This window comes from Callorhinus ursinus, unplaced genomic scaffold (assembly GCF_003265705.2).
Source record: "Callorhinus ursinus isolate GAN/ISIS: 27379988/994484 unplaced genomic scaffold, GSC_fseal_2.0 scaffold6, whole genome shotgun sequence".
In the NCBI taxonomy this organism is placed as follows: Eukaryota; Metazoa; Chordata; class Mammalia; order Carnivora; family Otariidae; genus Callorhinus; species Callorhinus ursinus.
Genome location: NW_027397068.1, coordinates 4567346 through 4855703, shown reverse-complemented (window position 1 = coordinate 4855703; position 288358 = coordinate 4567346). Strand labels below are relative to the sequence as shown.

General features: G+C 37.3%; 2 protein-coding genes and 1 pseudogene across 3 annotated transcripts; 2 read left to right on the top strand and 1 right to left on the bottom strand.

Moving 5' to 3' along the window:
• Window positions 1–78117: 78117 nt before the first annotated feature.
• Window positions 78118–274020, bottom strand: LOC141372947 (uncharacterized). Its single transcript, XM_073893526.1, has 7 exons — window positions 273834–274020; window positions 273137–273730; window positions 259791–259868; window positions 169873–169987; window positions 125323–125437; window positions 79638–79769; window positions 78118–79116 (listed from the first exon to the last, which is right to left on the bottom strand). Exons 1-5 carry the CDS (start codon window positions 274018–274020, stop codon window positions 125380–125382), a joined length of 1032 nt encoding a protein of 343 aa, XP_073749627.1. The 3' UTR covers window positions 78118–79116; window positions 79638–79769; window positions 125323–125379.
• Window positions 209107–209880, top strand: LOC112815653 (profilin-1 pseudogene; annotated as a pseudogene).
• TENT5A (terminal nucleotidyltransferase 5A) lies at window positions 273979–280946 on the top strand. 2 transcript variants are annotated; one of them, XM_025861715.2, is made up of 3 exons: window positions 273979–274342; window positions 274525–275068; window positions 276189–280946. In XM_025861715.2, the coding sequence occupies exons 1-3, from the start codon at window positions 274323–274325 to the stop codon at window positions 276963–276965; spliced, it is 1341 nt and encodes a 446-aa protein (XP_025717500.1). In that variant the 5' UTR covers window positions 273979–274322; the 3' UTR covers window positions 276966–280946. The 2 variants fall into 2 exon arrangements, with proteins under 2 accessions (XP_025717500.1, XP_025717507.1); XM_025861722.2 differs by having other exon boundaries at window positions 273980–274287.
• The last annotated feature ends 7412 nt before the right edge of the window (window positions 280947–288358 follow it).

The following is a 288358-nucleotide window of genomic DNA, read 5'->3' as shown; positions in this document are numbered from 1 at the left end:
CTTGATCTTATCATCCAGGAGGTATTGCATAATTCTCCAAATTCCCAGTGCTAATGTTTAATTCTTTTGACATTTGCCACAATAAAAAACACAGTAAGATATTTGTGTATTCATCTCTCTTATTAGGCAGTGAATTTCCTGAAGAAGACATGTCATAAAAATCTTTGTGTATTTATTCAGTTCCCAAGATAGTGCTTTGCACATTGAAAGTACTCAATAAATATTTATTGAAAAATCCCTTAAAGTATTCTTCAAAGGAAAATTGTCATTATCAGTTTGTTATTTAATTCATATAAATTCATCCTCCTACCTGGAAATAAATTATCTAAATTCTATGTTTTGAACCTATATTAAGCATATGATCCAGTGAATGACAAGCTTCTCTGGGAGACATTAAACTGAAGATGTTATGTCCTATCTTTTCAATCAAACATAAATTTCCCATTAAAATGAAAAAAAAATCATACTTTTAGAAGGTTGAGTAGGATGGCATATTTTAAAAAGCCTCTGACTGAGTAAGTATAGATCAATTCAAGGAAATTCTCTGAATCTGCTCACGTCCTTTTCATTTAGTGTCAACTGGGGCATTTTCATTTACTTTAAGCTTTTCTTTCACCAGTCCTATATTCTCTAAAAACTAATTTTAGGGGAGAGGATTCACCCAGATCAAGGCTGTTGAGATGGACCATGGAGCAGAGGGCATTGTGTGCAGGTGGTGGCACATCGATAGTCTTAGAGGAAGAGTAACTTAGTAATGGGGACCTGGGTGAGTACCAGTTACAGCTGATGAAGGAAAAGGAGAAGATCAACAGCAACCCATAAAAATTAGATTTATTGATTCAAAGATATCCAGCTGACCACCAAGGCTGAGTTATCATTACTGGACAGTACAAATATAAGAGCTGGAGATGCATTGGAAAGCCAAGGTAAATTGTTCTTGGTTAATTACTCACTAAAAATTAGTGCTGTCCTGCTCTCATCTTTAATTGGCATTAAACAGACACAAAGATCACTGAACTAAAGAGAACACAATTTCGAAGTCATTTCAAGTACTTGCACAGTCTCCAGTTTAAAGTGAATGAAAATATCCTTTGCTAGTTTGTCCATTTTAACGGCCTCGATTTGACTGAACTCTCTCCTCTACAATTAATTTTTAGAGATCACAAGAGTCCTAAATGCCATTTACTTTCCAAAGTTTGGGTCCGTCTGCTCTCTCTGGAGCAGCATCAACTCTGTCAGTGTGGTCCTTCCCATAGCTCTGGACTACTTTCCTTCTTTTCTGTCTTAACATGGGAAACTTCAACCAGGGAAGCTCAGCAACTCTGGGAAACCTACAATGTGTAATTTTAACTGGTTTCGCCCATTAAAAATTCACATCCTTGTGCTTCCATTTTGCTCAAATTCACTGTTCCTCTAAATGAAAATCCAAACAAGCTGTTTCAAAACTTCTGTTCTGTAGACTTACAAACTAGGGAACCTACTATTTCATAAATAAAAAATATAATCTATTGCAAATTCACAAACATTATTTATTCTTTCATTATTATTTTGACTTGCTAAACTGTACTAGGTGGTTCCTTTTCATGTCAATTCTACCTTCCATTTATAGTCATTTAAAGCTCACTGTTTCTTAAAAAATTCAGGAAAGGAGGTATATTTCCTTTTCCAAAAGATTAATTTTTAATCTGCACTGAAGTTCTATTCTTTTATGCACACACACACATACACACACTCTTTTGACATATACAGTCCTATTAAACTTCACTCTCACCTTCCTAACATCATAATGACTATAGCATCTAAGCCAAAAAGCTGGACATGTCTGACAAATGGTTTGTCATTTCCAGAGCAGGAGTAAATTTTATATCTAAAATGGAGGAATTTTTAGTCCTTTTACAGTTATATTTATAGCCATTCAGGATATCTAAAATTTAGTTTAGCCTGAAAAACCTGATATATGAAATAATCACATTTATAGCCCTTTGTTTTTGCTATAATATATAATTTGGCCCTTAATTATATTGTTTTATAATCTGTTGTGTAAAAATTTGGTCTTTGGGAGCAAAGTAGAGGTCATACTTTATACTCATTTTCATTAAATTTTTTTTCCAGGCAACTAGATGCATAATGCCAGTTTTGGGTATGTCTCCACTATAAAAAAAAATCATATAAAGGCAGTGTATTAAGTATAACATGAAATCTTGTTTGTGAAGCATTTGTACAGTAAATGACTCTTTTCTGAAACATGTTATCCTTTTAACTTTAAGCATCTACATTAGTTTTCTACTGCTTCTGTAACAAATTACTACAAACTTACTGACTTAAAACAACAAAATTTATTATCTCACAGTTCTGTGGGTCAGGTGTATCACAGGAATCTCACAAATCTAAACTCAAGGTTTTGACAGGGATGTATTTATTTCTGGAGGTTTTATGGGAGAATCTTCTTACTTGCCTTCCTCAGCTTCTAGGGGTTCCCCCTCTTCCTTGGCTTGTGGCCCCCTCTCAAAGCCTGCAATGTTGCTGATCTTTCTTCTCTCTGATCCTTATTCTCTAAGTCACATCCCCTTCTTACTGACCATAGCCATGAGTTTCTCCACCTTTAAGAACTCATGTGATTAGACTGGGTTCACTTGGATAGTCTAAGATAATCCCTCCTCAAGGTCCAGCCACTTGAAAGAATCAACTGAGAATTATTCACATCTACAAAGTTGTTACCTAACAACTTTTTGTTACCTAATATAACATATTCACAGATTCCATCATTTTTCTGCCTACCATACCATCTTTACATCTACCAAACTCTTAATAATTTCATTAGAATCCATAGTGACCTTTTATGGTCAACTAATCTTTGATAAAGCAGGAAAGAACATCCAGTGGAAAAAAGACAGTGTCTTCAACAAATGGTGTTGGGAAAACTGAACAGCAACATGCAGAAGAATGAATCTGGACTACCTTCTTATACCTTACACCAAAATAAATTCAAAATGGATGAAAGACCTAAATGTGAGATAGGAAACCATTAAAATCTTAGAGGAGAACACAGGCAGCAACCTCTTTGACCTAGGCCATAGCAACTTCTTACTAGACAGGTCTCCTGAGGCAAGGGAAACAAAAGCAAAATTGAACTATTGGGATTTCCTCAAGATAAAAAGCTTCTGCACAGTGAAGTAAATAAGCAACAAAACTAAAAGGTAACCTGTGGAATGGGAGAAGATATTTGCAAGTGTCTAATCAGATAAAGGGTTAGTATCCAAAATCTATAAAGAACTTATCAGACTCAACACCCAAAAAACTAATAATCCAGTTAAGAAATGGGCAGAAGACATGAATAGACATTTTTCCAAAGAAGACATACAAATGGCTAACAGACACATGAAAAGATGCTCAACATCATTCATCATCAGGGAAATACAAATGAAAACCATGGTGAGATACCACCTCACACCTGTCAGAATGGCTGAAATTAACAACACAAGAAACAGGTGTTGGCGAGGATGCAGAGAAAGGGGAACCCTCTTACACTGTTGGTGCGAATGCCAATTGGTGCAACCACTCTGGAGAACAGTATGGAGGTTCCTTGAAAAGTTAAAAGTAGAACTACCCTATGACCCAGCAATTGCACTACCATGTATTTACCCAAAGGATACAAAAATACTGATTCAAAGGGATATATGCACCACAATATTTACAGCAGCATTATCAACAGCAGCCAAATCTTGGAAAGAGTCCAACTGCCCATTGACTGAAGAATGGATAAAGAAGATGTAGTATATATATACAATGGAATATTACTCAGCCGTCAAAAAGAGTATCTTGACATTTGCAATGATGTGGGTGCAGTTAGAGTGTATTATGCTAAGCAAAATAAGTCAGAGAAAGACAAATACCATATGATTTCACTCATATGTGGAATTTAAGAAACAAAACAGATGAACATAGAGGAAGGAATTAAAAAAGAAAAAGAGAGGGAGGCAAACCATAAGAGACTCTTAACTATAGAGAACAAATTGAGGGTTGCTGGAGGGGAGGTGGGTAGGGGATGGGCTAAATGAGTGATGGGTATTAAGGAGGGCACTTGTTGTGATGAGCACTGGGTATTATTATATTTAAGTGGTGAATCACTACATATTCTACTCCTGAAACCAATATTACACCATAAGTTAACTAACTAGAATTTAAATAAAAACCTGAAACTAAAACAAAGAAAAAGAATCCATAATGATCCTAATAACTTCTCTTTTTCACCACTAACTTTATTAATGGTGTTATCTTCCTCACAAGCCTTTGCATATGTAAACATCAATAATAATCTGTTTAAGAAGTTTGTTATCCATTTCAGATTGAGTCTTCAAGTTGGAAATTATCTTAAAAATTTAGTCCATGGAGTACAAATTGACAGTTTAAATATAGAATTTAGCTCTCAAATTTGTTTTATTTGACCTTCATCATGCTATAAAAATGTATACATTCAAATACATTTAGGTAGGCACATGTTCTCTAGTCCCCTGTCAGTCCCCACCATCTTCTGTCTGATACTCAACTTACTTGAGTAAGACTAATTGCTGCCTTGTTTCTAAAGACATTTGAGTTTGTAATAATCTAATCTAGTCAATGTACTAAGCAATCAAGTTATTACTTAAATAATACCTTGTGGTTTGTTAACATAACTTTTGTCTGAGTATTTCCAGCCATAGAGGTCTTATTATGTTATAAAACAGATTATTCCATTTATGATCAACTGTTTACAAATTATTTTTCTACACTTTCATCTTGATTCTATCTGCATTATATAGAATAAGTTTAATTTTCTGTTTTTCATGGGCCTGCTGAATAATTATAGTGATCAAACCTTCTAATTCCTCTTTTTTCCATTATAAACATTCCCAGTTAACTTTTTCCATGTGATATAGTTTCCACACATTTCAAATTTTTCAATCTCCTTCATATAATGTGGTGACAAGAAATAGTAATAATACTCCAGATGTCTGATCAGTGTCAGGTAACATACAACTACTCTTTATATATGTATATATATATATATATATATATATATATATATATATATATATACACACACTATACTTCTATTGACACAATTAATATCAACTTTACTCTTTGACAGCTTCTAATATATTTCTGGTTCATATTGTACTTGTGATTAACTAAAACTTCAAGGTCTCTTTTGTTCAAGATCTTTTCTGACATAAATGTCTGATACTTTAGTTCCCCTCAAGTCTGTAGTTTCATTCATCAGGCAGCAAACGTTTTTCTTATGTTCAGTTAGCCACTGTATAGTACATAATTAGTTTTTGATATAGTGTTCAATGATTCATTAGTTAATTATAACACCCGGTGCTCATCACAGAAAATATTTATTGAGTACTGGCTACATGAATGTTACCATGCTTAGTGCTAGAGGGTAGAAAGAATACAACACAATGGAGGAGCTCATAGTCTCATGAATAAGAGAGAGAGATGGACATATATTTTTGGTCTAAAGTGAGAAATGCAGCAAGAGAGGTATTTATAAGGGAGTCTTCTACCCAACTAAGAGGAGCAACTGGTTACCAATGTGTGCTAACAACTTTTAAGTAGAGATGTCAGTCATTGGATATTTAGGTTTGGGGCTGATGAGAGAAGTCTGGGTTAAAGTAAAAGATTAGGGGTATAGTAGACTTGTCATTTTGCATCCACTTATTCATTGTTTCTTATTTTGCTCTGGGGGTATGAACCTTTCCCCTTCAGACAGAGCCAGGTTTAGATTGCCAATCACCATGTTTTATTCTTGTCTTCCCTACCCATGTAACCCAGGTTTATTGTGTGTTCCAGGCAGATCAACATGATGCTCACTCTAGAATTTCAGTCTTGACCATGTTGCTGAAAGAACTGGCAGCCAATTCATTTAAGTGGCTGGACCCTGAAGAGACTGCCCCTCACTTCTTACAACCCTGGGGCTGCAGTTTATTTAGGTCTTTCTTCTTAAACTAAATTCTCCAGCTTTCCTTCCAATTACACAAATTACTTCTTATCCTTACCACAAATTCCTTTCCACTTTAAGTTGCCAGAGTGTTTCCATTGCTTGCAACCACACAACTCAATTACACAATTTACATATACAGTGTTGTATCAGCTTAATTTAGTAGTTAATGCTATAATAGAACTGGATAGGAAAATCTTAAGACTAAACTCTGGAATGAGTTTCTTGGATTTAAAAGCTAGCTCTGTCACATTACCTTAGTAAACTCAAGAAAAGTACTTTATTTCTTTAAGCCTCAGTTTTCATATCTATAGAATCACATTTCTAATAATCCCACCTACCTAATGCAGGATTTTAAATATAAAGGGAGAAAATACATGTAAAACACTTAGCAAAGTGTCTGGCCCATACAAAGTGCTCAATAAATGTTAGAATGGGGAGTGATTAAACGCTGCAAGAGCTAGTGAGGATATCAGTATGGGAAGATCAAAGTAGGGAAAGAAGAGATAGGAAAGAGTGAAGTCATGTAGTCAGAGGGTGGGATCATTCTAGTTAGAATTCGGGCAAATGCTACAAAGAGATCAAATAAGAGAAGGGCTAAAATGAAAATTTTCAGCAACAAAATAACTGAACAATACAATTCAAAAATGGGTAAAGTACTTGGACATTTCTCCAAAGAAGATATACAAATTGCCAACAAGCACAAGAAGGGATGTTCCACATCACTCATCATTAGGGAAATGCAAATCAAAACCACAATAAGATAACACTTCACACATATTAAGATGGCTACTATCCAAAAAAAAAAAAAAAACCCCACAAAAAAGACAAAAAAAAACCCCAAAATAATAAATGTTAGCAAGGATGTGGAGAAATTGGAAGTTGTATGCATTGGTGGTCAGAACTAAAATAGTGTAGCTGTTGTGGAAAACAACTTGGTAGTTCCCAAAAAGTTAAACATAGAATTATTATGTTATGATCCAGCAGTTACACTTCTGCATATGTACACAAAAAACTGAAAGCAGAACAAACAGATACTTGTATATCAATGTTCATAACAGTATTATTCACAATAGCTAAAAGGTGGAAAAAACTCAAATGTCGATCAATTGATGAGTCGATAAACAAAACATGGCATATATATATATATATATATATATATATATAATGGAATAATCCAGCCTTGAAAAGGAATGACATTCTGGTAACATGCTACAACATGGGTATACCTTGAAAACATGCAAAGTGAAATAAGCCAGACACAAGAGGACAAATATTGTATGATTCTACTTACATGAGGTATCTAGAATAGGCAGATTCATAATGACATAAATTAGAAGAAGGGGCAAAGTAGAGGAGAATGGGAGTTATTGTATAATGCATTCAGAATTTCTGCTTGTGATGATGAAAACTTCTGGAAATGGATAATGGTATGCTTGCATGATACTGTGAATGTATTTAATGCCACAGAATTGTACACTTAAACATGCTTAAAATGAGAAATTTTATGTTGCATATGTTTGCCATAATAAAAGAAGACATAAAATGATTATTGTGCATTAAGAGGTTATAGGTGACCTTTTCTAGTAATTTTCAGAATTAAGGGTAAGAATCACCAGTTTACAGTGTGCTATGGGAAAAATGGGAAGCAAGTAATTAGAGTCACCAAGAATAGTCTCCTCCAGAGGAATTGGGTTCTGAAGAAAAGGATAGGTAGCGTGATGGCTATAGGGATAATGCAGAGTCAAGATAAGATTTATTGAAGATATGTTGACATATTTGGACATATGTGCTGAAGAGAAGCCAGCAAAGAGGGAGAGGTTGATTATATAGCAGAAAGAGGGAGTTGGGGGTGCTTGGGTGGCTCAGTCGTTAAGCATCTGCCTTCAGCTCAGGTCATGATCCCAAAGTCCTGGAATCGAGCCCCTCATCGGGCTCCATGCTCAGTGGGGAGTCTGCTTCTCCCTCTCCCACTCCCCCTGCTTGTATTCCCTCTCTCGCTGTCAAATAAATAAATAAAATCTTAAAAACAAAAAAAGAAAGAGGGAGTTGATAGAACCCAGTTCTGAAGAAGTAAACAGGAAAATGGGGGGAAGGAAGGAAGGTTTAGTGGAAATGAATGTACTTTGTAGATTGGGTGAAAGGCTGAGGAAGTTTACACGACAAGCATTCATTTCTTCTGTGAAGTAGCAGGTGAGACTGCTAATGAGAGTGAGGCATGTGAAGCCAAGGAGAGAGCTGGGTGTTTGGAACAGCTGCTGAGAGCTGGAGAGGACCTGATCAATAATAAGTAAAAGGAATGCTGTTTGTGCTGAGTGTACAGGAATTGAGAATCATAATTTTTATGTGATTGTACAATTTTTCTCCATTTATTGTCAGCAGCCTTGGGGAATACAGGAACAGGAAGATTATTGGGTTCACTTTGTGCAGGGTTTTTAGGGCAGAGACAATAGGACACGTAGATGAGGAAACTGAAATCCACGTTTGGTGTGAGAATAGTTTAAGTGATTGAGGTCCATGCTAGTTAAAGAAATAAATCAAGTGAGGAGGAAAACAGACAAGTCATAGGTAGTTTTCACTGACTAGGCCAGTAAAATTCTGTTCCTTCGCATGAAACTGATGTGGAAAGATCATTGGCTTTAGAGACCAGAAATCCTGGGTTCTAGACTCAGTTCTGCCACTAACCAGGTATATCGCATTGAACAAGTAATGTCCTATCACTGGACCTCAGTTTCCTTGATGGTGAAATGTGACTGAGGTCGGATTATATCCAATCTCCTTCTAGTTCTAATATTCTGGGACCAGAGGTCAGACAGCTTGCCTGATTAGTAATTTTCACCAACCTCGGGAGTGGGAAACCCTTTTGTATAGACTTTTTCGAAACACTGGAATAGACGTTTCTTTTCCAAAGATCTTTGCCCCCTTACATACTGTCAGGGGAAGATATAATCCATTTGTCAGCCAATAAGAGATCAGAGTTCAAGTGTCCAAGCCATTTACCCCACTTCTGCTCATCAGTGTTGGCATTCCTACTGTGTGAGTCATCTCAGGAAAGCTTAGCTGCTTTCAATAGGGCACAGCCCTGCACCCTGCTCTTCTTTTTCCGTTTTTTTTTTTTTTTGGTTGTTGTTTGTGGTTTTGTTTTGTTTTGTTTTTGTCTCACTACTTTGTCTGTCTTCTAGCACATAATTGAATAAATCAGAAGATATTTATCAAGGGCTCCATGAAGGGCCCTGCTCTATGCTAGGACATTGGGAATTCAGGATACTTATGTCATAGCTGTTTCACCCTATAAAATTTATATTCTGGGTGGGGAGATAAAACCCAAGCCCATGAAATCTTAACGAATAACATAAGACAATATATAATTAAGTGCCAACCTACAAATTAAAAAAAATATCCTGGGGTTTCAGCAGTAACAGGTCATCATAGATCTGTGGGGCAAATGGGATTTGAACTAGGTCTTAAACACTGGATAAAATTTTGGTGAAAAGTCTCTCTTGACCATAAATTGGCAGAATCAGGCTTGGTAGTGAGAAAGACCTTGCTGTGGTCTTGTTAGTCATTTTCTGCCTCTCTCTCTCTCACCTGCAGTTTGTTGATAGTTCCCTTTTTCAGTTCTCTGTATCCAATTTCTTCTCATCTGTCCATAGCTCCTCATACTTTATACAGATATCTGGATGGATTTTGCTGTTTAAAAATAAGCTGAAGCTCCTCTTTAGGTTTGGGGTTGAGGTTGTGGAGTCAGCTGATCAGATTGCCAAGCCACCTGCATTATTGGCTTTGGCAGGTAATCTCAGGAATTTACTATGTTAAAAACAGCTCCTCCAGCATTTATAGTACACCTGTTATGTGTTGATAAACATGCATTCTAAAATAGCACTTCCTTTGCCCACACCTTTCCTATGTCATATATAAAAGCATACTGGAACAAGGTAAAATTGTATACTACAAAAAGCACAGGAATGCTTTCTTTTTTATGGCAATGTGGAGTTGGGTGTGAGGTGGGATTACATCTCTTGTAAGAGGCAAAATTCTCACTGCAAAGTGGCTTGCAGATGAATCCAAGACTATAGAGAACATGAGGCATAACACTTAGTTTAAGCACTAACTGAAAGTTCTCAGAATTGATTAGCTTAACTCCATGCTTTGATTTTGGGAGCTGTAAGGCTCAGAACCTTGGTGTGTGGAGATGATCATCACTTGACTGTTTATGTCCTCACTGAAATTTAATTCCCTTAAAATGTAGCATGTTTCGGATGGAGAGTGCAGTTCTGCCTGCACAGAACTCTTTAGGATATTGTAGCAGAATAGAAAAGAATTTGAGACAGTTCCCACTTTTTTGAAATTGATGGAGGCTAACAGTAGACAAATGGAGAAATGACATAATAAAACTTGTGAAGAAGTCTATAAACCAGAACAAAATAATAATAATAATAATAATAACAAATATATGTTGAGAACTTACACTATTTTAAGTTTACAAAAGCTAAGGGGTAGAGTGTGGGATTAACTGAGGAACATGAATTTGTGAGTCTGGGGCCTTTACAGTGCTATATTCTGTTATTCTTTCCACCTCTCACCTGCCCTTCAGATCTATTCATCCCTTCAGGTCCAAAAATAATAAATTTCATTCTTTCAGAGAAAACTTCCTCAACGTCTAGAACTACATTGTCCAATATAGATGCCGCCAGCTGGATATTTTATTAAAATTAAACAAATTGAAAAATTTAATTTCTTAATTGCACTAGACATGTTTCATGTATTCATTAGTCATGTGTAGCTAGTGGCTATCATATTGGACTGTGCAGATATAGGACATTTCACAGATATAGAATGTGTCATTGGACAGCCTTAGCTGTAGTAGATAACCATAACACATAGCTTTTTTATAACAGTCAATATACCTAAATTACATGTACAATCTCTGTCTTCTTTTCTGGATTATATACCCCATGGAGTACAGACTTTCAGTCCTCATAAATGCGGTACATTCATTATTCAGCACAGCATCTAGCATGTCTGATGTCTGATGCACAATACTTTTGACCAATCACCATAGGAAGACACTAATAACTGCCTGGATGAGTCAGAAAACATCTCCCAGAAGATATAACATTTGGACTGAATTTTGAAAGATGAATATGAGCTTGCTAGATTGAAAAGGGGGCAGGAAAAGGGAATAACTTGATGTGCCTAAAGGAAATACAGTGGATTAGGAAACTGGGAATACAGTTGTGGAACCCAGGAGAGAGACAAGGGTTGCAGATACAAAGTGAAGAGTAGAGTTGTCAACTTTTAGATTTGGTGGAAACCATGGGAGCCACATGAGAGAACTTGTAGTATGAGAAAAGATGGGGATGAAATTCATACAGTGGAGAATACTAACGTTTACAGTATCCAAACAGCAGAAAAAGCCAATGAAGTCAGTTGAGAAGGTGGAATCACAGAGGCAAAGGGAAAGGAAATTTTAAGTAGAAAGTGGTCAGTTGAAATCATGGAAGATTCAACATTGGTCATTAGCACCTAGGGGTGTGCTAATAACAAATCTTATTCTTTTCACATTCTTTAGCACAGTCAACACTGATGCTAAATCAATGAAGTCTAGCCATAGATAAACATTTGCTGCACTAGTAGATCTTCCTTCCTATTTTTTCTTGGTCAGAAACTACTCTCCTATTCTCTCTTGTCAAAAAGAAAAGGCTTTACAACTCACTGTCAAAAAGATGTATTTGACTGATAGTAACTTCACATTGAGTTTCTTCCAGGGGCATAATGATCATTACTTTGCAGGGACAGGTGTCTAAAGCTTAACTTACCCTGTGACACCTGAAAAGAGAGAACCAAAAAAACAAGGGTTAGTTAGATGCTAAAGGGAGGCTGATTATGGTTCTAATGTTGGACTATCAGTTTCCTGAGCATAGGATGTTTTATCATCTCTGGGCAATGCCTGACATATAGAGGAGACCTAAATATCTGTCACACTGGTAAACTGAATGATTCAAATAATTAATTGTACTGTCCTGCGAGTTAATGAATTGTCTGTCACTGAAAATATTTGAACAGAAGTTATATATCCCCTAAAAGAGTGAAGTAGGTAAACTCCATGCTTTGGAGAAGATTGAGAGAGAGGAATTGGGTGCCCTCCTAGTCCACTATGCTGTGGTCATATGCAGTGAGACTTGCGATGGACAGAAGCTTGAACTTCAAACATACTCTCTCTCTGAAAGTGCAAAGGCATAGGAAAAAGGAAATGATAAGAAAATGATGAGTTTTATGGAGATCTGGCATCCATATTCCTCCACCTGCCATCCAGGCATCCTACACATAGAAACTCACCATAACAGAATTGAGTGTAAGAAAATAATCCTCAGAACATGCTCAGTCTCTTGACCAGCCCAACCAACAGTAGGTTGGTTGGGTGAAGACATAACCCAAATTTCCAGTATAGCTCAGAAAAACACTGGTGGGGTTGATTCATAAATGGGAATCTGTGTCCTGAATGTTAATTTTGAAAAATAAACTGTAAACACCAGAGAAAAGTCTAATGGTTTTGCTGTTGCATTTCAGCAGAACTGAAATTTGCTATAAGGAGTCTGGAAGTGTGATGATGTTGGAAGGGAAATAATTCTTAAGATGCACAGGACTTAACTGTCAGAGTACTGACAACTCTAGAATTCTATCTTCAGTGCCGTGCCCAAGTTGTTAGTTAAAGAGAAGATAGACAAGAGTTCAAAATGAGTCTTACCCTTGACTCTGACTTCCAGAATATTTACTGACATACTAAAAAAAAAGTTCTATTGGCATACTAGTCATAGTAGACAATAGACAAGAGTTGAAAGCATGAGTTCTGACAGTTGCCCACCTAGGTTTGACTGGGACTCAGCTTTATGATTTTTGGCAAGTTGCTTACCCCCTCTCCAAAATTCAATTTCTTCCTCTGTAAAATGGGAATACTAATACATATCTCATAGTTGTTGTTAATAGTAAAATTAGCTATTAATTCAATACAAAGGGATAAATTCATAACTTGATTCTTGAAAAAAGGATATTTCAGAGCACTCGAGGACTGGGTAGGTAAAACATATAGAAAATGGGTAAATATATTTTGCCATGCTTACAGGGGGTTCTGAGAAATCCCCAATCAAATCTAAGAGCTTTGCAATAGAATAGGATTTTTGCCAGTGCTGCCCCCCTCTCCTGTTGCCTGTTGAGATGACTAGGAAAGCTGAAGCAAGCAAGTGCTACTCCTCTGGGATTGATGAGTCAGAGGCAGAGAGTAAAGAGCAATCTGCTAAGCCTCTGTGACCCTGAGTCCCCCCTCCTCCTGGGTTCTGACTGCCTCTTGCCCAGTTTTGCATTATTTCACCATGGAGACAAATATTCTCTGGAGAGAAGCAGGATTTTGCTGGACTTGTTTATTGCTGCAATAACATCTGACAGGTGTTACACAGCTGCCTTCTTTCCAGCTGCCCCCTTGTCTCCTTTTACTGTGAATAAGCCTAGTTACCCCAAACCCCATTTCCACTGTGGCTAGGACAGTTGCCTCACACCTTGATCCCTAGTTGCCAAGGACCAAGCTATGACAATACTGCCACTTCCCCAGTGTGACACTATTGTGCAGTGTTCATGCATTAAGCTTTGGCATCAGACAACCATGGTTTCCTTCTTAGCTCTTGGTACCTACCTACCTTCTCTTACCCTCAGCATCTGCTCCTAAAACCAGGGTAATAGCATCTCATGTTTGTAGAAATCAGAGAAGATGGTGGCTTGAAATAAGCATTTGTTAGCTTTTAAGATTATTATTATTATTAAACATGCTCTCTGGGGCTTTGAATCTGTTTTTGGAACAACCCACTCCAGATTCCCAATAGCCCTGGTAAAACAATGAACTCTGAAAGTTACCTGCTTAGGCTCCTGGCTATCTTCAGATTTATGTATGTGCCTCTTCCTATAGGCAAAATGCCTGGCCAAACTATTGATTGAAAGAGTCTGTATTCTCTTTTACTGCATTTATTATTTCTCATGAGTCTATGGGCTAGCTAGGTAGCTCTGGGCCCTGCTTAACTGATCACTGCTTAGTTCTGCTAAGTTCACTAATGAATCTTCCGTGTATTATTGGGTTGGTTAGGAATAGAATGTTTTAGCAGGATCTCACTCATGTGGTCAGCTGATAGTTTGGGTGATGTGGTGGAAGACTGGGCTATGTGTTTATTCTCATCCAGGAGGCCAATCCAGTCTTATTTTTCTGCTGGTAGGCCAATTCCAAGAAGAAAAGGTAAAACATTCAAGGTTTCTCATGACCTATGCTTAGAACTAGGATGCCATCACTTCTATGCCATTTTATTGGCCAAAGCAAGTCACAAAGTCAGCCCAGATTCAAGAGGTGAAAAAAATAGATCTCACCTAATAAAGGAAAAATATGCAAAGGCATATTGCAAAAGGCATGGATAATAAGAAGTTGTGAACATTTGGGGTCATCAGTCTATCACATCCTCAGACTAAATTAGTCCTTAGCCCTGGGTACTTTCATCCTTGTCTCAGTAACTGCTATGTAAAGCTGAACTATTAGTCCACTGTATTCCATCCAAAGGGCTAAAATTATTAGCTTTTTACAATATTTTAGCAGCCATTTTCCTAGCGCCAGTGGAAAGGAAGATATACATAGTGTTTTGAACAGCTGAGTGACTGGTCTTCCCTTCTTTTCTGCTTCTCCTTTTCTCTCACTCTCCTATCCCCTACTGAATGTTCTTTGACCTGGGTAATCTACTCTAAAGAGCATAAAGCAAATGTAGAAAGTGGTAGGGCAAAAACAGGGGAGTAAAACCCCAATTTCTAAAAGTTCCCTATTCTATGTTTGCTCTTGGAATCACCTCATAGTTAAAATAATGCACAGTTGTCACTTGATACTCAGTTTTGAGAAATAGTTTCTCTTTTTCCCTTCTTTCTATATCTATCACCAATATTTATTTCTCACCATGGGGTGATGGTTGCAATTTTTTCCACACTGAGTTCATTTTTAGTCTTTCTGTAGCATGTAGGCCCACCATGGCCAGCATCTCAGGGCTCACTTCCCAGAGGGCATTTCTGTACATGGTCTGTGGATGTCACTCACGTGTCTGGAAACATAAAACACAGAAGGAGGGGAAATGTAGAGCAAAGCACCAAAGGAAATGTATGACTGTCAGTCATGGGGAGTGATGTTCAGGGACCAATAAAAGAAAGGCAAAAACACACAAAGGCCTACCCTGGAATGGCTGACTCCACCAGGTGGGAGTCTCGGGAAATTAAGGTTACAAAGTGACATGAAAAGCCAGAAGCATGATTCCTATACCCGTAGACTTTACATCTGGTTATAAAGATAGGTCCTCGTGAAGTAACAGACACTGGCACAAGAAAAGAGATCATTAACTGTACAACTGAGAGGAATGTACTATAAAGAACAAAGAATTGTAAGGATGGCGTGGAGTGGCTAAGGAAGGCTGACAAACTCTGGTAATCTGAAAATATAGGTTATTTTCTAAGATGATTCAGAATGCTTGGATCTCAAACAGGGGACAAAGGGGTCAAGGAGACTCCGTGTTCTTCCTTAATGTTTTAATAATTTGCTGATTCAGAGACTAATTGAGCTTCAGAGTTGGAAGAAACCTTAGATGTCATCCAGCAAAAACGCTTTCTTGTCATCCAATGTTTGAAAATGTTGAAAGCCTTCTTCCAAAAACCTTTCCCTCAGCCCTTGACTAGATTGGCAACACTCCAAACCTTATTGTATGGAAAACTGACTGTTTGTGTCTCTGCCGACACACCCTGAAGTAGGGGAAACTTAAGGCTCCTTGGAAGGAGACAGTTCATTTCCCTAGCCAGCATAGCCCCATCACCTCTGCTTCAAAGCTTTCATTCCACATCTGAATCAAAGGTTGGCCTAACCATGGAACACAGCCCCTCCCTTCCTTTTTTTTTTTCCCCGTCAAAGTGAAAAATGGCTGGGTGGGAACTCTAATTATGTGGAACATGTTGGCACTGTTTTCATGCCCAAGAAAATTGGTGTAACCACTGTCCTTGAAGCAGATGAGGTGATGCTGTGGTGACCAGAGAGGGGTTGGTTAGCTCAGCAGTAGCAACAAAACCTAAAGTGTTTGCACACTGTTTTATCATTTTAAGGAAATATATATTATTTCATTTGAATCTTGTTCAATTTAGTATTCTAGACCTAATAACTTATCATCTGCTCTCATTTCTCACACTAATAACCAAGGTTAGGGAAGTTAAGTCAACTTAAGTGGGTTAGTAATCAAGATCTAGAATCTAGATCCTCCCCCCAACACTTAGTTTAGTGTTATTTTTACTACAATGTGTTTTAGCTCATTCTATGATTTTTAAAATTTATTTGGTAAGTTACTTTCTGAAAAAAGTCTCCAAAATAAATAAATGTCATCGGTCTTTGTCCTTTTCATAAGGAAACTGAAAAGATTCCAATGATTTGTCCCACAAAGTCAACCATAACTCTGCCTTTGTGAGGCCCTTTGCCTCACAAAATCCGCACTGTGACCCATTTAGGAATTTTAAAATGTACAAAATAAATCTATGGAAGGGAAAACATTTTAAAATTTAAGCAATTTCATTCCTATTCTAAAAATATGGGTCTATTGCTTGTTAATGCTGACAACATCTCAGTGAGGTAAGGAGGTCAGGAACACTATTATCTCTCTGTTTTTAAAAGCAAGTACACAGAGAGGAAATAACTTGCCCAAGGACATGGTGACTCAGTCAGCAGAGGAGCCAGGATGAAAACAGCTCTCATTTTTTACTTTCAATACACACCAAGACCATGATCCACATGTGTTATAGAATTATAGCCCTTAACAAACAAGCCCATATTAGTCAGACATGGAAATAATTATGGTCCTTTTACATTTTGAACAGAAAGTGAACTCTCAAAGATATTGGCAAAAGGAAAGCCAAAGATTCCTAAAGACTTTTATTTTTTTACTTTTATTTCTAAGTCACAGATGGCTAGTCTGAAAATGGGAAAAAAACCTTTCCTTGTCTTTTCTCTCAGGCCTGGCCTCATATAACACCTACTACCACACCCCTGTGGAGAGAAGGATTACACTTTCCACTATTCCCTAGGGTAGATTTTGTTCTTTTAAAATAAACAAACACTTAAAAACTTTTTTTCTTCTAATATTAGCTTTGGTCTTAAACCAGAGTTTATTTGGCATTGAGTAACTAGAAAGGATGAAAAGTATTTTCAATGAGTAGTAAAGGAGATTCTCTTTTGACAGAATCTTTTAGAATCATCATCCAGTATGATGAACCATAAGTGGGACTAATTTTGATGGAGATAAATAACAGGAGACAACCATTCATCACCCTCCTTGGCTGCAGTCACATAATGATGCCAGTGGAGGCAGCTGCCTACATTCTATTTCTCTAGACTATGTGCCATGGGTTTGGTTGTGTAATAATAAATTAACTTTTTTAAAAAACTCACAGAATGGTTGCCTTTTTCAATTCACACAAATATTATACACAGTGTCTAATAGAGGCCCTAACTCTACCCTTCCTAGTACTTCGATTTCTCTGCTCCCAAATTAAGTCTGCTTTCTCATATACTGCTAGCAATTTGGATTAACTGGTAAGTGAGTTACTTGCTGAAACGACTCTTTGCTGTTTGATCCTCTTCCTGTAACATGTATATATTTTTTTTCTTAGAGGCAATGTGTCATTAAGACTGTATTTATAGGATAAACATTTAGGATTAGATCTAGTATGATGATGGAGACCTCTTAATCTAGTGATCCAGGAAACACAATTATTAAGAGAAAATATGAATGGGCAAGTGGAGCTGTGAATTGCCCTCTAAGGTCTTCTAAGACTGCCATACCAAAATACCATAATCTGGGTGGTTTAAATAACAGAAATTTATTTCTTACAGTTCTGGAAGCTAGGAAATCTTAAGTCAAGGTGCTAGCAAGGTAGGTTTCATTCTGAACCTTCTTTTCACGGCTTGTAAGTGGTCACCATCTCACTGCACACTCACATGACCTCTTGTGTACACACAGGTTGGGAGAGAATAAGCAAGCTCTCTGGTCTTATAAGGCCAATAATCTTATCAGATCAGGTGCCCACACTTATGACCTCATTTAAATTTGCTTCTTTAGAGACCCCATTTCCAATTACAGCCACACTGTGGGTCAGGGCTTCAACACAGGAATTTCAGAGGACACAAACATTCAGTCTGTAACAAGCCCAGAAATGACACAACAAATTCCCAAAGCATGAACATATTTTATTCCACTTTATTCCTAAAGAACAGACAAAAATTTCTCTTCATAATATTATGAAAAGAGTTTCTACTTCAGAACTATGCTTGTAGATACAACATGTATTGATACATCAAAGACTAAGTGGTAAAAAAACACTTTTTATTATTCAAAATATAATTGTTTCCTTAAATTATAGAAGGATGTTAAGTGGGAATATCCCATAGACCACAGTCCTGCTTAAGGCTCCAAGCAAAAGTCAACGGTGTCAAACATCCATGCATTCTAAAGAGTGATGCTAGACTATGCACTCAGCCTTGCTAAGAGACGGTAAGAGTGGTTCTGTGACCTATCATTCACCTCCAGAAAAAGGATGAGATGGAGGTGATGGACTAGGGGTGGATTTCTTGCAAGAAAGCTATAGGCTTAGTAGGAAGCTCTGTGCTTATCACCCCCGCTCAAGCCAAACAGTTGATGCTTTAGGAAAAGCACCATGTACGGAGATTATCTATAAGAAAGGAGCCAACAGCTCACCACCTGGATTAAATCACATCTAGGCAAGCCCCTTCCTGGGCTTAAGAGAAATTGGGAAGAGAATGCTCTTGGAAAGTTTTGGGAGGACCTAATCTTATGTCCTAGAATTTGGAGTGTCTGGTGTTTGTCACTTGTCTGCAGTAGCCTACCATCCGGGGGCTGCTGTAGCTTTCCCTAATGGCAAAGCAAGGATGAAAGGCTACCTTGGAGATGGTATGTTACTCTAGATGCTGAATGTTCCCATGAGCTAGGTAGATCTTATGAAAGTTGGCTGGACTAGAGCCATCCTGAAAGGACACTTTCCTAGAGCACTGCCAGAGGAGGGGAAGCAACCCCAGCTATCGGAGTTTACACTATTTAGAGCATAAGTGAGGGAGAGTCAACTAAGCCAGACTGAAAGTGAAGCCTGTGACCTGGAAGAGTACAGCGGCAGAGGTCTCTGAAGGATCTCATGACAGGAAGAGCTAGCATCTGGATATTTGCTGAAACAATAGCACCAGTCACCTCAGACTTCTTCTCTCTTTCCCTTTTCCCATCCAGAAGTTGCTGGAGGCAGCTAGTGGGTGAGAGGTCAAGAGGTTGGAGTGGTTTTCTTAATATCAGAGAATGGGATTGCAAGTGACTGGAAAAGCTATGATATCTGCCTGAGATATCACCCATGGGTGTAGATGGGAGGTCCAAAAGAGATGGTTTGGAAAGCTATGTGGAAGAAAAGTTGTTTCCTGTCAGAGCCCCACCAAGTCCAGACTATTCCATAAACTAGTAATACTTAAATTTGTTTGCATCATAGGATATTTTCCTGGAAACTTTGTAAGTAAAATTATATGAGAAACTTAGCAATTTTTAAAATTCTCCTAGAAGAATTTACAACTAAGTCTTCTTCATCTGAATACTTTTATTTGAAAACAAAGCTTTGGATAAAAGTTCCTCTTTGGAAATTTTCAAAAAAAAAAAAAAGCCCTTTCTCATTAAGAAGTGGTTCCACTTGACAATGCCCAAAGCTGTCTTTTTGTATTATTAATTATACAGTCCAAGAACCTAATTCCAAATGGAAAAAGTAACTTCTCTCTCTCTCTCTATAAACATGTACATACAAATATATATTGTATATGTGTACATAAATATGTAAAAATGTGTGTGTTGACATGTCAACTTTAGGCTATAGTCCTCAGCTATTTAACTAAACACTAATCTAGGTGTTGCTATGAAGGGAGTTTGCAGATGTAATTAATGTCTATGATCAGTTGACTTTAACTCAGAGAGATTATCCCGGACAATCTGCCTGAAAGGCCTTATAGTAGGGCTAAAGATTCCCTGAGAAAAAGAATTCTGCCTGTGGACAGCTGCTTCAACTTGAGCCTGTAAGTTCCAGCCCCTGTGATCTGCCTTTCCTGATGGCCAGTCCTATAGATTTTGAACTTACTCAGCCAACCACCCCAATCACACAAGTGAATTCTTTGTAATAAATCTGTGTGCATGTGTGTGTATGTGTTTCTGCTTCTCTGACTGAATATATATGTATATATATATATACATACACACACACACACACACACACACACACACACACACACACACCCAGAGGATTATATGAATAACCAACCTACTAACCTTATTCCCCAAAACAGCCTTCCTTTAGTCAGGTCTACCCAGGTAAGAGTACCATAAAGCCAAAAACAAAACAAAATAAAAAATCAATGAAAATAAACAACTAGAAAGCTTATACCTGTGGTGAATGAAAAATTATAATGTTGGTTTTAGTAAACAATTTCATCTAGGTGGCAGTAATATCTAAGAAAACTTCAAAAGGATAGTTAAAAGAAGAACTTTAGTTTTTGTAGTTTGGCTTACTGGAACATTTAAAAATTAGATATTTGGAAGTTAATATCCCAACCCTCTAGAACCAGACTTTCTGGGTTCACATTTCGGTTCCTCTTTTTAGTAGTAATGTGGCCCTAGGCAAGTTAGCTCTGTGCCTCTTCTATAAAATGGCGATTAACAATGATGCTTTATCCAGGGGTTGCAGTAAGGATTAAGTAAGTTAATACATGTGAACAATTTACAACAAAGCATGGCACATGGGAAGAACAAAATCGTGTTTGTTATCATAAATGTACTTAGCTTGAGAAACCACTTGAATCACAACACGCGGTTAGAGTTGAATGCAATGTTCTAGAGAACGTCCAAATGAAAAAGAAAATAAATTGTTCTACCTGAATATCTCAAAGGAGAAAGTTTGCACAATGTTAAGTGTTAGGCTTGTAAAAACATCAAAAGTCCATTTTTCAAAATGTTGTCCTTTATTACTTTGGTGTGCATCCTGTTAACTTGATGGGCTTTGTCTCCTTCCCCTAAGAAATAATGTCAGGTAGAGTTGCATCTTTTCTGCTTATTTTATTTTCTAAAATATCCAATAACATTCAGGTGTAGCTGGTAATGCCTAAATCTTTCTTCTCATGGTAATACAAGTGGAAAAAGCTAGTTTGTATGGTTATTCGTAGATCAACATTTCTCCATTTTTAGACGGTTTTGCTTACTTTTTAGAAAAAAACCCCAAATGTGATATAACCTAAAACTATGAATTATGATTCAGGAGGGTGGAAGTCATTGTCATTTCTGAGGCTTTAAGTCCCAAGATTGCCTGGATCCCTGTGGTGCTCAAGCTGACTTTTGTTCCTCTGCCTCAAAGAAGGGCATCTACTGCAGTGACTGCATGAGGCTGTTATGGGTTGAATTGTGTCCCTGAAAAAGGTGTTGAAGTCCCAATTACCAGGATCTGTGTATGTGACCTGATTTGGAAATAGAGTCTTTGCAGGTGATCAAATTAAGATGAGGTCATTAGTGTCCTTATAAAAAGGGGACATTTGGACACAGAGATACACCCACACAGGGATTGTAAACATCCCAATTATGCTGCCACAAAGCCAGGGAACTACCAGAAGCTAGGGGAGAGGCCTGGAACCCATCTTCCCTAGAGCCTTCAAAAGGAGCATGGCCCTGCTGACAATTTAATTTTGGACTTCTGGCCTCTAGAACTCTGCGAAAATAAATGTCTGTTGTCTAAACCAGTCAGTTTGTGGTACTTTGCTACAGCAGCCCTAGAAAAGTAGTACAGGTTTATCATATGCTTTTTTTTTTAAAAATAACTTATGTTTTTCATAGTAAAACCCTTGAGAATTCTTTATTGAAAATTCTATATTGGATGATTTTAAAAATAAGTTATGAGGGACTGAAAATTGTCTAAGCCACATCCCTAGAGGAGTTTATTCCATAAAGGGAAATTAAAGAGTCATTCAGACTAATAAATATACTGAGCCTTTGGCCTAGGACATCTGTATTCAATGTGTCTCATCTGTATTTGATGAGTCTAGCCTGTGGCAGTCACCTATAACTTATGAGATGTAAAACCCTGTTAGGCTCAAACGTGACAGAGAAGTGTCCATCATTCATTCATTTCTACTTCATTAAACCTTAGTACATTTAATGTGCCAATATTCAGAGTAATAAAGACAGAGGCATGAGTAAAAGTCTGCTGGGAATTTGGTAATAAAAATACTTTTGTGGGTGATACGGCAATTTCACCCACTCAAATCCAACTGTAAAATACTCTTCACAGAGACGAGATAACCCAAAGGCTGTGCAGTTTGACACATACTTATTTCCCCTTCGGTCATAATTGCCCTGCTGGCCAGTGTGCAGGGACTGTTTCTTTGCTTTGTTTTTCCCTCTGGGAGCAAGTTTTCCTAAGAAAGGGGGAGAAAAGACAGCAAGGTTGTTGTTCGCTTGAGTGTGGAAATGCCATCGTGAATAAAGAAAGAAAAAAAAATACTCCGACTTCTGGTACAATCTGTAGTTGCAATTCCACACTTAGATTAGTTTAACATAGCCAGGGCAGCTTGATTAAATTACACATATCAAAGTGAAGATGCCCTTGGCCACTGAAATTCAACAGGGAAGGAATTTTATGACTGAATTGAAGCAAATATGAAAAGGGAAGAGGCCTGACTAAACCCTATTTCACCATGCCATTAAAATCACTGTTCGGTGTTAGTTTCTGAACCACAGGGTTGAGTCATGATTTAAAATATGAATAAGTAAATAAATAAATCCTGAAGAATACAGTCTTGCAAAATAACATGCATTGATTCCCTTTAATGGAAAAATTTAGCTGATATATACTTAAGACTTATAAATGAGATGTAAAGTCAAATACTACGAGTGCATACCTGGAATGTATAAAGACTTTGCTGGGCCCTGGGAGTAACATAAGGAAAGATAAGGAAGGCAACTACTCCCAAGAATCTGAATGTCTGTTCAAGAAGTCAGGACACATATAGTGAATATGTACCTAACAAAAGACTGGGTAATACATAATCTGAGTCAAAAGGATGATATAGCAAACGGTAAATGCTATAGGCATTCAAAAGAAAGTTGCTTTAATTCAACCCTTTGTTCATTCACCATTTCACTAAGTCAGCAAATATTCAGAGTGTCTATTAAATGCCACGTTCTAGGCTGAGCGAGAAAATAATTGTACGTAATATGCACATAGCAGTCTAAATTTAGAGATCACAGTAACATCCCTGACCTCACCTTCTCATTTTAGCTTTACCTTAACCCCATTCTACATGTAGGGAAATTAAGACTAAGAATACTCAAAAAGCCAAGCTAACTAATCTAAATGAAGATTAGAGCTAGACCTAAAGTTTTGAAGAGCAGGTTTCAGATATCAGGTCTGGGGGTTTGAGAGACCTATGAACTGAAAGTTAGGTGAGTGAGCACATGTTTAGGGCAGATGGGGGATTTTATTTTAAGTCTCTTGAGTTTGAAGCAATGGTGGGATGTTCATGTGATGTATCAATTGGGCCTTTGGAGACATGGGTGGGCCTGCATCTTAAGAGTCAATGATAGCGAAAAATATGGGAGTCATCCTTCTAGAAAGGATAGATAATTCAGGTATTACTAAGAGTTGATAAGTTTCCCAGAAGAGAAAGTATTAGTTGAGAAAAGGGGCAAAGGTTGCAACCTTATAAAACGCTTGTGTTTGTGGGGAAAGGATTGACAAGAGCGGTCACCAAAGAGACAGTGAGTACAAAGAGTAAAGATAATGCCGCTTCATCCCAGAGGTTGATAGAATTACTTCAGGAGGAGACATGTCAAAAGCCACAGAGAATACAAGGGCGAGGAGGGCTGAAACAAGGGCCTTTGAGCGTAGCAATGAGGAGCGGACTTACGGTTCTAAGGACACAGGTTCAGGGAAATAGTGGGAGCTGGACAAGATTATGTTGAAATAGGCAGGTAGTGAGAAAGGAAAACAATAGAAATTTATGACCCTTCTTTGCTAATATCCTTATAATTTCTCTCCACTCCAAATTTCTGTGAATGTGTTTCTAAATTTTCTTCTAGTTCTTCTATAGTTTCATTTCTTACACTTAAATTTTGTCCATTTGGAGTGCTCAACTTGCTATATGCTAGGATCCAATTTATTTTGTTTCAGTATGAACCTGAGTCTCAACATATTTACTAGAAAATTACCCTTGGGGCACCTGGGTGGCTCAGTTAGTTAAGCATCCAACTATTGATTTTGGCTCAGGTCCTGATATCAGGGTCGTGGTATTGAGGCCTGCATCGGGCTCCCTGCTTGGTGGGGAGTCTGCTTGAAATTCTCTCTCTCTCTCTCTCATTCTGCCCCTTCCCCCACTCAAATAAACAAATAAACCTTAAAAAAAAAGAAATCATCCTTTTTCCAATGACCTGAAATGGTATTTGATAATATTCTGTTAGCATTCAGTTGGTTAGGATTCCCTCCTCACCCGATCCAGTATTTACAACCAAAATTGTGTAGCTTTCTTTTTACAGCTTTGTCTCTTCTATTTAACCAAATTTTGATAATGAGAATGTATTTGTTTCATTAAATGTTTTAAAAATGGCATTCCCTATTTTTCAATACTCTAAAATGCTTTAGAGATCATGGGAAATATCTGTTCCTTGACACTTGAAGGATTGACTTATGCAATGTTGGATTCTAGACCTTCCTTGAAGTCTGAAAAACAATGTTCATAGCTATGGACCTATTAAGACATTTTGTTCCTATTAAGTTGTCTTGATCATTTATATTTTATCATAAACTATTACATAAAATATTTACCATTTTCATATTAAAAATATTTGTATAAAATTTGTATACTATATTTGTATAAAGTATTCTCTTAAAATTTACAATGTTCCCATGTTTCTTAATTATATAGGCTTTATTTATTTATTTGTTTGTTTGTTTATATTATTATTTTATTTAAAATCAATTAGCCTAACTTATAGTACATCATTAGTTTCAGATGTCGTGTCAATAATTTATCAATTGTGTATAACACCCAGTGCTCATCAGATAACATATTAAGGAGGGCACATGATATATAGGATTTAAAAAGAATTTATTATTAAAATATAGTATTCATCATGACAAATGTAGTTGCCACCTGTCACCGTATGTTATTACAATATAATAGATTATATCTTCTTGCTGTACTTTTTATCCCCTTGAATTATTTATTTTATAACTTGAAGTTTATGCCCCTTAATCTCCTTTACGTATTTCACCCATTCCCCCCAACCCACCTCACCTCTGGCAATAAGCAGTTTGTTATATGTACTTAAGCATCTTTTTTTGTTTGTTCATTTGTTTCATTTTTTAGATTTCACATATAAGTAAATCGTATGTCATTTGTCTTTTTCTGTCTGACTTACTTCATTTATCATAATCCTCTCTAGGCCCATCCATGTTGTTGCAAATAACAAGATCTCATTATTTTTTATGGCTGAGTAAAATTCCATTGTCTATTTCTATACAACATATATTTTATCCATTCATCTATTAATGGACACTTGGGTTGTTTCCATATCTTGGCTATTGTAAATAATGCTGTAATAAACATAGGAGTACATATAGCTTTTCAGATTAGTGTTTCCATTTTCTTTGGGTAAATATTCAGTACCCAGTGGAATTAATGGATCGTACGGTATTTCTATTTTTAATTTTTGAGGAACTCTATACGTTTTCTACAGTGGCTGTACCAACTTATATTCCCACCAATAATGGTTTCTTTTTCTCCACATTCTTACCAACACTTGTTATTTCTTGTCTTTTTGATACTAACCATTCTAACTGGTGTGAAGTCATACCTCATTGTGGTTTTGATTTACATTTCCCTGATAAAATATTGTTGTTGAGCATCTTTCCATGTGTCTGTTAGTCTCCTGTATGTCATCTTTGGAAAAATTTATATTCAAATCTGCCCATTTTTAAATTGGATTTTTTTTTTTTTTTTGCTGTTGAGGTGTATGAGTTCTTTGTTTTTTTATTATTATTATTATGTTCAGTTAGCCAACATATAGTACATCATTAGTTTTTGATGTAGTATTTAACAATTCATTAGTTGCATATAACACCCAGTGCTCATTACAACACGTGCCCTCCTTAATACCCATCACCCGCTGAGTTCTTTATTATTTTGTAAATTAACCCCTGACAGGATATATAATTTTCAAATATCTTCTCCCATTCAGTAGTTGCCTTTCTGCTTTGTTGATGGTTTCCCTCACCATGCAAAAGCTTTTCAGTTTGGTGAAGTCCCAATAGTTTATTTTTGCATTTGTTTCCCTCGCCTGAAGAGCATCCATGTTGCTAAGGTTGATTTCCAAGAGATTACTACCTATGTTTTCCTTTAGTAGTTTTATGGTCATAGGTCTCAAATTTATGTCTTTAAACCATTTTGAGTTTATTTTTGTGTATGGTGAAAGAAAGTGGTCCGGTTTCATTCTTTTGCATACAGCTGTCCAATTATCCTATCATCATTTACTGAAAAGAGTGTCTTTTCCCCATTGTATATCCTTGCCACCTTTGTTGTATATAGATTAGCCATCTATGTGTGGGTTTATTTCTGGACTCTCTAGCCTGTTCTATTGCTCTGTGTCCATGTTTGTGCCAGTACCATATTGTTTTGATTACTATAGCTTTGTAGTATATCTTGAAATCTGGAATTGTGATATCTACCTCCAGCTTTGTTCTTCTTCTCAAGATTGTTTTGCTATTTGAAATCTTTGGTTGTTCTATACAAATTTTAGGATTATTTGTTCTAGTTCTGTGAAAAATGCTACTGGTCTTTTGATAGGGATTGAACTAAATCCATAGATTGCTTTGGGTAGAGTGGACATTTTAACATTAATTCTTCTAATCCATGAGTATGGTATATCTTTCCATGCGTTTGAGTAGCCTTCAATTTCTTTTATCAATGTCTTATAGTTTTCAGAGTTTAGGTCTTTCACTTCCTTGGTTAAATTTATTCCTATGCATTTTATTCTTTTTGCTACAACTGTAAATGGGATTGTTATTTTCTCTTTCTGCTATTTTGTTATTAGTGTATAGAAATGTAACAGTTTTCTGCACATTGATATTGTATCCTGCAACTTTATTAAATTTGAGTTCTAATAGTGTTTTGGTGGAATCTTTAGGGTTTCCTAAACATAGTATCATGTTGTCTGCAAATAGTGACAGTTTTACTCCTTCCTTACCAATTTAAATGCCTTTTATTTCTTTTTTTTTAATCTGATTGCTGCAGCTAGGACTTTCAGTACTATGTTGAATAAAAGTGGTAACAGCAGACATCCTTGTCTTGTTCCTGGTCTTAGAGGAAAAGCTTTCAGTTTTCCACCATTGAGTATGGTCTTAGCTGTGAGTTTTTCACATGTGACCTTTATTATGTTGAAGTATGTTCCCTCTAAACCTACTTTGTTGAGAGTTTTTATCATGAATAGATGTTGTACTTTGTCAAATACATTTTCTGCATCTAGAAATGATCAAATGGTTTTTATCCTTTCTCTTATTAATATAATGTATCACATTGATTGATTTGTGAATACTGAACTCCCCTTGCATCTATGGAATAAATCCCATTTGATCATGGTGAATGATCCTTTCAATGTATTGTTGAATTTGGTTTGTTAATATTTTGTTGAGGATTTTTGCATCTGTGCTCATCAGAGATACTGGCTTGTTGTGTCTTTGGTTTTGGTATCAGGGTAATTCTGGCCTTATTGAATGAGTTTGGAAACATTCCTTCCTCTTCTATTTTTTGTAATAGTTTGAGAAAAATAGGTATAAACTCTTTAAATATTTGGTAGAATTCACCTGTGAAACCATCTGGTCCTGGACTTTTGTTTGTTGGGAGTTTTTTTTTATTACTGATTCAATTTCTTTCTTTTTTTTTTATTCAATTTCATTATTAGTAAGTGTTCTATTCCAATTACTACTTCTTCTTGATTCAGTCTTGGAAGATTATATGTTTCTAGGAATTTATTCATTTCTTCTAGGTTGTCCAATTTGTAGGCATAATTTTTACAGTATTTTTTATGGCATTTTCTTATAATTCTTCACATTTCTCTGGTGTTGTTATTTCTCCTTGTTCATTTCTGATTTTATTTGAGTTCTCTGTCTTTTTTTCTTGATGAGTCTGGCTAAAGGTTTATCAATTTTGTTTATCTTTTCAAAGAACCAGCTCTTGGTTTCATTGATTCTATTTTTTTTTTTTTAGTCTCTATTTCTTTTATTTCCATCTGGTCTTTATTATTTCTGTTCTTCTACTAACTTTGGGCTTGACTGTGTTTCTTTTTCTAGTTCCTGTATATTTATTTGAGATTATTTGAGATTTTTCTTTTTCTTTTTTTTTTTAAAGATTATTTATTTATTTATTTGACAGAGAGAGACACAGTGATAGAGGAAACACAAGTAGGGGGAGTGGGAGAGGGAGAAGCAGGCTTCCCTCTGAGCGGACAGCCCAATGTGGGGCTCGATCTCAGGACCCTTGGATCATGACCTGAGCCGAAGGCAGACGCTTAACGACTGAGCCACCCAGGCGCCCCTGAGATTTTTCTTGTTTCTTGAGGTAGGCCTGTATTGCTATAAACTTTCCTCTTAGAATTGCTTTGTGACATTCCAAAGATTTTGGACCATTGCATTATCACTTTCATTTTTCTCTATTTTTAAATTTCCTCTCTGATTTCTTCATTGATCCATTGAATGTTTAGTAGCATGTTGTTTGACTTCCATGTGTTTGCATTTTCCAGTATTTTTCTTGTAATTGATACCTAGTTTTATACCATTGTCAGAAAAGATGCTTGATACGATTTTAATTTTCCTAAATTTATTGAGACTTGTTTTGTGGCCCAATGTGATCTATTCTGGAAAATGCTCTATGTGCATTTGAAAAGAATTTGTATTTTGCTGTTTTGGGATGGAAAATTTTGTAAATATCTGTTAAACCTATCTGGTCTAATATGTCATTTAAAGCCATTGTTTCCCTGTTGATTTTCTGTCTGGATGATTTCTCCATTTGGGTGCATAAATATTTACAACCGTTATATCTACTTGTTGAATTGATTTCTTTATCATGGTGTAATGTCTTTTCTCTTGCTATAGTCTTCATTTTATTTTATTTATTTATTTTTTTTTTAAAGATTTTATTTATTTATTTATTTGAGAGAGAGAGAATGAGAGATAGAGAGCTCGAGAGGGAAGAGGGTCACAGGGAGAAGCAGACTCCCTGCTGGGCAGGGAGCCCGATGTGGGACTCGATCCCGGGACTCCAGGATCATGATCTGAGCCGAAGGCAGTCGCTTAACCAACTGAGCCACCCAGGCGCCCGATATAGTCTTCATTTTAAAGTCTATTTTGTCTGATGTTAAGTACTACTACACTGGATTTTTTTTTTTTTTGCTTCCATTTGCATGGAATATCTTTTTCCTTCCTTTCATTTTCAGTGTATAGGTGTCTTTAGGTCTAACATTGAGTCTCTTGTAGGCAGCACAGAGATACATTCCCTCCCTTTTTTTTAACCCATTCAACATCCTATGTCTTTTGATTGGAGCATTTAGTCCATTTACATTCAAAGTAATTATTGATAGGTATCTACTGATTGCCACAATGAATCATGAAACACTACATCAAAAGCTAACGATGTAGTGTATGGTGAATAACATAACATAATAAAATTAAATTAAATAAAAAAATTTTTTTATAGTTCTCTGTTTTTCTTTTGCTCTCTTTCTTTGTGGTTTGGCTTTCTTTAATATTATCCTTGGATTCCTGTTTATTTTTGTGAATCTATTACAGATTTTTTTTTATTTGTCGTTACTGTTGGGTTCATAAATAACATCTTATGTATATAGTACTCTATATTAAGCTGATGGTTGCTTAAGTTCAAACACATTCTAAAAGTACTAAATTTTTACTCCCCCTCCAAGTTTTATGTATTTGAAAACATATATTACATTTTTTTAAAAATTTTGTGTATTCCTTGACTAATTTTTGTAGATATAATTGATTTTGCTACTTTTGTTTTTTAACTTCCATACTGGCTTATACATAATTAATCTACTACCTTTACTATGTTTGCTTTCACCTGTAAAATTTTTTCCTTTCGAACTTTCTTCTAGTTATGGCCTTTTCTTTCCACTTAAAGAATTCCCTTTAACATTTTTTGTAAGGCTGGCTTGGTGGTGATGAACTCCTTTTAACTTTTGTCTGGGAAACTCAATATCTTCTTCAATTCTCAATGATAGTTTTACTAATAGAGTATTCTTGATTGTTGATTTTCTCCTCTTAGCACTTTGAATATATCATGTCACTCCTTTCAGGCCTGTGAAGTTATTGCTGAAAAATCAGCTGATAACATTTTGGGATTTCCCACATATGTAACTGTTTTCTTTTGCTGATTTTAAGATTCTCTCTCTCTCTTTTTTAAAGATTTTATTTATTTATTAGAGAAAGAGAGGGAGAGAGGAGAAGTAGAGGGAGCAGCAGAGGGAGAGGGAGAAGCAGGCTCCCCACTGAGCAGGGACCCCAATGCTGGGCTTGATCCCAAGACCCTGGGATCATGACCCGAGCCAAAGGCAGACACTTAGCCAACTGAGCCACTCAGGTTCCCTAAGATTCTCTCTTTATCATTACTTGATGCCATTTTAATTATTACTTGTGTTGGTGTGGACCTTTTTGGATTCATTTGTTATGGACTTATGCTTCCTGGACCCGCATGTCTGTCTCTTTTTCCAGATTAGGAAAGATTTCAGCTATTATTTCTTCAAATAAATTTGTTGCCCCCTTCTCTCTCTCTTCTTTTTCTGGGATCCCTATAATGCAAATGTTATTATGCTTGATGATGTCAGAGTTCCCTTACCTATTCTCATTTTTATTGTTCTTTTTTCTTTTTGCTGTTCAGGTTGGTTGCTTTCCATTACCCTTCTCCCAGATTGCTGATCTGTTCCATATCCTCTAATCTGCTATTGATTCCCTCTCATGTATTTTCCATTTTAGTTATAATATCCTTCAGCTCTGACTTTTTATATTTTCTCTACTCAGGTAGGTCAGCTCTGTTTTCTGATCTTGAAGTAGTGGTCCTGTGTAGAAAGGAACTGTGGTGCCCTATAGCACAATACCCCCTAGTCGCCAGAACTAGGGGGTGTCCCCTGTGTCGGGTGTGTATGCCCTCCTGTTGTGGCTGAGCCACAGTTGCCTTTAGCTGAGCTTGCTGTAATGACCCACTTTGCTTTCTATGGGCATACTGGGCAGGGTTTATTTTATGCACTGTTGAGAAGCTTAGCTGCAGCCACTGAGAGCTCACTGGTGGGAGGCACCAGCATTCAGCTTGTCTCTGATTAACTTCTGCTACATCTGGAGGTAAAGGGCAGGGCTTGCCACCACACAGTTAGCTATAAGGCCCAGATGCAGGAACTGTGGATGCACTGGGTGTAAGGTTATTTCTTCTCCTCTCTAGAGCAGGAGTAACTGAAATGGCACCAGTCCCAGCCTGAGCTGCCTGCTGGGTGTGGTGGGCAGGAACTGCTTTGGAAGGATGCTTGTCTAGGCTCATGGGTTGGATGAATGGGTCTGCTGGGGAATGGCACACGGTACTGGAAGGGTAGATGGAGAATGTTAGAACTGGCTCCCATAAGCAACCTGCTATCTAGGCTGGGGGAGGGCATGAAAAATGCCACCTGCCAGCACTCGTGGTCTCAGAGAAATCTCTTGCAGATCTCTGCCCCTCTGGTAAACATTCTAAGATTAGTCAATAAATCACCTTTATGAGTACCCCAGGCACTTTTCAAACTGCTGCTTCGGTGCTTTCTCAGACCTGAGTTATTTAGTTTACTTGCTCTTTAAGAGTGGAGACTCAGTTTCCTGTTGCCCCCAGATCTCCTAGAGTTAAACTTCACTGATTTTTAAAGCTCTTGGAGTTAAGCTGCACTGATTTTTAAAGCTAAACATTATGGGGACTTGTCTTCCCAGTGCAAGTCCCCAGGGCCAAGGGTGTCCAGTATGGGGTCTGATCCTCTTACTCCTCCATGCTTGTGATGTCCCTCCTGTTTGTGGTTAGTCATGCTGGGGATTTGACTGCCAATCACATCTCTGCTTCTCGTCTTCTTTTCAATGTGGGCTTCTCTCTAGAACTAAATGTAGAAATCTGTTCTCCCAGTCTTCAGGTCATTTTTGGCGTTGGTTGCATAAATGTAGTTGTTGCCTTCATGTGTCTGTGGAATAAAATGAGCTCAGGATCCTCCTACTCTGCCATCTTCTCCAATATGCTTCCTCATTACTAATTATCTTTGTGTCTATTTTTTCTCTTCTGCTAAATTTATCAGAGAGTATTAGTTTTTACAAAGAACGAACTTTTTAAATTTGAAAATCAACTTCTATTATTTTCAAATTTAAGCAATTACTTTAGTTATTCGAATTTTTTTCTCCAAATTTTTCTCCAAATTAGGTTGTTTTGTTGTTCTTCTGACTTTGTCAGTTTAAATAAAACCTTGGAGATTGTCTTCATAAATAAATTTGGTCATATAGCTAAAGTTTCTATTTTTATTTTATCCTCATTCTTTTCTTTTTTTAAAAGATTTTATTTATTCATCTTGAGAGACAGAGAGAGAGAGAGCATGAAAGATAGCAAGAGCAGGGTGGGGGGGGAGGGGCAGCAGGAGAAGCAGACTCCCCGCTGAACAGGGAGCCTGATGTGGGGCTCTATCCCAGGACCTTGAGATCATGACCTGAGCCAAAGGCAGATGCTTAACTGACTGAGCCACCCAGACACCCCATCCTCATTATTTTCTAAATCAGGTTCTCAAGTGATTGAAAAGTGATTGAAAATTTTTCTCAATATGTCTGTATTTTGTAATAACTTTCTATTTCCTTCATGCCTGAATGACAAGTTGGCTTTGCATAACATCTTTAGCTCACCAACTTTTTTCCTTCAAAATTTTATGGTTTATTTTTTATTGCCTCTTGGTATTTCACATTGCAAAATAATAGTCTGAAGCCAACCCAATTTCAATTTCTTTGTTAATAACATATGTTTTCTGGAGGATTTCTTGTTAGATGGTTTTGTTTATTCTTGTAAGTCCAATATTTTGTTACTCTTGGAATTCTTTTTAATAATACTCCAGACCCTTTTCAACCAGTCATCTTTGACAGATGTGTCCACATTTATTTTATCACAAAGTGCTGTTGATTTTTTACTCCTAATCATCTCTGGAATCTTTCTCACTCCTCTGCTACCCTCCAAGGTAAAAAAAAAAAAAAAAAAAAAGCCACTGTTACCTCTTACCTGGACTCTCACTGTAAGAGCCTCTGACTTGCTTCTTTAAAACAAACCTCTGCACTGTAGCAAGAGAAATTATTCTTCCCCCAAATTCAACTCTGTTCACCTCACATATCTGCTTAAATGACCTCAATGGCTTTTGAAGAAACAGCAAAATCTCTAACATGGATTTGCCACAGAATTTTTCAAACTTCAGGTGGGAATCTATTGATGAATTATAAAATCAATTTGTTAGATCATAAGTATTTTAAAAAGTTATATACATGAAATACACATATATGAATGTATATATACACACATATAAAACAATGTACATTAATCCAAACAAAATCTAAAAGATTTTATCAACTGATGCCTATTCTTACTATGAAAAAAATACTCTGATATGTCCTGTCTTATTCTGTTCTATTTCATAGTTTTTTTTTTAAGATTTTATTTTTTTATTTGAGAGAAAGAGTGTGAGAGATAGAGAACACATGAGCAAGGGGAAGGGGTATTGGGAGAGGGTGAAGCAGACTCCCTGCAGAGCAGGGAGCCTGATGCGGGACTTGATTCCAGGACCCTGGGATCATGACCTGAGCCGAAGGCAGACAACTAACCGACTGAGCCACCCAGGCGCCCTTTGTAGTTTTTTTTTTAAATGCTTTCATGAAGTAGCAAATTGATTCTATACATGTGCATATGAGTATGTGTACTGGGCTATGGTGTAAAAAGTATTTTTACTGAAGGCCATGGTAAAAAAAATGGCTGATGTCTCTGACCTACAGTACCCTAAATGGTCTAGCCCCTACATACCTCTTCATTATCATCTCATACATGTTCCTCTTGAATCTCTTGGCCCTAGTCTCATTGGCCTTCTTATGGTTCCTCAACCATGCTATGCTCATTTTTACTAAAAGACTTTACATATGTTATTTCTCTGCCAGGGACACTCCAGTTCCCTGGTTAATTCCCACTGCCTCTCAGAGATCATATGAAACTTAACTTCTTTAGAGAAACCTCTGATCTCTTGACTAATGTCAAATCCTTCATCACATGCTCTTATACACCATCTACTCCTGAGCTGGTTGTAATTTTATATTTGTTCATATGATTATCTGTCTTTCTCTCCAATTACCCACAAAGGAAGAATATGGCACATGTCCCTTTTTGTTTTATTTATCCTGTGTATTTTATAGAATGGGACCCCAAGTAATTATGTAAGTAATAAATGAATGTACATTCATTTGTTTTTCACTGTACCTTTGGTGACTGCTTTGTTTCTAACTTCTTCCTACTCATAACTTTCTTATGAACATCTAGACTTCATATGATGGATACATTATTTTCCTTCCATATTGACTCAGTACTTTAATATTTACTATTCTCCTTTGTATTCTGAAATACATTCTCAAATCTATTCATTTCATTGATTACTGGATTTAAATTGTGCAAAAATTTTTTTTGCTGTATCTACTTTTTATTTATTGCATATTTAATTTTCTTACTTGAACTTGTTATATCACATTCTCTTATCTTTAAATCTCAGTCTGTTTACTCCTTATCAGTTTCTACTATTTCATTATATAAACCATGTCCTTCACCTTATTAAGGAATCCAAGAATTTTTCTAAAAATTTCTTCTGGTTTTTATCATAACTTAGTATCCAAAGTTTATTCTTTTAGGACTAAGGAGAATGAAATTGTATTCATTTGAGCTTCAAGGATCTCTCTTTTTTTTTTCTTTTCTCTCTCTCTCTCTCTCTCTTTTTTTCTTGGCTACACAATGTGTGTGCTACTGAACACTTGGGAGTTGTAGATTCTTAGAGCTCTAGCTGTAGGACAATGTGATACAGAAAATGCCTAGCCCAAAAGCAATTCTCTAATGAGGCTCTGTTGGCATGAGATGGAAACTCGTCTGTTTCACTGTCTATCTCTCTGATGCACATTATAATTGTTCAGAATTTTTTATAGATTTACTGGATAAGAGTGTGGTGTGGGATGGGAATTGATATTTTGGCTGATTCAGAAATTTGGCTGAACATTGATAGAGAAGCCCTGCTCACTTATCAGGTTAATGGACAGTGTGCCTCTCTGAGCTGGGGAATAGACAATGGGGTGTGTCAAAGTCTCTTACCTGCCTACTCTCAAGTTGGCAGATGCATTATGTTTAATGAAGTAAAACACAGATAGGTGAGTGCTTGTTTTTGAAATCAGCTCATTGTCTGTAATTAGTTAAAATTTCTCCTATGTGAAAGCAACAGGTTAACTAGCAATCTTAGTTTTTATTGTATGTCTTTATTTTCTCTTTTTTATGTTTTCAAATATATTATAAAATGAAATTAAAATTGTGACATTGACTTCTCATAGATCAACTACTCTTTTGCAGGAAGTTTACAGATTGAATATTTTTAATTTGAGAAGTTAAAGGAATTCACTTTTTGGTATCAGGCAGAAAATTATACTTACAATCTCTTTAGGATTAGTTATTTAAACCAGTTTGGGAATGCTTCATTTACCCATTTTGGGTAGATGCTAACCAAGTCTATATTAAAAGATTTTTTCTTGGGGATATTTCTTTCTTATGAGATTAATGATACATTATAGTTGTACATTCCCCACTCCCTTCAACTGAGGGGGTTTTTGGAATCTATAAAATATAAAGAGTTTATCATGTACTGTAAACCATAGAAATGCTAATAATCCCCTTTGTACCTTTATTTACCTGAATTCCCCAAGAAAATAAAATTTTTGGTGTTTAAAATTACCATATTGGCTTAAGAAAACTTTTGGAGGTGATTGGTTATGTTTTTGACCTTGATTGTGGTAATAGTTTCACAGATGTATGCATATTTCAGACCCATCAAATTATACATATTAAATATGCATAGTTTTTTGTGTATCAATTATACTTCAATAAAGCTGTTAGAAATAAATTAAATTGCCAAATTGGCATATTTCTCTTAATAGTGTTTGGAATATCTGAAATAATGAGAGATTTTTATTGTTATGTATTTGTTATATATATAACCTGTATAGGTTCATCATCTAGTTAATAATGACTGAGTATATAAGAACCCTTCTGTTTGGGTTTTCTTATTGCTTGTCAGGTTTGTCATCCTAATACTCAGGCTTTGATAACCCAGAGTTGTCTAGTTTTCAATGGATATTTATACTTCTATCATTTCTTTTTAAAAAATCTTACCATGAGTGACAATTTCCCAAAATATTTTTACTTATTGTTGTTACTAGTTATTGAGCCTTCTGCTTAGATTATCTTTTAGCAACAGATGTGAACTTTATGAGTCATTGGGTGATGAATTTAATAGCTTTAGGGAAGAAGCTCAAGGGAAAGGGGGATATTATGTTTTTCCCTTACAGGTATTGTTAAATCAAGACATAGGATAAGCCAATTTTATTTCCAAAGAATAGATATGGTCAACAGTGGTTTCAGTCTGTCTTCTATCTGTGTATTTAAAAGAAGCATTCTCCCCCTACAGAAAAAAAAAAAGTGCTATCAATTCTGTTATTATTAATCTTTAGTGGTAGTGATAGAAATTGTCATTCCATACTTGTTAGCTTATTTCTGTTATGCTACTCGCTCTAATAAATATGTGATGACACAGTTTTGCAGTGCTGATGAAGTTCAGATTAAGTTTTAGAAGGAAATCATTTCACATTTTAGCAATTCCACGTAAAATACTGCAATGAATGGATTTGGAATATTTAGTAATGCTGACTCTTAAAAATATATGTGAAATTACATTTAGATTCATCATAGAGATTGCATTTAATATTGTAAAGTTATGATGAATGAGTTTAACAACCTAAGTTTCTTTTTCATTCAAAACTGCAGGCAAAGGCCTGGAGAGAGTATGTGTAGAATGATCTAATACAGTTAGATTTCCTATGGATAAAACTTGAATGAACTACTGACACAACTTATATTACTTTCTAGCACTATGGTATTATCTAATGAATATTTGGCTAATATAATCTTCAGTTATCTATTAAAATGATTCCATAAAAAAGTAATTGTATCTTGTCAATCAGTACATACACATTGAGACTTGCCACATTAATGTCTTTGGGAAATTGAACTGAGAAATGTACAGTTGTCTTATATTCAATAGCTCAAAAGATCTTTTTGTGAGGTTAGCTAAGATTGGGTGTGCATCAAATGATTATTTTTCTATTAGTCTGAGCTCTAAAGAAGCCTGAGAGATTGGACATGGTAGAATTGCTTTTATGGACAGTTCAGAGATTAATATATTTTCATTTACTTTTCATCTTGCCATATCCTGAGAAACAACAGTCAGTGAAAAATGTGATCAAAAGTGTAATCAGGCTCAACAAATACCCATTTATTTACTTTTTGGGGTTTGGATTATAAAATCCTACAGTCATTGGGTTATTGATTGGGCCATTACTATTTCCAGAATTTTCTTTCTTTTTTTGTTTTTAAGTAGGCTCCATGCCCAGTGTCGGGCTCAGTGTGGGGCTTGAACTCATGACCCTGAAATCAAGACCTGAGTCAAGACCAAGAGTCAGACTCTAAACTGACTGAGCCACCCAGGCACCCTTCTATTTTTGGGATTTTCTAATTCCTGTTGATTTGGGCTGAGATAAAGCATCATAGCACAGTTATTTTATTGGGAGAATTAATAAGCTTCATATTTCATTGCATCTAAGCAAAAGGAAGATTTGAAAAGGAGTTAGCTGAGACATCAATTGACTATGATCTATACTTGAGGAGAGAGATGTTTAATGAAAGTCTATGTTTAGTAGAGAATGACCGACCAGAAAGAAACTCAAAAAACATATAGAAGATTGTCTTTGAAGTGCTGTCCCATCAGAGTTCACAAATACAGTAAAATTCCCAATCCAGTATATGCTCAGAGTGAAATTGGACAGGATAACATAGTGTGTACAAACTTCACAGAGCAATAATAATATTTCTGACACCACTTTTCTGATTTAGATCCTTCATATTGTTCACTTTTGTAAGGCTTTTATTTAGGGTTTTACGTATTTAAGGATTTATTTATGTATTTATGAGTTATTATTCTTAAAGAGACATAAAAGGGATCCAAAATATACTTCTCTGTAATATTTTTTATAGAAAGATAGGACCTAAAAAATGAAGATTTGCATTTTGAGGGGAATTCATAGTCTCTTGAATTATAACTAGGTCTTGGTTCTCACAGCTAAATGGTATAAGATTAGGTTAACTCCACAGACTTAGAGCAGCCTTCATCCTAGACCATACTGAAGTTCTGGCCAGTTCTAGTCAATATCTTTTCATTTACAGGAGACTACATGGGAGAAAAGCAAGGAGTTCAGACAGTAAGAGATTTCTTCAGAGGTGCTATTATGTTGAAAACTAGACAAGTTTTTTTCAGGTATATTCCAAAAGCTGACAATTGTGAGAACTCTAGTAATATAGACAAAGATCCCATATTGCCTTATCCCAAAACTCAAGATTTAGGATCTCTGTTTCCCTCTTTAAGATCGAATCTGTGGAGCCATAACTCTGTGGTTACCCTCAGCCATGGCTTCCCACTCACTTCCTTCCTGTTGAATGAGAAGGCTTAATGATGTAAAAAAGATTTGACTCACTGAAAAACAAATGAACTTGATATCTAGGTCAGAAAGAGTCAAATATGAAGGAGATTATGTAGCTGATGCCCTAAGGCAATTTCAGAAATTATATAAATCTCCTAAAAGGCATAAAGGGTAGAATTTCTCAATAAGTAGACTATAATCTGTGTCTGGATGACATATTAGACAACCCATAGGCAGGAGGACACAGGTACAACAGTGGAGTTTTTCTTTCCCTTTGTACAAAATGTACCTGAACTTTTTAAAATTGTTTTATAATTTATTATAAAAATGAGAAATTAATTCTATTACTACTACACGTTTGTAATCTCGACTTAACTACTTTTAGCAATCTATTTTGTAAGACAACTTCATAATTTATTTCTCAAGAATTTTCTTGATAAAAAAAGAATTTTCATGATATTCCTTAAAAATTCATATTAACGTATTTACTTGAATTGATAACTGAAGTCAGTTTTCTGAAGAGATTGCATGCAATATGATTGATTTTGCCAATTGCTTATATGGTGAACATTTCCCCCCAAATTCAGTGAGCTAAATCTGTTGCTTTAGCTCATCAAAATTTGGACAAAAATATATTTAAAACATGTGATAAGATAAAAATAATTTTATTATTAATTATGACTATGCAAAGATATAATGTTAATTATTTTTTAATTTAAATTAAATTAATTAATATATAATGTATTATTTGTTTCAGGGATGCAGGTCTGTGATTCATCAGTCTTATATAATACCCAGTGCTCATTACAACACATACCCCCCAATGTCCATCACCCAGTTACCCCATCCCCCTACCCCCCTCCCCTCCAGCAACCCTCAGTTTGTTTCTTAAGATTAAGGGTCTCTTATGGTTTGTCTTCCTCTCTGGTTTCATCTTGTTTCATTTTTTCCTCTCTGAACTTTGAACCAGTACAGGGGCTTCTTCAATTTACACCTGAAGAAAGCCAGAACTACATACCATGAACAGGTTCAGCTGCTATCAGTTAGTCTTTTGCAAGTTTCTATTTCCTTGCTTCTCAAATAATTTTGAGAATTAGTCCAGGGCCCTGAATATTTTAAATTTATATTTTTCATTCCATAAAATTCACTTTGGCTGAGGATCAAAAAATCTTTTGGCCAGTAGTACAATTGAGCTCCCCCCCCCCCCGCCCAGGGATAAAAGTTTAAGTATCCTCTGAAGTCAGCTTTATTCTTCAACTAATCTTTTTTGGATAAATGAGTACAGCAGAGGCATGTTAACCAGGGAATTTCACCTTGATGGGTTTTAGCAAATATTCAAATGAAAGATACAAAAATACAACAGCACCACCACTGCAGTGATAAAAGAAATGGGAAAAGAATGGCTTCTAATGTCAGAGATGGGCTCACTGTTTTCTTTTGATATAGCATTTATATGTAGTGAAATGCACAAATCTTAAGTGAACATTCATGGGTTTTGACAAATATACCACCATTACACTATTCATTTTGCTGAAAAAGGGTGAGACGTTTTAGAAACATTCACCAGCATTAGATAAAGGAAAATGCCTGTAGTTTAGTATTTACACAGTAGACACAATAATGACACCACATCACTCAGTCATACTTCAGAAGGGTAACTCTTCAAAATCCTTTACTGAATAGAAATTGTCATCACCCAAATATATCAGCACCCCAGAAACTTCTGTCATGTCCCTTTGCAATTAGTTAATGCCCAAGCACACTCCTCAGAGGCAACAACTGTTAAGTTTTTGTTTTCTTTTTCACTATAGAATATTTTTGTCTGTTCTAGAATTCCATAAAATTGGAGTTGTATTATATGTACTCTTTTGTGTAAGGCTTCTGTATTAGTTTGCTAGAACTGATATAAAAAATAGCATAGACTGATGGTATAACAAAAGCAATGTATTTTATCACAGTTCTGGGGGCTAGATGTCCAACATGCAGGTGTTGACAGATTTAATTTTTTCTTTCTTTGGCTTGCAAATGACTACATTTTTGCTGTGTCCTCCATGGTTGTCCCTCTGTCTCTGTGTTGTCTACGTCCTAAGTTCCTTCTCTTATAAGGACACCAGCATATTTTATTAGGGCCCACCCATATAACTTCATAATTACCAATCGAAAGGCCCTATCTCCAAATATGGTTACATACTGAGGAGGTACTAGGGGTTAGGACGTCAAAATTTAAATTTGAGGAAATACAATTTTGGCAGTAACAGTTGTTTTTTAATCACAAAAATGTTTTTGAGATTCATCCATGTTGTTTGTATCAATAGTTTGATTTTTTTAAATTTCTGAGTAGTATTTCATTATGTGAATATACTACAGTTTATTTATTTTATTAATGGACACCTAGGATGCTTTCAGTTTTTGACATTTATGAATGAAGCAGCTTGAGCATTGTTGTACAAGTCTTTTTGCAAACTTATGTTTTCATTTAACTTGGCTCAATATTTAGGAATGGAATTGCTGGATGTAGGCTAATTTCATTGGAAACTTCCAGAAAATTTTCCAAAGAGGTTGCATGATTTTACAATCCTATCATCAATTTATGAGAATTCCAGTTGCTCCAAATCCTTATTAACATTTGGTGTTATCAGCTTTTTACATTTTAGTCATTCAAGTGGATGTGTAGTGTATTTCACTGTGGCTTTAATTTTCATTTCCCCCCTTGACATAGAATACTTTTGCATGTGCTTTTTGGCCATTTGTGTAGAGAGTACCTGGAGATTCTTAGGAAAAACCTATGTGAAACAATTGTTCTCAATGTGTCCATCCTCTAAAAAGTCAGTTCTGATATTACACCTGATGTTTCTGACCAATCTGATCATCCCATGTGTGACTTGAATAAAAGCAGGTATAAATTATCTAATGGTATGGCATTGACCTTGAAGAAAAAGAACTGGGTATGTGTATGATTCTATATTTTTATGTTTCTTGGTGCTCTGTGAAATCATAATAATTTGAAAAAGGGAGAAAGAAAGAAAAAAAGCTCTCTTCTCTGTAATTAAAATTGGCCCAAATCTCAACTGGACAGGCAGTTGGAAAACTATGATGTTAGATCTCTATCTTACTCCACTTACTAATACAAATTCCAGATGGAGAAAAAAATCTATTTTAATTATTTTAAATCAAACACAAACTCATTTTTTATAAAGTCAAATGTTTCCTAAAAGTTTTTTTGTTGTTGTTTCCTAAAAGTTTATAATGGAAATATTAGTTCTTTACTCCTCCTCTCTTCTACCCTCAAGTCCTCTTACCCACAGGCACAAACCTTCAAGAATTTCAGCTATGCTTAGCTTTTATTTCTTATTTTTTAATTGAATTGATTTTTTAAAGTTTTACTGAGATATAATTGACATATATCATTATATTCATGTAAGGTATACAACATGTTTTGATATATACATATGTTGTGAAATGATCAACACAGTGACTTTAATATCCATCATCTCACCTACTCACTTTTTTTCTTGTAATAAGAACCTTTAAGATCTCTCTTAGCAACTTTCAAATATACAATACAGTATTGTTAAATATAGTCACCATACTGTACATTATACCCCCAGGACTTATAACTGGAAGTTTGTACCTTTTGGCCACCTTCATCTATTTTGTCCTCCCCCTACCCTCTGCCTCTGGCAAACACCAATCTGTTCTCTGTCTGTATGACTTTTTGTTTGTTTGTTTTAAATTCCACCTATAAGTGAGATCACTTGGTATTTGTCTTTCTCTATCTGATTTATTTCATTTAGCATAATACCCTCAAGGTCTATTCTTGTTGTTGCAAATAACAAGATTTCCTTCTTTTTTATAATGAATACTACTACATATTATTACACACACACACACACACACACACACACACACACACACACACACCCCATATTTTCTTTATCCATTAATCTTTTGATGGATACTTAGGTTGTTTCCATACCTTGGCTATTGTAAATAATGCTGCAATGAACCTGGGGGTACAGGTATCTCTTTCATATAGTGATTTCATTTCCTTTGAATATATATCCAGAAATGGAATTTGTAGATCACATGGCAATTCTATTTTTAGTTTTTGAAGAAACTCCACATTCTTTTCCAGCATACATTTTAGTTGCTGCACCAAGTAACATTCTTAACGACCAAAGTGTACAAAGGTTCCCTTTTCTCCACATCCTTACCAACACTTGTTATCTCTTGTCTTTTTGATGATAGCCATTCCAATACGTATGAGATAAAATCCTTCTGTGGTTTTGATGTACATTTCCCTGATGATTAATGACATTGAACACCATTTCATATACCTGTTGGCCATTTGTATGTGTTCTTTGGGAAAATGTCTATTCAGTTTCTCTGCCCTTATTTATTTATTTTTTGCTATTGAGTTGTATCTGTTCTGTATATATTTTGGATATTAACTCCTTATCTAATGTATGATTTGCAAGTATTTTCTACCATTTCTACCATAGGTTGCCTTTTAATTTTGTTGATGGCTTCCTTTGCTGTGCAGAAGCTTCTTAGTTTTGTATAGTGCCACCTGTTGATTTTTGCTTTCTTTTTTAACTTTTGCTCTTAGTGTCAAATCCAAAAAGTCATTGTGATAACTGGTGTCAAGGAACCTACCCCCTACATCTTCTCTAGGAGTTTTATGGTTTTAGGTCTTACATCCAAGTCTTTAATCCACTTTGAGTAGATTTTTTTATGTATGGTGTAAGATAGGGGTCCAGTTTCTGTCTGTGGCTATCATTCATTCATTCATTTTCACTTCATTCAGTACATGTGGCTTTTTCCCAATACCATTTACTGGAGAGACTGTCACTTCTTGATTGTAAATTCTTGGGTCTTTTGTCATAAATTAATTGACAATATATGCATGAGTTTATTTCTGGGCTCTCTATTCTATTCCATTGATCTGTGTTTCTGTTTTTATGCCAATACCATACTGTTTTGATTACTATGGTTTTGTAATATAGTTTGAAATCAGGAAGTATGATGCCTCCAGCCTTGTTCCTTCTCAAGTTTGCCTTTGTCTTTTTTGGTTCCACACACATTTTAGGATTGCTTTTTCCATTTCTGTGGAAAATACCATTGGTATTTTGATAGCGATTACATTCAATCTGTAGATCACTTTGGGTAGTATGGACATGTTTTTTTTTTTTTAAGATTTTATTTATTTGAGAGAGAGAATGGGAGATAGGGAGCACGAGAGGGAAGAGGATCAGAGGGAGAAGCAGACTCCCTGCTGAGCAGGGAGCCCGATGAGGGACTCGATCCCGGGACTCCAGGATCATGACCTGAGCCAAAGGCAGTCGCTTAACCAACTGAGCCACCCAGGAGCCCAGTATGGACGTTTTAACAATATTAATTCTTCCAATCCATGAGCACAGAATATCTTTCCATTTCTTGTGGCTTCTTCAATTTATGTCATCACATCTTATAGTTTTCAGTGTACAGGTCTTTCACCTCCTTGGTTAAATTTATCCCTAGGTATTTTATTCTTTCTGATGCAATTGTAAATGGATTAGTTTCATATTTCCTTCTGATAGTTCATTATTAGTGTATAGAAACACAACTGATTTTTGTATATTGATTTTGTATACTACCTCTTTACAGATTTTGTTTATTAGTTTAACAGTTTTTTTGTGGAGTTTTTAGGGTCTTATATATATATAATATCATGTCATCTGCAAATAGAAACAGTTTTATTTCTTTCCCTTTCCTATTTGGTTACCTTTTATTTATTTTTGTTGCCTAACTGCTCTGGCTAAGATTTATAATACTATTTTGAATAAAAGTGACAAGAGAAGGCATCCTTGTCTTGTTCCTGATCTTAGAGGAAAAGCTTTCAGGTTTTCACTATTAAGTATGGTAGCTGTGGGCTAGTCAAATATGGACTTTATTATGTTGAGGTATATTGCCCCTATGCTCACTTTGTTAAGGGTTTTTATCATGAATGTTTGTTGAATTTTGTCAAATGCCTTTTTGCATCTATTGAGATGATCATATGATTTTTAAAAATTCTTTATTTAAATCCAATTTAGTTTGCATATACTGTATTAGTTTCAGGGGTAGAATTTAGTGATTCATCAGTCACATACAACACCCATGCTCATTATATCAAGTGCCCTCCTTAATGCTCATCACCCAATTATCCCTCCCCCACACTCACCTCCTCTCCAGCAACCCTCAGTTTGTTTCCTAGAGTTTGGCATTTCTTATGGTTTGCCTCCCTCTCTAGAAGAGAGGGAGATGACCATATGATTTTTATCCTTCATTTTATTTATTTTTATTTTATTTTTTTAAAGATTTAATTTATTTGAGAGATAGAATGAGATAGAGAGAGAGCATGAGGCGGGGGGAGGGTCAGAGTGGGAAGCAGACTCCCTGCTGAGCAGGGAGCCCGATGTGGGACTCGATCCCGGGACTCCAAGATCATGACCTGAGCCAAAGGCAGTCGCCTAACTAACTGAGCCACCCAGGCGCCCCTATCCTTCATTTTATTAATGTGGTGTATCACACTAATATATTGGTGAATGTTGAACCCATTTTGTATCTGGAGTAAATCCCACTTGATCCTTTAATATACTGTTGAATTCAGTTTGATATTTTGTTGAGAATTTTTGCATCTATGTTGGTCAAGAATATTGACCTATAATTTTATTTTCTTATATTGTCCTTGTCTGGTTTTAGCATCAGGATAATGCTGGCCTCATAAAAGGAGTTTGGAAATTTTCCTTTGTTTTCTATTTTTTGGAATTGGTATTAATTCAGATATTTGATAAAAATAATAGTGAAGTCTCTCGTCCTGGACTTTTGTTTCTTGGGAGGTTTTTGATTACCGAATCAATCTTTTTATTAGTAAGTAGTATGTTCAGGTTTTATTTTTCTTCATGATTCAGTTTGGGTAGATTGTATATCACTAGAAATTTATCTAATAATTTAGATCGTCTTATTTGTTGGTATAAAAATGTTTGTAGTGGTCTCCTGATCCTTTTTATCTGTTAAGACAAATTGTAATGTCTTCTCTTTCATTTCTAATTATATTTGGTTGAATCCTCTTCTTTTTTCTTAAGTCTAGATAAAGATTTGTCATTTTTATTTATCTTTACTTAAAACCAGCTCTTAGTTTCATTGATCTTTTCTATTGCCTTTCCCATTTCTTTCATTTATTTCCTCTTTGATCTTTGTTATTTCCTTCCTTCTGCTAACTTTGGACTTAGTTTGTTCTTTTTCTAGTTCCTGGAGGTATAAAGTTAGGTTGTTTATGTGAGATCTTGTTTTTGTTTTTGTTTTTGTTTTTTAATGTAGGAGTTTATCACAGTAAACTTCCCTCTTAGAATGGCTTTTGCAGAATCCCACAAGTTCTGATACATCGGATTTCCATTTTCATTTGTTTCAAGGTATTTTTTAAAATTTCTCTTTTAATTTCTTCTTTGATTCATTGGTTGTTTGGTAATATCTTGCTTAATCTTCACATATTTGTAAATTTTTTCAGTTTTCTTCTTGTAATTGATTTCTAGTTTCATACCATTTTGTTGGAAAAGATGCTTGATATGATTTTAATATTCTTAAATCGATTAAGACTTGTTTTGTGGTCTTACATATATTCTGTCCTGGAGAATGTTCCATGTACACTTGAGAAAAATGCATATTCTGCAGCTGTTGGATGAAATATTCTATAAATATCTGTTAAATCCAATGTTTCCTTACTTATTTTCTGTCTAAATGATTTATCCATTGTTGAGTGTAGGGTATTGAAGTCCCCTAGAATTACTATGTTGCAATCTATTTTATCCTTCAAGTCTGTTAATATTTGCTTTATATGTTAGGAACGCCTCTTGTTGGACTGACCCTTTTATCATTAAAAATTATATGGAATATCCTTCTACATTCATTCCCATCTGTGTGTGTCTTTAAAAGCTGAAGTAAGTCTCTCGTAGGCAGCATATAGTTGGGCCTTGTTTTTTTTTTTTTTTTTTTAATCCATTCAGCTACTCTTTTAATTGGAGAATTTAGTCCATTTACATTTAAAGTAATGGTAATTACTTTATTCTCTTCCGTTATTTGTGACTTTGTGATTTGATGACTTTCTGTAGTGGCATTAAATTCCTTTATTTTTCTTTTGTATATCTATTATAGGTTTTAGCTTTGTGGTTACTATGCTTACATAAAACAGTTTATTTACCTAACAGTTTATCTTAAGCTGGTAATAACCTAATCTTACATGCATACTAAAGCACTATATTCTTACTCCTCTGCCCACATTGTGTTTGATGTGACATTTTATGTTTTTTTACCTTATGTATCCATTAAAAAATTATTGTAGTTAGTTATTTTTAATCTTTTTACTAGATTTGTAAGTGATTCATCCACCACCTTTCCAATATTAGAGTATTCAGAATCCAATTATATATTTATCTTTATCAGTAATATTTATACTTCCATATGTTTTCTTGTTACTAAGTAGCATTCATTCATTTCAGTTTGAAGAGATCCCTTTATTTATTTATTTTTTTGAAAGGTGGTCTAGAGGTGATGAATTACTTCAGGTTTTACTTGTCTGAAAAACTCTGTCTCCTTCAGTTCTGAGGGACAATTTTGCTGGGTAGAGTATAATTGGTTGGCAATTTTTTTCTTTTAGCACTTTAAATATATTATGTCACTCTCTGCTGGCCTGCAAAATTTCTACAGAAAAATCTGCTGATAATCTTATGGGCATTCTCTTGTATGCAAGAAGTAGGTTCTCTCTTTCTGCTTTTATGATGCTCTTTAACTTTTGACAGCGTACTTATAATGTGTTGGGGTGTGGGTCTCTTTGGATTCATCTTGTTTGGAACTTTCTGGGCATCTTGGAACTGGATGTCTGTTTATTTCCCCAGGTTAGGAAAGTTTATAATCATTATTTCTTAAATTAAGATTTCTTTTCTTTTCTTTTCTTTTATTATGTTATGTTAATCACCATACATTACATCATTAGTTTTTGATGTAGTGTTCCATGATTCACTCTTTGCGTATATCACCCAGTGCTCCATTCAGTACGTGCCCTCTTTAATACCCAACACCAGGCTAACCCATCCCCCATAACCCTCCCCTCTAGAGCCCTCAGTTTGTTTCTTGGAGTCCATAGTCTCTCATGGTTCATCTCCCCCTCCGATTCCCCCCTTCATTTTTCCCTTCCTACTATCTTTTTTTTTTTTTTTTACATATAATGTATTATTTGTTTCAGAGGTACAGATCTTTGATTCAACAGTCGTACACAATTCACAGTGCTCACCATAGCACATAAATTAAGATTTCTGCCCCTTTCTCTCTCTATGTCTTCTTTTTAAGGGTATCCTCATAGTGAGAATATTGGTCTGCTTGATGGTGTCCTATAAGTACCTTAAACTATCTTTACTCTTTTTTGTTTTTCTTTTTGCTCCTCTAACTGGATGAATTCCACTATCTTCAAGTTAGCTGATACTTTCCTCCACTTGATTTAGTATGCTGTTGAGCCCCTCTATTGAATTTTTTCAGTGCAATTATTGTATACTTCTGCTCTGTGATTTCTGTTTAGTAGTTTTTTTATTATGTTAGTCACCATACAGTACATCATTTTTGATGGTGTTCTATGATTCATTGTTTATGTATAACACCCAGTGCTCCATGCAGAACGTGCCCTCCTTAATACCCATCACTAGGCTAACCCATCCTCCCACACCCCCTCCCCTCTAAAACCCTGTTTGTTTTTCAGAGTCCATTAGTAATTTCTTATATTTTCTATCTTTTTGTTGACATTCTCAATTTGTTCATGCATTGTTCTACTGACTTAGTATCTTTATGACCATTATTTTGAACTTTTTATCACATAAATCACTTATCTCCATTTCATTAAGGCCTGTTTCTGGAGTTTCGTCTTTTTCTTTTATTTGAAATATATTCATCTGTTTCTTCATTTTCCTCAACTCTCTGTGTTGCTTTCTACACATTAGATAAAATAGCCACCTGTTCCAGTCTTGACTGAGAGGTCTCATGTAGGAAGTGAACCTTATAGACAGCCAGGTAAGAACTGTATCTTTGTTGGTTACAGTCCAGTGAGGCCTATAAATGTAGGCCCCCTGACCATTAGAGTCAGGTAACCAATCTTTTTGTCCTCTGGGTGGCATATGCAAAAGCTGAGCTGTCAGGTATGTATTCAAGTTCCTTCCTGGGAAATATCAGTGACCCAAAATGAGCCAAAGGGAAAACATGGAGATGGTGCCTGGTGGCCTCCCCAGTCTCTGGGGACAACCACAGTAAGCCCCTAGGTTTGTGTTAAGGTAGAAGCTTGACCCTGAGGTGACAGCTTTTGAAGTGTGCAAACAGGCCTCTTTCAGGGAAAGACTGGGAGATGGATGTTTCTCTCTGCTCTCTCTGTACTGATCCCTGGGAGCATATACACTGAATTCTTATGAGACCATTAATTACTGTTATTTGTTTGCTATAGTTTTGTGGATCTGTGGATGCAAGACCCTCTGGCTTTCTGAGCTAGGTGTTTTGGGGCCTCGTCCATCAAGTAAAAATCTTAAAAGTTGGGGCACTAGATGTTGAGTCCAAATCATCCCTCTTCAGGGAGAATCTTAGAGTTTTGAGTTCCCTCTTGATTATATGTTTCTATGTCTGGGGGTGGGGTTTATGGTGAGTGTGTCTCAGCCTTTCCTACCCATTTGATGTGGCATTTTCTTTTTCACCCAATGTGTAGGAGTCACTTAGTAGTTTCTGGATCTCTTTCAGAGGGAATTTCTCCAAATGTAGTTATAAATTTGGTGTGTCAATGGAAAGAGGTGAGTTCAGCAACCTTGTATATCATTGCCTTGGACTGGAAACTTCCTTAGCTTTTATTACTAAATAATATGGATGTACAGCTATTTCTTGGTTTATTGACTTTAGACATCATGTGTTGACCCACTTTCATGACAGATGAGGGCTTATCATGTCAAAATACCTCTCATTCCCCAGCACCATCTCCTCTCAGCATAGCAATATTAGAATTCTGGTTGGGTAAAATTAGTGTTTAAATTTTTATAACATTCAGGAGTCCAAGATGGCAGAGGAGTAGGAGACCTTAGTTTTGTCTGGTCCTAGGAATTCATCTAGATAGCTTTCAAATCATTCTGAACACCTGCAAACTCAACCAGAGATCTAAAAAAAGAACAGCTGCAACTCTGCAAATGGAAAAGTGACCATGTTCAGCAAGGTAGGAGTTTCAGAGAAGTAAATTTGAGGTAATATATGGGAAGATAAACCATGGGGGGAGGGAACCTCTGTAAGCCGGCTACTGGAAAGTGATATAGCAGAGGGGCACAAAATCAGAGCTTTTAGAAGTCTCTGGTAAGGGACATTCCTGCCTGAAAGGCGCTCAGGGGGCAAAGCAGGGTGGAATCCTTGGTGGTACTCTGTGGTCTCAGGATCCTTGGGATCACAAGAGGACCAGGGGTGCCTGAGTACAGCAGAATTCCCAGACATCAGAGCAGGGACGTGGGCTGAAATCAGTGAGCCCAGTGGGCTCTCAGTTTGGGGTTGCCATAAACTGTGAACCAATGCACAGTCGGGTGACTGCTCTCCAAGCATTGGTCCAACAAGTGGCAGAACCAGAGTGAGAACCCCCTTTGTCCCTCAGGAGAAGTGGCAAGGATGTGTGCTACAGGAGTCTGCAGGGTCCAGAGACTCAAAACAGAGTCCTGTGCCTGAGATACAAATGCTCAGTCACAGGCTGGGTGAGCACAGAGTGCTGATGGAGACCAGGGAGACAGGAATGATTGACTTTTCCCTGAGAATGCACTGAGGAGTGGGGCCCCAAGCTCTTGGCTCCAGGGATGGAGATTGGGAGGCTGCCATTTTCATTCTCATCCTCTAAAGTGGTGCAGAAAGCCTTCAGGGAACAAAAGCCACATAGAGCAATCCAGAGCAGATTACTTAGCCTGGCCCCCTGACAAGGGTGGTACAGGTCCGCTTGGGGCAAAAATACTTGAGAATCAACACAACGGCCCCTCCCCCAGAAGATCAGGAAGATCCTCTAGCCAAGACCAAGTTTACTGATAACTGAGAATTGCAAAACTCCAGGGTTAGGGGAATATAGCATACAGAATTCATGTTTTTTTCTTCCCCAGGATTCTTTATTTCAATTTCAATTTTTTCCCCATTCCTTTTTCACCTAATTTATCAACTCTTTTAAAAATATCTTTAAATTTTCATTTTTACAGTTACATTTTATCCTTTCATGGTATTAAATTTTATTTTTGTATATATATATAAGTTTTTCATTCTTTACAATTTTGGGATGCAGTTTCTTCTAACATACCAAAATACACCAGAATCTAGTGTATTGCTCTATTCTTTTCACCTGTCTGATTATATTCTCTCTCTTTTTTAAAATTTTATTTATTTATTTTTCTTTTTCTCAGTTTTGGGTCTCTTCTGATTTGTTTAGTGTATATTTCTCAGGGTTGTCATTGCCATTTTAGTATTTTGTTCTCTCATTCATCAGCTGTTCTCTGGACAGAATGACAAGACAGAAAAACTCACCTCAAAAAAGAGAACAAGAGGCAGTACTGACTGCCAGGGACCTAATCAGTATGGACATAAGTAAGATGTCAGAACTAGAGTTCAGAATAATGATTATAAAGATACTAGCTGGGCTTGAAAAAAGCATAGAAGAGACTAGAGTATGCCTTTCTGGAGAAATAAAAGAACTAAAATCTAACCAAGTTGAAATAAAAAAGACTATTAATGAGAAGCAATAAAAAATGAAGGCAGAAAGAGAGAATTAGTGATATAGAAGTCAGAATGATGGAGAATAAAGATGCTGAGAAAAAGGGAGATAAACAACTGTTGGATCATGACTGGCGAATTTGAGAGAGTGTGATACCATAAAGCAAAACGATATTAGAATAATTGGGATCCCAGAAGAAGAGGAAAGAAAGTGAGGGGCAGAGGTTATATTGGAGCAAATTATAGTGGAGAACTTCCCTAATCTGGCATTCAAGTTGAGGACACAGAGAACCCCTCTCAAAATCAATAAAATAGGTCAACACCCCAACATATAATAGTGAAATTTGCAAATCTCAGAACAAAGAGAAAATCCTGAAAGCAGCACAGTACAAGAGATCCATAGCTTACAAGGGTAAAAACATTAGACTGGCAGCAGACCTATCCACAGAGACCTGGCAGGCCAGAAAGGAATGGCATGATATATTCAGGGTGCTAAATGAGAAAAATATGCAGCCAAGAATACTTTATCCAGCTAGGATGCCATTCAAAATAGAAGGAGAGATAAAAAGCTTCCAGGACAAATAGAAACTAAAAGAATTTGTGATCACCAAACCAGCCCTACAAGAAATATTAAACGTGAAGAGAGAGCCCAAAGGTAACATAGGCCAGAAAGGAACAGAGACAACATATAGAAACAGTGACTTTACAGGTAATTCAATGGCACTGAATTCATATCTTCCAATAGTTACTTTGACTGTAAGTGGGCTAAATGCCCCAGTCAAAAGACACAGGGTAGGGATGCCTGGGAGGCTCAGTCAGTTAAGCATCTACCTTTGGCTCAGGTCATGATCCCAGAGTCCTGGGATTAAGTCTTGCATTGGGTTCCTTGCTTGGAGAGGAGTCTGCTTCTCCCTCTCCCTCTGCCTGTCACGCCCCCTGCTTGGGCTCACTCTTTTTCTCTCTCTGACAAATAAATAAATAAAATCTTAAAAAAAAAAAGACACAGGGCATCAGATTGGATAAAAAAGCAAGACCTATTGATATGCTGTCTGCAAGAGACTTATTTTAGACCCAAAGTCACCTCCAGATATAAAGTGAGGGGGTGGAAAACAATTTACCATGCTAATGGACATCAAAAGAAAGCTGGGGAGGCAATCCTTAAATCAGATAAATTAGGTTTTACACCAAAGACTGTAATAAGAGATGAGGAAGGACACTATATCATAATTAAAGGGTCTATCCAACAAGAAGATCTAACAATTGTAAATATTCATATCCCTAACTTGGGAACAATTATATAAAACAATTAATAACAAAATTAAAGAAACACATTGTTAATAATATAATAATAGTAGGGGACTTTAACAGCCCAATTACTGCAATGGACAGTTTATCTAAGCAGAAGATCAACAAAGGAAACAAGGGCTTTGAATGACACACTGGACCAGATGGACTTCACAGATATATTCAGAGCATTCCATCCTAAAGCAACAGAATGCACATTCTTCTCAGGTGCACATGGAACATTCTCCAGAATAGATCACATACTGGGTCACAAATCAGGTCTCGACTGGGATCATTCCTTGCATATTTTCAGACCACAATGCTTTGAAACTGGAACTCAATCACAAGAGGATATTTGGAAAGAACTCAAATACATGGAGGCTAAAAAGCATCCTACTAAAGAATGAATGGGTCAACCAGGAAATTAAGATTAAAAAAATTCATGGAAACAAGCGAAAATGAAAACACAGCTCTTCAAAACCTTTGGATGCAGCAAAGGTGGTCCTAAGAGGGAAGTATGTAGCAATACAAGCGTTTCTCAAGAAACAAGAAACATCTCAAATACACAACCTAACCTTCCACCTAAAGGAGCTGGAGAAAGAAGACCAAATAAAGCCTAAATCCAGCAGGAGAAGAGAATGAATGAAGATTAGAGTAGAAATCAGTGAAATAGAAATCAAAAGAACAGTAGAACAGATCCACAAAACTAGGAGCTGGTTCTTTGAAAGAATTAATAAGATTGATAAATCTCTGGCCAGACTTATTAAAAAGAAAAAAGAAAGGACCCAAATAGATAAAATCATAAATAAAAGAGGAGAGATCATAACACTGAAGAAATACAAACAATTATAAGAATATATTCTGAGCAACTATATGACAACAGATTAGGCAATTTGGAAGAAATGGATACATTCCTAGAGATGTATAAACTACCAAATCTGAAACAGAAGGAAACAGAAAACCAGAACAGACCCATAACCAGTAAGGAAATTGAAGCAGTAATGAAAAAAAATCCCTGAACAAACAAGAATCCAGGGCTAGATGGCTGCTCAGGTGAATTCTACCAAACATTTAAAGAAGAATTAATAGCTGGAAGGAAAACTTCCAAACTCATTCTATGAGGCCAGCATTACCTTGATCCCAAAACCAGACAAAGACCTCACTAAAAAGGAGACTTACAGACTAATATCCCTGACGAACATGGATGCAAAATTCTCACCAGGATACTAGCCAATAGGACCCAACAGTACATTAAAAGGATTATTCATCATGACCAAGTGGGATTTATTCCTGGGCTGCAAGGGTGGTTCAACATCTGCAAATCAATTAACGTGATACACTACATAAATAAAAGAAAGGACAAGAACAATGATTCCCCTCAATAGATGCAGAAAAAGCATTTGTTAAAGTACAGCATGCTTTCTTGATTAAAAGTTCACAGTGTAGGAATAAAGAACATACCTCAATATCATAAAAGACATATACAAAAAGCCCACAGCGAATATCATTCTCAATGGGGAAAACCTGAGAGCTTTTCACCAAAGGTCAGGAACATGACAGGGATGTCTAGTCTCACCACTGCTGTTTAATATAGCACTAGAATTTCTAGCCTCAGCAATCAGGCAACAAAAAGAAATAAAAGGCATCCAAATTGGCAAAGAAGAAGTCAAACTCTCACTCTTTGCAGATGACATGATGCCGTATGTGGAAAACCCAAAAGACTCCACTCCAAAATTGCTAGAACTGATACAGGAATTCAGCGAAGTGGCAGGATATAAAATCAATGCACAGAAATCACTTGCATTTCTATACACTAATAATGAGTCAGAAGAAAGAGAAATTAAGGAATCGATCCCACTTACAATTATACCCAAAACCATAAGAAACCTAGGAATAAACCTAACCAAAGAGGCAAAAGATCTGTACTCAGGAAACTATAGAACACCCATGAAAGAAATTAAGGAACACACAAAGAAATGGAAAAATGTTCCATGCTCATGGATTAGAAGAGCAAATACTGTTAAAATGTCTATGCTACCTAGAGGAATCTATGTAGTCAATGCAAACCCTGTCAAAACACCATCAACTTTTTTCACAGAGTTGGAACAAATAATCCTAAAATTTGTATGGAACCAGAAAAAAACTCCTATAAAGCCAAAGTAATGTTGAAAAAGAAAACCAAGACTGGTGGCATCAGAACTTTAGACTTCAAGCTCTATTACAAAGCTGTAATCACCAAGACAGTATGGTACTGGCACAAAAACAGACACATAGATCAATGGAAAAAAATAGAGAACCCAAAAATGGACCCTCAATTCTATGGTCAACTAATATTCAACAAAGCAGGAAAGAATATCCAGTGGAAAACATAACAGTGTCTTCAACAAATGGTGTTGGGAAAACTGGATAGCCACATGTAGAAGAATGAAACTGGACCATTTCCTTACACTACACACAGAAACAGACTCAAAATGTATGAAAGACCTAAATGTGAGACAGGAATCTACCAAAATCCTAGAGGAGAACACAGGCAGCAACCACTGTGACCTCGGATGTAGCAACTTCTTGCTAGACACATCTCCAAAGGCAAGGGAAACAAAGACAAAAATGAATTATTAGGACTTCATCAAGAATAAAAGTTTTTGTACAGCAAAGGAAACAGTCGACAAAACCAAAAGACAACTGACAGAATGGGAAAAGATATTTGCAAATGTCTTATCTGATAAAAGGCTAGGTTTCCAAAATCTATAGAGAACTTATCAAATTTAACACCCAAAGAACAAATAATCCAATAAAGAAATGGGCAGAAGACATGAACAGACATTTCTCCGAAGAGGACATCCAAATGGCCAACAGACACATGAAAAAATGCTCAACATTACTCAGCATCAAATCAAAAGCACAATGAGAAACCACCTCACGCCAGTCAGAGTGGCTAAAATTAACAAGTCAGGAAATGCCAGATGTTGGGGAGGGTACGGATAAAGGGAAACCCTCTTACACTCTTGGTGGGAATGGAAGCTGGTGCACGCACTCTGGAAAACAGTATTGAGGTTCTTCAAAAAGCTGAAAATAGAGCTACCCTATGACTCAGCAATTGCACTACTGGGTATTTACCCGAAAGATACAAATGTAGTGATCTGAAGGGTAACCTGCACCTCAATGTTTACAGAAGCAAAGTCCACAACAGTCAAACTATGGAAAGAGCCCAGATATCCATAGACAGATGAATGGATAAAGATGTGAGATACACACACACACACACACACACACACACACACAATGGAATACTACTCAGCCATCAAAAGAAATGAAATCTTACCATTTGCAATGATGTGGATGGAACTAGAGGGTATTATGCTAAGTGAAATAAGTCAATCAGAGAAAGACAATTATCATATGATCTCGCTCATATGTGGAATTTAAGAAACAAAACAGAGGATCATAGGGAAAGGGAGAGAAAAATAAAATAAGACAAAATCAGAGAGGTAGAAAATCCCTAAGAGATTTTTTTTTAAGTTTTCATTTATTTACTTGACACAGAGAGAGAGAGAGAGAGAGAGAGCACAAGCAGGGGGAGTGGCAGGCAGTGTGAGAGGGAGAAGCAGACTCCCGGCTGAGCAGGGAGCCTGACATGGGGCTCGATCCTAGGACCCTGAGTTCATGACCTGAGCTGAAGGCAGATGCTTAACAGACTGAGCCACCCAGATGCTCCAAGAGACTCTTAATCACAGGAAACAAACTGAGGGTTGCTGGAGGGGAGGTGGGTTGGGGGATGGGGTAACTGGGGGATGGACATTAAGGAGACCACGTGATGTAATGATGACTGGGTATTATACAGGACTGATAAATCACTGACCTCAACCTCTGAAACTAGTAATACATTATATGTTAAATAATTGAATTTAAAGAAAAATATATATTAAACAAGGAGGAAGAAAAAAATAAAAATAAATTTTTTTAACATTCAAATATTGTTTACTGTTCAGCCAATGGGTACATTACCTTAGTATGATACTTTCATTTATAGTCTTTTATTCAGTGAGTTAATACTTCTGCATTAACATCTTCCTCTTTAGTTGCTTAGTCCTCTCCTTGAAGGTCAACTAGACTATCATTTAAAAGTGTGAATTACCAGAACAGGGCATGTAATGAGTAAATGACAAAGAGCAAAATAGGAAAAGAATGAATCTAATGTACAGCATACAGGTTTGTAGCATGGGCTTATGTCTGACAAACTTAGGATGAAATTCTAGTTATGCCTCTTACTGGCCATATGGCCTTGGGAAAGTTATTTAACTTTCTACGTATCTTTACATGTCTCAGTTTCTTCATTTGAGAAATGAAAATAATAGTAAATATAATTTGTGGAATATCTATCATATACTAGGCATAATATATACATGATTTCATTTAGTTCTAAAATGATTTTATCTTTTTTTACAGATGAGAAAACTGAGAGAGTTCAACTGACTTGATCTTCACAGATAAAAAAGTTGAGTGAAGGTGGGATTTAAACCAAGATAACAAAGACTATATTTGTAGCCTGTCTCTTTTTATAGCGTTGAATTGCCATTTAAATGGGATAATTCCCATAAGGTTGCTTTGTCATGGCAACTGACCTTTGTCATAGCAACTGACCTGTAGGTGTTCCACTGATGATACCTGCTATTATTAAGTTATTAATTATGCAATACTCTTCATCCTGGTATTAAGATAAGCATGACTTGAATTTCTAAACCCCAATTTCACATCTGACTTATTTTCCTTTACTTATCCAAAAATAATTTTGGCCTCAGACAGTGTGCTACGTTTTAGAGATACAATGATGTCCCAGACTTCATGGGACATACAGACTTATAAGAAATAAAGCAATTTAAATATAACTTAGAATTATAATTAATGTTTGGTGTTAATATAAATGTTATGAAGGCACACAGAAATACCCAACACAATCTTGGTAGAATTAGAAAAGGCTCAAAAGCAATTTCTATACTGAATCCTGAAGGAAAAGAAAACATTGTATGGCTGAAAGGGTGGAGTTAGGGAGAACAAAAGGAAATGTTCCAGGCATGAAGTACACAAAGTAGACCAAGCAATACCTGGGAATTAAAAATAGTTTAATATAGCTAGGTTGTATGTGACTGCTTATTTTACTTCTCCATTGCTGTGTAGCAAATACCCCACAACTTCATGGCTTATGTTCTACTTATGAATCTGCAGGCTAGGCAGTTCATCAGAATGTTTATATTTGCTCCATTCACCATAGGTTTGGCTCAAAGCCTTGGAGTTGAAATACTCCGAAGGTGACTTACTCATATGTTTGGTGCCTAGGCCAGGAAGACATAAATTACTAGGGTTGGAAAAGCTGAGTCCTTATGCATCTCCCTCTATCTCTATATGATTTCTCAACATGGTATCTCCAGTATAGTAGCTGGGCTTCTTATTTGGTCACTCAGGCTGGAGAAGAACATCAGTCTGAAACTATACTAACATTATGACCCAGTACTGGAAATCATGCAGCATTACATCCACAGATTTCCTTTATCAGAAGTGAGTCACTAAACCTGGACCATATTCAGGGGAGGGAAATTAGACTTCACTTTTTGAGCTGGAGTGGTATGCCTCTGTACCAGCATCATGGAATAGAAATATTGCTGTGGTCAATTTGGATATTACAATCTGCATGGCATTTCTATTTCTGTGTGTTTTACTGGGGAAGGGGAGAGATGAGAGCAGGGACAGGTGAGAGAGAAGTCTAGAGAGGTAAGCAGTCATGAGATTATATATGGTCTATTATGAAGGCAGTGTAGCATTTTGAGGGGGTGTGTGTGAAATAACCAAATTAAACTTTTATCAGAATTATGTGGGCTGTGGAGTAGAAGAAGCAAAAGTGGAAGCAGGAACTACAGTTAGGAGGCTGCTGTAGTAATCCAGTCAAGAATTAATTCTGCCCTAAACCAGAATTTGGAGAGTGGTGGAAGACAGTTTTGAGATCTTTAGGAGATAAAATCATTAGCATTTGGAGACTGACTGAGGCCAAGAGTAATAGGTAGCTTTCTGTCTGATTTAGATGACTATGACAAGGCACATTGGGGAGGGTGATGTGATATCATTTACGAAGATAAGAGACAGAATGAGGAGCAAACAAGGGCTGGAGTGGAGAATAAAAGGTATTTAGTTTTATATATGTTAAGCAGGGGATAGCTGTGGGAGATAACCTGTTGAGATAGCTTATTGGTTATTAATAAAAGATGTGGAACCCAGCAATAAAATAAAGTTTGGTAGTCTTCAGCCTATAAGTCTTATAATTAATTAAATTAAAGGAATAGAAGTGGTTGTGGTCACTTAAAGAATGTTTGTGAAAAAATAAAAAGAGAAAAATTCTAGGATAGGACCCTGAGAAACTTTATAATTTAAGGAGAATTATAGCCACCTGAATCCAAAACTTTATATACATCTTCTAAAAACTATACAAATAAAAAGAGTAAGTAAAACCCATGCCCACAACATAACTGGGAGATAAAGAATACCATAAATTAATTCACATAGAAGAAGGGAGATGGATAGATGACGATAGATAGATAGATGATAGATAAAAGCAAAGGCAAATTTGGAGCACACACCAAAATAGAGTCAGGTGGAGACTTCACGAAAGAGAGAAGGCAATGTTAGTCTAGTGGTAGTGGAATAAAAAAATTTTTTTTAAAAATATGACCTTGTATATCAAAACACTTAACTCCTGAAAGTCAAAAAGAAGTTGGCTCAAAGGTGCAGGAAACCTAAGATGGAAATCTGGATAGGTTCCCACTTGTGGGGAATTAAAAGCACTTGCTGGTGAATAAAATAAGGGAAAAAAAAAAACGGTGGAAAATGAAGATACAAGTAGACAAAGAATTACTTACTAAAAAGACAAACCAATTTTCTTCATAAAAATGTGCCTTTTATTAAAGAAATTACAATTCATTATACCAACAGAAGAGGGTGCTCTTGAACTAGGAAAGCTAGTAAGTCAATAAATGGCCTCATACCTGTCTCAGTAGATTTCTTTCTTTTTGCTAATCTAATAAAATATAAGACATTTAAAATAAATAGAAAATAACTGACAATAGCCATAAAGAATATTATAAAAAGAAGATGGATAATAAGAATAGAAACCTTTATGTTAATGAAAATTCTAAAAAAAAAGACCACAAAAAGTAGGAAAACTGAATTAAATACCGTTAAATAAGCATTCACATATATTATGAAACCCATCCTAATCAGAAATTCAGAAGGGGATAGGAGAAGGAATGTGAGAATTAAGCACACTCCAGAAAGAGACAGAAGAAAAAAAATCATCTCAGGAATGAAGACTTAACTAAAAGCTGACCAGGATAGAATAGAATCAGTGGAAAATATAACACAGGGGGAAATGTATTTAAATAGTTAAGAGTATAAAAATAAAATAGAAAAACAATCAGAGAAAGTGATAGCTATAGAAGATGGGCAAAGATGATCTCACATACATATAATTGGAGTCCTTGAATAAGAAAAGCAAAGTGATGGAATAAAGATGTTATTTCAAGTTATAATTTAAAAAACTTCCCACATGGTGAACTCAGAGAAATATCCTGGTAAAACTCTTAGACTTTAGTGATAGAGACAAAAAAGTCTCTGGGCTTTTAGGCAAAAAGACCAAATAAACTATAAGGAGACAAAATCAAGTTGAAATCAGAGTTTGTGAAAGCAAGATACAAAGCAAGACAGCTTTGGTGCAAAAATGTTTAAAAAGCAAGAGCAAAACATGTGAGTTGAAGACTTTATATCTAGACAAGTTGTCCTTCAAGTGCCACAGCTATATAAGAACAGTTTGAAAATGTGAGAACTTAAGGAGTACTGTATTAAAAAATATAACTAGAAGGTGAGATTTTATCTAACCAAAAGAAGATTGAAGAAACCCAGGCACAAGGATTGATGTTATATATTGAATATATTTTAGTGTAGGAGTACAAACAAAGGGTAGAAGAAGATTACATGAGCATTACATGTTCTGACAAAATAGAAATAAACCAACCCTTCACAAAAATGATAGGAAGGCAGGGAGAGAAGGTAGAAAGTAAAATAAACTCATTGCTGTACAGATATATGGGCAGTGAAAATATATCATTTAGAGTTGACAAACCAAACAGTAGAAGCCTCAGGGAAAAGCTGACTATTCTTTACAAAAATACATTGGAGAAGTTATAACCACTAGGAGAAAAGAAAAATCCTTCTAAATACCAAAGAAATAGCAAAAAGTGAAGAAATATCACATAGAGAAATATAGTAAATATAAATAATACACATAGTAAATATAACATAAAATATTACAGACCTTAGCCAGGATATATTGTTAAGTGAAAAAAACAAGTGCAAGAAATGTATACAATAATGTAGCATTTGTGAAGAAATATGGGTGAAAAAAGAATAAAGATACATAATTTTTACAAAAAAGAAGTGCCAGATGGATGTACCAGGACCTAATGAAAATCATTACTCATCAGGGGTAGGTCAGACTGGGATGGAACAGATAGAATAGGAATGAGACTTACTTTGAGTTTACCTTTTAATTTGAAACATGTGAAACTTTGTGCATATACAAAGATCAAAATAAGGGTTTTTTTCAATGAAGAAAATAAACCATAAAACTAAATACAAGTAGAAATAAATTAGCCTTTTGTCAAAGTGATAAGGGAACCATACATATATCATTGATTTGAGTAACTCTGAACCTAGTACTCTATCCACTTATAATTATATTTTAAAGACAAAAATATTTGCAAAGAAATATTGAACCTCACATGTTAATTTTCTTTTTGGTGACGAGATTGTAGTAATCTAAAACAATTTGTATATATTATAAGAGCAAATTATTAGGTATACTGCTACTATAGTTAGAAATCAGAGTTCTCTGTACAAATATGGAATAGAGAAAGGCAAAGAACCTTGTGATATTTCATTAAATTGTAGAAGAATGTGAGGTCAATGAAAAAAAAATTTGAAAGGTTGAATGCTTGTGGGAAAGAAACAATAAAAGGGAAGATTAAAATAGAGGAGAAGAGGAATAATGGATAAAGCAAGTTCCTGAAGGTGTGAGAAAAATGGGATCCTATATTTTGGTAGACACATCAGACTTAACCAGGAGAATGAATACTTCATCTACTAGGGCAGGAGAGAAGACAGAAAGGACAGGGACAAACACATATAAATGTATGTGTTTGGGGCAGGAAGCTCAAAAACTTCTTGACTAATGGCTTCTGTTTTCTCTGTGAAGCAGGAGACAAGGTCATGTGCTAAGAGTGGGGGTGATGTGGTAGTATGGGTGTATCTAGGAGAGCAGAGATTTGCAATCCACTATGGAGAATGAGATAGAGACTTGATTGAAATAGCATGGAAGGATTGCCAGGCAGCACTGTGGATCTTGTTGGGGACGAAGACCATTAATTTGCATTGGCATTAATGGATGTGTTTTTATGATTTTCTTCAGCCTTAAATATAGAGAGGGTAGACATAGTGGATTTGGTCCAGGATTGGGGTTTCGCTAGTTCAGAGTAACTGGAAGAACAGCAGGTTAATGTTATTGAGAATGTTGGCAAGAAAATGTTGATATAATAAACCATGGATTCCTAGATGGATAGAGAAGGAAGTGACGACAGAAAGGTGCCCATAGGGAAAAGTAGAGCCATCAGCTGTTTGTTGTATTGAAGAATATGTATTGAAGAATTATGAAGTGAAGGAGCTAGAAGGAAAGGGTAAGAAGTTGTGATAAAAAAATGAGATAGCTGAATTTAGGTTTTCAGAGGTGAAGCAGTGATGCCACAATACAGGTTTATCATAACAGAGGATGACTGAAATAAAGTGGAGGAAAAGGTAATTGAAGATGAGAAGGTTCGGAAGTTATGAAACTTGGATAATGCATGGACAAGATGTCACCCAGAATGATGGTGAAAGTGGCATGAAAAGGAAGACCATGTCAGGTGCTGCAGTGTTTAGTAAATATGAGGGGGTTGTTCACTGAATCCACAGGTACTCTGAGTATAAGGGAGGGTGGAATATGGTATGGCTGGAGAACTTGGACCTCTAAGGAGAGGGAGTTTTTACACAATTGGTTTGAAACAACACCAGATGCAGAGGACCTGAACTCTGCTTCCTCATTCTGTGACACCAAGGGTGTAGACAGCCACACTTCTCCATTCGGGGAAACCTAGGGAAAAGCAGTGAGTATCTCAGAGTAGAGTGAGGTTTCAATTAAGGCAAGAAGGTGGAGCGAGTTCAGTGACAGGGCCAGGGACTGAGGGCTTCAGGAAGCATAATGAAAGTATTAGGAATGGGACAACAAGGTCAAGAGAAGGCAGTCACAGAACACTATGGTAATGCACATCTCTAGTTGGTTGCATCAGAAGAGAATCACGGTAGGCTCTTTCCTGTTCTCCAAACATACATAGGTTCTAAATGACTTATAGAAGGAAAGGCAAACTAAAACCTATAAGACTTAACAAGTAGCAGTGTTCAGTTACACATATACCTGCATCCTTTATGATGTTTACTATAAAAAATAAAATTTTATTTTCCCACTAAAAATGCATTTAAAGGAAGCAAATATTATAAAGCCCAATGTGAACATTAAAGTGGAATTTAATATAAAACCCGAGCTGGTAATAGTCCCTAAAGTATTATCTATGGATATATAGGATGACTTTATTTCAAAATTATCATGGCCAGTGGAATTAAATGGACTCTGGATTAGAAAATGGACCTCCAGAAAATGAGTCATAAAGTCAGAACTCAATCTCATAGTAACAAAAGGCCACAGAACTCCTAGCAATCTATAAAGCTGTAACTAGGAAACTCAGAAGTAAATAAATCTCTTAGGAAATGTGGCCATACAGTTTAAAAAAATAGAAAAGTAATGAAAGCACTGAGAGAAAATTTTGAGGCAAAATAAACATTCAAATATTTGCTATACTGCACAGGTCAGACTGGAAACAGGAAATGATATTCTGTGATACAAGTACTCTGTGATACACATATTTATAACATATACATCTGAATATATACATATATTCACACACACATATGTACACATATGTATCATATGTATATTCCACATATAAAAATTGCATATATATATATCCAATTACTATTTTAGAAAAAAAGAACTTTGGCAGAGCACATGGCAGTAGCACCCAAGAACCTCTCAGAGATTTGTAATGAGATAATTCCTATTCTCTGACAGAAGGGTTTATTTAAAAGGTCTTTATGAACATTTACCTTTAGTAACATCTTTACATTTTAAAAATATCAAATAATTGATGTTTTTAAAGCCAAACTTCTAAAAAAATCCAGTATAGTTAAAAAACTGTTACATTAGTTTCAGGTGTACAATACAGTGATTCCAAAATTCTATATGTTACTCACTGCTCATCAAGATAAGTGTACTCTTAATCCCATTCACCTATTTCATCCCACCTCCCCTTTGTAATCATCAACTTGTTCTTTATAGTTAAGAGTGGTTTTTTTTGGTTCATCTTTTCTTTGTTTTGTTTCTTAAATTCCACATATGAGTGAAATCATATAGTATTTATCTTTGACTGAATTGTTTCACTTAGCATTATACTTTCTAGATCCATCTACATTGTTGCAAATGACAAAATTTCATTCAATTTCTGAGTAATATTCCATTCTGTATATATACATCTTTTTCCATTCATCTATTGATGGACGGACACTTGGGCTGCTTCCATATTTTGGCTAAAGCCAAACTTTAAGAAAAAAATGCTGTAGGACTACATAAAAACTTTGTGCTCTTGAAAGTAGTTCTCTTACAAGGATTAATATTATGCCATAGGAACCTTATATTTATGAATTTAACATGCACATATATAGATACAAAAGATTCTTTAATTCTAAATAATTTTTTGTAGTTTATTATAAACAAAATGTCTTATCAAATACATTATTAGTATATGCTCCTTTATTTCTAATTCCTTCATTCAACAAATCATTTTCAAGTGCCTACTATGTACCAAACACTCTTTTAGGCACTAGGTGGGACCCCCAGCTTCAATGCTTATAATACAAGAAGGTGATACAAGGTGTTTGTGAATAATCTCTCTCTTGAGTTCCAGATCCACATAGTCCTCATCAGACACACACAATTGGAGGTTCCCTGGGCCCCTCAAATTCACTGTCTTAAAAGTGAGTTCAGCGTCCTAGAGTCCACCCGCCCATTCTACCAGTGAAGTGTGATTTTCTCCTTGTATTCCTCCCTCACCTGTAAAAAAGTTTCCAAAATGTAAACTTACTATGCAGTGCTATTGAAACTCTCCACAGCTCTCACGCCTGCAGCAATATTTCACAAATATCTCTATGAAAGTCCTAAAAAAGCCAATAACCAGTAACAAGATTGAAGCACTGATCAAAAACCTCCCCCAAAACGAGTCCAGGGCCTGATGGATTCCCTGGGGAATTCTACCAAACATTCAAAGAAGAAATAATACCTATTCTCCTGAAGCTATTTCAAAAAATAGGAACAGAAGGAAAGCTTCCAGACTCATTCTATGAGGCCAGCTTTACCTTAATCCCGAAACCAGGCAAATACCCCATCAAAAAGGAGAATTTCAGACCTATATCCCTGATGAGTATGGATTCCAAAATCCTCAACAAAATCCTAGCTAATAGGATCCAACAATACATTAAAAGGATCATCTACCACGACCAAGTGGGATTTATCCCTGGGATGCAAGGGTGGTTCAACATTTGCAAATCAATCAATGTGATAGAACACATTAATGAGAGGAGAGAGAAGAACCATATGGTCCTCTGAACTGATGCAGAAAAAGCATTTGACAAAATACAGCATCCTTTCCTGATTAAAACTCTTCAGAGTTTAGGGATAGAGGGAACATTCCTCAAGTTCATAAAATCCATCTATGAAAAACCCACAGCAATTATCATCCTCAATGGTGAAAAGCTGAGAGCCTTTCCCTCAAGATCAGGAAGACGACAAGAATGCCCACTCTTTCCACTATCATTCAACATAGTACTAGAAGTCCTGGCAACAGCAATCAGACAACCAAAAATAAAATAAAAGGTATTCAAATTGGTAAAGAAGAAGTCAAACTCTCTCTCTTCGCAGATGACATGATACTTTATGTGGAAAATCCAAAAGACTCCACCCCCAAATTACGAGAACTCATACAGCAATTCAGTAATGTGGCAGGATACAAAATCAATGCACAGAAATCAGGTGCTTTCTTATACACTAACAATGCAACTGTAGAAAGAGAAATTAGAGAAACAACTCCATTTACAATAGCACCAAAAACCATAGGATATCTCAGAATAAACCTAACCAAAGAGGTAAAGGATCTATACTCTAGGAACTACAGAACACCCATGAAAGAAATTGCAGAAGATACAAAAAGATGGAAAAACATTCCATGCTCATGGATCAGAAGAATAAACATTGTTAAAATGTCTATGCTACCCAGAGCAATCTATACCTTCAACACCATCCTGATCAAAATTCCAATGACATTTTTCAAAGTGCTTGGAACAAACAATCCTAAAATTTGTATGGAATCAGAAAAGACCCCGAATCACCAAGGAAGTGTTGAAAAAGAAAAACAAAACTGGGGGCATCACATTGCCTGATTTCAAGCTCTATTACAAAGCAGTGATCACCAAGACAGCATGGTACTGGCACAAAAACAGACATAGAGACCAATGGAACAGAATAGAGAGCCCAGATATGGACCCTCAAATTTATGGTCAAATAATCTTCGACAGGGCAGGAAAAAATGTGCAATGGAAAAAAGGCAGTCTCTTCAATAAATGGTGCTGGGAAAATTGGACAGCTATATACAGAAGAATGAAACTTGACCATTCTCTAACACCATACACAAAGATAAACTCAAAAGGGATGAAAGACCTCAATGTGAGACAGGAATCCATCAAAATTCTAGAGAAGAACATAGGCAGTAACTTCTTTGACATCGGCCACAGCAACTTCTTTCAAAATACATCTCCAAAGGCTCGTGAAACAAAAGCAAAAATGAACTTTTGGGACTTCGTCAAGATAAAAAGCTTCTGCACAGCAAAGGGAACAGTCAACAAAACAAAGAGGTAACCCACAGAATGGAAGAAGATATTTGCAAGTAACACTACAGTTAAAGGGTTGGTATCCAAGATCTATAAAGAACTTCTCAAACTCAACACCCAAAAAACAAATAATCAAGTCAAAAAATGGGCAGAAGACATGAGCAGACACTTCAAAGAGGACATACAAATGGCTAACAGACACATGAAAAAATGTGCATCATCACTAGCCATCAGGGAAATTCAAATCAAAACCACACTGAGATACCACCTTACACCAGTTAGAATGGCAAAAATTGACAAGGCAAGAAACAACAAATGTTGGAGAGATTGTGGAGAAAGGGGCACCCTCTTACACTGTTGGTGGGAATGCAAGTTGGTACAGCCACTTTGGAAAACAGTGTGGAGTTGCCTCAAAAATTAAAAATAGAGCTACCCTATGACCCAGCAATTGCACTACTGGGTATTTACCCCAAAGACACAGATGTAGTGAAAAGAAGGGCCATATGCACCCCAATGTTTATAGCAGCAACGTCTGCAATAGCCAAACTGTGGAAAGAGCCGAGATGCCCTTCAACAGATGAATGGATAAAGAAGATGTGGTCCATATATACAATGGAATATTACTTAGCCATCAGAAAGGATGAACACCCAACTTTTACATCAACATAGATGGGACTGGAGGAGATTATGCTAAGTGAAATAAGTCAAGCAGAGAAAGTCAATTATCATATGGTTTCCCTTATTTGTGGAACATAAGGAATAGCGTGGAGGACATTAGGAGAAGGAAGGGAAAAATGAAGGGGGGGAAATTGGAGGGGGAGACGAACCATGAGAGATTATGGACTCTGAGAAACAAACTGAGGGTTTTAGAGGGGAGGGGCGTGGGGGGATGGGTTAACCCGGTGATGGGTATTAAGGAGGGCATGTACTGCATGGAGCAATGGGTGTTACATGCAAACAATGAATCATGGAACACTACATCAGAAACTAATGATGTACTGTATGGTGAATAACATAACATAATAAAATAAAATAAAATAAAAAAAGAAAGTCCTAAAAAAGAGTGAAGGTGAGTAAGCCTGGAGGAAAGGGAACACAGGCCAAAATGACCAACAAGCAGGAGATATTTTCCAAAATCTCATAATTTACCTTTATAATGCATAAAATTTACATATTAATCCACAGCATGTCTTTATTTCTCCTTTAAGATGTTTTAAATTATTACCCTTTAATATTTTCTCACTTGAATAGAACTTTCCCTCCCAGATATTTGAGTACAATTGATTTCCTAGGCAAATGACCAAATATATCTTCTGGCTTCATGCACCCCTGAACACATGCCCTAGTTAGAGATGTACAGACCTAGAGGATAAAGCTCAGACTACCCTGTACAACATTCATGAAAGGCACTATAGTCAAATGGTTAGAACATGGGCTGTGGAATTTAATTGCTTATATGAATCCTGATTCTGTTGTGTACTAGTTGTATGATCTTGAATGAGTTATTTAATCCCTCTAAATTCATGGAACAGGGATTATAATAGCACCTACTTTAGATTTGTTATTAGGATTATTAAACAAAACAAGTTAAGGGCTCAGCCTGGTGCCTGGCCCATATTAAATGCTCCATACATGTTTATTCTTTTGTTACAGCTCCAAGGAACAACTTGAAAATTCTTGTACATGCCATGCTATTTCATGTTGATCTGCTTTGGTCTAGAATACTCCAATAATAATGTATCATAATACTGTAATGGGCCATAGAAATTGTCCCGCTAACTTCTCTGAAGGGGAAAGAAAAGCCAGCAATCCTGTTAAAACATGATATTTTTTTTTATGTCATTGTGTAAAAGCCACCCATTCATCATCAACACAGAAAATCAAAGTGTGAGCATTTTCTCTTGGGAGAGGTTTAACGAATGTCATCAGGATTGCAGTATTTAATGCTACAGCTGAGGATGACAATTCTCAGCTCATAGGCCCATCCACTCTGTGTTCTTCCTTATGTCCTCCAACTTTATTAAGCTGCTGAATTTCTACTTGCTCTTCCCTTCCCATCCTTTTTCCATCTTTTTACTGTTGAATAGCTGCCTTTTAAAAAAATTTTTTATTGTTATGTTAATCACCATACATTACATCATTAGTTTTGGATGTAGTGTTCCATGATTCATTGTTTGTGCATAACACCCAGTGCTCCATGCAGAACGTGCCCTCTTTAATACCCATCACCAGGCTAACCTATTCCCCCACCCCCCTCCCCTCTAGAACCCCCAGTTTGTTTTTCAGAGTCCATCATCTCTCATGGTTTGTCTCCCCCTCCGATTTCCCCCTCTTCATTCTTCCCCTCCTGCTATCTTCTTCTTCTTCTTCTTCTTTTTTTTTAACATATATTGTATTATTTTGTTTCAGAGGTACAGATCTGTGATTCAACAGTCTTGCACAATTCACAGTATGTGCTATGGTGAGTGCTGCCTTGTTTTTGAAAAAAAATCTATCTATCTATCTATCTATCTATCTATCTATCTATCTATTATCTATCATCATCATCTATCTACCTAATCTATCTAATATAGTTCAACTATTCATGCATCACCTGCTTCCTGGAGCCTTCACTGATAGTATATGATAATGCTGCATTGAAATAAATCCCTTATTAAGAGACTTCGGCCTGAGAAAAGCTCAGCTTAGCTAAATAATGTTGGCATTTCCAAACTGTGAACCTCAATGTTTATGCTCCTTTACACACTTCAGTTATAGATGTACATTCCAAATGCACACTAAATCTTGGGGCTTCACATGGCTCAGTCTCTGTAAAGAATCACACACAAAGAAGCATGGCTGGACAGGCCAAAAATGATTTCATAATATATTCTAACTTTACTTTTCTCTCTCAACCAAACAACAAAGGGGACTCTACTTCAGAGCAACTCTTCTCAGAATTATTTTCTCCATTCTTCTGTTTTCTTACACTCCACATTATAAACTCTTATATTCCAGAGCTGCTCAAATACTAGCTTTCAAAATGCTCTTGACAGCTTTAGTTCATGTGACTTTTCTTTTTCTCCCTACTTCATTCTTTTTCCTTAAGCAGTCTGATTTAACTCCTTTATTCCTTCATTCCCCTGCTACCTTTCCTGTTTCTTCTTTCTCCCTATTTTTACAATTTTGTGTCTCAAAAGGTCTCAAAAAGTTAAGCAATCAGGTTAGCAAATACTCTTCTTTAGGTAAAAGGAAGACATAGGTGACTAGAGAAATTGTGCATTGAAGGAGGATTAGAAACCTGGTCCCCAGCAGCACACTTATTTGTTCCTTCACTGGACTGGGAGCTCCTTGAGGAAGTGTCATATTTATCTTTGTGTTTGCAACACCCAACATAGGGGCCGGCACAGAATAATACTCAGTAACTGTTGGATAAATGTTGAAAATTATTATTTTCTATAAAGGACTTCTTAAATAGAAACTCTTAAAAAAATGAACTTGGTTTAATCTGTAGTACAACCAAGAAGGCAATTAAACTCTGAGAGGTTTTAAGAGATTCTAAATCTCCTTACCCAAAGATTATTTGTGTGATTTTAACTGGCCATAGTGGTCTTACTACTTAGTCTCTTCCCTCTTCTCTATGTACAGGTGTCTGTGGTATGCCTGATTATAAGTCACCATATGTAGACACGAAAGAAGGATTTGAGTTGATGACTTGCCCCAACTTTGTGAAAAGTGGAATTATCGCTCAACTTTAGCTTCTTTGAATTCTGAGTTTGGTCAAGTTTTAAAAGTAGAGAAACCCTGTATGAATTAGAACCATCCAAGGTCAACAAGGCTGCTCTTTACTACAGACATAGATGCAAACGAACATGGTCAATTCTTGCTTTCCATTTCCCTCTGGCCTCTTCCCTCACCTCCTGTACTACCTGGATAGATCTTTTCCCTTCCTTTTCTCTGCCATCTCTGTGGCCACAGTGTCTTTAATATTCAATATTGAAGACCTTCCAGAAGAAATAAGCATGTGATGCTGTATGGTGAGAACATTATAGAAACATTTGATTATTTAATTAGACCAAAGTCCTTTAGCCATCTTCAAGCTCAAGCATTATATCTACTGATTTAACTGAACACACATATATACACTGCATGTGATAGAATAGGGGGAAAAATGGGCTCCTTGAGGAGAGGAACTCTATTTGATTTCTCTTTATATCCCTAATCAATAGTCTAGTGCTTGGCCCACAGCTGCCACTCAATAAATACTTGCTGAATGAAACAGTAAATTAGATTTAATCTTACCTTCTTGGAGCAGATAACATAATACTAAACACATTGGAATTGGTATAGGCAATAATAGAGGTGGAGTTACAGTGTGATGGGAACAAAGAGGAGGAGGAGATTAAAGATTGGCATGAAAAAGCTTCTTTAACTTCCCATATTATATGCCCAAGTTCAACAGCAGCACTCATAAAATGAAAAGCCCTGTAATATATTTATCTGCCAAAAATTTGATTGCAGGTTGCTGTTCAGAGAGGGAAACTAAAATTAGAAAGAAACTGCCTGCGTTTTGATATGGAGGAAGAATATAGTTTTTACAACATACTTACGGGAAAAACCAAACCCAAAGGACAGAAGCAACCTCCATTCTCCTAAGGCACTGGGTGGAGGATGTTTAACTAAATGAGGTTCTTATGCAGATTATAATGATAGTACAGAAGGAAGAGCAAAACAGGGTAGAGTGAGATGATGTATGAAAGGAAGAAAAATGATCAAAATTGACAACTCTTTTGTTCAGAAGAAAGGCCTTTAGTTTTTCACTTGAATGCCTGAAAATTACCTTCTCAGAAGATATTTAACCCATATTTAATGCAATGAAACAGATAAAAGAGGCTCTCCTGTCTCGAACTTTGTGTTTGTTTGTTTAAAACTTACTCCTCTGCTCATTCATTTCTTCCTTCATTTAGATCCTCTGGTACATGAGACTATCTTGGAAGAAACTTTCAACCCTAGGACAGGTCTCTGAGAGATGTGTGAACCATTCCAATCCATTTAGAAGAAATGAAGCAGTTTTTCCTAGGTCTAGTTATCCAATTGCTTTTGGTGTTGGAAACAGTTTCACATTTTAATGATATGGACATAATCCATGCTGAATCATATTGACAGAATATTATGATTTTTACTTCTCTTCACTGTGATCAACTCTTTCTGGTCAAAGTGGCAATAACAGGTGAGATTTATTTGGCTACTTTATAAAAACTTGTACAACTAATCATGCAAGATAAAACATTAACCTTGGGGGGAGGGAGGGCAGGAGGGAGCGGAATAAAGTACTATTTTTACCGCCAAACAAAACAAAACAAAACAAAACACATTAACCTTAGGCTTAAAACAATTACTTTTTTTAGATTACTGAGAAAAAAGTGTAACAAAATTTTTGATAGTTCTTGAAAGTATCTTAAACAGAGAATTAAGACATTTCCCAAGCTTAAGCTTGGGTGTATTGGCTCTGGAATGCACTGGTATCAGTATTTTTCACTCTGACTTTTGGATATTGAAAATCTCTCTCTCTCTCTCTCTCTCTCTTTTTTAGAAAGGGAGGGAGCGAGAGGGAGGTGGAGGGGCAGGGGAGAGGGAGAGAGAGAATCTTAAGCAGGCTCCATACCCTAGCGTGGAGCCCGACTCAGGGCTTGATCTCACAACCCTGAGATGATGATCTGAGCTGAAATCAATAGTTGGGCACTTAACCGACTGAGCTACCCAGGTGCCCCTTGAAAATCTCTTTTGCCTACCCTCTGTAAAATATAATTCTCCAGTTTCTGGGCAAAATTCTCACCTTCAAGTTTACTGTTAAATAGAGTAAACTGTCTGAAATCTAGTAAGAATGGGAAAGTGGATATGCTGGCTAATTATATAGTCTGGTGAATACCAAATACAACATATGTAAGCTGTCAAGTTGCAAGTAAGTAGAAATGTAACATTTCTTTGGTTCAGAGCTGTTGGGATCTATTGATGGCTGCTGCTCAGGCTTCTCTCCGTGACCAGCCTTCACCAAACTGCCATCCCTTGAATATACACTACATTCTCATATTCCTCTCCTTTGTTCATCCTCTCCCTTTGTCCAGAAATATCTTTCCCTTCTTTCTGTTTAGAAGTGACCTCTTCTGTGAAGTCCTAGTTCCTGCACCAGAATCTCTCCTAATCCAGCTATTTGCTCTGTTATACTTCCATAAAATTTTTTGGTAACTATTTTTTGTTGTGATAAAATAGATGTAACATAAAATTTGCTGTTTTGCCCATTTTAAATGTGTAGTTGCATGGCTTTAAGCACACTCACACCATTGTGCAGCCATCATCACCACCTACTCCTAGCCTTTTTCCATCTTCCTAAAACAGAAACTCCATACCCATTTATTTTATTTTATTTTTTTAAAGATTTTATTTATTTGACAGAGACATAGCGAGAGAGGGAACACAAGCAGGGGGAGTGGGAGAGGGAGAGGCAGGCTTCCAGTGGAGCAGGGAGCCCGACTTGGGGCTCGATCCCAGGACCCTGGGATCATGACCAGAGCCGAAGGCAGATGCCTAACGACTGAGCCACCCAGGCACCCCTCCGTACCCATTTAAACAGTAACTCCTCTTCTCTCCTTTTAGCCCTCTGCAGCCACCACTCTACTTTCTGTCTCTATGGATTTGGTTACTCTAAGTACCACATATAAAGTACAGTCATAGAATATTTGTCCTTTTGTAATTGGTTTATTTCACTTAGCATAATATCCTCAAGATTTACCATGTTGTAGCATGTGTTAGAATTTTCTTTCTTTTTAAAGATGAATCATACTCTGTTGTATGTATAGGCCATGTTTTGTTTAAGCATTCATGTACTGATGGAAAATGGGTTGCTTTTACCTTTTGGTTATTGTGAATAATGCTGCTATGAATGTTGCACAAATACCTGTTCAAGTTCCTGCTTTCAGTTCTTCTGAAAATATACCCAGAAATGGAATCGCCAAATCACCTGATAAGTCCATTTTTAATTTTTATACTGCTTTCCATAGTGGCTCTACCACTTAACATTCCCATCAGAAATGCACAAAGGTTCCAATTTTTCCAGATCCTTCCCAAAAATTGTTATTTTCTATTTTTTTTAAATAATAGCCATTCTAATTTGTGTGGGTGGTATCTCACTGTAAGTTGGACTGATTTACATTTCCCTAGTGATTAGTAATGTTGAGCATCTTTTCATGTACTTTTTTGGCTATTTGCATATTTTCTTTGGAGAAATTATGTTCAAGTCTTTTCCCTCTGTTTTTACTGGGTTAGTTGTTTTTTTGCTGTTGGGTTGTAGGGTTTTTATATATTCTGGATACCTTATCAGATACATGATTTGCAAATATTTTCTCCCATTCTTTAGATTGCCTTTTTACTCTATTGATAGCATACTTCAATACATGAAAGTTTTAAATCTTGATGTAGTCCAATTTATCTATTTTTTTCTTTTGTTGCCTTTGCTTTCGGTGTTATAGCCAAGAAATTAACAAGTCTGATGGCATGAAGCCTTTCTCCAATGTTTTCTTCTAAGAGTTTTATAATTTTAGCTCTTACATTTAGGTTTTTGATCCATTCTACTTTTTGCATATGATGTAAGGTAAGGGTCCAACTTCACCTTTTGTACATGTATATTCAGTCTTCTCAGCACTCTTTGTTGAAAACTCTCATGACATCTTGCACATGTATTTATAATCATGCATTTTCCTCTCTGAAGTAATGTGCTCATAAACTGGCTGTCATGCAGGGGCAGGGGTAGCATGGAGAGAAGCCTTGATTTTCAGTATTTGCTGATTTATCTTGTGTTAATACTCTCACCATGGCCAAATTTAAGCTACTAACATGATGACATCACTGAACATGGAGTTAGGGGTACAGGTTTGCAATTATTTTACTTTGTATCTCTAGCACCTGGCATATATTAAATACTCAAATCTCACTTGTTAAATTTTCATTTGACAAATATTTTTGAGTGCTTTCTGTGTGCTGTCACAGTACTAGGTACTGTGAATGCATAATGATGGAAAAAAAAAATACATGGTTCCTACTACCTTGATGCACCTTACAATCTAGTGACAAGAGAAATAATACAGAAGTAAATCATAAAATGACTAATAATTACCCATCAGGGTAAGTAAGATGAAAGAAATAAATAGGGTATAAGATGGAATTGCTTAAACAGTCCTTTCTAAAGGGAAGGAATTAGAAAAAAAGCAAGCATGGTGCTTTCGAACATGGAGAGAAGGAACTGATTATGCAAAATGCCAGGGATGAACACTTTGGGTAGAGGGAAAGAACCTGTGCAAAGGCCTGAAGACAAACGACCATGGCCTCTGAGAGAAGTTTAAGGGAGGACATGTGTGTGGGACAGAGGGAGATGGGGATAGTGGCCCACAGTGAGGTTGGAGAGGTTGGTGGGGGCCAGAACATATATGTTCTTGGAAGCCACTGTTGGGCAGTAGGATTTTATTTGAAGGGTAATAAAAAGCCACTTAAGGGTTCTAAGCAGAAAGCAAGCATAATTGTTTTCTAAAAGTGGATTTTTCTGGCTCTGTGTATTAGTTGAAAGCCATCGCTGAAGCAAGGGCGCAGTAACAAAGTTTTGAAGGGCTGCAGATGAAATTTGGATATGAGAGAGGAGAAAGGGAAAAGTGGGTATATTTGAGACTTTATTTTGAAGATAAAACAGAGAGGACTTTATGATTTATTAGATGTCAGAAATTAGGGGTGAAGTGTCCTTTAGTCAGTAACTCTGGGAAAAAATGTTGGAAAATAAGCAGTTCATTCTTTTTAAGAAGTTCCCAGCCCTGAGCTAGGCACTTAGAGTTACATAAAAGAGGTGAATGACAGTCTTTATACATAGAAATTCATACTCTATGCTGTGAATTGTGCAAGACTGTTGAATCACAAATCTGTACCTCTGAAACAAATAATGCAATATATGTTAAGAAAAAAAAAAAGAAGAAGATAGCAGGAAGGGAAGAATGAAGGGGAGAAATTGGAGGGGGAGATGAACCATGAGAGACGATGGACTCTGAGAAACAAACTGAGGGTTCTAGAGGGGAAGGGGGTGGGGGGATGGGTTAGCCTGGTGATGGATATTAAAGAGGGCACGTACTGAATGGAGCACTGGGTGTTATGCACAAACAATGAAACATGGAACACTACATCCAAAACTAATGATGTAATGTATGGTGATTAACATAACAATGAAAAAAGAAAAAAAGAAATTCATACTCTAGTGGCACCAAGACTTGAAATTGTAATAACCAGAGGATACAAAGTCATAAACTAATATTCTATTTGAGGTAGAGGGGTATAAGTGTACAAAGAATTCTGGAAAAAAAAAGATCCTAGTAGGTTGGAAGTTTCCTGGGAAATGAAGTCTCTGAAGGAAGTACAAGACTCAGCTGGGCAGACAGGAAGAGCCAGAGGTCTTCACAAGTATGGGAAACTAGAAAACCACAGAATCTGTCAAGATGGCTGTCTATGAAGTGGAGAGGAAGATAGCTAGCCCACTACACAGTTGCTGGATGGAGATCATTGGAGGATTAAAGGGAAGTGGCATCAGGATCATCAGAGCTTTTTGTACTTAATTTACAAAATGCTTTCCCTTAATTTATTTTATTCGATCCTCATCATGAAATAGGTAAGGCAACAGGATTATTTCCTCATTTTATAGGCTGGAAGTGGGATATTTAAATGGTGAAGAGTTTTATCCAAGTTTACATGGCCAGAGGTTGGATTAGAACTAGGACCCAAACCTTCTTATTCTTTTAGCTCTTCTCTTTTTACTACAAAACTTATTTTGCTGTGGAAGAATCAAAATTAGTGGTTTGGCTGTATGTTTTGTTTTTTTGGGCAGAGGATTATGAATGATAAAAAAAAGAAGACTACACTGATTTCATTTAAAATTGAAAGCCATGTCAGGTTTGGGTTTCAAGATATTGATCATGTTTACTTTCAGAGTCATGTGGAATACATCATTTTTCCCTCTAGCACTATTTGGATACCAAGAATTTCTAAGTTAAGAGGGCTTTTTAGGAAAAATGAAACAAGATGAAACCGGAGAGGGACACAAACCATAAGAGACTCTTAACTTCAGGAAACAAACTGAGGGTTGCTGGAATGGTGGGGGGTGGGAGGGATGGGGTGGCTGGGTGATGGACACTGGGGAGGGTATGTGCTATGGTGAGCGCTGTGTATTGTGTTAGACTGATGAATCACAGACCTGTACCCCTGAAACAAATAATACATTATATGTTAGTAAAAAAATTTTTTTAAATTAAAAAAAATAAAATAAATGGGTTAATAATAAAGCAACTAAAAATTAACAAATGCAACAAAAAAGAGGGCTTTAAAAAATAATTAATTAATTAATTAATTAATTTGACAGAGAGAGAACATAAGCAGGAGGAGCAGCAGACAGAGGGAGAGAGAAAAGCAGCCTCCCTGCTGAGCAGGACCCTGGGATCATGACCTGAGCCCAAAGCAGACACTTGACCAGCTGAGTCACCCAGGGCCCCTCTAAGTTAAGAGGGCTTTAACATCTACCCCTATCATGACCCATGTGCTTATGAAACCACTACTAAAGAAACAAAACAAACCATGTCATGGAGATTTCCTTTTGAATTAACTGCATAATTTGGTAAAGAAAAAAAAAAAAGAAAGTCCTGGGCTACTATGTTCAGCTTCCACAGATTTTACTAGAATGACTGAATGGCTAAAATATGATTTTTATGATTACCTGATTAGTTCAATTCTCTTCTCTCATTTGACTACATGGTGGTTTCCATAAAGATTCTGAAAGCATTTTGTAGACATGAGTTTTTTCAAGAGGATGGTGGTCAAAATCAAACTCTAGAAAACTGAGAATACACTTTGCATGGTGACCATGCCTCTGCAAGATTAGAATCTCTGTACTTTCTCTATGGAAGCTTAGTGTATGGGTCTGAATTTATTGGGCACAGTACTCTATTATAAAATAGTGTTGTTTGTGTGTGGCTCATACGTGTGTGTCTATAAGAATCATGCTTGCTTTGTTTAAATTCAATAAATATTTGTTAATATTAAAAGGAGCAAGCCCTATGCCATGGACACAGAAAACTCTTAATCCAGCACAGAGTGTGATGAGTATAGTTGGCATGAGAGATAGACAGCTATGGATTGGAAGAGGTTAGGAGGGAATACTTTAGACATTTAAGCAGAATCTAGAAGAATGGGTAGGACTTTATCAGGTAGAGATGGAGATGGACATACTTAGCAGGAAACAGCAAAGACTAAGGCCTGATGTGAGAAAGAGATAAATGTATTTGGATTTATTATTAGGAATATTATTACCAGGAATAATAAAATTTTATAGATTTATGGGGTACAGGTTGGATGGTGGAAAGTAATGTTGCAAAAATGTTTAGGTCAGATTTAAAAAAGTGAACTTAATTTGGTAAGCAATATGTAACCATTGAAATATATGAATAACAGAGTGACAAAAATCACAGGGGCTTTAATATATAGATAGGATTGGAGCAGGGAAACATCAATTGCTATGGAATTGTCTAACAGAGAATTCTAAGAATCCAAATTAGCAATAACAAGGTTCAAGCAAGGATAATGACAGCTAAGAGGAAAGAGGGAATGTTTTTGTGATAGATTATTTTTAGTGACAGTGATACATAATTGATTAATGGTCAGCCATGGTTATTTCTGCCCTAAGTACATTTAGTCAGGCATTTTTACCTTTTATCAGTGCAAAATATTTTTTCTTTGAGTATACTTTTCTTCTCTGGTTGCCATGCTGTATGAGATCAAAAATGTGAGAAGCAGAGGTGGAACAGCTTCAGTATTTTCCTGTGCTCACTGGATTGATTTTGCTGACAATTTGCTTCCTCCTTGACTTGTGAAGGCCTTCTGGAGATGTGGAAAGGAACAGTCTGAATTGGTAAGAGGCCATCCTATAGTTAAGATTACATAAGCAGAAAGGATTAATCATATGTATAGAAAGCCCTGAGACCAGTGCAGGAAATTCTGAAGGAAATCATGACATGAGAGAAAGGTCCAGAAATCAATTCCAATACCCTACCTCCTCATCCTCTGTAAGTCTGGTGTCTCTAAACATATCTCAAGGCCCAGCACACCTTTTCCCAGGATCTTTATGAATCATTTAGACCAGCACTCAGTGGTTCAGCATCATCAGTCACCCAGTATTGACCCAGGCTTGATAAGCTTCTTCTGTCTTGATCCTTGTGTTCGAAGCTCTATTCTAGTACCCTTTTTGGTACCCTCATTCCCCCTCAGCCTTGGACCCTCATTTATTCTTGTTTGTCTTCCTGAGTCCCTGACTTTGAATGTGAATGTGGGCTCCTGACATATCACCTGATAAGTAACCTACTGGATAGCCAGTATCACCCACCCTGCTTTTCCCGAAACTCTTCTTTTGCCACTAGCTTAAGATGCCCAACTCTCATGCTCTCACCTTGCTTGGGTTGTGAACGGAAATGCCATATTCTCCAGACCACCATATGGCTCCTCTCTCACTCTGCTTCCAGAAGGGTGGGTTTTCTCAACCCTGAGCCACTCTGATGTTACTGGTTTTGCCTGATGATTCCTGAGTTCAAAGAGAGAAAAGAACGTTTTAAGAAGTCAGGCCCAAATGAGGAACTATGGAGGTAAGGAGCAGAGCGCTATGTGAGAGAGAAGAGAAATATGCAGACTTTGCTAACTGTAATTTGCTCATTTTTCTTAACATAGGAGGCTCAAACTTCAATCACTTCTCTAGATAAGATATGAATACCAAATAATTTTTGTTGTTGTTCTTTTACTTTATTAAAAATAAACTAGGAGTATATTTTTATAGTAATATAATCTGAATCACAATAATCATTATGACTCAGTATATTTTCTTGACTTAGGACTGTAAAACAGATTCCTTCTCTCCAATGGTAGGGATAGGGATGGGGAGTGGTGGAGAATACCACTTGTGTGGATGTGATGTGATTACCATAAATCTATGCACTCTCTACTTACCTCTCCTTGATCAGGTAGGTATGTAAGTTTTTTCAACATTTATAGTAGTTATGCAAGTTGTCTGACTTATGTATAGAGTAATGACTGTGAGTGATGTGTATGTGTGTGTGGACTAGCGTTATTTTTAAGGAAAAATATGTAACTATTTGGAGGAGACTAGTCAAATACCAGTTGCCTTCTTCCTTTAAAAGTAGGAAGAAACCACTCAGCCCTAAGTGTGGTGCTGAACCAGATCATCCCTCAGATAACCTTCTAGCTAGATGTTTTGATTTTCTCCAAAAGTTTTCTAGGTGAAGATGTTTACAAATAACTTCTTTTGTTTTTCTCTTTGAGGAATGTTGAAACCCCACCATGTTTCTATTGTAGGAATCAAGAATCACTTTTATGTAGTTGAAAAATAACATATTTTAGGGATGCTAGATATTACCGAAAATCAAAGACGCAAATCTAAAAACACTACTCGATAGACTACAAAATATTTAATCAGGACAATACTTGAGAAGGCAAAAATTCTTGACCATAATAGGCAAAATCATTAATATTTACAGTAGTAATGATTGCTATAAAAAGAAGGGTAATTTTCCCCCCGGGTTATTATGATTTTAACAGATCTGAAACTGTTTAGCATTCTTGTTAGAAATATTAGTGTTAATGTCATGTTAACCATTACATCAAAGGCAATGCATTATACTTTAAATGTTACTTAGTATTCCAAATTTTTCTTTAATAAATATTTATTGAGCATCTACTATTGTCAGTGCTGTGCATACAATCAAGAGAACAGGTTCTCTTCTCTCACGAATTTCCCTGCAATGATACTAACCATTCAGCTTCTTGTGGTCCCTAATCAAATAGAATGTTACAAGAGCTTAATTTATTCACTGAGTAACCAGTGATTACTGACAGGGAGGTAGTGTGCTGAGGACATAGCATGAACAAAATGAACTGTCCCCTGCCTTTATGAAGCTGACTGCTTAGTCAGCTAGACAGAAGTAAATGGACACTTAAAATATATCAGTGCATTACATGAAGAAGTACCTGGTGTATGGAGAATATATAAAAGGCATCTAATCATGCCTTTAGGAGTCTGCAAAGGTTTCCCAGGAGAAAGGCCCAAGCTAAGGCCTCCCAAATATATAGGAATCAGCCAGAGCTTTGGGTACAGAAAAGCTTGTGAAAAGGCCTGAAAACAAGGTAACTGGGAGAAATGTGGTATGAGTGGCCCAGAGGATGTTTGGGGGCAAGGAGTGAACTGTGAGGCAGGAGGAATCAGATCATTAGGGCTTTGCCTGCCGTTCTGAGGCTTGGACTTTGTCCTACAGCGAAATAGGAAACAACTGAAGTGTTTTAAACATGGAAGATACATGATTAGGAACAGGTCTGTGTAAAGAATATACTTATATTACCACTCCATCTTTGAAAGTTCTGCAACCCTAAAGTATGGTTTTTATGTATGTTTTAATTTGGCATGGGATTCAGGCTCAGATGTTTCAACTTATCTGAAGTCAAATGTCAATTTAAAATTACTGTTTACAGAGTAAACTGCCTTTTTAGTCTGGATGTTTTTCCTTGCTGCTTTGCCCCAGTAAGCACCATAATCTTGAGTCTCTATTTAGACGTCCTATCGTGGATACTCTCCTCATTTAGAGTGTGAGCAGAAGGGTTCTAGTGATTCCACAAAAGGCGAATACTTGGAATGTTTGTTCCTGTCACAATATATATTCTAGAGATGCACAGTTTATGCCCCAAATATTCTTTAATCTCTTCTGTTAACATCTGGGTGAGACCCTCATCTAAATACTAACATGTCTTTAACACCTGTTAATCTCATTCTAACAGAGAAGTTACGTCCTAAATTCAGTCTGTCTGCAGGCAGCTGCTGCTGGAGGACAGGAACATAAGGCGCTCAGGCCCTGGCAGGGAGCACAGGGAGCATTCCAGGACCAAAATCTTGAACTGGCAAAATTGGGAAGTTGCAAATGAGGAAATCCGATCATTAAAGTTTAACTTATTGCAAGGGAGTTAGAACCCCATGTCTGTTTTACTGTATACAGGGGATTCAGCTCTCCTTTGAATTTCTTGGTCAAGGTAATTTAACCACAGTGTCTCTGTGGTAAGACAAAGTTTCTGGTTTTCCTGAAATAGGAGATGAATTTCTAGAATGTGAATACAATAAAGTCTTGTCTTGAGTGTTTGATGGATCACTGGACTTTTAGTATGTGATTATGATATGGAATGATATTTTTATTTTCACTGCTATTTTTTATCAGCCTTCATAACAAACCTTTTCATGGCAGAAAAATATATCACATGCAAACCAAGATTTTACTAATGTGCCCTCCTCTTGTTCCTTTCCCTCTTACATTCAAGAATATTTCTCCTGAATGTAATACAGAGAGGCTCAGGGCTGATTCCAGGACCTGAACTGGAGGTGCTTTAGGGAAAAAAAAAAAAAAAATCAAGCTGATGGTTTTAAACAGATACAGGTTTCTCAAGGGTTATATTGCTGACCTAATGCAGACAATGGAACCTTTTAAACACTGAAGCTTGAATTGCAGAACAAATGATGAATGGAAACATTTAAAAAAAAAAAAGCTGCTATAATCTCTATCTGCATCTCCAAGGCTGACAATGTAATTATGCATTGGTAATTATTTAGTTTCTGGAACATATTCTTTTTCTTTTAAATTCCCTCTCATCTTCAAAAATGTTAAATTTTAAAATTAAGTAATAAATGGACATACATTTTTTTTCCCCGAGTGACTACTTTGAGCCCAGTACAGTCATTAGTATAGCTCTTGACTGACACTTGTCTTTAATCCAGTAAATTCCTCTAAGGAGCTCATGATTAGAAGGATTACAAGCTATACATACATAAAATCTCTGGAAAATAACTACTAAGGCCGTAGCTACACTATACAAACATATGGACTATTTGCCAAATATCAAGATCATTTGCAAAGGATATTCTTTTTGTTTCAAGTTTTTATTTAAATGCCAGTTAGTCAGCATATAGTATAATATTAGTTTCCGGAATAGAATTTAGTGATTCATCACTTACATATAACAACCAGTGCTCATCACAAGTACCCTCCTTAATACCCATCATCCGTTTAGCCCGTCCCCCTCTCCCCTCCCCTCCAGCAACCCTCAGTTTGTTCTCTATAGTTAAGAGTCTGTTTTATGGTTTGCCTCTCTCTTTCTTTTTTTGCTCCCATGTTCATTTGTTTTGTTCCTCAAATTCCACATGAGTAAAATCATATGGTATTTGTCTTTCTCTGACTTATTTTGCTTAGCATAATATACTCTAGCTCTATCCACTTCATTGCAAATGGCAAGATTTCATTCTTTTTTTATGACAAAGACCCCGAATAACCAAAGCAAAAAGAAAAGCAAAGCTGGAAGCATCACAATTCTGGATTTCAAGCTATATTACAAAGCTGTAGTCATCAAAACAGTATGGTGCTGGCACTAAAACAGACACTTAGATCAATGGAACAGAATGGAAAACCCAGAAATGGACCCACAATGATATGGTCAACTAACGTTTGACAAAGCAGGAAAGAATAACCAATGGAAAAGACAGTCTCTTCAACAAGTGTTGAGAGAACTGGAGAGCAACAAGCAGAAGAATGAAACTGGACCACTTTCTTACACCATATACAAAAATAAATTCAAAATGGATGAAAGACCTAAATGTGAGACAGGAAACCTGCAAAGGATATTACTATTTAAATGGTAACTGTAAATTATAAGATATGAATGTTATTTCTATGTGCACAGAATGCCCTCTGATTCTGGAAAAGAGTCATAGATTATCTGAGTTTGCTCAATAGTTAAGATGTGTTTAAATATAGGGTGCCTGGATGGCTCAGTTGGTTAAGCGACTGCCTTCGGCTCAGGTCATGATCCTGGGGTCCCAGGATCGAGTCCCGCATCAGGCTCCCTGCTCAGCAGGGAGTCTGCTTCTCCCTCTGACCTTCCTCCTTCTCATGCTCTCTCTCTACCATTCTCTCTCTCAATAAATAAATAAAAATCTTTAAAAAAAGATGTATTTAAATATATACACAGATTATGGATGGCTCTAAATCTATCTTTGTGGATTCTAACCAGTGGTGTCCTGGTAAATATATAGTAACTTCCTCTGAAAGAAACAAAGAAAGGGACAGGGAGATAGGAAGGGAGGGAGAGAGAAAGAGAGAGAAAAAAAAGAGGAAGGAAGGAAATAAAGGAAGAAAGAAAGAATGAAAGAGAACAAAAGAGATGAGAAAAAGAAAGCCCAGATTTGTAGTGTTTGCCAATTCCCATAGTATAAATACTCTTAATATGGCTTGTTTCAAACTACCAATGAGACATCATTGCATGCAGAATTGGGAAAGAGATACACACCACTGGCTCTTGTAAGAGTAGAGTCTAGCTCCAGCACATCAATGGCTATAATTTCTTAGGACTCCAAATCCCATTATGTAGCTCAGTGCTATAGGCATGGGTTCTGTAAAAACAAATATATTCAAGATAATTTTAGATTCTTTCTCTCTTACAGACTTAAAAAATTAAATCAACACTACATAGTACATACAGAACAAGACATTCTGCTAGGTATTATAGAGAATAGAAAAAACATGTAAGATATGTTTGCCCTTAAGGAATTTACAGTCCGGTTTGGAATACTGAACATAAATCCTTGACATCAGAAATCACAAAGATTGAAATAACAGTATAAATAATAGTTTAGGGAAGTAGAGATAAATAATAGATAGTAAAAAATGAACTATCAAATGATATGTGTAGTCAATAATTACCTGATGAAAAAAGAGTGAAGAAATTCTGAGGGAAGATCTTATGAGGATGTATGACAGAGAGACTTGATGTATGATTAGCATTTGGATGTGTGGCATCCTCTTAGGAGGCATGAAGATGAGGCAGAATACATCTTAGTATACAATGAGTAAGCAACCACGCAGGAGCAGAACATTCGTATAAATACATTTTAATAATGGTTGATACTTACTAGACAGTTACTCTGAGCCAGACAATGTACAGCTTCATATCAATCAACTCATTTAATCTTCACAGAAACATTATGAGCCAGGTTGTTTGGAGTATTAAATGAGATAATACACATTTTGTAAACAAGAAAACTAAGGCCTATGGACATGAAACAAGTGACTGAGGTCCATCAATAGGCAAATGGTGGACCTGGAGCTGGAATTCAGGTTTCTCTGGTCCCAAAACCTTACGGACACTGCTAATTTGGGAAGCAAATCTAGATATGCAGTTTTTAGGATAAAGTTATAAAAATGTTGAACATAAAGAATAGGAGTTCAGAAATTGTTCTGCAGGGTAATATTTTATAGAAGACCAATAAACAAACCCTTGAAAAGTTAACCAAAAAGTGAAATATTCAGACATCTTGTTTTTCTACCTCCTGTGATATTGTTTTCTCTTTTGATTTTGGAGTCCACTTATGACAAACTGGGACACATCATGCGCAAAAGCCAAATATTATAAACGTTTGAGATAATGCCTTATGAGTTAGGTAAGTCTGTAGTCAGTTTTCAAAACCTGTTGATACTTAATCAGAATATACATAAAGATAAGGCTTCAATACTGGGAGTCCATGCTTCTTCAAAACATCTCTTGAATTGTGTTTATATAAAGTTAAGAAAACCGGTTGAACAAATTGTCAAAGAACCATGCATTCTGCATGATGCACGTTGACAAACAAGCATTTATTATTTATTCCTGATTGTGTTGACAAGTCCTTTGCCATTGCACAGGGAACTTTGGACTCTCAGCTTTGTGAACTCTTTTTGTCCCCCATAGTCAAGATTCTTTTGGTGCATAGAAATCTGGATAAGAGGGGTGCCTGGGTGGTGCAGTTGGTTAAGCGTCAGATTCCTGGTTTCACCTTAGGGTCATGAGATCGGGCCTGTGATGGGCTCCATCCTCACCACTGAGTCTGTTTGGGTTTCTCTCTCCCACTCCCTCTACCCTCCCACCTCCGACGCTTGCTCACGTGCTTTCTCTCTCTCTCAAATAAACAAATAAATAAATCTTTTTCTTTAATACATGTTAGTCACCAGACAGTACTTCATTAGTTTTTGATGTAGTGTTCCATGATTCATTTTTTGCGTATAACACCCAGTGCTCATTGCAATATGTGCCCTTCTTAATACCCATCACTGGGCTAACCCATCCCCCCACCCCTGCCCCTCTGAAACCCTCGGTTTGTTTCCCGGAGTCCATAGTCTCCCATGGTTCTCCTCCTCTGATTCCCCCCCTTCATTTTCCCTTCCTTCTCCTAATGTCCTCCATGCTATTCCTAATGTTCCACAGATGAGTGAAACTTCCCCAAAGACACAGGTGTAGTGAAAAGAAGGGGCACATGCACCCCAATGTTCATAGAAGTAATGTCCACAATAGCCAAACTGTGGAAGGAGCTGAGAAGCCCTTCAACAGACAAATGGATAAAGAAGATGTGGTCCATGTATACAATGGACTATTACTCAGCCATCAGAAGGATGAATACCCGCCATTTGCATCAACATGGATGGAACTGGAGGGGATTATGCTAAGTGAAATAAACAAACCTTAAAAAAGAAGAAATCCGGAGAAGAAAAATGCATCTTTTGGATAAAAATATCCTGGTCTTTGCTCTTGCACAGCAAAGAAGAAAAACTATTCTGGTTTTTTATTTTGCATTTTTTTTTATGAGATTGTTCTGGAAATGAAAGACTGCCTATTAGCTTAAGTAAAAAAGTCTGTACAGTTTAAAGTTACTATTTGGTTGCAAGTCATTAAACACATTGCCAAGTAACTTTTTATAAGATACTCATAGTGCCTATGAATATATTTAAAACGCAGGGGAAGAAAGTTTTTTTTCTCTCTGAAATATAATAAGAAAATGAAACTGCTTTGTAATTTATAGATAATAATATTGGGCAGTATATATTCATTTTTGTTTTGGTTTTAAATACATTTTCTAAGGTTCTAAAAACACTCTTCCTAGTCTTTATTCTATTAGACACTTCTTAACCCTTCCTCCGTACAGCATGGATAATGAAAAGGAATTTGCATTGTGCAATGAGTGCACAGACCAAATATTACAAAAGTTTGAGATAATGCCTTACTAGTTGGATAAGTATAACAATCTTAAGTTGGAAAACCACTCCAAAAAGAAAAGCAGTACTGGTTACTAAAAAGATTTGAATTGTGTAAGATGTAGCCTTTGGGTCAGTGTTTTTAAAGTTTTCTTATATATGTCTTAAACCCGTTTGAAGTTTGATGGAAGATATCTTCACATAGGTGCACAATTTTTCATACAATTGTAAAGGATATGCTGTCTGAAATCCACCCATAGATCTTCAAGGGTCCAATCAGAATATGCTTATATAGCATACACGATTTGCTATAAAACTATAAATATCAGCTATAAACTGATAGCTGATATTTTAGCATCTATATTTTATTTCTAATTTATAGTAAAATAAGTCAACCAGACTTCATATTAATACTTCAAGTGTTTTTTTTCAATTTAGGTTCTTAAAACATTTCATTAAGAATGTTTAAAAATAGTTTTTCTACAGAACCAATGTGTTTATAAAAACATGATTTCCTCATTGTTATTATCCCATAATTCATATTGATTCTTTCTAGGATTATTTGAAGCTTAACTTTAAGTTCAAACTATATAAAAGTTTACACCAGTTTTTAGTTCATGGGAGAAAGCACTATTTTATCTTAATGCTTGTGATCCTCTAGTTTTATGATCTTTCTAGTCAGCTTTGTGCTGGATCCTGGAAGAACTGTGGAGCTGACATTTTACAGAGTGGGACAGAAGGGAGGCAAGGGAATCTTTAGAGTAGTATCCAGGCATTAAGGTTTAAAAAGCATAACAATTAAAGGATTTTCTCAAAATTGATGTCTTAATCATAAAAGCCAACAGCTACAAGCTCTAGGGTTTAAAACAAGCAAACAAAAAGCTGTTTTGACCATACTTGGCAGCCAGATGAACTTTAGCAAAACAGCATTACAATTCAGCTCCTTTTGCATTTACTTTTATTGGTGTGCTTTCTAGTGACTAGAACAAGTGTGCCTTTGATGTGTGCTATTCAACTTCCAGGGTATGCATTATCCAAGGGTCCTGGCCTGAGGATTCATCATATGTTCTGCCACCTAGTGTCTGGCTTCTCCATCCAATAATCTGTAGGGATAGCTAGTTTATGCGGATGTGTGTGCACACACTAAATTGATTCATAGGCATGTGGATCAGGACCAGGAGACTACCTACTCTGGTGCGGTCACCCCTTGCCCACCCTATTCTATCTTTTCTAAACTTTTCTTCACATATTTCTCTTTTCCTTCTTCCCACGGACACACACACCCAGTATACCCACAGTTATAAATGAGTCATTTGAAGGAAAGTTGAGGGCAGTGTTTAGTAGAGCTTTTATTGGATGCGTTTCCCCTGTCTCTCCGGACTTTTTCTCTCTTGGTGTCACAACACGACACGGCTCTCAGTGGTAACAGATAACAGATTACAGTCCTACTGGTTTGCCACTTCCTTCATGCTCAAGACAATAAGAAAAGACAGTTATTTGGGCAATGAGGTGGTTAGGCATTGCTAACAATCTTTACTTTTTATGCTAGTGACTGTACTGGGGAGTTTATGAAAGGGAATGAGTAACTGCTGCTCTTCCTAGTGTGTTAGCACAGCAGTTCTCTGCTTTTGATACCACTGCAAGAGTCTTTAAGGCTACCAGTAACTGTGCAATTTCAGAGTTATGCATTTTCAGTTGTACATAATTTCAGTTATGTATTTTACTCAAATGTTGAATTGACTCTCTACTTCTTCTTCTTCTTTAATATGATTTTCTCATGTGTGTGTGCTCCATATCCGTGTTTTAACAAAGACAGCAAGAACAGTTCATCTTGAGACTGCTGATAGTGTACAGGGTAATTTAGTTGGTAGAAAAATGCATACACACAAAAAGCTTTCCTTAAGGAGATAGGGTATGCCAATCCTACTTCTATTATTACTCTATTGGATGGCCTTAGGCCTCTTAACCCAGTTTGCCTCTGTTTTATTCTTTGTGAAGAAAATACGAGGAAGGCAAGCTGTAGGTGAAAAGAATGTTACAGAATGGTCCTGGAACACTGTAGAATATTAAAAAGGAGTAGCTTTGAGCATTGAGGATACTGCTATTTTCAGGGAATACTTAGGTTGAATTACCAGACAGCCTCAACAGTTCACTGTTTGGATCAAAGAATTTTCTGAATTTCTTGGAAAAATGAGATGATGGGTGAGTAATTAGGATATAATAGTAAAGGTACAAGTGTATGCAGGTTAAATCAATCTCACAGAAGGGTTAAGAAAAAAAATCTGCCATATCCTTCTAAAAACCTGGTATAAATATAAGGCAGATTTTTTAAAAAATGTGTTTACAGAGGATGACACCTAATGTATTCAAATCTCATTGCTCACGGGAATGTGTGCTTGCCAGTAAGAAGATAATGGTTTAAATATATGATCTAATACAAATAAACATGTGGTATGGTGTTATAAGCAATAAGTTATTAAAATACTTGAATTTGTTGTTAAACTCTTCTAAAATTGGACCTTGAATGTTTAAAAACTCAGTAATATTAAGCTGTTAATGCCAAAGATTTTCCCACATTCACATTTCTACTCAGTAAGGGAAGCTGGGGTCAGCGGTAGGAACTGAATGTACAAAATAGGGTTCTGTCGATTAAGGCTGCCATTAATTCTAGTCATCTTGGCTTTTCACAGAAGGGTCTTGCTTCTGGGTGTCTGAAGTGTAAATCTGGGAACTCTTTACAATCTTAGAGCTGATTTCTAAGGTAACTAGGATCCAAAACACAGACAGTTTTATAAATCAGAATTAACACCTTGAATTGTTCTTGGAAGCCAAATGGAAGTTCTCAAAACTTCTGGAGGCCAGCTGATGTCACCCTGTTCCCACTTTCCTGGACAGCTCCAGCTCCAGCTCCAGCTCCAGCATTCTCACCAGTTAAAGTTTCCTTCTGGTAGCCTTGTGTAGCTATTGAGACTAGCTGTATGTAGGGCACCTAGTTGTAATCCAACTGAGAAATTAGATTGCCAGACATCACAGGGATCATAGTGATCACAGTGAAACCAATTTATTTTCTCTCAATCCCGACCAGGGCTCCATTCTCATGTTTCTAACCTCTTTCTGGAAGGGGGAAAAATTCACACACCTGATGGCACACTCAAGTTCTAATTAAATTGACCTTAACCCCAGTCAGCTTGACTGGCTCTGATAAGGCTGTGATTAGTTTTTAGGGTCAAGGTCAGAAGCAGTAGAACAAGGATGACAGAGGGAGGGAGGAGTTGTTTATTTTGTAATTCCTGGGGTTTTAATTCTGGTACCTTTCAAGGGAAGGAAAATGGCCACTAATGGAATAAAGGTGGATAAATTAAGGAGCCTTGGGCAAAAATAGTTTGTATATTCAGAGGCCTTTTTTCTGGATAATTAGGCACTCCATCTGTGTGTGTGTGTGTGTGTGTGTGTATGTATGTGTAAATGTGTGGACATAATAATCCAAGTAGCAAAATGGGTTAACAGCATTGCACATTTATCTTCAACTCTTTCATAGGAGAATAGTAGGGTAACACAAATGAAAGAGGTTTCAAGGAAACCAGTTTGGCATAAACTCTTAAGCCACATTTAAGAGTTGATTAATACAATATCCTGTTTCAAATTTAGTCTGCAGTAACTGGAAAATTTTCAAAATGATCCAGTTATAGAAAATAAATAATTAGCTGCATTCTGTTGGCCAAAAACTTCAGATTATGTGATAGGACAACCTGAAAAATTCACCCCTCCTTGATGAATTTCCCAATTTTATCTTGAATTCCAAATTTAAAGAAATCATCATCACCTAAGTTTAACAGGGTTGCTGCCATTGCTGTCACTTGTCAAGTGTAATCAGTGAGTTCGTTAGCTTAACCACACAGACATGGTATCAACCATGTTCTTAAGATTTAAAAAGTGAAAGGAGATAAAGGACTGACTTACTGTAAAGACTTGTTCACTTCCCTACGAACTGAGAGCCAAAAAGGCACTTTTCTAGGAGGAAGAAAAAAAAAACAAAAAACCAACAAAACAAAACAAAAAACCCTTGGAACTTAAGCTGGTTGGCAGTAGCTAGTCTTTTCCTGAATTCCTTCGTTAGAGAAACTCTGTAGCATGGCACATTCTGCATATGGCTATGGTATCTCTCAGGCATTTGCACTCATTCTCAGCTCTGACAGAACTTTTCTCAACAGCCAGGTCTCTTGGGACAACCAGACAGGAAGAGGGATAATCATGAAGAAAGCCATGTTCACAAAACTGCTGAGATAATGTAACTTACATAGCCAAACCCACATAAGATGAAGTCATTTGCATGCCGCCTAGGACATGATTTTCCATAATCCTTACACTGACTCATTGTGTTTAGTCATAAACATTCTTTGGCCCTCAATGTCCCCACCTGTAAAATAGGGATAATAGTATCAGTCACATGGACAATGATGAGATGAGACTGTTTTTAAAGGACTTTAACCTTGCCAGTAAGTTAAATTCACATACCTGTGTTCTTTAATAGTACAGTTTTATTTTAAAAAGAATATAAATAAGTAATTATCTCTGAAATGTTTTCAGGGCTTTATTTTATTTAAGTTCAATGAAAATTGTGTTTTTTTAATGTCATAAAATTCCTCTTTGTGTAATGTTACTTTTTAAAAAATTTTGTGATTCTGCCATTTTCAATCATTTAAATAAGTTTAAATGAGTTAAAAGAGTTTACAGATTTCTAGTTTGTTCAGTGATACATCCTTCGTGTCTTGAATATCTGACAGTTTGTTAAATGGTTCCATTGAATATATGAAGTTTCTGTTTGGAAACATTGTTTGGAAACAAACTTAGCTTCTGCTCAATTTCCACAGCTAAGAGTTGAAATTTGATTCAGGCTTTTGAACTAATCTGGCTCTAAATCCATCCACCAACCCACATCTCCTTCCTTCCTATCTTCCTTCCATCGGTCTACACTCAGCTTCTGGTCTGTCTAGGCTTTGCTCTTCCTATTGTCACCTAAAACTTGGTTTTGACATTGTCTTCTAGCTATTAGTTTCACTTCTCTGACTTAATGCTACCATAATGTGGTGAATCATTTATCTGAAGAATTATGAACGTACAACAGTAAGTACAAAATGGCTGCCATGTTTCACATGAAGAATGTACATGTGGATGTTGGAACTGATAGTTCCTGGGACAGTATTACAAAAGGCCCTTCTGGCATCTGATTGTCTTTCAGCAAGAATAGCATGCACACCGATTGATGTTATGTGGCCTTTTAAACTTTCAATTCATTTCAGATGTGGCTTAAAGTAATGTGTCATCCAGAGTTCGTTCGCCTGTTGGATGATTCACTCATTGAACTCCCAAACAAACAGATGGTGGGTAGGGGAGAAGACAGGAGAAAAAGGAAAGAAATAAATAAGAGGAAAGGAAAGAGAGGAAATAATTTTGACACTAAAACATCAGTGTTGTGATTATCTCTTAAAAAGTAGAAATAAGCATTTTGGTTTCCCATGTGAAAATTCAACCTAGTAATACCATAAACTTGAGGTAAATTCTGTGATTTAAAGTACTTGTAGTTTTGTTTGATGGTTGGTTGTTTTTCATTTAAATTAAGATGATATTTATAAATGAGAGAGAAGACCAGAAGTTCAGTTGAAAATATTGAAAATTTGGAGTAATAAAACCATATCATGAATGATTCTTTACTTTTTATTTATGAGTCAGGCTGTAAAATTTATTGCATGTTGTATAGAAAGCCAAAAATAGTGTGTGTTTTTTGTCAAGGCACTTCTTTGTGATTCATTCAACAAACATGATTATCTTCCAAGTGCTAGGCACTGTGCCTAGTGCTAGAGCAGGGTAGCAAGAGAGGGGTGACAGAACAATGAGAGCTACCTACCACATTTCTATGAGAGTGTGAAGTGCCTGTTTCTTTCAAAAGTTAGTTAACCCTCACAAAACTCTTCAACATTGATATTATGTTCCTTTTCCAAGTGCAACAAACTGAAGATCAGAAAAGTTAACTAATATTCCAAAGTCACCCAGCCTCTATGTGGCAGACCCAGTGTTTTCTTTTTGTTTTTAAGATTTTTATTTGTCAGAGAGAGAGCGAGAGAGAGAGATTGAGGGAGAGAGCACAAGCAGGGGGAGTGGAAGGCAGAGCAGGCAGAGGGAAAAGCAAGCTCCCGGTAGAGCAAGGAGCCGGATGTGGGACTCAATCCCAGGACCCCAGGGTCATGACCTGACCAGAAGACTGATGCTTAACTAACTGAGCCACCCAGGTGTCCCCAAACCAGTGTTTTGATAGCACCAAACCTTTGCTATTTTGACTAAGCCACCTTCAAGCTTTTCACAACCTAGAAGAGACAATCTCCCTAGACATTCACTAACACTTGTATGTAGTTAACACATTCGGTGACATGCATGTATTGACAAATGTCCATGTACATGATGTATACATGCTAAATACTAGAGTTACACACACACCTAAGACCTACTCCTACCTTCAAGGAGCTCTTAATTTTGTGTAACAAACTGATATGTCAAAAATTGTTGTAGTATTGGCCAATTATCCAGTCCTTTTGAAAATTTACCTGGTAGAAAAACAAAATGCTACCACTTGCAACAGAGTAAAGTGGCTAAAGTGCTAGAAACCTATACTGAAGGGAAAGTGAGACTTAAGTACTGCAATGAGGCTTACTTAAGGAGAAATACCTTGTATTATCTTTTCCTATTCTCCCCTTCCAAAACATTCCTTTAAGATTCTATATCCTTCATAACGTTCATCCCCTAGAAAAAAAAAATTATTTTTCAGAGTTTACAGAATGGTAGGGTTATGGAAAATAATTATTTAAAACTTCACAGAGGGGCACCTGGGTGACTCAGTTGGTTAAGCATGTGCCTTCGGCTCAGGTCATGATCTCAGGGTCCTGGGATGGAGCCCCACATCGGGCTCCCTGCCCAACAGGGAGTTTGCTTCTTTCTCTCCCTCTGCCCCTCCCATATGCTTGTGCTCTCTCTCTCTCTCACTCTCTCTCTCTCAAATAAATAAATACAATCTTTAAAAAAATTTTAAAAAATTAAACTTCACAGAGTTCCTAGGTCCTTGGAGAGAAGTTACTGCATAACTATACATATCATAGATGGTGATTATACTATAATCAGGTGGCTCAATACAGCAATCTATTGGCCTGCAGGTTGCAAGTTAAGATCTAGTTGGGGGGATGCTGAATACTCTGTCAAACTAAGAAAAATCATATTGCATTTAAAACAATATCGATTTAAGATACTTATGATTTCAGAAATGTTAAAATGCAAAAAAAGTATATCTTAGAACTGACAGGGGTACCTGGATGGCTCAGTCGGTTAAGCGTCCGCCTTGGGCTCAGGTCATGATCTCAGGGTCCTGGGATCAAGCTCTGCCTTGGGCTCCCTGCTCAGCAGGGAGTCTGCTTCTCCCTCTCCCTCTGCTCCTCCACCCTGCTCATGCTTTCTCTCTCTCTCTCTCAAATAAACAATCTTTTTTTTTTTAAAGATTTTATTTATTTATTTGAGAGAGAGAGAATGAGAGATAGAGAGCATGAGAGGGAAGAGGGTCAGAGGGAGACGTAGACTCCCTGCCGAGCAGGGAGCCCGATGCGGGACTCGATCTGGGGACTCCAGGATCATGACCCGAGCCGAAGGCAGTCGCTTAACCAACTGAGCCACCCAGGCACCCATAAACAAATAATCTTTAAAAAAGGAACTGATAAAATAAGGTGTGTTTTAGTCAAGTTTCTCTAGAGAAATAGAACAAAATGTGTGTATATATATATATATACAACACACATATATATACCTGCATATATCTGTATATCTATCTATCTATCTATCTATCTATCTATCTATCTAAAAAGAGAAAGAGAGAGATTTTAAGAAGTTGGCTAACACAGTTAAAGAAGCTTAAAAAGTCCAAAATTTGAAAGCTGGCTGGCAGGCTGAAAACCCAGGGAAGAGTTGCACTTTGAGTCTAGAGGTGGGTGGTCTGCTGGTAGAATTAACCTTTCTTCCAAGGAGATCAATCTTTTTCTATTAAGGCCTCCTGCTGATTGAATAAGGCCCATTTCATTATGGAGGGTGATCTGCCTTACTCAAGGTATATGGATTTAAATGTAAATCTCATATAAAAAATATATTCACAGAAACATCTAGAGTAATGTTTTACCAGATAGGTGGGTGTTATAACCTAGTCAAATTGACACATAAAATTAACCATCACAGAGTGACATTAGGAAGTGTGGGAAGGGTCTGTTCATTGTCAGGAACATCAGGGCTACAAATCGCCCCCCTGCCACATAGAGTCCAGAGACAAGGCAGAGCAGCACTTTGCTCTGCCTCTCAAGATCCTGTGAGAGTTGGGGTTCATCCTCTCTGGTCTCTTCCAGCCCTTCCCTCAGAGGGAAACATTCACAATATAGTCGAACTCGCTGCCTAGAGCATACCTGGTGTGCTCTGAAGGGGAAAGTATTCCGTCCTTTTCTCTACAGAGATGAAGTTTATACTTCTCTGTTTTCCTAACTTGATAGGGGCCAGACTCCCAGAAGTGGGTTGGGAGGTGGATAGAAAAATCAAATGTGCTTCAAATATATGAACTAGAGTATTTTTTCCCTAAGTTTTAGTTTAGTTCTTCTTAGCTGGGAGCTGTATAAGTGGACAGATGAAGAGTGGAGGAGGAGGGAGGGACAGAGAGACATTATGGTAGAAGAGCAGCTGGGCTTCAAGGCTATCTCCATATACCCCTGGTCAGATCCCACCTCACCCTTACCCCACTGACATCCCCCTCCCACCACCAAACTCTTGTCCAAACTCCCCTGGACCCACTACTCCTACAGTCTGTATAAAATGCCACAGGTCTATTTTTGCAAGCAATAATTCTCTGTTAAATTTTACCTACATTCAGTATCTTTGCTCCACCTGATTGTGCAATACTTGAACTGCTGACTCACACTCCTGCTTTATCATAAGTATTTACATTTTGGTTAAAATCATGGACTTTGGAGTCATGGAATCTCTGCTTACCATTTTTTTGACTCTAGCATTAGTCCCTTCATCTGTAAATTTGGGATAATGATAGTACTTTCATAGTAAGTTAGTTGGGAAGAGCAAATAAGACAGCATATGGTACACTCTTGGTACAATGAGCATGTGTGCAAGAAATGAGCATTCAGTGTTTGTCAGGTATTATCACTCCTATATGTCTGATCTGGTTTCCCCATGAGATCATGATGCCTGGTATTTGTAAATTGGTTAGGTACACAGAATACAAAGATAAAGTAGTAGGGTCCCTGCTTTTGATCAGCTTGTAGGATAACTGGAGTAATATTATGATATGTTTCTGTTGGTTTTCATCCATGTTAACCACGAAAAAGATCATTGATCCCAGTAGTGTTGCACCACTTTCTTTGTGGTGAGGATTAGAGAAATGAAGATTGGGTGATGATCCTGGGCGGGGTCTTGGCTTAATATGGCTCATAAACAGGTTTTGTTAGGCCTAGCAAGGTTTTTGGTTTGGGTTTTGTTTTCAGTGATAGAATGCCTGTAGAAAGGGACTGCACTTTCTCCAGCCACTCTCTATTGTCTTATAATCATCATGTCACTCATTCACACATATTTACCTGTTTGATCACCCCATTGTCCATGAAGCTGTGACCCCTACTCTGTATTATAGGTAAATAGCTTACTATTTAAAAGCAGTAAATAGTTAACTGCTTCTCATTCTTAGAAACATAAAAGACACTGTTAGAGACAAATAGCATAGTAAAAAAAAAATCCTGTCTAGGAGATGAGGTAAGAAGTGAAAATTTGATCATCTGATTATCTGGAAAGAAACATCCTCAAATTTGCCTATATGTGCCTATTTTAAGGAACCATGTGCCTCCTAAGTCCAAGGAAATCCAAGATAAAAGTAATGGGAGCCCTTTGATAGTATGAGTCAGAATTTCATCGCATCCTCATTCAGAGAGTCCCTAGGAGTATCTCACACATGCTTAGGTGCAGATCCTATGATACACCATAGCATGTACCATTTTCTGTTCTCCTGCCCCAGTCTTCTTAAGCAAAGGCCATAACTAGCCAAACTGTATGAATTTGCTCCCCACCTGCCTTTTCTAAACACAATGCTTCCATCAGCTGGCATCGGCATCTCTGTGAGCACCAAGCAATACCTGTGCAGGCTTGAAACCACTTCTGGTCATACTAATGCCACTCTCCTCTGCCACTCACTTCCACTGCATACTTGCTCCAGATACTGTAGCCTGCATACTGGTTCATCAGGGAGCCTCAAGTCATGCAGGCAGCAAAACATTATCTGTTCCTTGCAGAACTGGAGTGATCACTCCCTACAAACCACCACTCTTGTGTCACATGATAGCATATACACACCACCAGAGCATTTGCTAAGTGTCAGTGCCTTACAGAGCTCTCTAGTAAAGAGAATCTTTCCAGTTTTTCTTAGAATACCTCTGTTCCCTTGGACTCAGCTGTTTGTGTGTTTAGGATCAGACCTGAGAGATAGATGCCATGCTGCATTCAGAATTGCCATGACTCTCAAACACCTGAGGTTTAGTTATTGGGTCAAACTCATTTGCCGGATTCTCCTTCCCCCCAGGATGAGTTCTTCCTTCAGAGGGCTACTCCTTGACTTGATAAGAGTTCCTGTGGGCCTGCTCCAGTAGACCTCCAAAGGTAAGTGTATACATGTCTAATGGAGTATCCAGAAGAAATCAGATTCAAAATTTTTATAGGATGAAAATCATTTAAAATAAGTTCTACTTGGGTGCCTGGGTGGCTCAGTCGTTAAGCGTCTGCCTTCGGCTCAGGTCATGATCCCAGGGCCCTGGGATTGAGTCCCACATTGGGCTCCCTGCTCGGCAGGAAGCCTGCTTCTCCCTCTCCCACTCCCCCTGCTTGTGTTCCTGCTCTTGCTTTCTCTCTCTCTGTCAAATAAATAAATAAAATCTTTAAAATAAATAAATAAATAAATAAAATAAGTTCTACTTTCCCATGTCTTGAAGAGGAGCTGTCCCTTCTCCTTTGGGTAGACTCCCTTGGTCTGGGAAAAACCACTTTTATGGCATCTCTTCGTTTTGTAGAGATGTAAAGCAAATACTCACCCCTGTACTGAAGAGAACATGACACTTCTTGATGAAGCCAAGCCTGCCTCTAGTTCTGTAGGCAGATGGAATCCTCATGTCCCTCTGTGAAACCCAGTGGTCTATAGATCTTAGAGGTTATAAGGTACACATTCCAAAAAAGTGTTTGCCACACAGAGGGGTCATGGGAAAACACTTCAGATCTCAGTTCTTTCACTTTGTGATTCAAAGTTTTAAAAACACGTCCAAGAGACTGGCAGTAATCCTTATGGAGGTGAGATGGCAAGAAAAGACTAATGAACCTTCTTTGAAATTAAAGTCATTAAAAGATAGCCCAGGGAAACTGAAGAGAAGGGGATATAGACTGGCTTCTTAGATTGCACCCTAGGCCATGGGTTTTTGACATAGAGAACTGATTCTGGAATATTCTTTTTATTTTACTTTATTATTTTTAAAAAGATTTTATTTATTCATTTGACAAAGAGAGAGAGAGAGAGAGAGAGAGAGAGCACAAAGAGGGGGAGCAACAGGCAGAGGGAGAAGGAGAAGCAGGCTGCCCCCTGAGCAGGGAGCCCAATGCGGGGCTCGATCTCAGGACTCTGGGATCATGACCTGAGCCAAAGGCAGACACTTAACCAACTGAACCACCCAGGCACCCCCGATTCTGGAATATTCTGACTGGCACTGGGATCACCTCTAATCCACCCATGGAGTGCTTTGGGGGAATCGCCTGCCTCTGAATGACAGGAAGTGTCTGACAGTACTGTACACATGGCAACTAGGTCAGTTTTGAGTGTAAGCTTAATGCTGGGGGAGGGTGTCTTCTCCTTCCCACCAGGAATTCTGTGTTTTGAAAAAAGTAACAGCAACACTGGTAGCTAGAACTTGCAGTGGAGTGTCTTGGTTTTGGTAGTGATGCTGAACTTTAGCAACAACAGAATGGAATGGGATACATTTCTCCCAAGGGCTCCATTATGTATGTGGTGAAGGTTTCCATGGAATGTACCTAACTTGCCCAGTTTAACAGCAAGACAAAGGTAGCTTTCAATAGCTTTTTATTCAGGAATATAAAATAGTAAACTGTAGTAGCAGTATTATTCACAATAGCCAAAATGTGGACACAGCCCATATGTCTATTAATGGACAAGTGATAAACAAAAAGTGTTTTGTACAGATAATAGAATATCATTCAGTTCTAATAAGGAATGAAATTTTGGCATATACTACAACATGGATGAATTCTGAAGACATTATATTAAGTGAAATAAGCCAGTCACAAAAGGACATACTGTATGATTCCACTGATATGAGGTATTTAGCACAGTCAAACTCATAGAGACAGAAAACAGAATGGTGGTTGCCAGGGATCAGGGGAAGAGGCAAGAGGGAACCACTGCTATTAGGTACAGAGGTTCTATTTAGAGTGATGAAAAAGTTCTGGAAATAGACAGTGGTGATGGTTTCACAACAATGTGAGTGTACTTAATGCCACTGAGCTGTACCATCTAAAAGTGGTTACAATGGTAAATTTAATCTTATCTATATTTTACAACAATAATTTTTTTTAAGTTAGTAAGGTTTTTAAGTTAGAGGTTAGTGAATAACTTCATTGCTCCTCTGATCACTAGGGAGCTGGAAATCTATGTAATTTGAGTATTAAGGTAAATCTGACCTTATTTTTACTTGTAAGCTAGTAATGTCAGGAAAATTCTGAATTACATTAAAAAATCTGATATACAAAATTACAGGCAGAACTGTGGCATCTTTTAATTTGAAAGGTTTCTTAAGGCCTTTAAGCTTTTTATTTTTAAATGGATCTCCATTCATCTAATTGCTCAGTTATCCTCAGACCCAGGTAAGATTCAAAAATCTAAAGATAACACAAAAAATGACTATGACGCAGTTCTTCCAAAATTGTTCTGCCAATGATACTGTGTGGAACTTTGAGGCTGGTTTTTAGCATACTCCATTTACATTCAACACCAACCCCTTGCCCAATCCTCATACTGTATTAGGAGCTAATCAGGAAATTGTTTTAGAATGCAGTTTCTGGATTTTGGACGTTCGTTTTCTTTTGTAAGGGGCTACAGAAGGCTTCCTTTAATCTTTACTTTTGGTCCCATTGCCAAGAAGAGTTGTTCAAAAGGTCATAATACCTGAGTTTGGAAGAAACAGCTTATAATCGAGAAAATGCCACCTCTTGAAATAGATATAGCAGTGGAAACCAAAGAGAGAGTAGGGTTTGAGCATCATATAACACAGGAGCTTAAAGATCTATGCTCATTGATAAAGAGGCTAATGTCAGAGTACTTGGAAAGTATCAAGGAGAGAGAGATAACAGAAATGTGCAAGCCTGATCGGTCACAAAATCGAATTACCAAAGTAAATGCAAAACAAGAGAAACATGCAGAAAAAAAAGGAAAAATAAATAAAAGAGAAGAAGAGAAATCGGTCCAGGAGATACAATCTACACATAATAGGAATACCTGAAATGGGGGAAAGCAAATGAAGCTGAAACAATAAGGACCTAATTGAAGAAAATATTCCAGTTCGAAGAACGAACTAAATCTGCGAATAGAAAAAGTTCATAGAGTACCAGTAAAACAACAAAAAGAAAGCAACACCTAGACATATCCTAGTGACGTTTTTAAACTAGAAGGATAAAGAAAAAAATTCTACAGGTATTCAGAGAAAGCAGGTTACCTGTAAAGGGGTAAAAGTCAAACTGACGTGATTTTTCTCTTGCAACTCTAAATGCCAAAAGGCAAGGGGGCAATATCTACAGTTTTAAGGGAAAATCATTTTGAACTAAGAGTTATATATCCTGCCAAGTTATTGTTTCTAAATGAAGGCAACTGGAAGACATTCCTAGATATGCAGGGGTTAAGAAAGTTTATCAGCTAAATACCATTCTTGAAAAATTTGCTAAATGCTGTTACTGCAGCGCACAAAAATAACTCAAGAGTAGTGAGGCAATTGTATGAAAAAAAATGGTGGGTAAGCATTAAAGCTAGTTAAATATCATTAAAGATTAAATTGTTATATGTAGGATTATAAAACTAAATGCAAAGATAAATTCTTGAGTTGGGTCTAAAATTTCAGTTTGTCTTGTTTTAAACCAAAAAGTTGTGCTAAATGTTCAAGGTAGACAGCAAGTAAGTACTGTTTTAGTATGTAATGTAGATAAAGATATGCATGCTCTTCAGCTAAACAAATAAAAAGGGCTTTGTTACTGTGTTGGACAGGACACCTAGAGTAAAGGCATTCTAAGCGTTAATCTGATAAAATGGGAAATTGGTAGTTTTGTGTCCTTTATTTTTAATTATAGAGGAGGGGAAAGTAACAACTTTGTTTATCATGTTAATGCTGACAGTGTAAAGAAAATTTCCAAATCCCTGACTGGGGAGGTGGTAGATGAAAACCTTGTTTTATGTACATCTTGCCTAGGGAAAATTAGTAGTAACCACTTCATGTAGTAGTTCATTCTAAGTAAATTTGACATTGAGATAACTGTTACAGATAAAATTGGAGAGGAAGTGGTGAAGAAATAAAAACAGCAAGGAAACATTAAAATTAGCATAAAATAGATTAACAGAGATAACAGGTGAATTATCACACTCATAAACAGGCTAAATATCCCTGTTAAAAAGATTCAAATTGGGTAAAAAATCAGTCTCTGAACCAGGATGTTCACATTTGTATAAAACAAAGGATAAAGGAGTTTAAAGATAATGAAAACTGTTAAGGTATAGAAGTTGAAATAGGGAGCAACATTTTTATCAGAATTTAAGCGATAACAAAGTATAAAACAGTGTAGGATGTAGCATTTAAGAAGCTTTTTGTGGTAAATAACATGGCACTCATCTGTAAAATGTTTAATATCTTGATGTGAGTGGTAGTTTTACTGATGTATACATAGTTTTTAAGTGCATTCTAAGTACTTAATAAAGTAATTCTTAATTCAAAAAAAATAATGCAGTTTCTGATTCAACAGGACTGGTGAGGGGCCTCAGACTCTGCATTTTTAAAAAATAATTCTTAAATTTGAGTATAGTTGACACACAATGTTACATTAGTTTCAGGTGTACAACATAGTGACTCAATTTCTTTATATGTTATACTATGCTCACCACAAGTATAGCTACTATTTGTCACCACACAGTGCTATTGCAGTATCATTGACTATATTTCCTATGTTGTACCTTTTATTCCCATGACTTAGTCATTCCATAACTGGAAGGCTATACCTGCCACTTCTCTACACTCATTTTGCTCAAGCCCCTCTCCTTCCTTCTGTCAACCATTAGCTGGTTCTCTGTATTTCCAGCCTTGATTTTGCTTTTTGTTTCTTCTTTTTTTTTTTTTAGATTCCACATATGAGTGAAATCATATGGTATTTGTCTTTCTCAGTCTGACATATTTCATTTAGCATAATACCCTCCAGTTCCATTCATGTTGTTGCAAGTGGCACAGTCTCATCCTTTTTTTAAGGCTGTGTAATATCAGGGGTGTGTGTGTGTGTGTGTACCATATCTTTCTTATCCATTCATCTATCAATGGATGCTTAGGTTGCTTCCATATCTTGGCTATTGTCAATAATGCTGCAATAAACATATGGCTGCATATATCTTTTTGAATTAGTGTTTTTTTTTTCCCTTGGGTAAATACCAGTAGTGGAACTATTGGATTATATGGTATTTCTATTTTTAATATTTTGAGAAACATCCATACTGATTTCCACAGTGGCTGTACCAATTTAAATCCTCACAAAAAAAATGTATGAGGGTTCCATTTTCTCCACAGCATGGTATTGGCACAGATATAGACCCATAGATCAATGGAATAGAATGGAGAGCCCAGAAGTAAACACACACTTTTATGGTCAATTAACCTATGGCAAAGGAGGTAAGAATATACAAAGGGGGAAAGACAGTCTCTTCAATAAATAAATAGTGCCGGGAAAACTGGACTGGTACATGTAAAATAATGAAACTGGACTTTCATACACCATACACAAAAATAAACTCAAAATGGATTAATGAACTAAATATGAGACATGACAAGAATAAGATAGAGATGTGCACCCTCACCACTGTTATTTAACATCATACTGGAAGTCTTAGCCACAGCAATCAGACAACAGAAAGAAAAAGCATCCAATTGGACAAGGAAGAAGTCTAATTTTCACTATTTGCAGACTACATGATACTCTACATACAGAATCCAAGAGACTCCACCATAAAACTGCTAGACTTGATACATGGATTCAGTAAAATTGCAGGATACACAATCAACATACAGAAATAATGGAGTAGCAGAAAGAAAAATCAAGGAATTGGTCCCATTTACAATTGCACCAAAAACCATAAGAAACCTAGGAATAAATCTAACCAAAGAAGTAAAAATCTGTACTCTGGGAACTACAGAACACTTATGAAAGAAATTGAAGATGACACAAAGAAATGGAAAAACTGTCCATGTTCATGGGTTGGAAGAACAAATATTGTTAAAATGTCTATATTACCCAAAGAAATCTATACATTTAATGTAATCCCTATCAAAATACCATTAGCAATTTTCACAGAGCTAGAACAAATAATCTTAAAATTTGTATGGAACCACAAAAGACCCCAAGCCTGAATATCTAAAGCAATCTTGAAAAAGAAAAGCAAAGCTGGAGGCACCACAATTCCAGACTTCAAGCTATATTACAGACTGTAGTCATCAAGATAGTATGGTACTGGCACAAAAGTAGACACATAGATCAATAGAACAGAATATAAAACCCAGAAATGGACCTACAACTATATGGGCAATTAATCTTTGACAAAGCAGGAAAGAATATCCAATGGAAAAAAGACAATCTCTTCAACAAATGATGTTGGGAAAACCGAACAGCTACATGCAAAAGAAGGAAACTGGAACATTCTCTTTTACCATATACAAAAATAAATTCAAAATGGATGAAAGACTTAAATGTGAGACAGGAAACCATCAAAATCCTGGAGGAGAACAAGGCATAACCTCTCCGGCATTAGCTGTACCAACTTCTTACTAGATATGTCTCCTGAAACAAGGGAAACAAAAGCAAAAATAAACTATTGGGACTTCATCAAAATAAAAACCTTCTGCATAGTGAAGGAAAAAATCAACAAAACTAAAAGGCAACCTACAGAATGGGAGGAGATATTTGCAAATGACATATCTGATAAAAGGTTAGTATCCAAAATAGATAAAAACTTATAAAACTGAACACCCAAAAACCAAATAATCCAATTAAAAGTGGGCAGAAGGCATGAATAGACATTTTTCCATAAAGACATACAGATGGCTAACAGACACATGAAAAGATGCCCAACTTTACTCATCATCAGGGAAATACAAATCAAGACTACAATGAGATATCACTCACATCAATCAGAATGGCTAAATTAACAACACAGAAGACACCAGGTGTTGGTGAGGAGTGGAGAAAGGCGAACCCTTACTGTTGGTGGGAATGCAAGCTGGGGCAGCCACTCTGGAAAACAGTGTGGAGGTTCCTCAAAAAGTTAAAAATAGAACTATGCTACTATCCAACAATTGCACTACTAGATATTTACCCAAAGGATACAAAAATACTGATTCAAAGGGATACAGGCACCCTGACGTTTATAGCAGCATTATCAAAAATAGCCAAATTATGGAAAGAGCCCAAACTGTTGGCCAATGGAGGGGAGGTGGGTGGGGGTGGGTGGAGTGGGGTGGGGAACGGGTTAAACAGGTGATGGATATTAAGAAGGACACATATAGTGATAAGCACCAGGTGTTGTATGTAAGTGATGATTCACTAAATTCTACCCCTGAAACTAATATTGCAGTGTATATTAACTGCAGGAATTTAAATAAAAACTTGGAGGAAAAAAAATGTGAGACCCAAAACCATAAAAATCCTAGAATAGAACATACACAGTGATTTCTCTGATATAGGTCATATCAACATTTTTCTAGATAGATCTCCTGAGGCAAGGGAAACAACAGCAAAAATAAACTATAGGAACTACATCTATTTGGTAAAAGCTTTTGCACAGAGAAGGAAACAATTAACAAAATAAAAAGGCAATCTACTGAATGGGAGAATATATCAGACTCTGCATTTCTAACAAAATCTCAGATGAGAATTCTGAGAACCACCCTCTGAGCAACAAGGTCCTCAGTCAAGCTCCCTCTGTTTGGTTTATATGATTTTTTTCTCCTAGTAGAAAGAAAGCTACCTGGAGGGTGGAAACCAGGACTCATAAGTATGTGTCTTCCAGCATCTAGCAAAATGTCTTATGCAAACATAGAAGCCAAATAATGCTGGTAAAAATGATTAAATTCAAATTACAAAAAGTAAAAAAATATAAAATAAAAAGGGAATGAAAATATTTGTTAGAGAATAAAAATGGAAAAATCTATGAAGAGTTTGTGGTATCCCAAATGAATCAATTTTGCTAAATAAAAGAAATGAATTTTATAACATTTGAATGCACAGATGATCTTGAGGAAAGAGTACAGCTCCCAGAAAAATATTTAGGGAAAAGCAGATGATGATTTTCTTATAAGATTGACAATACCTCTTAAAGAAACTTCAGTTTCAAATTTCAAAGAGGTATATCCCACTGCACTCATGAAAATGGCTAAATTCATTTCTGAGGACTCTGTGTGTATGAACACCATGTAATAATTTCATGATGTGTTCAGCATAGTGCTTTGTCCTTAAGCCATAATTCCCCAGCATTGCTGTTCTTCTTAGCATATGTCTATAATGTAGGGCTCAGGAAATGAATCCCATCTTTGAGTGTAAGAAAATAAGATAATAACATGAAAAATAGTCATGTGTAGAGCTGATCCTTGTTGATGTATGAAATATTTCGCCAAATAGTATGCCAGTGAGAAACGAGGTTGAAGTGATTGTGAATTTTTAGTTAGTACAAATTCTGGTTTTTAAGCATAGAAACAGATCCCATGCTGTGGTCTTCCTATGATGCTAAATCTTCTGAAGTCACCACTTTTTCTTTTATGATTCAATGGGCAGATTTATTTTCCGACATGTGCTAGCCTGCAGTTGAGATGTTAAATTTTCCCCTATAATTTCTTCCATTTTCTGTAGTGCTGAAAATGAAGTATTATATTCATTTTTCTATATCAGGCATGTCTCTCTGATACAGTTCTTTCCACAGGCACTGTCGACAAAGGAAAGCAAAGTCGAATTCTTCATTCATCTTGTGGTTCCCATACAGAGAACGTTCAGTCTAACCCATCTTCTGAAGGCAGATCTGATGAGCAGACAGCCACCTTCCCTGACAGCTTATTATGCCTCAGTCTCTATAAATGAGACTATAAATCTGACAGCAGCATTACAGCTTCTGAATTAAATGTACAATTTAACTTATAAACTCATGTTCTTTACTTCAACAATTGTAATAAACCAAATGCATGCTGATTTTCTAATGTGCGTTTGGTTTTTGGTGAGTCTGCAAGTTGACAAGCCTTGAGCCTTTAATATGTATGAATTCTTAAACACTGGTTTCTTCAATCTACTAATTCTCATCTCTCTCCCCCACTATTTTTATTGAAAGATTTTGAGGTTTCTTATTCCAAATTACATGAAATATTGATTAAACCCATAGATTTACTTAAGTGCTTTTGTTATTAGATATTTTAGAAAGACTCATGGAGGCAGAAGGGCAGAAATTCTGTAATTAATCAGGATTGCCTGGCTCTGTTGCTACAGCGGCAGTGAATTGGTTCCCAGTAGGAGAGTTAATAGAAAAACATTCAATTTCAAAATGGCCTGGATGCATCAAAGGGATTAAACTGTAATGCTTTTAATCCCTGTAACTCAAACAAAGAGAAAATTTTCCTGAGCAATGAACTGCATAATGTATTTGTGGGCCAGCAAATGATCACTGTGGAACTCAGCTAAACACCAACTCTGTAGCCCAGGGATTTTACTAGGCACAGCCAGAGTGACAGCCCAGGGGATTTAGATACTTTTAAACTCTAGGTTTTGAGTGAAGCTAAAATGAGTGTTGTTTTGGAAAGTTCTGGTCTTTGGAGCTTCCAAGCTGTCAGAGATCCTACTGATGAACATTTAAGTTAAATCTCCCAATGGCAATTACATGGCATATAGGCTACAGTTCCCCCCCACCTCCAAGGCCCATGACAGACACTGTTTTTTAACCATAACTCCCTTTCCCATCAAGAATACCTCTGAGTTCAATACTATTTGCAATACCTCTTCCGTGTCTCTCTCTCTTTAAAAAAAAAATTATTTAATCTCCATGATCAAATTTTTCAGTTTCTAAATACCTGGTAGAAGATACCAAGTAGCATGTAGGTACATCTCAAAATATGTATTTTTCAAATAACCCGTGTTTATTTTATTTTGGAGGCTTCTGGGTATTTTTTTTTGATTAAGCTTTTTTGGAGTTTTTTTTAAGATTTTAATTATTTATTTGATAGAGAGAGAGCGAGCACGAGCCGGGGGGGGGATGGTCAGAGGGAGAGGGAGTAGCAGACTCCCTGCTGAGCAGGGAGCCTGATGTGGGGCTCAATCCCAGGACCCTGAGATCATGACCAGAGCCCAAGGCAAATGCTTAATGGACTGAGTCACCCAGGCACCCCGGAATTGTTTTTTCTTTTTAATTAAAAAAATTTTTTAATTAAATATAATTTTATTATGTTATGTTAGTCACCATACACATCATTAGTTTTTAAAATTTTTTAAATTTTTTATTGTTATGTTAATCACCATACATTACATCGTTAGTTTTTTTAAATTATGTTATGTTAATCACCATACATTACATCATTAGTTTTTGATGTAGTGTTCCACAATTCATTGTTTTCATATAACACCCAGTGCTCCATGCAGTACGTGCCCTCCTTAATACCCATCACCGGGCTAACCCATCCCCCACCCCCCTCCCCTCTAGAACCCTCAGTTTGTTTCTCAGAGTCCATAGTCTCTCATGGTTCATCTCTCCCTCTGATCCCCCCCTTCATTTTTCCCTTCCTTCTAATGTCCTCCAAGCTATTCCTTATGTTCCACAAATAAGTGAAACCATATGATAATTGACTTTCTCTGCTTAACTTATTTCACTTAGCATACTCTCCTCCAGTCCCATCCATGTTGAGTTTTGTTTTAAGAAAACTATAGATTCATATGTATTTGTAAGAAATAATACATAGATATTAATGGAGCCATTTCCCAGTTCCCCCCAGCGGTAACACTTTGCAGAACTAGAGTATAATATCACAACTACAATGCTGATATTGATACAGTCAAGATATGAAACATTCCATTACCACAAGGATCTCTCATGTTGCCCTTTACAGGCACATCCACTTCTCACTTGTCCCCATCTTGCTTAACCCCTGGGAACCACTAATCTGTTCACCATTTCTATAATTTTGTCATTTCAAGAATGCTATAAAAATGGAATCATGTAGTATGCTATCTTTCCTGATTGGCTTTTTCCACACAGCATAATTCTCTGGAGATTCATCCAGATCATTCTGTGTAGCAATAGTTTGTTTTATTGCTGCATAGTATTTCATGGTATGGATGTACCACAGTTTGTTTAACCATTCACTTGTTGAATATCTGTGTTCTTTCCCGTTTGGGTCTGTTATGAATAAAGCTGCTACAAAAATTTGTGTTTAGTTTGTGGTCAGGTTTTGTATAAACATGTCTTTTTTCTCTAGGGATAAATGTATCCAGTAGCACAGTTGCTGGGCCACATGATAGTTGCATCTTTACTTTTTTTTAAGTTTTTATTTATTAATTTTATTAGTTTCAGAGGTAGAATTTAGTGATTCTTCAGTTGCATATAATACCCAGTGCTCACTATATCAAGTGCCCTCCTTGAAACTATACTTTCAGGGATCATTTCTATAGTTTGTTATATTCAGTGCCCTCCTTAATGTCCACACCCAATTATCCCTTCCTCCATGGACCTCCCCTGCAGCAACCCTCAGTTTGTTTCCTACAATTCGGCATCTCTTATGGTTTGCCTCCCTCTCTACTTTCATCTTATTTTTCCTTTCCTTCCCCTATGTTCATCTGTTTCTTAAATTCCACATGAGGGTGTGTTTACTTTTTAAAAGAAACCTCCAAACTGTTTTTTGAAGAGTGGCTGTAGCATTTTATGCTTCCAGCAGCAATATAGAAGAGATCCAGTTCCTCTGCCAGCAGTCTATGTCACTATTGTTTTTTATTTTAGCCATTCTCATAGATACCCAGTGATGTTTTATTGTGGTTTCAATTTGTATTGTCCTAATGGGTGATGATACCAAACATCTTTCATGTACTTATTATTTGCCATCTGTATATTCTCCTCCATAAAATATCTGTTCATGTCTTTTGCCCATTTTCTAATAGGACTTTGATGTTGTTGCTGTGTTTGGAGAATTTTAATATATTCTAGAAATCAGTCCTTTGTCAGATATGTCATTTGCACATATTTCCTCCCAGTCTGTAGCTTGTCTTTTCATCTTCTTAACAGAGTCTTGTGTGGACCAAAAGTTTTTAATTTTGATGAAGTACAGTTTAGTAGTTTCTTTTTATAGATTGTGTATTTGGTGTCAAGTCTAAGAACTCTGCCTCGCCTTAGATCTTGAAGATTTTCTCCTATGTTTTTCTAAAAATTTTATAGTGTTATGTCTTACATTTAACCCTGTGATCTCATTTTAATTTTTGTATAAGGTGTGAGACATAGACTAAGTTCTTTCTCCTCCTTCCTCCCTCTTTCCGTCCTTCTCCTTCTCCTCCTTCCCGTTCCTCTTTCTCCCTCTTTTGTTCTCGCTTCCTGCCTATGGATGTTCAATTGCTTTAATACCGTTTGTTAGAAAAGCTGTCTTTCCTCCATTGAATTGTTTTTGCGGCTTTGTAAAAAATCGACTTGTCATATTCGTGTAGGTCTATTTCTGTTTTAATGATCTATGTATCTATCCCTACATACATACCACAGGATTGATTACTGTAACTATGTAATAAGTCTTGAAATCAGATAGATTGTTTCCTCTCATTTTCTTTTTTTTTTGAAATTATTTTATCCATACTAATTCCTTTGCCTATAAATTTTAGAATACTTTTGCCTATATCTACAAATAGTGCTGCTAGGATTTTGCTAAAAAATGTTGTTAAATTTATATATCAATTTTGGAGAGAATTGACATCTTAATTAAGTCTGGTATTTTAATCCATGAACATAGTATGTCTCCCCATTTATTTAAACCTTTTTATTTCTTTCATCAGCACTGTATAGATTTTAGTGTAAATCCTGTATATGTATTGCTAGATTTATACCTGAGTATTTCATATTTTGAGCAATTGTAAATTGTATTGTGTTTTTAATTTTGGTGTCTGTGTGCTCCCTGCCAGTATATGGAAATACAATAGACTTTTATATGTTTGCTTTACATCCTGTGACCTTGCTGGACTCAGTAGCTTTTATAGTCTTTTTGTAGATTATTTGAGATTTTCTATGTAGATCATGATGTCATCTGCAAATAGGGACAGTTTTATTTCTTCATTCCTGACATGTATGCTTGTTACTTCCTCTTTTTGCCTTATTGCATTGACTAGAACTTTAAGCACTATGCTGAATAAGAGTAGTAAGAGGGGACATCCTTACCTTGTTCCTGATATTAGGGGGAAATTATTCAGTCTTTCACCATTAAGTATAATATTAGCTATAGGTTTTTTTTTTTTTTTAAGATGCTTTTTATCAAGCTAAGGAAGCTCTCCTCTATTTCTGTTTTGATAAGAATTTTTAACATGAATGGGTTTTGAGTTTTGTCTAATTTTCTACAGTAATTGATATGATCATGTGATTTTTCATCTTTGGCTTGTTAATATGGTAGAATACAGTGATTGATGTTTGAATACTGAAACAAACTTGCATTCATGGAATAAACCCTACTTAGTTGTAGTGTATAATTCTTTTTATACATTGCTGAATTCTATTTGCTATTATTTTGTTAAGTATTTTTCCATCTATATACATGAGCAATATTAGTCTTTTTTCTTTCTTTGTACTGTTTTTATATTGTTTTTGGCATCAAGTTAACACTAGTTTCATAAAATGAGTTGGAAGGTGTTCCCTTCTCTTCTATTTTCTGCAAAACATTGTGTAGAATTGGCTTTAATTCTTACATATACACTTGGTAAAATTCTGTGGTGAAAACATCTAGGTAGGGGGATTTCTTTTTTGGGGAGTTTTAAATTATGAATTTGGCTTCTTCTGTCTTTTAATTGGTATATTTATATTTAATACAATTATTGATAAGTTAGAACCTAAGTCTGCCATTTTCCTTTTGGTTTCTGTTGTTTCCTCAGTTTCTCACTTCTCTGTTTTTATTGCCTACCTTCCTATGGGTTACTTGAATATGTTTTAGAATTCCATTTTTTATTTATCTATAGTATCTTCTAGTGTATCTCTTTGTGTAACTTAAAAAAACCTTTTCATATGACTAGATATTCTATTATATATGCATAACATCACAGTCTACTTATGTTGCCATTTTACCAGTTTGGGTGGAGTATAGAAACCCTATTTCCCATTGCACCCCTTTATCCTATCAAATTTATAATATAATTTCCTTTACATTCATTTAGAAGTGCAAAACACAATGTGAAAACTTTTGCTTCAGCCATCAAACTAATTTAGAAAATTGAAAAGGAGAAAAAAATGTATTTTTTAACCCATATTTCTGCTTGTTGTACTGTTTCATCCTTTCTGATGTTCCAAGGTTCTTTCTTTTATTATTTCCTTTCTTCTTAGCAACTTTACTTAGCTATAATTTTAGGGCAGGTCTGCTGGTAACAAACTCTTTGTTTTCCTTGATCTGAAATTTTCTTGATTTTCCCTTCATTCCTGAAGGATATTTTTCCTGAGAATAGGATTCGGGGTTGACAGTTATTTTCTTTCAGCACTTTTAAAATATTGTGTCACTTCAAGTTTAATTATGATGTATCTGAAAGTGGATTTCTTTGGCTTTATTCTATTTATGGTTTGCTAAGCTTCTTGAATCTGTTAGTTTATGTCTCTCATCAAGTTTGGGAAGTTGTCAACCATTATTACTTCAAGCCTGGGTGAAGTATAAGTTTATAAAGTATACGTTTTCAGCACCACTTTCTTTCTCCTCCCCTTCCAGGATTCCAATGACAGAAACATTAGTATTCTGTTATAGTCCCATAGGCCCTGGAGTCTCTCCTCCCTGCCCCCCTCCTCCTCCTTCTAGTGTATTTTCTCTTGGTTGGTTGCTCATATTGGTTCTTTTCTTTCTTTTCTCTTTCTTTTCTTTCTTTCTTTCTTTCTTTCTTTCTTTCTTTCTTTCTTTCTTTCTTTCTTTCTTTCTTTTTCTTTCTTTCATATTGGCTAATTTCTATTGTTCTAGCTTCTTGTTCATTTGTTCTTTCCTCTGCCGCCTCCCCTCTGTGTTAGGCCCATCTACTGAGCTTTTTATTTCAGTTATTATATTTTTAATTTCTAAAATTTAAATTTGTTTCTTTTTTTATAAATTCTATTTATTTGCTGGGGGGCTTTTTAAAAAAAATCTTGACTCATTAGCATTTCTGGGTTGCTGACTTTTTCAGCTTCCAGTCTGGGATATATGAAACAAAGAAAATCCAGAGAACTCATTGCTATGTTGTTCCTTGGGTCTTGATTTCCATAGCCAGTCTGCCTTATTCTCTCTACTTTTAAGAGTTTTCTTATGTTTGTTTCATATATAATATCAATGGCTTTTAATTGTATTTAGTGGGAGGAATAGAGAATGTGTGTCTACTCTATTTTCCCAGAAGTGGAAGCTCAGGTCTATCTTTTTTATTTACTAGGAAATTTTAGAAAATATCCTGGAATGTCTTATTATAAGCAAAGTAATCATTAGGCATAGAATCTGAGAATTCTGAGAATGCCCAGAGGTCACAAATAACATTTGGAAATAACTTAGATATCAAAATCACATTAAGAAAGTTACTGCTGTGTTAGAAAACAGGAACATCTAGCTCCGCCCTAACACAGAAGATATACCAACATCCCTGTGTGTTGGTCAGTTTGCAAACTTGTTCCTTGGTTCTGAGACAAATCCTATATGCCAACTAGATTTTTTTGTTCTGCTTCTTTTCCCCCCTGAGGCTCACTGTGCATTCAGGCACCCTTAATATCTTCTGTGGATCATGGGAACTGAGGATTATAATAAAACTATTTAGACAAAGTTGTTCATCACTTAGTATGTTACTCTTCCGGGAATATTTACATTTTAAAAGAGGGATACCACAAAAAGGGCAGTGTTGAGCAAAAGAAAGGGCCTCATAACATAGGCTTTCCAACATCAGTATGTGGAATTTGCTGTGAAGGGAGAAAAGATTTATCAGAATTCTTCAAATTACCAGAAACTGATAATCATCTTATCACTTCACTAGCCCTGTATACTGATGTTCATTTTTTTTTCCAAAGATAAGGCTGTTAGTAAATATCTTTACTTTCTCTATATATTCATGAGGACTTTCTATGTCAAAAGTGTATGTGCAGGGATGTAAGTACATTATAGTCTTCCTGGTCAAAAAAAAATCTGGCTTATGGCACAAGAAGAGAGATTGGTTGTGGAGGTGATCAGAGTGGCCAGGCTGTTCTGATTCTAAAGAGTTTATTCTTCCCATGGAAGTCCAGCACAGCAATTAAAAGCGTGGCTTTAGGTTTAGTGAGGTCCAGTCAGATCCCTGTTCTGCCTTTTACTGTTGGTATTGCTTCAATGGTTTCCTAAACCCTAGTTTTGTCATCTGTAAAGTAGACATAGTAATATTATCTATTTTCTGTGAGATAATTCATGTAAAGTGCTTAGCATAGTGCCACTTAAATGCCTAAATTGATTATTTATACGTTGATACTACTGGGGCCAGGAAGAAACCTCAATTAAGATTCTCGTCCTGTAAGCTTACCACTTTCAGAAACACCCTCCTGAACCTGGGGAGCTGCTTCTCTGACAGAGCTCTGACCCCTCAGGAACTGCCTTTGCAGTTGCTACATTGCAGAGGTTCTGGTTTTGAGGCCTGGTGCTCCCTTGCTATGCCCCTTCCCCTTGAATTATCTCTTAAGTCAAGCCCTGCCAGTCTACATGGGGTCCCTGTCTGCTGGCTTCCTTCCATCACCCTTCTTTTAACACTATATTGGTATCCTCCAGATGAGAGGTCTCTGTTTGCCAGAACATCCTTTATTGTTCTTAGTCTCCCCAGCAACTAGCATAGACTTAGCCCACACTAGATGCTCCACAAAATTAATAAATGAAAGAAGGAATGACATGAATTTTTAAAATGAATTATACGATAATCTTTACAATGTCTGTTTAGATACATTCAGTGACGGGCCCTCATTAGCTCCATTAGGCAACACTTTCATTTTAGAATTGCTTTAATGTTCCCAATTTGGAAACATTTGGTCATCCTATAATTTGCACCATTTGCCCCTTTGTCTTACCCTTTTGAAAACATAGAGATATAGAAGCCCCTTATAAGCTTATGGACATGAAATCCCCTAATCTAATTCATATTTTTTCAGGCTAAACATCAACCTTTCCTCATTGAATATGATTTTTCAGACCCTTTATCATCTGCAGTTCCCCTCTTCTGGAAGTTCTCTGGATTTTTACATTCTCTACTTGAAATATAGTACCCACCCTGAATACATTTCTTAGACATGGACTGACCAATGACTTGGATGTTCTTGTCTGCATCTCTCTGTCATCCTGCTACCTACAAGAGCTCAACGAACCCAGACAAGGCAGCTCAAGTTCATCTCAGCCAAATGCACTTTCTTCCTTCTTTGATCATGCTTCTATCCTGAATCCTTTCCTAATTTTCTTACCATCACAGACTAGTTGTAAGGAAATTTAGCACACCTTTTCCCTGTCACTTTTAAAAAGAGATACAAGAGGGGCACCTGGTGGCTCAGTCAGTTAAGCATCTGCCTTTGGCTCAGGTCATGATCTCAGGGGTCTGTGATTGAACCCCGCATCATTGTCGGGTTCCCTGCTCAGCAGAGAGTCTGCTTCTCCCTCTGCCTCTGATCTTACTCTCCGCTTGTGCTTTCTCTGTATCTAAAATAAATAAATAAAATCCTGGGGTGCCTGGGTGGCTCAGTGGGTAAAGCATCTGCCTTCAGCTCAGGTCATGATCCCCAGGTCCTGGGATCAAGCCCCACATCTGGGCTCCCTGTTCATTGGGGAGCCTGTTTCTCCCTCTCCCTCTGCAGGCCACTCCCCGTATTTGTGTGCTCACTCACTCTCTCTGTCAAATAAGTAAATAATCTTAAAAAAATTAAAATAAATAAATAAAATCTTTTAAAAAGAGAGATATAAGATGTTTCGTGAGTAACCAGCTTCTACTTGTATTCCCTCCCAGGTTTCTATTCTGATGATCCTTTCTGCCTAAAGTTAACAATGCTTCTTAATAAAAAGGAATCACCCAACCCCAAATGCACATCTCTATAGAAGCACCATCCCTTAGAGAAATGAAAGAGATGAAGAAAGTATTGTTAATCTTCTTATGCTTTTTGACAAAATGGCCATTATCCTTGCTTCTTCCTACCATATCTTATGCTGTCTTGACCCTGGAAGTTGGGAGAGCGAAAGGAAAGTGAGAGCTTTACTCATGTAAAATGAGTGAAAGTCAGAGCTTTTTTTACTCTTCCCAATCTTTTTAGTATTTCTTCCTATTTCTTCTTCCATTGAGCCACATAATGTCTTCTACGCCTGAAGTGGGATATGGAAGAGTAGAAGCTGATACCGTACATAGAATGGGATCATCTCTGGCATTTATCTGGTCATTTAATGCCTATTAACATAGCCCAGAATTGCACTTGTCTACCATTAGACAGTGCAGGTTCTTATTGAGCTTGTGGCCATGAAAATTCCCAAAGGCTTGTGCAATTGCATTTTGAGACACAAATTACAGATTAAAAATATATCTTTTTGCTTAAAATAACTTCATATCAAAAGCATTTAAACTCTTAGATGTGACTCTGGCAACAATTTGGATCTAATTGGCAAATATTGTTTAAATTTCTTATTTGATATGAATTGTCAAGTTGTTTTTATTTATATATAACCTCCAATCCACTTCATTCTATTTGCTTACACTTTGTCTAGTGTTACTGCTTTGCAAACAGATTGTATACAGTATATACACTTTTTCAGAAGTTATTCTTTATTTGTGAGAGCAGTGCTAATTTTAGGTTTTAAACAGGTGCTTGGAAAAAGATGTACTTTATTTTGGCCATGGACTTTGATATATATCTACTTACTCTTCTTTATTTTAAGTTTTTATTTTCATTCCAGTTAGTTATCATACAGTTGTATTAGTTTCAGGTGTACAAAATAATAAGTTCATCCAAATCTTTGTTTTTGGTTTCTTATTGTTATTGTTGTTTGCTTATTAGAACTGTCAAAGACTGAGTGGTAAGCTCCATTATTATAATAAACTATGTTTCTCTTAATTTCTCTTTGAATTTCTAATAGCTTTGATTTGTGTATTTTGATTCTTGACTATTCAACTTGTAGAGTTTTGTGACTATTCTATACTTCTTACAGATTATTCCCTTATTGATATAAAATGTACTTCTTTGTCTTCTGTTTTTATTTTGTTTTGCCTTGAATTCTAATTTTTCTTATACCAATATTGCAAGCATTATTTGTTTGTTATCTGAGTTACTATACTTTTACCTTAAATGAATAGTATTTTTGATGATGGTCTTCTAAAAATTTGGATTTGGATTTTTAACTCTTTTAGAAGCTCTTCTGAATGATTTGAAATTATAAAGACCAGTTGAATTATGGGAGAAGTTTGTGAACAGGTAATTCTTTAAAAGGGAAAAAAACAGATGTTCAATACATATATGAAAAATTCTCAAACTCATAGGTCAGAAAAGAAGTATAAATCAAAGTAATAAATACCCAGAGTTTGTGGATTTGAGTAAAATGGATACACCGAGAGACAATATTGAAGTATATATCCAAAGAATGAAAATGTGCATTCTATTTCCCAGCAAATTTACAAAGTTGTCATAAAAAAATAAAATTATTTTAGAAAATAAGAAATATGCATACAATTTTTTCTACAATTATATTCATCACTGATATTTAAAATTATAAAATATTAAAAACAAAATTATAATTCTAGTTAAGAATTGGTTAAATAACATATAATAAATTCATAAGATGTAACATGAAGCAGCCATTAGAAACCATGTTTTAGAAGAATATCTAAGAGTCATAAAATATTTCATGTGAGGGGTGTCTGGATGGCTCAGTCAGTTAAGCCTGAGACTCTTGATTTCGGCTCAGGTCATGATCTCAGGGTTGTGGGATAGAGCCCCACGTTGGGCTCCCTACTTAGCATGGAGTCTGCTGGAGAGTCTCTCTCTGCCCCTCCCCCTGCTCACATGAGCGTGTGCTCTCTCTCTCTAAGTAAAACCTTAAAAAAAATATTTCATGTGAACAGAATGTTAAAAAAAGTTTGTGTATAATGCAAAACCAGTTTGTGGTTGTGTAGACACACACGCCCACACACATTCACAAACACACACATTTGGAGATTGAAAAAAAAAAGAGAGACTGAAGGATATATAAACCCAATGTTAATATTAGGATCTGGGGTGACTTTCATTTCTTTCTTATAATGTTTAAGAGTTTTGAATTCTCAAGAATGAACATGTTTTATTTGCAATCATTAAAGAAATAATACATTTAATATGAAACTAATGTAACGTGTGTCAACTCTATTTCAACTAAAAAAACAAAAAACAAAAAAACCCCAAAAAACTCAACTAGGGCAGTATGCAGTTTTTGGTAAAAATAAATAAATAAAAATACATAAATAAAACCTACAGAAAAAAAAAAGAAAAGAAAAAGAAAGAACATTGAAATGGAAGAGATTTTGGGACCAGATGCTGATAAAATGCTAAGTAAAATGGGGATTAAAAATACCCCTGTATACATCTTATACCTGGAGGTTTGTACTCTTTGGGGAAAAAATACATTTCTAAAAACTAACCAGGGGCACTGCAAAGTCCTAGAAATTTACTACTAAACTGATATATAATAATCTTCACTATGGTTATCTAAACAGTTGCGAGTCCCCCTAACTGTACAAGCCATATTTATTGTCCTCATGCCCACAGGATAATCATGAGAGATTTTGTGAAATTCTTCACAGGATCTAACTACATTTTGGTTACTAGAAAATAATTGAGGCCATTTTAGTATAAATTCCTTTTAGTGAATATCAGCCTGGTTGTCAATATTAATAACTTTCTTTTAAAATAATATCAACAATCTCTTTCTAATATATAGGAATCTCCAGTATAGTAAGAGCCATAATTTATTGACCCTCTACTATATGTTTTCTATACATTATCTCATATAATTCTCACAAGCATATTAAAAACTAGGTGCCATCATTATAATCTTGTTACCAAGAAGACTGAGGTTCAGCATGATTTGGGAGTGACCCAAGAATTCACAGTTGGTGTTACAGACAAGAGTTACGTCCTTTTCCTATCTGTCAGTCTTTCATTCTTTCCACTATCTCCATTTAATCAGCCACAAGATTGTTCTGAGTTGTATTTTTATGTTGTGACTTTTACATATAATTGAAATATCTTGATGGGCTATGAAGTGAATTTCTGATTAAATGGGATCTTTATTGAGGTTATTGCTATAGAAACGCCCCCAGGTCCTCACTGGAAAGGGCCTCTTGGGGAAGCCTGACTGGTTCAGATTCAGAAACAGCTGTGAGGGCAAGGGCTTCTTTCAGAAGGAAAGGGGTGCTCTTGGGATATTAGGTGGGGTCCTTGCCAAGGCTCTGACAATTATGTCCCAGATGGGTTTAGTTTCTTCTCTACCCTGACATTTCTCTCTTTGGTCATATGAATAGAGGGTTGATAACTCTAGTCCTCGTGGTAAATTTCCTTGGAGTAGATTAAGTCATCAGTCCTCCAGCTGCTACTTGGACAAAACTTTGAGGAGCAGGGGATTCAGGCATAGTAGAAGAAAGCTATTGCTAGGCCAGCCCTGAATGCTATCTCTATCATTTACTCCATGTTTGGTCTTGGCAAAATGTATAACTTTTCTGGCATTTTTTTTTCTTCAATAAAATTAGAATAGTATCTGCCTCAATGTTATAAGGATTAAATAAGATAATATATGTTAAGTGTGTACTGTTAGCATTCACCTGCTTTCTGTCTGTAGTTTTCTACTGTTGTTTACCAGACCACCCTAGGCATCGGCATGCTGGTTGTACCCCATGCATTGTTACTGTGCCATATTCAATCTTAATGAGATACTGCTCTAATAACTTGTGTCAAAATGCCCAAGTTTAAAGTAGCCAGTGGATATACTACAAAGACTAGGTAGTCTTCAAAACACATACACACATACACAATAATATTGATATATAGGATCTGAGAGAGTCAAGCAGTGAGTCATTTCTTAATAGGTTAATAGCCCATATTATTGTTTGTCATCTTTTTAAAAAAGATTTTATATATTTATTTGGGAGAGAAAGAGAGAGAGAGCACGGGAGCATGAGTGGGGGCGGGGGGAGAGGCAGAGGGAAAAGCAGACTCCCAGATGAGCAAGGAACCAGATGAGGGGCTTGATCCCAGGACCCCAAGATCACGACCTGAGCCAAAGGCAGACACTTAACCAACTGAGCCACCCAGGTGCTCCTAGTTGTTTGTACGGTGGAAATACAGGCCTAAAATATTTTGATTAGTGTTGGGAGGGAGTCCAATCCTGTATTCATAATTTTTTTTCTACAAATATTCACTGAGTACCCATTCTGGGGTAAGTATATCATAGAGCATAGAAACTGAGATGCTCTCTGTGTCCTTTAGGAGTTCACAATCTAGTGGAGAGTGTGAGCAGGTGGACACTCAGGTGATTATAACTCAAGGCAAAATGAGGTGCTATAGGGGTTGGTGTGGCTACTTCATTTCAGTGCTTGGGCCAGCTGAAGGTGCCAGGCATCTGAAAGGCATCAGGGTGCCTCCAGGGAAAATAGGGTGGAAGCAATAAAGACCACATCTGCCAATTTCACAGTTTTGCCTCTCACTGGCTTTATTACTCACATATGCAAAGCTGAGCCTCCGGATCTGGATGCAAATTCCCTGTAACATTTCGGTACTGCCCGCAGAGTCATCAGTGTCTCCAAGGAGGGCTCAAAAGTACAATGTGATCTTAAAACACAAATATAGACCTATACTGGCTATCTAGCACAGTTCATAGTGTGTATATCCTACAGCCCCTGCTGATCACTCGCTAACAGAACTTGGGAAAATAATTTGTCTTGGAGCTTTAGTTTCCTCTTGTTTTGCCTGGGGATAATAACATGTATTTTAAAGTTTGTAGTGAAGATTAAGTGAGATACTTCTAGAGAGTGTTCTAATTCATATTAAGCCTTCTACAATTATTAATTTCCTTCTTGGTCTTTCAACCACCATCATGTGCCTTGCCTTAACTTGGATGAAAGTTCTGCAGTATTCACTGTGGTTAATGGTAATTACAGTCTCCTTCATTCCTTACTGTTTATTATTTTGAAACCACAATGTTGTCTAGGGTAGACCACCATGTTGCCATGAACCACATGTGGCTGTTGATAAGCTTGGATTAATACTTTTGTGTCATGAGTTTTTAGAGGTTTAAAAATTCAATGGAGTTATCTTTAATAAGCAAATAGAGTCTAAGTTTCTTTTATTTTTTTTAAGATTTTATTTATTTGTTTGACAAAGGGAGACACAGCGAGAAAGGGGACACAAGCAGGGGGAGCGGGAGAGGGAGAAGCAGGCTTCCCGCGGAGCAGGGAGCCCAATGCAGGGCTCAATCCCAGGACCCTGGGATCATGACCTGAGCTGAAGGCAGACGCTTAACGACTGAGCCATGAGTCTAAGTTTCTTTTAAACTGCTCCCCCTTTCATTGAAAAGCATACCACTTAGATATAATTAAATTTTTCTGAAAAATCTCAACCAATTTTGCATATACTTTGTTCCAACTACTAATGATAATAAAAAGTGTTTAAAATATTAATTTTTTTAATTTTCAAAAGAATAAACAAAGATATTTATTTAGGAGAGAGAGAAGTGAGATTTTCCAGGTTGTCCAAATCAGAAAACTCACTTTTCATATTCTTTCGCAGAGTGAATGGTTTGGATCCCCTAGAAGAACAATCAGTTTATCTGTTTTCTAAAAATGAAAAATTTTTAAGTTGCACTATTCAGGGTATGTCTGCTTAAATCTAATGATTCAGGTGATGTTTTATTTGTGAATTTAGAGTATTTCATTACTTCTCAAGGTTTTCTTTTTCTTTTCAGTGCCTGAAAGGAGATAAGACTTGGTTTCAAATTATTCTACTAAAGATGACTTTTTGGTTTGCAATTTTGGCTCTTGGGATTTAGGGATTCCTATGCTAAATTATGCTGTTATAAGGTGGCCATTACATTTCTAGATTCAAAAGGTCTATCTAACACAAATAGGGACATGTTGAGATGGGGTGAGGTTATCACAATATCATTCTTTTGGGCTTTCTTTGGAAAATATTAACTTCCCTACCTGAGGGGCAGGCTCTGATGGGCGTTCCTGGGTAACACAGGAACTGGGAAAAGCACCATTAGACTACCTATGTTAATATGTAGTAGCCAAAAAGTATGTCACAAAATCAAGTTGTGATATTAAGTTAAAATATTTTGTCATCCCATTGGTAAATAGAGTGAGATTCAGTTTCACTTGGCTGGGCCATAAGAAATTGCAGATCTTTGTATTTCTTAAGTCATTTCCTTCTATTTACATTTAAATTGTAGGAATGGCATGTATCTGCAAAGACCCTTCTGGGCCTCCTGGGTAAACTAGTCTGTGTTCCTATTTTCAGAGAACAGCAAGGTTGGAGAATGTTGATTTTCTTGAAGACAATTTGGAAGGTAGAATGCTGGCTGTGCTAATGATGGTTTACTCTAAAATTTCTATTTCTCTTGTCAAAAAAAATTAAAGTCTCAAATTTAAAATAGAAGTCTAAGTTTATACTATACTCTAAATTCAAAATATGTCATAAAAAAAAAAACCTGAATAATGATTTGGAGGGCTTCATTGGTCACCATAGTACTTAGCTAAGTAGTAGTTAACTGGTCTGTGCTGGTTACCAGTCAATAGAATTTAAAGGGATAGGTCAGGACATTAGGTACTGGAAGTACAAAATTGGAAAACATCTCTTCTCATTTATAGATCAGAAGTGCTAAACATTGCTTGTTGCTTTCTACTACAGTTTGGACCTATCCTCCTTCAATAAGTCTGCTGAGCTGTACCCCAGCACCTCTCTGATAAGAGGCTCACATTCCTCAGAGTTTCCTACAGACTTCATATTGTAATTACCACCCTCCCCCCTTCTTAGAATGGTATGAGATTTTTAGCTGTTGGAGAAAATATTAGAAAGGCAAGAGTGACAACACGAGTTTCCAAAATCCTGTGAAGTCTTGTTCTAAATGAGTAAATAAGTTAGGGACATCCAAACTATTTCCTGGTTCTATTGCCATTTCTGTTCTCTCGGTTTTACTGAAATAGAACCACTGATTGAGAGTCTGGCTAGAAACACTCAGAGACTTGATACTCCATAAACAGTGTCTTAGTCTCTTTGGGCTATTATAACAAAGTCATAGACTGGGTGGCTTATAAACAATAGAAATACATTTCTCACAATTCTAGAGGCTGGAAATCTGAGATCAGAGGGCTTGCACAGTCAGGCTTTGGGAGGGATTAATTCTGGGAAACAGATAGAGACGTAGCTAGCTTTCTGGTCTCTTCATATAAGGACCACTAATTCCATTCATGAGGACTCCACTTTTATGACCTAATCTCCTCTCAAATGTCCCACTCCAAATACTATCACACTGGGGATTAGGTGTCAGTTTATGAATTTTGGGGAGATGCAGTCTATAACAAGCAGCTTTCTACTCCTGGTGCTTTAGCATGTTTGGGGAATGAGGATGGGATATAGTACCTCGATATTGTTCAGACATATTTTCATCAGAAAATTTAAGAAGAATGTGTTTCAACTATTAAAAACATATTAAACACCATATGTCTATATTCATTGAGGGCCTAATATGTGTAAAGCAGACACGATTTTTGCCCCGTGGAGCTTCCATTTTAGCAGCATCTCACTATAGATAATGGGACAGCAGCCTCTTCAACCTTTCCATGAAGCTTATAGTGGGAACCACTAGCAGAACTAAAACATATCAGATAGGAGACAAATTGAATAAGGAGATAGGCAGGAGTAAAAAGAAAAAAAGAATAAAAAGAAATGAGTGCTTAGCGAGCAGAGGTAGGGATAGGGAGGAAGGCACAAGCAATTCTGTGGGAGCCATTCAGTGGCCCAGACCACCCAGTCCTGAAGTACACATGGCCCATTGTTACAACAATTTATACCACTTAAAGGTAAGACCCTGCCCCCTCCTAGCCTGTCAGGGAGCTGATACTATCAGTTTGGGCCAGTTACCCTGAGCCAGACTCAGTGGCATTGCTGAAAGAAAGCAGCAGGCTTTTTGACTGCCAGTCTAGACTATACATTCCCCCTTGTATGGCTCATTATAAAAACACTGGTGCTGACCTGGAAGCTGATAAGTGCCAACTGGAGCCAACTCACTGGAGAGGAAAATTGTTTATGATTACAATTTGGTGGCAAGGCTTCTTTAGTATTTCTTTTACCCTGAATCAAGAATTGGAATTAGGGCCAAAAATTGTATTTTCTCACCTCTGTGGGAAAGACCTTTAGTAGTAGCTTTACTGGATCACAGTAGATCCTGTCCTTAGGACACATCCCAAAAGCTGCTGCTTAACTTTTCTCAAATCATACACTGTCCTTGCTGCCTAACTCATCTTCCTGCTAAACACATTCCTTGAAAAATTTTCCCTTTTCTTTAAAAACTCTATTCTGGTCTGTCTGGATTATGTATTGACCTATTTATTTTGTGTGTGGGTGGTTACTGTGTCCCTCCTAGCTCAAAAATTTAATGACTGATCTAACTTTTCAGCTCTGAGCATAATGGAAATCCTTACCACAATGCATGTGCACCTGTTTCACTTCCAAAGCCCATCTGAGTTTGCATATCTGTGGTTGTATAGCTCAGGAGACTGGATTGTGCTAGTGAGGCCTAGGTTATGATTTTGATGTGTAGGTGCGAGTTAGCACACATGTCCTGCAGGCCAGACTGTACTTGGAACCCAGACAGGTACTCTGCACATGTAAGGCCATGGTCCTGGACGACGACCAGATGAGAGGATGAAGGCAAATCTGAGTAAATTTGTCATCATAAAAACAACTCAGTTGTAAGCCGTCTTGATGAGGTGTCTCATCTCAGTAGCAACTTCTTTGCATATGAATGTGAGTGCATAAATATGTGGTGGATGCATCTGCAAGTTTTTAAAGTGAGAACTTGACAGGTTTGGGCTAGTCCCAGAAAGCAGACTAGGCAAAATTACCATGGTGCCAGTACACAGGGTGGAGTTTCCATAAGAGGCCACTGCTGCTCAATTTCCTGCCTCTTTAGCCATGGAAAAAAACAAGCTGCAGTTTTCTTCATAAACCATTGTATAAATGACTCTATGTCCTCAGGGTTGGTCAGATCCAAAGGACTCTGTGGAAGGGACTTCTCTGGCCGTAAAGAAACATGGATTGAATGTATACCTTGTGGCCAGTTACCACATGGAAAGAAAAGAAACAAAAGGGAACACTCTTACCCTTTAGAGGGTTAAGGGGAAAGACTTCAAAACATGTGAAGACACAAATAAGTCAACAATGAAAACAGGAGGAAACACACTTACCTAAATAAAATTAGACACATGTAGCCAAGTAGTCTCATCCATGGACAGCTTCACACGTTAAGTAATTCTTGAGCAGAGTTTTGAAGATATATCTGATCTAGCAGGAAGGATATTCCTGCAAAGAGGTTAGACATGAATGATGTTTACCTTGTAGGTTGCACAGAGGAGCACAAAGTGTGAGCTGTGGAAATGCATTTCACCAGTGCCATTGCCTGTCTCCTCTTAAAAACCAAACAAAAATCGGTCCTTAAACTTAATAAACTTTTGTATCTAGAGATGCCCTAATCCCCTCATGAAGACTGTACATGAATATCCAAGTTCTTTTTCTGGACACAAGGTAGTATTGTATTTCTCTGCCTTCTGTAATATGACTTGTGTTGGCCAGTAAAATGAGAATGAAGTGTCAAAGTAGTGTTTCCAGGAAAAAGTACTTAGTTGTCATAGGGTAATTCTCTCCTTTTCTTGTTGCAACAATTGCAAATGCATGTGTTGAGTGGAGTCTTCTGTGTTGAGCAGAGTCCCCTGATGACCTGCATTAGATGTGTAGCACAATGAAAAATAAACCTTGGTTGTGTCAAGCCACTGAAATTTGAAAGTTGTTCCAGGAGCATAACCTAGTCCCATCTTCGGTGATTCAGATGATTTATTTTCTCCATGTCTGGCCTTTCTTTGACTCCTCAACTCCCTAAACTCTGATTTCTATGCCTAACATTTGAATGAAACTATTATGGAAAGTAACAGTTGCTATATACACTGATAGTTTCAGGCTTTATCTTATTGGACACCTTTGCTGTTTTTAATACTGTTGACCACTTCTGTCTTAAAACTCTCTTCTCCCTTGATTTCGATGACATCAGTCTTTGGATGCACCTTTTACATCACTGATTATGTGTTTTTGGTATAAAGCCCAAATAAATTTCATCTACTTTCCTGGTTTTTAATTAATATGTATGTAACTATTAGGCTGATGACTCCTAAAAATGTACCTCCTGTGCCAGCACATGCCTTACAGCAAAGACTTGTACACATGCAAAGTTCATTCAAAAGCAACATGTCCACAATTGAGTTTGTATCTCTTCCCAGACCTGATCATTCTTCAAAGTCACAAAATTGTTAACTGGGAATCTTACTTGATTTCTCTCTCTCAACAACAGTTCCCCAATACAATTTGTGACCAGATTTTTTCTGTTCTGTTTCTAAGTTTCACCTGTCCCTATCTTTCTTTCCAGACTCTCCATATATATATATATATTATATATATATATATAATATATATATACACACACAATAGCTTCTGGATTGGTCCTATATCAATCTGTTCTCCATGGAGCTTTTGGAGAAATCTTTCCAAAATACAAAAATTATGTTTCAGTCCTCTTACATAAAATCTTTGATGTCACCTCATTATACTAGAGTTAAAATCCAAATGCTATGAGAGCTTTTAGTGAGCTGTCCCTCACCCAACAGAATGATTTCATGACCTACCACATATACTTTATACTTCAGCCACATGCTGTTCCTGTTTACTTCCCTGAACCATGTTCTTTCTTTCCTCTGTGCCCTTGTACATCAGGTTGTTCCCTGTGTATGGACTTCATTCACCTTGATAATGTCTCTTTTGTTGTTGTTGTACTTAAAACAAACAAACAAACAAAAACCATGGAGCCTAATGTGGGGCCTGAACTCAAGACCCTGAGATCAAGACCTGACCTCAACCGACTGAGCCACCCAGGCACCCCATGAGCTTTGCTTTTCACTGAAGAACTCTTGGGAACCATTACAGAAATTTAAGAAGGTGATAATATCCACATGATACTTGCAGAAAGTAATTAGAATGAAAGGGAATTGGTATCTGAAATTTTTCAGGGATGGTGTGAAGTCTGTTACTGATAGTAAGATGGGGAGATAATAGGAAGCTATAAGATTATGGCTTTTTATTTCCCAGAATTTCAGTTTTTTTCACACCTACCATGTTTAATGCTGGTATAAAGTGTCAAAGGCAGAAAATTATTGAATACTTTGTAAGTTCAACAGAAGGGAAGATAACCTGTTTGCAGAGGTAAACATTTAAGCCTTTAATTTTAATCTTAGTCTTCCAAAGTTTTTTTTAACATTAATGTTAAACTTAATTTTGACATCTATGAAATTATCAAAGATACTTATCCTATATGTAATATGTCTCTGGTTTTCTTTCTTATTCTCTTTACTGGAAAGTCTAGCCACTTCTCTTATTTTATTAACTATCCTTGACTATTTTATTTTACCTCTGTGTGTGTGTGTGTGTGTGTGTGTGTGTGTGTGTGTGTGTGTGTGTCAATGGGAAGTCCAGAATCCTGGAAATGGAGAGAGGGTGATTGAGTGTGGTTGGCTCTTACTAGAATAATACAAGTGGGTGAGGAATAAACCTCCCAACACTTCTTGGGCTCTCAAATCCTGTGTCCTCCCAATTCTTTCAGGGCTGGCAGCTTGCTTATCTTTAGCAAAAGCTAGGCATAATTTCAAATGTCACATTGCAGAGAAATCACTCTCTTTGTCACCAGAAAAGAGAGAGACAGAGGAAAGATGCCTTTTTATATCTGGAACCTGGCACTGTCAGCCATTTGGAATTTGTCTCCCAGACTGTCTGGCCTTGGCCTGGAGAAGGCAGGGTTGCTGTGTAGCACAAGGAGGTGCAAAAACAAACATGGGCACAAAACCAAATACTTGACTGCAAGAAATGTTCTGAAAGTTATAAAAGTGAAATACTACTTCCAGCTGTCACTTTATGCAAGGATTAAGTTGAGCTTAAGGGGCTGCAGAAATGAAGAAAGAAAGTGAATTATTCATTACAGTTGCAGAAGATGCCTGGGTTTTCTACTGATGGATTACTCGTGACCCATTTGTCTATTCATCTAGATACTCACTCATTCACTTGTCTTTATGTGTATATTTGAAGACATGCTGTTTCTGCTTAGGTGGATGGCAAAGCTTCATATTCTTTCCTTCCTATAGCCAAGAGCACTCTGCCCACTGGTCACCCTTTCTTTAGTACATGTTGCCCCTCTTAGGCTCATGATCTGCACCAAGCATTGTTGCTGAAATGAACATTATCATTCAATGATCAGAGTATAAGTCCATTGAACACAGTTAAGTGCATATTAAGACTTTGATAGAGTGTGCTTAGACAGATGTGTTCCCACCATTGTTTTCTAGCCAATGATATCTATAATGCACAGCTCTTCTTCATATTGTTCTATTAAAGGTATTCCTCACTGGCTCAATACCAGTAAACTGACTAGGTAACATGTCATCATCCATGTCCATACATGATCACAGCCAGTGTCAGTGTCTGGGAGGGTCTCTCAATTGACTTGGTATTTTCCCATTTCAAGGCCAATTCAGAAGCATGTAGCAGAGACAAAGAAGGTGATTTAGCCACATTTTGCACTGCCCCAATCCTATATCTAGCCTTCATTTTTAACATGGCAGTTGCTTCCTAAAACTCATACAGATGTTCTACTTATTTTCAGGGGAGTGGGGTAGGGAGGACTTACTTTCAAATATTGTTTAAGAACCCAAATTTTTCTCCCTATATTCTAGCTTGCTAAAATAAGATCTTGTCTGAAATCTAGTATTTCTCAAACTGATTGTCTTTATTAGACTTTGATTATTCATGATGGCAGGAACTCTTGAAGAACACGATTAACTTATTCCTGCCCTCAGAGAAACACTTCCACATGTGGATTTGAGAGCCATGCACTGGGAGGAAAAATAGGTAAATCTGATCATAAACCATGGAGCCCTCCTAAAACTGTGTAAACACTGACAGAGGTATTTCTCGAAGTCCAAGCCAGGAGGAAGGCAACATTTTGTGAGGTATGTGAACATTCATTTAAATTCAAAGCCTTCATTCAGCCTGCAGAATTTGTACTGAGCAGTATGTCTCATCCTCTGCCAGCCGGCACCCAGTGTAATATTTTGAAAAATTAAATATTTTTGCTAATGGTGTTGTTCCTTAGCTATTTAAAAATATTTTCTAATAAAGGAAAATGTCAAGCCATGTCAAGAGTAATATTTTATGCTATTCAGCTATTAAAATCTTGAGCTGTATAATGAAACTCTTAAACTCACCATAATTTTCATCATTCTGTGTTAACAGAACAGTACAGAATATTGTATAAGGGCTGAGAGCTACCTTTGGTCCTTTGCTTATAGATAAAATATAGTAGGTATTAATTATATAGGCTCTTTGAATTTTGTTTCAAATTTTACCTTGACAGTATTAAGTTTATTTTTAAAAATCTTTCAGGAAGAAATTATCAAAGAGCACTGTGATGTGAGAACACTAAAAGAAGGAGAAACATAGTTATATTTTTATCACAGAGGAGTACTGTAAATAACTTCACACTCATGAGTCAGGGATGTCCTTAGTGAAGAGCCTGCACTTGTGAAAAAATGAAATGTCTATAATGTTCACAAGGGAGGATATCCATTCTGAGCAAAAGTGAGGGAAATTAAGGCTGATGGATCATGGATAAAATAGTAGCTAATAAGATTTATTTTGCACTTACTATGTGCCAGGCACTAGGCTAAGTACTCTCCTGACTTGAAATTATCTCATCTTCCAAACACTTTGGTGAGATTGGTGCTTTTGTTATTTCCATTGGATAGTTGTAAGATCTGAGGCACAAATGAATTTACATAATCAAGAGTTATGGGCAAAATTTGTGGGGCAGAGGGAACAGGTTTTGTTTTGGGAATGTAACATTCTTGTATCTTGAGATTCTTGTTGGCTTTATTATAAATCACCTGTGAAGATGGTTTTTTAATGATTGCTGTCCATTTGGATGGTCTTCCTGTTACACAGAATTATGCTGGTTTGCAAATTTTGTTGAGGTACTCTAGAACAGGAATTCTCAAACTTGGTTCCTTGAATCCCTAAGGGTCCTTGAAACACTTTGAGGGTGTCTGCAGGTCAAAATTATTTTCATAACAATACTAAGCATTATTTGCACTTCTCACTGTGTTACATTTGCACTGATGGGGAAAAACAATGATGAATAAAACTGCTGGTGCCTTAGCACAAATCAAGGCAGTGGTTCCAAACTGTACTAGGTAGGGGTCATTGTATTCTCCACCAAATAGTCACAATAAACAAACAATTTTTTAAAAAGCAGCTTCACTTAAATTGTCCTTGCTGAAGCAGCATAAATTATTAAATGTATTGTCTTGACCCTTGAGTGCACATCTTTTTGATATTCTATGAGAGGTCCATGTAAATCACTTTTGCTACATACCATATCAAAGTATGGTGTTATCTCCAGCGAAAGCACTTGTACAATTAATTGGGTTGTGGGCTGAACTAGCCACTCTTCCCATGGAACACTATTTTTTACCTGATAGAATGTCTGACAGAACATAGTAGTCCAGAGTTGGGTACACATTTTCTCAAAAATGAACAAAGTGAGCCTGATTCTTCAAGGAAAATAACTGACAATATTTGTTGTTAATGATAAAATACAAGTTTTAAAGCAATACCAGAATTTTAGAAAACATATCCACCAGCATGAGCTTGAAAGCTTCCTACTACTTCAAGATTTTTTATGTGACTGTGATCTCACAGATGCGTGTGAATTTTTAAAAGTTACTGTATGCTGGGGCACCTGGGTGGCTCAGTCATTAGGCGTCTGCCTTTGGCTCAGAGCATGATCCCAGGGTCCTGGGATGGAGCCCCGCATTGGGCTCCCTGCTCAGCAGGAAGCCTGATTCTCCCTCTCCCTCTGCTTGTGTTCCCTCTCTCGCTGTGCCTCTCTCTGTCAAACAGATAAATAAAATCTTAAAAAAAGTTACTGTATGCTAACAACTGTAAATGATCAATGCATGGGGATGTTGTAAAATCATACATGAGTAAAAGATCCATTCAAAATGTAAGATATACCAATGGATTTTAGTGTAACAGAATATGAAAAGTTCATTGATAATATATTTCAGATTTCACATTGCAACTAATCTTTAAGAAATTACTATTCGTTGATTTTGAGTAGAATGGTGGAAGAATATCCATAATTCTCTGAAAGGTTATTAGAATAAATTTCCCTTTTCTATCTACATATCTGTATGAGGCTGGATTTTCTTATATACTTCAACTAAAATAACATATCCCAGCAGATTAAACATAGATGTAAATATGAGAATCCAGCTTTCTTCTGTTAATCCAGACATTAAAGAGATTCACATTTTTTTGAAAAGTGAAAAAAATGCCATTCTTCTCACTAAATTGTGTTTGGCTTTAAAACAATTATTTTTATAAAGATCTGTTTAATTTCCAATACATTAAATATTGATAGATATAACACACATACCAAAAGGTCTTTTGGGTGTCTAATTTTTAAGAGTTTAAAGAGTCCAGAACTAAAATGTCTGTAAACCTCTGTTCTTGGAGAAACAAAACACCACAAGAGAGAAGAGTTTACCTGCTCCTAAAGACTGTTAGAGGGAAGACATTCGTGTGGGATGTCAATGAAATGAAGGTAATAACATGGCACAGCAGGGCGGCGGATCAGGGCCAGCCAGCAAAATGGATTAGATTGTCTACGTTTTATTTTAGTTTAGTAAGGGAACTTTTCCTAAAGTGATTTTTAAAGCAATAGTACTAGCTTGTTCTCTCTCTCAAGACATTTTGTTTTTATAAAATTACAGCCTGGAAAACACACTATGTGTTTAGTCTGAGTAGGTAGCCTGAGTTTGTTAAATACCAGATCTCAGATTTGTGGCTGTTCCTCAAAAATAACTACACGACACCGGCAATTAAATTTATGTATCATTTTGATTATTTATACTTTAGTGAATCAAAGGAGGTAAATAGTGGTCTGCAGCTGAGCACTTCCATCAGCATTTCTTCAGAAAGCCTTTTAGATTCCCTCCATTATGGGGCTGGATACAACACATAATCTTCCCATTAAACAGTCTGGAGGGAACTGTTATCCATGCTGCTCCCATCCCAACATCTGTCCCTTTCTGCAGTTGAGTGTCACTGCATTGCAACCAAGCCCTTTGAAACATGAAGGGCAGGCATGTTTTAGTCTCAGCTATTTTCACATTGTTCTTTTTACTTAAGATGTTGTTGATCACTCAGCAGGAGGGCTTCTTCCGCCCTGCCTCTCAAGAGTTCCACGATGTCGGATGCAAATTCAATACTGCACTGAATTGGGTAAGCAGTCGATGGCCTGGTAGGGAGATTACTGAATAGGTGGGGTCTCTCTCTTTCACTGGTGCTCCTGCTCCAGCTGTTTTGACTTTTCTTCATGTGATAAACACGTCTTTAATTCAGTCCTTGCTGAATAAATGGGATGGGTATCTTCCAACTTGCCTCAGAAGATAATCTTCAGTGACAAGGAGCTGTGCAGTTAGATGGGTGTGAACTAAATCACTTCTAAGGTCTCTTCCCACATTTAACACTTGGTGGCTCCTAGATTACTCTGCCAATTAAATGAAAGATAGCTAAATGATGGTGGAGGGGAACATTTAAAATAACTGGGGGTGACTATATTTGGCCTGAGCCTCCTCATTTGAAAGGCTGAAGCGGGGGAAGCTGAGCTTTTCCAGTATAAGAGCTCTAATGAACATCCATCTCATGACATGCCACGTAACAAACTTAAACCACACCACTCCTTGTCATATCTAAAAATGAAAAAGTAAACTGCATTTTGAAGCAGACTCTGTGGGAACATTTGGGTATTTTGGAGAATCTCTGAGTAGTTGGGTTTGAATTAATGGAGATAATCTAGTGGGGCTTGGAAACTGCAAATCAAACCAAGAAATAATTTAGGTTTAAGAAAGGAGTTAGATTGCACATTTAAAAAAATTGTGTTTTTAAACCTGTCTCTAGATCTTTGTCATGAATAACAGTAAAAGCCTCCTTGATATATTGAAAAAAAACCATGTTTAATATCACTGGAAATTCTGTACAACTAGGAAAAGCTGACTGGTGCTCCAGTAATACATGGTGGAGCTGGGATTCAAATACTAAATCCCTCTGAAAGACTACTAGTAGTCACTGTGATACTGTGGATAAATTATAATTTCTTAGGACCTTCATTTTCTCATTTCTAAAAAGTTTTGGACTGCATTGCTTTCTAAACTCCCTTTCAACTCCCAAATGTACTTTTGTCTCTGAATAGTCCACTCAAATGCCTCATACTCTGGCAATCTTGCCCTCCTTTCAATCCCTGGAATATTTATCATCATTTGGTCATTCAGTGCTATGCTGGGAATTGTACTGCTGGTTATATTATGCTTTGATGTGTTTAGGTCCTATTTCTCCACATACACAGGAAAGGCTTTGAGAAGAGGGATGCTTCCATGTCCCCCAACAGTGATTAGCATAGTATCTTGTACATGGTAAAGTTAATAAATATGGGTTGGTTGATTGATATGACCCAGACCACCATGCTGTCCCATATTTTAACAGGTTGAACCTAGTATTTGCCACAGATCGAGGGGCAGTTATATGGTCATTTCTGAGTCAGTATTACCTGGGGTATGTTAGATTTAGTGATCTAGAATTGAAGGTGCACTCTATCCCAGAGCCAATGCTCCCTGCCCTTCTGACCGTTATGAATGCCTGTTTAGCTTCTTGCCTTCATCAACAGGAACTATTTATTTAGCAGCCTGACTTAAGACATTCGGAATATATACTCAATGAAGGCTTTCTTTCACTATTATTTTTCTATGGAGGGTAAAATGCTGTCTTGTTTTTCCAGTTCTCCTCCTAAGTGTGATGATTTAGATGTTCCTGCTGTTAACTGGCCGCTTTTCCATTTCCTTCTAGCATTGAGTGCCCCAGACTTCTCCACAGAAGCCACTAATGAGCTTCTTGCCTTTCAGGCCCCTGGTTCATTAATAACATAGAATTTCAGCAATGCCCAATGTTCTGGACCTTATCCTTTCTCTTTCTTTCCATTATAAAACGGAGAAACAAACAAAAGAAAACTTTTATTTGCTACAGTCACTGACTCAGTCTTGTCTGCTTTAAAATCCTAAAACTGAATTTACGCAAGAAGCTTGGATCCAGCTTTTCATTTGGGCTAAAAGCTTACAGATTTGACCCCAACTTTCAAAATGAGTATACCTTCTCCATTTTTTTCCCTGTTTTTCTCTACCCACGTTCAGTCTTTTTCAATGGTACTTCATGCCTCTAAGTGTGCTTCCTCCTTTTTCCTAATTAATATTGACCAAGTTCCCAAGTGTATGGGAAACAATTCTAGGGACTGTGTGGATGGAACATAGAAATGAAAATGTTCCTGCCCCATCCCTTCTGCTTGACTTCTGGCTCTAAATGATGCCATTCATTCTACCCGCCTGCTGGCCCCTTACACAACTTTCTCTCATTCAGACAGTGCCAAACAAGCATCAATGCCCTTTTGTCCCTGCTTCCCTTATAGCTTTGCAGCAGTACAGAGCACAACAGAACTGTGAGCAGCACAAATACCATTCCTGTCAAACCTGCTCTTCCTCCTGTCCTCTGATGAACCAGCAGTCTTCACAGCTTGTCTTCGCAGAGTGGATTTCTTCATACAAGGCCTGGCGTTTCTCCTCCCAAGTTCTTCCTCAGTGCTTCTTAGAGAGGCTAAGCCAAATAGACAGCCATGCTTGTGCCTCTGAGTGCATAATTCCCCTTGTTGTCTCTTTGCCTGCAGGTTCTTGCATACCATACCTCAGTGGAAACTGTGGTATAGTTTTGCTGTCTTCTTGAGTTTTTTTTTCTGCCTTTGTCCCAGGGCTCACAAATTTCTGTACCTCAAAAATGCATAGAGATAATTGCAAAGAAAAATATATATATTTCTGCCTCCTTTAAGCATGCATAAGTCATCATTCCCATGTTCATAAACACACGTCGAGTCTGCCTCAGTGCTCTTGCCCAGACATGGATGATGTTTTATTTTCCCTTCTTTGAAAAATTCTAAGTTTCATTTCTTGTGAAATTGTCTTGGACTTTGCTTCAGACTCAAGTCCAATGCGCGTGAAGTCATACAGATGAGTGAGATCTGTTCCCAGAATCTGTGAGGTAACAGCAAGCTTTTACCCAGCCTTCCCGGACATCTCCCCATCTGGTCAACTATGGGAAGTTATAAGTGGTAGCTTTTCATATCATTACATTAATTATGCAGAGTGGGAGCATTTGTAAGCTTTCTGCAAAAAGACAGAAAATCTACACATTACAATTCTTTTATGTCTGCGAGGTACTCATCACTGCTCTGCTTGCAGTTGTAGTTTTTATTTCCTTCTAAATGTTCCACTCCTGAATCTTGAAAACTTGGATGTTTGAGTTAACCCAGAATTCACTAATGGGGATTAGTCCTTATCTGAGACTTCAGACAGCTAAATTTTTCTTTTCTTATCATTGAAGCATGTTCAGGAATGGTTTCCTTGCCTTTATTTTTCTAAACGGTTATAGAAAGTTCATTCCATTTTGCTGAATACAAAACTCTTCAAAATTTCACAGTGCAAACATACAACTTACTTATCTCTTAGGTATTATTAATATACCATGGGGAGAAGAGAGCTTTGCCCAAGGCCTCACCCTCCATGAATTTCTGTGAATTGACTTGCTAGGCCCCCTGGAATCTCCAGTCCCATCTCTAATGGCTTCAGCTGCATTCTCAACTCATCTTCAGTATCTATTGAGCACTTACCAGGTATCACATCTGTGCTGGGGACAAGAAGATAACTAAGAAATGGCTCTGCTCCAGTAAAACACGGAGAGGCAAAACATGGAAAGAGGTGACACACACACACTTAATTACAATATAATGTGACCAATTCTGTAAGGAAAGAAATCAATTTTGTGGGGCACCCCCCCACCCATGAGAAAGTTTTTAACTCTGTTAGGGGAGTCTATTGGGAAAAGAGGCTTCACAAAGGACATTTGAGTTGGTATTGAAGAATGGATAGTAGTGTATCACAGCCTGGAGAGGAGAAGGGTGCTCAGACACGGAAGTTAATGCTTTCAAATGCTTAGTGGCCATGAATATAGGCCAGGGTGGTTTGAAGAAGCTAAGAAAATTGATATAGTTGGGGTGTAAGGAATATGACCAGAGAATCTACACTATTTGACTAGCTTCCCTTTGTCATGTAAATAATTATAGATTATTCTGCTTTACTGAATTCATAGGCACAGCCTGAAGATGAGTAAGAATGGATATACCTACTGTCTTTGTCATTCTTTTGCTAGTATCAACACTCAAAATAGTTAAGAGGTCAATTAACTGATATTCCCCTTCTCAAACTGGTTATTCTCCTGGAGCTCTTTATCTTGATGTAGATAATCCCAGGCCTTCCTCTTAATTATCAGTTTAGGGGCGGAGTGATCGGACTATCGGTGTCTCCCCTACTTGTGTCGGCTCCCTGCCTCACTTCTAGGAATCACGAGCTGCTGGTTTCCAGGTAGAGCTGTTGTGTGCCAGCTTTGAATACCAATTTAGAGATTCAAAATTTATTTTACTTGCAAAAAGGTAAGGTACTTCTAGCCAAAACTGACTGTTGGTCCTGACATGTATTATATATTTCCCCCTTCCCTGGAAGAGTACCTTTTATAAGTCATCTCCTCAGTCACTGCAAGAGTGGCCATGAGATGGGGCCTGGGAGAGAAGTCTTATGTGGCTTTTAACAGGTCTTTTCAGGGTGTATCTGGGATCTTAACAGATAATGTGACACCAACTTTACCTATATGTAATGTAGAATCATATCCCCTCACCTGGCAAAGTAGAAACTAAATATTCAGTTTGTGCGTTTTGGTTTGTGTTTATTCCTTGCCTGACATTTCAAAAAGTGTGTAAGCATTGCTGGGGTATAGACTGTATTCGAGGTATTGCCATCAGAGAGAAGGGAGGTGACAAAGAAAAACAGAAAAAGAATGTGAGGAAGAGGAAAGAGGAGGACGGGAGATGTGGGGCGAGGACAGGATTGGTGTGCTCCGTGTGTGAGTCTAGACACAGAGGCCACGTGATTTAATACGAGATGTCAGTAGCTGGGAGAAGACAGAAGAGCTAGAGGTAGACAGCCAGGGAGGAATGGAGTGGAAATCCTTTTTGCTGAAAGCCGTGTGTAGCACTTGTGCAAATTTCCCTTGGGATTGTAGCCTTCTCTTTCATGAACTTCTCACTCCTGTTATTTCTAGTTCCGGACCATCTGATCAGAGACTACTGGAATGTCCAGCTCTCCAGGCACTAATTTTAAGGGCTGAAACAGCAACCCCTCCGCAGCTCCTACCACAACTGCCACTGCCCTGCTGGGCTGTGGGGTTGTGCCAGCCCAGGCACTCTTGCCCAGGAAATGGAAGGTGGCATTTAAGTGGCACTTAAGATTCTCCTAACCAATCCTAAAGACTCTGAATCAGGCCAATTCTAAATTAAGCTTTCTTGGGTAAATGAATAAGGACCCAAGAAACCTCAGAGTGGAAAAAAAGAGATATGAAAAAAAAAAGAGATAACCCCCAGTTTTGACAGGTGTTAACATGATTCAACATTTCTCTGACTTATTTTTATGCTCCAGATATTTTAGTGTTCAATTTTAAAATGTAACTCAATCAAATCCCAATATTTAAAATACCCATACGATATCACAGATTTGGAAGAGATTTTTTTTTTTTTTTAACTTACAAGGAAATTGAGGCTCAGGAAAAGCAAGTGCTTTGATCGAAGTCTCATAGCTGGCAAAGAATGAAAAACCAAACCTGGTATAGGATAGAATGTGCTTTCCTTCAGGATATGTGCTTTTCTAGGATACGCAACAAAAGGACAGAAAAAATAGATTTATTTGTATATCACAGTATTTTTTAAGTCTTTCATAAAGTAATTTTGGAGTGGCTACCTGCCGTTTTTTTATATTGCTCATCTAAAGTGGAACTGCCTGGTGTCTCCCAGTAACATTATCCACAAACTGTGCTATGAAGGAAAGCTGGTAGAAGTCTATGGCTCGGATGCTCTGTCTCGACCTCAGAACAATTACTTTCACTGAACAAAATGCACACTAAGGGATGCCAGTGCCTACTGTTCTGGAAAAGGACAGTGTTTGCCTTAGGATTCATACCCAGATTTCCACAATGTACTCTGAGACACAGCACTGGGTCACTGGGCTGAAGCTCTGTGTGGAAGCCAAGTGGTGCTTAAACCACCAGACTGAAAACTTGTGCACCACGGGCCATAGCCATGTTCTCAAATGTGATTCAACTGTGGTTTGAGATTTGTCTGTGTGGGGTACAAGAAAGAATGCTCATTTGGGTTGGGTACATTAAAGTTTAGTCCCTGCTTGCCTCTAATCAGGTGGTCCAGAGTAAATCCTATAAGCTCTCTGAGCATTCTTTACTCACCTATAAAGTATCTCTGTCTTGTCTATATATAGAGTTGTTCCAACTGGCAAGTAAGGTAACAGAAATGAGGAGTATTTGTAAATGTAATGGGTTAAAGAAATGTAGATTGCTATTAATGTTTATAATTCCTAATATTTGAATAGTATTAAAACAGCTAAGCCTTTGTTTGACTGTATGTCGTCTGTCTCCTAACAGGCCTTCTATGCTAAAATAAACTAAGGATTACAGCCGAAGTCTCTTGACACACATGATGCTGCAGAGGAAAGTATTCTGGTTTGTTCTGTACCTTTCAGATTAAATATATTAAATACTGTGCATTGACAAAATTAGACTGGGGAAGATGTGTCAATAAACTGAGGGCTCTTGGGATGTATTCACATTCTGTGCATTATTGTTTCAAAATGTCTTTTTCCTTTTGGACTCATTCTCTATACTAGATCTTTATTTCTCAGCAAGCTCCATAACACTAATTTCAAAATTAAATCTAAAAAAAAAACCTTCCTTCTTCTGGATCTTTTTTTTCCCACTAGTTTTTGCTCCTTTATGTTCTATTAAGTGTTATTAATAAATTCAGTCATTCGTTCAACTAATATACATTAAAACCTATTGTGTACCATTACTACTTAGAGGATAGATTAATAAATAAAACAGACAAAATGCCCTGTCACCATGTTTTGCACTGGTGCGGTATTTCTACGTATCTCGGTTTGTAGTGTAGGGTCTGCTAGTGTGTTTAGGTGACCGACCTCTGCTGGTCAATGTTCTGTTCCACTTGTCCAGCTCCGTCTCCACCCTAGAGTCCTGGGGTTCTAGCTTTCCTCTGCCACTCTTCTGCCCCCAAAATCAGCTTTTGAACTTTATTCAAGGTAACTATTAGATAATCCATCCTTGGATGATGTTAGCCAAAGATGAGCAGTTCCAAGGTAATTATCTATGAGATTCATAGCTTTTTACGCTGAATATTGTACCAATCCCTAGCCCCAGAGAGGATTTAAAGTCTTAATCCACCTAGATCACTTAGCATTGCTGCATAAAGTTTATAGACTTTGATAAATAGTCCTTTGTGCATTCCGGTTACTTAACATTAGTTGGGCCCTTACTGAGTGGAACAAAATCCATTATTTGTCTTTGTTGAAAACATAACGGTATCTCCACCAATGCTAGTTGAAACTTTTAGGCTTTAGGACACACTTCTACTCTCAGTCCAATCCGATATTTGCTCTCATTCGGTGGCCTCTCCTCCCACCACTTCTCATCCCGTCTAGTCCTACTCTTCTGCAAACCTCTTGCCACACTGCATGCACCTGGAAGAACATTTCTGAGCCCCAAGTCCAGTTGTGGCAATCTCCTCTCTTAATGGCTCCTCATTAGTCTTACGATAAAACAGTTGAAACTCCCTAACTCAGTTCACAAAGTCCTACACAATCTGACATCTAATAATGTCATATCTCTCCACTCTATGTTCTCATCATGTCTTTTCATGCCTCAGCATCTGTGAACATATTTTCCTCTTCCTGGATTACTTTTTTTTCTCTTCTATCAACACAATATTCAAATCATTCTAATTTATCCTCCATTGTCTGGCTTGGGCATCACTTTCTCCAAACAACAGCAGCAACGACGTACCATTAACACCTCCCTAGGCCTTTCTGTGGGCTCTCATAAATATGGGGGAGGTCCATACTTCCCCCTACATTTACCCTTACCTATCACCTTGTGTTCTAACTACCTGGTTATTTGTCCATTTTACCATCTAAAGTATAAATTCTGAAGTTAGGAAATTCACCTATTCTATTCTCTGTTGTGATTCTAGTATTCAGCTGGTTCTTAATAGATGCTCAATAGTTATTTATAGAATAAGTGAATGTGATTTAGTTTCTGTATACACTGTTCCCTTTAAGATTACGTTTAAGCTCTTAATCTATGACCTATCCAATGCTTATTCTCTTCCACTTCTACCCAGTAATTCTGGCCCTATTAATGATTCCTTTAAAAGCTCTTTTTCTTCATTGATATAGATGACGCTGCTCTCTCTGCTGTAAAGGGTGTCTTCCACAACAGAGTCCTTTGGTTTTTTAAGTTCTTAGTATGGGTACAGCTTTTGTTGCAAATTTCTCCTTAACTTTTTTCTCAGGAATCTTATCTATTTTCATTGCTACAACAACCATCTGTGTTTAGATGTCTTCAAAATTCCTGGTCTAGCCCATAATACTCGCTTGAGTTCAAGCTCTTCTCCATTGGATATCTCCACTGGGATCCTCTTCTCCTGGAACTTAACAGTTCTGAATCTGTGCTTATCTTCTTTTGGTTCTAAACAGCTTTCTCTCAACATGGTCCCATATTTATCAATACTCCTAATAATTCAAAATCATTTTAGATTTCTCTTTCTCCTTTTTATTGACATTAGATATACCACTCAGATCAATGAATTCTTTCTCTGATATGTTATTTGATTCTTCAGTTACCTCCTATTTGAACTCAATCATCACAGTTCAAACCCCATGCTTTCTACCTAACTTACCTTTTTTAAATATGTCAAATCTACTACTGGTCCATGTACATTCCATAGGCATTCCTATATTTGCATATTTTTTTTAGCATCTTAGAACACCCTTTTCTTACTGTTCTGCTTACCTGAGTTTTACCTTTCTTTAAAGGCTCAATCCAGAACTATAGTTCATTATAAACATTTCCCATTGTGCCAATCTAAAGAATCTCTCCCTTGAGATAATACTTAATTTATTTACTATGCTTTGCAATTTAAATAATACATTGCAATGAAAATTTGTTTAAATATATATATTTCCATTTTAGTTCTCTGATCCAATTCAGGACCTGGGACTGAAAAGCAGATTAGAGTGATATCAGAAAAGGTCTTGAATTCTACAGTAACAAATTTGTATTTGAATCAGAACTATTTTAAGGTTAATTTAGCATCAGTGTGCTCCATGTAGATGTGTGTGTGTCATAGAGAGGAAAAGGTGAAAAGGAGGAAGGGGAACCTAAGTGGAGAGGGAGAGACACAGAGAGGCCAGTTAGAAGGCTTGATAGTAGTCAACCTAAAGGTAGTAAGAATCTGAATTAAAGTAGAGACAGTGGACAAAGAAGATATAAAAGTGAATGACATTACAGAAGCAGAATGAATAGATTTTAATAGCTGAGCTGTTAAGAGTAAGGGAGAGAAGGAATAATTATAAGTCAACCCTGAATATTCATTCAACAGATATTCACTGAACACTCAGTGTGAGGCACACTCTAGATGATGCCAGCAGAGCAGTAGAAAAGGCAGGCACAGTCCCAATCCTCATACAGTTCACATTCCACTGAATAACACCAAAATTGCAACCTGAGTGATTGGAAGATGATGAGGCCATTAATACAGAGAGTATATACAGAAACAGGAAGTTTCAGAGAGAGGTTAATATATTTAGTTTTGTACATAATTATTGTATGTTCACTCTGTGCCACACACAATACTTAAATTTTAACTACTTTGCATGTACTAACTAATCCATGTTATAATCCTGTGAATTAGGTATTATTATTATTATCCCCATTATACAGATGAGGAACCAAGACACACAAAGGTTAAATAATTGAGCTAAGCTCTCTATATTATTTTTTATTATTTATTTATTTTTATTTTTTTAATAATTACATATTATATATTTTTTAAATTTTATTTTATTATGTTATATTACATTACATCATTAGTTTTTGATGTAGTGTTCCATGATTCATTGTTTGCATATAACACCCAGTGCTCCATGCAGTACATACCCTCTTTAATACCCATCACCAGGCTAACCCATTCCCCTGCCCCCTTCCCCTCTAGAACCCTAAGTTTGTTTCTCAGAGTCTATAGTCTCTCATGGTTCATCTCCCCCTCTGATTTCCCCCTCTTCATTTTCCCTTCCTGCTATCTTCTTCTTCTTCTTCTTCTTTTTAACATATAATGTATTATTTGTTTCAGAGGTACAGGTCTGTGATTCAACAGTCTTACACAATTCACAGCACTCACCATAGCACATACCCTCCCCAATGTCTATCACCCAGCCACCCCATCCCTCCCCCCCCACCACTCCAGAAACCCTCAGTCTGTTTCCTGAGATTAAGAATTCCTCATATCAGTGAGATCATATGATACATGTCTTTCTCTGACTGACTTATTTTGCTCAGCATAATACCCTCCAGTTCCATCCATGTCATTGCAAATGGCTAGAGCTCTTTCCTTTTGATGGCTGCATAATATTCCATTGAGTATATATACCACATCTTCTTTATCCATTCATCTGTTGATGGACATCTTGGCTCTTTCCATAGTTTGGCTATTGTGGACACTGCTGCTACACTGATGTTTATCAGGGTGCATGTACCCCTTCGGATCCCTACATTTGTATCTTTGTGGTAAATACCCAGTAGTGCAATTGCTGGGTCATATGATAGCTCTATTTTCAACTTTTTGAGGAACCTCCACACTGTTTTCCAGAGTGGCTGCACCAGCTTGCATTCCCACCAACAGTGTAGGAGGGTTCCCCTTTCTCCGTATCACTGCCAACATCTGTCGTTTCCTGACTTGTTAATTTTAGCCGTCCTGACTGGTGTGATCATTTGTTCTTTGAGTGTTGAGTTTGATAAGTTCTTTATAGATTTTGGATACTAGCCCTTTATGTGATATGTCATTTGCCAATATCTTCTCCCATTCTGTCGGCTTTTGGTTTTGCTGACTGTTTCTTTTGCTGTGCAAAAGCTTTTTATCTTGATGAAGTTAAGCTCTATATATTATTAGATGAAGGAATAAGGAAGGATCAAACAAAGGCAGCCCAGGCTCTTTTTTTTTTTTTTTTTTTGAGTATAGCTGACATACAATGTTATATTAGTTTCAAGTGTGCAACATAGAGATTTAACTTCTCTATAAATTATGCTATATTCACCACAAGTGTAGCTGCCATCTGCCATCTTACAATGCTATTACAGTATCACTGACTATACTCCCTATGCTGTGCCTTTTATTTCCATGACTTATTCATTCCATAACTGGAAGCCTCTACCTCCCACTCCTCTTTACTCATTATGCCCATCCCCATTCCCCTCTTCTTTCTAGCAACTATCAGTTTGTTCTCTGCATTTATAGATCTGATTTTGCTTTTGTTTATTGAATTGTTTTGTTTTTAGAATCCCCACATGATTTCATGCAGTATTTGTCTTTCTCAGTCTGACTTATTTCACTTAGCATAATACTCTCTAGGTCCATCTAAAGGGAAGCCCAGCTCTTGAGTCCACAGTCTTATTACTAAGACAGATTGTTTTGTAGATGTTTTGGGTCTGATAGAGAATTTGGGAAGGTAAATGGAATACATAAAAGAGGTTTAGAAAGAGTTAAGTTATCCATATACAGATAAACATTTGGGAATCATCTACATACAAGAAATACTTAAATCCATGAAACTGAATGACATTGTTCAGAAAAATCATGAAGAGACAAATTTATGTTTTCATTTACCTTGTAATGTATCAGTGATACATCCTACAGTTCTTCCATTGGCTTTTGTGTCATTACTTTTCTGATTCATTTCATATTCTTCTGGCTACTCCTTACCAGTCTCTTTTTCTTTATTCATTCCAAGTTGGCTTCTCAGGACTCCTTTTTAATATATCCACTCTTCTCACTCAACGTATTCTGCCTGGGTGGTCTTATATTAACCCATGACTTCTGTTATCATTTGTATGGTTACAAATCTGAGAGCTCAGTCCAGTCATCTTTCTGAGCCCCACACCCAAATATTCAATAACCTCCTGGATATATTCATTTAGATAGTGAAGTCACCTTAAATCCAATGTGAGCAAATGGAATTTATCTTCTTTACTTCCAAACCTCTTCTTTAAAGCCTCATCTTCCTGAATGGAACCATTATTCACTGCAGTATCAAGATTAGAAAACTTGGGGTCATTTTGGACCTTTCTTTTTCATTTATTCTTCCATTCCCCCATCTAATAGGTTAGCAATTATGTTTTAAATTTTTCTCATATTCATCATAGCTGATCTAGTCTTGTTTTCATTCAGTTTCAATTGCTTTTGTGATGGATTTATGCAATTGCCACTTAATGAGTGTTCCATAACACTTCCAGGGTAATTGTTAAATTTAAATGGATCTTGTCAAACTCCTCTTTAAATTTCTTCATTGCTTCCCAACAGCTTTCAGAATACTTCTTAAAATCCTCACCACAGCTTCCCTATCTGCCTTTTAACCTCATTTACTGTTCTCATTGTCATGCACACTTTACTCTTTAGCAACTTGCCAAACACATCATTGAGTCACTATTGTGTGCCCTCATACACTCTAGTCCCTCTGCTGAGAATGTCCCCTACCCTTTTTCACTTGGCTGAAACCTAATTGTCCTTCAGAATTTTGATTAAATTTTACAACCAGAAACCCAGAAGCCTCCATAGCCTTTCTCCTCCCCCCAGTACTGATTTGGATGTCCTTCTATATTCCTATCTAGTACCATATGTTCTTCTAGCACAGCATATACCTAACCATTCCATACTTGTTGGTTTATTAGTTTACTTTCCTTCTAGCTGTAAGTTCCTTGAAAGCAAGAACCATATCTACTCACTTTTATAGTCCTAGCATATATTAAAGCCTGGGTACACAGTGTTAGCTCAATAAATTTGTTAAAAGGATGATTAATTAGGAAACAGGAAGTATTCCTTCAAAAAATACCCATAACCCCATTTGGAACTCTATAGTGTGAGAACTGTATTTCCAAGGAACGATGGAAATAATTATAGAACTATGAGGAAACAAGACATTGAGATTATTTATTATTATTGGTGATGTAGAGAGATGATCCTGTAGCATCTAATTATTATTAAATGCTTTTGTCATACAAGTATCAAATCTGAACTGTAAACTACATGAGAGAGTGGTATCATTCTGTTTTGTTTATATTGAACTCCCTAGCACTTGGCATGTGTTAGGAGTAAATAAACATTTATTGAACTTTATTAAATGAGAACAGTAGCAGGCATTCAAGTTAGATGGAATATAACCTGCTAATATTGACAAAAATTAAAATGTGTTTCTCAAAAATGCTTTGTATTGATTTTTTTGGAGGTCTTTCTGTATTATCTTTTAACCTTTTCATGCATGTTGCCAGCTCCCACTACCATTTTTGTTTTATGTAGTTAAATCTTTCAATTTTTCGTTTATTGTTTCTGTGTTTCACATTATGCTTACAAAGGCTTTCCCATAGCAGGACTGGGAAAATATTTCTCTACACTTTACAGTTTTATTTATCTATGTTGATCTTTAATCTACCTGGAATTTATATTTGCATATAATATATTTTGATTTAATGATTAATGCATACTCTGTTGTATATGACTTTGTACCTTTGTAGTTTTCAATTTTGCCCTGATTCGATTGTAAAAGACAGGGAATATGTATTCAAAGCATCTATTTATAAAATCATCCTAGGATAGGCTAATCTTTCAACTGGACTGCTGCATTCATCATCTCTCCCCTGGATTCTTGTGATAGATATTTTTTTTGGACTTCTCATAATCTTGTCTGCCCCACTCCCTTCTTCACCTAGCAATCATTAGGATATTTTTAAAATACGAGAACAAAATCTCCACAGCACCAGATGATATTTGTATGTATTTTATTGATTGCTGTATCCCTAATGCCAGAAGAGTGCCTGGCACATAGTAGGTGCTTAATAAACACATGTTAATGCAAACACAACTAGAATCATGCTGCTTCCCTGCTTAAAACTCAAGCTCTTCCCCTTGCCACAATAAAATTCAAACTTCTCTCAATATAAAGTTCTCTCTCTCCTCAAGACCCATGCTATTCCCACTTTAAGAACATTCTTGTTTAGTAAACAAGAGCTTAAATATGACCACCTCAGGGGAAGTCTTTCCCAAGTTCACTACTGAAAAGTATAGATACCTTAAGTTTTTTATTGTTGTTTTGTTTTGTTTTATATCACATAACTTTGTCACTAACATTTTTTATAGCTCTGTTTGCTTTATATTTATTTTCTTTCTCCTGACCACAATGTGAGCTCTATTCAAGGTCTGCACTTTGCCTATGTTTGTCTCTTTTTGTACACAACATAATGTCTGGCACCCAATATTATTTAAAAAACATTTTTAAAACTTTTTTTTTATGGTAACCATTATAATGCCAGTGCTGAGGTTCCAATTAATTAGCTTGAAAATTTTAAGAAAGTAACTCACTGGTTAAAGAGAAATTAATCATGACATACTTGATGTCTAACTTTATGCATGTTTGAATATAAAAAACAAATATCAACAAAAGAAATTATGCTCAAGCAGATTTGATTACCTGGTCATTTTATTCGAAGTGCTTAAGTATCAATAGACGAATTTATACAAAGAGACATAATTGAAAAAGCAATAAAGACCACTTGTTCATTTAACATATAATTATATAGATGTTACATAGAAAATGAGTGACAAAGACATATAATGAGCAGGGTGCTAAAGGAATTACATAATTAAAGATGGATGTTAGAAAAAACATATGATCTCTTTGAAAGGACAGAATAAAACATCATAGAAACTTGGAGAAAATAAAGAAAATGAACATCCATTGGGAAAGACATTATAAAAAGTTGATGTCACCTGTTAACTCCGTAAGTAATACTTATGTGTTGGTGTTAAGAACAGTGTTATTTGGGGGTACAAAGAGGTCCTGTTGAAGCTATAAAGTGAAAACATAAGGACAACTGAGAGGAACAATTAGGAAAAAACAATGAAGAAGTGTATAAGCACTAGACTGAATATTATTTTAAAACATAAAAAATAATATAGCAGAGGAGAATTAAAGAAATATACAAAAACAAAATAAGAGGATAGAAGACTATGGAAACAAACTGAAAATTAAAAATATATATATATACAAAGGCAGAGGAAGAAATCAGCTAAAAATTCATGTAAAATTATAACTATCCTGGAAACTGAAAATAATAACAATGTGTTAAAAAGAACACAATAGCCAAATCATATAAAATCATGATGACTGACTGGTAGCAATGTTTCCTTTTCTGCTACTTTATAGTATGTGTCAGCCTTTAATAATTTTTAAAGCTGTCTTCTTTACCTGAATTAAAAAATCAAGCAAGCCTAGAAAAATGAAAATAAGTAAATTTCTTCTTTTTCTGAAAAGGCTTTTGCCTTTATTTATTCTTCTGCTATCAGAAGGTAAAAATGCAAATATCTAAGCCAAAATTGAAAGCATTAATGGGAAGCTAAAAATTGTTTCATTCAGCTAACACATATTTAATGAGCATTCCCTGTGAGTTCTGTGTTTTGGGATTGTAGAGATAAGTATGGGACTCTGTCATTTATAATCTAATTAAGGAGTTAAATAACTACATGACTTAATTCATGGAAAAGCCATATTATATTTACATTCATTTGCTGATTTGTCAGTATACAGAATTTTTACAAAGATGAATAAGGCATTGTATCGCCATTTGCAAAACAAAATGGCTCCCAGATTTGAGCAGCTGGTTGGAGTTTAGGGTTTGAATTCCAGCTTTATTTCCCTTAGCTTAGAATGTATAGATATTCTTCACTTTCTTCATCTATGAGATGGAGATAATGTCTACTTTACAGAATATGAAAAAAGACATTTACTGTTCATTAAATATTCATATACTTCACATAGCTCCTTTGCAGTTATGCCTAGACACATGACTTCATTATGGCTAATGGGCTGTGAAAAAAAGTGATGTATGTCAGTTCTAGTCCAGAGAATTTTCTTGCTGTAGTGCAATCTTTACCTATCCCCTGCTGAAGTGATCTGGAAGTAGAGGATGACCACCCAAAAGTTACCGAACCTACACCGGATCAGAATAAACTTGTGTGTGTTAACTGTGCTGAGATATCTGGGTTTATTTGTCATAGCTACAGAACCTGTGCTGACCAATGAACAGGACTATTGTGAGGCTCATGTGGGATGATGCATGTAAACTTAGTATAGTGCCCGGCACAGAGTAAGCAAGCAATAAGTGAAAGTCATTATTGTTTACAAACCTTTCTAAATAAAATTAGCTATTAAAAGCTTTTTAGTGTTTTTTTGTAACATTAATGAATCAATATTGGAAGAAAAAAAAATCCTCTAGGATGTGTTGGCAAAATGTTTCCAAAGCTACTTCAATGCCTTCAGTTCCTTTAACTCTTTTTTCCTAATTGAATACACTTGATATTTTGTGATAGGAGCTCCTACTCATTGAACTTGTACTTTTTGTAAACACAGTATATGTTTTTGGTCAGAGGTCTCTAAGGTTTTTATTTATGGATAATTCATTGCCCCAAACCAATAGTGAAAACTAGTGATCTTTCAAACATGGAAACACCCTGTAATTTTCTCTGGCATTGCAACAACTTTGATGTTCATCTTTCTCTTTTCTGGCTAAACCTATATACACTTAAGTACAGGATCACATTAAGAAAATGCTCAGACCACATGTAAACAACCTGTGGCTAGACAATTCCTGAACCCTATGCTATGTCCAATTTTCAAAGGATGTAAGCTTCTGTGTTGTTTTCTCTACCATATATTTTTCCACAAAAGTCCTACTTACTACTTTATCATGAACCAATGTATTTGGGCATAAGTCTAGACATGCTGTGATTTGAAAGAAGTATATCCCTTCCTGCCTACCCCACCCTTTTGTCCTCTGAAGAGGGGTTTGGACTTCTCATGCCCTGGGACAAAGCTCTGTGCGTATGTCTAGGCAGTGCATCCCGATTAAAAAGATTTGGGGAAAAGATCTGGAAGGATGTACTAAGGAATTAGAATAAATTTTAATCATCTGCAGATGAAAAGAAGATGACCATCATAAGAAAAGAAAAGAAGGGCAAAGGGGATTGAGTTAAACTCAGTCAACTAGCGATCAGTTTTATTTTTCAAAAAATAAATTTACCACTTTAAAGGAAACAAAAAAAAAAACTTTCTGTGAATGTATCTGATAAATCAGATGATTCCATAACATTCAAGTATATCAGTGGTGGAAAACAAATCCGGAACTTCTGTTCATTTAGTCAGTGGATTTTATACACTAAATCAGGAACCTGTTTCTTTCAGCTTTTCCTTCATCTCCTTTCCCTCAGTAGTTAAGATATGACTCACCAGGATTGATTATACAGCTGACAAAAACAACCATGAGAAAGCAGGATGAGTGGTGAGAGGTGGGGGTGAACAACATTCATTTAAATATGGCAGAAACATCCCCATTTATAGCTCCTATTCAGTAGAGTTCTGCTAAGCATGTTTCAGAACTCAGAGGTAGGAAACAGCCTCTCTAACAAGCCCAGGACTAAGAGACCCTATGGGATATTCTGTCAGAATGGGCAGGGTTACAGGATATAAAGTGGACAGGCCCTGGCCACTTCACATTGTGACCAGAAACTTGAATGAAGAAGTCAATTCTGTACTTTATGGAAGGACATAAGCACAAGGCTGGGGACGGGAGTTGAATGCAGTGAAACATGGCATTGCAAAACAGTCTGGCAGAATGGCTGAAACAAACAAAATGAAGTTTAACAGGGATAAATATAATGCAGTCTTTTAATTTTAAATTTAAAAGATGCAGTCTTTTAATTTAAAATAAATGTGCTCTTTAACCCGGTAATTTCTAGCTATACTTTCACATGTGTTCAAAGACACATAGACAAAAACTCATGATCTTTGCAGCCTTTTGTGTAATTGCACACTGAAGACACAACTAATATCCTTCAGTAAGAGCTTGATTAAACAGATTATGTTATGTGACCCAATGGAAACTTGTAGTGGATTAAAAATACATCTATATATGCTAATATGGAGTGATGCGGTATGGATAATCTAAATATATTGTTAGATGAGAAAAGCAACTTGTAATGCTATCCATACAATGTTCTCTAATACTAAAGGAAAGATAAAATTGAGTCTTCAGGGCTAGCTAGGAATGCACTGTTGGGAAAGAAAGGGTATTCTAAGCAGCGAAGATGGAGTGTGCAATTAACATAGGTGTGAAAGAACGTGGATATTCAGGAAATAGTGACCAGTCCACCCAGGATACATATCAAATCACTAGTTGCTTATTTTATATTATCATTTCCTCCTCTTGAATACTGTCATGAATGCCAGTGTAAATGTGTATGATAACTGAAAAAGAAAACAATTCCTGGTTACTTAAAGTAACACCATTATTAGAAATGATTCAAACAAACACACTGGGAGGGCCTGATCACATAGACAACACCCTGGCTTTCAGTAATAGAAGCCATCCGCTCCTCCCAAAGTAGAGATATGAAACCTTTTGGTTATAGTGTAAAATCAACTTTAACCATCTCCCATAGCAACAAGAGAATCAACACCAGCCTTATAAGTAAACATGTACCTATACTGTTTAAGTACCTATACCACCTATTGGCAGAGAAGGCAAACATTTACTCACCATACTGATAAATATGATAATTTAAGATTCCTTCTATAAAGTTTTGAGTTAATTTTGGGGGCATTACTCACGAGTATGTGTGTATTAACTTATAGCTTTACACTGTATTACTATATTTATCCTAATTTGTAGACCCAAATTCTATAGTAGATTTGCTTAAGTCTATTTTAGAATCATGGTCTTAACTCATAAGTCTTGTGGTAAAGCCATGATGGTACCACAGTTAGTACTGGATATCATGTCATGGGTCAGAGTATAAAGTGGGCAAAATTACCTGTGTCCTCCTAGTCTTTCCATACAGTATCCCATCTTAATGCTTCTCTTCTCCTACTGACCAAAGCATTCTATTCATAGGTCCCTTGCTGAATCTAACTCCCTGGAAGTCACCATGGAAACCAGATATACATTGGTCAAAGCTGTCCTGAAACGGAACAAAAGATGTCCCAGTGGAGAGTACTTTCTCACTTTTTCAGCAACTGTTTCTCTAATTCATTCTTAAGATGTTTGTAGACATAAGTAAATGGAGTATGATGATAAATCTAATTTCCACTTTTTTTTGCGAAGGACTCTTGACTTTTCGTTTTCTTCCTGCACAGTATCTTGAAGCTCCTCCCCACCTATATGTGGCTGTTTAGTGATGAATGTGTCACTTGATTTTTATTCTGGAAAAATCTGGCTTGGGCCAGGACTCTAAGAATTTCTGATAGCATTATTTGTGATTATTTTAATAAACTTTGTTTTTCAGTTGACTTTGTGGCCTTAGGGTATTCTTTCTCCTTCAGTATAATCAGTTGTGAAATAAAAATGTCAGACTGGATTTTCTCTAATGTACCATGGGGCTTTAAAGCTCTATAATCCTGTGATTCTTATTTCTGTAAGTCAGCTGATGATATTTTTGGTGACTTGGAAGTTGGTCTCCACAATCATACTCCCCTGCCTGTTTGGCATCAGCTGCCTGTTCAGCCTGTACTCCGTAGACCTCCTTCTCACACAGGAATCTCTTTGATCTCAAAGACAGCTCTGTAAGGTACAGAGCAAAACAAATACCAGGCTATTTCCCTCCATGATGCTCATGGCAGTATGAGTTGTCCAAGGGGATAATAAAGCTTAAAAACAATTGATAGTACTATCCTTGAAGCAACATTTGCTGGTGCCAAATTAATTTCTATCAACACAAACAAATATGTTATTTCAGAGAAGTTTCCCAAATATAAAAGGAATAGAATGAATGACATTTAAAAATGGCTTTGATTATCCATTTTCATAAATATAACAACACCCTGGGGGAGGGGGAGAAAACTTCTGCTTTTGCCACTAAATTCTCTAGAGCTTTGAGGAGATATTTTTATAGCAGTCCTTTATTAAGCAGTCATATTAAATTATTCCAGCACACATGTAATTCACCAATGAACTGACACACTTTAAAATATGCATTTTCTTAAAAGTAAGGGATGAATCAGGCTGGATATACATAAATTAAATTGATGATGAACATGCAGAAGGAAGAAATATTTAATAAAAAATGACCCTGGTGACTTACAAGGAAAAATTAAGGACATTTTAATATTAAAGGCTAGCAAAGCATTGAATATGCACTAAATTTAGAGCCTGGAGATGAACAAGAATCATCAGATCTGAGTTAAGATGTGTTACTTTTTGGGGTGCCTGGGTGGCTTAGTCGGTTAAGCTGTCTCACTCTTGATTTCAGCTCAGGTCAAGATCTCAGGGTCGTGAGACTGAGCCCTGCATTGGGTGCCATGCTGGGCGTGGAGCCTGCTTAAGATTCTCTGTCTCCCTCTCCCTCTGCCCCTCCCCCCACTTTCAAAAAAGAAATGTGTTGGGGCACCTGGATGGTTCAGTCATTAGGCGTCTGCCTTCGGCTCAGGTCGTGATCCCAGGGTCCTGGGATCGAGACCCGCATCGGGCTCTCTGCTCTGTGGGAGGCCTGCTTCTCCCTCTCCCACTCCCCCTGCTTGTGTTCCTGCTCTTGCTGTCTCTCTCTCTGTCAAATAAATAAATAAAATCTTAAAAAAAAAAAAAAGAAATGTGTTGCTTTTTACATGAGGTAATTCTATAGTAAGAACATTGATAACAAAGAATACTACTAGTGAATACTAAGCTAGAACACATATACATGATTTATATTTAGAAGAGGTGACTCTATAATTGCATAGAATTCCATTTATATAGGTGTCCAATACTTCACTTAGATGACATAAGAAAATGATGGATTTCATCAATTTTATGAAAAAAACAACAACAACAAAACAAATCCTAACCCCAAAAAGACAACAGGTTTTTTCCTAATAACCAGAGAAAGTGCTTCAGTGTTCTTACCTCCTACTTCTATAGGGATTAAAAACACAGCCTTTGGGATTAGAAATATTTACCATACTTTCTGGATGACCTTGGGGAAATTACTGTGGAAAACTCTTCTAAACATCATTTATTTCTAAACTGGGATACATATATTTATTTCATAGAATTGTTGGGATAATTAAATAATGTTTATTAAAGCATTTATTTTAGGGTCTGGTCCATAGTCAGATAGGTTATTCCTTATTTTTATTTTGTTATTACTACTTATTTTTCTGGACTTTATGAGTTCTCTGTGGCTGATAGACATGTATGGGCATTTATCCCTGACTGTCCATAGGTATCTTTGGGTTTGAACGGAGGTCTGGTACCAGGAAGTGGATGAAACAACTCTGAATCATGCTTATTATGAATGAGGATGGGTCATATAGTATATGGTTGTTTGAATTTGAGGTTGATTTAGCATTTTGACTGAGAAATGGACAAGTGGTAAGAGGAAAACAGTTACTGCAGGGAGGGTAGAGATGTTAAATATTCAGCACTTCAAAAACACAATCTTCTGGCCTAACATGGCCTCAGAATTCAACAGAGCACACCAGCCAATTGGAAGTTGGCCCAAGAGATAAAACTTGTTTGCCATCTGTTAGAATGATCAATGACACTTAAAATGTGCCCATGGACCAGCAGCACGAACATCACCTGGATATTTGTTATAAATACAAATTCTCAGGCCTAACCCAAGGGCTAGTTTTCTGACGGTGAAGCTCAGGAATCTGTGTTTAACAAGACTTCCAGGTGACTCTGCTGTATGCCAAAGTGTGAGAAGCCTACTTAGATGTTCTGCTCATCAACAAATTGGGACTGCTCAGATGGCAAAATGGTGAAATGAACATAAACTAAAGCTTATGGAGGACCTACTCCATTCCAGGCACTGTTCAATGTGCTCTCATATGCTTACTCTTCCCAATAATCTTTTAACGTAGATAGTTCTAAATAACTTAGAGGATAGCTAGATAGGGAGAAAAGGAGAGACATGAAAGAAAGAAGACAGGAAGAGAGGGAGGAAGGGAGCAAGAGAAGGAGTTAGCAGGAGAGAGAGAGGAGAAAGAAAGAAAAAGAAAAGAAAGAAAGAAAGAAGAAAGAAAGAAAGAAAGAGAAAGAAAGAAAGAAAGGACAAAGGAAAGGAAAGAGGAAGGGAAGGGGAGGAAGAGAGAGGGGAAGGGGGTGAGGAAAGGGAAGGAAAGTAGATTTCTGAGTAGTTATATAGCTTTCATGCAACTAGTAAGAGGCTGAATTAGAACTCAATTCCAGTTTAATTTTAAAGCCCCAATTTTTTTTTTCCTCTTCCATTCTGCTACACTAAGCAATATAGGTAAGAATCAAGCATTTCTATGGTGCCAACAAAATTTAATTGAGATAGGAAAAAAATAAAACTACTGAAGAAATTAGATCTCAGTTCACTGTTCTCTTCACAGAATATCATTTCTCACAAAAACATCAGGAACCAAAAAGTCATCCAATTCCTAAAGTCTTGGAATAACTTTATCCACAAGGAAAACCAGAGAGGTTGTGGGAATAAAAGTATTTGTCAATGCAGAATTTGGCCCTTAGAGGTAGAAAAGAAAGTTTTGGTCTGAATATTAGAATTGATAATAAAAATTCCCAGTCACTTTTAAAATTTTTAGCAGATTATGTGTTATGTTTTCTAAAATGACTTTCCAGATAAAGTTTCAGGAAGAGATCTGAATAAAATGTTCTAGCAACTGTTTCTTTTTCTTCCATGTTTTCTTTTTGAATACTTCCTTTTTTGGCCAAAAAGAATTTTTCTTGTGCCTGACAAAATAAACAAAATGCAAACTAGACAAAGAATAATGTACCTTAAAAATTAATGTATGCATGTATTTAGTGTAGCTAATGCAAACATTTTCATAAAATCCAAATTCTTCATGGTAGCTACTTTATTTTTTTTTAAGATTTTATTTATTTGACAGAGAGAGACACAGCAAGAGAGAGAACACAAGCAGGGGGAGTGGGAGAGGGAGAAGCAGGCTTCTTGATGAGCAAGGAGCCTGATGTGGGGCTTGATCCCAGGACCCTGGGATCATGACCTGAGCCAAAGGCAGACGCTTAATGACTGAGCCACGCAGGCGCCCCATGCTAGCTACTTTAATTGGAACCTATGTGTGATCAGGTAGGTTCAAAAATACGAATGCATTTGCACAAGGAAGCAGAACATGAAGATCATATGGATTCCTCAGGACTGCTTACTGTCTGCAGGATTGTCACTGGTGGTCAAAGGCCAAAAATGCTGGTATGATCTGGCAGGCTGGTGTCTTGCCAAATGGCATATATTCACTGTGTAGGATGAAGGCTGGTCTTTTGTTTTCCTTTCTGCAGGTATTTACCTGCAATGATTACAGTATTTAAAGGGCAAACTGAACAAGTCATGCCTCATATCAAAAAGGACAAATGGTTTGTTTCCCAGTTGACTCAGAATATTTATGTGACGTTAGTCATAAGGATTTCTTTATCTGAACCACGTGGCATGGAAAAAGAATCACAAATTCTCTTTGTTCAATACTAGTTTGTCAGAATCTACTGATGAATATTTCTGTGTGGTTTATTGAACTGCATCCAATTATTCTGATGTTTTGTCTTTTTTTCCCCCTCCTGGTTGTAGTTGTTTTGTAGGTTATTGTGTTTCTATAGATTGTTTTAAAGCTCCCATGCTCCCACTCTCTGCTGAAAATAATTCAAATCATGAAATACAGACAAAATATATTATACTTTATAGCCAGTTTCCCCAATTTTCGAATTTCCATGAGGTTTTCTATAGTAAATGACAGAATTCCTCAATTTATTTTTTTAAAGATCTTATTTATTTATTTATTTATTTATTTATTTGAGAAGTGGGGGGGGCAAAGGGGGAGGGAGAGGGACAAACAGACTCCTCGCTGAGCTCAGAGCCCCATGCCTGGGGCTGAATCTCATGACTCTGAGATCATGACCTGAGCTGAAATCAAGAGTCAGACGCTTAACTAACTGAACCACCCAGGTGTCCCTGGAATTTTAATATTGTCTTATTTATCTTTATATATCTTTAATATAGTCTTAATATAGTCCCTCAATTTATAATATAGTCTTTTATCAGTCACTGCACTGGTTGCCTTCAGCTCAACAAATACTTTCAGGCAGTCTGTGTTTGTTGCTGCACCTTAAATGGGAGCAGAGATTTCAACCTTCAGATGTTTTGAATTCTCCAGCCAACTGAAGCTTGCAGATAAGGTACTCCAGTATCTCATTGTCCAGAAGACCACTCACTGTTCTCCTGATACAAATGTGTGCTCAGTATCTGTGAACAATCAGCAACATCATAGGTGGCAACTCCCAACAGTTCACATGGAGGGGCAATTTTATAGACTGAAGGTGGCTGTCTCCCAGCTGCAAGAGGACTGGGATTTGTACCATCTTCAGATGTAGCCCTAACTCTGTCCTCAACATGATGACTTACCTTATGAGTTTAGGTTAGTAAGCAAGACATTGATTTGGTTAAAACGTCAGCAGAATTCAATACATATTTACTGAGCACTACATGTGGCATTCTGGATAAATGGAATGCAATGGGGATACCTGCCGTTTGGTAGCTCCTAGTCTTATAAACTGTAGTGGAGGCAAGGCAAAGTTAAAATCTATTCACAGCAGCAGAACAACAGCCTTTCCACAGAATTCATGGTGACAGATGTTAAACATAATAGTAACTAGGAATGACAATCGCATATTGAGAAATTACTATGTAGCAGATATGGTGCTAAACTCTATGTATGTGTGCTTTACTTAAATCCTGAAATAAAAAAAACTTAATATATTACTATTTCTGTATTACAGCTGAAGAAACTGAAGCTCAGAGACATTAACTGCATGAACAAACCTTGACTATTCAATGTTGCTGAAGTCTGACTACAGTTTCTACACCACCTCCTTTTTTATTCTGGACATTACTAGTCCTGAAACTAGCAATTATAATGTTGGCATTTAATAAAGAGAACTATTTGGGGAAAGATATTGGCTAGCTTGCTCTTTTATAAAGGATATAAGAGTTATGTATATACATGAAATGCAAAATGGAGAAAGATGGAAATCAGGTAACTGACACAGTTACAGAATAATGGCAACCACATAAATAGGCACATCTTATTAAGCTAATATCTAGATAATTACCATTTTAAGTAATTTATGTGAATTAACTCTTTTAAGCCTACAGCAGATCTATTATCCCCATTTTACAGTTAAGGAAATACCCTAGAAATTCAAGGAAATAATAACCAAGTAAAATTTGAAGCATAAGTAATAATTAGATTTTAAAAAGTTAGAATAAGGAATATGTGTCAGGATAGGTTAGAATATGCTGCAGTAATATCTCAAAATTCTTAAGGGCTGAAAACAACACAGGTTTATTGCTCCCTTATGAGTCATATCCATCTCAGGACGTTATCCTTACTCAGAGACTGAAGGTGATAGTCCATCATCTGTAATGTTAGGTGCCATGACAGGAAGAAGAAAGATGGAAAATAATACATCTGCTCCATAAAAGCTTATGCTTGGATGTGACACACACTGCTTTTACTCACTTTTCATTGGCCAAAGCAAGTCACATGATCATGGCTAACTTCAGTGGGGTAGAGAGTACTATCCAATCATGTACCCAGAGGAGAGTATTTGGAAATATTGGTGAATAGTACTAATGACTGCCAAAGGGGAAAAAACAGAAGAGTGTTCCAGACAAAGCCAACAAGACAAGGCCTGATAAAGTTTTGTGTGGATGGGAAATTGTAAACATTTTGGTGTTGCTAAATAAGTTGTGAAGCAGGGAGTATCAGGCATCTTTGGCAATGGCAGATTGAAGTCAGGTTATAAAAGTCCTTTTTACCACCCTTATAAACTTGGACTTTATTCTGTAAGCCATAGGGAAACTTTGGGGTCTGCGAGAGGGAGAATGATTATCTGATTTTGTTTTACATAGGTTATTGTAGCTTTGGTGCAATGAATGAATTTGAAGAAGTCAAAACTAGAAACAAGAAACTCAACTTGAACAGAATTAAAATTACCTGAGGCAATTAAACTATGTTAGTGATAGTAGATGCAGAGAAGATTAATCAATATTCAGGACATATAATTGAAGGCACTTGATTAATTGAATCAAGTTGGGTGGAACTTGATGAATTGAATATGGAGGGTAAGGGCAAGAAGAAAGTTAGCAAAGCACTCAGATATAAGATTTGGTAAATGTTGATTCATTAAGTGACACAGAGAATATAACAGGAGCAGGATTGAGGGTAAAATGTATTTTGGATATTAGCCTATGGATCTCACAAGATTGGAAATGTCCAACAGGTAATTGTAAATATGAGTCTGAAATCTGGAGGAAAGGTCATGGATAGGGATTTAGGTTTGGAAATCACTAGCATAGAAGAGGTATTTAAGTAGTTAAGGTCCTGAGAGTGGATGACAGTCAGAAGAGAAGCTCTCCCATAAGAAAAGCAGTGGACCAAGAATGGAACTCAGAAACTCCAACATTTAGAAGAGAGACAAATCAGGAAGAGTTCATGAAAGAAAAAAGGAATGGACAAAGGCAAAAATAGAGAGGCAACAAAAAGAACCAATAAAGTCAGATGCATCAGCCAGATCCAGAAAGATATGTAAAGTCTTAAGGTGCATTTGGAGTTGGAAATAATTAAGGTTACTGATATATGTCTCCAAAACAGCTTTACTGAGTATAATTGATATACGAAAATTTTTGAAATTTTTGCACTTTTAATGTATACGATTTTAGGGGTTTGGGCATATGTATATGCCTGTGAAGCCATTGGTACCATGGTAATAGACATATCTGTCACCTCCAAATTTCCTTGTGTCCCTTTGTATTTTATTTTTTTGTGGTATTAAAAAAAAAACAGCATGAGATCTACTCTGTTAAGTTTTTAAGTGCACATTACAATACCATAGGTGCTATGTGTACAGCAATTGGTGTAAAGGTTTAGTTATGTAAGATGAATATGTTATGTAAGATGAACATCTACTGATACACTTGAACAGAATTTATCAGTTGATTGGTTGGGGCAGAGAGTAAAATTCAGTGGATTGAAAAGTGATTGGGTAGTGTCAGAATTAAGACTGTGAATGTAGACTACTCTGTCAATAAGTTTGACTGAAATGAGGAGAAATAAAGTAATATATCAGTGGGGTCATAGAAGATTTCATAAAATGGAAGAATCTTGGGCATGTTTATATTTATAAGTTGTGGGAAAAAATATGGCAATGTTAGGAATATAAAAGAAGATACAGAGCAAATAAATGGTTTCATTATTTCCTAAATAGTCAACAATTATGATTTTGACAACTATACACTTTACCATGGAAGCTGAAAGGCAGACTTCAATTTTTCAAGAAAAAAAATCAGTATATTACATAGTAATAAAATCCTTATGAAGAGCTGAATGGTTCAGTGAACTGAGCTAGAGCTTTAGAGGCTGAAGCTTTTAATCATGGCTGGATGATTGATTTTACTATATAATTTGGGCAAGTTATTTTGATTTCCATTGGTTAGGAGGCATGAAAAGTTTAGCTAACTCAAATCAAATTTACCTCTCTGTCTTGTTCTCACATATGTAATGTAAGGGTGAGCCAGGCCCTGAATAACTAGGAAGTATAATTAGATAGGATGCTTGCAACAAAAAATATTTCGCAAACAAAAAATGCTGCACAAACATTTCTCAAAAACATGTCATTTTATATATAATTTCAAACTTTTATTGTATGTCCCATTTTGTGCCTGAAAACCTAGTTTTGGAAGAAAATTGATAATGGTAGAATTTCAAAAAGTGAAAAAGCATGGGTGTTATTTATAAAGGAGTCAGATAGGGAAACCACAATCAAGAATTCCCTTGACTGATTTCAAACACCACAGGTTAACAGATACCACCAGTCCCACAAAAACTCTAAAATAACACCTTTGTAGCCATCTGGTTCAGACTTGCTTTCTGATATCCCAATCAGAAACTTGCCTTTATGAAATGGGGCAGCCCTCTTGCTCTCACTCAGACAAGCATTTGGCATATTATCTTTTGAGGACATGATACATGCTGCAATGTAGAAGGAAATTATTTTTTGTTGCTCTTCCATACTTTAGTTCACTTTCTAATTTAAAAGTTATTGAGAATTTTTCATTCTTGCTTGGTTGCTAGCCTGGTAAGCTTCCTCTCAAAGCTGTGGGGATATGGCCTCTCCTCTGCTTGCAACTCTAGCCTAATCTGAAACAAGAAGAATTTTTAAACTGTAGTCCTTATTTATTTCATATAAAATGCATTTTCAAATTGTTGGTGGTGACTTTGAGCACTGGGCTGAAAAAGATAGTGAGACAATGGGAAATAAATATGGCAATGAAAAACTGATGTCTGCCAAGGGTGTAGAGGGGCAGCTTGAGCACCAGGTATTTACCATCCCCACTGTTGACCTGCACTTTGGGATGTAGCATCTATCATTGGGAACTCTATTCCTGTACTCCAGTCATCACCAGTACTTTTCTGTCTTGTCCCGTGTTCTAGGAACTTTAACCCCATGTTGTGCCCTGCTCCTGAGTCAATCTTATAACCTTTAGTTAACTGGCTGAGTCTTGAGCTATGACAAGCACCTGTCATATAAAAGGTCTTGTGCTAGTTATTACAGAGAAGAAACGATTAAAAAGCCAAGGTCCTTGTCCATATGCATGAATTGTTTCAATTTGCTTTCTTCTTTGGTTTATTTGTTGTAGTCACTTTTCAATTTGCTTTCTGTGGTGAGTTTTTTATGTGGTCGACTAGCTTGTAAAACATTTATTCTAAATTGGTTGGGCAGAGAGAGAAAAGGAGAAATCATATAAGCATCACTTTTTATCTTTACCAAATGTAAAACAGTATCTACACTTGAAACTATATTTTCATTGTGAGATAAAACACTCTAACCAGTTGAAAAAGCATTAAATGAAATGCTTTAGAAGACCTGTATATTTAGATATTGATAATGTTTGATCATTGAAACTTTGATATCCATTGCATACAAATCGTATCATTTGAGTTCTGAAAAAAAGGATTTAAAATAAAAAGATGTATACTCCAGGGGCACCTGGGTGGCTCAGTCGCTAAGCATCTGCCTTTGGCTCAGGTCATGATCCTGGAGTCCTGGGATCGAGTCCCACATCGGGCTCCCTGCTCGGCAGGAAGCCTGCTTCTCCCTCTCCCACTCCCCCTGCTTGTGTTCCTTCTCTCGCTTTGTCTCTCTCTGTCAAATAAATAAATAAAATCTTTAAAAAAAAAAAAAAGATGTATACTCCAGTGAGTTTGAGGACCAGTCCATACTCAAATTATCCCAATCCTCCCAGTAATTTTTTGCCTGTTTTTTTTTCTGTAATGTACTTTTTGGCTAATTTAAAAAATCTGGAATCCAATCACAGATTACACACCTTGTATTTAGTTGTCCTCTTTTTTAGACTTTCTTGGTCCAAAGCATTTTTCTACCTATGTTTGGCCTTTCATGAAATTGCCATATTTTAAGAGTTCAGGCTAAATGTTTTGTGGAATGTCTCATGATTAGAGTCAGGTTAAACACTTTCAGTAAAAATACTGCACAGATGCTATTGTGTATATCCCATTGCATCACTTCAAGAGATAACAGTATACTAGTTTTGTGCTAAGTTTGATCACTGGGTTAAGATGATGTCTCCCAATTTTTTTTTCATTTTAAAAATATCTCTTTCCCTTTATAATTAATAAATAATCTATGGAATGATATTTTAATATTATGTGAATATTACATTCCCCAACACACTTTCATCCAGCATTTTTAGCATGCATTGATGATCCTTGTCTGAGCCACACTAGAGACTACAAAAATAATGATTTCTTAATTTTATTATTCTTTCAACATTTATTAGCTGGCATCTTTTGTGAAGACTCTCTCTTCCATTATCTCCATGTACTTATGGATTTTTTAAAATTCAATTCATTTTTTTCAATTTTTTAATCCTCATATTGTTCCAATTGTCCATTATTTGGTCCTTCATGCTTGCTGCTTTGTCCTTTAGACATGTACTTATCAATCTCTGGACACTTACTGTGCTTTCTCACATGAGATGTTCCAGGCTCACTTTGTATGTTCTCTGTCTCTGATCTGGAGTCAATCCTTTCTCCAGGGAACACTGGTTCCTTTCAGTGGTGAATGGTATTTTAAAACCAAGATCTTGGTACTAAAATGTTCATTTTATCTGGGTGAAATTGCTTCTGGGCCCCGTTGGTGGATTGAGCTAGGAATGTTCATATTTTTAAAATCATAAGTTGAGACTGTCAACTCCACTTCAAACCCACACTTCAGGGCTTCTCCTTACCTTCCCCATTCCATATTTATACATTGCTTCTCCCACAGTGAGAACCCTGAATCTGAATACCACCAGTATATTTACCAATTGGCTTTATCCTACAATAAACACAAAAAGATAGTTTTAAGAATCATCAACAATTCTACTAAGTAATGTTCATGATATTATTATTTTTCTTTCTACCTTAAAAAAAATGTCTCATTAAGGGTATACAGTCAGAGAAATGTGTTCAAGAGTTATCTGAATACTCCTTTTAAAACTTGTGTTATCATTGTAATATAACATTGAGTTCACTTGTTTTTGTTTGAATTAAATTTAGGATCTGGTTTTTTCATCCTTGTTGTTATAATGTTATTTTTGAAAACATGAAATATTGACAGGGCTCAAAAACTTCCATAACTATAAAAAAGTTGTATTCAGAGAAGCCTTATATGCCTTCCAATGTCTATCACCACTCCCTTCCTTCTCCTCTGACCCTAGAGAGGGAACCATTTATATTCTTTTGATCTAGCTTTTCTATTTTTAAGATTTTATTTAAAAAAATAAACTAAAATAAAAAGCAGGGTTGGCTGCCCTTACCCCCAAAAATGTTCTCTGTCACAGCTACCACTGCATTACTTTCTCTGTCAGATACTGTGCTTTTACCAATGTACAGGGCCACCTATACCCTAAGGCCAACAACAATAGTTTTCCTAGATAATGAAGGGATCCCAGCCTCAGTTGGCTTGCAAGTTCAATAGGCCCCCAGCCATATCTCCCTAGTTGAGCTGATCAATCCCAACATATTTTATATCTCATTTATTTGCTCCTTCAGATCCAGGCTCCACCCTGCTGTTTCTCCAAGAGTCTGACCTGCATCAATAGATTTCCTTAGCCTCTGATGCCAGCTATGGAGTTCAAGGATGAGTTCACTCTGGGTGGGCTGCATCTCTACTGTAGACCAACCTATTGCCAACAGCCTTTTCCACATGGGTCTCTCTGTCTCTGCTCTCTGTCACTAAGTTCTGGTAACTGCTTCTTTCTCTTGGCACTTCAGGCCCAGGATGATATCAATCACTCCTTCCGACCCTGCTGTTCTTAACCTCTAGGTACTTGTGGTTTCCTTACCTTGTCCTCACTTTCAAAAATAGTACCTGTGCAAATCTTTCCTCAAAAGACCCAGTTTGACTGTATAATCCATTTCTTCCTAAGATCCTGTATGATGTACTTCACTATGGAGGAGTACTGTATTAAATGCTGGAATAAAGCCACGGTGCCCTCAATATCCCATAGTCACCTTGGTCATCTTCTGGTTCCTTGGAAGGCTGGGCTGTTTGTCCAGGCACAAATCCAGGCACAATGGGGAAAATTTTATTTTGTAAGGCTCTCCATTTAAAGTGCCAAAGGTCTAGAAGTTTAAGAAAACTCGGGAAAAACATAGTTCTACATCATATTTTACTCTAAACTTGTAGATATATGGATCTTTTATATTGTGCAGATTAGAAGACTTAAATATTCCAGATCATTTCTGATGGGAGGCCACAAACAGTATTTTATGAAGCCAAAATTAGAAAAAAGGAAATGAAAGAGCTTAGAAATCTCAGGAGAGCCCATCCAACACTCTGCCTTTTCCTTAGACCACTTTTGTAGATGGTCTGTTAATCAGGATTGGATACATCTAAATGAGGGAGTATTTGGTTGAGAGAAAGAGATGCCATAACTGAGAAAAAGAATGCAATATGAGTTTGTCTTGTAGTTTGTTCTGTGTTATACAACTTTTCTAAGCCAAAATTTTAACCTGGTGAACAATCAGTTTAGTGATGTCCTTAGCAGAGAACCATAAATTAAAGATAAGCAATGGTTCAGACTTTCCAAGGCCTTGACTTAGAAGTAACTCTGGAGTCCCAACCAAATCTACATTTGGTTAAGCAATTTGGCACAGTTTTCTACTTTGAAACATTAAACTGTAATTACAAGTCATTCTTATTTCATTCTAAATAAATGTCCCTAAAGTAGATGTAACTAGGGAAGGCTCTTCCTTCTCTTTAAAGAAAAAAAGAAAAAAAAAATCCAGCAAATAAATAAGACCAAAGAAAAAAGCAAAACAAAAGCAAAACAAAACTTCAAGTTGTAAAGTTGTGTATATGGTATGTTTGATAGTTTGATTGTTGTATAAAATTGATTGTGCTAGTACATCAGGAAAATTCAAATACTCAAAGAATAATGTGCAGACATCTCTCATCAGAGAAAAAAATTAATGTTTTTCCAAAAAATCAAAATAATCAAGGGTGGTGATAATTTAACCTCCTTACAAGTTTTTTCCTTGATTAAATAATCCTTTTGCTATTTTGCTATAATATTTGTTCTAAATGGTTCAACAAGAGTAGTGTTTGCTTAGTTGGAAGTATAAACTGATAGGAGGAGGGGTGGGAGGAAGGGCAGAAATTTATTAATAGTAAAAAAAAATATTTTGCAAGTCAAAATGAAAGGAAGAATGAAGGGGGGAAATCAGAGGGGGAGACGAACCATGAGAGACTATGGACTCTGAGAAACAAACTGAGGATTCTAGAGGGGAGAGGGGTGGGAGGATGGGTTAGCCTGGTGATGGGTATTAAAGAGGGCACGTTCTGCATGGAGCACTGGGTGTTACATGCAAACAATGAATCATGGAACAGCACATCAAAAACTAATGATGTAATGTATGGTGATTAACACAACATAATAAAAAAATTTTTTTAAATAGAATTACCATGTGACCCAGTAATTCCACTACTGGGTATTTACCCAAAGAATATGAAAACACTAATTTGAAAAGATATAAGCATCCTTATGTTTGTTTCAGCATTATTTACAATAGCCAAATTATGGAAGCAGCCCAAGTGTCAATCAATAGATGAGTGAATAAAGAAGTGGCATATATATACTTATTTCATTTAGGAGTGTACTCCCTACATCCATCCATATCATTGCAAATGGCAAGATTTCATTCTTTTTATGGCTTAGTAATATTCCATACATAATATACTGCTAAGTGAAATAAGTCAGTCAGAGACAAATACCATATGATTTCACTCATATGTGAAATTTAGGGGAAAAAAGCAAAGGAAAAAAAATGAAAGGAAGAAAGGAAAAGAAATAGAGGCCTGGTGGAGAGTGACTGTTTTGCCTCCTTATCACAACAGACCAAGAGCAAATCCCACTATAAATGCTTCAGGTCCCCAGGCAAAATGTTTCTGTGCTGAATTATGTGAATCTACCTGAAATCAGGATGATGAATTAGGATACTTCTCTGATCTCTTCAACTCTTATGATTTATTCATTCAGTATCATTTCTTGTATAACTATTAGGGGCAAATGTCCTCATTTTTAATGTCAGATAAATAGAATAATAAAATGTAATTTCTGCTTACAGAATGCCTACAACGTAGAAGGGTATTCATATACTGCTTAAACAAATAAAATAACCCTATTTTCTATCACCTATCTAATGTTCCTATAAACTCCTTCCCTAGCCCCTCCACTTGTTTCCTCTGGGTGGCGAGGAGAGAGATAAGTATTGACAGATCATGGTTTCTCTGCTTCCCCCAGTTTAAGCAGTCTGTTGAAATTTCAGATCTCTTTTTGAGGTAAATATTCCCATGAGTTCTAAGCTTGAGTCCTTATCATGGTGGCTTTTCCCTTTCCCTTTTTCCTTCCCAAGAGGGTGTCTGTTTGTCCTTATGATTCCCTTTGACATTGGGAAGAGGAGTCACTTGGTCTCATGTTGGTATTTTGCTGGTTTCTGCCATGAGGTGGCTGGTCCAATCCTTGGGTCCACCCAGCTCAGGTGTGCTTTGTGAAGTCACGTTTCTGAGCATGATACTGAAATTTGTTGCTGAATTCAGGAGCGAGGGAATTCAGGATCTATTTATGACTGGACACATACTCTTTCCAGTCTACATTTGTGGCTTTATGGAATTCTTAGAGGCTAGCATTGTGCCTGACCAGAGTGGTATTGGATAAATTTTTGTACTTTGGAATTGATCATAATTTTCTGGTAGTATTTCCAGTGAGAAGTCATATTTTTAAAAAGCTTACATATTGCATAGTAGGTGTTTGGTTCATGTTGGTTTCTACTCTGCCCCCCACTCTTTATAGTTATCAACTGTCGAACAATTGACAAAATATTTTCTCACTTCAAACCTGCCAAGTCATAACACAGGTTTCCTATCACACGTGTGAAATGTACGTTGTTTTACTTGTATGTACCAGCAGAGAGACAATAAAAAATCCTCTAAGAATTAATGAAATCCAACAGTAATTTAAACTATCAGTTTGTTAAAACACAAATTGATTAGTTCTGGCATTGTATTTCATCTGTGTTTGTGCTTTAATTTTGTATTATTCTTTAAGCATCAATATAGAACAATGTAAAAAAATTTACTCTCGAGTGCTCCAGACAAAACCCAGTTGTTTTCTCCCAATTCCCTTATTACCTGTAATTATATGATTACATAAAATATTTATAAATATGTTTGCACAAAGTTATAGTAATACAATATATATAGTTTCAAGACCCATTTTCTCTTAATATTAAGCTTCATTTTTTTATACTGCTAAAGTTATATGTATGAGTTTATTAATGATATAATAGTCCATCAATTAGACATTCTCCCATGAGATATTTAGGTCATTTCTTAGTTTTTCATTATTATACATAATATTACAATGACCATTTTTATGAACATGATAGAGATTATTCCCCTTTTGACTAATTTCTTAGAACTTAGGTTCCCAGGAATTGCTCACTAAGTTACAGAGAATGAAAGCTGGATAGTTTTGATTTGTATCCCTGATCTCTTCTCCAAAAGAACTGTGTCTACACCAATGCCTGCAGGATCCTGCTTTCCCAAGGTGACCTCTGTTAGCAATAGCTCAAGTTTCACGAGCAAAAAAGAAAAAGTTTCATGGGCAATTTTTTCTTCCGGCATGACTAGGTCTTTCCTTATCAGGAGTCTTCCCTTTCAAGTCTAAGTTAGATTTAAAATCTGTTTCTTCTGTAGCTGGTAGAATTCTTTTCTTTTATTTCTCTTTTTACTTTAAGCATCTCCTATTTTCAAACATAGCAAAGAAAATTAAAGTACTTTCCACAGCAAACAGAGGTTTTATTTAATGTGCAATATATGGTATATGGTATGTGCTATGGTGAGTGCTGTGAATTGTGTAAGACTGTTGAATCACAAACCTGTACCTCTGAAACAAATAATACATTATATGTTTAAAAAAGAAGAAGAAGAAGAAGAAGGTAGCAGGAAGGGAAGAATGAAGGGGAGTAAATCGGAGGGGGAGACGAACCATGAGAGACTATGGACTCTGAGAAACAAACTGAGGGTTCTAGAGGGGAGGGGGTGGGGGGATGGGTGAGCCTGGTGATGGGTATTAAAGAGGGCACATTCTGCATGGAGCACTGGGTGTTATACGTGAACAATGAATCGTGGAACACTACATCAAAAACTAATGATGTCATGTATGGTGATTAACAGAACATAATAAAATAAAAAAAACTTTAATGAAATATAGCTAATAAGAAAAAAATGTGCAATATATCTGGAAGTAGTAAGTAGAACTTATTGAGCAAGTACTCTGTTCTAAGCACTTTATGTATTAACTCCTTGAACCTTCATAACCACTCCACATTACTCCCACTCTACGGATCAGATCATGGTAACAGAACAGTTAAATAATTTGTTCTCTGTCACAAATCTAGTAAGTGGTGGAACAGAGATAGCAACTCAGTAAGTCTGATTTCAGAGTGAACACCCTAAATCACCGTGCTATTCTGAAAATGACAGGAGAAAGTAGCATCTACAAAGCAGCAGTTCCACAGAAGACATCTTTTTTCTTAGGAATTTAGATTGGGAACGGGCCAGAAAAAATAGTCCTTTTTAAATAAAGCGTTCCTCCTATTATCCCTCATCCTCTCTTAATACATATATACAAGGAGAGAATAGGGAGGAATAGAATATAAAAGACCAAAAGGACACTAGTCTTCCTTACCTCCATAAACTTTTCACTCAGTGAAAATTACCAAATAAAATATTAAAACAATTTTTTTTTGCCAACAATCTGTGATCCAAACTGTAATCATATTCTTTAGCACAGCCTAACATCAACATGTGATGTGTATGACAATTTCTTTTGCTGCATCCTTTTCCTGAAGTCTAAGAATAAGTTTATAAATACCAGAACCAAGAAGGTTGCAAATTATCTATTTCTTGAGATTACACTTTATTTTGTTCATTAATTCCACGTTCTTTGAGGTTGTTACTTAGGATATTATTGATCTTGAAGATTTAAGCACATTTGTAGATTAATATCTGATTCTGATTATATTTGGCCAATTTTCCTTTGCGTGTAAAATGTGTGTAAGCATTCCTGTACTACAAAGGTAGGTACAAAACACAAAGAAAGCAAGACCAAAAAATAGCTTAGAGAGGAAAATCACCCACAATAAAAATTGTACTTTGCATGTTTAACTTTTAAAATGCATTTTCTTATTTATTTTCAGCTCAATACTGGAAGGTACTTTTAGACAGATATTAGTCTACCTCATTCATTTTAAAGATGAATGAATAAACTGAGGCACAAAAAAGTCAAAGTCATGAACCTTAAATGAATCAATCCTTTCAGTGCTCGTTCACTGGCTCAATCCAGTTAGAAAGACAAACTAATAGGCCATCTGCACCTCTTAGCATATACCCCCACAAACCTGATGATTGCAACATAAGAGATATAAAAACATGTTTCAGGAAAATTTTAGGCCTAACACAGATATTCTGTTATATAGTTGCCGTCTTGGGCTGCTCAAATCTGCAATTTGGCAGCTGTAGCCAATTTGCTGAAAAATCGTATCCCCGGCAGCTCTCGTTTTCTCATCCAGGTGGTAAAATGACAGTCTACTCCTACGAATCTACTCATTTAGTTCGCTAGTATCTAATTAGAGAAGAAACGAACTGTTCTCTCACACCAGAAGTGAACTGACCAGCTCCTGGATCCTTCAACCGGGTGAGCTTTCAGTGGTGCTTGGCCGGCCTTCTTGACTGAGTCAGCATATGTCCGTAGGAGCTGACTTTCACTGGGGCCTTTCGGGAGCAGGGCTGTTTGAAAAGATGGCCTCAAGATCAGTGGAGGAAAATGCTGGGGGTTCTAGCTGCTAGTGGAGCTACTGGCAAGCTGTGGGCTAAACAGACACATGTCTTTTTTGTTTTGTTTTGTTATTGTTTTCCAGTCCAATTTGGCTAAATTCTTGTGGACCTCGCCTCAATCCCCCTTATGAAGGCTCTACTGTGGTCTTCTGGCAAAATTATATTTTATGCTTAACTTTCTTTGTGTGTAAATTGGGCCAGTAAACCATTTAACCAAGTATCATTTTTATCATGATTCTATTAGATTTGTTAGAGCTTGGCTCCTCGTTTAACATAATGACTTGAGACTTTGGTCTAGACAGCTGGGATGCAGGTTAGTGCGAGGTAGGCATTATAGCTGAATGGTTTTGAAAGAGGAAAAGCAACTTGCTTTTAAATATGACACATATATACTTGATATAGGTATTGACTAGAATAAATGTCTAATTGAATTTACTTTAGCTCTTTAATTCTTTTTTGTTTTAATATAGCCGAATGAGTACTCAAATGTATGTTTTCTGGCACTAATTTCTTTGTGTTTGCACATTTTCTTCTTGTCTAATACGTATAAAGAGCAGGACTTTTAAATTCTGTCCTATGTATTTTCACGAGAGACACATTTTTAAGCTGTATCTCATTGTTCAATACGTGTCTTCATTCATCTTGAGCCAATGAAGGATTTCTGCTTCCTTACACCTATAAATTCTGTTATGTGTGCCTAAAATGATCAAAAGTTAATCATTCAGAATCACTTCATTTACATATGATTTGATTAATGATGTCAACATGACTTTACATGTCTAAATAGTAGAGCTAAAAGTTTTTTGTTATTTTATTCTTATAGAGGTTACATTTTAATTTTGAAAACATTCAAGTAGTATCATATCTTGTTTTTAAAGAGAATGTTTTTCAAATATGTCTATGATGGTAACAGAGGGAAAATATCCTTATCAAATAGAGACACATATCAAAGTATTTACAAGAGAAAAAAGAGGGGCACCTGGGTAGCTCAGTCGGTTAAGGGTCTGCCTTGGGCTCAGGTCATGGTCCCAGGGTCCTTAGCAGGGAGTCTGCTTCTCCCTCTGCCCCTCCCCTTTACCCCTCCCTACTGCTCCTGTTCTCTCTCACTCTCTCTTTCAAATAAATAAATAAAATCTTAGAGAGAGAGAAAAAAGAAAAGACTGAATCTGGGATTTGCATTTTTAAATACTCAAGTAAAAAAAAGGGGGAGATGAAACAGAATTGGCAAAATGTTGATAACTGTTGAAGGCAGGTGATGAATGCACGGACTTGTTTTATTATAGTATACTTTTTTTTTTTTTTTTGGATGTTTTGAGATTTTCCAGAATAAAAGAACCATGTTCACCACTTCGAGGCACATTCTACTTCTGCCTCTTGCTTCAATGAATCACATATTTTCACTGTTAATTGAAGAGAACCTGTCACCTTATCTGTCTCATGTCTTTAAAACCTTAATTTCTCAAAAACTTTCTTGGATTGGAAGAAAGTAGAAACATACACCTTGAAGTCAGACTCCAATTTGAATCCTCAATTCCACCACTCCGGACTGCATAACCTAAGACAATTTACTTAACCTCCCTTCATCTCAAAGTTTTCATCTGTAAAGTGGGGATGATATTTTCAGCACCTGGCTGTAGAAATTAAATGAGATTGGTACTAGGATTAAATATTACAGATTCTTAATATTTAATAAATAATAATTTTTATTAACAGATCATGAATGAATGTTACTTATAGCACTAGTAGTGATTGTTGTGGTTGTTAATGTTATCTAAGGTCCACTGAGAAGCGCTTACTTCAAGGTAATTTATAGTAGCAATCTGTTCTCATATGTAGTTGATTTTCTTTTACAAGCTTTCAGCTCAGCAGTACAGTGGACTGCCTCAGTATCCTATGGAGATTTCAGTGGAGAAATATGCATCCATCCGTAAATGCCTGTTCAAGGCTACCTGCTTTCTTTTTTTTTTTTTAATTTTTTATTGTTATGTTAATCACCATACATTACATCATGAGTTTTTGATGTAGTGTTCCATGATTCATCGTTTGCGTATAACACCCAGTGCTCCATGCAGAGCATGCCCTCTTTAATACCCATCACCAGGCTAACTCATCCTCCCACCCCCGTCCCCTCTAGAACCCTGTTTGTTGAGGGTTGCTGGAGGAGGGGGTGGGAGGGATGGGGTGGCTGGGTGATAGACATTGGGGAGGGTACGTACTATGGTGAGCTCTGTGAATTGTGCAAGACTGTTGAATCACAGATCTGTACCTCTGAAACAAATAATGCAATATATGTTAAGAAAAGAAAAGAAGATAGCAGGAGGGGAAGAATGAAGGGGGGGAAATCGGAGCGGGAGATGAACCAAGAGAGATGATGGACTCTGAAGGCTACCTGCTTTCTGAAGCCCCTCTGAACTCTCCAGGAAGCATTAGAACTTCCTGTGTGTTCTCTTAGTTCTTTGCTTATGTATGAAAGCACCTGCCCAACATTACTGTAAGTATTTAATTTGGGAATCTGACTCCCAGAGTTCAGCATCCCTGTCTATTTTCCCAGTTTTAATTCCTCCTCCTCCTTGCTCCCAGTGCTATCTCTGATAGATATTAGCTGCTAAAACATACATAAGATTTCCTGCCTGGATAAATGCAGGACTTATTTATTGAGTTTCTTTTAATTTTTTTTGACAGCTTTGTTAGGCCTATATGAAGGTCAAAGTCCATAGCTATTTTTTATGTTCCATTTATATCACTCAATATTCATGTTTTATGACAGTCTGTGGGTGATTCTTCTTACATTTCTGGGAAAGCTGTGTTGCCATTGTTCCATTTTAATAAACAACAAACTTGAACAACTGAAAAACCTACCATCCCATTTTCTTCCACCTGTGCTAAAAGACAACATTTAGGCGCAGGATATGTCTATCAGGTCTAAATGTTAATATCATCAATAGGTACCAATTTGCCAAGTTATACTCGTAAGATAAGGTACCAATTTGCCAATTTATACTCTTAGGATAAGTCTTATGAAAAATTACATGCAGTCAGATACTAAGAAAAAATATTATCAAAATAAGTCAGTCAAAGCTTCCCAACACTGTCCTTCCTGATAATTTGGTCCATTTTTCTAGCTGTAGAGTTTTTTAAAAACACACTCAGCCTCCTGTTATTATGAATAACCACCTTTCTGGCCAGACTCTTAATAAATTATAGGGCTAGACACATCAAGGTAGCTCCAACCCTCGTTAAATGGAATTGAAAACACCAGAAGCCCAAGATAAGTGGGAGGTTTACTGAATGGTAACCTAGTAACACCACTTAAGCAATTGCACTCTAGTTACCTTTTACTTTCTTTGTCAAACTTTCTGTGATGTTATACATCTTACGAATCATTTTTGTACTTACTGAATGAGTGTACCTGCATCTATAACATCATAAAGATTCTAAGAAGGAGATCAGAGATATATAGTTGTATCCTTATTGAGAAATGATGAGTAGATGTTAATAAAATTGGGCACAATAAATAAAATTGCTTCTGCTGCTCATTAGAAGTGAATGACCCACAGAACTTGACTATTTAAAAAGGGTGTTTCTTCCTGTATTTCCTCTATTTGCCCACTGGAAGTTTGGTGTATTTTATTATGAAAAACTGGTTTTCAACAACATTAGACACCAAAAATTCAGATAGAAATAGTCATCTTCATGTTCCCCAAATTATATAAAATGACCCTGTGGGAAATATATCCAACCATTTCTTACTGAGAGGAGTTATTACTTAAAGAGAAGAAAAAATGTGAATTAGTGAAGTACCTTTATCTTTTTACTCCTTCCTTCAACACATATTTTAAAACACTTACTATGTGCTAGGAAATGTGGAGAATTATAGGAACACAAAAGAAAGCAGAAGAGATGTCCACTCTGCTCTCATAAAGATGAGAATGGAGAGAGGAAGACAGCAACCAAACTAGCAGACAATAAAATTATGAACATGGTGGGCAAAAAAGGAAAAGTCCAGAGAACCATGAAAAGGGGAGAGGTGATTTTAGGAAAGCCTTCCCAGAAGTAACCATTGAGTAAAAGATTAGTTCACTGATAGTGGGTGGAGGGATTGAAGGAAGGATGAATCTAATGAAGGAATGACTCACACAGAACACTGAGAAAGTAGCAGTACTTTGAATTATTTAAAATATACTATAGAAGGTGCTGGAGTACTGGAAGAGAGGCAAGATGGCAGGAAATGGGATGGAGGTGTTGGCAGAGACCACACTATTTAAGGCCTTTCTAGTAAGCACAGAAGAGTATAAAATGTGAGAAACTCTTTCTTAGAAATAGAAAATTAGTATAAATCTACCCTATGCAAAAATCCACTTGATGTGTAGTTATATACACTGACCCACATAAAAAACAACAAAAGCATTCATCTCACCCTTATCCCTCTTGCTGTCCATCTGGAGAATTTTGGAGCCTAAGGAAGTCCCTAAGCATAGCAAGAATTTGGGGCTGGTCACAAAGGGGATTTCACTATACACATTTTGGAAACAGAGCCTACTTATCAGCATATTCACCCTACTTTATTCAGTCAACAGCTACTAATTGTTTTGTCTATGTGTCAGATATGGGATGAAAGAGGACCTGTGAAGATAGGAATGAAAATTGAGCAGGAGAGGGAAGGAAACTGACCCTCCAACTGATCACCTATAACACATCAGTCATTTCATGAGCATTAGTTTATTTACTATAACCAGAAATTCTTTGCGGTAGGTGTTACTAGTTGTATTTTAAAGATGAGAAAAGTGACATTCAAGTTTAAAAGACTTACTTGTCTGTGTGAATAGTCACCAGGATTCTGACCCAGTTCTGATTGACTCCAAACCCATTTTTCTTTCCATTATTACATTGTAGACCCTGCCCTTGAGTTGTCTCCCTCTTTCTTAATCAGGCACATCACTGAACTCAGTGACTGCTGTGCCTCTGGGCAATACTCTCTGGCCAACAGTTAACCTTGCTAGAGTCTGGGACAAATGGAGAAATGGGGAGAAGTCACAGGGGTCTTGCTTGGGAGCACAAAAAACACAGCAAAAGAAGGGAGCAGGGTGGAACAGGGATGAGAATGAGGGAAGGTTGGACTTCCATCATACTTTTTCTGAGGCAGACAATGCCTTCCAAATTAAATATATTTTTTAGATAAGACTAATCCATAGATCAGTAGGCACAGGCTTATTCCACATTATGCACACTACCTTATGTTCATTCCTACACAACCCAAACCTCTCAGGGATGTATCCTGTTAAATAACTTGAAATCTCAAAGAAGAGGGAGGAGAAGGAAGGGTAAGGATCCATCAAAACTCAGCAAGCACAAGAACAAGGCAAGCTCACAATATATAAACTCCTCAGTCAACAACTGTTGATAAGCAGAGATTAGAGGTAGGTGGAGCGACGAGAGAGCAGGAATCAATCCTCTCCGCCCTCATTCCTCTCTCCTTGTGCCTGCAGCACAAGACTGCAGTGGGGGGACACAGGTAAAGACACCTTAAATCTTGGAGAACTAGAGTTCCTGGAAGTGTTTCTGAGTTGGATTAGAAAGTTGGCCTGGAAAACCCATACATGGGGGTTGATAGGGAGGTGTTACACCCAAATGGATACCTCTGGGAACAGTTGGTAGGCATCTATTTAGAAATATTTTTCTGTTTGATTTGGTTTTTAAAAATTCCAGTCTTGGGAGCAAGATGGCAGAGGAGTAGGAGACCTGGATTTCGTCTGGTCTCAGGAATTCAGCCGAATAGGGATCAAACCATTCTGAACACCTACGAACTCAACAGGAGATGGAAGAAAAGAATAGCAACAACTCTCTGAATAGAAAAGCGACCACTTACTGGAAGGTAGGACGTGCGGAGAAGTGAATCAGAGGCGATATTCGGGAGGATAGACGGCGGGGGAGGGGGCCTCCGCTGGCCGCTTCTGGCAAGTGATAGAGCCGCGGAGCACAAAATCGGAACTTTTAGAATTCGGCTCCACTGAGGGATGTCGCTCCAGTGGCTAAGCTGGGGGGTGGAACCCTCGCAGGACAGTGTGGTCTCAGGACCCTCGGGGTCACAGAAAGACCGGGGGTGTTGAGTGCTGCAGAACTCCTGGGTATCGGAGTAGGGAAGCCAGCTGCAGAGACGGAGCTGAGGCGCGGGCTCTCAGCTCGGGGTTGCCATAAACCATGATCCACCGCACAGTTGGGCCACTGCTCCTCCAGCAGGGACCCAACAAGCGGCAGAGCCGGGGGGGAGACTCCCCTTCCTCCCCTGGGAGGAGCGGCGTGGGAGCACACCGCAGGGAACTGCTGGGTTTGGAGACTCCACACAGGGTCGGGTGCCAGAGATAGAAACGTTCGGTCACAGGCCGGGTGAGCATGGCCTTTGAAACTAGAACTCTTTGAAACTAGAACTCAATCACAAGAGTAAAGTTGGAAAGAACTCAAATACATGGAGGCTAAAGACCATCCTACTAAAAAATGAATGGGCCAACCAGGAAATTAAAGAAGAATTAAAAAAATTCATGGAAACCAATGAAAATGAAAACACAACTGTTCAAAATCTTTGGGATGCAGCAAAGGCAGTCCTAAGAGGAAAGTATATAGCAATACAAGCCTTTCTCAAGAAACAAGAAAGGTCTCAAATGCACAACCTAACCCTACACCTAAAGGAGCTGGGGAAAAAACAGCAAATAAAGCCTAAACCCAGCAGGAGAAGGGAAATAATAAACATCAGAGCAGAAATCAATGAAATAGAAACCAAAAGAACAGTAGAACAGATCAACGAAACTAGGAGCTGGTTCTTTGAAAGATTTAACAAGATTGATAAATCCCTGGCTAGACTTATCAAAAAGAAAAGAGAAATGACCCAAATCAACAAAATCATAAATGAGAGAGGAGAGATCACAACCAACACCAAAGAAATACAAACAATTATAAGAACATATTATGAGCAACTATATGACAGCAAATTAGATAACCTGGAAGAAATGGATGCATTCCTAGAGATGAATCAACTACCAAAATTGAACCAGGAAGAAATAGAAAACCTGAACAGACCTATAACCACTAAGGAAATTGAAGCAGTCATCAAAAATCTCCCAACAAACAAAAGCCCAGGGCCAGATGGCTTCCCAGGGGAATTCTACCAAACATTTAAAGAAGAAATAATACCTATTCTCCTGAAACTGTTCCAAAAAATAGAGATGGAAGGAAAACTTCCAAACTCATTTTATGAGGCCACCATTACCTTGATCCCCAAACCAGACAAAGACCCCATCAAAAAAGAGAGTTATAGACCAATATTCTTGATAAACATGGATGCAAAAATTCTCACCGAAATACTAGCCAATAGGATCCAACAGTACATTAAAAGGATTATTCACCACAAACAAGTGGGATTTATCCCTGGGCTGCAAGGTTGGTTCAACATCTGGAAATCAATCAATGTGATACAATATATTAACAAAAGAAAGAACAAGAATCATATGATTCTCTCAATAGATGCAGAAAAAGCATTTGACAAAGTACAGAATCCTTTCTTGATCAAAACTCTTCAGAGTATAGGGATAGAGGGTACCTACCTCAATATCATAAAAGCCATCTATGAAAAACCTACAGCGAATATCATTCTCAATGGGGAAAAGCTGAGAGCTTCCCCCCTAAGGTCAGGAATGCAGCAGGGATGTCCACTATCACCACTGCTATTCAACATAGTATTAGAAATCCTAGCCACAGCAATCAGACAACAAAAAGAAATCAAAGGCATCCAAATCGGCAAAGAGGAAGTCAAACTCTCACTGTTTGCAGATGCTATGATACTTTATGTGAAAAACCCAAAAGACTCCACCCCAAAACTGCTAGAACTCATACAGAAATTCAGTAAAGTGGCCATATAAAATCAATGCACAGAAATCATTCCTATACACCAACAACAAGACAGAAGAAAGAGAAAGTAAGGAGTCGATCCCATTTACAATTGCACCCAAAACCATAAGATACCTAGAAATAAATCTAACCAAAGAGGCAAAGGATCTGTACTCAGAAAACTATAAAAATACTCATGAAAGAAATTGAGGAGGACACAAAGAAATGGAAAAATGTTCCATGCTCATGGATTGGAAGAACAAACATTGTGAAGATGTCAATGCTATCTAGAGCAATCTTCACATTCAATGCAATCCCCATCAAAATACCATCCACTTTTTTCAAAGAAATGGAATAATCCTAAAATTTGTATGGAACCAGAAGAGACCCCAAATAGCCAGAGGAATGTTGAAAAAGAAAAGCAAAGCTGGCAGCATCACAATTCCGGACTTCCAGCTCTATTTCAAAGCTGTCATCATCAAGACAGTATGGTACTGGCACAAAAACAGACACATAGATCAATGGAACAGAATAGAGAGCCCAGAAATGGACCCTCAACTCTATGGTCAACTCATCTTTGACAAAGCAGGAAAGTATGTCCAATGGAAAAAAGACAGTCTCTTCAACAAATGGTGTTGGGAAAATTGGACAGCCACATGCAGAAGAATGAAACTGGACCATTTCCTTACACCACACACACAAAAATAGACTCCAAATGGTTGAAAGACCTAAATGTGAGACAGGAGTCCATCAAAATCCTAAAGGAGAACACAGGCAACAACCTCTTCGACCTCAGCTGCAGCAACGTCTTCCTAGAAACATCGCCAAAGGCAAGGGAAGCAAGGGCAAAAATGAACTATTGGGATTTCATCAAGATAAAAAGCTTTTGTACAGCAAAAGAAACAGTCAACAAAACCAAAATACAACCGACAGAATGGGAGAAAATATTTGCAAATGACATATCAGATAAAGGGCTAGTATCCAAAATCCATAAAGAACTTCTCAAACTCAACACCCAAAGAACAAATAATCCAGTGACGAAATGGGCAGTAGACATGAACAGACATTTCTCCAAAGAAGACATGCAAATGGCCAACAGACACATGAAAAAGTGCTCAACATCGCTCGGCATCAGGGATATCCAAATCAAAAACCTCAATGAGATACCACCTCACACCAGTCAGAATGGCTAAAATTAACAAGTCAAGAAATGACAGATGTTGGCAGGGATGCGGAGAAAGGGGAACCCTCCTACACTGTTGGTGGGAATGCAAGCCGGTGCAACCACTCTGGAAAACAGTATGGAGGTTCCTCAAACAGTTGAAAATAGAGCTACCATACGATCCAGCAATTGCACTACTGGGTATTTACCACAAAGATACAAATGTTGAGATCTGAAGGGGTACGTGCACCCCAATGTTTATAGCAGCAATGTCCACAATAGCCAAACTGTGGAAAGAGCCAAGATGTCCATCGACAGATGAATGGATAAAGAAGATGTGTTATATATACACAATGGAATATTATGCAGCCATCAAAAGGAATGAGATCTTGCCATTTGCAACAATGTGGATGGAACTGGAGGGTGTTATGCTGAGTGAAATAAGTCAATCAGAGAAAGACATGTATCATATGACCTCACTGATATGAGGAATTCTTAATCTCAGGAAACAAACTGAGGGCTGCTGGAGTGGTGGTGGGATGAGAGGAATGGGGTGGCTGGGTGATAGACATTGGGGAGGGTATGTGCTATGGTGAATGCTGTGAATTGTGCAAGACTGTTCAATCACAGATTTGTACCTCTGAAACAAATAATGCAATATATGTTAAGAAAAAAAAAAAAGAAGAAGAAGATAGCAGGAGGGGAAGAATGAAGGGGAGTAAATCAGAGGGGGAGACGAACCATGAGAGACGATGGACTGAAAAACAAACTGAGGGTTCTAGAGGGGAGGGGGGTGGGGGGAATGGGTTAGCCTGATGATGGGTATTAGGGAGGGCACGTTCTGCGTGGAGCACTGGGTGTTATGCACAAACAATGAATCATGGAACAGTACATCAGAAACTAATGATGTAATGTATGGTGATTAACATAACAATAAAAATTTAAAGAAAAAAAAGAATTAAAAAAAAATTCCAGTCTTTGGCAGAATACATTTCAATTTCTTTCTTTTGTATAATAATTGCTTGGAGAGACCTATATACTGCAGATATCTACAGTTCATAGAACTCTTCCTTCTACTTCACTGATAGAGTGAAATAGCCACAATGATGCATGTTTTTTATCTAGTTTCCATAAAAAGACTACATGATAGCTGGTGAGGCCTCCTGAGCTTAGTACACAGACATAACAGGGCCTCGCTCTGTTGCTTCCCCTGTACTTTCTGATGGTGCTGCAAATGACTCCTTGCCACTAACCACAGGAGTCATATCTCTTGGTTCTACTCGGGAATTTGCTAGTGTGTCTGTAAGCCAACCAACTTGGAGAGATTTTTGTTTTCAGTGTTGCATCTGAATGTCTGTTGTCATTCTTGTTCCTTGATTCTGAATCATCTATACAAATTCTCCACCCTCTTTGAAGAAAAATGTGTGGTGCTGCTTTCCTCTGTGATGTGTGATGTCAGAGAGAACTAAATTTAACTAGATACAATTATCCATTTTGGCCACTGCTGTAGGCCAAACACTCAGGAATCTGATGGCCAAAATTGTCTCAGGATGCCAATATTACCTCTGAGGATGGCAAGCCTCACTTTGTATTTAAAAATTTCCCTGAAACAGAAAAGGACTGTTTGTTCACCCAGTTATGAAAGTCCATGTGGTATGTTACATGTCCCAAACCAGTGAGTTTTCAAATGTAGTTTAGAGAACTCTAGGAATTTCTAGGGGGAAGCTATACAAGAAAACTTGTATTTGAAAAATTGTCCCTTCAGGCCCTACTAGGGTTTAAGCTTTATGGCAATAAAACATAAGATAAAATGATTTTCAAAGCTACTTGAAAAATCACCAGAGCCAAGAGTATCACTTATTCTGCCTCTTTCTTAGATAATTTTTCTAGTTATCTCTTGTTAAAGTTCATTTTTTAGCTTAAATGGATTTGTGGTGTTATTCAAGGCAGAGGAATTATGCAAGAAATCTATGGAGTATCAGTGGTATGCAAGTAAAAATGCAGTACTGAACCCAATACCTTGGCTTGAAGTCCAAATTCAATGATTACAAATGCAAAAAGAAGACTGTAAAATATCTGGAGAAAAAAGAAAGGCTGTTGGTGATTTTCATCTTCAGTGATGAAGGTCATTTAACATATTAACTGTTTATCAATTCCAAACAGAAGGTGAAATGCATGAAAAGCTTTTATTCACAAAGATGTTCACTAGATTGTTATTTACAATATGAAAAGTTGAAAATTATCTAAATGTTCATCAATAAAGGAATATTTCAATAACTTATGGTACATTTACATGTTGGAATATTAAACAGCAGTTTAAAATTATGGTCTCATTGACTGTAATTACATGGGGGAAACAATGTATTTTAAGGTTCTATGAACAAAAGTAGATTTAAGGATATATACAAAATGAGATCCCACCTGTGTACATAAATCTCTATGTTGAAAAAAGTACTAAACATAAATTCAAAAAATTTTAGTTGTATTTTTTCCATTCATTCAACTTTTTAGTATTTCCTATAACTATAGTATAAAGACTTTATGTTAAAAACAGGATAATTTTTTTAAGATATTGAAATAGAAAATTTCCAAACCCTCTGCTTTTTCCTTTGTTTAACCAGCCATTCACCAAGTGCTAAAGTAAAACCACACTATTAAAAGAAATTCCAGCTTTAGTTTTGGTATGGCAATGATGTGGTAAAAAAGGAACCCTCTTGCACTGTTGGTAGGAATGAGAACGGTACAGTCAATGTGGAAAACAGTATGGAGTTTCCTCAAAAAATTAAAAATAGAACTACCCTATGTTCCAGTAATTGCTCTACTGGGTATTTACCCCCAAAATACAAAAACACTAATTCAAAGGGATACATGCACCCCTATGTTTACTGCAACATTATTTACAATAGCCAATGTATGGAAGCAGCCCAAGTGTCCGTTGATAGATGAATGGATAAAGAATAGGTAGTATACATATACAATGGGACATAATCCAGGCATAAAAAAGAATGAAATCTTGCCATTTACAACAACACAGATAGAGCTAGAGAATATAATGCTAAGCAAAATAAGTCAGTCAGAGAAAGACAAATCTCATATGATCTCACTCATATGTGGAATTTAAGAAACAAAACAAACTAGCAAAGGAAATAAAAAAGAGAGACAAACCAAGAAACAGACTCTTAACTATAGAGAACAAACTGATGGTTATCAGAGAGAAGGTGTGTGGGTGGGGATGGGTGCAAGAGATGATGGGGATTAAAGAGTATACCTATCATGATGAAAAAAGCTAATAAAAAATTAAAAAAATGAAATGAGGATAATATTGCCTAAAAAATAGAAATTCCATTAAATATACCAATTTTCCAAAAGAGAGCATTTCCTTTTATGATGATTTCAATTTTTATGCATAAATACTCTTAGCATTTCCATTTACAGGGCCCCATATTTGTTAACATTTATGAAACATTCCTCTCTAGGCATTTGGCAAGCCTGAAGTTTTCCTTTGGTTTGCAATCAAGAGATAAAGATTAAACCTTTAGCCAGCATAAATAACTCTGTCTTTAGGAAGCCCATTTCAGGGCTCAAACAAATCTTCCTCAGGCAGCAAAATTTCTCCCTGTGTTGAGTGGATTTCAGTATTTCCCGGGATGTGCGGTGGGGTGGCTGGTTCCTACCCACTCCGAGTCTAAAGGAATAGTCACCCAATCAAATCTACATCAACTCTCCCTGGGGAGTGATTTTATAGCTTCCAAAGGTTGCATGAATTAAGAGGACGGCTGAGGCTTTTATGTGGAAAATGGTGATATAATTTGAAAGGTCATATTTTTTTCTAACTAGTTGCCTCATATAAAATGTGTTTTTATGAGTTCTATTATAAAGGCTTTGTGACCCAGCTGCATTAGAACCAGGCCTGAGAATTAAAGCACCAAGACTTTCAAGCTGCCATTGAGTCACTGGGTGGGTTTGAGCAAATTTAACCACCAGCATTTCAATTGCCTTTTCTAAAAAATGGGCATTATGCTTAACTGATAACCAATTTAATACTGTCAAGGACCTGGAAAACAAAGCACTATGCAAATGCTTTTAAATGGCTATCATCTAGACCATATATTTAACTTAAACCATATTCTGAAACATTTCTACAATATTATAGATAGGATCTATTTTACATGAACCATTGCTTTGCTTCAAAAATCTTTTATATCATTTAAGTGCCCAGGAAGGATCACAATACTTCTGTATTTTAATTTGGTGTCTTAACCATTCCTAACTTTATTACTAAATTAGGACAGTGGAGCTGTGTGTACACTTAGAAAAGCCTGGTGTGCTGTATCTGAGTGAAACACAAACAGAAAAACAAACAAACAAACAACCCACTTAAAATGTACTGAACTTTCTTGCTCAAATGGGGAACATTTAGAATACATATTGTACCAGAGTTAATGTGTGGTAACCAAGGTTTTTATCATTCAACATGCAGTATTCCTGTACAACATTAGCTTGGTAAATAATCAGGGCAGTCAGTTAATCATTAGCTAGCATATAGCCTTTGACTATAGACCTGTGCTCAAAAAGAGGGATATTTATAAAAGGAAGGAATGTTGAGGGAAAAAGAAAAAGTTTTATAAAAATCCATATTGAAGAATGTTCCTGTTACATCTTGGTACTTAGTAAATCTCAACACTCAATTTCATCACTCTTCAAAATCATTTTCAAGGTGAAGACCTTGAAAGCATTTTATACCCAAGCAGCAAATGAGCTTAAACTGAAATATTGGCACAAGATTAGCCAACTTTTTCAGAAAAAGGATTCCTTAGAATATGTCTTAAAATTTGTCCTTAAAAAAATAACCTCACAATACCATGGGGGAAAATTTATATATATAAATATATAATACACACACACACAAACCTAAATAAAATATGTATATAAGAAAGAGACTAGAATTGAATATTCAAGAATGTTAGTGGAGTGGTGCTTGTTTCCAGCTCATAAAGTTATTTGATAGTTTTAATTTTCTTTCCAGATCTTCCCATAGGTTTTTAAAAAATTCACATACCATACCATAAAATTCATACTTTTAAAGTGTAAAATTCAGTGTATTCTAGTATATTCACAAGGTTGTGCAATCATCACCTATCTAACTCCAAAACGTGGAGTACCCATTAGCACTCATTCCATATCCTCCCTGCTCCTAGCCCCTGGCAACCACTAAGCAATTTTCTGTCTTTATAGAATTGCCTATTCTGGAAATTTCATATAAGTGGACTCATACAATAGCTTGTCTTTTTTGTATCTTTTCTTTGACTTAGCATAATGTTTTCAAGATTCATCTACATTGTATCATGCTTTTATATGGCTGAATAATATTCCATTGTATGACTATACCACATTTTGTTTTCCCATTCATCAATTCATGGGAATTTGGGTTGTTTCTACTTATTGGCTATTACAAATAATGCTGTTATGGGGCACCTGGGTGGCTCAATTGGTTAAGCAACTGCCTTCAGCTCAGGTCATGCTCTCAGGGTCCTAGGATCAAGCCCAGAGTCAGGCTCCCTATTCAGCTGGGAGCCTGCTTCTCCCTCTCCTTCTGCCCCTGCTCATGTGCACTCTCTCTCTCTAATAAGTAAATAAAATCTTAAAAAAAAATAATGCTGTTATGACATTCATGTATATGGATAAATGTTTCCAATTCTCTTGGGCATACATTGAGGAATGGAATTGCTAGATCGTACGGTAACTCTATGTTTAATTTTTAGAGTAACTGCTAAACTGTAATGGCTACATAATTTTACATTTGTATCAGCAATATTTGAGGTTTCCAATTTTTCTACATCTTTGCCAGTGCTTATATTTGCCTGTCTTTTGAATTCTACCCAACCTTTTGGATGTGTATACATTGTGATTTTGATTTGGATTTCCCTAAATGGCTAATGATATTAAGCATCTTTTCATGTGCTTATTGGCCATTTATATGTATTATTTTGAGAAATTTCTTTTTTAAAAAGTATTTTATTTATTTATTTGACAGAGAGAGAGCTCAAGAGAGCACAAGCAGGGGGAGCGGCAGAAGGAGAGGGAGAAGCAAGCTCCCTGCTGAGCAGGGAGCCCCATTCAGGGTTCAATCCCAGGACCTGGGGATCATGACCTGAGCTGAAGGCAGATGCTTAACCGACTGAGTCACCCAGGTGCCCCTATTTTGAGAAATTTCTTTTGGAATTATATCTAAGAAACCATTGCCTAATCTAAGATCAAAGACTTATGACTATGATTTCTTGTAAGAGTTTCATAGTTTTAGATCTTACACATAAAGTTTTTAATTAATTTCTATTTAGTGTGAGGTAGGGATCTAACCTCATTATTTTGCATATGGATATTCAATTGTCTCAACACAATCTGTTGAAAAGATTATTCTTTCCTCTATTCAATAGTCTTTGCACCCTTGTGAAAAACTAGTTAACTATAAAGAAATATCTTTTTAGACTCTCAATTCTATTCCACTGATCTACATGTCCACACTGTGTTGGTTACTGTAGTTTTATAATAAGTTTTGAAATTAGAAAGAGTGAATTCTTCAACTTTATCCCCTTTTTTCCCCCATGGTGGTTTTGGCTTTCCTCAGACCTTTGAATTCCCATATAAATTTCAGGATCAGCTTGTCAATTCCTTCAAAAAAGGAAGCTGGGATTTTGATGGGACTTGAACTCGTGTATCAATTTGGAGAGTATTTCCACTTTAATCAAGTCTTCTAATCCATGAATATGGGATGTATATCTGCTTGTTTATCTTTTTAAATTTCTTTCAACAATGTCTTACACTTTTCAGTGTACAAGTTTTACATTTTCTTTTGTTAAATTTATTACTATTTTATTATTTTGATACTATTGTAAATATGCAAATATTTTTCTAATTTCATTTTCAGACCATTCACTAGTAGTGTGCAGAAATACAGTTGATTTTTGTATATTAATCTTATATATTACAACCTTGCCGAATTCATTTATTAGCTTTAATAGTTTTTGGTGGCTTCCTTCGAATTTTCTATATATAAGATCATACCATCTGGAAATGGAAATAGTGTTAGTTCTTTCTTTACAGTCTGAATGCCTTTGTTTCTTTTTCGTGCCTAATTGCCCTGACTAAAACGTGAGGTATAATGTTGAATACAAGTGATGAGAGTAAATAGCCTTGTCTTGTTCCTGATATTAAGAGAAAAGTTTTCTGTCTTTTACCATTAAGTATAATGTCAGCAGTGAGTTTTCATAGATGTCCTTTATCAGGTTGAGAAATTCCCTTCTATTCTTATTGTGTGTTTTTATAATAAAATGCTGTTATATTTCGTCAAATGCTTTTTTTTTGCATCTATTGAAATGATGTAGTTTTGTCTTTTATTATATTAATATGGCATATTGTCAAGAGCTGAGTTGGAGAGAGCTGAGCTGGCAGGTGTCTAGGTTCTAGGTGGTCAATTAAAACAACAAACCAAAATGAAGGTGACAGTCAAGCTTTCATTTAGTGTAAGCAAGAAACTAAACAAGAGAAAGTACTAGCTCCCCCAGTGTTCTATGTTTCCCCATGAAATGGTGCCAGGAGGTCAGATATATTAATGCAGACAGGGGGATCATCTCACTGCTGAGGAAGCCCCAAACAAAAGGGTCCTAATGTTTGATGGACCCAGAGGTACAGGGGAGGGAGAGGGAGAAGGGCTATGAGTGTAAAAATACTTAATATTGAGTCAGATTTGAGAAAAATATCAACTGCCCCCCAACCAAAATGGGCTTGGCAGAGGCACCTGAGAGACCTGAGAGGCCTTGGCTGAAGTTCCTCCAACAAGGAGGCCTATGAATGCAAACTCCCAAGGTAAAAAATCACATATTCAGAAGAGCAAGGGTGGCCAGGGGTGTCTGAGTCCTTCAGTGCAACTCTCACCCAAAGACTATGATACAATGGCTATGCACTGTTTGGTGTGTGTGTGTTGGTTGGGTAGCTTTTCCTAAGAGGCCTGTCAGGGAAAGCTTTGTGATTGCTTTTGGTCAGGTCTGAAAGATCAGACATAGAATTTTAGCCTGGAGCCAGACTCCTATTTGTTACATTGAGTAATCTTTGTATGCTAAACCAAACTTGCATTCCTGAAATAAATTCTACGTCATCATGGTGTATAATCCTTGTTATGTTACTGAATTCAGTGTGCTAGATTTTGTTTGTTTTTTGAGGACTTTGTGTCTCTATATTCATAAAAGATATTTATCTATACTTTTCCTTTCTTGTGACATCTAGTTTTGGCTAGTTTTGGCTAGTTTTGGTATCAGTGTTATCTAGACTTTGTAAGATGAATTCTGAAGTGTTTTCTGTAATTTTGGGGGTTTATGGAGGATTGATGTTCTTTAAACATTTGGTAGAATTTACCAGTGAAGCTATCTAGTCTTATGATTTTCTTCATGGGAAATTTTTTGACAGCTAATTCAATCTCTTTACTTGCTATAGGTCTATTCATATATTCTTTTTCTCCTTGTTCAATTTTGATAGTTTGTGTCTTTCTGAGAACGTTTATTTTATCTAGATCATCTAATTTTTTTTAGTATACACTTATTCATAGTGCTATTTCTTGTAGGGCATATCTGCTAGCAGTATTCTGTGGTTTTGTGTATGTGGGAATGTCTTAATTTCTCCTTCATTTTTGAAGGATCTTTTTTCTTGGTGGACAATCTTTTTCCTTTGGCACTTTAAATAGGTTATTCTGCTATCTTCTGGCACCGATAGTTTCTAATGAGAAATCAACTGTTAACTTATTGGGGGTCCCTTGTATGTATGTAATGAGTTTCTTGTCATTGCTTTCAAGATTTTTCCTTTGTCTTTGACTTTCAATAGTTCTATTATGATTAATCTTGGTGTGGATCTCGTTGGTTTATCCTACTTGTAATTCGTTCAGTCTCTTGGATGTGAAGATTAATTTTTCTTTAAATCAAATTTGGGAAGTTTTCAGCTATTATTTCTCCAAATGTTCTGCTTCCTTGTTTCTTCTCTCTTCCTCTGAGATTACCATCATACCCATGTTATACAGTTGATGGTGTTCCACCAATTCTCTGACGCTGTTTACTTTTATGCATTCTCTTTTCTTTCTGTTCCATTGGCTGAGTAAATTTAGTTGACCTATTTTCAAATTCACTGCTTCTCTATTTTGTCAGTTCAGATCTGCTGTTGAACATTTCTACAGAATTTTTCATTTCAGCTACTGTACTTTTCAACTCCAGACTTTCTGAGTGTCTTTTTATACTTTCTATGTCTTTATTGACATATTTGGTGATTTTGTTCTCAAACTTTCCTTTAGTTCTTCAGACATGGTTTCCTTTAGTACTTTCAACATATCTAAATTAACTGATTTTAAAGTCTTTGTCTAGAAAGTCTGACATCAGGGCTTCCTTAAGAACAGCTTCTAGAGACTGTTTTTTTTTCCCCCTAAGTATGGGCCATACTCATTTCTTTGCATGCCTCACATTTTTTCTTGTTGTTGAAAACAAGATATTTTCAATAATATAATATAGTCATTCCAGAAATAATCTTTTTCTCTGGAGGTTGGAAATCATAATTTAAATTCCTATGATTATGCTTACTTGGATACTGACATGATTCTTTTGGAAAGCTGCAGAAAGGAAAAAGGGAAATGATGTCTCCTAGTCATGATTCACAGCCTTCACAGACACCTATACAGTTAGAGCTGTAGTCTGAAAATTTTGTTGGCAAATCAAAACACTTTAAAGTGCAGGCAAATATTGATATTTAGATTCTATCCTGAATCTTGTTGGAGAGTAAGGAATTTTACCTTCAATTATTTTACATATATTCATATTTCTCATATGATAGGCTTTGTTTACATAGTTACATCTATACCTCTTCCTGAAAGCAAGTTTAAAAAGCAAAGTGTACTTTTGAGTAAAGTCTTGTGTAGGCTTTATCTACAAGGCTAATATAGACCATTGTTTATATTTCAAAGTAAACTTAAATCAACTTTGAATTGGTTCCAGAGAATTAGGTTGCCTCTTATCTATCACCATCATTTTCAAAGAACTTGCAAAGCTCTCACTGAAGTTCATTTATAGTATAGCATTTACAGGGATCAGAGACAACTCTCATTCTAGTAACACAGACATTTCATGGTCTACACTGAGATTTTAGATCCAAACATTTGCATGTCCCCCAGTTCAGTCTTCTCTGGCCAGTGCTGCTTAATTTCTTTCTCTCAGAGGCATTTCTCAGTGGATGGGAAAGGTATGACGACATGGGTAGCAAGTGCATATTTGGGTCTGATTGCATTTTCTGGGATGGCCAAGCATTTATTCAGTTCTTTTCTTTTTTACCATATTATTTTTTTAAATTTAAACTCAATTAATTAATATATAATGTATTATTAGTTTCAGAGGTAGAGTTCAGTGATTCATCAGTCTTATACAATACCCAGTGCTCATTACTTCATGTGCCCTCCTTAATGTCCATCACCTAGTTACCCTATCCCTTCACCCCCCTCCCCTCCAGCAACCCTCAGTCTATTTCCTATGATTAAGAGTCTCTTATGGTTTGTCTCCCTCTCTGATTTTGTCTTGTTTTATTTTTTTCCTCTTTTCCCCTATGATCCTCTGTTTTGTTTCTTAAATTCCACATATTAGTGAGATCATATAATAATTGTCTTTCTCTGATTGACTTATTTCACTTAGCATAACACTCCCTAATTTGATCCATGTAGTTGCAAATGGCAAGATTTCATTTTTTTTGATAGCTGAGTAGTAGTCCATTGTATATACATCCCACATCTTCTTTATCCATTCATCTGTTGATGGACATCTGGGCTTTTTCCATAGTTTGGTTATTGTGGACATTGCTGCTATAAACACTGGGGTGCAGGTGCCCCTTCAGATCACTACTTTTGTATCTTTGGGGTAAGTACCTAGCATTAACTCATTCTTATTCAGTGCTAACCACTTTTCATATATCATTCCTTTTAATCTCACAATCCTATATAACAGATACTATTATTCCCATTAACAAATGAGAAAAATGAGACTTGGAGAAGTTCAATAATTTGTCCAGGCTTACTCATCTTGGAAATGGTGCAGTCAGAAGTCAAACTGAGGCCCCTCATACTATAATCTGGCAAAGAGGTAGCATCCTTTAAGGCAGAAAAAGACACAAGCCAAGAGGAGTCTTGACTATGGTCCGCACTTGGAGGGAACTGAGGCAGTACTCATTGCAGTTATATGGGACTTCTGTATTATGGTAGTGGTTCTGAGTCTTTGACATCAGGTATTATGTGACATATTCTGGCCAGAGTATTTAATTGTTGGTAGGAGACGCTTTAGCACCCTCTTCTCTGAAAAAGTGATCAATCGTCTTGAAAGTACATATTAAAATGGAAGTAAAACAAAATCAAAGAATTCCTAGACTAGCAGTACATTTTGTATGAGACAACAATAAATTTTTGTTGTTAATCCACTGAGTTTTTTTTTTTAACTAGAACAGCATAGACATACCTATTCAGGCTAATATGAGGATGCTAACTGCTCCTTGTGTATAGAATTCATTAATTTTGTAGCATGAATTTTATAGAGCAAAACTGTGATAACAGAGAGAGGAATGCGAGAATTGGGGCAGAATCCATTGGGTTTTAATGAAATAGTCTTTATATCCAATTTAAGCTGAGCTTTACGCAAATGTGCTTAGAATCGACCTGGGATTTCCTTTTTTCTAGGTCAATAAAACCCTAATTAGTTGACCTTTCTGGTCTGCTTCAAAACATTGTTTTTATGTCATGTCACTTATTTATTCTTGATTTTCATTTGCTTTTTCTTTGCCCAAATACTTCTGGCAGAGGAAGCCTGCCATATGTTTTATGAATTAACCAATAAACTCATTCATCAGAACCATTGTTTGTTCGTTATAGTCAATTCTCATGAACCCATTAGGGCAGGACCAAAGGAATAATAAACATGAATCTCAATTACATTGTCTTGGCCCAACCACCCTCTCTGTTCAGATAGTTTAATGACAAAAGATGATTTTTTAAAATCAGTTCCTTTCATTGAAATGGTTTGCTTTCACACATGATCAAATTTGAGGGTTTTATTTTCCAGGAAAAGAAACTGAAACCTGTCTACCAGTTATTCCAATGGATTCTTTCATGCCTCATTAGCATCAACTACCTCTAGGAGGAAGTGTGATAGGCCTTTAAATGGTTACTGCACTACAGCTAACAGCTGGAAACAACTATGGTTCAAGCAAACAAATGACAATAGCAAAAGGACTTTAATCTGGAAGCTTAGAGAAAGAGGCCAGAGAATGAGGGTGTTGGAGGGAAGTCATAGAGACCAAGTCTTATGGAGCAACATAGACATCCCCAGTTCTCCAATGGCTCTAAAGTGTTCACTTTGCAAAGGCACTTAGCACCTGGTAATAGTTTTTGTCCATTGGTTCTGATGAGAAATGTTAAACTTCTTACAAAAGGTTCAGTCAAGAACACCTAATAAGAAGAGTCATTTTTTTTCATAAAAAGTTAATTCTTTCTACATCTCATTTATTCATTTGTTGAATATCTACTATGTGCCAGGTGCTCAGAATTGTGCTCAGAATAAACAATGAATAAGACACACTTGTACCCTCAAAAATCTTTACCATCTAGTGGGGATATTTTTACCCTTTTATTGTCTGTGGGGATAAAACAGAGTTGTAAGATATTTATCAGATGATAGCAATTTGTGACCAGAGCTATGGAGGGTGTTGGGAAGTGTAACAGAGGAAGTAGCTGTGAAGAAGGAGTAAATGGTACCCAGATCAATGCTACTTTCTCTATCCAGCTTTCTTGATATTTGCCTTTCCCTTATATATATTGGACATGAGTTCTCTCTAGGACATGACTTGAGGTTTTCACACGGGTAGTCAGAATGGTGGTGATATCTTAACAACAGTGTTTAGGAATACAAAAGGAGAACAGGTTGATGAGGTGGCACATGATGAGTCAATAATAGACATGTTGAGGTGGAGGTTCCTAAAGGATATCTAGGAGATGTTTTGTAGACAGATTTTTTTTTTTTAATCTGGAACAATGGATTTTTTAAAAATTATTCTTGCAAGTGCTTAACACTGCTAGTTGCTCGGGATGCAGAGAAAAATAAACATGAAGGCTAACGGCATGTATGCTATAACTTCACAAATTACTTTGATGTACACTATATCAACTGGGTTTCAGGCAGGAAGCAGTTCACATGATCAAATGGTGCAGAGTTTAACAAAGGGACTATTTACAAACAAGGAAGCAGATAGGGTAAAGGAGAACCAAGATAGTGTAGTACCCCAGCGCTCATAATAGCAGGAAGTCTTTATCAAAAGGAGAGAGTAGTTACCATTTCTCGGAGAGAGAATACAGAGCTCTGTGGAGAGAGCCATCTGACAGGAGCTGTGGCCTTCAGTAGAGAGATGACAAGTGGAGCCTTCCCAGAGAGACAGCCCATCTCCTGCTTATGTCTCCACTGGCCTGACTGGAGTCAGAGAACAAAGATGCCTCTGATAGAGGCCTTTGAACTCGGCCTAGAGCCAGCATAAAGTAGGATACAGAAAGTTGGGGGGTAGATCCAGAGAGGCAAATAGATGTCCAGCACACATACATAGTTCATGAGTCTTTACAACAGCCTCATAATAATAACGGTAATAATTAACCTGGACTGAGTGCTTACCATGTATCAGACAGTGTATTGGTGCTATATGCCTTAACAAATCCTCACAACAACCCTCTGAGGTGGGTACTATTATTCGCTTTTGTTGAAGAAGACACCGAGGCTTGGAGATATTCATTTGCTCCTTTACTCAGTTAAAGTAGTACGGTTGCAATACAACCCTAGGAATCTGTCACCGGAACCACTAGGTCTATCTACCTGCCCATCTCTAATGTCTACTAATGCCTACATGAGAAAACTGAAGCTTAGAAAGTTTAAGGGATTGATTCAAGTCAACTTGACTATGAAATAGTGATCCCGTGATGAACTCAGTTCTAAGTCTCACACTTTTCAGTGTCATCTTCGAGCTATGAGAGAGATGGGTAAGAAAGGACCATGGGAACACAAAGGCAGTTTGACCTGAAAAGAGAGTGGGGCTACGTTTGTACTGTCTGTTTTCATCAGGCTGAGGAAGTATCATGAGCAAGATCATGGAGATGAAAAGAGTGGTCTGATCAGGCTAGAGAAGAGGGTGCTGGAGAGGGTACAGGAGATAGCATTCAAGAGATCAAGGGGTTAAAAGATGCCAGAGAAGCCAACTGCTTGAAAGGGAGAGGAAAATTCAAAGAAAAGAACTAGGAGAGGCGTAGAGGGATTAAGTCACCTAACCAAGAAAATAACAGTTAAGAGCAGCAACAGCATTTACTTGACTTCAAAAGTAACAATCTTTCTAGGATAGCACGCAGCCTGTCTTTATATACTCCCTTATTCTACACCAAGGGAGTTAGAGTTTTCTAGAATTCCATGACCTTCTTTGACTCTCAGCAGGCAACCTGAAGAGGTTAGGTTCAGATGCCCAATGGAATGACCTGTTGTCCTACTCCTCCCTCAACTCCTTTTTCTTGACCTTTCTTCACTCCCATCCTACCACTCTTCCCTAATTGTGCTGAAATATCTCTGTGCCTACTAGCAGGATATCCATTCCCTCAACTGTTATTTACTGAGTCCCTACTAGAACAGGCATTGTTTCTAGGTGCTGGGGATTTGGCAGTGAGCAAAATAGAGAAAAATCTCTGCCATCAGGAAGGTTAAATTTTAGCAGGGAGAAAACAAGAAAAATTTATTATCTTTCAGCTGATGATGGAGAAAAAAGTTAAAATGGGAAATTTTTTTGGAGGTTGCAATTTCCAATAGCGAGGTCAGGAGATCACATTTGGGATGCCTACAGGATAGGAAAAAGAGCTGTAGGAGCATCTGGGAAAGAACACCCAGATAGAGAAAAGAGGAAGCAAAGGTTTGAAGACTTAAATTACTCGAAGTATAATGGAAGACACTGAAGTTTCCCAGCAGAGAAAATACATGACTCCAATCATATTGTAAAAAGTTCACACTGGCTGCTCTGGTAATGGGTTGTAGGTGGATGAGGACAGAAGTAGAAGACTATTGTAATAACTTGGGGAGAGATTAACTGGATGTAACTGTTGGATGTAATTAAAAAGAAAAAAGGCAGTTACTGGTGGATTTGGAAAGTAGAGCTGAATAGATTTACTGATGAATAGGATGTGGGAGAGAGAGAAACAAGAGTCAAGATGAGGCAATGAGTTTTGGCCAAGAAGCTGAAAGAATGGAGTAGCCATTAATCTGAGCTGGTGAAGACAGTGGCAAGAGCAGTTCAGTTTTGAACACATTAGGTTTGGGATGCCCATTAACATCCAAGTAGATATGGTGAGTGGACAGTGAGATATGAGAGTCTGTAGTTCAGGAGAGAAGTCCAATCTGGAGATATAATGACTCCAAGCAGGAGTCATTAGCATGCAGATGTTACTTAAGGCCATGAAGCAGCTGCCTTTTCAGATGGTGTATTTAGTGAAGTGTTGATTTTGAAGTGCTCCAAATTTCAGAGGTATGTACATGAGTGAAATAAGCCATGGGGAAGAGACAACAAAAAATGGTTTGGACAGTGGTAATTTGGAGTTCACCAATCTTGCCCAAAGCTGGCAGCCACCTCTCAGATCTAGCTCATTTCTTCCATGAAAAATGGACAAGCTGGCCAATTGGCATCAGAACTCCCCCCAAAAATATATCTCTAGATAACTAGTTGGTAACCTCTGCCTTATAGGCAGGAATCTAAAAATTTGGTTCTGGGTTTATTCCTCAACCCTATCATACAATTTGGTTAGTCTCATCTCTGCTCACAAGCACAGATTTTGCATAGTACCTACTGCTTGACATTGTGGACCTGGCTTTTCCTTTAATTTATATATCCAGGCTTCACCTCCTGTAGGACCAGTGGTGTGCTGGTACTAATTTCTACTGCCTTATGAGAACCAATTTTATATTTGGCTGGAATTTTGTAAGCTAGATAATAAACACAGTCATTATTAAAATTAAATTACATAAACTTATGTAAATTCTATTAAAAACAAGTACATCAATAGTCAAAACTCATCAGTTCCTAATTATTTTACTACATTTTATTATTATGTGTACTTCTGAGGGTTTTTTTTTTTTAAGATTTTATTTATTTGACAGAGAGAGACACAGCGAGAGAGGGAACACAGGCAGGGGGAGTGGGAGAGGGAGAAGCAGGCTTCCCACGGAGCAGGGAGCCCGATGTGGGGCTTGATCCCAGGACCCTGGGATCATGACCTGAGCTGAAGGCAGCCGCCTAACGACTGAGCCACCCAGGCGTACCATTCTGAGGGTTTTTTAAACTTCAACTGTATCTGTATTCTAGAAATACTACATAGTTGTGTATTTTTGTCCTCACTTGGCTTTCTGTGACTTCATGTCAGTAGCTTTAAATGGGCCACATGCGAATATTTATACCGGAAATTGTCAAACAATACAAATAAGGGCTATTTTCCCTGGAAAGCCAGTTTAAAATCTTTATTAGCATACCACTGTGCAAATGTCATCCTTGGGAATTCATCACAGCTGATAGAAACTGGAAATGGCAATGGTAGACAGGCATGTAGAGATTAAAGTTCAGACCCACTATTCCCTAATTTTTAAAAGAATTATTTCCTTGATGATTATTCTTAAAATTAAGTCTACAAGATTGCTGCATGGATCTTCTGAAACTGGCTTTTGAGAATCCACACCTACAATTTGCACCTTCTGCTTTTCCAGCAGCAACTACAAAGACTGATGGTATTACAGAAGGTCAACAGACCATACGCCAAGGAGTTCCCTGGAAAATAGCTTGACATTTTGAGTCAGTGTTTCCTGACTTCTACCCAATGATAAACCTTATTATAAAAATGCAATTGAAAAGAGTACATAGTTTTCCCCAGGGTTCAAGGAGCATGTAAAGAGAGATAAAGTATAAGTAGGACAGTGGGGGAAATGGTTCTTTAGGGTGTAAAACATATATATTCCATTTTTAAAAATTCTAGATTTTTGTAATAAATAAGTTTTCAACCATCAAGGGCTTAGGTTGGGTGTCGTATAGCTCTCACATAGGTAAAACCAAATGAGGCTCACTTTCCCCTTCCAAGTTTCCTGAAGCTAACCCTTTTCCTTCCTTTTTACATGTTATCTCCACAAATAGAGCTGGTAAAAAGTATCTGTTACAATGACCTGGGCTTTACCATTCATGGCAAATCTCTCTAAATTATAGGCTTTTCCTCATAGAGACCATTTACAGTGGGCATAATACAAGGCTGTGTTCAACCATGGCACTCTTTGAACTAGCCGTACCATGTTATTACCACACTAAACTGGAGTGGCCAGTTTTTCTATAAATAAATATCCTCCTCACTGGGTAGATGAAAATCCTTAGTAGCAGTTCCTGTATTATTGATTTTATGGTTTCTAGCTTCTCTGCTGGGAATGACTTTTGAGTTGTTTTGAAAAGAGAAGTCTTGTAAACACTTGACTATTGCCGAACTTGAGAAAAATCCGATTAGCAGGGAATCAATAACATTATTACTCAGCTGGATTCCCTGTAATTCTTCCATTTCTGGGCCAAGTAGGTGGATGAGGGTGAGGAGGTGAACTCTTTCAAAGAGATTGTATGTTCTTCCTGGATCCTATTTATGTCTTTGCAACAGTCCTTTAATTTTGTGGTGTTAGAAATGGAGCTAATAATGACAGTTTGAACAAGATTGTCTTCCTCTCTGTGAGGGAGAACAAAGCAGAGATTATTGGCTTTCACAAAAGTGATGAGAAGCTTAATCAGCCACTCTGAGATACTCCATCATCCACATGAAATAAAGTCCAGGAACTCACTAGAATTGTATAGCTTTTCATACAGCATCAGAAGTCCAGGCAAACATTTTATCTTCAGGTCAGTGGTTTGGTTGTTGTTGCCATTTGTCTGGTTTTTTCTTTCTACAAACCTTCTAAAGGGATGCTTTGCAGATACTGAAAGTCAGGATGTCTTATAAAAGCTTCAGACTCCATCCAACTTCCTTCGCTGCGATCTCTTGGGTTCTTACAGCTATATCCTCCAGACCTGGGAATAACTTCTTGGCCAGGAGCTCCAGTCAGAAACCTGTGCTCCCAGAGTCACATCAGCTGTGTAGGTCACAGCTGAGTTCTCATCTTTTGCACCCATTCTGATACTGCTTTCTCATGAACTGGCCCTCAGTTGAATTCTTAACCCGTTCACTCTTGCCTCAAGGCTTGGCTCAACATGCCGCCCTAAAACATACTTCCCACGGTTGAGTTCCTGCTACCTTGTAACACTCTTCCTTGCTAGGGTCTGCTTGCCTGACTGTGCAACATGTGACCACTGATAACCAGATCCCCTGATGTGTGTCCACTTGTTTGGCTTTTCACCTATTATAGCCACCTGACTTTCAGTCCTGGCTACATATTTGAAACACAAGTGAACTTTTAGGAAATATTTATGTCTGGTCCTCACCCCTAAAAACCTGGATTTAGTTGGTCTTTGTGGGACACTGATAATTTTTTTAAAGGCCTTTGTTATGGACTAAATTATGCCCCCCTTAATTCATATGTTGAAGGCCTAACCCCCAGGACCTCAAATGTGACTGCATTTGGAGATAGGGTCTTTAAATAGGTAACTAAATTAAAATGAGGTCATTAGGGTGAGTTGGAATCTAATATGACTGGTATCCTTATAAGAAGAGGAAATTAGGACACAAGCATGTACAGAGAAAAGACCATGTGAAGACACAGGGAGAAGGCCATCTACAAATCAAAGAGAAAGACTTCAGAAGAAACAAACTGCTGACTTCTTGATCTCAAACTCTGAACCTCCAGAACTGTGAGAAAATAATTTTTGTTGTTTAAGCCATTCAGTCTGTCATATTTGTTATGGCAGTCCTAGAAAACTAACACAGTCCTTAAATAGATTCAATAAGTAGTCAGGAGTGGGAAACACTAATCTGGTTCTGAAGTTTTAACATACATCGAATCAACTAGAGAGGTTGTTAAAACACAGGTTACTGAATCTAAGCCTTAGCATTTCTGATTCAGCATCTCCTGAGTGGGGTCTAAGAATCTGCATTTCTATCAAATTTCTAGATGATACTAATGCAACTAGTCCTAGGACAATATTCACAAACCAGTGCACTAATTTGTGTCACAGTTGGTCTTCCTTGAGTCTCCAGCTTCCCCCGTCAACTCTTGATTGTTTTACTGACAACTTCAGTACCCAGGGGTTCCCTAGTCCTTGATTCCCTTGGGTTGACCAAGTCAGCTGACCTTGATTCATACATGTATCTCCTTAGGAAAATGGAAATTCTGGGGGAGGGGGCATCTATGAATAGTTGCAATCTCAGTAATTCTGTATATATGTTTGTGAATTTATGTATCTTTCCACAAAGAGTTTGAGGCAACTACTAAAATCTGAGAGAACTGGGTTACTTCACATCTAAAGATCTGAATAAATGTTTCCATTTTAATGTATTAAATATTAGATGCATTCTATAGGTATTTACTAGGCATTTTAAAAAAGCTTTTCTTCAATAATTTATTAACATTCATTTTGAAGAGTTAATAATAATAATAATGATAATAATGATAATGCTATTTTAGATTTGAAGAGTACTTGGCAGTGTGCCAAGAAGAGGATATATGTGAAACTCCATCACCCACTTTAGTACTGCGAGGCCTAATTACACTGGAACTTTTCAGTTCTTGCTTCCTAACATCCATCTCTTTGACTCAGGATTAGCTGATGAATGAGAATTTCACTGTAGGAAGCCTTTCCTATCCCCTGCTTATTCCTAAAGGTGTCTTTAAAGTTCAATTTGACCAACCTATCCTTTTAAGCACCCTGGAGGGGAAGACAGCCTTGGTCTGTGAGTTCCCTTTATGTCCCTAATGAACAGGACAGTGGAAAGCATGAATTAAGTATGCAATAAATAGTTGTTGAATCAATCAGAAAATGAAACTTTTATCCTGCACAGAATATGTTATTTCTCACCTTTCTTCCTTTGCATATGCTCTTTCTTCTCCTGGGCTAAAGACTCCCTTTATCACCTAACTTGGGCTTCAAGATTCAGTACACAACTTACTCTGAATTGAGTTTGTGCCCTGGCAGAATCCATAACTGTGCTATTTCTCCCCCTTTGCTTTGAAATTCAGTGGCTATTGATTTAGTAATCCCATCGATAAGAGCTAACCTTTAGAGAGCTCTGTGCAAAGTGCATTCACATACGTAATTTCATTTAATCCTCAAAAGAATCACCTAGGGGCTTTTAGACACTACATTTCTCATCCCCACCTGAGACCAGCTACATCAGAACATCTGGAGATGAATCCTAGGAGTTAGCATTTTAAAGAGCCTCTTGTGATTTTAATGTACAGCCAAGACTGGGAATCACTGAGCCAGATGGTCCACATCTATGGCACAAACATAAACTTACCCTTGTTTGAATGAGCTCTAACAACCTGAAAAAGATTTAAAAGTAGTTCATAAAGTTCCTCTCCATTCTTGGTCTCTCTTCTCCCTTCTCTCTTCTCCACAGTTTAGGACCTAGTTCCCTGACCTGCTTTCTAGACCAAAACACTTTCAGTCCCCTTTCAGTTCCTCCTATTTGCTTCCCCAATTACCAACACATTCAGCAAAACAAAAATAAAAACTGTGCTCAAACTAAGCTTTGGGGAGTCTCCATCCATCTCAATATCAGTAGGGTAATTACCTGCTAGCCCTTTGAGGGAGAGGCCTTGGCATGTCTTTTTTATCTTCGCTATAAACATTCAACAAATGAGAGCAAATTACTTGCTTAGTGATAAGGCTGCTGGTGGAGATGATAAAAGGGATTTGTAAACTGGATTAAAGATCTTGGAATTCCTTTATGGGGTACCCTTGAAAGGATTTACACTGGAGAGTTACAGGTTCAGAATAGCATTTGGAAAAGATAACAGGGGCTGCAGATGAACTGAAGAGGACTCAGAGTTAGGAGATTATTGGAGAGAAAGACTAGAGCCGAGGAGTAGATGGGAAAATATTTTAGAAGTGGAATCCATAAAGCAGCTTAAAACGATATAACTGTCATTCCTCTGCGTTGTTGCATTTGTCCAGGAGGCGACTAGATGTCACTCCACAGGGGAACCTTTGTATTTTAAAATATGTTATAATATAAAAGCATTATAACACCTACTTAGCATAATTTAATCATTCTGAACCCTATTACCTTTTTAAATTAAACACAAGCTTGGCTTTTAAATAAGGAATGAGAGTGGAGAAAGCCAAAGGTAATTAAATATAAACTTTTCTGGTTTTCTTCTCTTGACCAACACTGGTGTCTGATATGTGTTCAGAAAACTTAAAAATGTTTTACATCCAACAGTAAGAGGTTTTAAATCAGCTGGAAGCAAGAACAAAAACATTAAGATTAAAATAAGTCTTAGCTGTTCCTTTAATCCATTGCTTTGTGCATATCTCTGCATGTATTCATTATAAGTTCTTTAAAGTTATTAAACCAGTTGATACCTGAAAGTTATAATGTACTGGAAATTCTAGAGATGCAACGCCACATTTCACTCATTGAGAATTGCTCAGGGTTCACAAACATCCCGGCATTCAGACCTTTTCCAGTGGTATCTAAGAGGTGTCTGTGTACAGGACCCATACAAGCCATATGTTGTATACCCAGGACAGTTCCAATTTATGCTTATAACATGGGCCTAATTTTAATCTCATCCCTTCCATTTTCAAAAATGTCTTGATTTAGACTATAAGTTACCTTATCATCCTAGCTATGAGAGAAAGAGCAAGTGTTTGTGTTGTGAAGGGAAAAGTTCCTCCAAAATAAGACAGTTCACTTTTTCTTTCCTTCTTGACTCTCTGAACAACCGAACTGGGTGAGTGGCAGAATCACATGCTTCCATTAGTTGGGGTAGGAAGAGCCATGGGAAAGGTGTGGGAGAAAGTTGGAGTGGGAGAGGAAGATTAGAGATTTCTCAAACCCCCATTATGGATGGCAGGAGCTGTAGAAGCAGCTAGTGAACTCTACTACGGATCAGGGCAAAAATATTCATGAAAAGTAAGATAGTCACTCTTCCTGAGACCCAGATCTTAACATCTCATTGACAAACTGAGTTAGAAACTGCTTGGAAAACTTCCAGCATATCAGTGATAAAAGACAGACTCTCCAAGGGGCCAATGGCATGTTATTAGGGCAAGAAGTTGAGGGGACTGGAAAGCCAAGTTGGACAGACTAAGTGCACCTGCAGCATGGATTGAGGCTGGAACTCTGCCATCTCTGTCGGTAGGCTGAATTTCATCCTCCTGTCTCCTCTGAAGCTGATGACTGTGTCATCTTGAGCAAGTTGCCTAACCTCCTTGTGCCTTGCTTTTCCAAACTGGGAAATGAGAAGCTTCAGAAGTGACTACATCACTGATAAAGATGTTGCTTCATTTTATAAATAAAAATCTTATTTCAGCATTCCTTTTTTTCTAGTCTGAAGCTTCTGTAAGACAGTGAGCAAATTTGTGTCCCTCATACATTAATGGAGCCTTTTCTTAGACTAGGTTATCCCTGGCTAGACTGAAACTTATTACTGTTTGTCAAAAAGAAAGCCCAAAATTGTGTTGTATGTATTTTTATCTTAAGGGTGATAATTTTGATTTAGATGACATATATACATCCATAGAAAATGAATGAAATTAATGCTTATTTTTTGTGGCTTCACAAATTCATCTGTATAAGAAAAAAAATAATCTTATTGGGTTCTTGAAAGTAAAAGACTAGGTTCATTTTCAGTTACATAAACATAGTTTTAACATTTGAGGAACTAACTGGTCTCAAATCCCAGAAGTCAGCAAAATAAGTAAATATTGTTTATTTTTAAAAGATAAACATAACAGACTTCTGAAGTCAGTCTTAAATGGAATGTCAATACTTATAGTCCAAAGTGAAAAAGTTTTAAAAATGTAAAGTGTATAAATGTTCTTTTTTATTTCATTTGCTAAAGTACTGGATCTTCTTACTCTCCTCATCCACACTCACTCCCCAGTAGAGTGTCTTACAGATAAAAGCCTTGCTGCTCAAAGTGAGGTTTTGAGTCAGCAGCATGGATATCACCTGCGAGCCTGATAGAAATGAAGAATCTCAGACCCCACCCCAAGGTTACTAGATCAGAATCTGCATTTTAACAAGCTCTCTGGGTGATTTTCATGCACATCGAAGTTTGAGAAGTACTAGATTACAGAATACTTGGCTAGGAATAGCATAGGTCGTAAAAATAAGTTAGTCAAATAGAGTGAGTGGAATTAAAATACCTTGTGCTTGCCTCCAAAAGAAATTATATTAATCCTCCAAAGGCTCTTTTCTTATCCCTGTGTGTGCACTGATGTCTGCCTCTGTCTTCTCTTACCACTTGTTTATGGTATCATTCTCTTTCATATTATGTATGGTGGTTACATGTAATTGTGCTTAAACTTTATAATTGCTATTACTTAGCAAAATTTCAAACTTCCTCTAAAATTACTTCACTCCCAACCCTACAATATGCTCTATTTACACAGCCTATATCTGTTTCTTTTTCTCTGAGACTCCCTCCATAAAAGCAGACATAATATGAAATAGAAGAATGGTTTGGCTTGGGAATGTACGGATTCTGGGAGTGCAGCCATGGATCAGTGCCAATCAGAGTTGGATGAATAATACCGGGGTAAAGCAGTACTAGGGATCTTCATTACCAGAAGGAGGGGCATATTTTAGTCATGGGTAATGCAGAATTCTGCTTCAGCATGAACTGTAACTGGTGAGAATATTCATTTCTGAGGGCTGAAACATGGCATACTTGGCCTATGGTGCTTTCCAGAAGCACCACTAGTGGAAGGAGATGCTTAGGAATTATTTTTTTTCTTTTCTACTACACTTTTATTAGTACATTTTAAAATTTCTTCCCAGTCAAAATTCAAATAAAGAAAATTGACTCATCTTGATTGAGGACAGAGCTGATGGGATAATATAGTTATAGGGTAGAAAGAATAAAAGCTATACAGTCAGACATACTAGAGTTCAAATCCCGCATCTCTCATAAAGATGATCAAATTGCTTGACCTCTCTGACCCTCAGATTTCTCGCCTGTAAAATGGGAATTATAATGCTTACCTTGAAGAATTGTTTTAGATAATCAAATGAGATGATGTATTTACAGTCTCTAGGATAGGTCCTGGTACTTACTCAATGAATATTAAATATCTCTTTTCTCCTTTCTTCCCTAATTCTATTCTGAATCAGTGGGCAGGATTATTTTATGATTGACTAAATAACCTGAGAGACGGTCACTACTGTGATTGAAAACCAAATAGGTGAATGTGATCTGCACGTAGCAGCATTATAAACAGATGCATGAGTATTATTTGTGCAGATTACGCTGATATGCTGGGGGAACAGGGCTGATTAGTTTGAATAAATGTGAAAGTTAGTATGATTCTAGAATTCCTCTGCAGCCTCCAAAAAGACAGAACCATGCCATCTTCAAGTACTTTCCAATATTTAAGAGAGGCCCTTCCTTTCTACTGTCTTACTTTTGAAGACTATGGAGAAAGTGATTCTAAAAAGGAAAATGTTACTGAAATGCATACATGATTTTGATTTTTCTATGAATATAATTCTCATCTCATTCTTTCAGGCAATAATTCAATATCTAAGTATTTACAGGGCCAGATGTTGTGTTAGATGCCAAAAATACAGGAGTCAACAAAACAGCCATCCAATTCAAGAAAGAGAAAGGGATTTTATGACAATATAGTTTCTTCCTAATCTTAGGCTTTGTATCTGAAAGCAAAGCAATTCATTTTCCCCCTTTCTTCTTTTTTCCCTTTGCATGTTTGTTTTGAGTGTCTGTCTCTCCCCTTTGTAAATTCACAGCATTCTGAGTATATTTTTCTTGGCATTTGGGATGTTAAATTTTATTCAGCTTCCTTAATTATACTAAATCTCTTTTAAATTTTTCTTCTATAACTTGATTCTGTTTCCTTATTTGCATTACATGGACTTCTTTCTGTGAGAAGGAGAAACAATGACTATAAATTCCAGCTATTTTACCCTTTTCTAGAATAGGTCTACTAAATTGCTAATATCAGAAAATGGGAGAGGATAGTAGGACCACGATTCAGAGACGAAGGATTTTTGTTTGTTTGTTTAGAGCTGGCCTGATTCCATTCACAGGCAGTTTGCTTAACCAAGGCAAACAATATTTCATATCCCAGCTCTATCCTGGGATAAATATATGTAGATATAGAAAACACTACTAGATTGATGACCCTAACTGTTCATGCCTCTCTAATATCCACACCCTTCGAAATGTACTTCACAAACTCCCATTAAGAGGTGAACTTCATTTCCCCACTGCCTGAATCTGAGCTGGATTTGTGACTTGCATTAGCTAACAGAATGAGGAGGAAGTGAGCTTATCCCACTTTTGAGTCTAGGCTTGAAGAGGCCTTCAATTAATACTGCCCAGATGCTATGAACATGAGCTGAGGCTATACTGCTGGTAGGCAGAGTCATATAGCCCTCTTGCTCCTATCACCCTAGCCAACAGCCAGACACGTGAGCGAAGACATCCTAGATCAGCTAGGTCCCGGTGACACTCCAGCTGATTGCGGATGCATGAGTAAGCCCAGTCAAACCTGGATCAGATGAGCAGAACTACACAGCTGAACTGTAGGCTCATGAGCAATTTATAAAAAATCTCATTTTAAGTTTCTGAGTTTGGGGTAGTTTCTTACTTAACAGTAACTAATTACAAATATTCTCGTTTGAATGATTCCATGGTTTACTTGTGGCGATACCAAGTTTTCCTTTTCATCGTCTCCTTTCACTATGAATCCCAGCTTAGTAAAACTATTTTTTTCTCTTTTTTTATCCTTCGGTTGGTAAGAAAATCTGAAGGCAGTGGTGTGCTGATAAATATTTTACATCAAAGCTCTTAGGAAAAAAAAAATGTGTGTGTGTGTATGTGTGTGTGTATTTAAGTTTATTACAGATTTTACATTTATAGAGAATGTGTAACACAAAACTTATAAATAATAATAAAATATACAATGCTCTTTTGCAAATTCTAGATATTCAATTGATTCTCACAAAATGCTTTTGTTAGTTTTTACAGAATATTGTATGTCATTCAACCATGATTTGACAAATAAAGTCACATCCCAACCTGTTACTTCTTTTCCCAATTAATTTTTCTCATTATTATGATACATATTTATTGGGTTTTTTTTTTAAGATTTTATTTATTTATTTGCCAGAGAGCAAGAGAGCACAAGCAGGGCGAGCTGCAGAGGGACAGGGAGAGGGAGAAGCAGACTCCCTGATGAGCAGGGAGCCTGATGAGGGGCATGATCCCAGGACCCTGAGATCATGACCCGAGCCAAAGGCAGAGCCACCCAGGCAGGCGTCCCTACATGATTTATTGTTGAGCTAGTTGTAACTCTTGTACAAAAGTTATATTCATTAAATTGAATCTTTTTTATCTTCAGCATTAGACACAATACACTAAGTGTAATTTGTATTTTCTCCATTACTTTCTTTAGTCTAAGCAATCAATAAGACAATAAATCAGGCCTTGATTTCTAGTGTTAGCTACTTTCTGTGGTGAAACATTGCCATAGTGACGATTTTCAAGCTACTAACACAATATCACTAAAATGGAGTTAGGGAGAGATGCTCAGTAGCACACCATCATATGGTATTTGCACCATGCTGATATAATAGTGATAAATAACCTCAAGAGCATAGATAATATTAGTAGAGTAAAATCACTGGGATGCAATCAGCTTTGAGTATTTATGACCTTTATTTTTAACATAATTTACTGAATTATAAATTCATAAAATTTAATTTTTAGGCATGTTTAACAATTGGCTCACAAAATTCCAAAAACATATTAACAATCAAATGAGCTGGGTCCAGTACACCCTTGCTGAAGGAAGCTGGAAACAGCTGTTAAATTAGTTATAATAATAATAGTTATACTAGTAACAGTTATATATAATAATAGTTAGCATACTAATAGATTATTATTATAACCCAGCTATACTAATAATAGCTCCCATACATCTAGTGCTTTTTAGATCCCAGGTATTGTTCTAAGTACTTTAGATTCATAATCTCTTTTATTTCTCACAATAGCTCAGTGAGGTAGGTATTGTTATTTGTATCTCTATTTTACAAATGAAGAAACAGAAGCAACAGAGTTACTTAGCTTGTCTAAGTTCATAAAACTACAAAGGCCTCCCACAAAGTTGGATATGTTTTATCAAAAATTTATTGTGCCTATAAAGATGAAATCAATATCCTGATGAGGTTCAGAATTTAGCAATGAGAACAACAGCTCTATTGGCAGTGTGAATAAAGATCCAAGGCCATTTATGAGAGGGAGGCATAAAATAGTGCCTAGGGAGGGAGGCTGGGGTTTTGCTGAAGTCTTTGCTGAGATGTATCAACTGAACGAGTAAGAAAAAGGAAAAAGGAAAAAGTGGTGTTAAGTTCATGATGCATGCTTGGAAGGCTGAAAGCTGAGTTGTTTGGTATGGCTGGAGTGGAGGTTGAGTATGAACAAGTGATGGCAGTGAAGATGGAGAATTAATGTGGAGTAGATAAGGCAGAAAGCTTGAGGTAAGGGTTTTGAGGGTGATAACAAAGTAGACATGTGCAGCCAAGAAAGGGAAAGAAGCAAAACCAAACTGGAACTAATTAACAGGAGCTCATGGGCTAACAGAATCCTGAGTTCAAAGAGCACACTTTTGTTGTGTGTGATGGTAAATTTCATGTGTTAACTTGTCTAGGCCATGGTACCCAGATTTTTGATCAAACACTATTTTACATGTTTCTGTGAAGGTATTTTTTTGGGATGGCATTAACATTTAAATCAGTAGACTTTGAGTACAGCAGATTGCTCTCCATAATGTGGGTTGGTCTCATCAAGTCAGTTGAAGGCCTTAATAAAAAGACTGACCTCCCCCAAGGCAGAGAGAATTCTGCCAGCAAGCTGTCTTCAGACTTAAACTGTGACTATTCCCTGGGTCTCCAGCCTGCTATCCTACTGCTGTCATCTGTTTGTGCTGCCCATTCCCTAATTCATTATGTTGAAATCCTAATTCCAAAGATGATGGTTTTAAGAGGTGGGGCGTTTAGGTGGTGCTTAAATCATAAGGGTAGAGCGTTCATGGATGGGATTAGTGCCTGATAAAGGAGACTCCACAGAGATTCCTAGTCCCTTCTACTGTGTGAGGACACAGCAAGAAGGCACTTGCTAAGAACCAGGAAGAGGACCATCATAAGAATGCTGTCACCTTGATCTTGGACTTCCTAGCCTCTAGAACTGTGAGCAATACATTTCTGTCATTTATAAGCTATCCAGTCTGTGGCATTTTGTTATAGCAACCTTAATGGACTAAGACACTTACCGTCCATATTTTAAATTTAATCAGCCTCCACAACTTCATGAGCTAATTCCTTAAAATCTATCTATCTATCTATCTATCTATCTATCTATCTATCTATCCATCCATCCATCCATCCATCCATCCATCCATCCATCCATCCATCCAACCACACATTGTATTGGTTGTTTCTCTGGAGAATCCTAAGGCAATATGGAATATTAGAGTGGGAGCCAGTATGGAAAACTATGGGAACTTTTGAGGTGAGAATTAAAAAGTAAAGGACCTCCAGGTGGCCATAATTTTTAAAAACAGAAATGGAAATAAAAGTCATTGAAATTGAAGAAATCAAGAGTAGGTTGTTGGTTTGGCCATTTCTCAGATTAGATGGTATAAGGAACAGAGTAAAAGAGAAAATGGTGAGAGTTAGGTGTCCTAGAACTGTGGTGAGGTGACCTGGAAGAGGTGACAGAGAAAAATGAAGAAAGATGGGAATCTAGATGGTGTGATCTTACAAACAAAAGGGATTTTCAATGATGACAGTGGAACAGCGGTCTGGAAGGAGGTTGAGGATTCCAAAAAGATGCAATTTTTAGAAAGTGAATGTGGAATGGAATGTGTTACCTCCTCAAGAGGGATTGCAAAGGAAGTGATATGGATGGCAACAAATTTGCCCATTCATTGAAGGCAGCTCCAGAATTCTATCCAGAAAGGGTTCAATGGCAATACTATGGCTGTAAGGCAAATTGTGTACTCATTTGGAAGCTGAATTTGCTAGTGTTTTTACTTCATATATGTTTTGGGAATTTAAAAATAACGTTTTCTAAAAATGCTTATATTCACACTGCTTAAGGAGAAAAAGAAAGCATCAACTTCCTATAGATTACTGTATTGGTGTAGCTACAGGATCACTGATGGAAATTCCTAGGGCCAACCACCCATCCCTATTAACCTCTTTGTATCACTGAAACAAAAGTATGACTGCCTTTGCAGTGATTATAAGTGTGTGAAAAGAATTAGGAAATGTTGTTAATGACACAATCTCCTGGTCCCTTTAGCTATTTCCTTTCCTTTGCATAGTGCTGATTTTCAGTGACTAAACCTTCTTAAAGTCTTTTGTGAGGCTGAAAGCTACTCAAAGCAGAACAATGTGTTTGCTCTAGGATCCATAAAATTGGCCCTTTGGGTTGTTTTCAGGTTCACTGCACTTTTCATTTTCTTTTAGTCTTATGCTCCTTTATGAAACAATAGTTTCAATTTGCTTTGTAAGAAATAGTGACGGAAACATTTTGGGAACTTTAGAACACCTGATGCTATAATTCAGTCCCTAGTGTTAAACTCTTTTTAAGTGGCCTCAGGGGGCATGACTAGCTACAAGTGAGAGATATCATTGAGGGGTTGTCTGGTACAAAGAAATGTGCCACAATACCACAATTAAAAACTCTTTAAATTAATTTATATATCTCTGCTGTGAATTACTAAAATAAGACTCAACAGTTTTAGTGGCGCTGCGAGGGCTGCTGCACAGCTAGCGGGAGCCGCAGTCTGGACGGCAACACGTGCCCCGAGCTCTCCGCCTCCCCCTGCCCGCCAGCCCGAGGCCCCCGAGCCCAGCGCGCGGCCCCAGTAGCAGCGCCGAGAGCAGCCCCAGAAGCAGCGCCATGGCCGGGTGGAACGCCTACATCGACAACCTCATGGCACGACGGGACCTGTCAGGACGCGGCCATCATGGGCTATAAGGGCTCGCCCTCTGTCTGGGCCGCTGTCCCTGGGAAAACCTTCGTCAACATCACGCCAGCTGAGGTTGGTGTCCTGGTTGGCAAAGACCGGTCAAGTTTTTTCGTGAACGGGCTGACACTTGGGGGCCAGAAATGTTCTGTTATCTGGGACTCACTGCTGCAGGATGGGGAATTTACCATGATCTTCGTACCAAGAGCACCGGGGGAGCCCCCACTTTCAACATCACTGTCACCATGACTGCCAAGACGCTAGTCCTGCTGATGGGCAAAGAAGGTGTCCACGTGGTATGATCAACAAGAAATGCTATGAAATGGCCTCCCACCTGCGGCGTTCCCAGTATTGACCTCGTCTGTCCCCTCCCACCACTCCCCACGGCTTTTGGACCCCTCTCCTTCCCAGACACACACATACACCATTTTTATTTTTTGGGCCATTACCCCACACCCCTTATTGCTGCCAAAACCACATGGGCTGGGGCTGGGGCTGGATGGACAGACACCTCCTCCTACCCAAACCCCTCCTGTGTGTGGTTGGAAAACTTTTTTTTTTTTTCTTTATAAAAAAGATTCTACTAAAAAAAAAAAGACTCAACAGTTTGCTGTAGAAAATTTAGGAAATCAATCAACCTATAATTGTTGAGCTTCTACTATCCAATAGATGTCTTGGTAAGTGTTGTGAAAAATAAAAAGATATGTAAGACCCTTATGCCTGCTTTTAGAGATGTTGTAGAGTAATTGGGGAGAGAAACATGATCACACGAAGAAGCAATAAATGAATAAATAAATAAAACAGCATATGAGAACTGTTAAAGAATTAAAGAGATGGTTATGAGTTGGGGGCTTGAGAATGGCTTCATAGAGAAGGTGAGAACTGAGAAGTGCTTTGAAAGATGGATGAGAATTTAATAAGGTTAGATAAAGGAGCAAAGCATGGGTACACAAAGTACATAAAGAGAGTTTACCTCTAGGGTTAATGTAATTAAGTTTGAACTCTATTATGTAGACACTGAAAAGCTACTAAAAAGTTAATATATAGAAATATGGAACTAATAGTTTAGGCAAATAAAAAAAGTAATAGAGTGACTGACAGAGTTATAGTTAGGATACTTCTGGCAAATATCCTGAATTTGATGTTTCACTTTGCCATGTATAAGGTGAATGACCTTTGGCCAGTTACTCGTAACTTCAAACCTGAATTTCTCATACCAAAAAAAAAAAAAAATAGGATAATAGCATAGTATCTTTCTCATCATGTTTTTGTGACAGTTAAGTAAAATATAAAGACAAAACACTTAGCACAATGCCTGGGCCAGAGAAAGTTATAATAAAAATAATGATCATTATATTATTGTCAATAAATGTTTGAAAACAAGTGATGGAAGTGGAGATGAAATTAAACGGAAGGAAAAACAAAACACTGGCAAGACTAGCTTGGATGTAGGAGGCAAAGAGAAGGTGACATCAAAGTGGACTCAAGTCTAGAGCCTGTAAAAGCAGATGGTATCACTAGTATTCATGGAAAATAAGGCAGGTAGGAGAGAAGCAAGTAATTTCTCCATTGTACTTAATACCTCTGAGAAGGGACTGGTATTCTCCTTAAGACCAGGTCAGACACAGGCAAGTTTCCATAAAAGCCATGGAGACTGGAGTGGGGTGAGACTAGTGGTAAGGGGAGTGCTCAGCAGTGGGCAATATGGTAGAGAGCTGCCGTCAAGGACATCTTGAGGGAGATATCTGGGTCAGGTCTGGAAGGTGAGGGGTGTACTGACTGCAAGAAGGCAACAGAAGGTTCCAAAGTATCATGGAAGTCAGGCGGCAGCCAAGGTCAGAGACAGGTGTTTTTTTTGAAAGATGATTTTCCAGAGGAATAGAAAATTGGGACTTAAAGGAATAAGATGAAGGAAGATTGTGCATTGGAAGGGATGATGGAATGATAGGTGAGGAGTAAGAAGGAAAAATAAGATAGAAACACAGATAACTAAATATTAGAACAAAAACAGGCATGAGGACAGAAATAAACCTAGAACTAGAACTAGAATAGAATAGCAGAGAAGGATCAGCAGTTCTAAGGCAAAAGGCTTCACTTTTCTTTTTAAAATTATATCATTAATAAGTATTCAAGATATCTGGAAATATTTGTAAAATATGTATAGGTACAAGAAAAATAGTAGAGACATATCCAGGTCTTACGGAGTTTGTGAGGTCTTCTTTAAAGAAAAGAAGACAAAATCATGAATACAAAATCAGATATAAAAGTTCATTAGGTATAAATATAATTAGATATGAAAAGGAAATTGCTTTAAAATTTAAAAAATCACAAACTATAAAAAAAAGAGAAAAGTACTACAAACTCTACAAAATCCAGAAATACATATAATATTTATTTAGAGGTTTATTTTTGCTCTCTTTTTAGTTGCATAATGGAGAAGTGCAGAGTTCCATAATATTTTCCTATTACGGTTTCAACCTCAACAGTTTGCTCGAGCTCTGGATGTGATTTTGATAAGAGACAGCTGTGAGGAGAAAAATGTATATGCATGAGGAATAAATGGTAGGAAGTGAGGCTACCCCCAGAATGCTTCATATCTGTGCCAATTAAACAAAATAATGTCAATTCTGGCTGAAATTTAGCCTGAACAGTGCATTATTTATGCCTAGAAATGCATCCTCTTTACAGTTAGTAACGCCATGCATTTGTACTTGCCAATTGTGCCAGAGTGTGATATACAATGTATTGAGAAAGCATAGGCAGGGGAATAGACGAAGGAGGAAAAAATTGGTTCATAATATGGAGTTTCTAATGACCTGATCTTTTCTCTTGTATGTCCTGGATAGGTGGTAGTGAAAACTGAAACCGATTTTATAACAAAAGTGTATTTATGTTTATTTATGCAATTTAAAATGAGATAAATTTGGTGGGGAAGGGAAAATGAAGTAGATTCCTAGGCTCTGATAAGTAAACATGTCTATCATTTATTATTACATTTTTTAAAAACCTAGATTATAGAACAGTGTGAATAGTATGATTGATTTGTGTGAAAAGGAACAAGGGAACATACACACACACACACACACACACACACACACACAGATGTTTACATAAAATCATGTGGTGCAATACACATCAAACTACTTTTTAATAGTGATTACACCAGAGGAGTAGGTTTGGTGTGGGAGAATGGAAAAGTTCTTACTTTTTTATTTAATCCAATTGCTTTATTTTTTACTCTTTACAACAATTATCTATTTTATGGAAACAAAATGTAAAGACTAGAACTAAATATAGAGCAATGTACTAGACTGAGCAGGAGAAACTGTTAGGTATTCTGTTCCTAAATTGCTTTTATTAGCTGCCCATGGCAGAGTATGTTATTTCATTAGGCGTTATAATAAATGTACCCTGAAATAAAACTTTACATTAAAAGTCAAAACAAAACAAAACAGAAAAATCCTGGGAAAAAATCTGTTCTAGTTGTTGGCATTTAGATCACTGATCATGCTATAGTTAAATCCCAGGAATCAGCATCATATTAATTAGGTCTTATGATGACTAGCTCTTACTTTATCTTTTATTCTCTAATTTTCTGATGCTTTTCTCATTGCTACTTATTCCTAATTATTTGATAACTAACTCTTTTAATGTGTAAAATCTCCCTTCTTGGGGCACCTGCGTGGCTCAGTTGACTGTCTCTGACTCTTGATTTCGGTTCTGGTCATGATCTAAAGGTCCTGGGATCCAGCCTCCTGTTGTCTGGCTCCAGGCTTAGCAGGGGGTCTGCTTTAGTTTCTCTCTCTCCCTCAGCCCCTCCCCCCTTCAAATAAATAAATAAATAAATAAATAAAAATCTAAAAAAAATCTCCTTTCTTACCAAAAATGATTAGACTATGAAACAGTCAGACATTGCTATCACAATGCTCCTCTTTTTATATTCAAAGTTTTTTTCTGAAGGATATTCCGTTAACCATAGCCTGTAACTTTATTAATCACATTTAGTCAACCCTGAAAACTGAATATGCAGGTGGATTCCAGAGTTTTAAATGTCCATACTTAGTCTGCATGGTGCTAAAATTTTCCAGGGCAGTGGGTGGTGGACACAAAGCTCTCCTTGGGTTATTAGGAAAAGAAAATGAACTGTTGTATGTACAAAGGACTTAAAAATTAAAGGCACTATAGAAATAGTAGGAATTGTCATTATTACTTTAATAATTATTATTCTATCTTTTTTTGTTTTGTTTTGTCTTAAAGATTTTATTCATTTATTTGACAGAGAGACACAGCGAGAGAGGGAACAAAAGCAGGGGGAGTGGGAGAGGGAGAAGCAGGCTTCCCGTGGAGCAGGGAGCCTGATGCAGGGCTTGATCCCAGGACCCTGGGATCATGACCTGAGCTGAAGGCAGATGCTCAACGACTGAGCCATCCAGGCACCCCTAATTATTATTCTATCTTGATAAGAACTGCCTTCTACTTAAAATCTTGAAATATTTCAATTTTATAGAATTCTGTATAATCTTTCTTCTGTAAAATTTTTACTTAATATAAATTATCTTTTCCATCCAGCATCCCCTGGTAATTTTGTGCTTAGAAACCATATAGTATTATAAGACAATAAAAATCACTGCCTTAGGTAAAATTTATCTCAAAGAAAATGGTATGCCTTCCTTAGCCTACAATTCTAGTATCAGATGAAGAAAAAAATATACATATATACACAGACATATATTTATGTAAATAAGAACTTGTTTTATAAGCTTGACTATAAAATAATGTAAGCTCAAAAATAATTTGGAAAGCAAAAAAAAAAGACATTCTAAACATTTCTAAAATCCACCAACAAGTCCTTAATAGTTCAGTACATTTCCTTCCAATCTTTTTATAAATTTTTGTTTATACACACAAACACCCCACACACTTTACCTGTTCAAAATTTACCATCATTTACCATCAAAATTTACTATCATTTCATATCCCTCTTTTTCCCATTCTGAGCATTTTCTCATGACATTAAGTATTATTTGTAGAAATGATGTTTAATGATTACACAATATCCATCATATGGCTGTTTTAAAATACTTATGAGCATTCCCATATTTTATTAGTCAGGGTCCTGACAAGAAACAGGTGACCCATTCAATTGACACAGCTGAGAGGAATTAATAAAGGATGATTTACAGGTGTTTGGGCAGGGCCAAAAACACCAAGAAAGGATGGTAAAGTACCTGCGAACCATTATCAGCCTAGCCTGAAGAGGGAAGGGAAAGAATGGTTACCAGAATCTGGAAAGAGCAACACTGATCAGAAAGGACCTCCAGATATGAGCTTTGGTAGGAAACACAGCCACTGCTAACCCAAGTCTAGCAGAGAGATAGCCAGGGAAATAAATACTCCAGTTTCTCTCTGCTCCTGCCTTCCAACCTCCTGATGCTGCTTACCATTGGCCAAATCCAACTGGAAATCAGAAGGCAAGGATATCTGTTGATGTAGAGTTCAGCCACTGCCTAGGGCAAGACACTGGGTGGAGAAGGGCAGACTGGGAGATATGAGCACACATATACATTGTCTTTAGTGTTTCCCCCCTAACTTTACATTTTATCAAAAAGGCTGTGAGAAATACTATGGCACACTAATCTTCAGTGGTATTAGGAAAATATCTTAAATAAATGAACAATCAGGCTTTCCTATCAATAATGGGATAATGGAAAAGTAAACTTGCATTAAGCATCCCATGCATGACTAAAATCATGTCATTTAATCAAAAATCAATTGTCCTCATTTTGTTCCATAGCTGACAATAACAAGACCAATAGTGTAGGTTTTTTGGTTTCCTATCTGGGCACACATTCCACACTGCTACACCCAAGTGTCATTTTATAATAGCAAAATGAGGCAAAGTCACAGACTACTGACCTCAAGCCATCAATTTTAGAACTCGGCTTCTGCTATCCAAAGGAAAGCAGAGTCAAAAAACAAGTCAAAACCTCCAGGATAACACACAGAAGAGCCCAGATTTTTATGTGCATCCCTTGTTGTCCCTATTTTCCTAAAAGGAGCTCAACATATAGCATAAGAGGAAACTAGACTGTAGGAGAACCTTTCAATCTTTATAGCATATGTCTTTAAAGCATGGTTGGATTTGGTCATGCTAATAGCTTACAAATCATAACTCAAGTTTATCCACATACATTCTAAAAGAACACAATAAAATTATGACCCTTTGCCATTCACTTGTCATCAAATATTGAATATAATGGGGATCAAATCGTAAGCAGTCTTAAAAATACTACTAATATGAGAATTTCTTCATATTACTCATATTACTTATTAATACTACTCATCATGCTAACACTACATATATTAATTTATATAATCTCTGCTGAAAAGCCTTCTGACAGAAAAATACCATATAAAATTGCCTCTTTTTCCTTATGAGAGAAAATATATTTTTAAAAATTTTAACTATAAATAAGAGAATGTTCTTGTCTCTCTGATCCATCAATAGCAAAGTATAAGGCACAATTTCTTAACTAAGGATGTGAGAAGGCAGCAGCATGAAACTTTCACATTCATTTCAATAGACACACAGGTTTGGAAAGCATTTGGAAACTTTTACTTCCTTGACTTCCTCTAAAGAATCTCTTAGGCTGTATACAATGGAAAGCTTCAAACAAGATCATTTTGTATCCTGTGTCTCAAAAAACCAATACAATTATTCCCCTCATGCGGGGGCGGGGGTGGGAATCGGAGGGGGAGACGAAGAACAATGACAGACTATGGACTCTGAGAAACAAACTGAGGGTTCTAGAGGGGAGGGGGGTGGGGGGATGGGTTAGCCTGGTGATGGGTATTAAAGAGGGCACATACTGAATGGAGCACTGGGTGTTATACGCAAACAATGAATCATGGAACACTACATCAAAAACCAATGAAGTAATGTATGGTGATTAACATAACAATAATAAAAAAATAAAATAAAAAATAAAAAAACCCAATACAATTACAGCACAATATTTAGAAACTCGGTAATTTGATACTTTTTCCGATTTTTGGAGCTGCTATAACAAAAACACCAATATTCATCATCAAAATTCAATTTATATAACAAACTTCTTCATAATATCAACAATTCAAGATTTCAGAGACATTTTACATGGACTTCACATGGAAAATCTCTTTTCTTCTTCCATACAAATAGTGAATCTCAGTTTTAGTTTAATCAGTAAATATTGTTATTGAGAACTTTGCAACATGCTAAATGTTTTAGGTATATTTCAATACTTTTATCTTTATTTTATATGCTTGGGGGGTAGTTAAGGACATTCACCGAAGTGATAGTAGTGGAGCAAGTATTTTTTAGCCCCGTTACTCTTCTATAATTAAGAGAATTTAACGAATTTAATGAAATTAAATGAATTAATCAAACATTATTGAATATAAATTATTCTGGGGATAGTGTTGTTCACATGCAATGTAAATGGCAAATACGTAGAGATACTAAGATGCAAATGGTATAGTCTCTGCTCTTAAAAACTTTATAACCTAGTATGGTAATAAGACAAAAGCACATTAACTACAAAGCTGAATATTCTAAGTGTCTTACAAGAGGAATAAAGTGCTTCAAAGAAGAGAGAAGAGAAAGACAGAGAGGGAGAGATCAAATCAAATTGGAAAGGGAAAATGGGCCAAATGACAGGAAAAGGTTTAAGTCAGTGAGACCATTTGATAAGGATGTGGAAAGTTTGGTAGCATTTTTTTTTTACCTTTTACCTTTTATTTTATAGTAATTTTAGACTCAAAAGAAGTGCAAAAATAGTAGAATTTTTTCATGCAGCTTTCCCCAATGTTGACACCTTACATAATAATAGCATATTATTACCAAAACTAGGAAACTGAATGCTATTAACTAAATTGCAGACCTTATTAGGATTTCACCAGTTTTTATAGGCACTCATTTATGTGTGTTGTATGTGTGTACTTGCATGTAATTCTCTGCAATTTTATCACATGCATAGATTTGGGTAACCATTACCCCAGTCAGAACATAGACCTATTCCACTACCACAAAGAAAATCCTTCATGTCCTTTAACAGTAACACTCTTTCCTCTAATTCTAAACTCTGGAAATCACTGATCTGTTCTCTAGATCTCTAATTTGGCATTTCAAGAATGTTAAATAAATAGAATCAAACAATGTGCCATTTTTTGTGATTGGTATTTTTCATTTGGCACAATACCCATAAGATCCATCTAAGTTGTTGCATGTATTAATAGATCATTCCTTTTAGTTGCTGAATAGTATTCCACTGAATGGATGTGCCACAGTTTATTCATTTCTCTACCAGCTGAAAGGAATTTGGGGTTGTTTCTACTACTTGGCTACTACAAATAAAGCTGCTATAAATATAAACAAGTTTTTGTGTGAGAATGTAAATTTTTATTTCTTTAGGACAAACACACCAAAGAGTGTGATTACTGGGTCATATGATGAGATTTGAATACATTTATGGTTCTTAATGACTATAAACATTCTTGTATAAGTGTTATTTGTGAATTTTCTCAGTTATTTGAGATAAAAATTAGAATTGCTGGGGCACCTGGGTGGCTCAGTTGGTTAAGTGTCTGACTTTGGCTCAGGTCATGATCCCAGGGTCCCGGGCTCCCCACTCAGTGGGGAGTCTGCTTCTCCCACTCCCTCTCCTCTTCCCCTACGCCCCGGTTTGTGCGTGTATGTGTGCTCTCTCTCTCAAATAAATAAACTCTTTTAAAAAAATTCAAATTGCTGTGCCAAGGGGATATGCAATTTTTAAATGCTTTTAATACATAATTTTGTTATCAGGAAAAGTTATGCTAATTTCCAATCATTCTCACTAGAATTATGTGAGCAGAGCCTCTCTTCAATTTCACAATTACATGAATATTATCCTTTTGAACTGCTGCCAACCCGAAAGTCCAAAGTTGATATCTTGTTTTAACTTGCATTTTGATTACTTAAAAGAAGAGCATTCTATTGAACATTTGTATCTCTTTGCAAATTTCCTATGTATGTCTTTTGCCTGCTTTTGTATGAGAATTTATTTTTTTTACTGATTCCAAATATTTATGTGAGTGTATTTATACATATAAAGGGAAGTCATATTGCCATTTATGTTCCAAATATTTTCAAAGTTTGAGGTTTGTCTTTTAACCTTTTTAAAAAGGTTGACACACATGTCTTTCAAGCTGTTATATAGTAATTACAACACCCTTTCATCCTTTATGGTTTTTGTACTGAATATTATGCTTTGAAAGGTTTTCCTCACATCAAGATTATGTAATGATTTATCAGTGTTTTGTGTAGTGATTTTATGTTTTATGTTTTCTTTTCTTTTTAATATCCACCATCTGGAATCTATTTCAAATTAAGAAAACAGGTGAGGTACAGAACTAGCTTTACCGTTTTCTAAGTTTAGTCAACGGTCCAACACCATTAATAGAATATTTTGTCTTTCCTCACTGATTTAAAGTGCTACCTTTATTACATACTAAATTCTTATGTTTATTTCTGAATTTATTACTCTCTTTCATTGGTCTCTTATTCTATTCCTGTACCAGTATCATTATATTTTATTCAGTATTGGGTTTGTGATACATTTGATAATCTATAAATTAAGTTCACCATCAATACTTGATTAAGTATCAAAAAAGCACATTGTCATATGGAGACTTTTATTATAGTGAGCAAAATGTTTAGATTTGGAAATGTTTAGATTTAGACTTCTTTTCAATATGGAAAACTTCCATTTCATCTCTCAGTAAAGAAGTATTGCATATTATTGGCTGAGTTCACACCTAGATTATTTTATTTTGGGGTGTTACTATGAACTGATCATGCTTCACATTATGTTCTCTATCGTTAAAATATGTGGAAATGTGTTAAATTTGTAACAAGCCACCTTACTGAATTTTGTTATTAGTTATAACATTTTTTAAAGCCACTTCATTTGGGTTTCCCAAGAAGGTAAAATAATCATCCCGTATGTAAATACTGATAATTTAATCTTCACTTTTCTAATATTTATATCTCCTATTTCATGTTTTCTGAATGCACTGGAAATCACATCTAGAATAATTTTGAGAAGTAATATGTTATAAATTAATCATATTTATACGAACCAATATCCTAATATTAAACCATCCTTGCATTTAGATAAATACATAGCGGGATTTTTTTTAAGATTTATTTATTTATTTTGGAGAGAGAGAGAAAGAGAGAGCACAAGCATAAGGGGCAGAGAGAGAAGGAAAAAGAATCTCAGGCAGACTCCATGCTGAGTGCAGAGCCCAACATGTGGCTCGATCTCATGACCCTGAGATCATAACCTGAGCCAAAACCAAGAGTCAGATGTTTAACTGACTGCACCACTCAGGCACCCCTATTATTATATTTTGACATGTAATGCTAATATTTTTATTATATTTTCATTATTTCATATGCGAGATTGTGCTACAGTGAGGTTTTCCTAATTTTTTTTTAAGATTTATTTATTTGAGAGAGAGAGAGCACACGCACACACAAGTAAGGGGAGGGGAAGAGAGAAAGGGGGACAAGCAGACTCCCCACTGAGCGTGGAGCCCAGCATAGGGCTCAATCCCAGGACTCTGGGATCATGACCTGAGCTGAAGTCAGACACTTAATGGACTGAGTTACCCAGGTGCCCTGAGGTTTTGCTAATTGTATATAAATAAGCCATAAAGCTTTCCTTCATTCTCTACCCTGAAACCATTTATATAGCATGAAAATTATTTGTTTAGGGAATATTTTTTTGGGGGGGGAATCTATTCATACATCCAATTGGGTTGGGTACCTAGGGCAAGGAGAGAGTACTTTTTTGCTACCTCTTTTCATTTCCTATATAATTGTTTCTTAGAATTTCCAATCTCTTCTTTAGCCCACCTTGCTGTTTTGTTTATACATATTTTCTTAGAAATAATCCATTTTCCTTAAGATTGTCAAATTTATTGCCACAGAACTATACAAAGCATTCTATTTGTGATTTAGTAATTTACACTTTTAATGAAAAAAATAGAGCTGATAATTGAATTCTCACTGTATTATGCAAGTAGAAGTAAAAATTAAAATACCATTTCCTTAAACTTAGTGAAATTTTCTTTTTTTCTTTTACCTATTTCCTTGTTTTGCTCCAAAGAAGGGATATTTAATTCATATATGCTTCCACATACTTTTTTCTCTATTTTGATTGTAATCTCTCTACTCTAGTCCCTTTTAACCTGAATTACGTCCAACATTTTTCTCCTCCTCTCCTCCATCAAAAAACAATTATAATTTGGAAAGGAAATGAGAATAACATATCCCAAAATGCTTCAGTTAATTTACTCCTTACCACCTGAGGAGAATCATAATTCCATGTGAAGAAACAGATATGTGATTTCTGAGAACTCTATAGTCTGGCTCAATGGGAACCTTTCAGACAGTCACATGCAGAAGTAGCCTTGCTTACCAGACAGAGGCCAAATGCAGTAAGATTACTTATGAGAAGTATCTTTCTGTGTATGCTCTCCTGTCTTCTAGCCTCTACTGCATTTAGCTTAAGAAATATGAACTAAAACAAGTAACTTGGAATGAGAGATGAAAACAGGGCTCCTTGCTAATATACAAAAGCTGTATTCATGAAAAGGACCTTACAGTCCAAGAAGTGTATTTGCTTACCCTTTGATAGTTTGCAGTAAATCTTGACACTTTACTACTCTTCAGTTTGGGGTCTTTGGGATACAAGAAAAACAAACTGGCTCAAGTCATTTCAAGAAAAGATACTTAATGAAGGATGCATATAGTAGCAGAATTGAAAACCACCAGGGCCTGAAGCAGTTAGGAGAGCTTTTTGCATACACTGTTCTCATATGGTCTCAGAAATGGTACACTGTTACTTAGGGATCCAGGTCCCATCAACATCTCTACTGTTGCTCCCAAGAAATGCATATGATCCCTACCATCAGAAAGTTCACAGTCAACAGATCTGTACCCCTGAAGCAAATAATACATTACATGTTAAAAAAAAAAGATAGCAGGAGGGGAAGAATGAAGGTGGGGAAATCGGAGGGGGAGACGAACCATGAGAGACGATGGACTCTGAAAAACAAACTGAGGGTTCTAGAGGGGAGGGGGGTGGGAGGATGGGTTAGCCTGGTGATGGGTATTAAAGAGGGCACATTCTGCAAGGAGCACTGGGTGTTATACGCAAACAATGAATCATGGAACACTACATCAAAAACTAATGATGTAATGTATGGTGATTAACATAATAAAAAAAAAGATTAAAAAAAAAAGAAAGTTCACAGTCAAACTATATAACCTTAAAATAAGGAATGACTTCGTGATTGCTAACTGAACTCTGCAATAATAAGCTCATTAATATCAACATTATTTAAGGGAAGGATACTTTGCATCTGGTGACTAGCAGAGGGGGCAAGGTAAAAGACACTGCAATAGAAGAAACACAATGCATTGTTTCCATCAATGCTGCATTTACTTTTTTTTTTTTTTTAAATCTTGGTACTTACTACTTACTACTTACAAGTAGTCCTTTTTCATCCCTCTCCCAGCTTTCATTATCACTTGAAAAAAATTCCTAGGATGTGTATTATTGTGCTCTAATTACAGTTGAGGGCACACTGGCATGTGACTGTGGTATAATAACTAAAGCCCTGGAGTGCCCTTTTATTCCATTAAAAATGACCTTAACTTTGGATCACAGAGCTTTGCATTGATTTGTCTTTTTTGTGGCTTCCTCTCCATAAGTCTGCTTCCTCATACAGGGTGATGCATTGAATTGTGACACATGGGGTGGGGGAGGGTCAGTGAAATTAACTATTTTTCCCGTGAGAAATAATTCATCATTCAGCATTTGCCATTAACAAAACTCTGTTGTGAATAAATGAAGTCACATGAAGCGTATGGAAGTTGTGGAGCAGATGGGCATTACATAAATATCATTTACTGTTCATGAAGGAGACAACAATTTTTTCATCTGCAAATAGTAGGCATTTGGGCTGCAGAAAAGGATATGCTAATAAGTTTGGTTGCTATAAAAAGGAATGGCTCTGCTTGCTTTATGGAAGTACCTCTTTGAGGCTCATTTTAAATTTTGTTTTCTGTTTCAATAGGGTCTTTTGAAAACAATGATTAATATTGGACTTGATCGTGTCCTGTAGTAAAAAGACTTCCCAGATTTCTCTAGAATTGAGGAGGTTCCTCTGTTCTCAGCACAGCAGTATGGATCTCAGTTCACTTTGTCTCTGAACTGGATTCCTATTTGGGGAACAGGAGCTAGAAGAGGTGGTGTGAGCTGGGATCATTCAAATCAGTCTAAAAAAAAAATATCTACTAAGTGTTCACTGCAATCCAGATTTTGTGCTGAACAATGTGATGGGGACACCATATGAATGGGAAAGCCAGTGATTCCTAAGATTTTTTTTTTTTAATTTATTTATTTGACAGAGGGAGACACAGCGAGAGAGGGAACACAAGCAGGGGGAGTGGGAGAGGGAAAAGCAGGCTTCCCGCTGAACAAGGAGCCTGATGCGGGGCTCGATCCCAGGACCCTGGGACCATGACCTGAGTGAGCCTAAGGCAGCGCTTTAACGACTGAGCCACCCAGGCACCCCGCCAGTGATTCTTTTTTAAATTTTTTATTGTTATGTTAATCACCATACATTACATCATTAGTTTTTGATGTAGTGTTCCATGATTCATTGTTTGCGTATAACACCCAGTGCTCCATGCAGAATGTGCCCTCCTCAATACGCATCACCAGGCTAACCCATCCTCCCACCCCCCTCCCCTCTAGAACCTGCAGTTTGTTTTTCAGAGTCCATTGTCTCCCATGGTTCGTCTCCCCCTCCGATATGCCCCCCTTCATTCTACCCCTCCTGCTATCTTTTTTTTTTTTAACATATGTTGTATTATTTGTTTCAGAGGTACAGCTGTGACTCAACAGTCTTGCACAATTCACAGCGCTCACCATAGCACATACCCTCCCCAATGCCCATCACCTAGCCACCAGTAGGCGTGATGGTGGTGATAAGCACAAAACCTCTCATTTAGCAACAACAACCTAAATGTCAATAAAATCTAGCAATGCTATCCTCTTTGTACCATATTAATTCTGATCTAGATTAGGTCACATGTATTTGGCTGCCAGAGGTGGGAGAGAGAGAAAACCATGTCCCCAGCTTCCACAGTGAGTGGCAGGGCATCCATAAACACAGTGCTGTTGGAATCCCCCAAAATAGGAATGGAGTGGGCAAGTTGGAGAGCCCAGAGGAACTACTGATTATTAACTGGGCACTTGACAAGTATAAGGTACTGTTCTAAGCACTTTATATGGGCATTATTTAATAGTCACAATAACTTTATGAGTTAGGTATTATTATCATTTTCCCATTTTACAAATAGGATTATGTAATTTTCTCAGGATTGCAGAGATACTGACTCGGTAGTTTGACTCCTGAGTCTATATTTTTAATGACTTGCTAATGCAAATGTCCACTCTATGTTCCTTCCTTGACTTTTTCCCCCCATTTCCCATAGGAATATGGAACACTTTATAACACTGAATCAGAAATGTGTAGGACACATTATCCTTAAAGAAACCCAAAAGGTTTTCACAGCAGTAGTCTCAGTTCTTGTCACACCTCCAAACTCAGGGTGAGAAAATAATTTGATTCTTATTTTTCCAATACTAAAGGAGTCAGTTGTGAATCATATGACCTTCTCAAATGTCCTCATGATGAAGAACTAAATTGAGATAAGAACTCAGAACCAATGAATTAATAAGTAACCATTCCATTCCTCTGGTCAGGAAATTATAACTGTCTCTTTCAGTGAGGTTTCTAGAACCAGTCTTCATTTTAAAATATATACTATAACTATAAATCAGAATGAGTCATCAATCCCCCCTATTTAAAATAGCTCAATGGCTCCCATCACATTTAGGATAAAACCTTAACTTTTTACCATGACTATGAATATTACAGGATTCTGCCCTGCTTTTGGGACTCATCTCTTTCCACTCTCTCCCTTGTTGTTTTCCCTTTGTTCGCAAATATTCCACATGAGTTCCTGCCGTAGGACTTGAACCATTGTTCCCTCTGCTTGGAATGCTCTTCCACTAGTCTTTACATGGCTGACTTCTTGCCCTTCAGCTCTCAACTTAAATTAAGACATCTCAAAGACAACTTTCCTTCCCACCCAAACTAATGTAACCTTCCCTCCATGTCCCTTCACCATGTGTTAATTTCTTGATAGCACAGCCTGGAATTTTCTTGTTATCTGTTAGTCTATTATTGAGTGATGAATTCCCCCCTCTAGAATGTAAACTCCAGGAAGGCACCATTCTCCAGACCCACAGCTGTATGTGAATGTTCACTGAATAAATTATTTCCAGTTTATACAACCATGTGGGTTTTCTCTTTCTCCCTCAAAAGTCAAGTAATTGTAGCATAGTAAGTCTGGATAGGACTTGGAAAAATTTCCTTACTTTTATAGTTTGAATAGCTTGGACAAAAGATAAAGTAGCCTGCCTGAGTTAATAACAAACATGGACTAAAATCCGGATCTTTTCACTTCCAGAATAGAGCTCTTCCAGTACATTGTGCTGCTCATGCTGAATGAAGAACTGAGGTGACCTTTGATTTATAACCTCTGTGGCCATCATCCATGAGAAGCCACCATGAGCATGCTTACACAGAGGTGTTACCTCTCTAAAGATGAATATATGAACACTGGGATAGTTGGGCACCTGAAATGATGACAGTGACAGGTACATGTGCTATTCATTATTTAAGAGCTTGGCATTTACTAATCCATAGAATCCTCATACAATCTCTATTAAATAGATACAGGAATTTGAGGCACAGATGTTAGGGAACTTGCCCAGTGCCATACAACTAGTAATTTGTGCTGTTAGCATCCAAATGCAGGTGGTCTACTTCAAAGCCCTCACTCTTAACCATTTTAATGATATTCTGCCCGCTCTGGCTATAAGGCACAATTTGTCCCTCAAAACACCAAATCAGAGTTTCCACTGAAACTAACTACATAAGAATCCTGGGTGAACTGTGAGGCAAACAGAGATCAGTAGCACAGTTTTTACCAATGTAGTATTGGCAGAACTGACTGTTTTGCTTTTTAAGGCTTTAATTTTCTTTGTACAATAGTCCTCCATAAACAGCAATAAAAGAAACAGAACAAACACCATTGAGTTGCCGGCTTCCAAGGTACTGAGAGGTGCTTTATTGATGGCAGGTGTATGAAACTTCCTGGAACATGCTGTGTACAAATAAAGTCATCTTTCTGGCATTAAGAGAATGGAGACTATGTGGATCCTGCTGGTCAGGGAGCATGACACAATAAATAATTGATTAAAGAGGAATGGCTTCTCTGCTGCTCCATGCAGGCCAGAGTGTTTTATTAAAATTGCTCTCTGAAGACAGAGATGGCAGATGGATTAGAGGGAAGGCACTGCACAGGGAGAGTCTCAAGCAACAGAGCAAAAAAATCTCTGTCACCTGATTGGGAGCAGGCAGCCCCTTTAGATCAAGAAAAAAAAAAAGTCTCTATTTCCTGACTGAATGGCGACAATTTCCTAGGTTGGAACTCTTCCCACAATCTCCTTCTCAATTCCATTAAGTTTATTGACTTTCCATTCTGATTACTACTAAAATTTAAAAGCAATCAATCAGACACAGAGTCCAGAAGAAGGCAGATTCTCAGATATAAAAAAAAATAAACTGTCTTCAGGAAGATCGAAGTGCAAGTGGGTATCTGGATTAAATATTTCATTTGGTAACGTAGGTTGATGATGTATCTTCCTCATACCCATTTGTTAAACCCCAAAGGTTTATAAGTTTTGAAATTTTCTAGCACAGCATGGATTGCTTTGATAATGAAGTTTGACCACAAAATTGATGCTTTTACTGCCTCATAATCACATTTCAAAGTGACTCTAGAAATAATGAATAAATCGTTTCTCTAATTTTTTCTGGAGAGGTACAGACCTGTTGACACTCTGAAAGATGGATAGATGGACACAGTTGAGGATATGTGGTTCAGAAAGGTATTGCCAGAACTGCTTGGGGTTGAACCTTCATTAAAACACTTTAATCTGCATTACTGTATAGCTAGACATAGCATATGTACTGTAAATATCCAGACCTTACTTATGGAAATTGTTACTTCTCAGTTTTTTAAGTTTTAAGTTCCAGTTAGTTAACATACAGTGTAATATTAGTTTCAGGTGAACAATATAGGGATTCAACACTTCCATACAACACCCTGTGCTCATCACAGCAAGTCCCCTCCTTAATCCCCATCACCTATTTAATTCATCCCTCCACCCACCTCCCCTCTGACAACCATCAGTTTGTTTTCTGTTGTTAAGAGTCTGATTCTTGGTTTGCCTTTCTCTCTTTTTTCCCCTTTGCTCATTTGTTTTGTTTCTTAAATTCCACATGAGTAAATTCCTACGGTATTTGTCTTTCTCTGAATTATTTCACTTAGCGTAATACTCTAGCTCCATCTGTGTCATTGCAAATGGCAAGATTTCATTCTTTTTTATGGCTGAACAATATTCCACTGTGGAGATACATATATCTTCTTTATCCATTCATCAGTTGATGGACACTTGAGCTGTTTCCATAATTTGGCTATTATAAATAATGGGCTATAAACATAAACATCAGGGTACATGTATCCCTTCAAATCAGTATTTTTGTTTTCTGTGGGTAAATAACTAGTAATGCAATTGCTGGATTATAGAGTAGTTCTATTTTTAACTTTTCGTGGAACCTCTGTACTGTTTCCAGAGTGGCTCCACCAGTCTACATTCCCACCAACAGTACGAGGGTTTCCCCTTTCTCCACATCCTTGTCAACACCTGTCATTTCTTATATTTTTGATTTTATCCATTCTGACAGGTGTGAGGTGATATCTCATTGTAGTTTTGGTTTGTATTTCCCTGATGGTGAGTGATGTTGAGCATCTTTTCATGTGTCTGGTGGCCATCTATATGTCTTTTTGGAAAAATATCTGTTCGTGTCTTCTCTCCATTTTTTAATTGGATTATTCATTATTTGGGTTTTAGAAGTTCTTTATAGATTTTGGATATTAACACTTTTTCAGATATGTCATTTACAAATATCTTCTCCCATTTCATAGGTTGCCTTTTAGTTTTGTTGATTATTTCCTTTGCTGTGCAGAAGCTTTTTCTTTTTTTCTTAACATATAATGTATTATTTGTTTCAGGGGTACAGATCTGTGATTCATCAGTCTTACACAATTCACAGTGCTTCACCATAGCACATATGCTCCTCAATATCCATCACCCAGCCACCCCATCCCTCCCACCCCCCACCACTCCAGCAACCCTCTGTTTGTTTCTTGAGATTAAGAGTCTCTTATGGATTGTCTCCCTCTCTGGTTTCGTCCTGTTTCATTTTTCCCTCCCTTCCCCTATGATCCTTTGTCTTGTTTCTCAAATTCCTCATATCAGTGAGATAATATGATAATTGTCTTTCTCTGATTGACTTATTTCACTTAGCATAATACCCTCTAGTTCTATCCATGTCATTGCAAATGGCAAGATTTCATTTTTTTGATGGCTGCATAATATTCCATCACACACACACACACACACACACACACACACACACACACACACACTACATCTTCTTTATACATTCATCTGTTGATGGACATCTAGGCTCTTTCCATAGTTTGGCTATTGTAGACACTGTTGCTATAAACACTGAGGTGCAGGTGCCCCTTTGGATCACTACATTTATCTTTGGGGTAAGTACCCAGTAATGCAATTGCTGGGTCATAAGGTAGCTCTATTTTGAACTTTTTGAGGAACCTCCATACTGTTTTCCAGAGTGGCTGAACCAGTTTGCATTCCCACCAATAGTGTAGGAGGGTTCCCCTTTCTCCACATCCTCGCCAGCATCTGTCGTTTCCTGACTTGTTAATTTTAGCCATTCTGACTGGTGTGAGGTGGTATCTCATTGAGGTTTTGATTTGGATTTCCCTGATGCCAAGTGATGTTGATTACTTTTTCATGTGTCTGTTGGCCATTTGGATGTCTTCTTTGCAGGAATGTCTGTTCATGTCTTCTGCCCATTTCTTGATTGGATTATTCTCTGGATTTTGATTTTGATAAGTTCTTTATAGATTTTGGATACTAGCCCTTTATCTGATATGTCATTTGCAAATATCTTCTCCCATTCTGTCGGTTGTCTTTTGGTTTTGTTGACTGTTTCCTTTGTTGTGCAAAGGCTTTTTATCTTGATGAAGTCCCAATAGTTTATTTTTGCATTTGCTTCCCTTGCCTTTGGCAATGTTTCTAGGAAGAACTTGCTGCAGCTGAGGTCGAAGAGGTTTCTGCCTGTGTTCTCCTCAAGGATTTTGATTCCTATCTCACATTTAGGTCTTTCATCCATTTTGAGTCTATTTTTGTGTGTGGTGTAAGGAAATGGTCCAGTTTCATTCTTCTGCATGTGGCTGTCCAATTTTCCCAACACCATTTGTTGAAGAGACTGTCTTTTCTACATTGGACATTCTTTCCTGCTTTGTTGAAGATTAGTTGACCATAGAGTTGAGGGTCCATTTCTGGGCTCTCTATTCTGTTCCATTAATCTATGTGTCTGTTTTTGTGCCAGTACCATACTGTCTTGATGATAACAGCTTTGTAATAGAGCTTGAAGTCTGGAACTGTGATGCCACCAGCTTTTTCTTTTTCAACATTCCTCTGGCTATTCAGCATCTTTTCTGATTTCATATAAATTTTAGGATTATTTGTTCCATTTCTTTGAAAAAAGTTGATGGTATTTTGATAGGGATTGTATTAAGTGTGTAGTTTGCTCTGGCTGGCATAGACATTTTCACAATATTTGTTCTTCCAATCCATGAACATGAAAAGTTTTTCCATTTCTTTGTGTCTTCCTCAATTTCTTTCATGAATATTCTATAGTTTCTGAGGACAGATTCTTTGCCTCTTTGGTTAGATTTATTCTCAGGTATCTTATGGTTTTGGGTGCAATTGTAAATGGAATTGACTCCTTACTTTCTCTTTCTTCTGTCTTGTTGTTGGTGTATAGAAATGCCACTGATTTCTGTGCATTGATTTTATATCCTGCCACATTGCTGAATTCCTGTATGAGTTCTAGTAATTTGAGGGTAGAGTCTTTTGGGTTTTCCACATAAAGTATCACATCATTTGCAAAGAGTGAGAGTTTGATTTCTTCTTTGCCGATTCGGATGCCTTTTATTTCTTTTTGTTGTCTGATTGCTGAGACTAGGACTTCTACTACTATGTTGAATAGCAATGGTGAGAGTGCACATCCCTGCTGTGTTCATGACCTTAGGGGAAAAGCTCTCAGTTTTTTCCCATTGAGAATGATACTCTCTGTGGGTTTTTCATAGATGGCTTTTATGATATTGAGGTATGTATCCTCTATCCCTACACTGGGAAGAGTTTTAATCAAGAAAGGATGTTGTACTTTGTCACATGCCTTTTCTGCATCTATTGAGAGGATCATATGGTTCTTGTTCTTTATTAATGTATTGTATCACACAGATTGATTTGTGGATGTTGAACCAACCTTGCAGCCCAGGAATAAATCCCATTTGGTCATAATGAATAATCCTTTTAATGTACTGTTGGATCCTACTGGCTAGTATTTTGATGAGAATTTTTGCATCCATGTTCATCAGGGATATTGGTCTGTAGTTCTCCTTTTTGATGGGGTCTTTGTCTGGTTTTGGGATCAAGGTAATGCTGGCCTCATAGAATGAGCCTAGAAGCTTTCCTTCTGTTTCCATTTTTTGGAACAGTTTCAGAATAGGTATTAATTCTTTAAATGTTTGGTAGAATTCCCCTGGGAAGCCATCTGGCCCTGGGCTCTTGTTTGTTGGGAGATTTTTGATGACTGCTTCAATTTCCTTACTGGTTATGGGTCTGTTCAGGTTTTCTATTTCTTCCTGGTTCACTTTTGGTAGTTTATGCATCTTTAGGAATGCAACCATTTCTTCCAGATTGTCTAATTTGCTGGCATATAGTTGTTCATAGTATGTTCTTATAATTGTTTGTATTTCTTTGGTGTTGGTTGTGATCACTCCTTTTTCATTCATGATTTTATTTATTTGGGTCATTTCTCTTTTCTTTTTGATAAGTCTGTCCAGGGGTCTATCAATCTTATTAATTCTTTCAAAGAACAAACTCCTAGTTTTGTTGATCTGTTCTTTTGGTTTCTATTTCATTGATTTCTGCTCTGATCTTTATTATTTCTCTTCTCCTGCTGGGTTTAGGCTTTATTTGCTGTTTTTTCTCCAGCTCCTTTAGCTGTAGAGTTAGGTTGTGTATTTGAGACCTTTCATGTTTCTTGAGAAAGGCCTGTATTGCTATATACTTTCCTCTTAGGACTGCCTTTGCTGCATCCCAAAGATTTTGAACAGTTTTGTTTTCATTTTCATTTATTTCCATGAATTATTTTTAATTCTTTAATTTCCTGGTTGACCCATTCATTCATTAGTAGGATGCTCCAACAAGAAGATCTAACAATTTTAAATATCTATGCCCCTAACATGGGAGCAGCTAATTATATAAGCCAATTAATAACAAAATCAAAGAAACACATCGACAATAATACAATAATAGTAGGGGACTTTAACACCCCCCCTCACTGAAATGGACAGATCATCTAAGTAAAAGATCAACAAGGAAATAAAGGCTTTAAATGACATGCTGGACCAGATGGACTTCACAGATATATTCAGAACATCCCATCCCAAAGCAACAGAATACACATTCTTCTCTAGTGCACATGGAACATTCTCCAGAATAGATCACAGCCTGGGTCACAAATCAGGTCTCAACTGGTACCAAAAGATTGGGATCATTCCCTGCGTATTTTTGGACCAAAATGCTTTGAAACTAGAACTCAGTCACGAGAGGAATGTTGGAAAGAACTCAAATACATGGAGGCTAAAGAGCATCCTACTAAAGAATGAATGTGCAAGAAGCTTTTTATTTTGATGTAGTCCCAACAATTTATTTTTGCGTTTATTTCCCTTGCCTCAGGAGACATATCTAGAAAGTAGTTGCTATGGCTGATGTCAAAGAGGTTCCTGCCTGTGTTCTCCTCTAGGATTTTTATGGCTTCAGGTCTCACATTTAGGTCTTTAATCCATTTTGAATTTGTTTTTGTGTATGGTATAAGTGGTCCAGTTTCCTTCTTTTGCATATAACTGTCCAGTTTTTCCAACACCATTTGTTACTTCTCAAGTTTTAATAATTATCACAATTAACTGAACTCCTCTTTGTAGGAGGAAAGAGTACATGAAGTTGTTACATGTTTGCCCAATATTTTCAAATTAGCAACTATATAAAATTCAAAACTATTTCCTCCTACTTCATCCCCTCCTCCAACAAAAAACCAACAAAAACTAACATTCATTATGGGAAGCTCACTTGAGAAACCATATGAATTTACCATTTTGATTGGCTCAAAAATGTTTTTGGATCAGCAATTTAAAAATGGTTCAATCCAAATAGAAATAGTGTGGACTAGGAATCCAGAGACCTGGATCTTCCTCTAATTAACTGTTTATTCTTTGGTGAGTTGTTCAGACCCTCTGACCTCCACTTCCCTAAGCTCTAAACTGGGATTAATAGTGTGCTCTTTGCAAAGGTCTTAAGGTTGCTGCCAGTATCAAAGCAATATTTGTAAACTAAAATATGCTCTCCAAATGTAGGATATCATACACCTCAAATAGTTAGGCTCTGTGTCAAAGTTTTGTCCTCAAAGTGGAACTATATGTTCTAGAACTATGGTGCTACTACTGTCAAATAGCCAATTTTGTCCTACAATTTTTTTTAAATATCAGCCTGAGAATTAAGAAAATAAAAAATAATAGGAATTTTAGATTTTTATTTCCAGATTCAACCTGATAATCACAGTTTCCAGGACAGATATTACTTATGATTATCTAGTAGTAGTGTCAATCAAAATGGCAATATTCCCAGTTTGTTATAATGTCATCATCAACAGATTTTTTTCTTAAACTGCCAATAATGCAATTTATTGGTGCTTTAAAAGGAGTTATGTAATGACCATTTTCTTTTCCTGGTAAGTTTTCTGTCTAGTCATTTCTGATTCTTTGAGGTAATACAAAGTCCTGAGGAAAACCTACTTTGGGGAGATGATGAGAAAGCAACCTTGGCAACTGAGTAGGTAAGATATGTGACAGAACACTTCATTTAGTGAAATATCAGGAAAAACAAATATATGAATTTCTTTTTAAAAATCTATTTAAAATGGACAATGATTTTTGAAAAAAGCAAAATACTAATAGTCACTGGACAAAAAAACAAAACAAAACAATGGATTAGAATGCACTAAAAAATAAACAAGGATGTGTGTGTGAGTAGACAAAACAAAAAAAATCTCACATGAAGTAAAAACAAGAACAAAACTGCACTGACACAGTAGTAGACAAAATAGCTCTAATATATACTTTAAAATATTGCCAATTTACTAAAAGTGAAACTGAAACTAAAGCACTGAAGTATAAAGCATCAGTGGATATTTTAATAATGTCTCTGGCTCAGAAAATGTAAAACCATGAAACTATAGGCAACTGAGAAATTTCTGAAGATTAAATAAAAAGGTGAGATTATTCCAGAAAAGCTATTTAAAAAGTTAATCCCAACATTTTGTTGCCTACATAACTCATCTTCCACAGAAAATGTAAAGGTTAAAATGCCTGTCAATGTTTCAAGTTCCATTTCAATCCACTTACAGAATCATAGAAATTCTAAATTCCTATATACATAAACCTTGCAATCATATGATCATTGATGTTTAATGTTTATGGCAAACTTTCCCACGGAAGCACTCTGTGAGATTAAAAAGTGTCCTTCAAAGAAGGCTCTGGTCTAATGTTTAACTCTTTAGAGTAGCTAGGGAATGTCTCTACCACCTAGACAGACATCTCTTCTGTCAGAAAGACTGTTCCACAGGCAATCGTCTCACAGACGGGCCCATTATTATTCCCTGTAATGGTTCAGTTGAAAGAGAACTTAACTTGGAATTAGAACTGGGTCTGAGCTCCAGCACTGACCTACATGCTGGGTCATCTTGGGCAATTCACTGAACTTCTCAAGACTCAGCTTTGTCTATGAGATGTGATTAATAATAGCCTAACCTTATAGGGTTGATGAGAGAGCCAAATGAAACAATATATGGGAATGTACTTGGTAAACCGTGAAATGCTAATAAATGCACAGCATGTATAGTTCCTGAGAGGGTACTCAAATTAAGTACTTGCTTTGATTTTACAGTGATTTAGAAGAAAAGCAGTGAAATGTGAGCACTCTTCTCTCAGTTTGTACAATAAAGCTGGTGTTAATTAGTCCTAATCAACTCCATGTTTTAGGAGGTGTACATTTCTTTGAAACCTGCCCCAAAAGATATTACAAATATAAAGTGTCCTCAAATTGTTTTCACCCTGGAATTATTTGTTGCTCTGTGTAAGAAGCAGTAGAGGTGACTTGGTCATATCAGCACATCCAGATAGTGTCAAGACATTGTACCAACAACCACCTTTTCATACCCCATTTCACTAGCTTCCCATACATCCATCCCCTGCTAGAGACAAGACTATTTGCCTGTCATCTCCCTCTTAATTGTTTCCACATTTACATTTTTAGATACTGTTTACTTCACATTTTATCCTCCTTTCTCTACAGAAATGCATTACTCTCACCCCCTTTAAAGATCACAACTTTTCTAGAAAACACTCCATGACTGCCTCCTATTCTCTGTTAATTCTATTTTCTTTCTTTCTTTTCTTTCTTTCTTTTTTCTTTGAGAGAGAGAGCACATGAATTGGAGGGGAGGGGGAGAGAGAGAGTTTGACAGATTTTCTAAGGCACTGGGGAGAACCTATGTTATGTCTTACACAGAATAAATGCTTAGTCTATGTTTATTGAATTATTCCACCAGACTAACATTTTAAAGAAAGTTCTCCATAAGCTATGATGGTGAGCCAAACCAGAAGGATAGTTTAATGGAAATAAACATCAAGTCCTATTCTTAGGTTGATATTAATTTAATAATAAAAGGACCTTATTATGTTTATATAAATTTCACAGATACAAATCATTCACACATATTTATTCTATTAAATACCTAGCAAAAAAAATGCCATATTTCTTACATATTCACTTAATAAATAAACTGTGAAACAGGATAAACAACTTGCTCAAAGTCACACAGCTAGTAAGTTGTTGGCTGAACTCAAGGTCAGGTCTTCTGATTTTAAGTCCTGGGCTACTCCTAAAATGTATTAAGTTGCTGCATGCATTTAAGGGATTAAGTGAGTTCAGATGGAGGGAACTTTGTATTCCTAAAATACCATTCAAGAATAACAATTTTAATTTACCTTCATGAAAATATATCACATAGAACAAGACTAACAAGTCTTATAGAAACTGTGTATTGGTCGGGCCGTATCTGAAGCATATATTCTATTGTGAGTTAATGTAAGGTTTAGGATTTATAAAAAGTCATAAAGTAGACAGTTGCCAGTAATTTGTTACAGTGGCTAAAGTTTTGAAAAGCATGCCTTTCAAGGAGCAACTGAAGGAATTTGGGGTGCTCGCCTGGGTGGTGGTGGTGGTCATAGAGGATGGAGTGATAGGGGCAGGGAAACTACATTCATTGTCTGTATATTAAAAGCTCTGAGCAGCTGTTACATCAGAAAGATTAGATATGTAACCTCAGAGGCCAGAATAGAACTGCTGGAGAGAAATGATCAAACTGAGGGTTCTAGAGGGGAGGAGGATGGGGGTATGGGTGAGCCTGGTGATGGGTATTAAGAGGGCGTGTATTGCATGGAGCACTGGGTGTTATACACAAACAATGAATCATGGAACACTACATCAGAAACTAATGACGTACTGTATGGTGACTAACATAACATAATAAAAAAATTATTAAAAAATTCATGTTAGCAAACTGGATTCAAGCTCTCCACTTAATAAAAAAATGTAAAAAAAAAAAAAATGTAAAAAAATAAATAAAATAAACTTGAATGAAGAGCCAACACACACACACACACACACACACACACACACACACAAGAAATTATCAAAGTAACTTTTATTCAACATAAAGAAAATTTTCAAAAAAAACAAAAGTTGCTAAAAAACTCAGCACATTTTCCTGTGAGGCATAACTTATAAATTATCAAGGAAAGATGAACAGAACTTCTGGTGTGGATGATGTAATCATGGTTTTGGCACTGAGTAAGAGGTTGAAATCAATGCTCATTATAGGCTTTTCTAGGGGTCTCTAAGATTCTATGGTTTAACCTTTCTCTAAAATAATTAAGCTTGAATAGAGGGTAAAAACACATCTGTCCTCAATCTAAATTCTTAGGGTACCTATGTTCCACTCTCAGGGCTTACCATATTACCTCAAAAACTTAGCAGCTTAAGATATGTATCTTATGAGTCAGGGCTATGGAGAGGCCCCTACATTATCTAGTGTGCAGGTGGGAAGATTCCATGGCTGACAGGAGGTCAAAGGAACATGATGACAGGAGGCTGGAATCATCTAGTGCTGTGCTGTCCAATACAGTCGGTGGTAATCACATATGACTATTGAGTACATGAAATATATATAGTCTGAATTGAGCTGTGCTCTAAGTGAAACACACACACACACACACACACACACACACACACTATTTCAAAGACTTAGTATGAAAAAAAGAATTTAAAGTATCATTAACAATTTGTATATTGATTATATATTGAAGTAATATTTGTATATATTGGGTAAAATAAGAAATATTAACAACATTAATTTCACTTGTTTCTCTTTAATTTTTTTAATGCAGCTAATAGAAAATTTAAAATTATATATGTAGTTCATATTATGTTCTTATTGGACATCATCGATCTGAAGATGTTCTTCACTTACATATATGGTGGTTGATGCTGGCCGTTGACTGGCATCTCTGCTGGGTAACTGACTGGAGTATCTACAGGTGGTCTCCTCATGTTGCTAGGGCTTCCTGCCAGTATGGTGGTCTCAGGACAGTTGAAATTTCTGTATGGCAACTGAAGGCTCCAAAAGCAAGCTTTCCAGTGTGAAAGGTACAAAGTATATTGGCTTTCTTGCCTTAACTTTGGAAATCACATGCATCATTTGACTGCATTCTATTAGTTACCAGGAAATCATAAACCAGCAGAGATTCAAGAAGAAGGGCACACTGTAGCAGAATGTGTGGGATGCAGGCTACTGTTGCAGCCTTCATGGAAAATAGAATCTTCTACAACTTGTTATCAGCATAAACTGAGTCATGGAATATGCTTCTTCAGATTTAAAGAGCTATTCCTGAAGTTTAAATAAAGTGCTGGACTTGAAATAGATTAGAATTCTTCTTCTTCTTCTTTAAGATTTATTTATTTACTTTGAGAGATGGGGTGGGGAGAGGGGCAGAAGGAGAGGCAGAGAGAATCCCAAGCAGACTCCACACTCAGCGCAGAGCCCAACTCGGGGCTCAATCCCAGGACTCCAAGACCATGACCCTAGTGGAAACCAAGAGTCGGATGCCCAACAAACCTTGCCACCCACCTGATCACTGCTAGATTATAATTCTTCTAAAGAGATCTTCAAATCTTAAAGATAAGCAAATAGCCATTATTAAGGGAAAATGTATTTTAAAATATAAACTGTCATTTAAGTCTTTAAAAAGCTGTCCACATGCTAAGTAAACAATCACAAATCCAGTCTGGTGGTCAGAGAGTTGAATCACACAACACAGAATATGTACTTCTAGTTTTTGTTTTTTAGTTCATTTATAGTTATTAGAAGTATATTCCTAATAATATCTAAAAGGTACATGTTCAAAACAAACTAGCAAAAAGTCTTTCCTTTTTCCAAATGTACTTAAATTTTTCTTCATTTAAGTTAAGCCCTTTGAACACGATGTGGATATGAAGATGTGTGATAAATTTTGGCTTAAGGATAATGGATAATTTGTAATGAGCATAAAACTATTTTATAAGATATAACTTATTTAATGTGATTAACTTGTATTTGCTCTTTAGAGGGGATTGTAGGATGGTGAAGCTACACCCAAAGTAAGAAATGTCATGAAGATTAGATCAACATTCAACTTTAGTCAAACAAAGGTAATTGGCCCTAAGGACCCCTAATAAATATGGCAATGAGTGAATGTTGATTTTTATATGTGTTTTTTTCTTAAATATGAATAGGAATTGTCAATGTTGTTTAAATGCTCAGCTTGCATTCTTCCTTTTGTACCTCCTCTTTAGAGTTTCAGTTGCCCAGATGATTTGCACTTTGATATTAATTTATTAATACAAACTATTATTTTCATTTGTAATTGGTTTATTTATTCATCATTGAATAATTAACAATTATTTAATTTTAATTTGCATGTAATGTTAAATAGCCTCAAAGTATCAGTATATAAATCCAGTATGTTCCCCTGGATTATAGGTGGAAAGCATCTTTCTATATGCCTCATTAATAGATCATTTGATGATCAGTTAATTGAAGTGGACAGTTGGAGTGGAGAAAATACAAAACAATAAGACCAATAATATAAAAAAACAAAAGCTGAAACAGATAAGCCTGTATTATTTGCAAAAATTATCAGGATTCTGTACTGCTTCTTAATTTCAGCTGCCATTTTATCCTCTTTATGGAGCAACCAGAATACAATGAAAAATTTCCCACTTCCTCCAGAATGGTGGTCAGATTCATGTGTTTGAAAAGCACACAGATACTTTATTGCATACACCAAAGACATCCAGCTCTGCTCCTAACATTTGCTTTCTAAATAACAAAGGCTCTTGAAATGAATCATGAAACTAAAAAATAGGTTCTACTACCTTTCAAAAGGATTTTCACTTAGAAGAAAAGCTTTTTAGCCTGTGGAACCTTCTGCTTCATTCTCTTTTCTTATGTAGACAAGAAACACCAACAGTTAGCATAGATTACTAATGTTCTCAATTTAGTCTTATGGAGAGATGAACTACTACTCAGTGAATTTAAGAGAGAGCTACATCAAATAACCTGAAACAAAACTAAACATGAGTCTTTTAGGTCTCAATTTATTTAAATTAAATAATAAATCTGAGTTATAAAATAGGATTCTATTAAAGTACAGGTTAATAGTATGAACTTTGGATCATACATACATAGGCCCATAGGCCATATAAGTTCCTCATCTATAAAACAAATATGAAAATATCTAATAAGATCTTAGGGAAGATTAAATAGGAAAACATAAATCAATGGCTTAATACAAACACAGTGAGGCTTCACTATCATCACTACTGGAATAGAGTAGAATATCTACAAACTGGGTATAGAGGGAATGTACGTTAACATAATAAATTCATGCAAATGCTCAAGAGGTACATGAAAAGGTGTTCAATATCACTAATCACCAGGGAAATGCAAATCAAAACCACAATAAGACATCACACCTCACACCTTTTAGAATGGCTACATCAAAAAGACAGAGATGACAAGCATTAAGTGAGGATGTGGAGAAAAGGGAACCCTTGTGCACTCTTGATGGGAATATAATTGGTACAGCCACTATAGAAAAACAGTATGGAGGTTCTTCAAAAAATTAAAAATAGATCTACCATATGGTCCCACAATCTCATTTCTGGGTATATATCCAAAGGAAATGAAATCACTATCTTGAAGAGGTATCTGCATTCCCACGTTTATTGCAGCATTATTCATAATAGCCAATATATACAAACAACCTAAGTGTCCAATAAATAAATTGATAAAGAAGATGTGGTATACACACACACGCACACACACACACACACAATGGATTATTATTCAGTCATGAGAAAGAAGGAAATCCTGCCATCTGCAACAAGAATGGACCTTGAGGGCTTTATGCTACGTGAAGTAAGTCAGACTGAGAAAGACAACAGAAATATTGCATGGTATCACTTATGTGTGGAATCTAAAAAAAAAAAAAAATACAAAAATAATACATCAGAATAAAGAAGAAAATTGGAAAGTTAGGAAGCCCAAATTTTTGAACCCAGATCTGCTACTAATTAACTATATAACTACAGTCAAGACTCTTAATTTCTCTACCAGTAAAATTAGGAAGTGGCTAGATGGTCCCCATATTTTTGAACCCTAAAATTAAATGATTATGAATAAACAAGATAATCAACAACTCCCCTTTCCACAATATCAAGTATAGACCTAAATCTAAGGCCTTTTGGTTACCAAAGGATGACTTTTAAGTTGAATAAAATACTCCTGGGATAACTATTCCATCTGTTTGATTAGTCAATATCTTGGAACTGAAGACTAAGCATGTATGTCCTGGTAAGAGTGTATTGCTCTGGATCCAGAATGCCTGGGCTTGAATCCAGACCTATTATTTATCAGCTTTATGACCTTGGGCTAGTCAGTTTCCTTGCCTGTATAATGGAAATAATAAGGCTATCTAACATCATCAAGTTGTGAGATGGAATGGATTCACACATGAAAAACACTTAGAACAGTGTTTGGCAAGGATAAGAGCTCAATAAATACTGGCATTATTTATTGCCTTAACTTTATATCCCTTCTGTTTCTTTTCTGGTGATTTATTGTTTATTAATAACATAAATCCTTAAAAATAATAATATACTTTAAAATACTACATTAATATGCTATCCTTATAATCTCTTTAAAATGTAGAGGGCAAAAGAAAGGAGAAAACCCTATCTTGATTACTATTTTAGATAGAAGTAACAAAACTGACTGAATTCTCTTCCCACTACAACTGAGTTATCTGAAGGAATCTGGTCAAATTTAAAGCATAAAGTGTGGCATCTAGATTCACCACTTAAAGCCTTTCCAGTTAGAAATCTCTAAAGACGAACTGAACCTTTGCTCCACTCTCATCAAAATCCAGTATAGACTATAAATATTTTTAATCGAACATCATTTTATCTCTAATCAAAATGCTTTTTCTTCAAAATTAAAGAGGTTTCCAGCATCATCTGAACAGGTGAAAGCTTTAGTGGTTTCAGTTGTTGAGGGTTTACCAAGCATCATGCTATTCTCAAGTTCCCAAATGTTCCATGTAATTCTCACAAGTAACCTGTGAGGTGAATATCATTCCTATTTTACATATGAGAAAGACCCTAGCAAATAGGAAATGGCAAAGCCAGGATTTTTTTTTTTTTTTTTGCAAAGCCAGGATTTTTAACCCAAATTTCAAATCTTTTACTCTTTCCACAATAACAACTAGTAAGAAAGGAAGGAAGGAGGGAGGAAGGAAGGAAGAAAGGAAGGAAAAAAGAAAAAATAGGAAAAAAGGAAGGAAAGAAACAAGGACTCCCAAGGAGCTCTGAAATCACGGCCCCTCTACTCTCCTTGAATTCTTGTAAGCCTGATCCAGCATTCATTACCCCCTCAAAAGTCTTCCTATCTGCCCTTAGTCCAGTCATTAGAGAAGTGAAGCTGCATCCTACAGGGGAGTACAGAAGATGTGGCTTTGGGAGGCTGGTGGACTGGGACATACAGTACATTTTCATAGAATATCTGGGATTTCTGAAAAGTTCTTTTTAAAATTTTTTTTTTAAGATTTTATCTATGGGCGCCTGGGTGGCTCAGTTGGTTAAGTGACTGCCTTAGCTCAGGTCATGATCCCGGAGTCCTGGGACTGAGTCCTGCATCGGGCTCCTGGCTCAGCGGGGAGGCTCCCTCTGACCCTCTCCCCTCTCATGCTGTTTCTCTCTCTCTCAAATAAATAAAATCTTTTGATTTTAGAGTGAGAGAGAGAGAGAACACATGAGCAAGGGGTGAGGGAGAAGCAGACTCCCCACTGAGCAGGGAGCCCAACATGGGCCTCAATCCCAGGACCCTGAGATCATGACCTAAGCTGAAGGCAGACACTTAACCGACTGAGCCACTCAAGCACCCCTTTCTGAAAGGTTCTGGCCATCTCTGATGTCCTGGAAAATCTATTTCAAATAATCTCCTAAATTGCTTTATATACGGAAAATGGAGACTGGTATTTACAAACAGAGACAAAGCACACAAACAGGCAAATCTCTCTGTGAAACACTTTAGTATCCTGCTACCTAGCTTATCCAAGTTAAACATCAAATATCAGTTAAAAACAAAAGGGTAAATAGTAAAGAATTATGTGTAAAAGGTCAAAATCTGAAAAGCCATCCCTGAAGTTAAAACTCTCCTTGCTAAATAGGCAAGAATGATTGGCATCTGGTGATAATAACTCAATTCACCCCATCTCTATCCTTGTTACATTCCTGTGGGGTATAGATTTTTGTCATTTTGGGCACCCGAAGCTACTACTCCCTTTGTCTTAGGAAGGGGTAATGTTATCTCTGTTCTTACAGAATCTAAGCCAGTCAGCCTCAGAGCCCATGGGAGGGATTGGGAAGTGGATGCCAGAAAGCTTAGGAATGCTGTGGAAACTATTCTTGCAACTCATTTATAGTCATTTATTATGAGTTCACAAGTAAAGGCTTCTTTTGACACATTCAATACAGCTTCTGGAGGACAGACACATGCACAAAAGTCAAAACCAAAAACTCATTATTCATGTATTAATTCTCAGTAGCCTAATCTGACATGACATCCCACACTTGAAGGGTTTTATAGCTCAGAAAACCCTGGATAACTGGCCAACTGGCTCCAGCCTCTTTCTCCTTATGTGACAGGAATTGATTTCTCCGAAGGACTTGGCCTCTGACTAGAGTGGGCAAGTCACAAGTCCTGGCTGAATTTGATAACTTTTCAACCTGGCCACAACCTTGTTTTGGATTATCCTGTTACTTCTGTGAAAAAGCACCTCAGGCAAGTCCCAGTGGATCATGCACAGGAACAAGGTGAGCCAAGCCAAGGCACCAAAGCCTAAAAGGCTGCTCATTTTTCACTTTTCAAGAAATGGGCCTCTTTTATGAATGGAGCTCCTTTATGAATGGGCCTCCAGATTCAACACTGACCAGTATAAGACACCTTTTTACTAAAAGTGTCTTTCCCCACAAGGAAGGCTACCCGGGTGTCCCCTCATGCTTAGTTCAAAATTCCCCTCCTCAGAGTAGTTCCTGTTTGGGGTGAGGACAAATTTAGAAGACTGCCTCTGGCTGATCAACTCTTAAAATCTATGTATGATCTACTTGTTAGAGGCAATGGAGAGAGTAATGCTATAGGCCAGCCCAGCTGGCTTTGTACCCTGGCCCTTCTACTTCTCAGCAGACAGCCGTGGGCAAGTTATTTAAATTTTTTTTGTGCCTGTTTCCTCATCTTCAAAATGTAGAATGATAGGAGTGCTCACTGTACAAGGTTACAGTCAGAGGGAAATAAGTTAATTCACGTAAAGTGTATAGAACAGAACAAGTGCCAGAACCGATCAATGTTAGCTTTTATTCTCATTTAGAAGTCTGAGAAGTTAGTACCGTTTCTAAAGTGGTAGTTGACTTTGACTTTTTAGAATCAATCTGATCCTGAAGGAATGAAATGGGAAAGAGGTACAATAGGGCAATAAAAGGGGAATTTTGGTTTTGGGTGCTGTGGGGAATGGCCTGGAGATGTGAGCCATGGGGAAGGCTGTAATCGTGTCTTGAGGAGTAGGCTCTGACTTCCAGAAGCTAAGGCAGGAATGGCAGCACTATACTACAAATCTCTGGTATCTAAGGAGCAATGATATTGGTGACTTTAAAAGGTGAAGGCAATGTAGGTAAACAAAGTGAGACAGCTAACCATATTTACCTGAACTATAGTTCCTCCTAGGGTTAATTGTGGCAGAACAGGATTAAGTTAACTATAATTTCCACTGAAGCAGAACCTGTTGTCTTAGTGCTCACAATGAGCTCTCAGTAAAGGTGTGTTCAGTGGATTTAGTAAGTGATGAATAAACAGCCCGAAGTCCATGCTGAACTTATTTGCTCCATAAAGCTGACTTGACTAAATCCAGTGATGGCCTTTAGACAGAGCTTTGGGGATGCAGCCACTCCTATAGTTCCTTTCCCTCTTGCTGATTCAAGGTCTACCAAAAAAAAAAAAAAAAAAAAAAGGTGGGGGGACAGCTTAAAAAATGTTTAATATGGGGGCGCCTGGGTGGCTCAGTCGTTAAGCATCTGCCATGGGCTCAGGTCATGATCCCAGGGTCCTGGAATCGAGCCCCACATTGGGCTCCCTGCTCAGCAGGAAGCCTGCTTCTCCCTCTCCCACTCCCCCTGCTTGTGTTCCTTCTCTCGCTTTGTCTCTCTCTGTCAAATAAATAAAATCTTTAAAAAAAAAAGTTTAATATGGTACAAATCACAACCGTGTCTTTATAGTTCCATTAAGGATGCTCCATACTTTTCTTGGGATCAACTAAAGGGATTCCTTAGTATATAAATAGATATTTTTACAAGTTTTCTTCAGCAAGTTCTCTTTGTTTAAAATATTTATTTTTTCTGAACTAGACGGTAGTCAATTAGGAAAAAAATCATTAATGTTTTTATTAATGTGGATAGGGGGAAATGATCCCAAACAAAAAGTTTTTCTAGATTGTTTACTGGGGTATATATTGAGATGATCCAAATTATCTTTTAATACTGCACTGCATGTAATTTGGCACCCACCAAAAACAAGGTGCCAAAAGGAATGCTTTAGTAACAATTAGTCAATTGTGACAATAGGAACTTAACAGACAGGCTAGACATGAAAAACAGTAATGATAATCCTCCCCCCAAAAAAACCCTGTGTGTGGCAAATAAATATGAATTTTAGAAAAATGATGCCACAAAATAGCATATTTAAATTAAATATAAAGTTAGAATTGGTGAAACAGTATTACTCCTTTTACAAAATAATTAGCAATTGGCCTTTTTTTGAATCATACTACCCAGGAATTACATCAGGGATCGGCAAACTTTTTCTGTAAAAGACCAGACAGTAAATATTTGCGGCTTTGCAGGCTAAGAGGCCAAATTGAGTATAATAAGTAGGTACTTACATAGCAAATAGAAAACAAATTTCCACAGTTTTTATTGATGAAATTTAAACTATAGTAATAATTGAGTACAATTTTTTGTAATACAAGTCTATTCATGAATGGAATTTTTTTTTCAGTATATTTTACTTAACTGAAGTTCAATTCTAGTGTTCCCTATCATCCAACTGATTGCAAATGCTTTTTTGTAAAAATCATTACTAGGTACTGGAACCATACAAAAACAGGCTTTTGGCTGGATTTTGTCTGCTGGCTATAGATTGCCGATCTTTGGGTTAGATTCTTTGAAGAAGGTCAAGCAAAGCATTGTCCATAAGGAGAAAATAATGTTAACCAGTAACAGCCCATAGTTACTGCTTTCCATGAGTTGTTATTAGGTCCTGATACTGATATAATTATACTAGTGTTCAAACCAAATAATAGGAACTCCTTAACATAAACTTGGAAAATTTTGATAGTGATTGAGAATAATGTGAAAATGACAGTAAGTACCTTGATATAAAAGGAACCCAGCACAGAGCAGTGTGAGTTAAAAACAGCACAGAAGGGGGAAGAAAAGGGCTTTCTGAATGGGTAAGATAGAGGGGATTCCCTCTGTGTCACTGGGAAAGAGTATAGCCTGTTCCTTAGTGAGGAGTAGCTAGAAATTTAAATCAGATCGTACCCAGAACTGTATATATTTGTGTTCAAATTTATTGTTAGTAAAATGAAAATAGTTTTCATTCTAGAATCTACAGTGGCTTCAGTTCTTACCTACAAATCCCTTCACCATCTTTATCAAGTCCTAAGAAACATCCTAAATATATATGTGGTATCTTGGCCAGTTATATGTTGGTGCCCACTGGAGTCAAGATTCTGAGTTTCAAAGTTAGGAAAAAAAGATGAGCAGCTATGACCGCACTCTCTCATCTTCCTCTCCAACCAAATGCTCTATGAACATGACTTAAGTCTCTGTCTGTTATATAAGAATATCTTAATTAGTCCATATCCAGCTTTTACTTCACATATAGGAATCCATTAAATAAAATTCTTTGGCCTGGGGCAGAAATTCACTCATTTAAAAGGCTTTAATAGTTAATTTGAGAATTTAACTCTTTTTTTCTTATTTTTAATGTCCCTAAGTAAAAGCATTCTTTTCAAGGAAAGGACTCAGGTAAAGGACTCAGACTCTAGCTAGAGTCAAGCTACTGGGTTTGAATCTCAGTGCTACTCTATGTGACCTGGGGCAAGTTACTTTTTTTTTGCTTAGTATCAGTTTGCTCAGCTGTAACATAGGAATAACATTTCCTACTTCACTGGATTTTTCTGAGCATAAATTATTTAGTATTTAAATATTTATATTCATATAAACTATTTAGTATTCTGCCTGGTAGATATTATACGCACAGTAAATACCAGCTATTTTTATGATTAGTTATTATTCAATTTACCTATGATGTTTATTATAATGGTAGTATCATTTTTGACATCAAATGAATCGACAATTTACAAATTCACTGACAGATATTTTCTGTGCTAGGCATTACTGCAGGCACTGGATAGCATAAACAAAGTGGATAAATATCTATAGTTTTGTAGGATTTTCATCCCGGTGGGAGGAGGAGAGAATATAGGATAAAAAACAAAATGTAATCAGATAAAATGTATCACTTTTCAGATGATGATAAATACTATGGAGAAAATTAACACAGGAGTAAGACAGGGACTGTTGAGGAAGGAGAAACTGCAATTCAACATAGGCTGGGTAATCAGAGAAGTCTTCCTGGATATGGTGCCTTTTCTCCTAAGGCACTGAGAGACCTTGGCTATATTGCCAAACTAGCAAATAAAAATGCAGGACGACCACTTAAATTCGATCAAACATCCTGCATTTTATCTGGCAACCATGCCTGGAGACGAGGGATGAGTTTTCTTTTGGGATAAAGAGCAAATGAGTTTCAGTGATAGGATGTGAAAGAGAGAAGTTCCCAGAGCTCTGGGGCTCCATTTTCACTGCTGTAGAGGCCGAGAGTGGGCTATCTTATTCTGAGTACTTGAGGTTTTGAAATTTCTCTAGATTCCTTCCTGTGAGTGGGTGGGAAGTGGAACATGAAGAGCTCTATGGATTCCTTTTAACTCCTAATATTTGTTACTTAGGGTCACAGGAAGTAGACTGAAAATGATCTTAAATGTCAGGTAATACAGTCCTCAGGAAACATACTCAGAATAGTTGAATGAGTTGCTCAATATTATGAAGATAGTACCTCTCTGAACCTGGATTATTGGTTTAGATGCTTGAAAGATCTGTGAGCTGCAAGAAAACATTCTTCATATATGATCATCTTCCTTCCTTTTTTTTTTCCTTTTCTTTTCTTCTGTGTTATTTTTCAGCCATGGTTCAGTATATAGTATAGTTTCTCTTAGAAGGATCATTTCAGCAGTGGGTAGTGGTAGTTTCTACCATACATTGTAATCCTTCTTCCAATGAGTCAATGCTGTTCTCTTATATGCAGTTAGGGGAAAGCTGGCTTCATCTCACTCAGTTCTGGGACTATGGTGACAGTATTGATTATTGCATGAAATTGAAAGATGGAGCCAGTTTACTTGAACGTGAGGATGAGGGTTTTTGTCCATTTTTGAAAATTCAGTTTCTACAACAGTGCCTAGGCACATAGTAGATATCAGTAAATATGAAAATGAATAATAGATGAATATTTTCAGTATTATGAGGCTTTCTTAAAGCCAAAAGTTTATTTTTGTTATATCACTTTGAAATAATGCTTATTTGTATGCTTCTGTCCCAAACAAGTGTGTTAGAGATGTTTTCTTGCAGATGCTGAAAAAAAAATGTATGTCATAGTGGTTCAGAGGATAGGCCTCCTCACCTCACATTTCATACTTCCTAGTCATGTGACTCTCAGTTCTCTCTTCTATAAAATAAGGCGATAATACTAATATCATTCCCATATCTCCTTTCTCATCAGATTTTGAAATATGTTGATATATAAAGTATTTAAATCAGTTTCTGTCACATAAAAGGCACTGGAATGTTAGCCATTAATACTATAGTAATCTTATATTATCCTTAATATGTCTTACATTATTCCCAATACAATTCTTAGCACACTGTGATCCGTAATGATTGCTGGATGACTAAAAAATGTTTATATATTTGAAAAAATTCAAACTAATAGAGTTCTCTTGAAGATACTGCAAAAGAGTATAATGATTAAAAAATCACTACTTGACTAGTTTAGTCATTTACACTTTAGAGACAGAGAGTAAGCTGAGCAATTAAAAGGATGAATAAGCCTCTGTCATCAACCTCTGGAGCGGGAGAGCAAGCATATTTACACGGGAAGGAGGCAGTACCTTCCCCTTCTAATCATGGGCCATGTCTACCTTGGAAAGTTCAGTGCCTTTGATGAGCTTTTGTTGTTAGGAATCCAAAGAAAATACCACTGAGAGAGAGGTGGAGGAGTAGCTTGCTAAGATGTGTATTTGCACCATTTTCCCCTCCACCTGTACCTACATACAAAGTATTATCACAGAGGTAAGTGATTCCATCCTTAATCCACCACAATTGGGGCTTTCTCTCCCCCATGCCAATGAATCCACTCTGGCCATATTTATGGATTTTTTTTCCTAGTAGTCAAACCCAATGATTCCTTCTCAGCCCTTTCCCTGATTCTCTGAATCATTTCTGTCATGCTGTCCTTTCTGAAATGTACTATGTCCTTAGAATATGAAACACTCCCCCACCCCTATCCCAACTGTCTCCTTCTCTAACTGCTCCTCTCTCCTCACTTACTTACCTGTAGTGGCTCCTCTTTCTTTGCTTCCCTGCATATGTTTATGGTTCTTAGAGTCCTATATTTAGATCTCTTTCCTTCTCATAATTTCATTTTCCCCATATGTCTTACAGTATCATATATTAACCAGTGTGGTAAGCTGAATAATGGCCTCCAAAAACATCAGGTCCTAATTTCCGGAACCTGTAGATGTTACCTTATTTGGAAAAAGGATCTTTGTGGGCATGATTAAGATAATGGTTTTGAGATGAGGAGATTATCCTAGATTATGCTGGATTATCCAGATGGGCCCTAAAAGCCATCACTAGTGTCTCTGTTAGAAAGAGGAAGATGGAGATTTCTTACAGATAACAGAGAAAAAGATAATGTGAGATAGAGATTGGAATGATGAGGTCACAATACAAGAAATGTTGCAGCCATCAGAAGCCAGAAAAGGCAAGGGATAGATTCTCCCCTAGAGTCTCTGTAAGGAGCATGGCCTCCTGACACCATGACTGGCTCACTGGTACTGATTTTGGACTTGTGGCCTCCAGAACTGTGAGAGAATCAATTTCTGTTGTTTTAAAACCCAAGTTAAACAGCAGCCACAGGGAACTAATACAACTACAAAACCTAAAATTTATCTTTAATTATAATCTCTTTTTTGAGTGCCAGATACACAAAGCCAAATACCTGCTGGACACTCCACCAGACTTCCCATTTAACATTAGAACTAGCTGTTAGTGAGCACTTGCTTTAGAAATACTACCTCATTTAATAATCACTTTAATACTCACTACAACCCTATGAAGTACTTAATATCCCCACTTCAGAATGAGGGAACTGAGACACAGAATTTAAGTAGCTTGCTCTAGGTTATAAAGATGTTAAGTACTTACGAGTTATTTACCCAAAAGATAAAAATGTAGTTATCCAAAGGGACACCTGCACCCCAATATTTTTAGCAGCAATGTCTACAATAACCAAACTATGGAAAGAACCCAGATGTCCATCAACAGATGAATGGATAAAGAAGATGTGGTATATATATACACAATGAAACCTTACTCAAACACCAAAAAAAAAAAAAAAAAAAAAAAGAAAGAAATCTTACCATTTACAATGAGCTGGATGGAACTAGAGGGTACTATGCTAAGATTTTAGGAGGCAATAGGGAGCTGGGGTAACTGGGTGATGGGCATTAAGGAGGGCATGTTATGTAATGAGCACTGGGTATTATATACAACTGATGAATCACTGAACTCTACCTCTGAAACTAATAATACACTATGTGTTAATTAATTGAATTTAAATAAAAGTAAATTAAACCTAAAAAAAATGGATGTTAAATGCCAGAGCTGGGATTTGGGGCCTAGCGTGGTCTAGCTTCAGAGCCAATCACTGATAGTGCTTTGCTTCCTCAAATTACCTGATGTCTCAGGCTATTCAAAGCCTGGCCATGTCCAACCCAAGCAGCAGTGCCCAGGCCCTCTGAGGATAAATTACTTTAGCTGAATTAAAGAACCTTACAGGGCCTCTACTACCTGCTAGGTACTCAATGTCAGTTTTTTGCAGATATCACTAGGGGCAATTTGCTGTTCTTGTTCAATTATCAAACTCTCTGAGGCTAGAACACTTCCCAAATCTCATGCAATTTCAAAATTAAAGCATACGTCAGAAGGAAAACCTGAGCCAGATATGAATTCCTACTGCCTCCTAAAAGCCTCATGATTATTGACAAATTCTATTCACTGAGTACCATAGCCATCATGTTGCCATGGTCACATTTGCTGTGTTGCTACTGTGTCCCTCTGGGGAAAACTGGAAGAACCGAAATAAAAGCATCCCTTTCAGCTTTTATAGAGCTTGATTTTTCATACTATGTTTGGCACATCTGGAGTCCCTGAACCTCTGGCTGTCTAACATCCCCCTCTTGATTCTTCCCTTATTATTATCGGAATTAATAGCTGCAATATCTTAGTCATCTACTCGGAGCCAAGTAGTATGTGCTATCCATTTAGTCCTTTCTACAATTTTTCAAGGAAATTATTATTATTGCCATTTTATAGATGAGAAAACTGAGGCTTAGAGAGGCAAACTAATTTATCCAAGCTTACATAACTTGTTAGTGGCAGAGTCAAGTTAGGATTTAAATAATCAGGCAAGTAAAATTGTTGAACCAGATAAAAGAAATTCTTAACACAATTTAAGTTGCTTCTTCAGGTTATCTTAGCTAAAGGAGCAGGCAGGAGAAAACCAGGTTCTTCATGGTTTGGGAAGAAGGCAACTCAAGTTCCTTCTCCATTCTCCAAGCAGCGAGATATTGTGATTTCTGCCTCTGAGACTGCTTCATGCTTGGGCACGATGGACTTTAGTAATAATAATGATATTATTTTTATTACCTCTGTATAAGTCTTCATAAGTTACGAAGCACTTCAACACAAAAGAGCTCTTTCCACATGAGTGAAAGGGTAGGACCTCTCCTTCATCCTCAGAATTCTGTGTTGGGCTAATGCCTCTGTGAAGAAATGGATTTTCTGTGAAGTTAAAAAAAGCTTTAAATTTTCAAGGGACTCTCATTTGCACAGGCCTAGACTTTTGTAAAATTTGAAAAAGTTAAATATTTTAACCGCAATCAGTTAAGACTGCTCTCTCTTCCCATATCAAATTCCTCTCCCCGTCCCTTCATATTGAGTGGTGTCCACAGGCTGGCTGTGGACATTCTGGGTATCTGGCTAATGGGAAATTGAATTGAAGATCATTTGTTTTGAGTTTAGTGAAATGTATTTATGTGGTTTGCCTTCACTTCCAGGTGTAGCTAAATTATTGCTTCCTGTCCTCAATGCAGGAATACTTTCATACATACCCCCACTGCCCACTCACTTGAGGTCATGGAATGAAGACACAGCGTTAGAAGTTGTAATGCAATATGAGTCTATGCTACAATACCAGGAATCTGTGGATGATGGAGAAGAAAAGAGGCTTGAGATGTTCAGAGCCAGAAGCTGATTTGTGGAAAGTTTTCAAACCATCCTACACATAAAATTGTAAACAAAGGTTTTGGTTTTTTTTGATCCCATGTTAACTCACAAGTTCTCTCCTATCAGGAAATACATAAGGGACCAATCAGAGTAGGCAAGTGAAAAAAAAAAAAGTGGGGGGGGCAACTATAGGGTGTGTCAGGAAGGTAATTAGCAAACATTGTTTTTATGGATTGTGTGATGTTTTGTGGTATTTATAATCTTTTCAAATATACTTTTTCAGTCTACTTTGTGGTGATTTCTTTTATTTTAGCTAAATAGTTACCCTTGTACCTATTATTTCTTTGCATCCTTTCTACTAAAGAGGGCCCCTATAATTGTATAAACTTTATACCTTTCAAATTTGGAATCTGCTTCTGCCACTACAGCATTTAAAAAATGCACTAATTAGATCCTTCAGTGAATAGATGATGGTGGGAGGGAGACAGAAGAATCCAGACCTGTGGGCTGCCAGGGGAACGGTTTTGGAACTGAACTGGGACATGGGCTCTCTGGCTCTGGTATGAGCATTCAGGTTCCACATGCTGGCCTCCATGCCCGACTTGCACAATCTTTTTTTTTCTTTTCCCCCAGCAAGGCTGTCTAATGCAGTCTAATGAGCAAGCAGCTATCCTCATGGTAGAGCAGTGAAGCTTCCTCTAAGCCGATACGTATCTTCTCCTCCTCCTACAGGCCCTACAATGTCAGAATTAGAGACACATTCTTCCAGGTTTGGAGAGCTTTCCAGCCCTCAAGAATGAAAGTATTAAAAGTAAACATTCTTAAAAATAATTTCATCATAAATCAGTATTAAATATCCCTTAGTCCTGAGGCTTAAGAGATAAATTAATGAAGAGGAGGATGATGACCTAGTAATTTTTGAACATCTATGTATCAGGCCATATGTTGTATACTATATCACACATGGTCTCAGTCCATCCTCCAAAAGAGGAGGAAACTGATGCTCAGAAGAATCATACAGCTCTCAGCTGAACAAGATTTCACAGAGATTAGGGCACCAAAAGAGTTAAATGACAAATTAGGTGTCTAGGGCTTTAACAATTTCAGGCATTTCACAATCTTGCGTTGGGCTAGCCCTGCTCTTTACTGTTTTCCTCAACTCTAGTAAAATGCTGATTACTACTTCTCCTAATCACACAGAGCAGGGTAGAATTCACTCTATACTACGTGGGATATAAAAAAGTAACCCCTGGGCAATGAAAGTATTTGGCCCAGCAAAAGTAACATAATTGGGATTAAAAGCCAGATGACACCTGGATTTCAACAAAAACCAAATACCAAGGGGGAAAAGGTTTTTGAGACGAGAACCAGACAGTTAAACATTAGCTTTCAATGGTTTGCAGTGTTTAGGTTTTGAAATGGTGTGGTTTGGAAGCTCTCCAGCAGAAAAACTATTTTCTTTTAAAAGGAGAGCTCTTTGCAATATTTTCTTTGCTGAAATAATGTGATTCTTAATGACGTTTTATATGACCCAAACTTTAAATGGACCTATTATTTTATTTGACCTCATTCTTACTAGGTTTTTACAGGTCAACAATGAACTGTATCAACAGCTTCCTGATAATTAATCCTACTTACCCAAAGAACTGTTAGCCTGTTAATCTTATCTATGCTAAGAGGAAGCTTTTATATGTACCAGACTTCCTCAGTGAATAATAAAAACCAAAGTGAAATTCTGCAGAAAGATTCAACCTTGTGAGGTTTGAGAATGAAGAAACAGACTGAAAATCATGATGCTACCCGTCTTCAGCTCCTTACTTGCTGAAATTCTGTGGTTCATGTGGCACAGGAATGACTTTACAGTAGTCGGCAGCACAACTAGTTAGTTGAGTCAGGAGTAGCTCTCTGGGTGGCTTTATCAAAATGTATAGACGTTTAGCCTATGCAGTTAAGGTACCTGGGTGGTCTGGTTTGAGAAGCAATGGGGAAGGCATCTCAAGTACCAACTAAGTAAGGTAGCTCCCACTGGAAGTTAATTTTCTACAATTAGAGACTCATTTCTTTGACTCTGTAGATCTTTAAGAATTTACTATTAAAATACAATTGAGGTCTTTGGTTGTCACCTACCACAAAGCAAGATAGGTGTCTGACAGAAGGAGGGGAGAAAGATGTATTTTTACAACTGAGGCAAAGGATCCCAGGAAGAAGAAAGGTGATGAAATAGTAAATTGGCTTTCTTCAAATGGCAGAGGGAGTAGGAAGTAAATGCTGGTCTCATCTAGCAATTTGTAAATGGGTTGTTTGTAAATATGGGTCTTAACACACTCATAGATTGTGGGTGTGTACATATGTGTTTGTAAAATAAAAAGCATTATTAGATTCAGCCTTTTGTCAGCATAGTATAAAGTTCCCCAGCTAAGGGCATGATTTAAAATTAAAGGATTTCTGCATCTGTTAATTGCCCATGACATGCACCCTTTCTTTCCAAGGCAAGTTTCTGAGTTTCAGTGATTTAATATAAATCTATTTCTCATCAGGTTAAAGACTTATTCCAAATAGCAGTTTAAATCCAAGCTGCTCAAGTAGATATGGACGGTGATACTCATTAAGATAACCTTCTGTAAGAGAGGTCATTATATCCTATATTAGACAAAACATAAACATGACATTTTACCTAAGACACTATACATGTTTATTACTCACTGTGGTGGTAATGTAAGTTTTGAACAGTTAGTTAAACAAGCAGAGATCAAACTGTATTGTGAAAAAGTTCAGCAAAGTTAGAATTGTTACCTCAGAAGACCAAGGAACGTTCTCTCTTAGAAGGAATGAAGACTGAATAGATATAGTTTACTATTTCCTCCCCTGTATACAGCTTTTTTATAAATTGTTAATTTGCCTATAATCTCTGCTACAGATATATCAATGACCCCAAAAAGTAACAGCCAGACAAATGTGAGAGAAAGAACTACTGGTGACCATCAGGTTACATTCCAATTCTTTCTATATGTATACTTTAAAAAATTGCCCCTTATTTGTAATTTTCCTCTGTTTTCCCATATTAGTGGTACAATCTTCTTATGTTTTTACTCTGTATAAGTGGTAAGTAATTTTTTAAAGACTAGTCAGGGTACAAAGATAGGAATGTAATACTTAAAATGAAATAAAATAGATCACAGAACTCTGTCTCCGATCTTTATGTGCTTTCTAAGGTGACTTCTTCCAGCTCCATGTATCTGAAGATATCTTCATCTGACGAATCCCCTCTTTCTGCCTCCACTGTTACCACCATGGCTTCTCTGATCAGTGCCCAGAGCGGTAAGTCCACTTTACAGTATAATCCTATACATGCATATCTGTGTGGATATGTATAACAAACTTGAAGAAAATGTCATGAAATGATAGGATGGCCTCTGATATTTTCTATTGTACATCATTCTATTTCACTGATATTGCCGCTCAACACCACTAGAATCATTGTGTGACCGTAACAGGTTGTGACAAACAAGACTGAAAACAGTAGTCTAAGCCAGCTTCATCATTTGCCCAGATAGATGCAGTTGCCTATTAAGTGGTTTCTCTTTTTTCCATTTTTTCTCTTTGATCCCCTCTTCCATACACAGCAAGAAGGACCTCAAAAAATAAATTAAATCCTGGTACTTCCCTGCTCAAAGCCTTCAGTGACTTCTTGCACTTATAATAAAAGCGAAACACTTCACCATGGCCTTCATGATCTAGTCCTTTACTTTCTCTACAGATTAATCTTATGTCCTGTCTCCCTTCTTCAAAATGCCCTGGCTCCATAGAACTTGTTTCAGTTCCTCTAGGACACCAGATTCTTGCCTCCTGGATACAAGCTGTTCCCTCTGCCAGTAACCTTCTTTTCCCAACATCTCATGGTTAGTTATTGCTTATCCTTCGGTTCTCTACAGGGAAGCCCTTCTCGACAGCCCTACTTGAAGTAAGTCATTCCTTATTATCTATTTCAGCCTACTGTTTGAATATTTGTCACATCTGCAGAAATACTGAAAAAATATGGCAGCTAGAAAACTCTGACCAAGTAACAGGCAGGATGGGGAGGTGGGAGGAAGGAAGACCCAGAGCAGGAAATTTCATGGTTTTGGGGGCTAGGTTGTATTTGTCTTAAAATCAAGAACTTGGACTTTGGAAGCATGACTTTATGTGAAGCATCTTGCTTGTAATTACTGCCTTTTAATTTTTGTTTAATATTGAATCACATTAATTTTTAAAATGCTACATGTCACTATTTCACTAAGAAGAATGAAGAAAAAGAAGGCTGTCATTACATGTAGGCCAACAAACTAAAAAGAGACTGTCTGGTGACAGAGGCAAAGCAATAGACCCTACAGAAAGGTAATGATCAGGTGCAAGGGTCAGAGGCTGCCAGTAGGGTCAGCTCCTGTCAATTGAGGGTTCTCTTTAAGTTCTCTTCTTGGGATGCCTGGGTGGCTCAGTTAGTTGTCTGCCTTTGGCTCATGTCATGATCCCAGGGTCCTGGGATTGAGTCCCACACTGCACTCCTTGCTCAGCAGGGAGCCTACTTCTCCCTCGGCTTGCTATTCCCCCTGCTTGTGCTCTCTCTCTCTCACATAATAAATAAATAAAATCTTAAAAAAAAAGACTTTCTCTCTCTCCCTTTGCCCCTCACCACTGCTCTCTCTCTAAAATAAGTAAATAAATAAATCTTTAAAAAAAATAAGATCTCTTCTTGACTCAGAACTTATAGAGTTTTATATGGTGTTTTAGTAAGGAAGATATTTCCATCCTTGAACCTTAACTTCTCTAACTTTGGAGATCCTTCCTGTATGGAGATCATGAACAACTTGCCAGTTTTGTACTCTATTAACTTGCCAGTTTGCCAGGGTAGTCCTATTGAAGGGGCATTGTAACCCTCTTCGTCCTAGGGACTAAAAGTCCCTATTTCTATTCCAACACTTCCAGATCTACAAGCAGATATTTGTAAATGGTGTTTTCCTTCACCAGCAGCCACCCGGGAAGATGGGGATGAAGGATATACCCGCTTTTGAGTTCAGGCAGTACTTGGAATCAGCTAAATTTGCCTGAGCCTCAAAGTGGATGCCCTGAAAGAGGATTCCCTAAAGCTGACACTGGGAGTATCATTTGAACCCCCAGGGGACTGATGCCTAGGAGAAGTACCACCTGATTTCTGGACCTTCCCTCTGCTACCGCTGGCTTCCATTTCTAAGCATTAGGTTCCACTCCAGATCTTGCAGAAGAGTTAGCTTTCAAAGCACCAGGCATGCCCTAAGATATATTTATATGTATTTTCTCATTTAATATTGCCCAACCTGCTCTCCCAACTTGGCCCTGTATAACAATCTTGTGTCTATTCCTTTTTACCTCAGCACTAGGGGACCATTTCCCCAAAGCTATCACATGGATGTACATGTTCTGTGGGTGTTATGAAACATGTCTTTCTAATCCCCTGTAATTCCTCAACAAAGATGTGTGATAATATTTTACTCATCCCCACTAACCCTCCTAGGCTCAACCTTGAAGAGAGTTTACTATGGCCACATCAAATGAAGCATGGGCTGCTTTTAGAGAGACTAATTATAAGTTCTCATAGAAAGATTCCGTGTCAAGAACTAGGGAAAAAATATCCATCCCCAGAGTTCCTGCATCCAACCCTCAACCACATGATTTAATCACTTCATCTTAGAATAATATACTCAGCTGTTTCCACATCAGCCATTGACTTTCCAAGGAATAAATAAGGAAGATGTGGCATTAACTAAGGTAACCTTGCCATAAGGTTAAAGGAACGTGGACAGCTGATCTCCAGAGCTTCTGGACCTTCAGAACAAATCCAGTTTCTTCCTGGGTAAAGTTTCTTTGAATTACAATTTATTAAAAACAAAATGAACTGGCTATTTTGGGGCTAGGAGTTATTACCTAAATCCTGATTGAAAATAGTTTGTGAAGTTCTGTAAGAACAGCCTATTCTTTTTTTCTTTCTTTTTCTTTCTTTTTTCTTTCTTCCTTTCCCTCCCTCCCTCCCTCCCTCCTTTTTCTTCTTTGTTGTTGTTTAAAGTAATATTCTTGAACAATGTAATAGGTAAGAACTATAGGAAACCGCTGGGAGTTCAACAGCATTTATGGGATTGTGAGGATGATCCACTGACAGTGAGAACAATAACAAGAAAACAGAATTCAGGTGCCTGGCTGGCTCAGTCATTAAGCGTCTGCCTTCGGCTCAGGTCATGATCCCAGGGTCCTGGGATCGAGCCCCGCATCGGGCTCCCTGCTCTGCGGGAAGCCTGCTTCTCCCTCCCCCACCCCCCCCGCTTGTGTTCCCTCCCTCACTGTGTCTCTCTCTGTCAAATAAATAAATAAAATCTTAAAAAAAAAGAAAACAGAATTCAACTGGCAAGAAACAGCAGATCCCTGCCTGCAGGGGATGACCAAGTCAGAAATCAGACTGTTTCATGTGTTTGGATAATGTAATCTAACACAGATGCTGGACCAACTTATGCTATAATGATATTATATTTGAAATGTTCTACTTAATTGTAATCAAAGTCCAATTTCCTAGTGCAATTAAATATAGTAAAATATATTGTAGGTATTTATTAGCCAAAATTAATTTAGAAAAAAACAAAAAAACAAAAAAACAAACTGGCATCAGCCCCAAATGAAAGCAAGCTGGACTGAAGCCAAAGATGAAAGAAACCATACAGATAGATTAAGAAGTCATGGCAAGAGACTTAAAACTGTTTAAGACTACAATGTTCTTCAGTGAGACATCACATTTGTCCACAGATTTTGGGAGAATAACTTATATTTCAATTTTATAAAACTGATTATTTATAGTCAGTGCTTTCCACTAAGTGTGCAAAAGTCTTTAATTTTAAGTGGGAGAGTATGCTGATGTATCTGTGGGCTTCTGAATATTGAATTAAATCCCCTGTATTTCATTTCTGTTATAACTTAACAATTACCAATATGAAATGTCACTCAGAGAGAAATAAACTAAAGGAGGAATCTGAATCCTCTACAGTAGATGTATGACCACCATACATCTTAGATTTCTAAAGAACTAAACAGATTTAAAATATACAGTCTCTTTGTCCTCATAAGCATATTAGTATTTTTGATTTGGGACACATAGTCACAATGCTTAAATGTTCTAAGAATAAGAACCTAAGTTTTAACCAAAACATTCATTATTAGTGTAGAATTTAAGGGGGCACCTGGCTGGCTCAGTCAATAGAACATGTGACTCTTAGTCTCAGGTTCATGAATTCAAGCCCCATGCTGGGAATGGAGCCTACTTAAAAAAAAAAAAAAAAAAGGAATTTGAGTAAGTAGTAACATAACATCCTCATAGAAGTAAATGGTATATTTTTAATTTTGTATCACATGTATGAAGGCACAATTTGAAAATCTAAAAAACAGAACAGCGGTGGAAGCTTCTGAAGGATTCCCAGAAGTGTTGAAAAATAAAAGTGAGAAAAGTCAAGTCCCAAATAAAATCCCATTAATCATATGCAGCTGGGGCTTCAGAAAAATGAGTCATCAAATGATCATAAAATTGGAAACTTAGTTTCATAATAACATTGCGGATATTTCTTAAAACTTTAAAGTTGACCATATTTCAATTGAAAACATCCTCTTAAATAAAGGATTTTTACTACAGACACAGAACATATTAAGCTATTTAATCTAGATTATTTGCCAGTTGATTTTCAGGTGTCAGTGATCAAATTAAGGATTTACAAAAGGTAGCTTAATAGTGGCTGATAACACTAGTCTGATTCAGTAGCCATGCATCTGTATTAATGAGTGGGAAATGAGAAAGGATGAGTAAAAGAATATCTGGGGGAAAATTTAGGGGAGATATAAATACATGTGTACACACATACCCTCACCTCCCAGCACAGCTAGGTTCAAACATTCCCCCTCCCCCACCCCTTTTAACTCAGAGATATGGGGGTGGGTGGTGTACTACATCAGGAAGGTTGCTAAAGGCTTGGGCTACCCATGTTTGCGGCGTAAAGTGCAGTTTGTAAAGCCTCTGGTTAATTTGATCAATATAGGCATTCAAAATCGATAATGCAAGTTCCAGAGTAAATGTTTTGATCAAATTGGTCTTTAGTTAAATTTAGAAGGCAACTGAAATTTCCATTTTGCCCTATTTAAAAAAACAAAAACTTTAACCAGACATCTGGCTGTTTAATATCATGTAGATAAAACATCTAAATAATTAGCTTTTCAATTTTTTAGTCCAAATGTTTGCTATCTTTAGACAGAAAGCAGATTAAGAATTAGTCATGATAACTCAATTTCTTTGATTTATGGAAAAAATGTGACTCTAAATAATGACCTATCCAGTATGCAAAGGGTAATTACTTTGGTGTCAAATATTTTAAAGTCATCTGTTCATGTGGTCTAGAGTTGTAACATACAAAATAGAATAGATGGCATATACTACATAAACATATTTTAACAGATTTTAAAGTAAAACAGAAGTTATTCCTAATGTTATCTTCTTATGATTATTGATTTTATTTTTCAAATAATAAATTTAAAATATGGATATACTACTCTGAGTACAAAATGGACTCACCTTGCAGGTATTTCCAGTGCTTAGCAGTGTATAAGATGCCTGTGTCACTTCTGAGTATGCTGACCTCCTCAACGAGTCCTGTGACCCATGGAAGGACATTGATGATGTTCAAAGACATGTAAGGAGAAGAAGAGTGGAAGACAACCATACAAGTCACAAGTGTTCGCATGAAGCATTTATTTTTTAACACACAGCAAAGCCAGACATTCTTGGTCAGTGTGAGGAAGCTGAGCTACCATTCACACAGAACTCATGTTAAGTAGATGCGAGTGGGAAGTGATGGCTAAATTAATGCCAGTGAAGAAAAAATAAATGTTTTCAGAATTTTAAAGGAAACCAGGGATGGTATGGGGGCAAAGACTCTCAGCCACAATGTATGTATTTTTTCTCTTTTAATATTCTATCCTGGCTTTCTGCCAAGAAAAATTAAGAATGTCATTTGCTTTATGCTAAACATTCACTTCATTGAGTAATTACAAATTTCAAAACCTGGATGGCAGTTTTTCTATCGCCCTTTAGAGATAGCTTACTTATCTAAACTGTGGCTACTTAATCATGTATTAGTCCAAACTCCGTTTTAATCTCTAGCACCCCTGCTGGAGTTGTGGCTTATTAGAAACGAATCTTCTTGAGTCAGAAGCTCCCATTTTTCAAATATCAATAACTTTGATAGCTCTTTTTCTCCCCTATACCTTCTCAAGCAATGCCCGATTCACAGCATCCTGAAGCTTTTCTTTTTATTAGGAAATTAAACTTGAATCTCTTTTATCCCACATTGCTAGAATAAGGTCCGGTGTCTTGGTGTCCCCCCACTCCTGCAGAAACTCTGTGGCTAGTTTCACTCATATTTTACTTAAGGAACCCAGGATTTTCAAGTCAGAGTCCTATTCCCAGAGTCCAGTTTGTACAGTTTTTTTAAAAAACTGTCTTTTAAAAATGTTCATCATTCTAGTAGCTTTAAAAATACATTTTGGGGGTGCCCGGGTGGCTCAGTCAGTTAAGCATCTGCCTTCTGGGGACTAGGAAAGATGGCGGAGGAGTAGGGGACCCTATTTCAACTGGTCTCTGGAATTGAGCTGGATATCTACCAGACCACTCTGAGCACCCACGAAACCAGACTGAAATGTAAGAAGATCTGGATTTCTACAAACAGAATATGGCAGGCGATTGGTTTTGAGGTATGAAGCGGGGAGCCGTGATTCCGCAGGCAGATATCGGAGAATAAATGGCAGTGGGATGGTGCCTGGCCGTGGGGATCCTACACTGCCGGTGAGCGACAGCCTCGCGTGCTGGGGACGGGGCACAGACTCGCAGACCAGTAGCGGTGGGGAAAGGACTTTAGGGCAGCCCCTGGGGCGGAAACCGCGCACGGCGGGGTTGCATGTGTGATCTGGGGGCGGTTGGCGGTTTTAGAAGCACAAAGTGCAGAGACGTGCTCCAACCTGAAGGCAGGACTGGGAGCGCTGCGGAGGGGCGCACAACCCAGGACGCTGCAGTTTATAGCAGCACGGACATAAACGGAGACAGTGTGGCCTGGAGAGCTCACTGAAGAACAGACTGCGGTCTCTCTGCTCTGAGGCAGAGGGTTGGAAACAGTCTCTTCCGCTCTGACTCGCGGAAGAGACGCGGAAAGCCACCAGGGAAAGCCACCAGAGAACAAAAGCCCCCAAAACTGATTCCCGCTGAGCCCATCCCCGCCACAGGGGGGCAGGGCAACTCCGCCCAAACAGGGTTGCCTGAGTAACAGCGCGGCAGGCCCCTCCCCCAGAAGACAGGCTGGGAAAACAAGAGGCCAGCAACCCTAAGGTCCCAAGAAAACAGGTGCATTTTGCTTGGGTTCTGGTCAATAATTTGGACTCTGTACATTCCCTCAAACACCCATCAACAGAATGACTGGGAGGAGGAGCCCTCAAAATAGAAACGACTCAGAGATTATGACTTATGCTGCAGATTTACAAACGGATGCAGATCTAGCCAAGATGTCGGAGATGGAATTCAGGCTAGCAATTGTGAAGACAGTGGCTAGAATGGAGAAATCAATTAATGGCAACACAGAGTCTCTAAGGGCAGAAATGAAAGCTGAATTGGCAGAACTTAAAAATGCTATCAATGAGATCCAATCCAATCTAGATAATCTAACAGCTAGGGTAACTGAGACAGAAGAACAAATAAGCGACCTGGAAGACAATATAATAGATTAAAAGGAAAAAGAGGAGGCCAGGGAAAAACAACTCAGAATCCATGAAAATAGAATCAGAGAAATAAGTGACACCATGAGGCATTCCAATGTCAGAATAATTGGAATCCCGGAGGGAGTGGAGAGAGAGAGAGGACTAGATTTATTTGAGCAAATTGTAGCTGAGAACTTCCCTAATCTGGGAAATGAAACAAACTCACGTCCTAGAGGCAGAGAGGACCCCTCCCAAGATCAAGGAAAACAGGCCAACACCCCAGCATGTAATAGTAAAACTTGCAAATCTTAGAACCAAGGAAACCATCTTAAGGGCAGTTAGGGGGAAGAGATTCCTTACATACAGAGGGAGGAACATCAGAATAACGTCAAATCTATCTACAGAGACCTGGCAAGCCAGAAAGGCCTAGCAAGACATATTCAGGGTACTAAATGAGAAAAACATGCAGCCAAGAATACTTTATCTGGCAAGGCTGTCATTTAGAATGGATAGAGAGATGCAGAGCTTCCACGACCAGCAGAAACTGAAAGAATATGTGACCACTAAGCTGGCCCTGCAAGAAATATTAAGGGGGGTTTTATAATGGGAGAAAGACCCCAAGAGTGATATACAACAGAAATTTACAGGGACAATCTATAAAAACAATGTCTTCACAGGCAACATGATGACAACTAATTCATATTTTTCAATAATCACTCTTAATGTGAATGGCCTAAATGCTCCCATAAAATGGCACAGGGTTGCAGATTGGATAAAAAGACAGGACCCATCCATATGCTGCCTACAAGAGACTCATTGTGAACCTAAAGATACATCCAGACTGAAAGTGAAGGGATGGAGATCCATCTTCGATGCCAGCAGACCTCAAAAGAAAGCTGGGGTAGCAATTCTTATATCAGACAAATTAGATTCTAAACTAAAGTCTGTAATTAGAGACACAGAAGGACACTATATCATTCTTAAAGGGTCTATCCAACAAGATCTAACAATTGTAAATATCTGTGCCCCCAACATGGGAGCAGCCATCTACATAAGCCAACTGTTAACCAAAATAAAGAGTCATATTGATAACAATATGTTAATTGTAGGAGACCTCAATACTCTACTCTCAGCAATGGACAGATCATCTAAGCAGAAAATCAACAAGGAAACAAGAGCTTTGAATGATACACTGGATCAGATGAACCTCATAGATATTTACAGAACATTCCACCCTAAAACAACAGAATACTCATTCTTCTCGAGTGCACATGGAACTTTCTCCAGAATAGACCACATACTGGGTCACAAATCAGGTCTCAACCGATACCAAAAGATTGAGATTATTCCCTGCATATTCTCAGACCACAATGCTTTAAAACTGGAACTCAATCACAAGAAAAAATTTGGCAGAAATTCAAACACTTGGAAGCTAAAGACCACTCTACTCAAGAATGTTTGGGTCAACCAGGAAATCAAAGAAGAACTTAAACAATTCATGGAAAGCAATGAGAACGAAAACACATCAGTCCAAAACCTGTGGGATACTGCAAAGGCGGTCCTAAGGGGGAAATACATAGCCATCCAAGTCTCACTCAAAAAAATAGAAAAATCCCGAATTCACCAACTAACTCTACACCTTAAAGAAATAGAGAAAAAGCAACAAACGATGCCTAAGCCACACATTAGAAGAGAAATAATTAAAATTAAAGCAGAGATCAGTGAATTAGAAACCAGAAACACAGATCAGATCAACGAAACTAGAAGCTGGTTCTTTGAAAGAATTAATAAGATCGATAAACCACTGGCCAGACTTATCCAAAAGAAAAGAGAAAGGACCCAAATTAATAAAATTATGAATGAAAGGGGAGAGATCACGACTAACACCAAGGAAATAGAAACAATTATTAGAATTATTATCAACAACTATATGCCAATAAACTGAGCAATCTGGATGAAATGGAGGCCTTCCTGGAAACCTTTAAGCTGCCAAGACTGAAACATGAAGAAACTGACAACCTGAATAGGCCAATAACCAGTCACAAGATTGAAGCAGTTATCAAAAACCTCCCAAAAAACAAGAGTCCAGGGCCTGATGGATTCCCTGGGGAATTCTACCAAACATTCAAAGAAGAAATAATACCAAGTCTACTGAAGCTGTTTCAAAAAATAGAAACAGAAGGAAAACTTCCAAACTCATTCTATGATGCCAGCATTTCCTTAATCCCCAAACCAGGCAAAGACCCCATCAAAAAGGAGAATTTCAGACCGATATCCCTGATGAATATGGATTCCAAAATCCTCAACAAAATCCTAGCTAATAGGATCCAACAATACATTAAAAGGATCATCCACCACAACCAAGCGGGATTTATCCCTGGGATGCAAGGGCGGTTCAGCATTCGCAAATCAATCAATGTGATAGAACACATTAATAAGAGGAGGGAGAAGAACCATATGGTCCTCTCAATTGGTGCAGAAAAAGCATTTGACACAATACAGCATCCTTTCCTGATTAAAACTCTTCAGAGTATAGGGACAGAGGGAACATTCCTCAAGTTCATAATATCCATCTATGAAAAACCCACAGCGAATATCATCCTCAATGGGGAGAAGCTGAGAGCCTTTCCCTTAAGATCATGAATATGTCAAGGATGCTCACTCTCACCACTGTTGTTCAACATAGTACTAGAAGTCCTAGCAACAGCAATCAGACAACAAAAAGAAATAAAAGGTATTCAAATTGGGAAAGAAGAAGTCAAACTCTCTCTTTTCGTAGACGACATGATACTTTATGTGGAAAACCCAAAAGACTCCACCCCCAAATCACTAGAACTCATACAGCAATTCAGTAATGTGGCAGGATACAAAATCAATGCACAGAAATCAGGTGCTTTCTTATACACTAACAACGCAACTGTAGAAAGAGAAATTAGAGAAATGATTCCATTTACAATAGCACCAAAAACCATAAGGTACCTCGGAATAAACCTAACCAAAGAGGTAAAGGATCTATACTCAAGGTACTACAGAATGCTCATGAAAGAAATTGAAGAAGACACAAAAAGACAGAAAAATACTCCATGCTCATGGATCGGAAGAATAAACATTGTTAAAATGTCTATGCTACCCAGAGCAATCTATACCTTCAGTGCCATCCCAATCGAAATTCCAATGACATTTTTCAAAGTGCTGGAACAAACAAGCCTAAAATTTGTATGGAATCAGAAAAGACCCCGAATCGCCAAGGAAATGTTGAAAAAGAAAAAGAAAGCTAGGGGCATCACGTTGCCCGATTTCAAGCTCTATTACAAAGCTGTGATCACCAAGACAGCATGGTACTGGCACAAAAACAGACATATAGACCAATGGAACAGAATAGAGAACCCAGATATGGACCCTCAACTCTATGGTCAAATAATCTTTGACAAAGAAGGAAAAAATATGCAATGGAAAAAAGACAGTCTCTTCAATAAATGGTGCTGGGAAAATTGGACAGCCACATGCAGAAGAATGAAACTCGACCATTCTCTAACACCATTCACAAAGATAAACTCAAAGTGGATGAAAGACCTCAATGTGAGACAGGAATCCATCAAAATCCTAGAGAAGAATATAGGCAGTAACCTCTTTGACATCGGTCACAGCAACTTCTTTCAAGATACATCTCCAAAAGCTAGTGAAACAAAAGCAAAAATGAACTTTTGGGACTTCATCAAGATAAAAAGCTTCTGCACAGCAAAGGAAACAGTCAACAAAACAGAGGCAACCCACAGAATGGGAGTAGGTATTTGCAAATGACACTACAGAGAAAGGGCTGGTATCTAAGATCTATAAAGAACTTCTCAAACTCAACACCCAAAAAACAAATAATCAAGTCAAAAAGTGGGCAGAAGATATGAAAAGACACTTCTCTGAAGAAAACATACAAATGGCTAACAGACATGAAAAAATGTGCATCATCATTAGCCATCAGGGAAGTTCAAATCAAAACCACATTGAGATACCACCTTACACCAGTTAGAATGGCAAAAATGGACAGGGCAAGAAACAACAAATGTTGGAGAGGTTGTGGAGAAAGGGGCACCCTCTTACACTGCTGGTGGGAATGCAAGTTGGTACAGCCACTTTGGAAAACAGTGTGGAGGTTCCTCAAAAATTTAAAAATAGAGCTACCCTATGACCCAGCAATTGCCTTCCTGGGTATTTACCCCAAAGACACAGATGTAGTGAAAAGAAGGGCCATATGCACCCCAACGTTCATAGCAGCAAAGTCTGCAATAGCCAAACTGTGGAAAGAGCTGGGATGCCCTTCAACAGATGAATGGATAAAGAAGATGTGGTTCATATATACAATGGAATACTACTCAGCCATCAGAAAGGATGACTACCCAACTTTTACATCAACATAGATGGCACTGGAGGAGAGTACGCTCAGTGAAATAAGTCAAGCAGAGAAAGTCAATTATCATATGGTTTCCCTTATTTGTGGAACATTAGAAATAGCATGGAGGACATTAGGAGAAGGAAGGGAAAATGAAGGGGGGGATCAGAGGGAGAGATGAACCATGAGAGACTATGGACTCTGAGAAACAAACAAGGTTTTAAAGGGGAGGGGGGAGAGGGGATTGGTTATCCCGGTGATGGGTATTAAGGAGGGCACATACTGCATGGAGCACTGGGTATTATATGAAAACAATGGATCGTGGATCACCACATCAAAAACTAATGATGTATTGTATGGTGACTAACATAACATAATAAAATTAAAAAAAAAAAGAATAAAAGTTATTGGGAAACTGCGTTAAGTGGAGAATAAAATAAAGTCATGCTAATTAAAAAAAAAAAATCTGTCTTCTGCTCAGGTCATAACCTCAGGATCCTGGGATTGAGCCCCTGCATTAAGCTCCCTGCTCAGCGGGGTCTGCTTCTCCCCCTCTACCCCTCCCCCTACTCATAGCTCTTTCTCTCTCTCTCAAATAAATAAGATCTTAAAAAAAAAAAAAACAAAACATTTTTGTTTAAGTGTTATTTGTTGTGTTCAGTTCCTCATATTTTCAAAGACAATGTGTATTTTGGTTAGTAATTTCTCCTAAACATCAAGATAACACTAATTATATTATTTAAATTCTAATTTCCTTCTTTGGCAGCAGAAAATTTTGAAGTAAGGGATGAAGTTAGTACAAAAAGACATTAGAAACATAGTGACGACAGAAATGTTATAAGAACAAGTTCTCTCAAATAAGGAGGTATTATTGAATCAATGTATGGTTTACCAATATGGGTAAATACACCTTCTAAAGCTGCTACAAACTCATATGGTAGTTATAGAATTTCTGATTTTGGCATATCAAAATTGTGCTAGCAAAATGGGTATATACTATTTTTAAATATCTCTAAAATTTCAAAGCTCATATAAAGGAAATCAGCTATCAGTGGAAGGAAAGAAATTAACAATCAACCGTCAGATGTATCAACATAGGTACAAGAATTGGCTGAAAAAATATCGGAATGAGCTGGCTATACTTATAAAAGATGGTCTTTTTTTCTTTTTCCCCCACAAGGTACATGAATACTTTTGACCAAATTCCTTTTAGAAAAGAGAGATAATTTATTATATTTCCCCCTTGGACCCTTCTCAAAGCTTTACAGGTACCACAAGTAAACATCAACGTTTTTTTCAGAGAAGTTGAACATTCTTCTAGTATAAACTTAAAGAAGGAAAAACCTCATAATACAAATATTACTTTAGGGAAAACGGGTTTATTTATACATATTTGGTAGTTTTTGAAAATATATGTGTATTTCTAGTTTACATTTTGCCAAACGAATGCAACTTCTGAATGTCTCTTTTGTTTCGAGTAAGGAAAATGTCTGGTCCATGGACTTACAACATTGAATGAAACGGCAAGCATTTCACCAAGATGTCAAAACAGGAAGAACTTATGGCATAATCAGCACTGATATTAGCACAAGAAAATACTGGCTAATATTTCTAATGAAAAACTATTAAAGGACAATCTATATTAATTGTGATTTTAGGAGTGATGATGTACATCTGCTTACCATATTTGTTGCTTGCACACTGAATTTCCTAAGCTCACTGATCTATGACAGTGAATAAAATTTTTATGAGCTCATAGACTTCAAATAAATATTCTTAAAAATAACACCTTAGGAAATTACATTTACAAGATGTTTAACAGTAGTGATGCTTTCATAAGACATTCACAAGTGTGAATGTAGTCTGTAGAAGTGACCCTCTGTGTAGCTAGAGGATGCCTTCACACTGAACTATTTGTTACTGATCATTTAAATCCATTCACACAGATGTAAGATTAAACAGTGTGGCTGAGAGAGAGGTGCTGGCCCATGATTAACAGTAACTGAGTCTAACTTTAACTTTTCCATAACTAGCTATATAAACTTGGGGAAAATCATCTGGCCTTTCTTCTTCTCCAAAATTAGGACTGCACATTGATCAGAATAATTTTGAAGATAAAATTAAACGTTATAGAATAAAAAGGGTCGAAAAGTTTAAAACTACAAAAGTTAACCTGTTGCTTGCTAACAAGTATGCAAGTAATAAAAAGTTGGACTGTTATTCCCAAACTAATGTACAAGTTGTATGGCTTAGGATATTTCTGGTCTTCGATAGGCCCTGAATAAAAAAACATTTATTTCCCTGAAGAAGAATGGGGAAAGTCATTCACAGCACAATTTCCCTGTGAAAAGAGGTAATTTAGGTTCCCAAGTGAGTTTTAATTTTGACATGAAGCACTTTGATTAGCTGCTGCCCTAACACTAACCAGACAGCAGGGATATCTCCAGTTTATCCTGCAATGTAGACAGCTCCATGTGCATGCTTGGAAAAGGATGCCTGTCTGTCCCTCAATGACTTCAGGAATCACTGGGCTCTGCCCTAAGGCAGTGTATCACAAAGGGGTGAGGGTGGTGGTTCAAATTCCTCACATTGCCACTGTTCTGCCTGGATTGCAAGGTGCTTCCACAGGGTCATGCCACCTTTTATGGAAGGGATCAAAGAGCAGAAGCACTGGAAGGTAGAAAAGCCAATGGAGAGAGCAGAGAGGGCTGGTGTGGAAATATCAAGAACAAAACAAGAATATGGGGAGAGACTGGCTAGACTGTTGGGGAACAGAGAAGTATTTGTCTTAACTGTAGTTTTCCGGGCTTTTCTCTCTCTCCTTCTGGGTATGAGCTTGGAGGAATCATTTCTTATGTTTGCTTCCTATCTTCTAAAACTATTTTTGAGAAGATAGGAAGCAGACAAGACAAAATGGGAAAGGTATTATTACTGCTACATGAACCTGGGGCAGACTCCACACTTCACACTGTGTTTCAGTGCGCACAGTGTTACTTTTAAGTGCTGTAAGGCTGCCAGCTTACTTGGTCTCCACTGCCATAGAGGCAGGTCACTTGTGATTGGGGAAGACACTCTCATCAGTCCAGTTAGGCCACTGGGCATTTTGGCCTTCAACAGTTGTTTCAGGATAAAACATCTTGGTCCTCAACGTTGTGTCCAATATGAATGTCCAGTACTTGGAAAGAAAGAAGGAGCAGAGTGCAGTTCCTGTTCAGTTTTAAGTATAAAAGGTAAATGAGTAGACAGGGAGAAGGCAGACTCACAGAATGAAAGGGACTAGAAGTACACACGTGAGTCTGAAGGAAGGCTCTGCCACTTCTCCCAGTTATTTAACCTTCCTCTCCTTTATTTTCTTTACCTGGAAAACAGGTATGCAATATGTAAAGCTTTGAGATTTGCAGAAAGTTTAAAAGAAAATAATGTATATAAAATACTGAGCACACTACCTGGCACATTTTAACAAACTAAATAATGATAATAATTATTAAAACCAAAATGGAATTTCTTTTTATTTCTTATTTTCACTAGATTGATAATTACTGTAACTTCTAAATCAAGATCAACTAATTATAAGTGTTTTTTTCCTCAAAAGTATACGTAAAACTTTCTTTTAAGAATTTCAGGTAGAGGGGTGCCTGGGTGGCTCAGGCGTTAAGCGTCTGCCTCCGACTCAGGTCATGGTCCCAGGGTCCTGAGATCAAGCCCCACATTGGGCTCCCTGCTTGGTGGGAAGCCTGCTTCTCCCTCTCCCACTCCCCCTGCTTGTTTCCTCTCTCGCTGTGTCTCTGTCAAATAAATAAAAAATCTTAAAAAAAAAAAAGAATTTCAGGTACTCAGCATCATATTGCCATGGATATTTTTTTCCTTTTATTTGTTTTAAAGATGTATTTATTTGTTTGAGAGAGGAGGGGGAAGAAGGGCAGAGGAAGAGAGAGATAATCCTCAAGCAGACTCCCCATTGAGCACAGAGCCCAACATGGGGCTCCAACCAGGACCCTGAGATCATGACCGGAGCCGAAATCAAGTCAGCCACTTAACTGACTGCACCACGCAAGAATTCCTTCTTTTTCTTTTTAAATGGAGAAAAGTAAGTTATATAGCAAATAGGTTCAGAAGCTGAAGACTGGGAGAAGCAACTCTGAACCTAAATTTAAATTAAGGGTAACTGTGTTGATAGATACCTAGGCTGTGAATATGTTAGGAAAGTATAGATTCTTCTCATTTGCTAATTATTTTGGCTATCTGAAAAAAAATAAATGCTTACAATTGCAAAATTTACAATTTCATGGAAGGATGAACATTTTCCCCCCAGAATGTAAATCTTATCTCAGTTTGAAGACAGGGAGAAGAGAAACAAAGAACAGATGCTTTCATTCAATAGTATGCATCAGTGGCCCCTATGAATCAGGCACATAGGAATCCAGTCAAAGCATCACCAAGGTACTGCCAAAAGCAAGATATCCCAGATGTCCTAGTGCAGGGGGTAGCAGGGTCTGGATTATGGAGATATAGAAGTTTGCCGTGACGGGGGGTAAACCAGTTGGGAAGTGGGAAATGCTTTTATAAAGGTTTAAGGAAGTGTCAGCCACAAAGCCCTGGCATTTTAAGAGGATGGGTCTTGCCCACTGCCACTAGAATTCATCTTTTTCCCAAAGCAGGGTCTCATGCATAGCAGGCCTTCCATGTCTGGCCTCATGCTCTACTTCTGCCTCTACTTTTGGGAGAGGCCATGGGAGCAGCCAGGCAGAAGGGAAGAGCTGGGCAGAGAATAGCAGTCTCCCCTTGGGAAAGGGTTCCCACCTAGAGAACTGGGCTGCAGTGGCTGTTTTCAATGCAGTGTGAAGTGTGGCTGGGGCTTTGTGTCAGAATTACACTGGCAACTTGGTAAAATGCAGATTCCCTCAGCCCCACAGAACAAAATCCTGGACATGCATGAAGTACAGGTACTCACAGCTCTGAAACTTTTTCCCCCTTCACTTTTTAGAGGAAGGGTTAGGAAAAAGTACAAAACAATTGCAGCAAAGCTAAACCCTTGCTTTTTTCCTGGTGCAGTGTACTTAATACATGATCTACCCCTTTGGCCTCCTTTTTAGAAAGGGCAGAATTCACATTGGCCTTTGAAAGAAACATTTTAACAGGTCTTTTTTTCTTTTAAATATTTTTGCCATTTATACTGGTCTCGCCTTCCAATGTGAGGATACTTGTAAACTACAGATAATCCAATTCCTGAAAATGATGGCTAAACAGCTGTCAAATGGGTTGGGTTCAAGGTCTGGCCCCATCTCTCTCTTTTTTTAAAGATTTTATTTATTTATTTGACAGAGAGAGAGAGAGACAGGGAGAGAGGGAACACAAGCAGGGGGAGTGGGAGAGGGAGAGGCAGGCTTCCCACTGAACAGGGAGCCGGATGCGGGGGCTTGATCCCAGGATTCTGGGCCGCTTAATGACTGAGCCACTCAGGCGCCCTTGGCCCCATCTCTTATTAGCCATGAAACTTGGGCAAGTCTCTTTACCTCTCAGTTTGTTTCCAAATTCCTCTGACATTAAAATACCTTCTTTTTAAATTGAAAATTAAATGAAGTTTTAGGTGTAAAGCCCTGAGGAGAGCCCAGAGGTGCTCAACAAGTTCCTGGAACCCCCACAAACCTTATCCAAATGCACTACCACCAATCTCATTCCTTATCATGGCAGTTTATACATCTATAATTCTAATTCTAATTCTCTCTTCCCTTTGTTGATAATGCCTGTCTCCTTCTTACTCGATCAACTATGGAAGTAAAACCCCACTTTTTAAGATTCAATCGAAATGACATCTCTCTTCCGGGCTTCTCTCCCAGTTCCCCTGATCCGTTAGCCCCACCATTCGTGTCAGAGCGTACTTCTCCCATAATAAAGGTAAGGCTGAACCATAATTATGTACTTGCCTGTTATGCCCACTTAGCTGGTGTGAAATGTAGTCTTATATCCTCAGCACTTAGCTTATATTCTTAGATCCTCAGCACTTAGCTTGGTGCCCGGCACGTAATAGATGGTCAAACCATAAATATACACATATGTAAGTTTTCTGAATGCCTGGACAGAATGGTAGATTCAGGATGGATAGGGAGGAATACACGTGCTTTTGTGGTCTGGGGGCTGGGCCTGTGAGAATTGCCTGGTCGTCCTAGCGTCACCCCCACCCCCACCCGTGCTAGGCCGGGCACTGAAGGATAATGGCTTCCGTCTAAGGTCCAGTCAAGTTTCTCCGCTTTGGGACACGGTTCCGCAGGGCACCGGCAGGGGGCGGCGTTGCTACGCAGCTGGATGCGCCGCGGGTAACCGTCCTCTCCCCGCCCCCTACTTGCGCGCCCACTCCCTCCCCTACCTCCCCCCCCCCCCCCCCCCCCCCCCCGGCTCCCCGGAAGGCGCGCAGCTTTGGTAACTAAGATGGGGCGGACTGTTCTTCGTCCCAGGCTGCGCGGCTCGGCTCTTGCAAGGCCCTGGGAGAGAGTCTTCAGCTTCTCCGGCGGGCGTGCTCCCCTTTGCCCCACCTCAGGGGAGTTACTCTGAGATAGTCTGGAGAGAGCAATGTGCGGCCGGAATAGATGGCCGGAAGAAAGTGGGAAGCTTTGTAGCAAACACGGTGGTGCGAGCAGGAGCGTGTGTAGGGGTAACCCTTACACTCCTTTCGCGCTGCCGAAGTGACTGAAGCTGGGTGAAGAAATTCTAATCTTTTAGACTCGTCCTTTCACGTTTCGTGAAAAACTAGATAATTTCACACTGACATCTGTATTCACTTGATAAAGGCAAACCTTTGCGTGGGACGAACGCGCTTCGCTTCCTCTGTCCCAGAGAGAACGCGCCGCGGTGCGTCCGGGCCCGCGCAGCGGCTCTTAGCGCGACACAGGGGCCGCACGCTCCTCGCGCTGCACTCCAGGACCGCGTCGCTCTCGGCCATTGGCCGCCGGTCTGCCCAGCCGCCCGACCCGCCCGGGCGTCCGCCCGGTGACGCTCCCTGGCCGACGCCGCGCTCCCGGCCCCCCGGAGCGGCTCGTGCGCACGAGTTGGACGCACGCTCGCGGCCCCGCCCCCGCGTCTCTTCGGGCTCGCCCGGAGCTCCCCGGCATTTCCCGAGGTTTCGAGAATCGAAACACAGCAAGCTTTTCCCCTCACTTGCGGAAACTTAGATGCATGGACAAGTGGACTCTGTGGTTCACACCAAAACTGGTTTTGTTGCTTAAGAAAACGGTCTAGCTTTATACGGATACGTTGTTTAAACGGGAGGTCTTGAGAAACCCCTTGAGTCCATCGTTGAGCTATGTAACTAAGCGCTGAATCGGAGAGAATTTTGTTTGGCGACTTTATGCAGTTGCGCGATTTCAGCCGTGATTCAGTTTTTAGGGCCACTTATGACTCTTGAGGCATTTTAAGTGTCTTTTTGTTGGGGAAAAAGAAAAAAGGCTTGGGCGCGGAAGACCGTCTCTAAGTCAAATATATGTACAAACACACGCACATATATTAAGTCCACACAAACAGCCACCAGCCTCGCGCTCCACGGAACGCGCAGCGCAGCCGCCTGGGCCCGCGGGGAGGGCGGGGGCGGCGCCCTATGCAGATGAAGAGGGTGTGGCGAGTGCGCTGCGCCTGGGCCCCGGAAGCGCGGAAAGGCCCAGTATAAAAAAAGTACTGAAGACATTTCCCCCGCACAACTGCTAAAGCTCCAGAGACTGTAGCGTGTGCGGTGTCGGCGGCGGCAGCTGGAGCCGCCACCTCCGGGACCACCGCAGCTGAGGCGACAGCGGCGCGGGCGGGGGCGAGGGGCGGGAGTGGCCAGAGCAGGCGGCTGGGTCTGGGAAGGACCAAGTCGCTCGCCGCGGCCGAAAGCGCACTCGCGGCTCCTAGAAGTGTTGCCGCCTCGCGGTTCCTCGCTCGCTGCGCTCCTCGAAGGGGCGGCCGCCTCCAGGTGACACAGACGGGACTCCCGCTTGCGCTTTCCAGATGCATCAGAGATACTTTTGGTGCGGGGATTCTCTGCGGGGCGCGGGGCGCGGCTGGGGACAGCGGGGTCCTGGGGAGGGAGAGTCTCTGAGGAGCCCTCGAGCCTGCGGACGAACCGGGGAGGGGGCGCGCTCTTATCTCTACGGGCCCCTGTCCGCCGCCGCGCGCCCTCACCGCGCTCCTTACCCCTTTTGGCTTTTAGGACTGACCAGGGCCAGGTGGCGTTCGGAGGGCACTTCATGGCGGAAGGCGAAGGGTATTTTGCCATGGCCGAGGACGAGCTGGCCGGCGGCGCTTACATCCCCCTGGGCGGCGACTTCGGCGGCGGCGGCGACTTCGGCGAGCACTGCTTGGACTATTGCGAAAGCCCCACGGCTCACTGCAATGTGCTGAACTGGGAGCAAGTGCAGCGGCTGGACGGTATCCTGAGCGAGACCATACCGATCCACGGGCGCGGCAACTTCCCTACGCTCGAGCTGCAGCCGAGCCTGATCGTGAAGGTGGTGCGGAGGCGCTTGGCCGAGAAGCGTATTGGCGTCCGCGACGTGCGCCTCAACGGCTCCGCCGCCAGCCACGTTCTGCACCAGGACAGCGGCCTGGGTTACAAGGACCTGGACCTCATCTTCTGCGCCGACCTGCGCGGGGAAGAGGAGTTTCAGACTGTGAAGGACGTCGTGCTGGACTGCCTGTTGGACTTCTTACCCGAAGGGGTGAACAAAGAGAAGATCACACCACTCACGCTCAAGGTAAAGCCACCCGAAATGGGCTTGGGTCCGCGCCCGGGCGAGGCTGGGGTGCGGCGGGCCGAGGGGCGTCCGTTTGAGGCCACAGACCTGCGGCTTTGACGGTTTTGGGCGTGCTTCTATATTTGGTTTTTGATTTTTTTTAACGAGTAGGCTAAGGTGCGTGGACGGTGTTGAGTGTTTTAAGTTCGCTCGTTTCTTCAGCGCCACTACTCTTCTGCTTCCTCCTCTGTTCTCCTTTCTCTTCCTTATTATTATTTTTTAACTCTTTGGCTTTCCTTGCTTGAGTCTTGTCCAGAGTAGATTCTGATTAAGTGGAAGAATGAAATGATGTAAGTCATTTTTTGAGTCATTTTATGGTGTAGTTTTTGGGGAAAGAGCAGCCTGAAGCAGGCTCCAGTCGATGGGCTTATTATTGTATTGGAAAATGTGATTAGGTTTCTCAGCTGCATGCAGCTGACTCCGTGTGTGAAGGATATGTGTGGTGCTTCTCCTGGTCGGCTCACGTGTGAAGGATATTGTGGGTACCCCCCCACACACACATACACACACACATACACACACACACTTGGCTCAAAGCGTGTTTTATACAGTTAAAATTGTATGAGGAATCAGCTTCCCAGAATGTCCTAATTTAGTTCATACTTGATTGTAATTGCAGAGTAGCCCTGGAGGGACAAGATTCTAATCTCATCAGTTGCCGCAGGGGAAGTGGAACTGGGTGACTAGGGACAAGGGTGAGAGGCAGACCAACTTAACACTGTATGCACTTTTGTCTTTTGACTATTGTGTGGATATCGTGTGAATATTCTACCTATAAGACCCTTTTCAAAAAATAACATTTCAAAAGTCAGACATGACAACAGAACCTCCTAGTACTGCGATCTGTCTGCCAAAAGCCTCAAACTATTACTTCTAGTCTCTTTCCCAGACGGTAAAACCACTCGTTAAATGCATTTTTTTTCCTGTTTTCAGAGGACTGTGTAAGACTGTAGGTAGTGTTTTGCCAAAACTTGACAAAACAAAAGGGAAGGAGCAAAATAATTCTCAACTGTGAAGATGTTTTTATTTATTTATTATTTCTTCTAGGTTTGCTCATCTTGTTTTATCTTTTAAATTGTAGGAAGCTTATGTGCAGAAAATGGTTAAAGTGTGCAATGACTCTGACCGATGGAGTCTTATATCCTTGTCAAACAACAGTGGCAAAAATGTGGAACTGAAATTTGTGGATTCCCTCCGGAGGCAGTTTGAATTTAGTGTAGATTCTTTTCAAATCAAATTAGACTCTCTTCTCCTCTTTTATGAATGTTCAGAGAACCCAATGACTGAAACATTTCACCCCACAATAATTGGTGAGAGCGTCTATGGTGATTTCCACGAAGCCTTTGATCACCTTTGTAACAAGATCATTGCCACCAGGAACCCAGAGGAAATCAGAGGGGGCGGCCTGCTTAAGTACTGCAACCTATTAGTGAGGGGCTTTAGGCCCGCCTCTGATGAGATCAAGACCCTTCAGAGGTATATGTGTTCCAGGTTTTTCATCGACTTCTCAGACATTGGAGAGCAGCAGAGGAAACTGGAGTCCTATTTGCAGAACCACTTCGTGGGATTGGAAGACCGCAAGTATGACTATCTCATGACCCTTCATGGAGTGGTGAATGAGAGTACAGTGTGCCTGATGGGACATGAAAGAAGACAGACTTTAAACCTTATCACAATGCTGGCTATCCGGGTGCTAGCTGACCAAAATGTCATCCCTAATGTGGCTAATGTCACTTGCTATTACCAGCCGGCCCCCTATGTAGCAGATGCCAACTTCAGCAATTACTACATTGCACAGGTCCAGCCAGTATTCACATGCCAGCAACAGACATACTCCACTTGGCTACCCTGCAATTAAGAATCATTTAAAAATGTCCTGTGGGGAAGCCATTTCAGACAGGATAGGGTAAATAAATAAATAGGTAAATAAGGCTGAGTGACCCAGCCCTGATTAAAGATAAGTTTTGTGCAATGATGATCTGCTCCTAGTTTTAAGCTTGGCAAAGCTTGTGGATCTTTTCATCGGTTTGGGAGCATGATCTCGAAACAACCCTCCTTACCCACCAACCCTCTCACCTGTTCCTCCTACCCAGTTGGATTCTATCCTGAAACAAAAGAGACCTGTCATTAAAAGCAACCAGGTTCTCCTAAAATAACAAGGGAAAAAAAATGCTTGATGACAATATGGGTTTGCAGTACTTGCTCCCGTAGCTTTGCCATAGGAAAAAAAAAATGGAGAGTTTCTTATAAAGTGGAATTTACAAAAGGGAAAATACAGAGGAAAAAAGATCTTACCCCAACCTAATTATCATTTCAGAAGTTCAGATAGTAACAATAATGGAAGAAAAGGGACTCCAATGTTGGGATTACTATCTGAGACTTGTAGCAAGTGCTTTCTGTGGAACTATCCTATTAACGCTAACAGAAACAGCTTGCTCCAAATGAACAGTAGTAGGTTGGTGCAGTTCTCATATAACAAACAGCAGAACTTAATGATGACACAATCCATTATTTCCAGCTGTGTGCATAGCTTGCATTTTTAAAATATGAAAATGCAAGCAAAAACAGCTGTAGCAAAGAAAGTATGCTCAAGGACCAAAGATTTAACAGATAAAAATACCCAAGTAGAAGAGATATAGTAGAATATATAAAGAGTTAACTATATTTGTTACACACCAATAAACATCAAAGTGCCTGTTGCCTTCTGAAAATATGAAGTGGAAAAATTTTATGGTTTAATGATTATTTTATTTTATCAGGGACTCAAGAAGAAAATAAAACAATATATAAGCTTGTGAATGGTGGAGGAAATGCCCTATTTTTTCTTGGCAAATACTTGTATAAAGTTAACATTGTTGGTGTGATATTATCATAGGTACATGTGTATGTGTGTACATGATGTGTATATATATATATACACATATCAAATATGTCTGAGATATGTATATATATATATATACAATACATTGACTATGGTCTAGAATAATGTAGCAAATAGAAAATGTTTAAATACTGTGTGCTTTTATGTTTTCAACAGGATGACATGAGACGTGGGCATATTGCAGTGATGAGTTAAAACCCACATCTAAAAAATTAAAGCAAATGAAGGAGGAAAACAATTAATATATTTGATAGGAAGAGCAGAGATTATACATTTCTAGTGACTTTTTTTTCCTTTTTTTTTTTGTGAGCCATAGAATTCTACAAATGGGAGAATATTTGTTTGGCAGAGCACTCTTTTTGTACTGAACTGCCATTTTGAAAGGAACCCTTTTATTTTGTGTAATACTTGCATGCCTCCATGGTGTATAATCCAGTGGATCATGGATCAGTGATAGTCCATTTAAATCCCTGACTGCTAATAAAATTTCTGGTGATTTGAACACTACTTATTAATATTTAAATGAATTTTTTAATGAATGCATTCTGCATTCCAGGACCACTAGAATTTAGTAAATGTGAAATGACCCTTTTTAAAGAGTATTTGCACAATTGCTTAAAATTTATATATGAGATATATATTATATATAAAATTTTATAAATTCATGCTAATATGAAACACATTAGATCTGGTTGTCACACTGCATTTAAATATTTAGTACTGTACTTTAAATTCAGTCACTTTGCATTGAGTCAGATCCAACTTTATTTCTCTTTCCCAAGAGACCAGTTAAACCTTTGTGAAATGAACTAGCATTACCATTTAGTTCCATGACAGCTAATCCTAAAACCATTCCTTCTCCCAACTCTTAATTCCTTTGGACACTGGTCTCTGAAAATGCATTTGTTAAAAACAAAACTAACACATGCAGAACTTCCCTTTGTATTGTGAAATAACCACATAATTCCTACCAACTCTAGTGGATGATTGCTTACTATGATGATTCCTCTGAAGAACCTAACCAGATTTTTGTCATCAAGAGTTCAAGAGGGATTGGGGAAGAAAATTGCATCATCCTTTTGGCAGTGTCATTTGTTTGCTATCTAGGCATCACTCAGATGCTCAATTGTAGGTTAATCCATCTGAAACTACCTTTTGCACATCTTTCTTTGAAGCCTTAACAGGAACTTGATGGGTTTGCTGTAGCAGCTTCCCTGTGAATTCTGTCTGAGCTGTAACAGCTACTGCACTGCCACTCACTGTTTCCTAGGGAACTCTTCTCCCATGTTGGCTCATTCTCCCTCACTCCAGCCCTGGGATTGAAAATTAATTGTGAATTCCCAGGAAATATTCCATTTGCAGATTAAGCCTGATACTTAACTGTCAGACGCCAGAACTCCGCCTGCTTACCTGTTGGGAGTTTTCTAAAAGAAAACTAAGGAAATACTTGGGAACATAGGAGCAGATGGTTGATCTACCTTCTTCCTTCTCATCCTAACTCTTGACAAGTGAGTCGTCCACTATATTAAAAAGAATCTGGAGATCTCTGGCTCTGGCATAGCAACAATCTGCTGTTAATTTATGACACGGATTTTTGTTTGGAGAGGCCTTATTTGAAAATATACTTTTCATTTATTTTCTGAAATATTTATGTTCTTGCTTATTCCAGGGTTGGTAACATAGTTGGAAGTGCCAACACCTGACATTCAGATAGAACAGGCTATGCTCAAGACAACCTTCAGCAGTACTTTAAAACTTATATAATTTATTTCTCTTTTGTATGTACTATAGTCTTGTGCATATGTAGTTGAACAAACAGTGGAATATATGTCTCTCTTTGTGGTTGTGTAACCTAAAAGTTTGAATGTCTGATGAGAGAGAGCCATGTGTATCGGTCAGAGAAAAGAAGAGCTCTCAACTCCTGATTAGTGCCTGTGATTTGCTTGCTTTTGTGTGTATCTGGCCTTGTGTGCTGTTAACTTTAAAACAGGAAGAAGTTTTATCTTTTGGAGGCTCTTCTCACCTGTCCAGTTTGGCATGTCAGAGAACATTTGACCTGTGACCATGCCCTTTTAAAAAGTTGATATGCAGTAAATCTGGTTGCCTCAAGAAGTCCTACATTGAGATGGACTTTTCCCTTCTTGAAGTGCGGTCAAGTAGCTGCTCACTTTGGTAGTGGGTGGACTATTTTAATGTGGCTCCAAACGATGCAAGGATGGAAGAATATCTGTAAGCCAAGCCATGGAAGAAACACACACACACAAAAAAGTGAACATGCTGTTTTTGTCACCCCTTTCTGTTAGCTTATCGTTGGTTGCTTTACTGTGCATAAAGTTGTTTTCAATGCAGTGCTTGTCAAATAAATATTGTGAACTATTTTGTAAATGAAATGTATTATGTTGAAAGCTGTCAGTTCAAAAATAAGCTTTCTTTGTTGTTTGAAGACAAAGCATATTAGATGAAACCAAAAAGTAAAAAAAAAAAAAAATCGTATATAGCACCTATTTGAATATAATCTTTCTTTAAGATTTCTTATAGCATAGCCTTTTCAGTGCCAAGAAAGAATCTCTGTAATATTTTGTTGTAATAATGGCTTGCTAACAAAATACATGGTAAAAGTACAAAGTTGGAAGATGTCAAGGTAACTTGGCAAAACTTGCTGCAAAGCCTTGCAGAATGGAGGAGGCTCTGCCCGCTGGCTGTCTCTCTCTCCAACCTCTCTACAACCATTGCCTGCTCTGAGATGTCCTACTGCAGCAAGCTGCACCTTGGGTCACTCTTTTGGAATATTTTGACTTCAGACTATGTCACAGGCAGAAAAGGAGTTGATGGAGAATGTACTCTTAAAAACTGACATGTTTGAATCAGTGCTAGAGGGAACAGATTGTGAATTTTGTTTACAGCATCCAATATTTGGATTTTTTTTTCTTGTAAATAAAAAGAAGTTATTTTTTTCTATTGATTTGTGTCTTTTATCTTTGGTGTCTGTTCTGGCTAAAGACTGTGTCCTCTGAGTCCCAGCTTGAGTCCACAAGAAAAGACAAGGCAATATTTGGAAAAAGTTTTGCAAATTTTTTATTACAGTACAATACATTGAAATATTCAGCTTTCAGCCAGTCTATCTCTCACTAGCTCAATTAGCTCCGAAAGAGTCTAGCTAATGGGTGCCAAACTTTTTTATCTGGATATGAACTTAGCAGTGTTAACCAATCTGGGAGTCAGACCTATTTTCTACCATCACTAGAGACTCATGGCTCTGGATTACAGAGCTTCAGTAACCTTAAGTGGGCCTTGGTTTTCATGAGTAGCCCAAGTGGTGTGATTCAATCATCAGTGGTTGTTTATAGTCTGAGGCTTTATAATATTATCCAGAAGTGTTTACATTCTGAATTGGGAGAAGGGGAATAAGAACTGGAAGCTGGTAATTGGAAGAGGAAGTGGAAGGAAGAGCAATCATAGGATCCAGTGGGTTATACTTTGTGTGTGTGCAAGTGTTGGGTGCAAAGAAACCACCCTTTTGACTAACATTCAACATAATCTCACCTATTCGGATCACCAGGGGCATACATTTATTTATTAATTAAATTTTTTTTCTTCATGTAATTTTGGGGACTTTCTCTACTAGTAGCATGAGAATTTGGTAAGCCTAGGCTATTACAGGACATATTTGTGGTTTTTAAAACCATTTAAAGTCCTGATGTTGGATAGAATGCATGCTTGACACTGCATCTATGAAAGAGCCACTCCTGGTATTAAAATGCAGCTTCCCTCACATATACATCATAAAAAATACAAGGCGGTTATTTGGTTTGATAATGGTATTTGTGTGTCATTTTCTTCCTTTGTTTCAACCTCTTCATCCTATAACTAGTCTCTCACATGTCTGTGGTCGTCATATAATTCTTTCTAAGCAAGGGTTGAATAAGGACAGTGTATATTAAGCTCCTCCTAGACTTAGATACACCCTGCTATTTCTAGTTGAATTACCAGGCTGCACCTAGCTAAGCCTGGTTAGAAGTAACCCACCCTTTCTTATCTTAGGAAGCTCATTTCCCAACCATTCTGTTCCTTTCAGGAGAAAAACAAAAATTAATACCCAAAAAAACAAAAAACAAGGAAATTAAAATCAGTCCTTAAATATAAAGTAAAATAAGAACTGTTAAAATCATCAAATACTTCAGAAATTTAACTAATTTCCTTTTTGAACCAAGTTTGGAATAAATGATACGAATGCCCTTCAGTCTAATGGCAAATACATTCAGGTAGAGATGAAGAAGAGAAATGATTTTAAAATGACAGTGGCTTTCACCTATCAAGGACCAGTTTTTGCCTTCTAATGCCGTGCTCCAAAAAAGGAACCAGGTCTCCCTGGATGAATCTAGGGCTGCAGCAACGAAGATACCAAAGGAAGCTGGAGAATCCATCTTGTAGTCCAGAAAGCAATGATGTGCAAAAAAAAAAAAAAGCAAAAAAATTAAAAACCACAATGATTCAGGGCATGTCAAAACAGTACAAGAGCCAACTGAAAGTTTCAGTGGCCAAAGCTGGAACAATTTGAGCAACAAAATAAATAAGTAGTATTGGATTATAACCCAAAGTATAAAGTATCCATGAGTTCACACAGACAGAAAAAATGATTGGTTGGATAAATAGGGCAAAGAGACAAATACCATGTGCAGAATTCCAAATAATCTGTGTAGATTCTGCCCCCTCAAGGAGATGGAGCTTAAAGCCCTACCTCTTAAAGCCCTACCTCTTCCTTGCAAAGTGCACAGTATGGAAAAGGGTGAAAAAACTGTGCTTTTTTCTGTGATGAAAATGGCACTTCATCTCTGTGGTCTTCCTCCCCCAAAACCCATAACCTCTGTCTAATGAGAAAAGCATTAGACAAATATAAATGGAGAGGAATTCCATAAAATATCAGACTAGTACTCCTTAAACCATCCAAACAAGGAAAATCTGAGAACTCCCACAGCCACGAGAAGACTAGGGAGACAGGGCAATTAAATGTAATGTGGTATTCTGGAGGGGATCCTGGAACAGAAAAGGACATTAGGTAAAACCTAAGGAAATTTGAATAAAGCATTATTGAAATAATACTGTTTCAATATCAGTTTATTAGGTATGACAAATGTATCATGGGACATTAAACAATGGGGAAAGTGGGTGTTGGATGTGGGGAACTCTGTACTATCTTCACAAATAATCTGTAAATCTAAAACTATTTTCAAAAGTTTATTTAAAAATGAAGACGGAGTAGACTCTTCCTTGGTATTTCTAGGGAAGTGACTCCATTTGGAAAAATAATAGTGAATAGTGAATTTTATTTTTTTAATGTCTTCTGCATTTAGAGTATTAGGATAGCATGTGAAGGAGTAAAAATAAAGTGATGTGTTTTACTTTGAAGTTTTAGAGAAGCTTTACCTACAAGTTTTAGAGAAAAGGAAGAAGTTCAAGAGAGCTTCCTTATAGGCTGTGTTTTCCTATAGAATAGTAGGAGGAATTCATATTACCCTAGAATTTTAAGGGAGAACAATACTAAATATAACTACAAACCATTGTGTAGATATTTATAAACATGGAGTTCTAAAGTGAGCAAGGGGCTAAACTTTCATAGCTCAAATAAAGAGAAGACCCTGGAAAATTGTTCAGCAACTCTTTGCAAGGGAGTAAGTGATAATTTTTGTTAAATGCCAGGGGAGGCTAATATTTAGGGGAGTGTTGAAATGAATTATTATTTAATGTAAATAACCACTTGCAAAATTTATCAGCTTACCTAAGCTACTCTTTCAGCCTATCAGGTTTCTTAAAGTACTGGGACACCTGTTTTTTTTTTTTTTTTATTTTCTCAACTCAATCACTGGCATTAGAAATAGTTAAAAATACAGTTTTAAAAAGTAAATACCTTTAAATTAAAAACGTTCATAATTCCAGCTTAGTTGTTTATGAAGTTAGGACAAGGCCCGTGCTTTTGTGCTTAGGGACATGGAGCACCCTGAATAGGAATTTATGAGTATGGGGCTAAGTTATTTCTAACCTCCATAATGGAAAGTTCCCTTCAGGATCCCCTTCTGAAACTATTGATTTTCCAGCACAGTGTGTACTTATCAGTAATGCCAAGATTTTGTGGCATCATCTGGCCATGTCATTAGAAAACGGTTGAAACCCTATTCTTTTATTTCTTTTTTCTTTTTTTTTTTTTTTTTAGCAAAATTCAACATAACAAACTATACTAGGCACCGTGGATAATGCCATTCTATCAATTAATACCAAATTGCATATGCTCTGGAGTTTCTTCTGTATTTCTTTAAGTAAGGTCAAAAAGAACATAGGTCATTTGCTTTTCATCTTAAAAGGGAATAATTAAAAACTATTAAAATATCTGTATTTTAGATTTCAATTATCAGAGAAAAGAAGAGAAATTTAATCAGGTTCAAGGCCTAATGGCTGAAAATACAGTTGCCAGATCTTATCAATAAAAATACAGGATGCATAGTTAAATTTGAAATTCAAGTAAGCAATGAAAAATTTTTAAGCGTGTTCCATGCAATATTTTGGACATACTTATACTAAAACTTACCCGTGTTTATCTGAAATTCAAATGAAGTGGGAGTCCTATATTTTATCAAGCAACCCTGTAATCTGTATAGGATTACAAAATAAGGCTGAAAAGTTTTTCTACTACAGTTTGATTCAAGGGCACTTTATACCTTAATATCTAACTCTAGGTACCGTTAAACACTGCATTCTCAGAGTACCCATAGCAGCAAACCGTTTGAGACATGGTTCATTAAGTATTTGCTGAATGCCTTTTGTGTGTTTAGCCTTGTGCTGGATTCTGAGACCCAAAAAGAAGTGAAAGACCTGGTCTATTGCCGTGTAGAAGGCTAGATTCCACCCACAAGTAGAACTTCCTTGCTGAAAATTAATTTTTCAGCTACCCTGGGGTTAATTACTCACAAGGCTTAGCTCTGCATGGGGTACCATAAAGAGTACTGTGGACTAATGGAGAGTCTAGATGAAGGTAATAGTCCTTGAAATGTGCCTTCTCAGGAGCTCACAGGGCTGAACTCCCCACAGGTAGCCCCATTATAGACAGGCACTGGCTATTTGCTTGTTTTGCAGCAAAGGTTATGTGTAGACGTTTTGCAAATTCTGCTGAAGGAAGCGCAAATTCTCCCTGAAGTTCTGGACATTTGCATTCTCTTTTCAAAAGGACTGTAAAAATCTTTAGAACTTAACTAAAATGCACCTTGAAATTTTATTACCCTATAATCCTGTTTGCTGCAGTGCATTAAAATTCCCTTGAATGTTTCTTACGTAACCACTTCTGGTTAACTGTCATCTTGAAGTTATTACAATTTAGTTTTTCCTGCTTTTTCCAGAGCTGTGACAGTCCCTTTCTCCGATGCTTGAAATGTACCAAAAGCACCTTGCACCCCAGACCTTACCCCCTCCGCATTTGTGTAAAACCAGTTGTGTTTTCATTCTGAGTACTTATTTAGTCAGGGTAGAGATCTTATTTAAAGAGCATTTATAACCGTAACTGATTGTTTATGTGCTCCCTTGGAATGCATGGGGTAGGAGAAATCTGTAGCTTTCGCCATCATCAAAACATTTAATAAATACTTTCTCTTGCCTTTGGCTTGATACTCACTGAAGATTTACAAGGAGTTGTACAAAACTGGCTTCTTTTCACTGGCAGATTTAATTGAAAAGCGACACAAGGATATGAACAAACAAACAAAACACAAAGCAGCAGTGAAATTAAGAAATTTGCCAAAGTATGAGCAGCCAAACTCATTTCCACTTTAGAGCATCTGCTGATTGTTCCATCTCCTTGGAAATCTCTTCCTCCAGACTTTTGCATCTCTTGCTCCCTCACTTTATTATTATTTATTATTAATTTTGTTGTTGCTGTTGAAATGTTACTACCTCATATTTTCCCTGATCCTCTACTTAAAAACAGAATTTCCCCTCCAATGTTTTTACCAAGTTATTCTCTAGAGCCTTTATACTAATTTTAGATGTCTATTACCATTACACTTGTCCCTACCTGAAACTGTATTATAAACTAATTTGTTTATAGTTTATTTGTCACCATAGAAAGAAATTCCATAAAGGCAAAGACTTTGTCTAATTACTACTGTGTTCTTTGTGTCTGAAATAGTGCCGGCTACATGGGAAGTGCTTGTTAAATTTTGGTGAGTGATGAATGAATGAGTCCCATTTGGTTCAAGATGAGAGGTTAGGTGAAATATCTCATTGGGAAAATGTTAAAGAAGTTGTAGAAAGAGTGAAGAGTAACCAGGAGCACTGTGAAAATAGGAACAAGATCTCGGAGGTTGCCTGCTCTTTGAAAGGGCACAGATGAGGACCCCGGTGGAGACATTCCCATCTTGAAGCACATTAGGAGCACGAAACAATAGGAGAGAAATGGTTTCACTGGGATTCTTAAGGCAGGAGTGTTCAAACCTCTGAGTTTGAACTGAGTTGCTGATTTTGAGGCAGTTGAGAACAGCGGGCCGGCAGGTGCGGACAACATTTGTATGGCACAGGCCTCAGGGACAAGAGGTACGGGAAGGTCATCTCCTAGCGCCAAGGGTCTATTCTCTTTGTTCCAAACCAAAACTAGCAGCATTGTAAATTGAGAACTGTGGTTGTCCTGGGTAATGACTGCACTTTCTTTCATCATCTGCTACATTTCAGAACTAGGGAATCCCTGAGAGAAGTTTTCAGGACTGTGGGCACAGAGACTCATGTTTTAAGTAAGGGTAGGGGGCCATTAGGTGGGAAATTTGCTATTTGAAGAAGGCAAAAGTATAAAAGGCAGCCTGTTCATCAGCCTTTTCTAAAAACAGACAATCAGCATTTCCACTGGCATCCTTAGCTGGTCAAGCCTCCCGGAACAGTCTTGCCCTGGGGCATTATACCTGCTGTGATCATTTGTTGTTGATTTTTCAGGAGTGTCCCAATTTCAGAGTGCTGCCCTGTTGTTGCATATGGTCACAATAAGCCTTCTGATCATAGGTATCATTTTATAAATACTGAACAAGTTAGATGTCTGGTGTAATAAGGATCTCAGACTTTAAAAAAATCATTTAAAAGTTAATTTCAAACTTTTAATTATTGCCACTTGTATACATTAAAACTGACTTGAATTCTCTGGATCCTGTCCTAAGTCCCAACCCACTTAATCCATGGTGATTCTCATGAGGAAGGAGGTTGGGAGGGAGATTGATCAAGAAAAGTGAAACAGTATGATATATTTCATAACAAGTACTGAGCGGTTCATAAAAAGTTCTCATTTAAAAAAGGTAGTTTGGGGGCTTCTGATACAACTTACAGTTTTAAGAGCCCCTTGAGGAAATCTATAAAAGAGGAGCATAGAAACAAATACCTTTTCCTTATTTCTGAAAAAGGACCAGAGTATGTGCATATGAGGAGAAGTCCATACCCCTCCCCCGGCCCCACAGTGCAATCTTTCCAGGCCATCTAGAAGAAGGGACGTGATATTTGTTGAGTTCTTACTCTGGGTCGGGATGCTTAGCACTTTACATACATCATCCTCCTTAATCACCAAACACTCTGGGAGGGATGAAATCCTAGCTATCCAACTGGAAAGGAGAAGAGGGAGGATTCCAAGGCAAGTCTTGAACTTCGCATTTTTTGTTTTCTTCTTCTAATCTTCCCAAACTCTCCACTTGTCGTCCTTAGCTGTGGATTGTCAGTGCTGCTGTTTCTCTCAATCCTCTATACCTAAGAGCAGGAAGAAGGATGAGCAGTGCAGTCCAGCTAAGATCGTGTGACCCCCAAGGGAGTGATTACAGGATGTGAATAGTTCCCTATAGCAGGTCTTCCTTATGTTGTGTAATATCAGTAGTACACATTCAATTTGATAAAATAATTATATTTTCCATTTAATCATCACAATTAGGTAAGAAGGGTATCATGATTATCTCCTATTTCAGCTAAGAAAATGAGACCTAGAGAGATGGAGCTGGCACGTAAGACATAAAGGCCTTTAGAACTCATCCAGGGATTACACAGAGGGAGAGTCTATTTCTGCCTGAGACATACAAGGCAAATTGGTCTTCAGGCCCTTCTACAACCCTCTTCTTTCAACCATCTATCCAAAATGCAGGTGCATCATAGCAACACAGCAGGTACAAGGTTCAAGAAGAGCGTCAGAGCTTTTCTTCTAGGATGAGATCATGTAAATTGCTTATTGTGAGTGGATTACTTTATGAAAAATAAGCATGATTTAAATTTTCATTTGGCAGTCAGAACCCAGTAAAATACTTCAGTGCTGTCAAAGCCGTTTTCTGTATGTCCTATTACAGAGAATAGGCCACTTAATCTTTAAAAAG

Excerpts from the sequence above, each read along its gene's own strand:
- LOC141372947 (XM_073893526.1), bottom strand. The coding sequence starts at position 274,020 with ATGTCTTCAGTACTTTTTTTATACTGGGCCTTTCCGCGCTTCCGGGGC. Across the intron at positions 259,869-273,136 it reads CGCGTTCGTCCCACGCAAAG|GACTCGTTGAGGAGGTCAGC; the intron begins GTTTGCCTTTAT and ends CATGGGTCACAG. Across the intron at positions 125,438-169,872 it reads GTTGAAGGATCCAGGAGCTG|GAATATCCTTCCTGCTAGAT; the intron begins GTCAGTTCACTT and ends ACCTCTTTGCAG.
- TENT5A (XM_025861715.2), top strand. The coding sequence starts at position 274,323 with ATGCATCAGAGATACTTTTG. Across the intron at positions 274,343-274,524 it reads ATGCATCAGAGATACTTTTG|GACTGACCAGGGCCAGGTGG; the intron begins GTGCGGGGATTC and ends TTTGGCTTTTAG. Across the intron at positions 275,069-276,188 it reads TCACACCACTCACGCTCAAG|GAAGCTTATGTGCAGAAAAT; the intron begins GTAAAGCCACCC and ends TTTAAATTGTAG.